At 40.8% G+C, this 288,358-nt stretch overlaps 9 protein-coding genes and 1 long non-coding RNA gene across 11 annotated transcripts; 7 read left to right on the top strand and 3 right to left on the bottom strand.

Moving 5' to 3' along the window:
• The first annotated feature begins 10,797 nt into the window (after positions 1-10,797).
• LOC137282132 (ankyrin repeat domain-containing protein 29-like) lies at positions 10,798-21,746 on the top strand. Its single transcript, XM_067813858.1, has 4 exons — positions 10,798-10,828; positions 11,618-11,673; positions 12,049-12,157; positions 21,331-21,746. Exons 1-4 carry the CDS (start codon positions 10,798-10,800, stop codon positions 21,744-21,746), a joined length of 612 nt encoding a protein of 203 aa, XP_067669959.1.
• A 39,032-nt stretch (positions 21,747-60,778) lies between these two features.
• On the top strand, positions 60,779-96,106 carry LOC137282131 (fibronectin type 3 and ankyrin repeat domains protein 1-like). Its single transcript, XM_067813857.1, has 6 exons — positions 60,779-61,052; positions 68,820-68,885; positions 69,186-69,233; positions 70,021-70,076; positions 70,476-70,584; positions 95,436-96,106. The coding sequence occupies exons 1-6, from the start codon at positions 60,779-60,781 to the stop codon at positions 96,050-96,052; spliced, it is 1,170 nt and encodes a 389-aa protein (XP_067669958.1). The 3' UTR covers positions 96,053-96,106.
• Positions 96,107-106,117: 10,011 nt separating this feature from the next.
• On the top strand, positions 106,118-153,129 carry LOC137282130 (putative ankyrin repeat protein RF_0381). Its single transcript, XM_067813856.1, has 12 exons — positions 106,118-106,130; positions 106,503-106,535; positions 106,896-106,952; positions 118,414-118,467; positions 118,745-119,100; positions 131,252-131,355; positions 148,959-149,050; positions 149,371-149,415; positions 149,826-149,961; positions 150,234-150,247; positions 150,431-150,469; positions 151,802-153,129. The coding sequence occupies exons 1-12, from the start codon at positions 106,118-106,120 to the stop codon at positions 153,127-153,129; spliced, it is 2,271 nt and encodes a 756-aa protein (XP_067669957.1).
• Positions 153,130-155,623: 2,494 nt separating this feature from the next.
• LOC137280700 (uncharacterized) lies at positions 155,624-191,358 on the top strand. 2 transcript variants are annotated; one of them, XM_067811916.1, is made up of 14 exons: positions 155,624-155,682; positions 160,671-160,740; positions 162,202-162,591; positions 163,796-164,140; positions 165,033-165,088; positions 165,383-165,470; positions 165,586-165,651; positions 165,987-166,043; positions 166,404-166,459; positions 166,752-166,860; positions 189,857-189,889; positions 190,133-190,182; positions 190,463-190,511; positions 190,765-191,358. In XM_067811916.1, exons 2-14 carry the CDS (start codon positions 160,677-160,679, stop codon positions 191,202-191,204), a joined length of 1,803 nt encoding a protein of 600 aa, XP_067668017.1. In that variant the 5' UTR covers positions 155,624-155,682; positions 160,671-160,676; the 3' UTR covers positions 191,205-191,358. The 2 variants fall into 2 exon arrangements, with proteins under 2 accessions (XP_067668017.1, XP_067668018.1); XM_067811917.1 differs by having other exon boundaries at positions 155,649-155,730.
• A 46,700-nt stretch (positions 191,359-238,058) lies between these two features.
• On the top strand, positions 238,059-246,868 carry LOC137280711 (uncharacterized). Its single transcript, XR_010956709.1, has 3 exons — positions 238,059-238,087; positions 244,774-245,118; positions 246,843-246,868. It is a non-coding gene; the product is annotated as an uncharacterized lncRNA (long non-coding RNA).
• Positions 246,869-248,612: 1,744 nt separating this feature from the next.
• LOC137282129 (26S proteasome non-ATPase regulatory subunit 10-like) lies at positions 248,613-271,815 on the top strand. Its single transcript, XM_067813855.1, has 9 exons — positions 248,613-248,715; positions 249,091-249,156; positions 249,450-249,506; positions 249,902-249,957; positions 250,237-250,345; positions 270,398-270,430; positions 270,674-270,723; positions 270,997-271,045; positions 271,323-271,815. The coding sequence occupies exons 1-9, from the start codon at positions 248,613-248,615 to the stop codon at positions 271,736-271,738; spliced, it is 939 nt and encodes a 312-aa protein (XP_067669956.1). The 3' UTR covers positions 271,739-271,815.
• A 394-nt stretch (positions 271,816-272,209) lies between these two features.
• On the top strand, positions 272,210-274,784 carry LOC137282128 (putative nuclease HARBI1). The gene is made up of 4 exons (XM_067813854.1): positions 272,210-272,940; positions 273,697-273,897; positions 274,130-274,264; positions 274,556-274,784. Exons 1-4 carry the CDS (start codon positions 272,381-272,383, stop codon positions 274,782-274,784), a joined length of 1,125 nt encoding a protein of 374 aa, XP_067669955.1. The 5' UTR covers positions 272,210-272,380.
• Positions 274,785-275,856: 1,072 nt separating this feature from the next.
• Positions 275,857-278,451, bottom strand: LOC137280709 (myb/SANT-like DNA-binding domain-containing protein 4). Its single transcript, XM_067811933.1, has 7 exons — positions 278,134-278,451; positions 277,663-277,728; positions 277,094-277,190; positions 276,813-276,885; positions 276,529-276,633; positions 276,275-276,364; positions 275,857-276,140 (listed from the first exon to the last, which is right to left on the bottom strand). The coding sequence occupies exons 1-7, from the start codon at positions 278,301-278,303 to the stop codon at positions 275,941-275,943; spliced, it is 801 nt and encodes a 266-aa protein (XP_067668034.1). The 5' UTR covers positions 278,304-278,451; the 3' UTR covers positions 275,857-275,940.
• Positions 278,452-285,799: 7,348 nt separating this feature from the next.
• Positions 285,800-286,564, bottom strand: LOC137282127 (type VI secretion system spike protein VgrG1b-like). Its single transcript, XM_067813853.1, has one exon. The coding sequence runs from the start codon at positions 286,562-286,564 to the stop codon at positions 285,800-285,802; it is 765 nt and encodes a 254-aa protein (XP_067669954.1).
• A 147-nt stretch (positions 286,565-286,711) lies between these two features.
• On the bottom strand, positions 286,712-288,073 carry LOC137282126 (ice nucleation protein-like). The gene has a single exon (XM_067813851.1). It carries the CDS (start codon positions 288,071-288,073, stop codon positions 286,712-286,714), a length of 1,362 nt encoding a protein of 453 aa, XP_067669952.1.
• Between the last annotated feature and the right edge of the window lie 285 nt (positions 288,074-288,358).

Below are 288,358 nucleotides of genomic sequence, written 5' to 3'. Positions count from 1 at the left end.
TGGGTATCAACCCCGATATTAACACCCCACATATCCCACGCACCCAACCACGTGAAAAGGGTATAGTGGCGCCACCTCCGGAGCCTAAAGTTCAACCAACACCACAGGAGGTGGCCCCTCATATGCAGGTCTCCTATCAGCAGCATATTGATAATAAAACAGCCTTAGTGGTTGGTGGGGTAACTTTGGGACTTATTTGGTTAAAGATTTCTTAGCCGCTACGTATACCAGACCCGCCACGGCGACGATGGCTGCCCACAGGTTTTGACTGAGCCACATGGCAGTTTTAGACAGAGCGCTCAACAACCACGAGACGATGCTACCCAGGATGCCGGGAAGGGCTTCGGCGGCTTTACCAGCTAGTTTAGCTAGACCTTCCCCGAGTTTTTTAATCCAGTCTTTAACACCACCACCGCCACTTGGAGTTCCGCCACCTCCTGTAGACCCAACAGGGGCACCCCCCACCAGTGACACCACCAGGGTTGATATGATGAAACCCAATGCAGTCAGAATGCTGGCGATGGTGATCCCTTGCTCCCGGAACAATATCCGAATCCTGTTGGCTAAAGTTGTATCTTCGTTCAGTATTCTATCGATTGTTTCCCGAATACGACTGATCTGGGATCGAAGATGTTCACGATTCGAGGAAGCGGCTTCCAATCGTGTACGTCTCTCGTCTTCTAAATCACGTATTCGTTCATTGATACGATTCTTCATATCATCGTCGTCAGTTTCGGTGAGTTTGGTTTTTTCCCTAGCGATGTGCTCGTCGATTTCGTTCAGTTTCCCCATGTTGTTCACGAGTTCTCCACGCACGCGTTTCACGGCTTCGTCTAAGCCGTACAGTTCCCTTACCGGAAAGTCAAACCCCGGTAACGGTTTGTCCCAGTAGGTGCTCAACAGTTTTTCTATGCTGTCCGAGGCTTCTGTAGCACGCTCTGGCGTCATTTCATCTATAGTGGTGAGGTGGGATCTGGTAGCTTGAAGATCTTCTTTAACGGTCTTAGGTATTGCACCACCGTAATCAGGCATGTTTAGATGTTTAATGATAAATTCGCCACCACCATTGCGGCTGGCTAGAGTTGACAAGGCCAGTGGTTTTTTATTGATCTTGTTAAAGAGGTTGACCTCTGGGGCAGACTTAAGACGTAGAACACCCTTTGTATCAACAAAAAAATTCTTATGGTATATACCCTGGGGTTCAACATAGTTTTTATCGCTTTTTAAACTTTTGTAATAATCATTTACCGTTGTTTCCAAGAGTTCTTGGCTCAATGGTGAACTAGTAAATGAGGTCTCCTGCTCATCAGATGCCTGGGCACTAGCGCCCCGCATATCATCCATAGGTATGTCTTCATCCATTAGTATTTAAATATATTTTATTTATATATAACAATGTACGGTAGAAAATTAGATCCTTTCAGAAGATTGAGAGAGCCATTAGGTGCCAGAGCCGTGCGACAGTCGGTGACCATCACCAACAATCCCAGCAAGATAGACCAGAACCAAACTCTGCTGGTTAGATTTCCAAACCTTGGTGAGAATGACCTCATTGTACCAGGCACTGTTCGACTGGCGTTTAATATCACGTTGACCTCCGACAACGACAAACGCGAGCTAGTGCGGAACGTGGGTCGAGCTATCATCAAGAAAACGACCGTCAAGATAAGCGGTAACGAGGTACTGAGCATCGACGACAGCGACGTGTTTCACTGCTACAAGGATCTCTGGAAAAGCGAGAGAGAACGAGTCAATGATGTGTACCAGGGTATCAGCAAATCAACCCGGGCGCGCATAGGGTACGTCTTCACGACAGACCAGCAAGACAAGCTATCGGACGGTGAAAAGGCCATCGCTCTAGCATACGGGAATCGATTCTGCGTGCCGCTCGACTTCGAGTTGCTCACGGGACACGCGCCGTTTTACCAGGCCGTGCTGGGTGATAGGCTCGAATACGAGCTCACGTTTAACGACTATAGCAAAGTAGTGCGTACGCCGAACGGTGATGAGGCCAGTTATGCCATAGACAACATCTCTCTTGAGTTCGACATGGTCACTAGCCTGGAGCTGGCCAGGCAGGTTCGAAGCCAGTACTCTGGGAAGATGGCTATCCTGTACGATCGTGTACTGAGGCATAGATCAGTCGTGCGAGATAAGAGCGACACTGTGTGGAATATCAACCTGAACGTGCCGGCGCGATCGATGAAAGGTATCCTGGTCGTCCCCGTGGAGGATTACGATCCATTCCGGAGGGACAGCGAGAAGTTTTTCAACCCCGAGATTGAAAAGGTGGAAGTTACCATCGAGGGTGTGCCCAACCAGCTGTTCAGTCATGGTATGAGGCCACACCAGCAGTGGGATGAGATAAAAAAGCTACCAGTGGGGGATTACATAACAAAAGACCTGGACCTCGGCTCCGTGCAGATCGGTGAATACCTGACCACCAAGTACGCCCTATGGTTGGACATGCGATCCACGGATGATGATAAACTGCACGGTAGCGGGCGTCGTATAGATAACGGCAGCGAAGGGATAACCATCCAGATTAATAAGAAGGCTCAAACCGCTGGTAAGTTGAAATTATATCTGTACGTTATTATGGACGCGCAACTTAATATAGACAATGGGAGATTCGTGCAAGCCATCTACTAGTGGGGGGTATCCCCCCAATAAACTACCAACCTCTGGGGGGTGTGGGGGTCTCCCCCTCCCCACTGACCCACACTGCGCTATCATATGCGGGCAGACTGGCTGTGGGAAGACCGTTTTCGTGTTGGATATGTTGGAGGGTTACTACAAGTATGTGTTCGATAACATCGTTATCATATGCCCTACTCTGAGCATGAATAAAACGTACGCGCGACCTTGGGTAATGACGGACCCGGACGTACACAAAATCGACCCTGGAACACGCCTGCAGGACTGGTTGAAAGCTCTTCACGAGAAATTTAAAGGGGAACCGACGCTGTTTATACTGGACGACTGCAGCGCTAATCGCGAGATAACAAAAAAGAGAGACATGCTATCGTACCTGGCCTTCTCCGGCCGGCATGCAAATCACAGCGTCTGGGTGCTAACACAGAAGTTCAACTCGGTGTTGAAAGACCTCAGGGAGCAGACGCGATGGGTGGCCTTATTTCACTGCAAGGACAGGGATTCGTTTGAGGAGTGTTTGAGAGAGAACGATGTGATGAGTAAATTAGAACGGGAACGGGTAAAGAAACAGCTCGCTGAAACTAAACACGCTAAGCTCGTACTAAAGACCGACCAACCAGTAGCATATATAGTTTGCTAAGCAAAGCTAAGCTAAAGCTAAGCAAAGCTAAGCAAATGCTAAGCATAGCTATGATATTTGAAGTATTTGTCGTGTGCAACTTAACCTTCATTTCTCTGTGTTTTGTCTGTATCGGGTATTATATAGTTAAAACTAAATCTTACTTGTTATATTATAAGATGGAGTGTGAGGAATTGCTCGAACAATTGTCTGTGGAGGGTTCCCCAACTGGGGATTCCCCCAAGCGAGAGAAACTGGTGGCGTTGGCTGTTGGTGGCAAAGCCAAACATTACTTTGGAGACTACACCCCGGATAAAATTCACAAAATGTCAGCCGAAGAAATCGATAAGCTGTACGCTAGATACGAGGCCCGGCTCGGAGCAGAAATGACAAAGACAATAGGATCGGCTATGACCCAGATATACACCGGTATTGTATCACAATTCCTTCCCATTCCACCAGAGCGCCGACTTTACCTGTGGGAGGACCTCGAGAAAGACCCTTTTATCGAACACGCCGTGAGCTCTATCAGCTGCGGGCTGTACCACAAATATGGTATGTTGTTGGCTCCAGTGACGGCGGCGATTATCACGGCAAAACATTGCCAATTTGAGAGAAAGAATAATAATAATAGTATAGATGGATGCTGCACAGGAAACCCCAGTGGAGGTACCCCCAACAGTGATGGAGGAGACCCCACCCCCAACAGTGACCCCTTCAGTGGAGGTACCTCCAACAGTAACCAGACAGAAGAATCCTAAGAGAGTAGCTGCCGGTAAAAAACGGTGGTGTAACCAACATAAAGTGACCAACCCAACCCGACTGTTGTTGGCTGTAGGCGTAACTGCTGCCGTGGTTATAACATGGTTATACACCTCCCACAGTGAGCCACAACCCAACAGTGAGGTAACCCCCAACAGTGGGGGTATGGGGGTATCCCCCATGGTAGACCCGCATATCATGTTATAATTTTAATATTTTATATCATATACATAATGTCTGAGGGGAAAACGTTCGTCAACGACGCATACCACGCCACAGTGGTAGCCAGTTTAGCAGTAGGGTACGCTCGGTTGACTAAAATGGTGCTTAAACAACCAACTATCAAGCTAGATTTCAACCTGCAGGATATGGGTATGCTCATAATGAACCTTGGTATGGCGATGGCCACAAAAGACATCCTAGTAAAACAAGGAATAATACCTGATAATATAATGAAATAAATATAGGGATGGCCACGATAGCTATGATGGTTGGTGGGGCGTTAGTGAATGCCCTGGCATTTTCCGGGAGTAATTACCTCTTCTCGAAACTACGAGATGATCACGCGGCTGAAATACAGGAAGAAAGGAAGCGGCACGATCTCGCTACTGAGAAATTACAAAGAGCACAGGCTGAGTACGCTAAAAAACGCCTCCAGAGGATCGATTTTATTAACGAACAACTCACGCGTGAAAACCATGCCGTTCAAACATTCAACGATGTTGATGAAGCAATGAAAGAATACTATCTACTAACTGGTAAACGATTGGAACCGCTCAATAAACCCACACTCGCTCAGTACTACACACCATCCAAGGGACAAATGAATCGTGAACTGGGCTTCATAGTGTTGGGTATAGCAGCTACTGCGTTGGTTGCTAAGCAATTAAACTAAAATACCTATATAAGTAAACATGAGACCCGCTCCATACCGATGCGAATACATACTTATGGGGAAGACCGAGGCCTGTGGTAGGAAATGCAGGAATCAGGGGTTCTGTTGTTTCCATATGGGAAGTCCTAACTACACGTGTTCTGTGTGTGGTATCGGGGTTAAAGGGCACTACTGTTTATGTAAAGCTCACGGAGCGAACGTAGTCAGACATCAACTCATCTACGAGAATAAAAAAGGCTACATAAAAGAACGTAGGCGACTGCTCAAGATAGCCACTTAAGAGTTACTGTGAACCAATTAGAGATTATACACACCTATGTATAGCTATGTCTGTGGAAAACATATTCAAATATGAACTGGCTTTATGGGGCAGCTTCAGATTTAAGATAATAGTGGACGTGGTATGGATTAAAGAGGGTGTTAAGTATACTCACCCCTTCGAATGGGAGCGGGATATCGCGTCTCAATACCATATAGAACGTTTTTCGAGTATAAGTGAATACAAGGAATACTATACCCAAGGCGAGTACTGGATTGAAACAGCCACACTATATATTTTACCAGGTACGTGGGACGATTTGACAGAATGTCTAGAATTGTACCCGGCCACCAGAAAATATTTTTTAAGAGTTACTGCCGACCAATTAGACATTGATTCTCTTAGGTGTAAACACTATGGCTACTGTGCGCGAGCTCAAGCGGGCCGCAAAGCAGAGAGGTGTTATCGGGTATTCTAGAATGCGGAAGCCAGCATTGTTGAGATTACTAGGTTTAGAAGTCCCTCCTACAGTAAAACAGTTAAAAGCTCAAGCGAAACAGCTTGGATACACGGGTTATTCAAAACTGGGGAAAGCCGGGTTAACCACATTGTTATCACATACCCCAGTAGCACGTCCAACTGTAAAACAACTGAAAGCCGAGGCACACGATTTGGGTTTAGGCGGGTATTCTCGTATGAGAAAACCACAGCTTTTAGAATTATTACGACAGAATAGAGCTATTGACCTACAGTTCGTGCGCACTGAGCACGCCGTAGGCAATTATTTGAGAGGTTGGCGCATGCGTGTTGATAGAAACATAGACATTACAGATATCAAGCCTCTGATAGCTGATAAGGTCAACCAGGAACTAAATAATCTAGGAAGTATCAAGTTTCAGATCACAGTGAAAATGTCGCTCGATAAGCAGGTTGGGAGTACCACTGAGTATGTTCAGCCTTACTTCCGAGGTAAACAAGAGGTCGTCACACATGCAGAGACTATTGACGCATCAATCGATACAAGTTTTCAGCAGATACGAGAATACCTAGAACGCTACACACACTTAGGGTCCGGGTGGGCTGTAGATAAAATCGATAATGTCTATCTAGATATAGCTAAATACGTGCCGTTCAGAGGTGGGTCATACCTAGCCTTGCCTCCCTACTATAAGAACAAACAAGCCATAGTAAACGTTAAGAATAGAGGAAACGATTGCCTGAGGTTATCTATCAGGTCAGCCTTATTTCCAGCTGCCACTAATCCGAACAGGCCTTCTAATTATCCACAGGACGATGGACTCAACTGGGATGGTATAGATGAACCCACCCCAATATCCCAGATCACTAAAGTAGAAAAACAGAATAATCTGGCTATAAATGTCTTTGGGCACGAAGGTAACACAACAATAGTACACAGGGTCAGCCCGGTGAAGGATTGTCAAGTTATTAATTTATTCATGATTCAAAAAGGTGAAAAGTATCACTACACGTGGATAAAACATCTCAGCCGGTTGTTGCATGACCAGTCGAAACACGTTGGGGAAAAACACTTTTGTGTACGATGCCTACACTGTTTCAGTCGGGCTGATTTATTAGAATCCCACCTGGAGGATTGCCAAGGTGTTGGGCAGACGGCCATACGAGTCGACATGCCTAAGGAAGGTGAAAATATCCTAAAATTCGACAATCACAAGAACCAAATGTCTGTGCCTTATATAATATACGCCGACTTCGAAGCCTTAGTGGTTGGGGAATCATCCACTAGTGGGAGTTTCACACACAAAACACAAGAGCATAAAGCCTGTTCGTTTGGATACATTGTCGTCCGTTGTGACGGGGAAACGAAAGCTCCGGTAGTGTATAGGGGTCCTGACGCGGCTGAAAGGTTTCTAAAGTGCTTGCAGGAGGAAGAAAAAATTATTAGGAATGCATTGTATAAAATCGCTCCAATGCGTATGACCAGAGCCGACAAGCTAGCTCACGCCAGTAGCACTAACTGTCACGTGTGCGACTCGCCACTTAACGGTGATTCGGTGAGAGATCACTGCCACATAACTGGTAAGTATAGAGGCGCCGCTCACAACGCGTGCAACCTCAAGCTTAAAATCAATCCTAAGACAATAAACATCCCCGTTGTCTTTCACAACTTGAGAGGATACGACTCTCACTTGATCATGCAGCCATCGCGAAAATCGATGGTAATATATCGTGCATCCCAAACAACATGGAGAGATACATCTCCTTCAGCTTAAACGGACTTAGGTTCATTGACTCGTTTCAATTCCTCCTGTCGTCACTCGACAGTCTGGTCAAGGCCAACAATACCTTCCCTATCACAGATCGATACACAGACGCCGAGACTAGACACCTGCTCATGAGGAAGGGTGTATACCCATATGAGTACATGGATAGTTGGGCTAAATTCACCGAGACCAGACTACCTCCTATCGACTGCTTTTATAGCAAGCTGAATGAGGTGTCCGTCTCACGAGACGATTACTCACACGCGATTAACGTATGGAATAAACTGGGTTGTAAGAACCTTGGCGATTATCACGACCTGTACTTGAGGACAGATGTACTGCTGTTAGCCGACGTGTTTGAAACGTTCAGGCGGACCTGTTTAAAGCAGTATAAACTCGACCCCGCATGGTATTACACCAGCCCAGGTCTGTCGTGGGACGCCTTGCTTAGAAAGACCGGAGTTAATTTGGAATTGCTCACAGATTACGACATGCACCTATTCATTGAGAAAGGCTTGCGAGGTGGGATTTCCATGGCATCCAAACGATACGCTAAAGCAAATAATCAATACGTGAAAGGTTACGATCCTAACAAACCAACCAATCACATTCTATACCTCGACGCAAACAACCTGTACGGCTGGGCCATGAGCCAGTATCTACCTACAGGGGGATTCGAATGGGTACCAAACGTTGATGTTATGAGCATTGCACCAGATTCGAACAAAGGGTATATCCTCGAAGTTGACTTAGAGTATCCCAAGGCATTACACGCATCGCACAACAGCTATCCCCTTGCACCCGAACGTATGAAGGTTAACACAGACTGGATGTCTGAGTACCAACATAACTTGTCAGGTGGTCGTGTGGCGGACGTTGAGAAACTCGTGCCTAACTTAATGAATAAGACCAAGTACATAGTTCACTATCGCAACCTACAGCTGTACCTGTCATTGGGTATGAGGCTGACCAAAATACACAGGGTGCTCATGTTCGACCAGAGCCCATGGATGGAGCCCTACATCAGAATGAACACAGACCTACGAAAAAAAGCCACCAGTGATTTTGAGAAAAATCTCTACAAGCTCATGAACAACTCGGTGTTTGGTAAGACTATGGAAAACCTGAGGAAACGCGTAACCGTGAAACTGGTTAGATCTAGTGAGGAAGACAAGCTCAGGAAATTGATAGCCAGTCCGGCATTCAACCGTAATAAAATATTCACAGACGACCTAGTTGCCATACACATGAAGAAAAGCCACATAAAATTCAACCGACCTGTTTACGTTGGGATGAGTATCCTCGATTTATCCAAACACCTGATGTACGACTTTTACTACAACAAGCTCAAGAAACAGTACGGCGACAGGTGCGAAGTGCTGTACACTGACACGGATTCCCTGCTGATGGAGATTCGAACCGAGGACGTGTACGAGGACATGAAAAAACACATCGATTTATACGACACCAGCGACTATCCTAAGACCCATACTATACACAGCACGGTAAATAAAAAGGTCCTAGGTAAGATGAAGGACGAGTGTGCTGGCACGCCAATAGCTGAGTACATAGGTTTGAGGCCTAAGATGTACTCCATATTGAAAGCCGACAATAGTGAGATCCGAAAAGCTAAAGGGGTTAAGAAGTATGTGGTGAAACAACACATCAAACACGCCAGATTCAAGGAGGCCCTGTTCAAGACCCGTACCTTTAGGCATAAGATGAACACGCTTAGAAGTGATGGACATAAGATATACGGACTGACTATAAACAAGACGTCCCTATCGCCTATGGACACGAAACGTTGGATAGCTATTGATGGTATAAACACATACGCGTATGGACATGAAAAAATTTGAGGCTATTTATTACAGCCCGCGTGGATATTGGAAAGGAGCTAGCGCAGTAGATAAGCTATCTAAAATGGCACGAGTATCACCAGAGAAAGCCAAAGCGTGGCTTGAAAAACAAGCCCTGTGGCAGATCTATTTGCCGGCGCCACGCTACGTACCTAGAAGGAGTTTCGGAATTAACATACCTAATAGCATTCACCAGGCAGACCTACTGTTCCTACCTCATGATAAGAGGTACAAGTATGCCTTAACCGTAGTGGACGTAGCCAGTCGTTACAAGGAAGCCGAACCCTTGACCACGAAAGATTCGGCCAAAGTAGCCAAAGGATTAGAACGCATATACAAACGCAGCCCGCTGACTTGGCCAACAGAGCTGCAAGTTGATCCCGGACGGGAGTTCATGGGTGCCGTTTCACAACTGCTAGCCAAACACGATACAAAGGTCAGACGTGGCACGGCCGGAGCCCATCGCAGTCAAGCTATAGTTGAGAGATTTAATAGGACTTTGGCTGAGCGCTTGTTCGGCCATCAGTATGCTAGGGAGATGGCCACCCCTGGAAAACGATCGACCGAATGGGTCACGAGGTTACCCGAGGTGGTGTCGGCAATCAACCATGAAGTCACCCGTCTCACCGGTAAGAAACCGGCAGACGCTATCAAACTAAAATCAGTGTTAGCAGAGTCGTCTGCTCCATTGCGTGGAAAGGAGAAACAGATACCAGATAGGGCCTTAGTTAGGTATCTATACCAGCCGGGGGAACACGAGGGCGATAGCCGTAAGCGAGCCACCGATCCTATATGGTCAGTCAAAACTTACAACATAGATAAAGTGGATATGAAAGCCGACGAACCTAACTTATACTACTTGAGGGATGGGCCGGGTAGGGGTTTTGTAAGAGAAGAATTATTGATCGTACCGTACGGCACAGTATTACCGCCTGCCAAGTCACGGTAAACGTGATGGAGTAGCTTTGTAGTAGGGGCAATAGTAGCAAGAGCTAAGGGTCCCACCAAAGCCTCATTTAGTAAATGAGGCTTTTTAGAGGGGTTTTTGAAAAGTGTTTTCGGACTATCATTCCCTATACTACTTACATACATACATACATACATACATACACACACACACACATATATATAGATAGATAGATAGATAGACAGATAGATAGATGATAGCTAGATAGATAGATAGATAGATAGATAGATAGATAGATAGATAGATAGATAGATAGATAGATAGATAGATAGATCCTGCTGTTCCAGGCGTTCTATTTACTGTGGAAATGTAAGGGATACATGAGATGTCAAAGACACTTCAATTTGTTCATCTCATCAAATACATTCACAAAAAATAGGTCTTGAACAGTTGGCATACTTTAGCCATTTTTCACTTCAGTCTATAAATCATCAGAATTTGTGTCTAGTTAATATTATGATCTTATTTAAATGTCACTTGTAAAACTGGAAATCCTATAGCTGCAGACGTTATTGTTTCAGTTTCAGCAACAGATACAATGACAGAAGCTGGTGATGAGGATGACACAGGTGAGCTGGAACAGGATCGGTATTTGTCTCCAATTCCATCTTGCAGAAGATGATAACACCGTTAACAAACAAGGGATACATAATATGGACAAGGAGAAAATACACATGTATGCTATTTGAATGTTTACAATTACTGAGGTTGAAGTACATTACGCCACTAGTAGTTACTGTGATAGTACATGTTATGAAGCCAGGTGGACAAATGGTAGGAGCTGTGAAGTCTTGACTTGCCTTGATCTGATAAAGGTCCGCATGTAGGGAGCTAGAGTTGTACTAACGTTGATCTCTGTAGAAATTAACTTCTGAACCATAATCTCCACAGTCCTTTACGTATAATGCTACTACGTAATTTGTTCAATACGTTATTCTTTAGTTATGTTGGTCATTAGTAAGGTTTAGTCATAATATAACTGAATCCAATGTTTGCTGATATCACGTTCTACTTTTGCGGAATAGCAGTTGCTTCATACCATCTCCGGTTATGTCGGGTGCTGGCACTGTCATGGAACAATATTAATCCTGCACAAACCACATGTCGAGCAGTCAGTCTTGTTAACTCCTGTTCTCTCCATCAAAACACAGTTTGATTATTTGAACAGGATGCTGCATAATGATATTTAATAATAAACGTAACCTGGCCACACTTAATCTGATCACGTTTAATCTCCTATTTACAGTGTGGAAGCGTTAGCATGTGATAATGTAGTGTGTTCCTGTCTTTTCATAATGACAAAACGATGCTGGTTCTTTTGAGAACGTGACTTGTAAATATATTTCTTACAAATACAGATCTTTCAGAACCTGAAGGTGTCCACAGACAAACAGGAGACGCCAGTAAACCAAAGGTATTGTCAATTTGATACGTTTGAAAATCATTACAGTCAGACTGTCTTGTTGCCGATGTTCAAAATCTCCAAATGACACCATGCACAAATCCAACCTGGTGTTGATAGAGTTGGAAATGTATACATGGAAAACAGGCAGGCCCTTGACAATACGAGATCTTGACCTGACAATGTGGCTGACATATATACCTCTCAAATACACATAGACTTTAAATCAACAGACAATGTCAGAAAATATTAGTTGCTGCTGGATGCAATAAGAAGTTGTTAAATTAATTGATGCTATTCATTTACCGTCATCGCGAACAAATACAAGGCTGTTACTACTGATTAAGCATTCTTACCCATTCATTCACATCTAACCATGTCTTGCAGCACACGTCTGGAACGGTCACTGATCTGAGAAGACCACTCGCTGACATGAGGCAGGAATTAAAGGCCACCACAAAGAGGATGCACAGACTTGAGATCTCACACCAGAAAGGTAACCCTTGACGACAGTTACTACAACAGTCGCCTATGACATCATAATACAACATTTGAAAACGCTGCAATAGATTGTACTAATTTTGTATTCAAAATCAGTGCCATGAATATTAGTTTCCTAATCAGAAATGTAGAACAGATGGGAGTCACTTCCCCTGAACCTAAGTACACCGGCCAGGTGACCCTCGAAAATAAGTGACAACTTGAACAGGTGTTTATCATGAACAGATAGCAGCACATTCAGTCTCTGATACATCACTACCACTGGCACCGCTCCGAACAAACAGCTGAGAGAGTCACTGTCACTGTGAAGGTATGTCTGACTCTCGCCACCATGTGTCTGTTTGCCACAATCCAACAAACATACACAGCAGCATCACACAGGACCGACAGCATTCCCTAGCATTGCTATCTACAATGAAATAAGCAAGTCAACAACCCTATCATCAGCATGTGTATTGCATCTGCAGCTAGAACACGAAATGACCTCTTCCTTTTGTGACCGACTCGTGTTATTTCAGGACCAGCACCAAACCGAACTTCAGACGTACTTCAAACAAGAACGACATCTTTATTTGTGATTAAGTCTGTGAGCATGAAGCATTAGTCAAACTCGGCTTTTAAATGTTTCACCGGTTTCAAGCAACAATTTTCATGATGACTTGTTAACGGTGATGATCATGACGTACCAACAGTTCCACTTGTATTTCCAGATGTATATTCCTGTATAACCTGCAAGGATCGCAAAACAGATTATTTTCACGAATGGGAATTTAAAATTATGCTTCATTTCCGCTATAAGAAGGCTTAAAATAGAGAAATTCAGAGACGATTTCTTGGAGAGTGTTATCATGATAATATGCATTCAATGTCAACTATTTGTCTGAACTTACATGTAACCTTGCTGCCATACCCTGGTGGCACTTAACATCTGCTCATAAAAACCCCGGTGGCACATAACATCTGCTCATATATACCCTGGTGGCACTTAACATCTGCTCATATATACCCTGGTGGCACTTAACATCTGCTCATATATACCCTGGTGGCACTTAACATCTGCTCATATAGACCCTTGTGGCACTTAACATCCGATCATATATACCCTGGTGGCACTTAACATCTACTCATAAAAACCCTGCTGGAACTTAACATCTGCTCATATATACCATGGTGGCACTTAACATCTGATCATATATACCCTGGTGGCACTTAACATCTGATCATATATGCTCTGGTGGCACTTAACATCTGCTCATATAGACCCTTGTGGCACTTAACATCCGATCATATATACCCTGGTGGCACTTAACATCTGCTCATATATACCCTGGTGGCACTTAACATCTGCTCATATATACCATGGTGGCACTTAACATCTGATCATATATAGCCTGGTGGCACTTAACATCTGATCATATATGCTCTGGTGGCACTTAACATCTGCTCATATAGACCCTGGTGGCACTTAACATCTGATCATATATACCCTGGTGGCACTTAACATCTGCTCATATAGACACTGGTGGCACTTAACATCTGATCATATATACCCTGGTGGCACTTAACATCTGATCATATATACCCTGGTGGCAATTAACATCTGATCATATATACCATGGTGGCACTTAACATCTGCTCATATAGACCCTGGTGGCACTTAACATCTGCTCTGAAACAAAATGAATTGCCCCCAAACCGTCAGACTACGTTAAGTCAAATATTTATGATTACATATGTTTCTAGTGATACCCTACTCACAATGAGAACTACAACAAGTTACTAAGTATGCAGTGCTGGTGCAATTGTTAGTCAGGATGTGCAAACGTAATCTTTGCCACCGCTGCCGAAAAAAAATGCGCGGGAAAAGAAGAAGAAAAGGATAGATATCGACAATGAGTAACCAGGAGTAAAGGTCTGAAGAGATAACACAGACTATATGACCAGCCACGAGTAACAACCAAAAACACCTTACCTAGTTATCAATTGAATCTAATCTAGTTTAGGTATTTTATTGTGGAACTACATTATACTTGATGGTTTATTCAAGGTATTTGAGTGACAAGTAGGTGCTAATCAGGCATACATATTTCACACAAAAAGCACAATTATAATGTATTCGGACACACAGATGTCGAACATCAAGTAATATTCAGTAATAATAGAGGACTTACAACGTCACAACTAAATCACATCAAACTAGCTAATTAACACATTGATGTAAGCAGTAACGACCGACTCCAGGAACAGTCGAGCCGGGTTTACTGTCATTGTGAACAATGTTTCAGTTACATCACATTAACTTGGTGTGTAAGAAAAACCCTAAGTAATGCAGGTCTCAGACGTTTAGCACTCAGTGAGAAGGAAGAGATTGCTTGGTTTTTACCGGCCGGTGTGATCAAAACTGTAAACAAAGTGTACTAGACAGAAAGCAAATGCATGGCAGGCAAGGCTAGATTATTACGTACAAGAAAGTAATCCAAGACAAATTTAGGCTAGCTTGCTCACAGCAAAGGTATTTTCATCTCTTCGTATAGATCGCTGACAAAATGCACATTGTAATACAGAATGTGACAAGCGTTTCGTACAGGTTCAGTATCACTTGCACAATACAAGTGTCTCAACTATAGTAATGTAGTCTTAAATGTGTAGTAAGCTCAAGGCCGAAACTTGTGTGTAACAAAAATGTCTGGTGTGGTTACACTTGATTAGTATGGTTCAACGATGCCCAGACCTTTGTCCGTTCCATCTATGAAGAGTTATTGTCCATCCTTGTCCCTTGTCACTGCGTGCACCACTGTCACTCCTGAACAGCTACAATCGGGCCGACGACGCCAGTGCAACCGGAATGGTTTTGTATATACCTCAAAGGCAAACAGATCACAGTAGACGTCAGTTTTATTGGCAAACTCATGGAAGAAGGCCCTGTGGAAATAAAGACATTGTCTTAAAATATGCAACAGTACGTCAGGGACCGATACAGATGAGACTTAGCAATAAATGCTACTATCCACTTCATATAATCAATACAATAATTATTGATTACCCAGGTCAAAGAGAATATATCAGTTTGGATATATGCTTATAATGTTTATATTCAAGATGACCGTAAAGCATCATATATACAAGCGTGGAACACAGTTATTTACAATGCAGAGTGAAAGAACCCTCACCGAGTGTATGGCACTTTGTCCCAGACTGACGTCACAGAGGTCAGGAAATACGTTTGCCACACCTTAACATAAACATATACGAAATGAATACTATTTAACATTCTACATCTGTGCCACTCTACGGTACGTGCAATATGAATTCTAGCAATTCATCTCATCATACAATCATACCTTCATATGTAGCTTAGGTGCATTAGTTTATAGAAGTATACTAGTATATCTAAAGTATGTACACATTATGTTTACCTACACAATAATATTAATATCTGACATCGATTATATATTTTAAATAATTTTATATGAATATCTTTAGAGTTTGATATACTGTCATCACAACTGTTTTAATCAAATATGAATGGATTATATTATCTAAAACTGTGATAGTAAAACTGTATAAACAATTTATCTAAAATCTAAAATGGTAGTGACTCATAAAAAAGTTTTCGACAAACGCGCACAAACAATTTGAATGAACAAGACACCGACCTTCACCTCAAAGAAATTGCCTAGTTTGTACTACAATGTTGACATCACTACCAATGACCGATTTCTTACAAAATGGCGGCTTAGCTAGCAAGAGTAAACAGGATTTTGCGAGCCCTTTTCCTTTGATACAACGATCGTTTGTGGATAACAATGAGATGTAAGCAATCAGAATGATCCTGATATCTGTGTATTGTTAAACAGATCTTCCGTTATCATTGTGTGTGGTTTTGCGTCTGTCATGACGTCACGCTGCTCGGGAACTTTGACATTTTAGTTGAATTATCAAATCAGTGAGTTATATCTACATTTAATCTCCTATATCTTGCTACGATACTCTTCCCATGCATATACCAAAGGTACTGAGCTATTCAAAGCAATGAATAGACGGCAGGATGTCGGAAACATTCAGAAAATGTTAAAATGTAAAATCACATTTTTTTTTGTTTACATTTGAAACAAGGGCAGCCTTTCGTTTTCACACCCAATGTATTTCGTTTCGTTTTATCTTGACGGTTGGTATTGGTGACAGAGACCAGTTGTAATTTCATTCTAAAATTTATGGGGAATTGAATGATGCATTTGTCGCAGCTGAATATGAAATATACATGATGAAATAGGCGTCTCAAGACCGTCCTTCGCGAAAAGTATTTTTGTAAACCCTTTCTAACATGGCGGAAAGCGCTCTTCGGCGTTCCTGTACGTGTATTTTCGAAACATCCCAAGCGATTGTAGATTTATCGGCGACGTTTCAGAAATATTATTTGTTTCTATTATGTACAACCAATATGAGATCACCCACTACAGAACAGCTTTATAACCACATGACACTGTGTACCTTACCCCACCACCAATACAGAACAGCTTTGTAGCCTCATGATACTGAGTCCCTCACCCCACCCTCAACGCAGAACAGCTTTATAGCCTTATGATACTGAACACCTCACCAGACCCCCAATGCAGAACAGCTTTATAGCCACACATAATTCACGGAATGACGTGTCTTTAAATTGATAATATTGTAGTCAATATCTATGTTTGTGTACTCTGTTGATGTATTAATATCCTGAGGACTTGTTTAAAAATAGTTTTATGGTTACCATTAGGAATGTATAAGTACATTCTGAAAGAAAAACTGGAGAACTACTTATGATGCAACACAGTTTTTTCTCGGGCTAGTAAAGAATGATCTTATGGTATGTTATATCATCTTGCAAATTCAATGTGGTCTGTCACGAGTTACCTCCCCTTCTCAGGAAAAGGTTGTGATAACCGCAACACCATAAACACGCATTTTTCCTGAATGTGTGTTTACACAAGCCACGCATATAGTTTGTGTATACATGTAACTGCTGCACGCTGGTCAAACTATTGCACTAATCTCGTGGTTAAGAAAACGTTAATGTAGGTAATCTGAGAAGGTGTTATCCCTCTCACTGTTAACGTCCAGAGGCATATGCATACAAGAAAACACTTAAAATAAAAAATATTTTGTAATGCGCGTTTGAGTTCTGATTGCAGCCAATACAGTTTCAGAATATTATCTGTCAACCAAATTACTGGAAACAGTGCTAGTACACAATGCTAGAGTTGGGGTTCAGTTAGGTATAGTCTCAATGACGTAGCAATGACTTGGTATTGGCTGTTGCTTAACGCCGCACTGAGCAATATTCCAGCTATGTGGCTTCGACGTGAAAATAGTGGAGTCTGGACCAAACAATCCAGTGACCAAACGCATGAGCTTCGATCTCCGGAAATAGGTTAATGATGATATGTGTTAGCCGGCCTGACAACCCGATTTGACCTGACGACAAACATGGGTTACTGAAGATCATTTCTAGTCCGGATCTTCATTGATAACGCTTTTGAATGCGTAAATAGTGGTGCCTAGATCAGACAATCATGTGATTAATGTCAGGAGCACTGTCGAGAGCATCAAACACATATATGCTGTTCCATTGATTGTTACTATTTTTGCTGTAATTGTTTGGTGTGTGCACCACGCGTCAGGGTTTGTTGAATGTAACAGAACGTACGTCACAAAACGTGACGTCAGTTACACCTGGTGATAAATCATTACGACATTTGATGTTTTTTTTATACTGTTGCATTTGCATTTCCCTTACACTAGGCATATTGTACAGACAACGGTCAGTTTTACCCTGTGTTACACTGGGCATATTGTACAGACAACGATCAGTCTTACCCCGTGTTACACTGTGCATATTGTACAGACAACGGTCAGTTTTACCCTGTGTTACACTAGGCATATTGTACAGACAACGGTCAGTCTTACCCCGTGTTACAGTAGACATATTGCACAGACAACGGTCAGTCTTACCCCGTGTTACAGTAGACATATTGCACAGACAACGGTCAGTCTTACCCTGTGTTACACTAGGCATATTGTACAGACAACGGTCAGTCTTACCCTGTGTTACACTAGGCATATTGTACGGACAACGGTCAGTTTTACCCTGTGTTACACTAGGCATATTGTACAGACAACGGTCAGTTTTACCCTGTGCTACACTAGGCATATTGTACAGACAACGGTCAGTCTTACCCCGTGTTACAGTAGACATATTGCACAGACAACGGTCAGTCTTACCCTGTGTTACACTAGGCATATTGTACAGACAACGGTCAGTCTTACCCTGTGTTACACTAGGCATATTGTACAGACAACGGTCAGTTTTACCCTGTGTTACACTAGGCATATTGTACAGACAACGGTCAGTCTTACCCCGTGTTACAGTAGACATATTGCACAGACAACGGTCAGTCTTACCCTGTGTTACAGTAGACATATTGTACAGACAACTTATTATCAATGTCACCAACATCTGCAATACATGATGAAGCAGCATATTACATGTTGACTGCGGTAAATCGGGCAGATTTTATTCCAGGCGTGGCGGTTTGGGGAAGGGAGTGGGGATGGTCATTCATTAGCGTGGGGGGTTGCAACAGAGCGCCAAACTCGGTGCAGCTCCTCACACGACACGTCACAATGACGTCAGAACTCGCACCTTGGCGCGACCATTGTCGCTGGTCTGGGCATTTCCAGGCTGACAGTGAGATGTGTCTGTTGTGTGAGGACGGTAGCGGGCTAAGTTTGTTATCACTGTAGTTCCAACCATTAGTTAAACAGGTGCAGCTATGAACAGAGCTGAGTGGACAATACTCCTGTAGGATACAGGCAGCAGGTACTTGCATGTTAAAATGTGGCTGGATACCATATTAGAATCTACTGCATGAACGTATGACACGTATGAAATTATAAGTGTTTGGGACTGGCTGCAGGGGAGGAAGGTGGATAGTTTTACACTTGAATATATTGTCAGAAGAAAATCTGTACTTATCAGGGAAAGGTCAGGGCAAGGTCAGAGAATTTCGGTCTGCCATGCCTGTTGGAACCCTGGATTGAGAGCTCGTGTGCATGGTAGCTTCGTGAGTAGAAAATCCTGTGAAACTTGTGGGGTCGTGGAGAAACTCCTGACACCAGTAAACAGCCGCCACCATTACCTTTCTCCAGTTTGCTCTGTTCATAAACATTTGAAAAAACTAATAAATCTAACATGATAGGCTGTTGATAGACTTTAGAAATAAAACGTGCTCTCAAGGCTGCATTTACATTGACTATTCTACGTGTCCATGTTTTACATTGAACGGCATCTGAAGTGTGGTTACTTTAAAAAACATAGCAATATTCTGATTTACAAACACGGTACATATCAAAGTAGAGTGTGTTTGACATTCGTCGCTCTTTTTTGTATATCACTGTTCCTAATAAACAATAAATGAACGTCCTGAGTCTGAATATTTCATGTGAACTATGTTCATTTAGCTTCTGTATGTAAAACACTACGACAATATTCTGACAAGGACATAATCACTAAACCTCCGAGTTGACGGACCCCATTCCAGTCATCCCTAGATCAGTAGTGTCAGTAGATATGAGATACGTTGCCAGGGGAGACTGCCGTGCGGGTGACTGGATCTCATACATATAAACATATAATAATTGCAGTTGATTGGAAGTTTGTTTTGTCATTTACAGGTCCAGTCACAGAGAAGAAGGCAGAGAGCCAAGGTAGCGTACATATATAAGTTGATATATATGATGTCAGTTCAGGTGAATGTATTAGAATTAATAACACAACAATACCACCATACATAATAATATCACCATACATAATAATACATAATAATACCACTGCAAGTCAACATATGTTTATGCTTCTACACTGTTGCAGTGAGTTGTTTCCTGGGCAATATATGAGTCCTGTGTTGAAGTCTATAACATGACATATTCTGTGTTGTGTGTTCTACATGATATATTTTGTGTTGAAGTGTGTTCTACATTATATATTCTGTGTTGAAGTGTGTTCTACATTATATATTCTGTGTTGAAGTGTGTTCTACATGACATATTTTGTGTTGAAGTGTGTTCTACATGGCATATTCTGTGTTACAGCCTGGAGCGAGACGGAAGCACTAAGATCTGGACCAACATTGAAGTCTGATGTACCTGGTAGGTGGGAGGGTATTGCGAAGCAGATATGGTAGTCGCTAGTCGGACTGTGTATTCATAGTGTCAGGTTGTCAGATCTGTCTGAAACCTTTGTCCTTTCTAAACACAACACCGGTGTCATCTACTGGAAAACTGCATGGCTTTTAAAGTTACCCCTGTATAGAAATTAATTTTATGCTTTCTTCTCATTGACATATATGTTATATATTTGTAATTTAACATCATCGATGATAAATGTAATTAAACAACAATATAATGTAATATAATTTATTGTAATGAATCTGGTGTTGCTTGTAACCCTCCTTTTTGTCTCCGCAGCCACGAGTAGGGACACACGGAAGTCTGGGACCCCCTCAAGACCTGATACACGAGGTGGGTGGAGACAATGTCACATGTGTTGCAGAGTTCACGAAGGTGTTTCAAAGTAACAGGACATTGGGTCCTGTAAGTTTCAGATTTCTGTCTGACCCACTGAAAATTAACAGGACCCACAGAATAAAGTTAAACAAACATTTCAGATTTAACATTTCTTATATTTGGCATTGAAATTATTAACATTATATGATAACAAACATAAAATGTATAAACAGCAAACAAGTATCACATGCCGCAAGGAAGAACTTCACACAAAGACATTGTGAAATATTCAGTCGGACACTGGGGCTGGCGGGTTAATTAATCTACCAGATTTGTCAGAGGGTCAGACACTATTCGTGAACACGTGTGTTGTAGTAGGGAGGAAACTGTGCACATACTCACAAAACTGTGTTAGAACTGTCAGTTTACATTCTAATGATGTAAGTATCTAACGTGTTAAAGTATGAACTAGTTCTTGTCATTCCCTGACAGTTTGTTGTCAGCCATGACACATGTATACATTTTGTATCGAGAGTTTTGTATCATCAGTGTAAGATGTGAACAATGTAGCTGTAAGGTAAAGATGTCCGACCTGTGTACAGAGTTTACTTTGTGTTACAGTAATAACGACTCCCGCACGTAGAGACGCCCGGGCAGACGACGACCTCCGTGACGCCTGCAGGGCGGGGAACCTGGTGGAGGTGAAGCAGATCCTGGACACAGGTCGGGCTGACGTCAACAGCAGAGATGTAGTCGGGAGGACGCCGGTGATGGAGGCAGCAGTGCGGGGACACAGAGATATGGTGAAGCTGCTTGTGGGTCGAGGCGCTGATGTGTCACTGGTGACTGATGGCGGTAACAACATCCTTCACTACGCCTGTATGACAGGAGACAGGGAGACGGTGGAGTTTGTCCTGTCTCTGGACGCGGTGGACGTCAACGCCAGGAACAACTTCGGGGAGACAGCCGCCGACTTGGCGAGACTCTGGGGACATCGTCAACTGTCGGATCTCCTGGTGTCACGTGGTGCACAGTGAAGTGACGGTAGTGTTGATGTAGACAATGATGGAGGACATGTCGCTGCTGACGCTGTCGTGGTCTGTGCCGTTCACGTCGTCGCGTTGTTTATAATTTTGTTATGAAGGTGAGGATACTTGCTGAAATAAAACTTGTTGAGAACATTTTCAGACATTTTGTTGTTTATGGAACTTGACAGAATCAGGTAAGGATATTGTTAACTGTAAGTATTGATGATATGTCGTTGGTATGTGATCCCTGCATCTCGTGATGTAGTTCTGTTTTAATTATGTGAACTAACTTCCTCATTAATCGTGAAACTGACAACAACAAAATGTTTGTTTCCATCTCACTGTCTGGACCAGACAATCTAGTTGCTGACATGACGAAGATCGCCCTATGTAGTTGGGATATGATGACGTGTCAACAAAGTCAGCGAACCTCACCACCCGCCCATATTAATTGGTCGCCTCTTATGACATGCAGAGCTTACGGAAGCCCAAATCTAATCCGGATCTTCTGGGGTAATCTTGGAATGAAGGGATCAAACGTGGGCATAGAGAAGAGCAGTAAATGTGACTGTACAGACAATATGATATACTGCTGAAGAACATGTTGTTTTGCCTCTGTCATGTTTTTGCAATCTTTCATGAAACTGGAACAATGGGCAGTGTCAAATCCATAGATGTTGACATCAATTTTCCTTTCCGATGACGTCAATTCAAACTCGCATACTTATGCGGCTTTAAATTGTCAAATGTTGTCCGCAGTTATGTAATGGGGATAAAAAGTCGATTTTTTTCTGCTCCGTTTGTACTGCGCAGTAACTCATACTTGCCGTAAGATGGGACTGAAGGGATCCTCTGATCCGGCAAGCACGTGCCATGGTGTCCCAGTTGCGTCGATTGATGTTCATGTTGTTGATAACTGCGTTACGAGAAAGTTCTTTTGTAGACCCTATCAAGAAGCAATTGGTGTTTTTTCTTACCCTGCTGACTGCTTTTACTGTGGTTTACCGTGGTTTTGTGTTCAACGTGAAATGGTGTCCACCGCGAGTGGAGGTGTGTGTTACCACCTAAGGGAATTTTTTGTTGAAGGATGATTCACCGATTTGAATTTGTCTGAAAAAAAACCCATTATGGGTTTCATGGGAGAATAAAAAGCGACAATATTATGTGGACGATGGTAGACTCAATGACAGACGTAGACGAGGCCTGGAAGTCGGCCACCATCATAAACTGAATTATAGATTCAAATCGCTGTTATTGGTCTGTGTTACAGGGGGGTAAGCGCAGTAGCTGGAACAGTAAAACAAATACACGCACGGTACGAGATGAGCGTTTGGACCAAACTGACATGTTCTAGCTCGGTGTTTCATTTATGTGCATACCACCTGTAATACAAACCAATAATAGCGAGCTGATTCTATGATCTTTTGTTAAACAATTTTTATCCTAAGCTAAATACAATTCTGCGATTTTTCTTTATAGATCAACCGTTACAAAAGGGGTCATTTTACTTAGAACATAAAGATACTCTGTTTTCTATTTTGTGGCCCTTAATCATTGTTTTAGGACTGATAAATGTTATTTAAAAATAACAATTAGGTAATAACACATTAGGTAATCTCTTGTCCAGTGCATAGAGTGTTTCAACCTAGTCATTATAAAACAGGAATATTATGACAGATTATGCCTTTTCATCATTGTCTTTGATGTCATCAATGGAAAAGCGATGCCGTCTTTGACGCAGTTGCTGGACATCATTTTCAAGGGAAACAAACTCTTGTTTAAGCTTTGTAATCTCAGCGTTTAGAAGAGTGTTAAGCTTGATGCAGGCAGGTGTGAATGTTATGGCGTAACCATGCTAGTTTGCAACCTGTGATTAAACGGATTTTGAACTTTCTAGTTCCAACAGAAATAAATTTATGTGTTTTAATGGCTTAATTATGGCTACTACCCGTGAAGGTCCCGGGATAGAATAGGCCTTCAGCAAACCATGCTTGCCATAAAAGGCTACTATGCTTGTCGTAAGAGGCTTCTAACGGGATCGGGAGGTCAGGCTTGCTGACTTGGTTGACACGTCATCGGTTCCCATTTGCGCAGATCGATGCTCATGTTGTTGATCACTGGATTGTTTGGTCCAGATTAGATTATTTTCCAGACCGCCGCCATATTGCGGAGTACAGAGTACAGGGTAAAACTAAACTCACTCACTAATTATGGCTACAGTTATTATGGTAAAATTGTCGTTATTATATATTTGCAGTTAACATTAAGTACGTCTCAGACTGACAAGACTGTATTAGGTGAATTAATGATCAATTTGTGATACCATGTCATTTTGCAGACTTCAGTTTACGAATACAAGTGCAAATATTAGTTACTTAAATATTTGGCATTTGGAATATTATTATGTACACCTCATGAATTATGAACATTACACTGATGTTATGTAAGACGTTGGACTCTTTTGGAAAATAAACAAATTATGAAGCTTGGTATGTTTCATGCTGCAGAAATGTAATGTGTATTTCTTTTTTTACACAGAGTCTACAATATCAGTTACCAATTGTTGATATAACTTAGTCACCATGATATGCATGAGAATGATAAAACGTTGATACGTGTTTGAAGTAAATAATATTTGGAAAGGCAGCAAGTGAGCAAACTGTACTAAACGCAACTGAAGAAAAGGAACTCTTTTGTTTTGTTTCTACAGGAAGCACATGACAGATGCTAAAAACATTTTGGGTGTAAGGTCCTCATACTGGAAAAGCTTGCCCTCAATGTGAGGAAAGAGGGGAGGGTTGTTACTTTTATCCCCATTCTGAAAATGACAGGAGCAAATTCTGTCATTTTCTGATCTGTCTAGTCGCCTGAAACATTAAATGGATTTCCTGTAAAGCAACAATACTTATATGCAATAGACACTACATACAGACCCAAGACCTGAGCCTTTATTGCTAGTGTTGAATTTTACTTATAAACACCAATGAATGGTGAATGATGTCATTTCATTCCACACACACACACACACGCCGCGTATTTAAGCAGATCGTAGTCAAGTACATTTTACTATACGATGTGGTGTTTGGAATTACTAACACATAGGTATTTACTCCTGGGCCAAACGTAGAGACAACATCAGAATCAGGCGTACCTGATACACCCAGCCTAATCTCCCATACTGTATATCTGGTGCTTGTCAGCGTCCATGTGGTTAGTACTCATACAGTGGGCCTATGTACATGTGGACACTGTTTCAACAGTGGGGTAAACCTTGTTTGTTTTTAGTAGCTTGATGCATTCTGTGGCTAGTTCCGTACCATCAAACATTATTGCAGGGTGTCACACTAATAACTGGATAACACTTTTACTCCTCCTGAGAGTTCCTAAAAGATAGGGACTTCAATAGTATTTGGCTTAGCTATATTGTCAGAGTAAGAGTTTAATTTATACACTAAAAACAAGGACCAGATAGTGGTGGACATATTTTGAACACATATCGATACACGCTACGTACGGTACCCATGTTACTTTATTTTGAATGGTCTTAGTTAAATTACTTCGATAAACATCCCCATAAACTTCTCTTTTCCTCCGGAAATCTGAAAAACAACTGAACGTGTCGCGACCACCGAGGTGGTTGCAGCCGAAACCAAAACATATTACCATGTTTGCCAAAGGTAAAGGGCTGTCACATCGAGAGAAGTCGTCTATAGTATTTTATGAGTCGCATAGCTAACTGCGCATTGATGTACTGGAGCAGTATTAAGCCTGTCACCGGAAGCTCGTAACCGGAAGTACAGCAGAACGAGACTCACGGGCCCTTTTATCCACAGTGTACAAAAATCACTCTATCCGTGGCACTGGGGTCACGATATTGACGAGATGTCATCGGTGCAGCTCAAATTATGGCTGTCATTGACCACAAGAGTGTATACATATTGTCTCTCTGTTTTTAACAGCAAGTTGGCGACTTTGAGAAAAAACGTATGTGACAAGCCATCCAGAATAAACGAGCACAAATTCACTTTATTTTCTCCCATCCTCTACAAGTCCTGTCTTGATGCTAGCGACCCAAAACGACTTGCTTTCTCGCTCGGTCCCCGAGTCCGCCGCGACACTTCCAAGCGGCGATCATGATCGATGCGTTACCTTCCACCGGACAAGCGGCCAGCGATAGAAATGCTACAACACCCAGGCCACAAATACCACAAATATAACATTTTACCAAAGTCAACCTCACATTCACCACAGCTGTGTCCATGTGTTTACCTGTTGTAGAACATCGACACATCGACAGTAACCTCTCGCTTCGTCTAATGCGAGTGTCATCATTGAAGTTTGTGCATTCAAATACAGGTCATGCTGACCAACCTCGAGTGACCAAAAGTTGATGAAAGTTTGATGATAACATATTAACCGTTGCTTGTGTTGTTATGTGTTATTTCAGAGTTCCATACTATACAAAGATTAGTCAATGAATGGCAGTGTGGGTTTCTCACGTTTGATTACACCCTTTCTACGGTGGAATGTTTGCGACATGACCGTTCGAACGCATATAGCAAATCGCCGTTTCAGCTAGCGATGTGCATAATTTGTATATAATGTTATGTTTCAGTTTGGTACCGTTGCATGCTACTAGACCAAACTTTTTGTGTCGAATGCAGTGGAATGAACCGACACATTGTGTGTTCACAAATAAGAAAAAGGTACACAGATACAGGCACAGGCAGATACAAGCGGCCGCCATTTTCATTGTCTCATTCGTTCAATCCAGACTTAAAGAATTTAATGAGGGTGCTCGTCGAGATAAATTCGTTACCATGTGTCCGCGAGTTTGATATATAACTAGGACACATGATAAATCTCCGTATCAAACTCATGAACACATGGTAACTTATGATAAATACAACAATGTTGACGTATGATATCACAACAGTTTACCGATTCTTTACAAAATGACTTGACTCTTCCCTTGATTCAGTGATAGGTTGTATGTAAATAGGAATATTAGGTGTAAGTCATCAGAATGATTCTGGCTGTCTGTGTTTTGTTATACGAGTTTCATCGTTTTAACTGTAAGTAAAAAGAGACCATAAGAGCCGATAATTACGGTTGTCGTGCATGGTTTTGCGTCAGTCGTGGCGTCACGCTGCAGTGAAACTTTGACAATTTCTTATGAATTATCAACTCACTGCGTTGTATCTATTTTTAATTTCCTACATCTTGCTATGCACATGTCTCCCCATGCACATGTACTGAGCTATAGACCATTCTTAAAGAGGTCTCACGAATATTCACATCTGTACCAAAACGAGGCTAAATGAGGCAAGGACACATTCACATAATGGCAACAAATCTCAATCTGTACTTCCTGGTTTCAAATTTCCCTGGACCTGTACATTACGAAACTGCCCAGTAGACTACGAAATCGCGGGGAAATGGGAAAGGACTACAAATACTTAAGGTTTTCTGAAACAAATCCACAGATTGAAGGTCGAGTAAGTACTGTTCTTCATGACACATCACATCATGTCAGTCGACCCAACTTTGACGATGTTGCGCTGTAGTTATGAAGGGAAGGTACTCTGAAGTCACGATAATGGAAACATTATCCTGGAAAATCATTATCGGTTACTTTATCGACATATGTGGAATGCGAAATATTCAACGTAATTCGTGACCTGGGTTAAAATAATCCACTTCCACTTGGAAGTAGAGTTGTTATTTCTTGAGCTGAATAATCGGGATTAATTATTATTAATATAGATTAAGATGGATCTGGCTCATACAAAACATGCAATAAGTTATTGGTGTGTGTATGTTTCTGGTATTTATTTTCAGTAGATCCACCCACAGGTGATAGTGATGTACACATACCTGCATGTTACAGTCGCAGAGGAAAAACGAATCACCACACGATTATATAATATATATATTAAATCGGGGAGTGTGTGTGTGTGTGTGTGTGTGTGTGTGTGTGTAACAGGGATGAATTCTGACGACATTTTATATTGTGGACATAAATTTATATCTAATCTATTTAATTGCATTTCAGGGTTTCGTAGTCCGACAGACGACCTCTTTGTACATTATATTCATTAAAATTAGCTGTCAGTTCATCTTTATCATGTTGTGGTCTTATCTGTTCAGTTCTGTGTCACAGGGCTGGATCATTGTGTTTTCCAGGCTTTATGGATCAGTCTACTTTTATGTCATTGTCTTTGGTTGTTTCAACAGTAGTCCAAGCTCAGCTTCTCATCTGATTGGTTTAATTCAAATATACTTCTCAACGCCATGTTCCTACTAACCAGTTGCACTCCACTGTTATGCACATGAGGACTGTCTTATAAATAGAAGGATTTAGCTAAAGGTTAGTAATTACACATTTGTAATTGTTATGCACATGGCAAAGTAAACTGTAATATAAATAATTGAATAATATAGGCATAAATATGTTCAAGACAAAAATTCAAATGTAAATACTTACGCAATGTGCTGTTTCACCTGTATGAATGAATGTATGGTTGGTTTTCCTGCATGTTTTCTCAATTTACTGGCTTATGGTTCTTGATTGTAAATGCTTTGTATGGTGTAAGATTGATAAATTTCATCATTTCTATAACTTGTTTGTAACCTCTTAATGGTGGTTTCAAGCATGTATAGATATGTTGGCATAATGATGTTATAATTTATACATTGTCTCATGGACATTTCATCTGATCGGCATGTCCTATTTTGTGTAGGGTCTTGCACATGTTGGCTAGCTGTTCGACTGCTGGGTGGGTTAACACGCTTCTGTGTCACCCACAGGGTTGGTTTCTTGATCTATAGTCTGTTTCACGATATGTCGCATGAAATGTCACTTGTGGTAGTAATGATTGTAAATAGGTCATTTTGTTGCGTGGGATTATACATTGTATTCACAGTGTACATTATTTACTTCAGTTTTTATAACGTCATCTGCTATTTAGATATGACTATGCCTATACCAGATCAGATGCTTATAGCTGTAGGTATGAGGTCACGTGTTTTAATATATATATAATATATTTGTGTAGGTTTTCTAAACCAACCCAACAAATTCTAGGTTCATGGCAACCTGTCAGAACTACAGAACTATCATTAGTGATCTGATGAAGAACAGATAATCATGCAGTGATCACTGATATGCTATTTTCTAAATTCAGTACTCTCAGCAATTATCTGATTTCCACGTTTCAAGACATGCATCAAATAACGCTGTAAATCGTCATTTCGTATTTTGTCAAAAAATGACGACATTTAAGATGAAGCATTGTTTAAAGGTTATTTTAAGCACTTAAGTTTTGACTTAGATTAAAGTGGGTGGTATCAAGGCACGGGGAATTTCCTATAGAATTCAAAACCGTGAAGGATATTTGTGTGCGTGATATGTTTAGAAATCTATTGAACTTTAAAGTGAGGGCTGAACAGGCAGAACACACACACACACATACAATGGTAAGTGGCACTCTGTTGTGTTTCACGGTATGTCAGTGTAACTCGGGTCCACGAAAATTGCAGCGGAAACAGACACTGAGACTTCTTGATGTTCAGTTGACGGTACACCAAACTTTTAAATAGCTAAAGGGGTGGTCATATTTGTTAGTTTAACTATTTCTAGCATATCCTTACTCGCTTTATTGTGTAGATGTATTTTAACTTATGATGCATCATTATTAACAGAGTACAAGCATTATCGTCAACTGTAATGTTATTACTGACTCCTCTTTAGTTGACATCAACGCTGAAGAAAGAATCTGGTTTATAGAATAAGAGCTAATGAATGTCGGGGGATGACAGATTACCTTTCCCAAGGTATACTAATTACGTAACTCTTTCGCAACGGGAAATGACAGATTACCTTTCCCAAGGTATACTAATTACGTAATTCTTTCGCAACGGGAAATGACAGATTACCTTTCCCAAGGTATACTAATTACGTAATTCTTTCGCAACGGGAAATGACAGATTACCTTTCCCAAGGTATATTAATTACGTAATTCTTTCGCAACGGGAAATGACAGATTATCGCCAAGGTTCTAGATTTACGTTGTCAGTATAACTTGGGTAAAAAGATCTGTCATGTTTGGTCATGAGATGGTTATTGTTTTCACTACCCATATCAGTGTACAATCTAGAAAGAACACAAAATGAAAACAGAAGTTTCTCTCTAAGGAAACACCCGACACCCACATATGCTGACGACGCATGTGATGCGACTCTTTCAGAGTCACAGCTTTGGTCTTTTTATCAGAGAAAAATCTGGAAACTACTGACGACCTCTTCTGGTATGTGAGTATGTAAAGCAAATATGGAACAAAGTAACAAAATGTTCAACTATCAGTAATAGTGATGGTCATATAAACGTAATTAACCCTCCAAATCAAACAAAATATAATCAAATGTGCTACTGGAAACTATATCGGCATTTACCAAATGATACTGAACAATGCTGAATACTCGGAATGCAGACTGATCCGTCTTTGACACCAACTCGAGGAAAGTCGAGAGAGTGTCACGTGAAGACGAGTGGTGGTCAATACCTAGTGTGACCACCGTGGGCAGCCAGAACTGCACGGCATCGCCTTGGTGAATCTCGTGTAGCCCAATCGCAGCCCACTCTGCTTGTAGTGTCTGCGCGACTTTCTGAGAGTTATGACATCCCAGAGATGGTCGATCGGGTTTAAGTCTGGTGATCTTGAAGGCCAGGGGAGCACTTTATTGCTGTGGTTCTGGATGAATTCTCAGAGTCAGTCTGTGTGGGTCCTGGCATTGCCCTGTTGAAACAGCTCCCTCTGGCGATCAGTGTTCGGAAGGGCGTGCGGGCTTAGGATTTCGCTATAGTACCGTTGAACTGTCAGGTTACCCTGGATTATCACCAGATCAGTTCTCCTACGGCAGGTGATCTCTTCCCACACCATAACACTGTCGCGGACGTATCTATCCAACTGGGGAATGCAAGCGTCGAGGAAACGCTCACGTCGACATATGTACAACCGCATTCTTCCATCGCGTGGTTCCAGTAGATTCTTGATTCATCAGTGAACGAAACATTACGCTAATTCTGTAGGTTCCAGACCTAAACGATGGTGCACAACTGAACTGGGTGTCGACTATGTTGTTGGGGAAGCACAGGGCCAACATATGGTCTTCTGGCACGTAAGCAAAAGCCTCCTCAAACCGGGTATTTGTCGAGCGGTACTAATCGCCGTATCTTTTCGATGACTCTGGTGATGTACGCGGATGTAGGTATCCTGCGCTGCAGTAGTCGCTCGAGGTCGCCCACTACGAGGGCATCTGCCACCGACTTCTGTCGGGGATATATCTCCCAGAGCGGTGAACTGGTGCTCTTGTGAACAGTCAAGCGTGGGGAAACTTCTCGTTGAAACTTGCATTTTGCTTTGGTCAGCAATATTCCAAATACAGTGAATAATCGACACATAGCGATCAGTTTTCTATACCTATCATGTACAAGGTTCTCATTGAGCATCGAGAAACACACTAGGTAGTGTCCACGTTGCACAAACCAATTACCGAAAGGAAGGCAGCTTATGACACTTGGTGATGGTTGACTGGGATAACATACCTAGTGCTACATACAGTGACCGTAACATTGTTCTGCTGTGTTTTTAAACGCTACTCTAAGCAACCTCCCACCTACATACTGTTGAATACGGAAATGCCAACAATGTGTATGACATGCATAATGAGTGTTGATCATGAACTGATGGTGGAAGGTAATATTGATTATTTCCCTCAATGCTGGACGTCAACAGCAGATGATTAGAGAGCAGGACACCAGTGATGGAGGTAGATGGGCGGGGGCACAGAGATCTGGTTGAACTCCTTGTGAGTCAAAGTGCTGATGTGTCACTTGTGGATGATGACGGTAACAACATCCTTCACTACGCCTGCGTGGGAGGAGACAGGAAAACAGTGGAGTTTGTCCTGTCTCTTGGCGTGCTGAACACCAACAGTACAGGATGGGAGAACAGGACACCGGTGATGGAGGTAGCATGGCGGGGACAAAGAAATGTGGTTGAGCTGCTTGTGAAGCAAGGAGCTGATGTGTCACTGGTGACTGATGGCGACTGATGGTGACTGATGGTGGTGGCGTCAGCCGTCACTTAGCTTTGTGCGCGAGGAGAAAAGAAGACAGTGGAGTTTGTATTGGTAAATTTGCATCAATGTTCCGGCAAAACATCAGACTTGCCACTTGAATGCTACTGTTAACAGAATGATAACGTCAAATATTATTGATATACAAGAAGTCCTATCACACATTTACAGTGTCGTGTCAGATGTAACATGTCACTCTTGGTCCTCCCGTGGCCATTACATGGCGGTGGGATGGCACTTGCTGGTACTTGCTGATAGAACAGCTAGGTAATCAGCAAAGGTGTGCATTGAAATTTCAATTTCACACGTACAGTTCGCATGCCAGGTTGTTCTACCAGCTAGTGGTCGCCCTTCCCCCCAAGGCACACACACCAGGCACACACAACCACACACACGCACGATCACACAGACGCACGATCACACACACACACACACACACACACACACACACACACACACACACACTCCACGATTTATCGCAAGTTTGCAAAAGTGTTTTTCTAGTGACCATCTTCCGTCCTAATGGATTGCCACAACACTGGAACTATTAAGCAGGGTTATGTTTATGAAATCAGAAGCTCGGTAATAACCTGCGGTAATTAGTGTACAAGAGAATACAGTTCATGTCGAAATCATATTCCACCTTCAACCGCGAGAACCAGACACCATTCATTTCTGAATAGTTAATTTTAGTGATAGCAACTGTCAACGTAGGTCTGTTAAATGTACAGAATTAGTCATGTGTATTAATATTGAATTATTTTCTTCATAAACTTTCATGTGCACACATAACCTTACCGAATTATTTGAACACAAGTGTTTGTTACAGTGTTTTGCCAGTGTATTGTCAACTTACATACTACACGTATTTATGACAGAAAGTAAACGACGCATTGAATAATGTATCTGCACGGGAGTTCTTTCAGTATACTGCACCACCGTGGTGAATCAAAGTTACACAGTCGTCTGTATCTGTGTAGAAGCCAGTTCAATACAGAGGACAAGACAAGTATGAACGTTCTCGAAGACTAGTATTTCAATACTCACCCGTCATCAACATTGAAAGACTCTGGTGACAGATATTGTCACAACGGTTGGAATCACCAAACGACATGCTGGTTCGAAAACGATTAATAAATCATCATTCAAGTCCTGTCGACAATAGCATGCAAGCAGATTTCCCGGAGAGAGCAGTTTGTATTAGTCATGTCTGTCGTGGTTGGGTTTGGGTAGCTACATTACATGCACAGTGCAGTATAGTAGGCCTTGTTACCAAGGACAATGGAACCTGACGAGTGACACTGCATTTTGTTATAGGCTTTAAAATGTCAGACACATCACTGCATGGTATTTGTCCACATCACACAATGACTGATAAATCAAATAGTTGAGTACAAAGATTCTACCGTGTCATCAGTAGGGTCAAAATTCACAAACATAGTTCAAGACATTTACAGAACACACAAGTGCCTGCCGTGACATTTACCCTGGAACCTGTTTCAGATGATTCAAAGGAAATTGAATGCAACTTATAGCCTGTGAAACTGCATTGCTATTTTACAATCAAATGTAATCTGTTCCTGGATGTTAAACCTCAGTGGCTATTTCATTAAAATGAAAATGAACCCGAGATGTTCTGTAATTGAATACAGTTTAGGGTTGGTCTGTTTCTCTCAGTAATATTAAAGTGATATGTCTTCAGTCTGAAGATATTCAAGCCTAGACCTGACAATCCGCTGATTAACAGCTTGAACATATACACAACCAATACAATTGTGACTACATCGTGAGTATGTGTTTGTTTTTCTTAGTTTCCTGGGTAATACGTTCGTATATTCTGTGTGGGGATGTCACTGGTAGGTCACACAGTAAAGCGTGTATAAGTGAAGGAACACCGATACACTCCTCACCATATGCTTCCCACGCCCTCACAGTGTCAGATATATCGCCTTCAGTTTGACGAGCACTTGCATGTGCGGCATAGATGAAAACAGTCCACACATGTGGGATATTAGGCTCATACTATCACTGCCAATTCAATGGTGACAAAAAACCTCTGCCTTGAACATTCCGGAATAAAAAGCACAAAAGTCAATTGAATTGTTACCAATAGTCAAAACAATTTCAAAAGGGAGAATGTGTTACAGTTGAAATAGATCAGGACACAGACATGGCAACGGCTACCATAATACCTTGAGTGACGTCAGTTTTCTTTTCTGCAAGCAATAAACTATCATTAAATTCATATCACCGGTGGCGGGAATTGTCACTGCAGCGAAGCATGTATGCAGGTAGCATTTGTGATAGCCATGTACGTCCTAGTGTGTGAACCTTTTCCATGTGTGCAGTTAAACTGATATCAACCGACGACGTGGGTTGACAACTGCGCATTGCTTTGTAAAAGTATGTTGATCACAGTTGCTTCAAATGTTACTAAAGTACCTAGGGCGTATACACTATTCTTCAAATGAACGGCAGTAAACATTACGTCACTGTCCTGAATTTTTATTTGCCCCGACGAAGATTAATTAATGGAGACTATTAAGAAGTTACTTGACGTTTGGTCCAGATATAGAAGCTTCACTTTTTAAACAACTGTAAATGTACTTTCAGAAGTCGAAATGACACCATTGATTCGTGGAAATGAAAATAAATTCGCAATCATCAATTCACGTTGAAAAGTTCATGAAAAGTGTTTAGTGCCGCATGAACTGATGTCTGGCCAGTTTGAGATGATTGAATTTTGTCTTTACAAACAGTATAATAATCGTGTAGTATTACAAAATAGGCAAATGTTTTATGTAAATGTTGTTAGTTCTTCGAAAATCTTTATTTGGGTTCCAATGAATCATTCTCTGTGTATTTTTTTTTTATTTTGTTCAGCAGTCACTGATGCCGAATGCGACATTCGTTCATTTGGAGAAGGCACCCGTGAAAGGCCACCTCCTCGCGGTGGGTGCTGGGTCACGCCAAGAGCCGTTCAAAGACCCGTGTGGACCCGGGTCAACTAGGTCCATAGCACCCCATTGCTGGTTGCAAGGAGCAACCAAATTGGGCAACCTGTTTGCCGTGGGTTGCGTCCCTGTGTCGGTGGAGGACGGTAGTCTGGTGGTGAGGGCAGCAAGAGCCTGAACCGTGTTCCTGTTGCTCAACACACCACTTCGGCCCTTTCTTCACCTAGACGGGTGGTAGAATCGGCCCGATTCTATCAATCGGCTGGTCACGCCAAGCCCTGTGTGTATGGACTATATGTATTTGTCACTACACAAATTGGATTTGTTAATGTTAACCTTTGCTCTTGGTGAAATTGTTCATAAAAGATGTTTATAATTTTGAACAATGATGTTTTGCACTTTGCCTAGAGTCCTATGCCAGAAGGCGGTGGCTCATGGGCCAATCTGGTGGATTTGTTATTTGTAACTCTTCTGCTGGAGTATATCATCCGAGTATCCTTGGTGCTGTAAGCTGGAGACCCGCTTGCTCTAGCATTGTCCCTGTGATACTCCATGGTGGGTGGGGAGCTCGGATGATGAAATGAAAAAAACAATAACCATGGCCTATGAAACAAAAAAAAAACAACGTCTGCTTGAAGAAGATCATACTGATACTGACCTTAGACTGTCCACTCCTACTGAATACTGGCCACGTTTTCTAGTTGATGAGACTGAAGATAGAACACCTTTGAAATTGAAATTAAACCCTTTTGCTGTGTCGAAGGGTATCCAAGGCATTGCTGGGGACGTAAAAATATCCATCCTAGTCAAACAGAACAGTATCTATAGCCCTGTTTCACTTACTACTGATCTTCAGGCCGTTGCAGTGCGACATATTTTGCATGTTGCGTTTACACTATGCTAGCTCTCTCTATATTTCACCGTCATCAACGTTTCACAAAACCGATCTTCAAGAGCTGTATGATCAACTCCTGAAGCCCTGTATTATAATGGGAGGTCTGAATGACCACAACCCACTCTGGGGAAGTGTAACTACAAACGCTAAAGGTAAATTACTAGAAGTGTTGTGTTCTGATAACGATTTATGTATTTATAATGATGGTTCCAACACATATTTACACCCTCCTACAGGGACTTATTCTTCTCTCGACCTGTCACTCACAAATTCAGAATTACTAAATCAATTCAAATGGTCAGTCCACGATGACCTCTGTGGAAGTGACCATTTTCCTACTATTCTAAAGTCTGTAACTTTATCTGATGTACCTCCATCATCAAGGCGGAATTTTAGAAAGGCTAACTGGGCTTTGTTTGCAACACTGTGTGCTGAAAAACTTAAACCCGAACGTTTTATGGACACTCCCGATGCTATTAAATGTTTTTCGGATGAACTAAATTCCATAGCTGATGAGTGTATACCAAATTCCTCTGCAGTTCCACACATTCGAAAACCATGGTTCAACGATGACTGCAAACAAGCTAGGAAGGCAAGGAAAAAAGCAGAACATTATTTCCGTCGCCATCCTATGGTGCATAATTTAAATAAATTTAAAATTTTAAATGCTAAAACACGGTGTACTTTTAAGCAGAACAAACGCCAATCTTGGCAAAATCATGTATCCAAAATAAATTCTCGGACACCCATGTCCAAGGTATGGAACATGGTCCAGAAAATTAAAGGTAAAGGTACTAAATCTACTGTCCATCATCTTAAACATGGAGATCAATTACTTACGGATAAATCAGGTATTGTAAATAAACTTGGTGAAACCCTCGCTAAACACTCTTCCTCTTCTAATTATGTACCTAAATTCCAGCAATATCAAAAAGAACAAGAAAAGAAAACTATTAATTTCAATTCTTTAAATGGGGAAGATTATAATGAAACTTTTTCTATTCATAAACTCCATGCTGCTCTTGATCAAGCTCATGACACTGCTACAGGAGCTGATAACATACATTATCAACTTCTCAAGCACCTACCAGAATCCTGTTTCGAGACGCTCTTATATATTTTTGATGATATTTGGACTTCCGGTAAATTTCCTTCATCATGGCGTGACGCCATAGTAGTACCAATACCTAAACCTGGACGTGATCATACGGATCCATCCAATTATCGTCCGATTTCATTAACTAGCTGTGTTTGCAAGACCATGGAACGCATGATAAATAATTGACTTGTTTGGTACTTGGAAACAAAAAACCTCATAACAGATATACAATGTGGTTTCCGTAAAAACAGAAATATTGTCGATCACCTAGTGTGTTTAGAATCTTTTGTGAAAAACTCGCTGATTAATAAACAACATGCTGTGTCTATCTTTTTTGATCTGGAGAAGGCATATGACACAACCTGGAAATATGGCAATTTGAGAGATTTACATGATTTCGGTTTGCGAGGTCGTTTGCCTGAATTCATAGGCACATTTTTAAATAACAGACAGTTTCAAGTCCGAGTGGGTTCTACCCTGTCTGATCATTACAGACAGGGTCAGGGTGTTCCACAAGGCAGTATTTTGTCAGTCACACTTTTTAGTATAAAGATAAATAGTTTATCCAAAGTTTTAAACGATTCAATTGATGGATCGTTATTTGTGGATGATTTTAATATTTCTTGTCGTGGGAAAAATATGCATACTATTGAACGGCAACTGCAGCTGTGTTTGAACAAAATAGATAAATGATGTCTTGAAAACGGCTTTAAATTTTCTACATCGAAAACTAATTGCGTACATTTTTGTCGCAAATACAAACCACATAAAGACCCTGAACTATCTCTAGATGGCACTCCCATGAAAGTTGTCAAGGAGGCCATGTTCTTGGGATTAATATTTGACTCACACCTAACGTTTCTGCCCCATATTAAATCTCTGAAAACTCAATGCCTGAAAGCACTTGATTTGTTGAAAGTGATATCAAATTCTAAATAGGGAGGTTATCAAGTTACCCTCCTCCACCTATATCGATCACTTGTTCGTTCTAAACTTGATTATGGCTCTATCGTATATGGTGGAGCCTGCAACAGAAAGTTAAATTATTAGATTCTGTTCACCATCAAGGTCTAAGACTTTGTCGTGGGTTCTTTAGAACTTCTCCTATCGACAGTCTATACGAGGGGTGGCTGAAATGTTCTAAGCCTCACTGTGAAAAAAAGTTACAAAGTCCACGTTTGTAACTTATTTTTCTACATAGTCCCTTTCCAAGTTCAAACACTTTTGCCAGCGATGCTGCAAGGCCCGAATCCCGGTCAGGAAGAAGTCTTCTTCAGCTACCCTAAAAAATCAGTCACAGCGGAAATGACGTCATAATTACTTGCAAAATGGCGACCGGCGAGTTCCTTTTTCATTTTAGGGAACAGGTGGAAGTCAGAAGGAGCCAAATCAGGTGAATAAGGAGGATGGTCAATGAGTTCAAAGCCACAATCGCGGATTGTTGACATGGCCACCACCGATTTGTGAACAGGCGCATTGTCTTGGTGGAAGAGGACACCTTTAGCGATCACCCCTCGTCGTTTGGCTTGGATTGCTTCTCGCAACTGGTTCAGTAGATCAGCATAGTATCTGCCGTTAATAGTTTGACCTTTTTCAAGATAATCTATGAGCAGAATACCCCTGAAATCCCAAAAGACTGATGTCATCACCTTTCCAGCTGAAGGAACAGGTTTGGCTTTCTTCGGAGCTGGTGAATCAGGATGCTTCCACTGTTTTGACTGTAGTTTTGTTTCTGGTTGAAAGTGATGTATCCAGGTCTCATCCATGGTTACAAATCGTGCCACAAAATCATCGGGATCTGCTTCAAAACGACGCAAATTGTCAAGGGACGTCTGGAACCTGACACGTTTCTGTTCTGCTGTCAAGAGCTTTGGCACCCATCTTGCAGAAACTTCAGTCATTCCTAATTCGTTGGTGATAATATGCTCAACCCTCTCATGAGAGATGCCCACTACACTAGCAATATGTCGAGTAGTCAATCGTCGATCATCCATCAACATATCGAGCACTCGCGTGATGTTTTCTGGAGTGGTTGCTGGAGTGGAAGGCCTTCCTGAGCGTGGGTCATCATCAAGGCTTTGTCTGTCACGCTTAAATTCTGCAGCCCACTTCTTTACCGTGGAAGATGAAGGAGCATCATCCCCTAGAGTGGAGACCATGTCAGCATGTATCTGTGTTGGGGACATCCCTTTCTTTAGCAAGTACTTGATGACTGCCCTGTATTCAGTTTTGTCCATTTCTGATGATTTCAGGGGGTAGGTTTACCAAAAGAGCTGTAGTTGAGATAAAACTATTAGTACGTTTGTAGTTCTTAAGTCTATGATTCACTAAATGATTGTCCTCATTGGTGGCAAACACCTGTCTCTACCTGGTGGGGAAAAACCACTCAGGCTAAGAACTTTTCAGGATTTGTAATTGTTATATTTGTTTTTTAATCGATGATATTCTTGTTTATATTCTAAGTCATTAGTTTCTGATGTTTTAAGTGTAGTTAACGTTAAGTCAACTTGTGGTCTAAACAACTGCCAAGGAGGAGAAGAAAGAAGACGGGAAGGAGCTATATTATCTAGCTCAATGCCGGCAGCAGTAATGAAAGGCTTAATTCTCAGCCCAAGAGGTGGAACAAGAAATGATTTCTAGTCATATAAATCATCATAAGGGGAATTAAAGACACAGTGAAATGCAGGATTAGACTCATTAGAATATAACTTTGTAATATATTGTAAGGATAATTTTATACGGCGTTGGGTAAGAAATGGTTCGTCTGCTTCAACGTAGAGACTGTCGATAGGTGAAGTTCTGAAGGACCCAAGACAAAGTCTTAGACCTTGGTGATGGACAGAATCTAATAGTTTCAGGCTGCTTTTGCAGGCTCCACCATACACGATGGAACCATAGTCAAGTTTTGAGCGGACAAGTGATCGATATAAGTGGAGGAGGGTAGCTTGATCACCTCCCCACTTTGAATTGGAAACGACTTTTAATAAGTCCAGCGCCTTCAGGCATTAATTTTTTTAAAGATTTGATATGGGGGAAAAACGTTAAATGTGAGTCGAAAATCAGACCCAAGAACTTTGCCTCCTTAACGACTTTGATGGGAGTGTTATTTAAAAACAATTCTGGATCTTTATGCGGTTTGTATTTTCTACAGAAATGTATACAATTGGTGTTCGATTTAGAAAATTTTAAGCCGTTTTCAAGACATCATTTGTTAATTTTGTTTAAACGCAACTGCAGTATGCATATTTTTTTCACGACAAGAAAATCATCCACAAAAAGTGATCCATCAATTGAATCATTTAAAACCTCGGATGAACTGTTGATCTTGATACTAAAGAGTGTTACAGACAAAATACTGCCTTGTGGAACACCCTGATCCTGATTATAGTGGTCAGACAGGGATGATCCCACTCGGACTTGAAACTGCCTGTCTTTTAAAAATTGTGAGATAAAATGAGTCAAACGACTTCTCAAACCGAAATCATATAAATCCTTTAAAATGCCATACTTCCAAGTGGTATCATATGCTTTCTCCAGATCGAAGAAAATTTGATACAGCGTGTTGTTTATTTACAATAGCATTCTTAACATAGGATTCTAATCGTACTAAATGATCAATAGTACTTCGGTTTTTTCCGAAAACCACATTGAATATCTGTGATAAGATTACGCGTTTCCAAATACCAGACTAATCTATTGTTTACCATTCGTTCCATGGTTTTACAAACGCAACTGGTTAACGATATAGGACGGTAATTTGAGAGATCTGTATGATCCCGGCCAGGCTTTAGTATGGTGATTACAATGGCATTGCGCCACGACGGAGGAAAATTTCCTGAAATCCAAATATGGTCAAATATTTCCAAAAGTGTCAAAAGACATGTCTCAGGTAAATGTTTCAGTAACTGGTTATGAATGTTGTCATCACCAGCTGCAGTATCATGAGCTTGCTCGAGAGCAGTATGTAGCTCATGTAATGAAAATACTTCATTATAATCTTCACCGTTATTAGAGTCAAAGTTAATTCTTTGGGGTTTTTTATATTTCTGAAATTCATATATATACTTTGATGATGATGAACTTCTAGAAAGAGTTTCACCGATTTTATTGGCAATATCACCCTTACCAGTTATCAATTTATCACCTTCTTTGAGATGTTTAACAGGGGATTTGGAACCTTTGCCTTTTATTCTTTGGACCATATTCCACACCTTAGACATGGGTGTGCGCGAATTAATGTTGGAAACATATTTCCTACAAGACTGGCGCTTGTTTTGTTTATAAGTTCGTCGTGCTTTGGCACTCGTTATTTTAACAGTATTTAAGTTGTGAAAGGTAGGATGTCTGCGAAAGAATGTTTCTCCTTTCTTCCTACACTTTCTTGCTTGTTTACATTCATTGTTGAACCGTGGTTTACGAAAGTGTGGAATTGCAGAGGACTTAGGAATTGATTGGTCAGCGATTTCATTTAACTCAGCTGAAAACAACTCTATCTGATCTGATACATTCATAAAGTCTTCCGGTATTAATTTTTCCATACACAGCATTTCATATAAAGGCCAATTGGCTTTATTAAAATTCCACCGTGATAAAGGGGAATCATCATCGGGTTTGATAGCTTTTAGGACAGTTGGGAAGTGGTCACTTCCGCAAAGGTCATCATGAACAGACCAGTCAAATTCGTTGTAAACATTCGAATCAACGAGAGACAGATCAAGTGCAGATAGGTTCCTGTTCCAGGATGTAAATAGGTGTTTGATTCGTCATTAAAAACACACAAGCTATTATCAAATATAAAATCCTCAATAATCTGACCATTATGGTTTGTGCCTGTACAGTTCAAATCGCCCATGATGATACAGGGCTTTGGTAATTGATCATAGAGACGTCGGAGAACAGATGAAGGTGGAATGTACAAAGAGCACAGAGTAAACGCAATGTGCAGGCTGAGGCGATTAGCTACGGCTTGGAGATTGGTATTCAAATTAACATCGCTGTGAATGATGTTACGTCTAACTAATATCGTTGAACCTCAAGTCGCTTTATCCCCTGGAGGAGAAAAAGAGTGATAACAAGTGTACTGCCTTAAATCAAATGTATAAGTATGTTTGAGATACGACTCTTGGAGACATAGTGCTGACGGTTTAAGGTCTTGCACTAACAACTGTACTTCATGAAAGTTATGTTTAAGTCCTCTGCAATTCTATTGTACTGGATTAACTGAATGGCTCATGGAAGGATAAGTATCTAAGAAGCAGTAACAGGAGATACTGCTCTACCTTTCTTTTTGGGTGAGTGACCATTTGAATGGCCACCAGCGCTCACACGGGTGGATACTTCAGTATCCATATCTTCGAGCAATCCATATTTATTATGAAATTGCACTGTATCTTTTAGTGCTTTTGGCAATCTGTCAGACTGAATATGTGTTTTCTTTGTATCCTCTTTGGTAGATTTGGACGATTTGATTTGATTTGAGTCTGTCTGTGTAGAAGATGTTCCTTTCTGTTTTGGTGATGGATCTGTGACTGGTTTTGAAGTTACAGTATTTTGTAATTGATCTGAAAGGGATTTGGGATGGTCGGAATGTACCCAGGAAAGATCTGTCTGACAGGGTATAAAAACCGTGACCTTGTTAGCTACTGAAGCATATGATGGACTTTCTGAAACAGGTGCAAGAAGTCTGACTTGTGTTCTGGCATCAGAGTAACTCAGTCATTTTTCACTTTTTAATGTCTGCACAATGGCCTCATATTTCCAAAGAGGACAGTCTTTAGAAGATGCTATATGGTCTCCTTTGCAATTTAAACACTTGATGGTGTTGGTACATGTTTTCCCATCATGGTCAGGTTCTCCGCATCTAAAGCGAGCTAGCTTATTCCTACAAGAATTTTGCCCATGGCCGAACTTCTGACAGTTAAAACAACGAGTAGGGCGTGGGATAAAGAGATCTATAGTCATGGAGAAACATCCAGCCTTGATAGAAGGAGGCAGAATTGGGGTGTCAAAAGTCAAAAGATATATATTGGACGGGAATACACGGTCATCTTTACGGTGTGTGAATCTTTTTGCCTCAATGACACCTTGACTTCTGAGTTGAGAGACAATGTCTTCAACAGAAACAAATGTCAGCGAGACTTCGGTCTCTGTCACGGATTAGTCCTTTGGAAAAGTTAAGTGTCTTGTGTGCTGAACATGTAACTGGAATGTCAGCTAGTTTGGTTGACATCATGAGATTAATGGCCTGTGACTTCCTGACACATTCAACCTGAAGACCCCCAGACCGTAATTTGCAAACATTCTTCAACTCACCAGCTTTACCTTGTAGGCCCTTTTGTAACAGAAATGGGGAATAGGAAGCAAGGGTTCGTTCACCCTTTGCTTCCAAAACAAGAAAGCGTGGCCAAGTATCCCTCTCAGAATATAACAATTTCGTCACAACGTCATCTTCATCAGAGTCAAGCTCAGAATCAGATTTTGAAAGTTACCGTTTTGTTTTTTTATTTTATTTTGTTTACTCATAATGAATAGTAGAATGGTTCATCAAATCTGTTCCCTGCCCACCATGGAGGATCAACCAGATTGACCCATGAGTCACCGCCTTCTGGGAATAAGCTCTAGTCAAGAACATAAAACAAATTCATGAACGTTCTGAGTATTCAGAATGAAGGTACCGAGTCAAGATATAACAAAATTACATACCACAGGGCTCGGCGTGACCAGCCGATTGATAGAATCGGGCCCATTCTACCACCCGTCTAGGTGAAGTTGGGGCCAAAGTGGCGTGTTGGGCACAGTAACGCTATTCATTGCTCCCATGCCCTCAGCCACCAGGATCCCCTCCTCCACCGACACAGGGGCGCAACCCACGGCAAACAGGTTGCCCAATTTAGTCGCCTCTTACGACCAGCAATGGGGTGCTGTGGACACATTCTGCCCAGGGTCCACACGGGAGAAGAGCACTTAGCGTTACCCAGCACCCACCACGAGGAGGTGTCTCTTCACGGTGCCGTTTCATTAGTGAAGTGTGTCCAAATGAAGTTCTGTGTTTACTTCTTGAAAAACAGCCAGACCAGTGTTCACTTTCATCCTTCTTCTGGCTTCAGTTCTCGACACAACAGCTTCATAGCTGTCATAGCTTCATCATTAAATAAATAAAGCTTTTTGTGTTGTTATTAGTTGTCATGATGAGTGACAGGATCTTCTTTCTTATTAGTTTCAAGGTGAATGATATGACGTTATTGTTGGTGTCATAACGAATCACAGTATGTTCGTGTTAGTGTCAAGATACATCACAGCATGTTCTTATTGGTGTCATTAGAAATCATAGTATGGTCCGACTGGTATCTTCAGTGAGTGAGTGAGTGAGTGAGTGAGTTAGAATTTAACGGCACATCGGCAATATTGCAGGCATATAGTGACTCTTCAGACATCACAGTGTGTTCTTGTTGGTGTTACGACATATCACAGGAGGTTTTTATTGGTGTCATGATATTTCACAGGAGGTTTTTATTGGTGTCATGATATTTCACAGGAGGTTTTTATTGGTGTCATGACATATCACAGTATGTTTTTATTGAATGACAATACTTTGTATTCACAGTAGGTACGTACAGCGATAAGCGGACGAAGACTACCACCACAGAACCTCTATCAAATAAATCAGTCCTTGCTATTTTCTTGGCAATAGCGATCACAGTGGATCTCGTCATATTGTGATTGCAGTAATTGTCTGCCTAAGGTAAGTAAGAAATGAGAGCTTTTCTCTTTAACTGCCTCCATGTTTGTTTTTAGACATACAAAGAAGGGTGAGTGAGTGTATATCTTGTAACCTTATAATAACAGCCTCAACGTGACTCATATCATTGTGTTTTACTTTTTGTTTACTCTGTCATTAAGGCTATACGTATTTCCCGAACAGAATTTCCCTAACTGATTAAATATCAATGTGGCATCAGAAGGCTGCATTCATCAGATCTTTCATTGCACATGTACTTTGATATATTCAGCATTATAATAGAATATCTAGTCATAGAACAGGGGTATATGCATGGACGTTGTAGAACTGCAGCATATAAACATATAACACTTATTTCATGTTATTATAATTGTTGTTTCCAGGTCACCCTGACTGTGAGGTTGGCCGGAGACTACTTCCAGGTATCAAGTTTAAATCAAGTTTATTCCGTATTTTAGGACATAGTACAATTGTATTGTAAAGGTGATGATGATGATGATGGTGGTGGTGCGCCTAGAGGCAACACGAATTGTATACTCCTCAGGGATTTGAGACTAATAATGTGAAGGGTCATTGATACTTTACATCCAATGGTCTAGGGAAATATATTTCAACGCCTTGAGCAAGCACTAGAAGCCTGGATACAAGGGTTACATAAATATCCTAGAATGGCGATTGAAAATACACATCAGACATCTTCTGTATCTAGATATAAAGATGGTGCAAAACCAAACCCATGTGAATCAGTGCATCGATAATCCCATTTGTAAGTATCGTAAGAAAACAAGTTAATTTTACAATGTTCAACATGTAATTTACGCAATTCGTAACAGTATAACGGATGGCGTGAAATATACATTCTAAGTAACTAATTCCAGTACTTTATAACTTTTATCTTTGATTTATGAATGAACAACATCGTCCAGTTTCTCCAAGAAAGTTTTATTTCGAGTACATTCCCCACTCTCAAGATGACACATCACGTGTGGAATATTTAGCGCCATTTGCAAAAAAATCGCCATTGTCTTCAGTGTTTTATGTTTGTGTCGGTACCACAGTGATATATTCTTCAATGACTGCAGCTGACAGCACTGTCGTAGTCTCGACAATATGAAGCTGAACCAACAGGATAGTGTCAGAGTGAAACAATTATTTCTCTCTAACTCAAAGAGGTCTTATTATAGCTGAGATTGCATAATTTCTGTGTAGTTTCAGCCGCAAAATCTGGATGGCACTCGTGGAGAGGACACCATGCTGCATAATGCCTGTAGAAGAGGGACTGATTTTATCTCACAAAATGGTGGACATAAACAACAGTGGAAAGTGTGGCTGGACACCAGTCACGATAGCAGCAGAGCGTGGACGCCGAGAACTAGTTGACCTCCTTGTGAGTCAACGGTGTGACCTGTCACTGAAAGACGATGACAGTAACACTGTCCTTCGCGTTGCTTTTGTTAAAGGATATTTGAAGATAGTGAGATATCTTCTGTCGAAGGAAACATTTGATGTCAACAATCCAAAACCAAATGACATATGTAATGTTTGCAGCAAAGAATGGACAAAAAGATACATTTGATGTACTTGTGACTAACAAATGTGACATGAAAACAGTAGACAAAGACGGAAACACTGTACTTCACATGGCCTGTATCGAGGAAAACAAAGGCATTGTTGAAGATGTTTTGTCAAAGGAACGTGTTGATATCAATAGTAGAGGACAGTCACAGAGGACACCAGTGATGAGGGCAGCCACATGTGGACACCAGGAAGTATTTGACCTACCCATAACAGAGGAGCAGACCTGACACCGGTTGACCGTGATGGTTTTGGTGTCTGTCATCTGGCCAGACGGACGTACACCAGCCAATGGTGGAACATATTCGGAACATTATTGGTGTTCGTGACAGTGATGTACTTTAATACAGATGCACGAACAGACAGAACATGTTACATGCTTCCTACCAATGATCTTATGACGTGTTCAAACTACGATATGTGCGATACATTCCCGTTAGTTGTGTAGTCAATTTGATTTCACTATATGGTGTCAGAAGTGTGCAGATTTACTTTAGAAATATAACACATGTAGATGATCCAAGTTATTGCCTCACAGTACGCCAAAGAAGGAACATGTTCTCTGTATACAACTTGCAGAAAACGTCAATCCATCAATTTGCACATATATGTTTACTTTAGAGTGACTGCTTAAGCGCTGTTCTCTCTCGATGTTGTTTGAGATACTAATTTCTCACATTTCCATAATATGCATAGTCCAGTTGGTAGAAAAATGTATGAAACTTTCATGATTTGAAAATTCTACCCCGGAAAAGAACACTACCAACAAGTTGAATTGAGGTCTTGTTGCTATGGAGACGCCAAACATATTTACTTCAGAATTCCAAAACTACGGAGAGGCACCTGTACATCACCGTACCTAAACATCTGCTGTGTTTGGGGAAGAAAAACAGAACAGTTTTAAAGTTCCGGAAAAGAACACAACCACCAGTTGGAGTCGAAGTCAAACTTTATGCCATGGAAACGCCATTTTTTAGGGAAATTCAAAACTATCACATGCCACTAATACTCCATCAGATCTATATCTGTGCCAAGGTTGGTGAAGACATGTTGCTTCTACCTCCTGGGTTATGCATATTATGAAACAAAATCAGTAATGGGAACGAGGAAAGTGTCCCTTGATCGCTTGTATTTGTAAAGAACGAATTGGCATCTGTTTACTGAACTTCTAACAAAGATATAACAAATCCAACATGCGGGTTCATTTAAGCCTTGGTAACATCAGCTACAACTGTTATTTGACTGGCCACTTCCAGTTCAGGATAACTAATGTTCTACACAAATTACCTAAACGATCGTTGAACGAACTAGTATGCATGTTCGTACTTAAGTTCTCATCAGATTACGCTGATGACTCGGTGTCTATATCAGAATATAAAATCGTTTGTGGGTTCTGAAATTTGAAACGTTTTGGGATATACTGACTGAATGTTATAGATTTATGGCATCTATTCACATTTCAAGATCAAATACAATCAGTGTTAATAGCCTTAATTGAAATCGATAAACGCAAATCAGTTTCCTTCTTGATAATAAGATGTACAAACACATTGATTAATTTATCAATAAGTGGGGGGACACTAGGGTACTATCTACCAACAACAACAACTGGCGCCAAAGGAAACTACAAGAGGCCATCGAGATCCGGAGACAGAAACCAGCAATCAACCGTGACCAAGGAGTGTACCTACCAAGTGCCTGGGACTTATTGATAAGTCTGTGTACATTCTATCTATGTAATTCATTAGTGCTTACACTACACTACACTACACTGTGCCAATGCATAGCCAATCTACCCGTGTATATCCTTATCAACTTGTGTTTGTACATCATCAATCCTCATGTGATCATGTGCATCAGCCCTCATGTACATCATCCTTAATCATGTGTTATGTAAACATCATCCAATCATGCGTTATGTATCACCATTGGCTTCCATCCTTATCCCCAATCATTTACATCGTCCTTATCCCCTATCTGTGTTATGTAAACATATCCTATCATCTGTAAAGTATTAACATTGGCTTCCATCATTGTTATCAAAACTGTCGGCTTCCTATCAGAGCTTGTTTATACTGGCTTCCAGCTTTCGTTAATTCATTCCACTTGTTACTTTGTTATTGTGTTACCTGTACATATAAATATAGCTCTGTACCCCATTCTCATTCACTTGATGCAGGAGCAAGCATTAACTCCGAAACGTCGTGTTCTCATAATATAGAAGTTGATGTCCATAAAAATCTTCATTCTTAAGCGTTCACAACACTCTTACTAACAATGTTTCCTGCAAGACGAAACAGTCCCAGCTAAATATCCAATATGTTTATGGGAGACGTATACAAAACATTTCCAAACACAACAATCAGTGACATAAATGATGAATTAGTGTCCAGTGCAGTATGAAGTCTTTCTGGACGTAGTCGAGTTTGGACCAGACATTCGCGTTACACATCTGGAATACTATGTCATGCGTCAGGCAAGTCAGCGAACCTGACCACTGAATGCCGTTGGTCAACTCTTCACACAAATATGAATTGATCTATTATGACTTGGATCTTGACGGATTGGCATTTCTGACATTCCATATACTGTTGTCCAACAATCACCACACGAAAATCAGAAGTCATTCCATCAAAATGAGGCACCCGTGGCGAGCCACCTCCTCGTGGTGGTTGCTGGCCATGGGTAACGCTAAGAGCTCGCCGACACTCCCGTAGTGGACCCGGGGGGATATTTGGTCCACCAACCCGTTTGCCGTGGGTTGCGGCCCTGTGTCGGCGGAGGAGGGGATCCTGGTGGTTGAGGGCAATAGGGAGCTGTAACCGTGTTCCTGTTGCTCAGTACACCACTTTGGCCCTGACTTCGCCTAGACGGGTGGTCGAATGGGCCCGGTTCGACCAATCGGCTGGTCATGCCAAGCTCTGTGCGTGGATTATTTATGTAATTGCACAGATTTGATTTTGTACTGTTTCAAATTAAGCCTTGGCTTTTTCATTCATATAAAACTTTTAGATTTGAAAACTATGAAGTTATGAACTTTGCCTAGAGTCTTATTCCCAGAAGCCGGTGGCTCATGGGCCAATGTGGTGGATCGATTAATTTTGAATTAGTCTTCTGCTGGAGTATAACCATTCCAGCATCCTTGGTGCTGCCAGTCGGAGAGCCACTGGTATATGGCATTGTCCATGTGATACTCGGTGGAGGGTGGGGAGCTGGGATGGTGAACTTTCTATTATTAACCATGGCTCAACCCAAAAAACATAAACGAGCACTAGATGAGTGTTTGTCCTCGGACGAGGACAGTGCTACAAACAGATTACCGGATACATGGAGTAGATTTTTGGTTGTATCTTCTACTGACGGTGAACCTCTAAAACTCAATCCATTTGCCACATCAAAAGCAATTTATGGACTTGTTGGGGATGTCCAAGCTGTTACAAAAATTAGATCTGGGTTTCTCCTCATAGAGTGTAAAACAACGAAACAATCAGATACCCTCATAGGTACAAAACAGCTTGCAAATACTGCAGTATCTGTTTCTCCCCATAAGTCTTTGAACAGCACCAAAGGCATCTTGAGAGACAGAGACCGGTGGCTTGCCCGCATGAGTGAAACAGAAATCGCCACTGAACTACAAAATCAAGGAGTCACTCATGTCAAACGATTCACTTTTAAGAAAAATGGAGAAACTTTCAATACAAATACTTATTTCATTTCTTTTTCACAACCGAAACATCCAAAGTATATCAAAGCTGGATATTGTAATATCGAAGTGGAGCAATATATTCCAAATCCACTTCGTTGTTACAAGTGTCAAAAGTTTGGTCACGGTGCCCGATCTTGCAGGAATCGTGCAACATGCTACAGATGTGGTGAAGAAGATCATGAAGGTTCTGACTGTTTGTCTTCTCCAAAATGTGTTAATTGTCTGGGAGACCATATGTCTTCATCAAAGTCATGTGAAATCTGGAAACGTGAATATGAAATTATCAAAATCAAAACTCAAAAGAATGTCACCTATCATGAGGCAAAACGTTTAGTAAATGCAGCCTCGCCTCAGTCATCAAATATAACATACTCTGCTGTCGTTGCTCGCCCTCATGCTAAATCTGTGCAGTCTGTTTCATGTCAGACAGATATCACCTGGGTTAAAGCTGACAAACAAACTTTAAGTACATCAGATTCTGCTGGCGATAAGAATCATGCCACATCAGCTTGCCAGACTGAATCACAAACAATATCTCCTGCAGTGAAAAATCCTTGTCATAAAGTAGATTATAGACAAAAATCTGATCGAGTACAAAAGGGATCACGTGAACCTGTACAAGTCTATAACAAGTTTCAACTTTTAGAAGACATGGACGTCTCTCCTCATCCCCGTGCGCGACATGGAAGCAGTTCGCCTCGGAAGGGAAAAAGTCGGTCCCCAGTACTACCACCTGCTATTAAATGAACAATAATTCCTTAATTCAATGGAATTGCAGAGGACTTACGACCAATTTTAAAGAAGTACAATTACTAGCACAGGATTATAAACCATCAGCATTTAGTTTTCAAGAAACGTACTTGAAACATACTGATAAGTTCGAATTGCGTAAATACCATTCTTATCATTCTTTTTCACCCCTGGTGACAAAGCCACTGGTGGATCTTCCATATTGGTGAGACATGGTATAATTCATAGCCCTGTTCCTCTTAAAACCAATCTTCAGACTGTTGCTGTTCGTCTTACTTTACATATAACCCTTACTCTTTGCTCCTTGTATATCTCCCCTTCTTCCATTCTCCATCAGAATGATCTTCAAGATTTGTATGACCAATTACCAAAACCCTCTATCGTAATGGGTGATCTCAATGGACATAACCCATTATGGGGAAGTCCTGATACCAACAGTAAAGGGAAAGTTCTTGACGAGTTTATATCTGAAAATAATGTATGTATACTCAATGATGGCTCTGACACGTATTTGCATCCTGCAACGGGAACATGTTCGTCTTTAGACCTGTCACTCACTGATTCAAACGTTTATAATGAGTTTGAATGGTCAGTCCATAATGATGTTTGTGGTAGTGACCATTTTCCTACAGTACTTACAGCAATTAACCAATGAAACTATTCCTAAGTCCTCTGTAAATCCGCACATCCGTAAACCATGGTTTAATGATGAATGCAAACAGGCTAGGAAAAAGAGGAAGAAAGCAGAGAAATATTTTCGTCTTCATCCCACTGTTCATAATTTAAATAATATAAAAATCAGTTACGCTAAAGATCGACGAACGTTTAAACACATTAAACGTCATACTTGGAAAAATTACGTTTCCAAAATAAATTCCCGTACTCCTATGTCAAGGGTATGGAATATGATCCAACAAATTAAGGCAAGGGTTCCAAATCCAGTAGTATTCAGCATCTCAAAAATGATAATAACATACTAACTGAAACATCTGATATTGCAAACAAGTTGGGTGAAACTTTGGCTAAACATTCGTCCTCCTCAAATTATCATCCAAAATTCCAGACTTATCAAACACACCAAGAGAAGAAACCAGCAAATATTAAATCTGATAATGGTGAAGATTATAATGAGGTATTTTCATTACATGAACTTCATACTGCGCTATCACAGGCTCACGATACTGCAACAGGACCTGATGATATCCATTACCAACTCTTAAAACACTTGCCTGAATCATGTCTCGAAACGTTACTTGGCATTTTTTACCATATTTGGATAACACAACATTTCCCCCCTTCATGGCGAAAAGCCATAGTTGTTCCTATTTCAAAGCCTGGGAGGGATCATACAGATACATCAAATTACCGACCTATTTCCTTAAAGGTCACATGCAACCAAAAAATCAAACATAATTAAAACACATTTATCACTTGTTCATGGCATATAATATACATTGCTGCTTTTAAAAAAACAAATAAACAAAATTATAAGCGTACAATCGCGATTCAAAAGTGCAATATTTTGTACTTGGGCTTACTTCCCCCGAAACGAGCGCATCAGGAGACCGAACCCAGTCTTAGCACCTGGATGTGCACTCAAGTTTAACGACGGCTTCTGATTGGCTATTTCATTTGCTGATCTGCTGAGGGTTCATTGTGTGTAAAGACAGATGATCTGTTTGATGGGCATTTTAGAAGTATAGCGAGTCACAAGAAAGTAAGATTCTGTATGGATAACAACTTCTTTTTGTGTACTTGATGCGTCGTTTCAGTATGGATTCATATACTGTTGTCAAACACAATCATACACACTAAAACAAGTCGTTATCCATGAAGAATGTATATAGAGATGTTGGGTTTTGAAAATAAATGTTCTCTGAATTTGCGCTCGATCCAATCAAAAATCATGTCAGTAGAGATGGTAAACTACTGCGTGGCAGGACTTGAAACTGACAAGAGTTTGCACCAGTTTCCGTCAGATCCAGTCATTCGAAAAAAGTGAATGTAGTTTGTTTGCAATCCACAGACATAAAAGCATGTCATGTGTATCACACGTGCCTAATTACACAATGTGGCAGAGACGGGACTCGGGTGCACGAGTCATAAATCAACTTATTTTCTTTGTGTCGTATACTCTGATATGTGTTAAGTTCAAATTGCATGTTGACAATGATTGAAGCTGTGTATTGCATATTGTCTTTAGCAGACAGGCAGGCAGACATATAGGTGTGAATAAACCAGACACTGAGCTTTCTCTGTGACAGAGACTGCTTACCACAATCCACAAGTTTTTTTTTAAGTAACGAGTAGATTATTTACTTGTTTGTGTACACAACCAAGATTAGACTACTGCTCACGACCTCAGACGCTGGGCATGCATACTGTTTCAAGCTCCGCGAACCTATTCACTGCGCATGCGTTATGGACGCAGCGCAGCACAGCTGTTGAAACCAGTTTTTCCCCCAGCGCTGGGGGGGAATTTAGTGAAACGTTTGAACTCCGATTTCGCGGGCTTTTTTTTCATCGCGTTTTTTTCAACTTTATAGGTTGAATTGGCATTTTTTATGATTTGTTTCGGTAAGTGCATACCGAAAGGTATCAGAATCTGCAAGGTTGTGTTTTACGTTGCATGTGACCTTTAACTAGCTGTGTTTACAATACCATGGAGCGAATGGTAAATAATCGCTTAGTTTGGTTTTTGGAAACCAACAATCTGATTACTGATATACAATGTGGTTTTCGTAAAAACCGAAGCACAACTGACCACTTGGCTCGGTTGGAATCATTTGTAAAAAATTCTTTCATTCAAAAACAACATGCAGTATCAATCTTTTTTGATCTCGAAAAAGCATATGATACTACTTGGAAGCATGGTATTTTGAAAGATTTATATTCTTTTGGGTTGAGAGGTCGCTTGCCTCAGTTTATAGCTAATTTTTTTAATGACAGACAGTTTCAAGTACGTGTGGGATCAACCCTCTCAGACTATTTTCCTCAAGATCAGAGTGTTCCACACGGCAGTATTTTGTCTGTGACTTTATTTAGTATTCAAAGCAATAGTCTTTCTAAGGTTTTAAGTGATTCAGTAGATGGATCACTATTTGTGGATGATTTTAATGTTTCTTGTAGAGGTAGAAATATGCATACAATAGAGAGGCAATTACAAATTTGTCTCAATAAAATTGAAAAATGGTCACTTAAAAACGGATTTAAATTTTCTATAACAAAAACAAATTGTTTGCATTTCTGCAGAAAGTATAAACCGCATAAAGATCCAGAACTAGTTTTAAATGGCACCCCCATCAAAGTAGTAAAGGAGGCCAAGTTATTGGGTCTTAGTTTCGACTCACATCTAACTTTTCTACCCCACATTAAATCCCTTACAACTAAATGCCTGAAGGCACTTGATCTGTTAAAAGTTGTTTCCAATTCAAAGTGGGGAGGAGACCAAACTACCCTACTCCACTTATACAGATCTCTCATCCGTTCGAAACTTGATTACGGCTCCATCGTTTATGGTGGAGCCTGTAAAAGCAGCCTCAAACTACTTGATTCTATCCACCATCAAGGTCTAAGACTATGTCTTGGGTCATTTAGAACTTCTCCTATTGACAGTCTTTACGTCGAGGCCGATGAGCCATCTCTTTCTCAACGACGTATAAAACTCTCCTTACAGTATATAACAAAACTGTATTCTAATGAGGCCAAACAAGCATTTAACTGTGTTTTTAATCCTCTTTATGTGGATTTCTACAACAAAAAGACTTCTCTTGTTCCGTTTCTTGGACTTAGAGTGAAACCTTTCTTGTCTGCTTGCGGCATTGAGCTAGACAATATATCTCCTTCCCGTCTACTTTCGTCTCCACCTTGGCAGTTAGTTAGACCCGAAGTTGACCTAACACTGACGAGGTTTAAAAGATCAGAAACAAATGAATTACAATATAAACAAGAATATAATCAATTAAAAAGTAACTATAATGCATACAAATCTTTATTTACAGATGGGTCCAAGGATGGTGGCGCAGTGGCTTGTGCCACTGTCATTGGATCCAGAACAATATCTTTCAGATTACCAGATAATAGTTCTATTTTCACAGCAGAAGCAAACGCTATATTAACTGCTCTTAAATATGTTGAAAGACATCCCAGACATAAACAGTATATTATCTATTCTGATTCTCTTTCTTGCCTCCAGGCAATTAAAAACATGTCATGTAAACATCCACTTTTAATAGAAATAATTGAATTGTATAATAATCTTGCTACTGGCCATTACGACATCGTCTTTTGTTGGCTACCCAGCTATGTAGGCATTTCTGGCAACACAATGGCCGATCTTGCTGCCAAGGCAGCACTAAACAAATCCGTGACTCCATTTCTTGTCCCATACTCTGATTATAAAGCTACAATTAGATCGTATATCCGAGATCTGATGCAAAAGAGGTGGGACACCCAAGTGGGTGTAAATAAATTACATGCAATAGAACCTTATATTGGTTATACCCACTTGGGTTGTCAATCCAGATTTCAGGAGGTCATTATGCGGCGATGTCGTATTGACCATACGAGGTATACTCACGATTATCTTTTGAAAGGTGAGGATCCTCCGTTCTGCATCCCTTGTGATGAAAGAATCACAGTCAAGCATGTCTTGCTTGACTGTGTTGAGTATTCTATCACAAGGGATCAGTATTTTAATTCACAAACTATGAAGGATCTTTTTAGCAACGTTAGCCCTCGTTTAATTATTGCATTTTTAAAGGAATTAGATTTATTAACTGAACTGTAAATAGATAAATATCTTATAATTGGAAGATTAAATTAGTTACTCAAACCGTTAGTTGCTGTACCCTTGAAGGGGGTTGAAGTACCGTAAAATAATTGTCCTCCTGAGAGGGTACATAAGTCCAAAAACATTTGAAGTAAATTTAAGTTTTCCAGCTTTTTAATCGTAGAATAAGTGTGTTTTTAGTTTATGGCTAGATTTGTCTAAATTGCTAACAGCTGAAGGGATGATGTAAATCCAGCTAGGGTCCATGCAGGAAGCAAATGTACTGTAAGTCCCCATGGTCCTTAGTATGGTGATCTACCTTCAGTTGTTGGCAACCTATAGCTCATTTTTATATTGTACTGTCCCGTATAGATACATTGTTTTAGGTCTATTCACTAGTTTTACATTCTGCTCTGTGATATCCTAGTTAGTTTTACTGTCCTTTGTCGACGGGGTTTTACAATTAATTCATTTGTATTTTCATAATTACTCGTTCTCGTCACGATATGGCTGCACTATTGCCGATGTAACTCACTCACTCACTCAATCAATCAAAATGAAATTTGTACCTGCATACGCATAATAATATTTTACTCATTAGACCCCGATACCTTCAGTACTATATGATGATGTTGGCCTACTTTATACGTGTTACTTGTTTTGTCATGTTTGTTAAACGGTACATACTGGTTAGGTTAGAAAAAGTTGTGAGGTTTTACACGTGCAGTCACATAATAACAGTGGAACCCTTAATAAATAGTGCGCACCTGTCCCTCGATTATTGTAATGTGAGTCATGCAACTTGCATTGACAAAAAGATATCCATTTCCGGTGACACGCATGCAACCCTCTTTGTTATTTACACTCGCGCCAAGACCCGGATGAAGGCGTTCCCCGACACCCAGTGTACATACTACTACCGTTAATGTGAAGCCGGGCTGGAGGGTGGTAGCAGCATTGCTTGTGTCGCAAAGGTAAACCGGTCATATTTCTTCAGATTTAACATTGCATGTACAACCAATGTAAATTGTTCTGATGTCTGTTTTGTCAAATAGCCGGGTCTGAGACAGGAGTGTCGAACGCTCACTTCAATAAGTCTACAGAAACTTAGTGTAAATATGAGCAGAGGAGCATCGTTAGGCATTTCCTCTATATACAGAGGTAACAGTGTACTTCACCTTTGCCATTGCGTTAGAAGTGTACATTGATACGTCTCGTATATCTAGACACGCACACATCAACATGCCAGATATATACATATGCAGCTTGTATTGACAGGCGGCCATTAGTCTGAATACTGAGCTCATGTATTCTGAACAAAATACTTACCTGTGTTTAGTCAGGTTAGTAAGGTTTCTATCACACACGACCAAGAAAGGCAAAGTTTAGTCCCGACTTGTGAAGCATAATTTCTAAGCCTAAGAAAGGTATTGATAGGAAATGATAAACAACATATAACTTGCTCTATTTGCTTAATAATACAATATTTGTTTTAGACTTGTTTTGATCTGTTTTGCTGGTTCACAGGGGATTTTCTTACACCTTTTTTCACGGCAGATTCTTAACTGTAACACTTTACAAAGCCTGGTCCTGAAAGTGTTGATTTTACGAAACTTCCTTTTAAGGATATTTGTCTAGTACGTAACTCGGGCAAATAGGCTGTTATGACTACAGACACTATCAGACGTTCACATGAGAATAAGAACATACAAATGTCAACAATAAATGACTTTATTTAGCGAACCAAGGACGACGGTGCACATGGCAATCTGACTAATAAACGGATATCTCTTTTGCAATATGAGAAAGAGGACATTTGGGGGTGTTTACCTTTTGTCTGTGCCAGTATCATTACCAACACTATGTGCATCTGGAATAACTTCTGGCTTCTATTTCGCCATTAGCAATCAGCGCCCATTATCCATAAACTACCATTGTTAAGTGTCCAAGAGTTAGTGTTTTCTCTGTCGTTGTCGCACGAGCACAGCTATTTGTTTCCTAATTGTAGACGTTGACTTCCCAAGCCCCACCTTGTGTACCTGAATCTCTGCCCAGTTTGTATTCCATCACTGTGTTAACACGTAGTGCTAGCATTGGCGCTTGTCTTCGATTTTTACCAGTTTTTTTTTTAAAACATACTGCTTTTGTCCACGTTCCACGAAACGTTCCCAGATTCTACTCAATAGGAATCAATATGAACTTACTGTTTCTGTTTCAACTCTTTAAACTTGAACCGATTGGTTCATCATATTTTTCAATATTTCAGATAACGTGACGGTGTGCCCATTCAAAATGAGTCTACTGTTATGTGCATTTCTAACATATAATTTCTGTTATGAAGGATGGCAAGCAGGAAGGAAACGCAACGATCTGAATCATCTACCAACATAAAACCTAACGGTAAATTTTAATGTTCTCTCTGATATGAGCAAAGTAGAAGATATTTTCCCTGTCATTAAAGAGCACACATGGCTAAATGATTGAAAGCTGTCTGTGTAATATACATGTATATGTATGAGCCGGGTACATTTGAATTACCACTGGAACATTATCTTCTCTATAGTATGCATTGCAGTGCCTTCTACCGTTGTGAAATGACTTTTAATTTTACCATAATCCTCAACCAACCAAAATGCTTGGACAATAGGCACACATTTATTGATGGTTTCATTGTGGGAAATATGGAATGGATACCCTGTGATGTGAACTGACAGAATCAATTTGTCATATACCAGTGTAAAGATTAGAAATACAGAGATACAGATGGTGTGTTCAACTTCACTTTTGCACCCCTGCCAGTTCGACTTTCGCAGAGTTCGACTCGGATGTATAAGACGAATAGTTTGTTTTTTTCTTTCAGACAAGGTTGTATGTATGAAAATGATAATGAATTTCATAAGAATGGTGTGACTATTTTGCGTAAGGTAAGTTGTGGGATTTGATCGATGACGTTATGCGGAGGAGTGTATTATCCAGGTCAGTTGCGCTATTCGTACATGCGCGGAGTGATACTTAATGTCAAACTAAGATGAATGTGGTAGTGTCGAGAGGAGTGAAAATATGTATCACTACGCTATGAAAAGAAAGATGGTATATAATAAACATAAAACGTTTACTGGAACTCTAAGATGTCATGGGAGCAGAGAAACAATTCATTCTTCTCATGCAATACAAAACATCAATGCACCAGCATGACGTTCTGTATATGTACGGGATAATAAAAGGCCAACATATCACCAGTTCGTTGGTTATGAAATATGGACCAAATAGTCTTCCTTTTGGAAGTAAACAATAGCGAAACATAGCCTCCCAGGTATTAATGTTTAGAGCGACTGGTTAAACATCAGAGTGTTGATTGAAATCTTGTAGTAACAACAGAGATATAAAAGCAAGTTGATGCCAGTACAACGGGTATGTGAATTTGTTGAAATCAGATTTCAGCAGCACTATGACAGCCGTGAATGGAGCAAACTGCAGCTTCAAGGACACATTCCTACGGCGTGGCAATACGATTTACTGCAGTACAATTTACCATTATCAAAGCTTAACCGAGAAGACCATTGCAACCACCAGTTACTGGTCATCGCCGCTGATAAATGCTACTGTTTCAGGCTGGTTTTGAACCTTTGTCACTGCAGATGAAACTACAATGTATAAGACCGTTTAACCCCACAACTACCATTACTACCAACTTTCATGCATATTGATTTCTCATAGTAAGTAAGATCGTGTGGAACGTTAAACACCTGACTCATTAAATTAAAAGGTTTAACGTGACAAACTCAAGAGAGGACACTTTCTTGGCATTATCAATGCACTAACTTTGATTTTCCTACAATTGTATTAATGTCTTTTGTATGTCTTAATTTCAGTGTTTGTTGATGACGATGGAGTCTTCACTGTTGATTTCTCTGGCAAGGAAGAATGCTCCTGGATACATTTTACAGAATGGACATGTATGCTACCATCAAGGGACTATGAAATCACATTCACACGAAGAATTAACGAACACTTATGTAACATGATGTGTCACTTTGACAGACCTCCTGGTGTGAAGCTGGTGAGGTTACGGAATCCTGAACAAAAGGTCATACTTGTCTTCGGACATGACACAGAGGCTAACGCTTTCAACATGTTTAACAAATTCACTGATGTGAGAAACACTGTCTTATCATTTCTGCATGAAGTAAAAATACACGTTGAAGATATGAAAGTGAGAGTACGACTCACAGGAACGAGTCCTTCAACAAGGCAGCAAGACCAAGGTAAAACAACATCTTTATTTTGAACGTGTCTCTACTGGCTTCTACTAAATTACACATTCTTTCCACTGCAGTATCATCTGTGCCAAATGCGACAACTGTCTTTGATTGGAACTGTCTAAGTAATGTCCACCAAAACATTCTACCATATGTGAAGCATGAAGCAGATCCCTTTGTCAATCTAAAGAAAAAAGTCGCGACATCTGCACTCGATTTTGTTGCACGATTGAGTTTTCGATGAAGCAGTTTAGTTAAATGAGTGTTGGAAAATACATTGGAGGTCATGAAGAGCAATGGCGTACATATCTATTCCGGAATACAGCACAGATATCAAATGTCGTTATTTGCACCAACTGTCGGTCTGTCGGTCGGCTACAGCAGTGGCACGTATTTATTCCTGAACAACTCGCCATGAGATCACAACACATTTCACTAAAACTTCTAACTTTTGCACGTTCATGATTTTCCAGACTGTACGTTTGCCTGTTTGTTCGGGGCATGATCTAATACACGCGATTTGATTTGAATTTCACAAAAGGCTTGTTTATGGATGAAGTACGCAAGAGTATTTTATATCAAGGCTACCAAAAGACATTGTTGATGCATTTCTACCACCCTTCTTCACGTTGTGTTGTCGCGTAGTCTCGTGTCAGTGGGTGTGGCAGTACATGAGCTAAAATGAAGACAGGAAATGACTGCTTAGTATTTTCCATTAGTTTGGCAAACTACTTTAACATTGTGTACAGTAGTTCATTCATTGTTGCGTTACATGAAGCAAGAACATAAACAGCGATGTGTAGAATTTATAAATCAAGGAATTGTACATGATACACTCAAAAACAATTACTGCTATACTGAAAGCTATTTTCACACTTATTGTACCATTTACCCCAAACGAAATACATGTCTCGGGATAAAATAGGTATTTTTGCAATGATGTATGAGGCCTGCTACTAGGAAATATAATATATTTTTCAGGACAATATTTAAAATTCTAAATTCATCTAATAAACACACTTCACAGGTGTTCGCACTTATTGTGCGGTGGGAATACTCTACACACGTTTCCTTTTGTTACAGAGTACAGGTGTTTATTTGATCCGAAACCAGATTATCCTGAAGGAGAAAAGTCAGAAACAACGTGGTTCTGCATGCCTAACACCCCCAACCTCGTGGTCGACAATGAAACTAGCAACAGTCGGTTTTCTCGACTTAAAAAAGATATGAGACGTTTTGCTGGGGCTTGTTTGAGTAGAGTTTCAACTGGTTCTGTCATATTTACCTTTTATCATGGAAGCACAGAAGACGCTCTGGAGATGATCAGTAGACATGAAGAAGTGAGAGCAATGATCCTGGAATGTCTCCGGGAGATAGATTCTACAGTGAAGGACATCCAGATGGAGGTCCAGCTGCAGGACTTCATAGGTAAGGGACACATTAACGTGGGTGACACGGAACAGGATCTATCTGGTTTTGTTTTATCTTTAACCAGTTTGATGAACCTGTAAATGGGAAATAGCTTCACAAACCAAGTGAAAGTCGATTTCAGTAAACTATGCTCGCTACTTTTGTGTAATGAGTCTTTTAGTGACGCTTTTCATTTACGTTTGTGTCGTTTAACATATTAAAACTATCAATGGTAGGTACAGTTAAATGTTTCCAATATTAGCAAATGGAGAGATTAGAGATCTATTTCAGTACAAATACTAGGAGAGAAATTATATCTATAAGTGTATTCAAAGCTGCGTACTAGGCATTAATCAAACATGCTTGTTATTCTATTATCGTGTCTTAATGTAGACTTATGCAGTTAGCAATGATGTGATCTGAGAGATGCTTCTATACAGTTTTACATAGTGTCAAGGTCACGTCCTATTTTATGGTTCTAGAGCACAAGCACTTGCTGTTCATTCGTATATTGTAGCAAAACACTATTTAGTAATGCTTAGACTGTTGTTTTCCAAAGTCGAAGCGCTCTTGCTTGATTCTGAGAATGTCTGGTCCAGAATCGATTTGTTTGTTTACACCTTCGTGCATCTATAATGCAGCTGAGATAAATACATACTGGTGAAAGCCTGTTTCTTCCGGTCACGCATCAGAACTACTTCTTGATAAGCATGAGATGAGCAATTGCAGTAAACGTGTTTGTGACAAGCAGGCGGTAATCTTGAAGAATAGACGTGGTTGCTACAGGTAGATTGATCATTTAGTACGTGCAATACGTGCTGTGGCGTGAAATCAATACCGTTTAACAAAAGTCTAACAAAGCGCCATCACGACACGAGTCATTTATTTAATGTTTGAACATTTCAGCTAGATTAACATGTCCAAGTTAGGAAAACATGGGCAAATGGTTCATTCTCAGGCAAGGGAGTTAGCTTACAACTTTATTATTTATATGGAAAAGACATATACAACCAAAACAGACGCTATTACCGGTCTTTCCAACCCATCTTTGAAGTGCATTAATGTGGAATGTGATAGGGATACGAGTCCTACCAAATTGCGCAAACCCAAACTTGATGATTTTGAGTGATGTGCAATCCGTCAATTTGTACAAAGTTTACATGGAGTACAATAGGAATTGCCTTCTCTATATATGATATGGCAAGATGCCAATTGCACAACCAGGGTTCAAGGGAAAGTTTTGGAAAAAAATCTGAAACACGCAGTCAAATAGTAAGGTCTTAATGGAACGAAAAGACACCGTTGCAATGTGTTTGCAACACATGACACTTGCGCAGAATAAAGAAATACCGAAATGAAAATAGTACTATCGTCGATGAAACATGGTTGCATGTACACCGCATAGTCCCAAAATGTTGGAAACTTGATGGTGAGGTTGTAATAAATGAGGTTCAGCCTCCGTCCGGCACCGGACCTCGGCTTATTGTGGTTCATGCATAATGATAATGGCTTTGTACCAAATACTTTACATGTATTTGAATCAAAGGTCAAATCATCATATTATCATGACAAGATGAATGTTGACATGGCTCCAGGAAAAACAGATTCCAAACATTCCACCATACTCCGTCATTGTTATGGATAATGCGCCATATCACAGCAAGCAAGCGGACAATGCCCAACAACGGCTAACAGAAACGATGATACAAAAGCTTGGTTACAAAGCCACAATACTGCATTTGATGATAGAATGCTAAAATCCGAACTGTTGTTTCTGGCACAATCCAACAAAAAGGCTCCCTCTGTAGAGTAGACATTATGTTGAAGCAACATGGCCATGACGTACTGCGTCTTCCACAGCACCACGCAGAACTGAACCCAATTCAGTTGATTTGGGCCGATGTTAAAACTCATTTCACTACACAAAACTTGCAGCTCAAAAGAACTCCGTTAAAAGGTTGTCATAAATGAAACGATGTCTGCAATCGGTGCTAAGGAATGGTCCGAATGTTGTAAACACGTCAAAACTATTGAAGATGACTGCTGGCAACGGGGATTTGCAGTAGAAAAGGAAATTGACAGAATCGCGATCAATTTAGGACTGACGGGTAATTCAGACACGGAGACCGATTCAGACAGTGACGACTAAGGCCCGAACTCAGCCTGTCTAACTCAGTAAACTCTATAATGGATCTGATCAGTATTTCACCCCTGTGTGGAGAGGATGCACCAGACTACCTGTCGGTTATATATCCGTTTTGTAAACTTAACAATTTTATTTTTGTTTCTAGCACTTCTGTCAGGTGTTTTGTATATAAAGTTATGCATGTCTTGGTTCAGTTTCTTAAGATCGTAGCTCTTACATACTAACCAGTCAATCGCACTAAGAGACAAGGGATAAACTGTATTAATTTAACGCCACGGTCAGGATGTATTGCTTAATCTCCAATCTACCTGTAGCAACCTAGTGTATTCGTCCAGGGCCTGATTCCTCTAAGCGATTTTAGCGCTATGATGATCGTAACTCCGATACTTTAACATAGACTTGATCGTAACTCTGATACTTTAACATAGACTTGATCGTAACTCTGATACTTTAACATAGACTTGATCGTAACTCTGATACTTTAACATAGACTTACGATAGTCGTAGTGCAACGATGAAAGTAACTCCGATACTTTTACACAGACTTACGACAGTCGTAGTACTACGATGATCGTAACTCCGATACTTTTACATAGATTTACAACAGTCGTAGCGCTATGGTGAACGTAACTCCGATACTTTTACATAGACTTACGACAGTCGTAGTGCTACGATGAACGTAACTCCGATACTTTTACACAGACTTACGGCAGTCGTAGCGCTATGATGAACGTAACTCCGATACTTTTACATAGACTTACGGCAGTCGTAGTGCTATGATGAACGTAACTCCGATACTTTTACACAGACTTACGACAGTCGTATTGCTATGATGAACGTAACTCCGATACTTTTACACAGACTTACGACAGTCGTAGCGCTATGATGAACGTAACTCCGATACTTTTACATAGACTTACGACAGTCGAGCGCTATGATGAACGTAACTCCGATACTTTTACACAGACTTACGGCAGTCGTATTGCTATGATGAACGTAACTCCGATACTTTTACATAGATTTACGACAGTCGTATTGCTACAATGAACGTAACTCCGATACTTTTACATAGATTTACGGCAGTCGTAGTGCTACAATGAACGTAACTCCGATACTTTTACATAGATTTACGACAGTCGTAGCGCTACGATGAACGTAACTCTGATACTTTTACATAGATTTACGACAGTCGTAGCGCTACGATGAACGTAACTCCGATACTTTTACATAGATTTACGACAGTCGTATTGCTACAATGAACGTAACTCCGATACTTTTACATAGACTGACGACAGTCGTAGTGCTACGATGAACGTAACTCCGATACTTTTACATAGATTTACGACAGTCGTAGTGCTACGATGAACGTAACTCCGATACTTTTACACAGACTTACGACAGTCGTAGTGCTACGATGAACGTAACTCCGATACTTTTACACAGACTTACGGCAGTCGTAGTGCTATGATGAACGTAACTCCGATACTTTTACATAGATTTACGACAGTCGTAGTGCTATGATGAACGTAACTCCGATACTTTTACATAGACTTACGACAGTCGTAGTGCTATGATGAACGTAACTCCGATACTTTTACACAGACTTACGGCAGTCGTAGCGCTACGATGAACGTAACTCCGATACTTTTACATAGACTGACGACAGTCGTAGCGCTATGATGAACGTAACTCCGATACTTTTACATAGACTTACGACAGTCGTAGTGCTACGATGAACGTAACTCCGATACTTTTACACAGACTTACGACAGTCGTAGTGCTACGATGAACGTAACTCCGATACTTTTACACAGACTTACGGCAGTCGTAGTGCTATGATGAACGTAACTCCGATACTTTTACATAGATTTACGACAGTCGTAGTGCTATGATGAACGTAACTCCGATACTTTTACATAGACTTACGACAGTCGTAGTGCTATGATGAACGTAACTCCGATACTTTTACACAGACTTACGGCAGTCGTAGCGCTACGATGAACGTAACTCCGATACTTTTACATAGACTGACGACAGTCGTAGCGCTATGATGAACGTAACTCCGATACTTTTACATAGACTTACGACAGTCGTAGTGCTACGATGAACGTAACTCCGATACTTTTACACAGACTTACGGCAGTCGTAGCGCTATGATGAACGTAACTCCGATACTTTTACATAGACTTACGACAGTCGTATTGCTATGATGAACGTAACTCCGATACTTTTACATAGACTTACGACAGTCGTAGCGCTACGATGAACGTAACTCCGATACTTTTACATAGACTGACGACAGTCGTAGCGCTATGATGAACGTAACTCCGATACTTTTACATAGACTTACGGCAGTCGTAGCGCTATGATGAACGTAACTCCGATATTTTTACATAGATTTACGACAGTCGTAGTGCTACGATGAACGTAACTCCGATACTTTTACACAGACTTACGACAGTCGTAGTGCTACGATGAACGTAACTCCGATACTTTTACACAGACTTACGGCAGTCGTAGTGCTATGATGAACGTAACTCCGATACTTTTACATAGATTTACGACAGTTGAGCGCTATGATGAACGTAACTCCGATACTTTTACATAGACTTACGACAGTCGTAGTGCTATGATGAACGTAACTCCGATACTTTTACACAGACTTACGGCAGTCGTAGCGCTACGATGAACGTAACTCCGATACTTTTACATAGACTGACGACAGTCGTAGTGCTACGATGAACGTAACTCGGATACTCTTACATAGATTTACAACAGTCGTAGCGCTGCGATCTCTTTGATGAACAGGACGTGCCTGCTTGTCATAAACGCTTTCACTGCGCCGGTTCATCTGATACTTCTCAAGCAGTAGTATAATAACATAATTCGATTCGCACGTGAAAATTGTACTTTTCTATATTTAGACGACAACTTGTTTCCCTCTTGTTTCAAATGGAATGTTCTGGAGTGCATTCCCATAAATACAAATTAGGACCATTTGTTAGGTCGTGGCTCCTCTAATACTTGTCAAGCAGTACATTTGGACTGGTAGCTGCTTGACACAGGAGAAACTAGATCGGGTGCTGGTAGACTTGACACATGCAAGACGTAGACAAGATGGGGAGATCGATACCCATGTCATTTCATTTTCCAGTCCAAGGTCAATTATATCTCGCGTTTCGTCTATAACAGTAGTAATAATTCAGTGTGATTTACCAAATAGTGTTAATACTGCCATAGTCATAACTACAGACTATAAACAACATAAAGGCATGTCTCGTTTTAATTGATCAACGCTATGACCCTGGCAGTCCTGGAAATACAGGATTCTCCATATCTTCCAAGAAGATTGTAAGGTTTTACGATGCACATTCCATTTTCACTCCCTATTAATGCTTTTGTTAAAAAATTTTTAGCTTTTGAAAACAGTGTACCTGCCTCTCTGAGTGTTTGCAAGACTATTGTGTGATCTGTGTAGGTGATGTTACAAACGGACCCAAGTTACGGTTCAGTGTAATATTAACAAAGTGTTATACAAATTACTAAAATGTCCAAAACAAACTGCTGACGCAGAACTCTATTTCAGATTCACGTCCACTGCCTGGACATGGTGACCTAGACAAAAGATATGTGGACAAACAGGTATCTGTAATCAACACACCTGTCACTCATCTAGTTTATGGCATCATGCCAGCAAAGTAATAGATATCCGCGAACCTTTCTAATGCAAACACCGCACGTAACGGACTGGTCCGTCTTTCACGCGTGTAAACGATTGAAGTATTCTATGCTTATTTTGGTGTTGCATTGATAGTGAGATTCAACCACAGAGTCGTAAGACTAACATCAGTAAGTACTTAATTATTTTTAGAGGCCTGCATTTGTACTAATATATATTAATTATATATTGCGTTAACAAATACGAAACATTTCTCCCAAAAAGGAAACGCATATATAGGAATTTCAACTGTATTTTTATGTTTATTTTAAAACATCTTGTAGGCGTTAAAAGTCAATGAAATATAGCGGAATTGCACACTGGAAATGCAAGCCTATCGGTCTTAGGTACCAACTCGAGGAAAGTCAGTTTGAGTGGCACATGGATACGTGTGGTGGCGCTGAAATCAATATCTAGTGCGACCACCGTGGACATCCAGAACTGCACGGCATCGTCTCGGCATCGAACGAATAAGCCTCAAAATCTTGTGTTGCCCAATCGCAGCTCACTCCTCATGTAATGCCTGTGCGAGGTGCTGAAGTGTCTGAGACTGAGGGTTATTGTCTCGCACTCGCCTGTCCAGGGTATCCCACAGATGTTCGATCGGGTATAAGCCCTGTCAGCTTCACGATCAGGATAGCACAATAATGTTGTGTTTCTGGAAGAAGTCTCTAGTGTGACGTGTTGTGTGGGGCCTGGCATTGTCCTGTTGAATAAACTCAATCAGGTGATCAATGATCAAAGAAGGTGTGGTCGTAGGTTTTCGTCGCAGTACCGTTGAGCTGTCAGTTTGCCCTGGATCATCAACAAATCACTTCTCCTACAGCAGGTGATCCTCCCACCACATCATACCGTCGAACGTTGGTGCACCATTAAACTCGTAGTCGACGATGTTGTTGTCTCAGCACAGGGCCGTAGTAAGGTCTTGTGGCACGTAAACCAGCCTCTTTCAACCTGGTCCTGACGGTCTGTGCAGAAAGCCTCCTCAGGCCGGGTATTTGTCGAGCGGTACAGGTCGCCGTAGCTGTTCAATGACGCAGGTGATGTACCTCGATGTAGCGATCCTGCGCCGCAGTGGTCGTGCAAGGTCGCTCCCTAAGGGTGACATCTGCTATTCTATTCTGCCGGCGATACCTCTCCCAGAGCCCTGAAATGGTGATTTAGTGAACATTCATGCGTCGGGAAACTGCAGGTTCAGACTGGCTAACTTCAAGAAGACCAATGGCGATATGACGGTTCTCTTCACTTAGACGTATCATTTTGCATTAGTCAACCGTATTCCGTATTATTACAGTGAATAGTCGACAGACAGCGGCCAACCTTTCATACCCATCAATGAAACTATCTGAAATCCAACTTTCACATGCATTACATGAGAATTGTGTATTCTATGACACTGACACGCCGAAACTAAAAATCATTCTGTTAAATAGGGGTACTTTACGGACGATGCGTTTTGCTATGACCAAGAAATAAACACGATGGGACTCCTAAACAGAGCAAATCTGTTTTGTAAAATGAATCACCTTTTAATTCATTGCTGTGTGAAACTGCAATTTCTATGATGCGTTTCATTTTGGGAGACTAGAGTATATCTATTTAATATAGGAACACGACAAAGCGATACAGGAACTCTCACGACAAGTGGCAACTTTGACGCAGCAATTACAGGAGATGAAGGAGAAGGAACAAACACAACTGAGAGGTACATGTTGTACACTTTATATTTGCATGAGTATACAACCACCTGTAAATGTTCAAATTGGTCAAAGTGATTACATCCGTGTAATGACGTGTTCTGAACTTAAAGGTTGTCCAGATATATGTATGCTATGAAATACAGTAAAGTTAAAGAGGTGAACACATACATTCTGTTGGAGTGTTATATTTTGATTCTCACGTGGTATTCGGATTGCCTCAGGCATACGGATGTCAATGTGGGAGAAGAGGCCAGGTTCTCCACAGCCCTCAGAAAGCAGTGGAATCTGTGAGTACAAACTGACCACAAACAATTATTTAAAAAAAAAACAAATCTGCAGTAACTGAAACACATTACAAGACAAGTTCCGTCTTGTAGCTGAGTCCTGCTGTCCCAGACGTTCTATTTATTGTGGAGGTATAAGGGGTACATGAGATGACAAAGACACTCCAATTATACATTCACAAAAAAAAAATAGATCTTGAACAATTGGAACACGTTAGCTACGCTTCACTTAAATCATCAGGATTTGTGTCTTGTTAATGTTATCATCTTACTTAAATGTTACTTGTAAAACTGTTGTTTCAGTTTTAGCAACGGATACAATGACAGACGTTGGTGATGAGGATGACACAGGTGAGCTGGAACAGGAACAGGATCGGTATTTGTCTCCAGTCCTGTCGTGCAATAGATGCTAACATCGTTAACAAGCAAGTGATACGTAACAAGGACAAGGGGAATATACACACGAATGCTATTTGAATGTTTACAATTAACCAATTAATGACATAACTAATTATAGTTATTGTGATAACAGATACTATAAAGCTAGATGAACAAAGGGTAGGAGCCGTTAAATCTTGACTTGCCTTGATCTGTTAAAGGTACGGATGTAGGGAGCTACAGTTGTACTAACGTTGATCTCTGTAGAAAATAACTTCTGAACCGTAATCGCCACAGGCTTATAGTGCCACTGAGTGATATGTTCAATAAGTTTTTCTTCAGGTATTTAGTCATTAGTCAGGCTTATTTATAAATTAGCTGAATCCAAAGCTTGCCGAAATGACGTTATACTCTTTGTAGGATGGCAGTAGCTTCATAACAACTCCGATTAGTTCGGGTACTAGCACTGTCATGAAACGATATTAATCCTGCACAAACCACATGTCGAGCAGTCAGTCTTGTTAACTTCTGTTCCTTACATCAAAACTCAGTTTGGTTATTTGAACAGGGTGCTACTATTGATGTTTGATAATAAACTTAATCTGGCCACACTTAATCTGATCACATTTAATCTCCTAGTTCCTGTGTGAAAGCGTTAGCGTATAATAATGCAGTGTGTTCATGTATTTTCACAAAGACAAAACAATGCTGGTTTCTGTGAGAACGTGAGTTGTTCTAAATATATTTCTTAAAATTACAGAGCTATCAGAACCTGGAGGCGGCCACAAACAAACAGGAGACGCCAGTAAACAACAGGTATTGTCAGTTTGGTGTGTTTGAAAATCTTTACAGTCAGACTCCCATGTTGCCGATGTTCAAGATCTGCAAGTGGCACCACCCACAAATAAAATCTGGTGTTGATAGAGTTCATCGTTCTTACTGAGAGGTATTGGAAATGTATACGTGGAAAACAGGCGGGCCCTTGACAATACGAGATCTTGACCTGACAATGTGGCTGACATATATGCCTCTCAAATGCACATAAGCTTTAAATCAACAGACGATGTCAGAAGATATTAGTTGCAGCTGGATCCAATAAGCAGTTGGTAAATTAATTAATGCTACTCATTTACCCATCATCGCGAACAAATACAAGGCAGTTACTGCTGATTAAGCATTCTTACTCATTCATTCACATCTAACCATGTCTTGCAGCACACGTCTGGAACCGTCACTGATCTCGAAAGACAATTTGCTGACATGAGGCAGGAATTAAAGGCCACCACAGAGAGGATGCACAGACTTGAGATCCCACACCAGAAAGGTAACCCTTGTATTCAAAATCAGTACCATAAATATTAGTTTCCTAATCAGAAATGTAGAACAGATGGGAGTCAATTCCCCTGTACCTAAGAACAGCGGCCAGGAGACCCTCGAAAATAAGTGCCAACTTTAACAGAAATTTAACATGAACAGAAAGCAGCACATTCCTTCTCTGTTGCATCACTACCACTGGCACCGCTCCGAACAAACAGCTGAGAGAGTCACTCTCACTGTGAAGGTATGTCTGACTCACAATCCACAACCATACACAGCAGCATCACACAGGACCGAGAGCATTCCCTAGCATTGATACCTACAATGGAAGATGCAAGTCAACCCTATCATGAACATATGTACTGCATCTGCAGCTAGAATACGAAAGGACCTCTACCTTTTGTGACCAACTCGTGTTATTCCAGGACCAGCACCACACCGAACTTCAGAAGTTCTTCAAAAACGAACGACATCTTTATTTGTGATTAAGTTATGAGCATTAAGCATTAGTCAAACTCGGCTTTTAAATGTTTGACCTGTTTCAAACAAAGATTTTCATGATGACTTGTTGATGATCATGACATGGTTGTCACCAGCAGTTCCACTTATATTTACAGATGTACATTCCTGTATAACCTGTACGGAGCGCAAAAGAGATTATTTCCGCGAATAGACATTTGAAATTTTGCTTCATGTCCGCTAAAAGAAGTCTGAAAATAGAGAAATCAAAAGACGATTTCTTGGAGAGTTCTGCCATGATAATATATGTATTCAATGTCAAATATTTGTCTGAACTTACATGTAACCTTGATGTCATATATACTCTGGTGGCGCTTAACATCTACTCTGAAACAAAATGAATTGTCCCCAAACCGTCAGAAGACGTTAAGTCAAATGTGTATGAATAAAATTGATTAGGTTTGTAGAAATAAACAGTTTAACAACTTGCAGCAATGCATACACTAAAAACAAAAAGAAATTATGGAAACACCCTAAACATTGATAGCCATATCCAAAGTTATACGTTGTGGGGTCATTTATATTAAATGGACACTTTGAACGACTTGTTGGAGTATGCATTGAAGCTTAGTCTGTATTTGCTGAGTTTGAGTGAAATGAAACATTGCCAGAAACAGTTAAAGTCACGGGTGCTGAAACACATCAGCACCATTTCTTGGGAAGCAGTATTGAGTTTTACTTTAAGCTGCTTGAATGTTGCAACAAGGTGAGCAACTTCTTCTTCCGACATGCCTGTTAGTTTGACAAACAGTGACAGAAATGTTGGGGAGAGGTAAACACTGACTGTGAAGTAGTTAGTGTCGACATCTGTCTAATGACCGGCGGGTGTGATCAACATTGTAAACAAACTGTACTAGACAGAAAGCAAATGCATGGCAGGCAAGGTTAGATTATTACGTGCAAGAAAGTAACCCAAGACACATTTGGGTTAGCTTGCTCACAGCACAGTTATTTTCATCTCTTCGTATTTATCACTGACAAAACGCACATTGTAATACAGAATGTGACAAGCATTTCATTCGGATTCAGTCAGGTTCAGTATCACTTGCACAATACAAGTGTCTCAAATATAGTGATATAGTCTTACATGTGTAGTAAACTCAAGGCCGAAACTTGTGTGTAACAAAAATGTCTGGCATGGTTACACTTGATTAGTATGGTTCAACGATGCCCAGACCTTTGTCCGTTCCATCTATGAAGAGTTATTGTCCATCCTTGTCCCTTGTCACTGCGTGCACCACTGTCACTCCTGAACATCTACAATCGGACCGACGACGCCAGTGTTAATGGGGCACTGATGCGGAGCAGTTTCCTTCGACTGGTTGTTTCTTGTGTTATTGTTTTTCTGCCAAAAGTACCCGGATGATATCCCAGAGTTCATGACTGGTTCGCGATCACTACAGCGCCACTCATATGCGCAATTGATAGTTTAGGTATAGATTGATCAACAAACATGAAGTCGTTATTATGATAACAAAGGAAACACTTTGAAGTTTTATCATCTGCCAGTGATAAGAAAATAAACACCCAAAAAATGTTAGGCTTGAAAAATATAGAAGTCAGTGCATGTATTTATGTTTGTCTTTTAACCCTATAACAACTTTACACATTTGTATGTATATAGAAATTTGTATGTATATACACACACTCTGTTCGCAACCTAGTGCATTTTTCCTGTAATACAGATTCTGCTGAATGCTACAACAAATAAATAAAAACGAAATGCAAATATTCAATTTAAAACAGACTAAAGTTATTGCACCGATGTCAGGGTGTTACCTCTTTCAGGTATGTATCCATCAACATCCACATAAAAGAACGATATTCCATTCATCCGCAACTGGTAAATAATCATGTTGTATGTCTTGTGACTTTCAACAGTCTAATATGCGAAAAAGTGCACATCATTTCGGAATGTTTCAAACTATAGCCTCATCCTATGAATTGTATGATGTCGGCCATTATAGCCAATAATGAGGAATCACTCAGTCAAGGTAGTGGTTGTTCATTCTTTGAAGGAAGGATGTTGTTTTTACACTCGCACTTTACGACAGGGTGTAGTCAGTATAGATTAGTAAATCCACTCAAGTAAAACACTGCCTTTTGACAAATCCGCTATGGAAGTAATTAACCAACCACTGTGTTATCGGTTAGTCCTTTGATCGATGTTTTCGTAACTCAGTTGATAAACCCTCTTGCGTCACTTACGCACATGTGACATAACATACAATACATTTGCCTCATCAGACCTCATTTCATAATGTTGCGTATTTACTCCGGACTGGAAGAATGCCAAATGGGAACCTTTGTCCTGTAATCTTAGTGGTGTTACCACTAATCATGCCAGTTATAAATTCATTAACTCACCATCAAGTGAATGATGACAAATAACAACTGTAGGTTTATACCATCAAACGCGGCTTACAGTAAGGAATATGTAAGACCTGTGTCGCATGCAGTCTGAAAACTCTTTTGAGGCGAAACTGTTTTGAGGATACCCACAGAACTTCGTTGTTACATAAGAAATACATATAGGCATTTGCTGTGTACTTGAGTAAATAGGTGTAATCAGTCTTTTTTTAAAAATAAAAATCAATTGTGGGTTTTTATTATCATAGGGGCGTAGCTACCAAAATTTACATATGATTTTTGCTATGACAACCGGGCCAACCTTCAAAACTATCTATATAAAAAGCATTGCGGTCTATCGGACGTACATGAAGCAAATGGCATGCTAGATAAGTGTCTGTAGACATGTTTTTACATGACATGACATGATTAAATTACGAGGTAAAAAACACAAAAGCAGGATCAAATTGGATCAGTCACTATGTCATCCAGGATCAGAGAAAACCTACACTGCTTGGATGTTTTATTACGAACAGACAAGTAATAACAAGATATTTTTAAATAATGGCATATGATGGTCATCCTCACAGTTTTGGGTGAAGAAATTCTGCTAATGTGGACAGAAGCCCATGCAGTCCCCGTGTTCGTCACGGTCGAAGGAGCAGGTGCTGACAATTTGCAGCTTGGTTTCGTAATTAGACCGTTGGAGAGAAACATTATCCCTTCCACCGAGTCGTTGAGTGTTCGTTGTACTCAGGATTGTTCTCATAAAGTATATCAATCCGAATGCTCATTCCTCCTGATTTGCCCTATTTTGGCATATCATTATTACAGAGCGTGGGGCAAATCTTTGTGGATACAAAAGGGGCGAGGTCGGACCAATAAAACGGTTTAGGTTACCCTTTTTAGAGGTAAACTGGCGGAGGTTCGTGGGTAATCCCAACTTGTTTTGGTTTGGCGGTAGAGTACCCTTCCAAGAGTTACTTCCCTTGAGCCGTGCAGATTACAATGCTTCCCCCACAACTCGCGTAGCCGTGTATACAAAGACTTTATATAAATGATTGAGAGGACCTCTCAATCCCAGGAATATTTGACTCCTCACACGAGTGACGATGTGAGTGGACACGTATGACTACTGCTTTAACACCGACTCAAGTCAGGGCTAGAGTTATCAGCTACCATGTATCTGCGTTTCACGTCACAGAATGATAATATGAACACACAGAACAGCCTTACAGACACAGCATACTGTGTACCTTACCTCCTCACCCCACACCCCCAACATACCAGCTGAACAAGTACAAGATACTGTGTACCTTATTTCCTCACCCCACACCCCCAACAGACCAGCTGAACAAATACAAGATACTGTGTACCTTATCTCCTCACCCCACACCCCCAACAGACCAGCTGAACAAGTACAAGATACTGTGTACCTCACCCTTCTCACCCTATCCCCACACAGAACAGCTTTCTGAGTACATGATGCTGTGTACCTGGCCCTTCCCACCCCACCTCTCCCCACAGAACAGCTTCATAACTACATGATACTGTGTACATCACCCCTCCCCACCCAAATCCCCACGGAGAACAGCTTTACAGGGTCGTAAATACTGTGTAACTCAACCTTCTCTCCCACTTGGAACAGCTTTGGTACATAATACTGCGTATCTCACCCCTCCTCTCCCCATCCACCACACAGTAAAGATTCTGCGTACCTTACCCCTCATCACCCACCCGTTACACAGTCCAGCTTTATAGGTACATGATGCTGTGTACCTCTCCCCTCCTCACCCATCCGCACACAGAACAGGTTTTTAAGTACATGATACTGTGCAAGGGAGTGGTAAGCTATATAACAAGACTCTCAGCGAGTTACACAATAAACATACTCCTCTCATTTCCAAGACAGTGAGCAAGAGACCCCTCACTGACTGGTATGACCAGCGCATACACATAGCCAAGCGAAAAAGCAGATCAGCTGAACGTCAAGACTCGTCTCGAGGCGCACAGAATTATTTACCGCGCAGTTTGACATGAACTTCACAAGGTACTACGCCTTGTAAATCCAAGATAGATGACATGTCTCAGAACCCAAGAAAATTCCACAGCTTTATGAGGACACTTCTTGGCAAGCAGAACCACTGTCAAAACATGACAATACGAAGACCCTAGCTGATTCATTTTCTTCTTACGTCATCAACAAAACTGAGGCAATAGTTGACAACCTCCCCACAGTCCATGGCCCTCTTTCGTGCTGGTGTCATTCACCTCCAGTAGTATAGGGAATGACAGTTCTGGACCACTTTCAAGAAATGTCTCTACAAAGCCTTTTTTACTAAATAAGGCTTTGGTTGGGACCTTAGATCTTGCTACTATTACCCCTACTACAAAAAGGTTGGGTGTCTATGAAACAGTTTACCGTGTATTGGTTGGAGGTAACACTGTGCCGTACGGTACGATCAATAATTCTTCTCTTACAAACCCCTACCCGGCCCATCCCTCAAGTAGTACAAGTTAGGTTCGTCGGCTTTTATATCCACTTTATCTATGTTGTAAGTTTTGACTGACCATATAGGATCGGTGGCCCGCTTACGGCTATCACCCTCGTGTTCCCCCGGCTGGTATAGATACCTCACTAGGACCCTATCTGGTATCTGTTTCTCCTTCCCACGCAATGGAGCGGCCGACTCTGCAACTATTGATTTTAGTTTGATAGCGTCTGCCGGTTTCTTACCGGTGAGACGGGTGACTTCATGGTTGATTGCCGACACCACCTTGGGTAACCTCGTGACCCATTCAGTCGATCGTTTTCCAGGGGTGACCATCTCCCTAGCATACTGATGGTCGAACAAGCGCTCAGCCAAAGTCCTATTAAATCTCTCAACTATGGCTTGGCTGCGATGGGCTCCGGCCGTGCCACGCCTGACCTTTGTATCGTGTTTGGCTAGCAGTTGTGACACGGCACCCATGAACTCCCGTCCGGGGTCAACTTGCAGCTCTGTTGGCCACGTCAGCGGACTGCGTTTGTATATGCGTTCGAATCCTCTGGCTACCTGAGCCGAATCTTTAGTGGTCAAGGGTTCGGCTTCCTTATAACGACTGGCTACGTCCACTACGGTTAAGGCATACTTGTACCTCTTGTCGTGGGGTAGGAACAGTAGGTCTGCCTGGTGAACGCTATTAGGTATGTTAATACCGAACCTCCTTCTAGGCACGTAGCGTGGTGCCGGCAAATAGATCTGCCACAGGGCTTGTTTTTCAAGCCACGCTTTGGCTTCCTCCGGGGGTACTCGCGCTATTTTAGCTAGTTTATCTACTGCGCTAGCTCCTTTCCAGTACCCACGCGGGCTGTAGTAAATAGCCTCAAATTTTTTCATGTCCATACGCGTATGTGTTTATCCCATCAATAGCTATCCAACGTTTCGTGTCCATAGGCGACAGGGACGTCTTGTTTATAGTCAGTCCGTATATCTTATGTCCATCACTTCTAAGTGTGTTCATTTTATGTCTAAAGGTACGGGTCTTGAACAGGGCTTCCTTGAATCTGGCGTGTTTGATGTGTTGTTTCACCACATACTTCTTAACCCCCTTAGCCTTCCGGATCTCACTATTGTCGGCTTTCAGTATGGAGTACATCTTAGGTCTCAAACCTATGTACTCGGCTATGGGCGTGCCAGCACACTCGTCCTTCATCTTACCTAGGACCTTTTTATTTACCGTACTGTGTATGGCATGGGTCTTAGGGTAGTCGCTGGTGTCGTATAAATCGAGGTGTTTTTTCATGTCCTCGTACACGTCCTCGGTTCGAATCTCCATCAGCAGGGAATCCGTGTCAGTGTACAGCACTTCACACCTGTCACCGTACTGTTTCTTGAGCTCGTTGTAGTAAAAGTCGTACATCAGGTGTTTGGATAAATCGAGGATGCTCATCCCCACGTAAACAGGCCGGTTGAATTTTATGTGGCTTTTCTTCATGTGTAGGGCAACCAGGTTGTCTGTGAATATCTTACTACGGTTGAATGCCGGACTGGCTATCAATCTCCTGAGCTTGTCTTCCTCACTCGACCGAACCAGCTTCACTGTCACGCGTTTCCTCAGGTTCTCCATAGTCTTACCAAACACCGAGTTGTTCATGAGCTTGTAGAGATTTTTCTCAAAATCACTGGTTGCTTTTTTTCGTAGGTCTGTGTTCATTCTGATGTAGGGCTCCATCCATGGACTCTGGTCGAACATGAGCACCCTGTGTATTTTGGTCAGCCTCATACCCAACGACAGGTACAGCTGTAGGTTGCGATAGTGAACGATGTACTTGGTCTTATTCATCAAGTTAGGCACGAGTTTTTCAACGTCTGTCACACGCCCACCTGACAAGTTATGTTGGTACTCAGACATCCAGTCTGGGTTAACCCTCATAAGTTCGGGGGCCAGGGGGTAGCTGTTGTGTGATGTGTGTAATTCCTTGGGATACTCTAAGTCAACCTCGAGGATATAACCTTTGTTCGAATCTGGTGCAACCCCCATAACATCAACGTGGGGTACCCATTCGAATCCCCCTGTAGGTAGATACTGACTCATGGCCCAGCCGTACAGGTTGTTTGCGTCGAGGTAGAGAATGTGATTGGTTGGTTTGTTAGGATCGTAACCTTTCACGTATTGATTATTTGCTTTCGCGTATCGTTTGGATGCCATGGAAATCCCACCTCGCAAACCTTTCTCAATGAATAGGTGCATGTCGTAATCTGTGAGCAATTCCAAATTAACTCCGGTCTTTTTAAGCAAGGCGTCCCACGACAGACCTGGGCTGGTGTAATACCATGCGGGGTCGAGTTTATACTGCTTGAAACATGTCCGCCTAAACGTCTCAAACACGTCGGCTAACAGCAGTACATCTGTCCTCAAGTACAGGTCGTGATAATCACCCAGGTTCTTACAACCCAGTTTATTCCATACGTTAGTCGCGTGCGAGTAATCATCTCGTGAGACGGACGCCTCATTCAGCTTGCTATAAAAGCAGTCAATAGGGGGTAGTCTGGTCTCGGTGAACTTGGCCCAACTATCCATGTACTCATAGGGGTACACACCCTTCCTCATAAGCAGGGGTCTAGTCTCGGCGTCTGTGTATCGATCGGTGATAGGGAAGGTATTGTTGGCCTTGACCAGACTGTCGAGTGACGACAGGAGGAACTGAAACGAGTCAATGAACCTAAGTCCGTTTAAGCTGAAGGAGATGTATCTCTCCATGTTGTTGGGGATGCACGTTATATTACCATCGATTTTCGCGATGGCCTGCATGATCAAGTGTGAGTCGTACCCTCTCAAGTTGTGAAAGACAACGGGGATGTTTATTGTCTTAGGGTTGATTTTAAGCTTGAGGTTGCACGCGCTGTGAGCGGCGCCTCTATACTTACCAGTTATGTGGCAGTGATCTCTCACCGAATCACCGTTAAGTGGTGAGTCACACACGTGACAGTTAGTGCTACTAGCGTGAGCTAGCCTGTCGACTCGGGTCATACGCATGGGAGCGATTTTATACAATGCATTCCTAATAATTTTTTCTTCCTCCTGCAAACACTTTAGAAACCTTTCAGCCGCGTCAGGGCCCCTATATACTACCGGAGCTTTCGTTTCCCCGTCACAACGGACGACAATGTATCCAAACGAACAGGCTTTATGCTCTTGTGTTTTGTGGGTGAAGGGAGCCTCGCCGGCGGCACCACTGGGGGTATCCCCCACAACTAAGGCTTCGAAGTCGGCGTATATAATATAAGGCACAGACATTTGATTCTTGTGGTTACTGAATTTTAGGATATTGTCACCTTCCTTAGGCATGTCGACTCGTATGGCCGTCTGCCCCACACCTTGACAATCATCCCGGTGGGATTCTAATAAATCAGCTCGGGTGAAGCCATGTAGGCATCGTACACAAAAGTGTTTTTCCCCATCGTGTTTCGACTGGTCGTGCAACAACCGGCTGAGATGTTTTATCCACGTGTAGTGATACTTGTCACCTCGTTGGATCATGAATATATTGATAACTTGGCGATCCTTCACCGGGCTGACTCTGTGTACTATTGTTTTGTTACCTTCGTGCCCAAAGACATTTATAGCCATATTATTCTGTTTTTCTACTTTAGTGATCTGGGATATGGGGGTGGGTTCATCTATACCATCCCAGTTGAGCCCATCGTCTTGGGGATAGCTAGAAAGCCTATCTGAATGAGTGCCAGCTGGAAATAAGGCTGACCTGATAGCTAACCTCAGGCAATCGTTTCCTCTATTCTTAACGTTTACTATGGCATGTTTGTTCCTATAGTAGGGAGGCAAGGCTAGGTATGACCCGCCTCTGAACGGCACGTAGTTAGCTATGTCTAGATAGACATTATCGATTTTATCTACAGCCCACCCGGACCCCAAGTGTGTGTAGCGTTCTAGGTATTCTCGTATCTGCTGAAAACTGGTATCGATTGATGTGTCAATGGTCTCTGTATGTGTGGCGACCTCTTGTTGGCCTCGGAAGTAAGGCTGAACATACTCAGTGGTACACCCAACCTGCTTATCGAGCGACATTTTCACTGTGATCTGAAACTTGATACTTCCTAGATTATTTAGTTCCTGGTTGACCTTATCAGCTATCAGAGGCTTGATATCTGTAATGTCTATGTTTCTATCAACGTGCATGCGCCAACCTCTCAAATAGTTGCCTACAGCGCGCTCAGTGCGCACGAACTGTAGGTCAATAGCTCTATTCTGTCGTAATAATTCTACAAGCTGTGGTTTTCTCATACGGGAATACCCGCCTAAACCCAAATCCTGTGCCTCGGCTTTCAGTTGTTTTACAGTGGGAGGTTTTGCTACGGGCGCATGTGATAAAAATGCGGTTAACCCGGCTCTCCCCAGGTTTGAACAACCCGTGTATCCAAGCTGTTTTGCTTGAGCTTTTAATTGTTTTACTGAAGGAGGGGCTTCTAAACCTAGTAATCCCAACAATGCTGACTTCCGCATTCGAGAATACCCGATCACACCTCTCTGTTTTGCGACCCGCTTGAGCTCGCGTACAGTAGACATTGTGTTTACACCTAAGAGAACCAATGTCTAATTGCTTCACAGTAAAGGGAGGTAACCCTTAAGTGGCTATCTTGAGCAGTCGCCTACGTTCTTTTATGTAGCCTTTTTTATTCTCGTAGATGAGTTGATGTCTGACTAAGTTCGCTCCGTGAGCTTTACATAGACAGTAGTGTCCTTTAACCCCGATACCACACACAGAACACGTGTAGTTAGGACTTCCCATATGGAAACAACAGAACCCCTGATTCCTGCATTTCCTACCACAGGCCTCGGTCTTCCCCATAAGTATGTATTCGCATCGGTATGGAGCGGGTCTCATGTTTACTTATATAGGTATTTTAATTTAATTGCTTCGCAACCAACGCAGTAGCTGCTATATCCAACACTATGAAGCCCAGTTCACGATTCATTTGTCCCTTGGATGGTGTGTAGTACTGAGCGAGTGTGGGTTTATTGAGAGGTTCCAATTGTTTACCAGTTAGTAGGTAGTATTCTTTCATTGCTTCATCGACATCGTTGAATGTTTGAACGGCATGGTTTTCACGCTGGAGTTGTTCATTAATAAAATCGATCCTCTGGAGGCGTTTTTTTAGCGTACTCAGCCTGTGCCCTTTGTAATTTCTCAGTAGCGAGATCGTGCCGCTTCCTTTCTTCCTGTATTTCAGCCGCGTGATCATCTCGTAGTTTCGAGAAGAGGAAATTACTCCCGGAAAATGCCAGGGCATTCACTAACGCCCCACCGACCATCATAGCTATCGTGGCCATCCCTATATTTATTTCATTATATTTTCAGGTATGACCCATTGTTTTACTAGGATGTCTTTTGTGGCCATCGCCATACCAAGGTTCATTATGAGCATACCCATATCCTGCAGGTTGAAATCTAGCTTGATAGTTGGTTGTTTAAGCACCATTTTAGTCAACCGAGCGTACCCTACTGCTAGACTGGCTACCACTGTGGCGTGGTATGCGTCGTTGACGAACGTTTTCCCCTCAGACATTATGTATATGATATAAAATATTAAAATTATAACATGATATGCGGGTCAATAGTGGGGGATACCCCCACACCCCCAACAGTGGGGGTTACCACCTCAGGTACCACCTCACGTCCCTCACGTGTATATAACCACGAGATAGCCAAGGCAGCAGTTACGCCTACAGCCAACAACAGTCGGGGTGGGTTGGCCACTTTATGTTGGTTACACCACCGTTTTTTACCGGCAGCTACTCTCTTAGGATTCTTCTGTCTGGTTACTGTTTGTGAAGGGGCCACTTCCCCCACTGGTTCCTGTGAAGGAGTCACTTCCATCACTGTTGGGGGTACCTCCACTGGGGTTTCCTGTGCAGCATCCATCTATACTATTATTATTATTCTTTCTCTCAAATTGACAATGTTTTGCCGTGATAATCGCCGCCGTCACTGGAGCCAACAACATACCATATTTGTGGTACAGCCCGCAGCTGATAGAGCTCACGGCGTGTTCGATAAAAGGGTCTTTCTCGAGGTCTTCCCACAGGTAAAGTCGGCGCTCTGGTGGAATGGGAAAGAAGTATGATACAATACCGGTGTATATCTGGGTCATAGCCGATCCTATTGTCTTTGTCATTTCTGCTCCGAGCCGGTACTCGTATCTAGCGTACAGCTTATCGATTTCTTCGGCTGGCATTTTGTTAATTTTATCCGGAGTGTAGTCTCCAAAGTAATGTTTGGATTTGCCGCCAACAGCCAACGCCACCAGTTTCTCTCGCTTGGGGGAATCCCCCACACCCCCAGTGGGGGTACCCCCCAACTGTTCGAGCAATTCCTCACACTCCATCTTATAATATAACAAGTAAGATTTAGTTTTAACTATATAATACCCGATGCAGGCAAAACACAGAGAAATGAAGGTTAAGTTGCACACGATAAATACTTCAAATATCATAGCTATATACTTAGCTTTGCTTAGCTTTGCTTAGCTTTGCTTAGCTTTAGCTTAGCATACTATATATGCTACTGGTTGGTCGGTTTTTAGAACGAGCTTAGCGTGTTTAGTTTCAGCGAGCTGTTTCTTCACCCGTTCCCGTTCTAATTTACTCATCACATCGTTCTCTCTCAAACACTCCTCGAACGAATCCCTGTCCTTGCAGTGAAATAAGGCCACCCATCGCGTCTGCTCCCTGAGGTCTTTCAACACCGAGTTGAACTTCTGCGTTAGCACCCAGACGCTGTGATTTGCATGCCGGCCGGAGAAGGCCAGGTACGATAGCATGTCTCTCTTTTTTGTTATCTCGCGATTAGCACTGCAGTCGTCTAGTATAAACAGCGTCGGTTCCCCTTTAAATTTCTCGTGAAGAGCTTTCAACCAGTCCTGCAGGCGTGTTCCAGGGTCGATTTTGTGTACATCCGGGTCCGTCATCACCCAAGGTCGCGCGTACGTTTTATTCATGCTCAGAGTAGGGCACATGATAACGATGTTATCGAACACATCCTTGTAGTAACCCTCCAACATATCCAACACGAAAACGGTCTTCCCACAGCCAGTCTGCCCGCACACTATAGCGCAGTGTGGGTCAGTGGGTAGTTGTGGGTACCCCTGGGGGGTGTGGGGTGTGGGGGGGTACCCCCCATCAGTAGATGGCTTGCACGAATCTCCCATTGTCTATATTAAGTTGCGCGTCCATAATAACGTACAGATATAATTTCAACTTACCAGCGGTTTGAGCCTTCTTAGTAATCTGGATGGTTATCCCTTCGCTGCCGTTATCTATACGGCGCCCGCTACCGTGCAGTTTATCATCATCCGTGGATCGCATGTCCAACCATAGGGCGTACTTGGTGGTCAGGTATTCACCAATCTGCACGGAGCCGAGGTCCAGGTCCTTTGTTATATAATGTGGGGTCCCCACTGGTAGCTTTTTTATCTCATCCCACTGCTGGTGTGGTCTCATACCATGACTGAACAGCTGGTTGGGCACGCCCTCGATGGTCACTTCCACCTTTTCAATCTCGGGGTTGAAAAACTTCTCGCTGTCCCTCCAGAATGGCTCGTAATCCTCCACGGGGACGACCAGGATACCTTTCATCGATCGCGCCGGCACGTTCAGGTTGATATTCCACACAGTGTCGCTCTTATCTCGCACGACTGATCTATGCCTCAGTATGCGATCGTACAGGATAGCCATCTTCCCAGAGTACTGGCTTCGAACCTGCCTGGCCAGCTCCGGGCTAGTGACCATGTCGAACTCCAGAGAGATGTTGTCTATGGCATAACTGGCCTCATCACCGTTCGGCGTACGCACTACTTTGCTATAGTCGTTAAACGTGAGCTCGTATTCGAGCCTATCACCCAGCGCGGTAAACGGCGCGTGTCCCGTGAGCAACTCGAAGTCGAGCGGCACGCAGAATCGATTCCCGTATGCTCGAGCGATGGCCTTTTCACCGTCCGATAGCTTGTCTTGCTGGTCTGGCTTGAAGGCATACCCTATGCGCGACCGGGTTGATTTGCTGATACCCTGGTACACATCATTGACTCGTTCTCCCTCGCTTTTCCAGAGATCCTTGTAGCAGTGAAACACGTCGCTGTCGTCGATACTCAGCACCTCGTTACCGCTGATCTTGACGGTCGTTTTCTTGATGATAGCTCGACCCACGTTCCGCACTAGCTCGCGTTTGTCGTTGTCGGAGGTCAACGTGATATTGAACGCCAGTCGAACAGTGCCTGGTACAATGAGGTCATTCTCACCAAGGTTTGGAAATCTAACCAGCAGAGTTTGATTCTGGTCTATCTTGCTGGGATTGTTGGTGATGGTCACCGACTGTCGCACGGCTCTGGCCCCTAATGGCTCTCTCAATCTTCTGAAAGGATCTAATTTTCTACCGTACATTGTTATATAAATGAAATATATTTTTAATACTAATGGATGAAGACATACCTATGGATGATATGTGGGACGATAGTGCTCAGGCATTCAATGATGACCAGGAGACCTCATTCTCGCAAAGTGATGAGCTCCTTAAAGGCGCCGTAGACGATTATTACAACGCAGTTGAAAATAAATCCAAACTCAAGCCGTTGGGAAGGAACTATTCTGATTTTACCCTCAGCAATGGCACGCTGCGTTTGAAGTCTCGCCCGGAGATCGATCTCATGAATAAACGCACTAGAGAACCGCTTGCTTTATCAACATTGGCCGGTAAACATGGGAATGACTTTATCCGCGATGAACTAGGCTTCACAGATTACGGTGGCGCGCGACCTAAGCAGTATCCTCCGAAGTTAGTTCAAGGTCTGGAAGGCATCAGGGACGCCACATCAGATCAAAACATGACTTATGATATTAAAAAGGTGTTGGCCGACTACGAGAACGAGCCCTTCCCGGGGCTCGAATTTACCGTTCGGGAACTTAGGGGGTTGGACCTGTTGATGCAAACCATTCGTGGTCAGCTCTGGAAAAGCACGGCTAAAATGAGTGAGATAGACGACCACATCGCCTATGAAAAGAAAAAACTCGGTGAAACTGAGGACGAGTCTATGAAAGCCATCATCGAGGAACGAATACGTAATTTGGAAGATGAAAGGCAGACATGGTTGGAGACAGCGTCCGGCTACAAAGAAAAGCTTAGATCCCAGGTCAGCCGTGTGCGGGAAACCATCAATCAAGTCCTCCACCGAGACACCACGTTAGCAGACAGGATTCGGATATTGTTCCGGGAGCAAGGGATCACCATCGCCAGTATTCTGACTGCATTGGGTTTCATCATATCAACCCTGGTGGTGTCACTGGTGGGAGGAACCCCTGTGGGGCCTGCCAGTGGGGGAGTTCCCCCCACACACCCCGGCGGTGGGGGTGTTAAAGACTGGATAAAAAAACTCGGGGAAGGCCTAGCTAAACTGGCTGGTAAAGCCGCCGAAGCCCTTCCCGGCATCCTGGGTAGCATCGTCTCGTGGTTGTTGAGCGCTCTGTCTAAAACTGCCATGTGGCTCAGTCAAAACCTGTGGGCAGCCATCGTCGCCGTGGCGGGTCTGGTGTACGTAGCGGCTAAGAAATCTTTAACCAAATAAGTCCCAAAGTTACCCCACCAACCACTAGGGCTGTTTTATTATCAATATGCTGCTGATAGGGGGGTACCCCCACATGTATATGGGGGTGTGTGGGGGGTACATGAACTTTAGACTCCGGGGGTGGCGCCACTATACCCTTTTCACGTGGTGGGATGTGTGGGATATAGGGGGTGTTAATATCGGGGTTGATACCCAACTTTTGGTCCGCCGTGGCTATGACTATTTTGTTGTTATAACCCACCACTTTTTTTATTCTCAGTTGCATATCACTCGGAGCCATGTACAACCCCACGCCGAACACGTAATTGACTTTCGATCTGGCGTATTCTAACACGTTTTGGTAACGGTCGATGGCCCTCGGGAGATCAACTGGAGAATTGATAGCAACCTCAATGTTGGAAACGAATTGTGTCTGAGCGTCGTAAGCAGTTCCCTTACCGAGGATGTTGGAACGCGTCATCGACTGCGCACCCAACAGCGCCCACACGTACGTTCGAATCGAGTCGTTCAAGCGTATTGTACCAGCACGAGTGAATCCTTTCGATGTTTTTGAGATCATTTTAGTCCAGGCTGTGGCTGCATCAGGATTGGTTTGCTTTATACAGCTGACATGGATCTTTTCATTCGTTGTGGGGCCTGTAAATGTATGACGGTTTGGGTTGTATGAACCATCTTTAGAACCGGCATAATATGTTCCGGACCTGTAGAAGTACACGAGAACTATACCGAGACCATGGTTCACACCAGGAAGGCGAAAGTCTTTATTCGTTGGAATCTCAAACTCCCCACAAATACGTTCATAAGCGCGTCTATCATAGCCGTTATTCGTCATACTCCACCCTATATCTTGGGGAAGAGGAGCCTTTATTTCCTTTAATATTCATCTCGTTTGATAATAAATATGAAACAAAATAACCGCCTTACTCAGTTCGTCTATACCGTAGTCTGGTGTCACACCCGACCCTGTCGTCGCACACCACACAGCAAAGTTGAGTTGGTTCTGCCAAAACTGCATTGGGTTTTGATTCCAGTTTACCACCGCCTGCGCGTTATTAACGGACACGACATATTTTTCAAAGATATTAATAAAGGTTGTTTTAAACCCCGTACCATCTGCATTCACCACGATTTTCAAGTGTGCTAAATCCATATTATAATATATAATTCATATATTATAATATGTACATAACACTTCCAGGAATAACGAGCGGTGAGGCCGTTCAGCTGACGCACGCGATCGATAACACGTCAGGCCAACTCGAAGTCGCACTCTGCGATATCACCTACCTACCGCAATGGACTAACATCAATATCAGCAACAATAAGCTGTTCGTTAGTGGAACTCGCAGCCAGATAACTGACGGCTACTACAGCGTGTGCTCTCTAAACGACGAGGTCTTCAAACCCCTGGGAGCCGAACTCAAGATGAACGACTCAAACGGTACAGTGGTGTTAATCAACAACGGAAGAAACCCCTTGAGGCTCGGCCGACCATTAGCGAGGATACTCGGTATGTCTCCTGACGAGATAAAACCAACAACAACCGTCACAGGCACGAAGTTACCCGACCTAGTACCGTACCGAGAGCTGTACATTCATCTCGGTCAGGTGAGCACAACGTACAACATTCAAGGAGGTCACCCTTCCACTATACTGAGAGCAGTGCCGGTGAAAACTGAGAAATACAACGACGGTAGAACCGAGTCGTTTTCACCACGACAGTATAAGAGATTAACCCAGGGAAACATACCTGAGCTGACAATATCGGTGTTAGATATAAATCATAATCCTGTAAATATAGGATACCTCAGCTTAACGCTTCATGTAAAATGACCAGCGCACAAGGACCCGGAGTGAAAAAATGCGTCAATATCGGGATCTCCGACCTCGGAGACACGCGCGGTTTCGACGCTCCCGGAGTAGATGGTAAATCGTATGCCTTGCAACTGAAAAACAACATTTACAAACGCGTTGAAATCCCCTCCGGTGGAACCCTAAGTGATATGATAGATACCACAAGAGCAACAGTCCACACTAAGTACGCCCTTGTCAACACCGGTGATAATAATTGGATAATATACCCATCGTTCGGTGGTAAACTGTTCGACTTAGACGATGTTGAGAGCACTACCGTCGTCCAAAACAAACCATATATGCTCGTCTTCACCGAAGATAACAAGTGGGTGTTGTTACCCGATAACGACGACTGGTTTCTCAATATTAGACTCGTCTCCCCTTACGTGTTTACGGATAACAAAGACAACCACCTAAACAAAGTCTTGAACAATGGAACCCTGCTCGTGGCTTATGTCCCAACTCAGAGACGTAGCGTAGTCGTCAGCCCAGTCAACACTATGGCAGCCCACATGCTATCGAGTAAACCGGCCTTACAAAACGTGACATTGCAGTTGGTGTCTGAATTCGAAGGCGTGGTCAAGATACTAGAGAGTCTACCGGCAAACTCAACACTGATCATCAAAGTCTACCTAGGGGAACCATCGGTGAATGAGGTCGAGATCGTGAAGGGGATCAAACTCGGGTGGGTGAAACGACACCAGTATCAAGTTTGCAACGTTTACGTGCGGGTGAATGTCGGCTCCAACACCAGTCTGCAGGGGGTCAACGTGATCGTGGAAAACAAGATATCACTAACCAAGATCTTCCTGCCTGACAACATACACTTCATGGGTATGAAGTTCACCCCTGAATTATTATCAGAAAACCAGTTGGAAATTATATCGTAATAGTATAATAATGACCAGTCATCATCCCAACACTACGCTTAACGACCTAGGAGATACGGAGGGATTCGATCAGCCTGGTGAGGAAGATGAATTATACATCCTGCAATTCAAAGACAACGTGTACAGACGGATGTCGTTATCAGATTTTAAAGAGCCCAAATGGTTGATCAACTTAACACTCACCTCACCTTATATCACATTAACTGAATTGGGGCGTATCTCTAAGATTAGGAATAACGGTATCTGGCCTGGGGATTTCATTCCGGAGAGGGGATTAATATCCATAAGAACTAACGGAAAAAATAGGTTAAGGTCTGTATTAAAACATAAATTAACATTTAGTAATCCTGAAACAATATTCCCCCCTTTCACACTCATCATAGAAGTCTTCTTTGAGTATTCAGACAAGGGAGACCCTACAATAGTACACCAAATTTTACCTGGGGTGTATATACACTGGTTTAGCAGACTCAAAAGCGAATATTGTCGTATTGTTATACAACAGGATACCACGGGTCCTATAAACCACTTAATAAGCCTCCTTGGGGTTTCTATTACAACAGGAAATTCTATTAGCCTCTCACCTATTACCCTGACTAATAGTCTAGAACTTGTAGACTTCAAATACATTGATAGAGTATTAACTGAAACCCAATTAAAATATCTTTCAAAATATACATTATAGGATGGGTCTGTACCCAGTCGTAGAGGAAGTAGCGAAGACGTTGGAAACCGTAGATGGGTTCCGCTTGAGGCAGTTATGTGATGTGAAACGTCAACTAGAACAAGACCGTGACACGCGGAAAGCACTATGTAAAAAGTACAATAGAGCTTTCAATATCGTGGACGGGGCTGACACTACCCTTATGGCAACCAGCATGGGACTAGGGGCGGCAGGTGTTGGGTTGTTAGCTACCATCGTGGCTGCACCTATAGTGCTAGGTATTGAAATAACAGCTGGGGTGGCAGGGTTGGCAGGATTGGCGCTTAAATTAGTATCACGCAGACTTAATCGTAAGGCATTGAAACACGACGAGATCAGGGTTCTGGCCGAAGCAAAGCTGAACACAGTGAGTGAGCGTATTTCCACGGCACTCTTTGATAGTAAGATCTCAGAAGAGGAGTTTCGTTCAATCCTCTCTGAACTCAAAAAATATAACGGAATGAAACAAGATATTCGATCCAAGTCTCGTAAGTCTGCTATCAGCGAGGACGAGAAAAAAAAGTACATAGAACAGGGGATACAAAAAGCCCAGCAAGCCTTTATTATGAACACCAAAGAGATCGTAGGCGGTTCACGTTAAACTGTTTCATCGATATAAACGTGACATAGGCCCCAACTTTTTATAGTGTGAGGTATCTATACCAGCCGGGGGAACACGAGGGCGATAGCCGTAAGCGAGCCACCGATCCTATATGGTTGGTCAAAACTTACAACATAGATAAAGTGGATATGAAAGCCGACGAACCTAACTTGTACTACTTGAGGGATGGGCCGGGTAGGGGGTTTGTAAGAGAAGAATTATTGATCGTACCGTACGGCACAGTGTTACCTCCAACCAATACACGGTAAACTGTTTCATAGACACCCAACCTTTTTGTAGTAGGGGTAATAGTAGCAAGATCTAAGGTCCCAACCAAAGCCTTATTTAGTAAATAAGGCTTTGTAGAGACATTTCTTGAAAGTGGTCCAGAACTGTCATTCCCTATACTACTCCTCCAGACTGTCATCCACTAACCTTACTTGTACCCTCCAGTGTCAGTGAAAATGAGGAAGTTATACAATCACCCAAAAGAGCCACATGCTCTGAGGATCCGTTTTGAACAGTTTTTTTCAGTCGTATCTCAATGGAAGGGAAACATATTGTCACAATCGAGGGAGAGCAATCCGTTCCGTTGGTATAAATGTTTGCGGAACTACCTCAGCAGGTTCAGAAATAGACTCTGTAAAAGGTTCATCAAGATTTTGTTACGCGCCAAAAATAAAAGTCAATTTCTCCACTTTTCACCATGCCCCGATAAAAGTATTCTGCTACAATTTTTTTTCTTATTTTGGCTTCTTGCGGAAAGTATTAGCAAATAAAATACAGCCTGATGCACGAACAACAAAAGTGTATTTAAAATGGATTCATGAGCAAATGCATAGCGTAATACGCTCAACATTAAAATGACCCGCCATAAATGTTTAAGGTGGATTTTATTCTATGACGTCAAACGTCAACAGAGAGGTTATGCACGTACAGAGATATTAGGTGGCATACCTCCGCTGTGCTTAACACTAGGTCAGTCCTGTATGTTTTGTTCCCGGTGAACGAAACTATTCCAATACAAAGTTCCCCAATATCACCTGATACGTCATGGAAGTTTAGTTACTGAAAATAATGCAACATCTTAGATGACGTCATGACTTGTTTGCATTTTGCCACGTCGGAAAAAGACGACAAGGGGTTTGCTGATAAATATAAATCGCACTTAATTTCGATTACTTGCATAAAGATCTCGGATTCTATGTCAGAACTCCTTTGAGAAATATAAGAAATAAGCGATTTTTACCATTTAAACAAAATCCTTAATATGTCAACCATTAGATGGCATCGTGCAATGAGCAACACGTGCACCTGGCATCAACTGTACGTAAATGTAAAATAGTATTTCACAACACCCGACTATTCTTTGTTTATGATTATGTAGCTATTTCTGTTCATAACTGACCATTGAAAGGTGCAGAAAATAATAGCTTTTTGTATGGAACTATTAGAATATGGATGTAAATGATTTGTCCAAAATAATATCGGACATCGATTATGTATTTTTAAAAAAGTATGAATATCTTTAGAGTTTGATATACTATCATCACAATTGTTTTAATCGAATGTGAATGGATTTTATTATGTAACACCGTGATAGTGAATCATCAAAAAACGTTTCTGACAAACGCGCACAAACAATTTCAATGAACAAGACAATTCCTCTAAATATGTGCATAGATACACTTCATAAAACTGTATAAACAATTTCTATTAACATTATCACTTTTACTTATAAGGTCGAACTAAATGGCTGTACATTATATAAAAATGAACATTAGTTTCGATGTATTATTGAATATTGTACATGATAAGAACTAAAGTACACGTTGCAGTCATGGCTACGTATGATTTTGTAACACTTGCGTAAAAGGTCGAAATACGGTTTACGTCTCTAAACTTGTGAATTTCCTATATAAATATTATTCAAACAATCCAAAACGTTCAAATTATAACAACGTATGTAATACATATATATCCAGCTATGCAATGATACTGAACAAGGGTAAATGTAGATACTGAAAGTAGTTTCATGAAAACAATACTTGAATGGTACGCAAAAATATATTGTATAGATCATGATTCCACCGACCTTCACCTCAAAGAAATTGCCCAGTATGTACAGCAATGTTGACATCACGACCGCTGACCGATTTCTTACAAAATGGCGGCTTTGCTAGCAAGGGTAAACAGGATTTCGCGAGCACTTTTCCTTTGAGATGACGATCGTTTGTAGATAACTATGAGATGTAAGTAATCAGAATGATTCTGACTATCTGTGTATTATTAAATAGATCTGCGTTATCATTCTGTGTGGTTTTGCGTCTGTCATGACGTCACGCTGCTCGGGAACTTTGACAATTTAGTTGAATTATCAAATCAGTGAGTTATATCTACATTTAATCTCCTATATCTTGCTACGATACTCTTCCCATGCATATACCAAAGATACTGAGCTATTCGAAGCAATGAATAGACGGCTGGATGTCAGAAAAATTCTGAAAATGTTAAAGTGTAAAATCGGATTTTTTTATTTACAATTGAAACAAGGGCAGCAGTTTCGTTTTCACACCCAGTGTATATCGTTACGTTTTATCTTGATAGTTGGTTTTGGTGACAAATACCAGTTGTAACTGTTATTCTAATATGTATTGGGAATTGAATGATGCATTTGTTGCAGCTGAATATGTAATATACGTGATGAAATAGGCGTCTCAATACCGTCCTTCGCGAAAAGTAATTTTGTAAACACTTTCTAACATGGCGGAAAGCGCTCTTCAGCGTATTTTCGAAAGCATCCCAAATGATTCTAGGTAACGTTTCACAAATATTATTAGTGGTATTATGTACAACGATATTAGAGATCATTAATATGCTATATATTTACTGCTGACTCAGTAATTATCAGATATTCAGAAAATGTAATTTTAAGCACTTTAGCTTTGTCTGAGATATTAGTAGATGACATCAAGAAACAAGGAATTTTCCGCAAAATTCAAAAGTGTGAGATGTGTTTGTATCTGTGGTAGATTTAGAATTATATTGGACTTGAAAGTGAGGGTTGCAGAGGAAGGACAAACATATCCCTGTGGCATCCAGGGGTTAAACCTGGGGTACTCGTATATGATACTGTGTACCTCACCCCCTCCTCAACCCAACCCCCACAAAGAACAGCTTTATAGGTATATAGATGATAGTTGTCTACCTCAACCCTCCTCAAAACACACCCGCCACAGAGAACAGCTTATAGGTACATGATACTGTGTACCTCACCCCTCCTCAACCCAACCCCCATACTGTACATACCTCACACCAAGCCCCACATAGACCTGCACATAGACCTGGAATAATGAAGAATGGTCTCATGGTATGTTATCTTATGTTATAAATTCATTTAGGTCTGTTACTAAGCCTTCTTGGGAAAAAGGTTGTGATCACCGTAACACCATATACACGCATTTTTCCTGAATGTGTGTTTACACAAGGTACACATATAGTTTGTGTATACATGTAACTGCCGGGCACTGGTCAAACTATTGCACTAGTCTGGTGGTTAAGAAAACGTTAATGTAGGTAATCTGAGAAGGTGTTTTCTCTCTCACTGTTAACGCCTAGAGAAATACACCTTCAAGTAAACAATTAAAAGGAAAACGTTGTGGAATGCGCGTTTGAGTTTTGATTGCAGCCAATACAGTTTCAGAATATTTTCTGTCAACCAAATTACTGGAAACAAAAATGGTAGTACACGAGTAGGTGTTGCGGTTCAGTTGAGTAGAGCTTCAATGACGTATCAGTGACTTGGTTACGCTTGCTGTTTAATGCCGTACAGAGCAATATTTTTCAGACTTCGACCTGAAAATAGTGGAGTCTGGACCAAACAATCCAGTGATCAAAAGCATAAGCTTTGATCTCCGCAAATAGGTTAATGGTGATGTGTGTCAACTAAGTCAGCCGGCCTGACAACCAGATCACGTCAGTTGCCTCCAACGACTAACATGGGTTACTGAAGATCATTTCTAATCCAGATCTTCATTCATAACGCTTTTGGTGGTGTCGTAAGTAATGGTGCCTTGATCAGACAAGCCTGTGATTGATGTCAATGCAACATAACATTTGTTTGCGCCATGTGATTCGGGGGAAAATGTCCATAGTATTTTAAAGGCATATTTATTTACTGCGGCGTTTGCACTAAAAATTCCTTAAACTCGTATTACGGAAGGATACACGGTTCTGACATCAAAGTTATATGGCATGCTGTCTTAAAATTGCGGTACTAATGAGTGTAGGTGTTGGTAATACATGTAATTACTATAGAGATATTTGAGCGCATATCTCGGGTAACACGTAGACTTCAGCAGACAAATCCATACTACTTTCGTTATTCAGTCCATTGGTGTGTGCACCTGTCTAGTGACTGTAAAACGTAAAGTCAACGGTGCCTTAGATCTCCCAACTTATCATCAATGTCACCAACATCTGCAATACATGCTAAAGCAGCACAGTAAATGTTGACTGTGGTAAATCAGCAGATTTCATTCCAGACGTGGCGATTTGGGGAAGGGGGCGGGTATGGCCGTTCATTAGCGCGGCGGGTTGCAATAGAGCGCCAAACTCGATGCTGCTCCTCACATGACACGTCAAAATGACGTCATAACTCGCACCTCAGCGCCAGTGTCGCTGGTCTGCACATTTCCAGGCTGACAGTGAGATATGTCTGTTGTGTGAGGACGGTAGCGGGGTAAGTTTGTTATCACTGTATTTCCAACCATTAGTTAAACAGACACGGTTATAAACAGAGCTGAGTGGACAATACTACTGTAGGATACAGGCAACAGGTACTTGCATGTTAAAATGTGGCTGGATACCATGGTTAATGTAATAAATTAACAAAACAAGTACAATCTACTGCATGAACTTATAACACGTATGACGGGATAAGTGTTTGGGACTGGCTGTAGGGGACGAAGGAGGATAGTTTTTGACACTTGCATATATTGTCAGAAGAAAATCTGTAGTTATCAGGAAAAGATCGGGCAACTGTAGCATCGCTAATTTGTAAGGTACCAATATCTGATTTACAAACAGACTAGTGAGCTTGTCTTGTGAGCTCGTTCAGGTTTTCGAGAAAGTTAACTGTGTTGACTTCCACTTTAACTCGCTACCAACAAAAACGTTCATGGTGTCAGGCTGTCAGATCTGCCAGAAACCTTTGTCTTTTCTAAACACAGTACCCGTGTCATCTACTGGAGAACTGCATTGATTTTAAAGTTACCCATTTATTGAAATTAATTTAAAAATATAAATTAATTGTATGCATTCTTCTGCATGACTAAACAATGCCAAAAACTAGTGAATTTAATGAATTATATATATATGTTATATACTTGTAATATAACATCATCTTTGATAAATGCAATTAAGAAACAACGCAGTCAATGTAATGTAAAATAATATAATGAATATGGTGTTTATTCTAACCCTCACGTTTGTCTCCACAGCCACGAACAGGGACACACGGAAATCGAGGACCCCCTCCAGACCTGACACACCAGGTGGGTGGAGACAATATCACGTGTGTTGTAGTGGGGAGAAAACTTTCCACGTACTCACACGACTGTGTTAGAACTGTCAGTTGACATTGTAATGATATAAGTATCTAACGTGTTAAAGTATGAAGTAGTTCTTGTCATTCTCTGACAGTTTGTTGTCAGCCATGCTACAAGTATAGATTATGTATCAAGAGTTTTGTATCATCAGTGTAAGATGTGAACAACGTAGCTGTAAGATAAAGATGTCCGACCTGTGTTTACTTTGTGTTACAAGCGACACCGCCTTCTACACGAAGAGACGCCCGGGCAGACGCCGACCTCCATTACGTCTGCAGGGAGGGGAACCTGGGGGAGGTGAAGCGGATCCTGGACACAGGTCGGGCTGACGTCAACAGTGGAGGTGGAGGCGGGAGGACACCGGTGATGGCGGCAGCATGGTGGGGACACAGAGATGTGGTGAAGCTGCTTGTGAGTGAAGGTGGTGATGTGTCACTTCTGGACGATGACGGTCACAACATCCTTCACTGGGCCTGTATGGGAGGAGACAGGAAGACGGTGGAGTTTGTCCTGTCTCTGGACGGGGTGGACGTCAACAGTAGAGATGTAGTCGGTTGGACACCGGTGATGTCGGCAGCAGGTGGGGGACACAGAGATGTGGTGGAGCTGCTTGTGAGTCGAGGTGCTGATGTATCACTGGTGGACGGTGGCGGTAACAACATCCTTCACTACGCCTGTGGGAGAGGAGACCGGAAGACAGTGAAGTTTGTCCTGTCTCTAGACGGGGTGGACGTCAACGCCAGGAACAACGACGGGCAGACAGCCGCCGACGTGGCGAGAGGCAGGGAACATCGTCAACTGTCGGATCTCCTGGTGTCACGTGGTGCACAGTGAAGTGACGGTAGTGTTGATGCAGACAATGATGGAGGACATGTCGTTACTGACACTGTCGTGATTTGTGCCGTTCACGTTGTCGCGTTTATAATTCATTATCAAGGTGAGAATATTTGTTGTGTTTGAGGAGAAACAAAATTTGTTGACATTGATGTCCGATATCACACGACTTGTTGGACCAGTTATGTTTTCCATGTCCTACGCCAGGAAACCAGCAAGGATAGCAAGCAAAGGGAGCACCCAGTTCAAGCTGCATGTACAACTGGATTGATTGATTTGATGGACCTGCAAACAGCGAACAAGGCTTTCTAATCAATAGAGGAAATTGAGAAGATATATATCTCTATGCTTGAAGGGGTTGAAATGCTGGACAAGCATGTGCCTACCTACACAAGGCAGTGGCTGAGGAAAAGATTCTTTCCGAGCTTCCCGGTGTAAAATCTGTCCTTCAACAAGAAAGACGGAAACCTGCTGTGCTGTATTCCCCAGACGCTGGTGAGGAATAAATGATCCATAATGCTACTGAGAGAGACCACGGCATGGAAAATATGAAACACACATACCAATTTGCCAAGCTGGTACGCAATAGCATAGATGAGACCTGGCAAAAGTTGTATGAAGAATATATCGCAGAAAGAATAAATGGAACAGTCAGTCTATGGACTCCAGTGAAGAAGGAAAACAACAATATTTACATGTCTGACAGCAAGAAGCAAACAGTGAAACTTCTAGACAGGGTCGTGGACCTGAAAGAAACAAAGGACTTGTATGGACGACTTTTAGCAAGATCAAGTCGCGATATTGACCTGAAAACATGCTATAGGAAGCTACGAATTCACGCTGACACCAAGAGCATTCTTTTCTCCGAATGACATGGTGTTGCAATGTACAGACAAGTCAAAACTCATCAGTTGCCTTGAGGAAATGGGAAAACGCCGTATGATCAGTGATCCAGAAATAGTCCCTCAACTTAACCAAAATTGACTCTACAGTGCTTAAGATTGCTGTAGTTGATGGTATGGTTCTACTTCAGAAGATGGCACTGTTACCTTCTGCAGTGGAGACAGTAAGGGATTTAAGTCTGTGTTTCAATAACAAACTGGTGAGCCTGACAAGAAAATTTGATGAAGTTATTCTTGTGTGTGATACCTATAGACCTGATTCACGTGAATGGGCAAAAAGAGAAAAACGACGTCATGGCAAGTGTCCAGTCCTGTACCAAATAACTGATGAAACAAGAATCAAGCACATCAAGCAATTCTTATCTCATGACCAAACTAAGGATGATCTTGCAGAGTACCTTGCAACAGAGACCATTGAGTACAACAAGGTTTCAAAGGTCTTCATCACTGCAGCATCGGGTGACACAAGAAGTAACAACAGCATCAACTTTGAGTCAAACAGCCATGAAGAGGCTGACACACTCGTGATCTATCAAGCCATCTGTACATCTCAGCGAAACCCTTGTGACACTGAACTTGTTTTCTTCTCTCCCGATACTGACGTCCTCGTGCTAATCATAGCAAATTATGATCACCTGCCAGTAGAAACATCTGTCTGCATGGCATCAGGTGAAGTACAAATAGAGCCTATATGGAAATCACGTGGGGCTGAAAAAGCCAAGGCTCTACCAGCCTTCCATGCTTTTTCTGGATCTCATGATGTAACACGATTACACAAAGACGGATGTAAAGTTTCTTTATACTGTTCTTTAATCACGACGTATATATATAACTCAAACAGTCAACAGTAACAACAGAGTGTGGTGGAGACTATGAGAGAGGCTAGGCACTTCTCAGGCGCTGACCAAGTCTAACCAAGGTTGATTCTTCGGACTTCGAAGCTCAGCTGGTCTGCTAGCCTGGTCTGGTGTTGTTGTTGTTGTCCGTTGGTCGGTATTGAACGCCCTTTTGTGCCTCCAGTTGGCTCTCTGTCGACTTCAGTGACGGTGCTCCTTTTATGGGGACTGCTCCCCAGGAACACGTCAGCAATACGTGGCGACCAGTCAGCATCTCTCTATACAGCTTGCTGACGTGGCGACCAGTCAGCATTTTTTTTGTGGACAATTGGCCCAAAATATCACGACTCAGTTAAATCTTTATCTATTCGACTGGCGAGTCATTAGTGGTGGCCAGTACAGTCATAGTTTCATCTGGTCAGTTTGCCCTTATCATCACAAGCTCTTCTCCAGCACTGACCAATTCTTGTCTCCCATGGAAAACAAGCCTGTCCGTCTACACAGCCTCCAACAATAGTGTTACAATGATACAGGTAGATTTCCTCGCTTTGGGCGGACAACTTGGTTCAGGACATTTGTAACAGCCAACAGAGACATCGTTGAAGCTTTACAGCAGCTCTCTTGTAGTGAAGATCTTGCTGAAGAAACATTTTCAACATTAGCTAGATTTGTATGTGCTCTGTATTGTCAAAACGCAAACACCTGAATGAAATTCCTGAACTCAGGTGGTATCTCTTTAGCAAGCACATGACTGAAAGTGAAAGGCTCCCTCCAACAACTGGTACCTTGAGACAGCACATTCTCAGAGTTCAGATGCAGGCATTGGTATGGGTTCAAGCTCATGCTGCCAAACAAGTCTTCTTGGACCCAGTGAGATACGGGTATTATAGGAATGCTCAGCGTAGACCAGTCACCAGAGATGTTCTTCCAGCTCACAAGACTATTCTAGAGATGGTTTGGTGTCAGTGCATAACAGACTGTTCAAGTCATCGGTGTACATGCAAATCAAAGGACTTACCATGTACTGAGCTGTGTCAATGCAGTAATGTGAAAATGACGAGTCTCAAGTTGAGGAAACAATTCCTGATGATAACTTTGATGAACTGCTGTAAATAGGTATTACGATGACTGTTTCTGAATGATGTCTCATTTAGGGACATTGTGGATACATAATTTCAAAATTAGTGACAACTTTGCGATTGAAGATATGATGACATGTCTGAAATGGAAATCAGGATGATATTGATGACTTGCTGTATTATTATGTGTATTATGTTTCTAAACATTGCAACATCTGAGGATAGACATTAACCTATAAATACTGACACTGTGGACATTCATGTTCTGATCTTCAACCTGTTGCACTACTGATCAACAAGTTAGTAATTTAACTGGTTATCTTAGTATTCATAATATTCTTGTTTAATACAGAGATAAATAAGCCTTACAATATACAAGTATATTTGTGTTCAGTGTATGGATATAATACAATGGACTATCATCCCAATCTTTACGTAGAACAGCTTTATATATCCTGTGTACCCGGGCACATCACAGCACGGTGTCATGAATGAGCTGCGGTCTTAAGTAGACAGAAGATACATGTGTCTACTTTGATTCCTCCTGACCTGTCGGCGGCTTTTGATACTGTTAATCAAATGCAGCTAGTGAACACCCTTGCAGTTGATATGAAGATGGATGGGACTGCTCTTCAGTTCTTTCAGTCGTACGTCAATGGAAGGCAACAGGTTGTCAATATCGAGGGAGAGCAATCCGTTCCGTTGGTATAAATATTAGTGCGACTACCTCAGCAGGTTGAGAAATGTTAAAAGCTTATCAAGATTTTGTTACAGAAAACAGTCAATTTCTCCACTTTTCACCATGCACCGATAAAAGTGCTACGATTTCTTTAAAATTTGCCTTCTTACGGAAAGAGTGAACGAATAACATACAGACTAATGTCCTAACAACAAAATGTATTTAAATTTGATTCATATGCAAATGCATAGCTTAATACGCTCAACATTAAAATGACCCGCAATAAATGTCAAAAGTTGATTTTCTTCTATGACGTCAAACGTCAACAGAGTGATCATGCACGTACAAAGATAAGGGGGCATAACTCCGCTGTGCTTAATGCTAGGTCAATGTAACCCGGATCGCTTGGAGAGGAGGATTTGTTGTGGATGCGGACCCTATGTGTTTCTTATGTTTTGTTCCCGGTGAACGAAACTATTCCAATTCAAAGTTCCCTAGTATGAGCGGATACGTTATGGAAGTTTCACAGTTTGTAAGAAAAGATGACACTGTACTACGTACATGAGAAGGCACGTAATAGCGATTTGGATGGTCCTATCCAATATATGATTTGTTTATTAGCTTCCCAAATTCTCCTGTTAGATAGTTTATATATCATTATTAACAGAATACTAGCTACATCTTCACATGTAATTAAATTACTGAAAATAATGCAACATCTTAGATGACGTCATGGCTTGTTTGATGTATTTTGCGAGGTCGGAAAAAGCCGACATGGTTTGCTGATAAATATAAAGCGCACATTTCGATTACTTGCATGAAAGATCTCGGATTCTATGTCAGAATTTAACGCTTTTTGAGATAAAAAAAAATAATAATAAACAGTTTTTACCATTTAAACAAATTCCTTAACATGTCAACGATTACATGGTGTCGTGCAATGAGCAACACGCGCACCTGTTTAGCGTCAACTTTACCTAAATGTAACATAGTATTTCACAACACCCGACTATTCTTATATGATATCTATGATTATGATAGTCTATATGATTATGTAGCTATATCTGTTCATAACTAACCATTGAAAGATGCAAAAAATAATAGGTTTTTGTATGGAACTCTTAGAATATGGATGTGTGATTTGTCCAAATTAACATCGGACATCGATTATATATTTTATATATTATATATTTGAAGTAAATTTGTATATGAATATCCTTAGAGTTTGATATACTGTCATCACAATTGTTTTAATCGAATATGAATGGATTATATTATGTAAAACCGTGATAGTGAATCATCAAAAAAAGTTTCTGACAAACGCGCATAAACAATTTCAATGAACAAGACAATTCCTCTAAATATGTGCATAGATACACTTCATAAAACTGTATAAACAATTTCTATTAATGTTATCACTTTTACTTATAAGGTCGAACTAAATGGCTGTACATTATATAAAAATGAACATTAGTTTCGATGTATTATTGAATATTGTACATGATAAGAACTAAAGTACACGTTGCAGTCATGGCTTCCTATGATCTTCTAACACTTGTGTAAAAGGTCTAAATATGGTGTACTTCTCCAAATGTGTACATGTGAATTTCCTATATAAATATTATTCAAACAATCCAAAACGTTCAAATAATAACAACGTATGTAATGCATATATATCCAGCTATGCAATGATGCTGAACAAGGGTAAATGTAGATACTGAAATTAGTTTCATGAAAACAATACTTGAATGATACGCAAATATATATATATACATTATATAAATCATGGTTCCACCGACCTTCACCTCAAAATAATTGCCTAGTATGTGCTACAATGTTGACATCACTACCACTGACCGATTTCTTACAAAATGGCGGCTGTGTTAGGAAGGGTAAACAGCATTTTGCGAGCACTTTTCCTTTGATACGACGATCGTTTGCAGATAACTATGAGATGTAAGCAATCTGAATGATTCTGACTATTTGTGTATTGTTATATAAATCTGCCGTTCTCATTCCGCGTGGTTTTGCGTCTACCATGACGTCACGCTGCTCGGAAACTTTGACATTTTTTTTGAATTTCAAATCAGTGAATTGTATCTACTTTTAATCTCCTATATCTTCCTACGATACGCTCCCCATGCATATACCAAACGAATATATCGAAGCAACGAATAGACGGCTGGATATCAGAAACATTCAGAAAATGTTAAAGCGTAAAATAAACTGACGGGCAAAAGTTAGTATAACGTTTTTAAATCGATTTGTAGAAATTAGGCGTGTCTAAATTCTACTGAAATATCAAAAGCAACAATTGTCCGAAATCTGGGAATATTGCAGAATGCACGTGATTTCAGTAGATGTAACCACGTGATCCCTAGCACGAGGAAAAGGTAAAACATGTAATCGTTGAAAATGTCTAGCATGCACGTGCAATAGTCGGGTATAAATGGGGTCGATACACGCTGGCATATCACAGCTACTGCAAGCACATTCGAAAATGCCGAAGCTAACACAAGATCAGTGAGAGCGAGCCATTGGAATGCGAGATATGGGAGCTTCCCAAACTCACATTGCCAGAACCTTCAACTGTACCCCAGCAACAATCTCTAGGCTGTTCACACGTTACAGAAATACGGGTAGCACTCAAGACAGGCCAAGAAGCGGACGGCCACGGGTCACTACACCCCTGGAAGACCGCTACATCCGGACTATCCACCTCAGGAACAGGTTCGTCACAGCGACATGATACCGTGTACCTTAAAACCTCCTCACCCCACTCCTCACACAGAACAGCTTTATAACCACATCAAAGGTGTGCCTCATCCCACCCTCAATACAAAACAGCTTTATAACCACATGATGCTGTGTACCTTACCCCACCCACAATACAGAACAGCTTTATAGCCACATGATGCTGTGTACCTCACCCCACCCCCCAATACAGAACAGCTTTATAGCCACATGATACTGTGTACCTCACCCAACATTCAATACAGAACATATTTATAGCCACATGATACTTTGTACCTCACTCCTCCTCACCCCACCCCTCACACAGGACAGCTTTATAGGTACACGATACTCTGTACGTCACCCCACCGTCAATACAGAACAGCTTTATAACCACATGATACTGTGTACCTCACACAGGACAGATTTATTGGTATATGATACTGTGTACCTCAAAATCTCCTCACCCCACTCCTCACACAGAACAGCTTTATAACCACATGATAGGAGTACCTCATCCCACCCTCAATACAAAACAGCTTTATAACCACATGATACTGTGCACCCAACCCCACCCTCAATACAGAACAGCTTTATAGCCTCATGATACTGTGTACCTCAACCCATCCCAATACAGAACAGCTACATAACCACATGATACTGTGTACCTCACGACACCCCCAGTACAGAACAGCTTTATAGCCACATGATACTTTGTAAGTCACACTTCCTCACTCCACCCCTCATACAGAACAGCTTCATACCCACATCATATGTGTACCTAACCCCCATCCTCAATGCAGAACAGCTACATAACCACATGATACTGTGTACCACACCCCACCCTCAATACAGAACACCTTTATAACCACATGATACTATGTGCCTCACCAAACACTCAATACAGAACAGCTTTATAACCACATGATACTGTGTACCTCACCCCACCTTCAATGCAGAACACCTCTACAACCACATGATACTATGTGCCTCACCAAACACTCAATACAGAACAGCTTTCTAACCGTATGATTTTGTGTGTCTCGCCCCACCCCAATACAGAACAACTATATAGCCCCATGATATTTTGTACCTTACCCCACCCCCAATACAGAACACTTTTATAGCCACACATAATTCAAGGAATGACACGTCTTCAAATTGTAGTCAATATGTTTGTGTACTCTATTGATGTATTAATATCCTGAAGATTGTAAAACAATAGTTTTATGATTACCATTAGCAATGTGTGAGTACTTTGTGAAACTTGTGAACTGCTGATGATGCAAAACAGTTTTTTCTCTGGATAGTAAAGAATGATCTGTGGTATGTTTTCTCATCTTGTAAATTCAGTGAGGTCTGTCACTAGTTACCTGCCCTTCTCTCGAAAAGATTGTGAACACCATAAACACGTATTGTCCTGAATGTGTGTTTACACAAGGCACACATATAGTTTGTGTATACATGTAACTGCCGGGCGCTGGTCAAACTATTGCACTAGTCTGGTGGTTAAGAAAACGTTAAGGTGGGCAGGGAAGGTGTTATCTCTCTCACTGTTAACGCCCAGAGATATACGCATACAAGGAAACAATTAAAAGAAAAACGTTTTGAAATGCTCGTTTGAGTTTTGATTACAGCCAATATAGTTTCAGAATATTATCTGTCAACCAAATTACTGGAGACAGTGCTAGTACACGATGCTGGTGTTGCGGTTCAGTTAGGTATAGCCTCAATGACGTATCAATGACTTGGTATTGGCTGTTGCTTAACACCTCCAGGCTTCGACCTGAAAATAGTGGAGTCTGGACCAAACAATCCAGTGATCAAAAGCATGAGCTTCGATCTCCGCAAATAGGTTAATGATGATATGTGTCAACTAAGTCAGCGGGCCTCACATTCCAATCACGTCAGTTGCCCCGAACGATATAGATGGGTTACTGAATATCATTTCTAACCCGGATCTTCATTCCTAACGCTTTTGTCGTAAGTAATGGTGCCTTGATCAGACAATCCTGTGATTGATATCAGGGGCGCTGTCGAGGGCATCACATACATATATGCTGTTGCATAATGATTGTTACTATTTTTCTTGTCATTGTGTGGTGTGTGCACCACGCATCAGGGTGTCATGGAATGTAAGAAAACGTACGTCACAACACGTGACGTCAGTTACACCTGGTGATAAATCATTGCGACATTTGATGTTTTTTTTCTACTTTTGTATCTGTATTTCCCTTACACTGGGCATATTGTACAGACACCGATCAGTTTTACCCCATATGGAATCTATACAACCAGATAACTAAGACACAGAACGCAACATAACCTTTCTTTGCCCCATGTGATTCGGGGAAAAATGCCCACATTATTTCGAAGGCATAGCTAATATTTTGTTTACTGAGGAGTTTGTACTAGAAATTCCCTAGACTCGTATTACGCAAAGATACACGGTTCTGACATCAAAGTTACATGTCTTAAAACTGCAGCAGTAATGAGTGTAGGTGTTGGTAAACATTGCTACAGAGATATATCTGAGCGAATATCTCAAGTAACACTTAGACTTCAGCAGACAAATCCACACTACTTTCGTTATTCCGTCCACTGGTGTTTGCACCTGTCTAGCAAATGTAACACACGGAGTCAGCTATGCCTTAGATCTCGCAGCTTATTGTCAATGTCACCAACATCTGCAATACATGACTAAGCAGCACAGTACATGTTGACTGTTGTAAATCAGGCAGATTACATTCCAGGCTTGGCGGTTTGGGGGAAGGGGGCGGGTATGGCCGATCATTAGCGTGGCGGGTTGCAATAGAGCGCCAAACTCGGTGCTGCTCCTCACATGACACGTCACAATGACGTCATAACTCGCACCTTAGTGCGACCAGTGTCGCTGGTCTGGGCATTTCCAGGCTGGCAGTGAGCTGTGTCTGTTGTGTGAGGACGGTAGCGGGGTAAGTTTGTTATCACTGTATTTTCAACCATTAGTTAAACAGATGCAGCTATGAACAGAGCTGAGTGGACAATACTACTGTAGGATACAGGCAGCAGGTACCTGCATGTTAAAATGTGGCTGGATACCATGGTTAATGTAATAAATTAACAAAACAAGTAGAATCTACTGCATGAACGTATGACACGTATGAAGGGATAAGTGTTTGGGACTGGCTGTAGGGGACGAAGGAGGATAGTTTTTGACCCTTGAATATATTGTCAAGGGAAAATCTGTACTTCTCAGGCAAAAGCCAGGGCTAAGTCAGAGAATGTCGGTCTGCCATGTCTGTTGGAACCCTGGATTGTGTGTTCGTGTGCATGGTAGTTTCCTGAGTAGAAAATGCTTTGAAACTTGTGGGGTCGTGGGGACATCGTTTGACACCAATAAACATCTGCCACCGTTAAATTTCTCCAGTTTGCTGTATTCATAAACATTTAAAAAATAATAAATCTAACTTGATAGACTGTTGATAGACTTTAGAAATAAAATATGCTCACAAGGCTACATTTACATTGACTAAACAAGACAAAAAATAATTTCCGTGTACATGTTTTACATTGGACGGCATCAGATTTACAAACACGACAGTGAGCTTGTAGTGTTAACTCGTCGGGTTTTCGAGAAAGTTATTTTTTTCAGTCGTAACACCTTCAGTCTGGAGATGTCGAAGTCCACACAGTGCAATGTAGAAAACTCCTGTTGTCTGTAATCCTGTAATAATTACGAAATCAGGGACTCGTAAAGAGCAGGAGTCCCCAGCTGTGTTGAATTCCACTTTCGCCTGCTACCAACAAACGTTCAAAGGTTACAAAGGAACCCCCTGTTTTAGTTATTTCCCGATATGGATGTCCTGGGTATGTTGTGTGTATCAATATTTGCTTTGATATCTAGGGGCAAGATATTAAACGGTATATACCATAGTAGAGTCAGTTTGACCTCCGTCGCTCTGTTTTCTCTGTCACTGTTCGTAGTAAACAATAAAAAAAACGTCCTGGCAAAAGCATGTGAACTATGTGAACCTGTTGTATGTAAAACAATACGCCAGTATTCTGACAAGTGCATAATCACTAAGCCTCCGAGTTGACGGATCCCATTCTAGTCAGCCCTAGATCAGTAGTGTCAGTAGATATAAGATTCGTTGCCAGGGGAGACTGCCGTACGGGAGACTGGATCTCATACATATAAACATATTACAGTTGATTGGAAGTTTGTTTTGTTATTTACAGGTCCAGTCACAGAGAAGAGGGCAGACAGCCAAGGTAGCGTACAGCATCGTATATAAGTTATGATGTCAGTTCAGGTGAATTTGTTAGAATAAATAACACAACAATACCACCATACATAATAATACCACTGCAAGTCAACATATGTTTATGCTTCCACGTTGTTGTATTAAGTTGTTTCCTGGGCAATATACAATTCCTGTGTTGAAGTCGATATAACTTGATATATTCTGTGTTGAAGTGTGTTCTAAATGACATATTCTGCGTTGAAGTGTGTTCTACATGACATATTCTGTGTTGAAGTGTGTTCTAGATGATATATTCCGTGATGAAGATGGTTCTTCATGACATATTCTGTGTTGAAGTGTGTTCTACATGACATTTTCTGTGTTACAGCCTGGAGGAAGGCAGAGGCAGTGAGACCTGGACCAACATTGAAGTCTGATGTACCTGGTAGGTGGGAGGGTATTGTGAAGCAGATATAAGCACGTCGATAGTCTGACTGTGTATGGCCCTGACTTCGCGTAGACGGGAGGTCGAATGGGCCCGGTTCGACCAGTTGGCTGGTCATGCCAAGCCCTGTGCATGGAGAATATATATCATTGCACAAATTTTATTTGGATTTTTACTTTCGGTCTTGGCCTATTTGTTCATTGAGCTTTTCTGATTTTAAAATGCATTTTTGAACTTTTGAACTTTTGCCTAGAAGATTGTGACAGTGATTATAAAATATGCACCAATTGCTCAGGCGACCATTCGTCCTTTTCTAAACAGTGTCCTATTCGGAAGGAAGAAATGGAGATCAATAAAATAAAATTCACTCAAAATATCTCTTTTTCTGAGGCCAAAAAACTGGTAAAGAGATCTGATCTTCCAGATAGTTATGCTACAGTAGCAAAAACATCATCGGGTTCAAGCTCTAAGACAACATCAACCACAGGCTGCCAAACTATCTTGACGTGGGTAAATTGCGATTCTCCACAGCTTTTATACCCTGCTATATCATCACAGACTGAGGAATCACTTCCTAGTATTTCAAGGTCTTCTGATCACAAATCATCATCTCAGTCACACTCAAAGTCTCAATCGACAGCTGACAGTCAACAAACGGTGAAAAGTAAACCGAAACCAAAGTGGCAGAGCTCCTAAAGGGTCACAGAACAAAATTCAGTTGTTTAATAAATACGGGTCTCTTGAAGACATGGACGTTTCTGAAAACGTTCATTCCAGGGCACATAGCTTGTCGCCCTCCAAAAGAGTTCGGGGTAGATCCCCAATAAATCCCCCCAAAAGATAGTTTATTCCAATAATATTGTACAGTGGACTAATTTACATGAATTACAGCTATTAGTCGAAGATTTTACACCTTCAGCGATATGTCTCCAAGAGACATTTAAAACAAACAGATACATTTGATCTTCGTCATTTTAATGCATATCATTGTTTTTCACCTGTGGGTGATAAAGCCATTGGCGGGTCATCCGTTCTAGTCAGACAAAACGTTATTCAAAGCCCTGTTTCACTTAATACTAATATGCAGGCTGTTGCAGTGAGAATTACTTGACATGTAGCGTTTACGCTATGCTCACTCTATATTTCACGTTCGTATATCTTCGACGTTTGCGAAAACTGATCTTCAAGCTCTATATGACCAACTCTCGAAGCCCTGTATTATAATGGGAGATTTACATGGACACAACCCACTCTGGGGTAGTGTAACTACAAACACGAAAGGCAAATTGTTTGAGGACTTTTGTTCTGACAATGATTTATGTATTCATAATGATGGTTCCAACACATATTTACACCCTGGTACAGGGACCTATTCTGCTCTTGACTTGACATTGACAAATTCAGAACTACTAAATGAATTCGCATGGTCAGTCCACGATGACCTCTGTGGAAGTGACCATTTTCCTACTGTATTAAAAGCTCTAACACCATCTGATGTTCCTCCATCATCACGACGAAATTTTAAAAGGCTAACTGGGCTTTATATGAAACACAGTGTGCTGAATAACTTAAACCTGAACGTTTTCTTGACGTTCCATTCAATGCTTTTCTGATGAACTGAATTCCATAGCTGATGAGTGTATACCAAAGTCCTCTGCAGTTCCACACATAAGAAAACCATGGTTCAACAATGAGTGCAAACAAGCTAGGAGGGCAAGGAAAAAAGCATAACATTATTTCCGTCGCCATCCTATGGTGCATAATTTAAATAAATTTAAAATTTTCAATGCTAAAGCACGGCGTACTTTTAAACAGAACAAATGCCAAACTTGGCAAAATTATGTATCCAAAATAAATTCTCCTACACCCATGTCCAAGGTATGGAACTTGGTCCAGAAAATTAAAGGTAAAGGTACTAAATCTAGTGTCCATCATCTTAAACATGGAGATCAATTACTTACTGATAAATCAGATATTGCGAATAAACTGGGCGAAACTCTTGCTAAACATTCTTCCTCTTCTAATTATGTACCTAAATTTCAGCAATATCAAAAACAACAAGAAAAGAAAACTTTTAATTTCAATTGTGATAATGGGGAAGATTATAATGAAACGTTTTCTATTCATGAACTCCACACTGCTCTTGATCAAGCTCATGACACTGCTACTGGAGCTGATAACATACTTTATCAACTACTGAAACACTTACCAGAATCCTGTTTAGAGACGCTCTTATCAATTTTTGATGACATTTGGACTTCCGGGAAATTTCCTTCTTCATGGCTGGATGCTATAGTAGTACCAATACCTAAACCTGGACGTGATCATACGGATCCGTCCAAATATCGTCCGATTTCATTAACTAGCTGTGTTTGCAAAACCATGGAACGCATGACAAATAATCGACTTGTTTGGTACTTGGAAACACATAACCTTATCACACATATACAATGTGGTTTCCGGAAAAACAGAAGTACTGTCGACCACTTAGTGCGTTTAGAATCATTTGTGAAAAACGCGCTGATTAATAAACAACATGCTGTGTCTATCTTTTTTGGATCTTGAGAAGGCATATGACACAACCTGGAAGTATGGCATTCTGGGAGATATACATTATTTCGGTTTGCAAGGTCGTTTGCCTGAATTCATAGGCAAATTTTTAAATAACAGACAATTTCAAGTCCGGGTGGGTTCTACCCTGTCTGATCATTACAATCAGGATCAGAGTGTTCCACAAGGCAGTATTTTGTCAGTCACACTTTTTAGTATTAAGATAAACAGTCTATCAAAAGTTCTAAATGATTCAATTGATGGATCGTTATTTGTGGATGATTTTAATATTTCTTGTCGTGGTAAAAATATGCATACTATTGAACGGTAACTACAGTTGTGTTTAAACAAGATTAATAAATGGTGTCTTGAAAACGGCTTTAAATTTTCTAAATAAAAAACTAACTGTATACATTTTTGTCGTAAATATAAACCACATAAAGACCCTGAACTATCTCTAGATGGCACACCAATTAATGAGTGAGTGAGTGAGTTAATATTTAACGTCACATCGGCAATATCTCAGCCATATCGTGACGAGAACGTTTAATACTGAAGTGAAATATATGGATACTATAAAAACCTGTCAACGAGGGACAGTAAAACAACTAGAATATCACAAATATGATTAAAACTAGTGTGGAAAGTTAAAACTTATATCACTATTCGGACAATACAATATAAAATCAGGCTATAGATTGCCAACAACTGAAGGTAGATCACCATACTAGGGACCATGGGGACTTACAGTACCTTTGCTACCTGCATGGACCCTAGTTGGATTTACATCATCCCCCCAGCTGTTAGCAATTTAGTCATATCTAGCCACAAATTAAAAATACACATATACTACGACTAAAAACAGTGGAAGTCTAAACGTACAGGAAATGTTTTGGGACTTACGTACCCTCTCAGGAGGACAATAATTTTACGGTACTTCAACCCCCTTTGAGGGTACAGCCACTAACAATTCTAGTTACCAATCTAAACTACCATGAATTAAAATACAGCTATCTACAGAACATAATAATCAAAATTCAAAGATGAAATCAATTTCTTTTAAAAATCCAAGAATTAAATGAGAACTTACGGTGTTAAAAAGATCCTTAATTGTTTTTACATTGAAATATTTATCCCTTATGATGGAGAATTCAACACAGTCAAGCAAGATATGCTTGACCGTGGTTCCCTCATCACAAGGGATGCAAAACGGAGGATCCTCACCTTTCAATAGGTATGAATGAGTATATCTAGTATGGCCAATACGACATCGACGCATGATTACCTCTTCAAATCTGGACTGACAACCCAAGTAGGAATAACCAATATACGGCTTTATTTCATGTAATGTATTTATACCTACTTGGGTGTCCCAATTCTTCTGCATTAGATCACGGATGTAAGTTCTAATGCTAGATTTATAATCGCTGTATGGAATAAGAAGTGGTGTCACAGATTTGTTGAGTGCTGCCTTGGTAGCAAGATCGGCCATTGCGTTACCGGAAATGCCTACATGGCTGGGTAACCAACAGAAGACGATGTCGTATTGTCCAGTGGCAAGAGCATTATACAATTCAATAATTTCTATTAAAAGTGGATGTTTGCAAGAAATATTTTTAATAGCCTGAAGGCAAGAAAGAGAATCGGAATAGACTATATATCGTTTACGTTTCGGGTGTCTTTGAATATATTTGAGAGCTGTTAATATGGCGTTTGCTTCTGCTGTAAAAATAGAACTATTATCTGGTAATCTAGAAGACATTGTTCTGGATCCAATGACAGTGGCACAAGCCACTGCGCCACCGTCCTTGGAACCATCTGTAAATAAGGGTTTGTAATTGCTATATTTAGTTTTTAATTGATGATATTCTTGTTTATATTGTAAGTCGTTTGTTTCTGATTTTTTAAATGATGTCAATGTTAGGTCAACTTCTGGCCTAACCAACTGCCAAGGAGGAGAAGAAAGAAGACGGGAAGGCGATATACTTTCCAGCTCAATACCGGCAGAAGAAATAAATGGTTTAATTCTGTGCCCAAGAGGTGGAACAAGAGAAGATTTCTTGTTGTATAAATCCTCATGAAGGGGATTGAACACACAGTTATAGGCAGGGTTAGATTTATTAGAATATAATTTAGTAATGTATTGTAAAGACAATTTTATACGACGTTGAGTAAGAGATGGTTCATCGGCCTCAACGTAGAGAGTATCAATAGGTGAAGTTCTGAAAGACCCCAGACAAAGTCTTAAGCCTTGATGGTGGACAGAATCAAGAAGTTTAAGGTTGCTGTTGCAGGCTCCACCATATACGATGGAGCCATAATCGAGTTTCGAACGTACGAGTGATCGATACAGGTTTAAGAGGGTTGCTTGATCCCCTCCCCACTTTGAGTTGGAAACAACTTTCAACAAGTCAAGAGCCTTCAGGCATTTAGTTTTAAGGGACTTGATATGAGGCAGAAATGTTAAATGGGAGTCAAAGATTAAGCCCAAGAACTTGGCCTCCTTTACAACTTTGATGGGAGTGCCATCTAGAGATAGTTCAGGGTCCTTATGTGGTTTATATTTTCTACAAAAATGTATACAGTTAGTTTTCGATTTAGAAAATTTAAAGCCGTTTTCAAGACACCATTTATTTATTTTGTTTAAGCACAACTGCAGTTGCCGTTCAATAGTATGCATATTTTTACCACGACAAGAAATATTAAAATCATCCACAAAAAGTGATCCATCAATTGAATCGTTTAAAACCTTGGATAAACTGTTGATCTTAATACTAAATAATGTGACAGACAAAATGCTGCCTTGTGGAACGCCCTGATCCTGATTATAATTATCAGACAGGGTTGAACCTACTCGGACTTGAAATTGCCTGTCTTTTAAAAACTCTGATATAAAAAGAGGCAGACGGCCTCTCAACCCAAAGTCATGTAAATCCTTCAAAATACCATGCTTCCAAGTCGTATCATAAGCTTTTTCGAGATCAAAGAAAATCGATACTGCATGTTGTTTATTGACCATAGCATTTTTCACGAAGGATTCTAAACGTACCAAATGATCAATGGTACTTCGATTTTTTCTGAAGCCACATTGAATATTTGTGATCAGGTTATTGGTTTCAAGATACCAAGTTAGTCTATTATTCACCATACGTTCCATGGTTTTACAGACACAGCTAGTTAGAGATATCGGTCTATAATTCGATGGATCTGTATGATCCCTGCCAGGTTTTGGGATTGGGACTACAATGGCATTACGCCAAGAAGGAGGAAATTCCCCCGACGTCCATATTTGATCAAATATATCTAAAAGAGTCATCAAGCATGGTTCAGGTAAGTGTTTCAGAAGCTGGTAATGGATATTATCATCACCAGTTGCAGTGTCATGAGCTTGCTCAAGAGCAGTATGTAGCTCATGTAATGAAAACACTTCATTGTAGTCTTCACCGTTATTTGATTCGAAATTAAGTTTTGTCTTTTCCTGTTGTTTCTGATATCTCTGAAACTGAGGAACATGATTTGTCGATGATGAATTCTTGGCAAGCGTTTCGCCGATTTTATTTGCAATGTTAGACGTATCAGTAATTAAATTATCACCATCTTTGAGATGGTGCACGGCAGATTTGGAACCTTTGCCTTTAATTCTTTGAACCATATTCCATACCTTGGATATTGGTGTGCGTGAAGTAAGTTTGGAGACATAATTTCTCCAAGATTGTCGTTTGGTTTGCTTGAAGGTACGACGCGTCTTCGCATTAAGTATCTTAAATTTATTTAAATTGTGGACAGTTGGATGACGGCGAAAATAATGTTCTGCCTTTTTCCTCGCTTTTCTGGCCTGTCTACAGTCTGCATTGAACCATGGCTTTCGTACATGTGGAGTCGTAGAGGACTTTGGCATACACTCATCAGCTATTCTATTTAAAATGTCAGCAAAAGTCTGAATGGGATCAGTTATATCAGTGAAATATTCAGGTCGCAGTTTTGATTCACACACAGTTTGATATAAAGACCAGTTAGCCTTCGAAAAGTTCCATCTTGTAAACGATGGAGAATCAGATGGAGTAATTTCTGAGAGGATAGTTGGGAAGTGGTCACTTCCACAAAGGTCATTATGAACAGTCCAATCAAATACATTGAGGAGGTTAGAATCTGCAAGAGACAGATCTAGAGAGGAATAAGTGCCAGTTGCAGGATGCAGATATGTGTTTGAATCATCATTAAATATACACAGATCATTATTTGAAATGAAATCTTCCAGTATTTTGCCTTTAGTATTAGTGTTAGTACTGCCCCAGAGTGGGTTGTGACCGTTTAGGTCACCCATAATAACACATGGCTTCGGGAGTTGGTCATAGAGTGATTGGAGATCAGTCTGCTGAAGTGTTAAAGAAGGTGGAATATACAGAGAGCATAATGTAAATGCTACTCCCAGAGTCAGTCGCACTGCAACAGCTTGGAGATTAGTTTTAAGTGTAATAGGGCTGTGAATAACATCCCGTCGTATAAGGATAGTAGAACCTCCAGTAGCCCTATCACCTGGAGGGGCAAAATAGTGATACGCTTCAAACTGACGTAAATTGAAATTATCTGTCTGTTTAAGATATGTTTCTTGCAGACAGAATGCCGATGGTGTTAAATCCTGGACCAATAGCTGTAATTCATTATAATTGGTTCTGAGACCTCTACAATTCCACTGCACGATATTACTAAAATGACCTATCTTTTAGGTGGTTTAATAGGGGATCTGCCCCTCACTTTCTTCGAGGGCGACAAGCTATGTGCCCTGAGATTGATGTTTTCAGACACATCCATATCCTCCAGTGAACCATATTTATTAAATATCTGTATTTGATTTTCTGAACCCTTAGAGGTTCTGCCACCTTTTTTCACGTTCTCCGTCCTTGGTTTGGCTGTATTTTTTGCTACTGACTTTGAAACTGTTCCTGAACGAGTCTTCTGAGTGGACTGTGACACCAATTGCACTTCATCCTGAACTTTAGCTAACATCTGACTGTTTACACATGCCTCTGAAGTCTGAGTAGACTGTTCTGGTATAAGAAGTTGAGGGGTATCGTTTGTAACCCATGTCAAATCTGTTTGACATTCAGTGGAACAACGGGATACTGGTAAATTTACTTTTGGCAAGCTTTCAGAGGGTGTCCTGACGACTGATGCATAGGAATCATTTCGAACTGTAGATTCAACAAGTTTTTTAGCATCAGCGAAGCTAATGTTTTGAGTAATTTTGATTTTGTTTATTTCCATTTTTTTTTCCAAATTGTACAGTCTTTAGAAAAGGATGAGTGATTACCTGAACAGTTTGTACATTTTTAACGGTACTTTCACAATCCTCAGTTACGTGTGAAGTCTCGCTACAGTGAGCACACGTTATTGGCTGTGTGCATGTGTTGACACGGTGACCATATTTTTGGCATCTGAAACACCGCAAGGGATTTGGGATGTCAACATTGACTGAAATATTACAATAACCAACCTTGAGAGATTTAGGAAGAACTGGCGAAGAGAATGAAAAGAGGTAAGTGTTTGTTGGAATGATGTCCTTATTTCTGCGGGTGGTAAATCTCTTTACATATGTGACACCCTGATCTTTCATTTCGGAAGCGATGTCCAGTTCTGACATTTCCGCCAACAAACGATCTCTATCCCTTATAATACCTTTGCTGGTGTTCAGTGTTCTGTGCGCCTTAACTGAAACGTTGATACCAGCTAAACTTTCGGTATTCAACAGGTTGGTGACTTGTTGCTTCCTACTGCATTCGATCAACAAAGATCCTGAACGCAAGCGTTTTATGTTCTTCACTTCACCTGCGATGCCATATATACCCTTCGATATTACAAAAGGGTTGAGCTTCAGTGGTGTCTCATCTACGGTGTCGAGAACTAGGAAACGTGGCCAGTTGTCTGTTACTTTGGACGGTGTTTGTTCATTATCGTTGTCGAGCTGACGTTTGGTTTTTTTGGTGGGAGTTTGGTAGTCCATATTGAGTTTGTTTTGATTCATCATCCAGGCTCCCCACCCACCACGGAGTATCACAAGGACAATGCTAATTGCAAGTGGGTTTCCAACTTGCAGCACCAAGGATACCTGAATGATATACTCAAGCAGAATAATCGAAAAGTAATTATTCCACAAGATTGGCCCATGAGCCACCGCCTTCTGGGCATACAACTCTAGGCAAATTATGAAAGTTTATCCGTTCATTCAAAATTCAAAGGTAACATTTAACCAAGACTTTTGACATTTTTTTTTTTTTTTTTTTTTTTTTTACCTGTCATCAAATATGTGCAAAACAATGTATACACACAGGGCTTGGCATGACCAGCCGATTGGTCGAACCGGGCCCATTCGACCACCCGTCTAGGTGAAGTCAGGGCCAAAGTGGTGTGTTAGGCAATAGGAACACGGTTCCAGGCCCCTATTGCCCTCAACCACCAGGATCCCTTCCTCCACCGACACAGGGCCGCAACCCACGGCAAACGGGTTGGTGGACCAAATATACCCCTGGGTCCACAACGGGGATGTTGGCGAGCTCTTGGCGTTACCCAGCACCCACCACGAGGAGGTGGCTCGCCACGGGTGCCACACACCAATTAAAGTTGTGAAGGGAGCTAAGTTCTTGGATCTCATTTTTAACTCACACGTAACGTTTTTACCACATATTAAGTCGCTTAAAACTAAATGCCTGAAAGCACTTGACTTGTTGAAAGTGGTTTGAAATTCTAAATGGGGAGGCGATTAAGGTACCCTTCTCCGTCTATATCGATCTCTCGTACGTTCTAAACTTAATTATGGCTCCATCGTCTATGGTGGAGCCTGCAAAAGCAACTTGAGGCTATTGGATTCAGTCCATCATCAGGGTCTAAGACTTTGTCTTGGCTCCTTCAGAAATTCACCTGTTGACAGCCTGTATGTCGAGGCTGATGAACCGTCTATTGAGCAGCGACGTATAAAATTAGTTTTACAGTATGTAACAAAACTATGTTCAAATGAGTCAAACCCTGCATATAACTGTGTTTTCAATCCTCTGTATGAGGATTTATACAATAAGAAATCTTCTCTTGTTCCGCCTCTTGGTTAAGAATAAAACCACTTATTTCTGCTGCCAGCATTGAGCTGGAAAAAATAGCTCCTTCCCGTCTTCTTTCTTCTCCTCCTTGGCAGTTAGTTAGGCCACAAGTTGACCATTAGGCCACAAGTTGACCATTAGGCCACAAGTTGACATTAACGACATTAAAAAAGAAAACAGAAACGAATGAATTAGAGTATAAACAAGAATATAATCAATTGAAACATAAATATAGCAATTATGAATCCTTATTTACAGATGGGTCCAAGGACGGTGGTGCTGTAGATTACCAGATAACAGTTCTATTTTTACAGCAGAAGCTAATGCCATATTAACAGCTCTTAAATATATTCAAAGACACCCGAAACGTACACAATATGCAATTTATTCCGACTTTCTTACCTTCAGGCTATTAAAAATATTTCTTGTAAACATCCACTTTTAATTGAAATTATTGAACTGTGTAGTAATCTTGCCACTGGCCAATACGACATCGTCTTTTGTTGGTTTCCCAGCCACGTAGGCATTTCCGGTAACGCAATGGCCGATCTTGCTGCCAAGGCAGCACTCAACAAATCTGTGACACCACTTCTTATTCCATACTCTGATTATAAAGCTAGCATTACAACTTACATCCGTGATCTGATGCAGAAGAAGTGGGACACCCAAGTAAGTATAAATAAATTACATGAAATAAAACCGTATATTGGTTACACCTACTTGGGTTGTCAGTCCAGATCTGAAGAGGTTATACTACGACGATGTCGTATTGGCCATACTAGATATACTCATGCGCACCTTTCCAAAGGTGAGGATCCTCCGTTTTGTATCCCTTGTGTTGAGAGAGTCACGGTCAAGCATATCCTGCTTGACTGTGTTGAATTCTCCATCACAAGGGATACATTTTTCACTGTCAAAAGTATCAAGGACCTTTTTACTACTGTTAGTTGTCATTTAATCATTGTTTTTTTAAAAAAAATTGATTTTCTGGTGGAATTGGAATATTATGTTGTGTAAATAGATGTATTTTAATGATTGGTAGTTTGAATTGTTGGTGGCTGTACCCTCAAAGGGGGTTGAAGTATTGTAAAATTATTGTCCTCCTGAGTGTGTACGTAAGTCCCACAAACATTCACAGTAAATTTAAGTCTACCAGGATTTTAATCGTAGTATTCATGTGATTTTAATTTCGGCTAACTTTTCGTACAATCGTCAGCAGCTGAAGGGATGGTGTAAATCCAACTAGGGTCCGTGTAGGTAGCAAAGGTACTGTAAGTCCCCATGGTTCCTAGTGTGGTGATCTACCTTATGTTGTTGTCGATCTATAGTCTGTTTTTATATTGTATTGTCTAAAGAGTGATATTAGTTTTAACTTTCCATGCTAGTTTTAATTGAAATTGTGATATTCTAGTTGTATTACTGTCCTTCGTTTACGGGTTTTTATAATGTATATCTGTCCTTTTTCATTGTTGAATGTTCTCGTCACGATATTGCTGAGATATTGCCGATGTGACGTTAAATATTAACTCACTCACTGGGACTGTGTATTCATGGTGTCAGGTTGTCAGATCTGTCAGAAACCTTTGTCCTTCCTAAACACAACACCCGTGTCATCTACTGGAGAACTGCAGGGATTTTAAAGTTACCCCTTTATAGAAATTGATTTTATGCATTCTCCTCATTGATATATATATATATATGTTATATATTTGTAATCTAACATCATCGATGATAAATGCAATTAAGAAACAACGCAATCAATGTAATGTAATATAATGTAATGAATCTGGTGTTTATTCTAACCCTCATGTTTGCCTCCACAGCCACGAGCAAGGACACACGGAAGTCACTGACTCCCTCAAGACCTGATACACGAGGTGGGTGGAGACAATGTCACGTGTGTTGTAGTGGGGAGACAACTCTCCACATACTCACACGACTGTGATAGAACTGCCAGTTAACATTGTAGTGATGTAAGTATCTAACGTGTTAAAGTATGAACTAGTTCTTGTCAATCCCTGACAGTATGTCGTCAGCCATGCTACATGTATGGATTATGTATCAAGAGCTTTGTATCATCAGTGTAAGATGTGAGCAATGTAGCTGTAAGATAAAGATGTCCTACCTGTATGCAGAGTTTACTTTGTGTTACAGCAACACCGACTCCCGCAAGTAGAGACGCCCGGGCTGTCACCGACCTCCGTGATGCCTGCTTCGAGGGGAAACTGGTAGAGGTGAAGGGGATCCTGGACACAGGTCGTACTGACGTCAACAGTAGAGTTGGAGGCAGGATGACGCCGGTGATGTGGGCAGCACGTGGGGGACACAGAGATGTGGTGGAGCTGCTTGTGAGTCGAGGTGCTGATGTGTCACTGGTGGACGTGTACAGTAACAACATCCTTCACGTGGCCTGTGTGGGAGGAGACAGGGAGACGGTGGAGTTTGTCCTGCCTCTGGACGGGGTGGACGTCAACGCCAGGAATAGCGACGGGCAGACAGCCACCGACGTGGCAAGAGACTGGGGACATCGTCAACTGTCCGATCTCCTAGTGTCACGTGGTATACAGTGTTGTGTTATGTAGTGTTGATGTAGACAATGATGGGGGCCATGTCGCTACTGACGCTGACGTGGTGTATGCCGTTCACGTCGTCGCGTTGTTTATAGTTCAGTATTTCGGTGAGAATATTTGTTGTGTTTGAGGAGAAATAAAACGTTTTGAGAACATTTTCAGACATTTTGTTGTTTATGGAACTTTACAGAATCAGGTAAGGATATTGTTGACTGTGAATATTGATGATATGTCGTTGGTATATGAACCCTGCATCTCCTAAAGTAGTTCTGTTTTAATAATGTGTCATAATTTCCTCATTAATCGTGAAACAGAAAAAAACTAAATGTTTGTTTACATCTCGCTGCACTCTGTGACCTCAGACAGAGCCGAAGTTCGCAAGCTGGCTCGACACCAAATGTACACGAAAACGTCACACTGCTGATGACGTCACGGTATTGTGGTCAAAGCACCCAGCTGCTGTCTGTGCCTAGTGTTACATTGCTGCACACTGCTGGCTTAGTGCCAGGTTACTGTAGCACCTGTACAGAGCAACACAGTCACCCGCAGTTCCTTGTTGTATGGTCAAGGGGGGCGGTAGGGTATCCTAGTGGTTACATCACGCTGAAGGCCTGGGTTCGATTCCCATGGATACGATGTGTGATGCCTATCAACGATGTTGAAGGCCGTGGTACTGTTGGGATATCAATAAGGCCCGTGCAAAACTAAACTCACTTTGCGTTTCCTAAAGTCTGAAAACAACATGACATCAAAGGTCTGAAGGAATGAGTCTCACATGCAAAACGTGAACCTAAATACTGAAATAACTGATAAGGCAGCATTTATCCAACAACTTAAATCCGTTAAAAACAATATTTTCGGGTTTGTTTTCGGTAAAACTTATATTTTTAAATAAACTCTTTCTGGAATTTTCTCTGATGCACATTCTTTTAAGGTCTGAAACGTTGTGTGAGAATTGTATGTGCGTGGTGCTGGCTTGCTTGTTTGTTCTTTAACATCGCACACAGCAATATTTCAGCTATACGTTGGTGGAATGTAAATAATTGTGTCTGGACCAGGCAATGTAGTGACTGACATCATCAACATCGTTTTGTGCAATTGATACCCGTGAAGGTCCGGGGTAGAATTGGTCTTCAGCAACCCATGCTTGCCATAAAAGACGACTGCTTGTCGTAAGAGGCGACTAACGGGATCGGGAGGTCAGGCTCGCTGACTTGGTTGACACATGTCATCGGTTCCCAATTGCAACATTGTATTCTTTGTGTTTTCTACAAGTGTTATTTCCAAATGTTTACATGGACTAAAGATGCATTGAAAGTCTACTTCGTCTCTGACGTCATTAGTATTTACGTGAGATAAGCGCATGTGTGTTGTCTTTCTGCATTCTGGCTGCATGTCTGAGAGCGTCTGACCGTTGTTTTTTTGTTTTTGTTTTTTTTTTTCTTTTTCTTTTTTTTTTACTTTTGTTTTTTACGTTGTTAGCCTGGACAGTTGAGAGTAGACCAGGCGCATAGGAAGCCAATTTGACTCTTGTAAGCTCGCTAGGTTGCAAAGCTTTATATTTAGATAGTATTATGACCTTACCCAACGTTTTTTAGCAGCAACCGGGCCCAGGTTTTTCTTTTTGTAATGGTAGCTGTTCCCCTGTAGACACTTATTTACGAGAAACGTTTTTTTTAGACCCTGTAGATCCGCAATCTTAATTGCACTTTTTTCGACTGACATTTTGGTGTAAAGTGAAATTCATGGGTACGGTTGTACTGCCAACAGAGCATACTTGAAGGTAAAGGACTTCCAAAGCTTTATGCACAATGAATGACAGTACAGATTCCTAATACAACACAACTGGAATACAAATCTAACATACTGGGTCACACATCTAAAATGTAAACTCACTAAAGTCTTGGCATTCGTGGACTTCACCTGTAGACGCATGAGCGTAAATCCAACGTAGCAGTCCCCCGTACACCACACCATCCATCGCTTATATACCTATCACACAGTTCCACACACACTAAGATCATTTATATCACACTGCGACCTTTCAGAAAACTGTGGAATAAATCCCATAGTCTTACCACGGAACCTAGCATCAAGAAAGGGCAGGTAACTCTAATCATATTTCCTCAACTTACTCTTAACAGGTGTAATTCCGTAGCCTAAGTTCCAGATGAGAGTTCCTATCCACATTAATACCAACGGTACATCGAGCTTGCGACCTCACTGCGACAGGTGTATGGCTCTTGGTCGCATTCACTCAAACACACTCGCACTGATATCGTCGTTTGATCTTGTGAAGCTCAGCATACTCGCCGACACGATCTCCCTCACTAGCACTCGCTCGATCTCAGTCGCAGGGGGTTTTGCGAGTGTATGAAACGGTTCCATACACTCACACAGCTTTTGCGACCGTTGCATAAGACATTGTCGTTCCACTGGATTGCACTTACAATAAGACGCGTCCATGGTCTTCAGGGGCCCGTTTCACAAAGCCCTCTTACCGGTCCGACCTGTTAAAGCAGGTCGTAGACCACCTCTTACTTTTTCACCCCGTTTCACAAAGACCTCATAAATTTACACATTGTCGTAAATAGCCCAAATTTTAGGACCCCGATTGACCTGTCGTAAATACTTTAGGAGGTCGTAAACACTATTAGTACAAAGATGGCGTCAGCGATTATGGCTAATGATTAAAACACGCTAACTAATAAGGCCTGAAAAAATTTTAGACAGGTCGAACGTGCTCGACACTCTGGATGATTTGGGTGATGTCGAGATATAGATTTCCCAGGCATGTTGTTTTCTAACAGTGCAGAAGGTTAAAGACCACCTACACTGTATCACCTATTTCAGCACGGCTCCCTTGGGAGCTGCATTCGCCGCCTTACATGCCAATGCTGCATGTCCTTGGATAGCGGGACCCTGGCGCATCACGGAGAATTTTTCCGTTTGTTTTCCTCCACCCAGCCTCCGGCGGAAGTCACTCTCGCCATTGTATTTTGCAAGCCTTTTACTTTGTCATATCTATGCATGTTATACATCGTTGGAAACCGGTGAAACGCTCTTTCCAAACATGCAAACGTGAATCGAATGGTAACCAGTCCAGATTGAATCTCCGACATGATGGTTTGTGTAATTTTATTGAACTTCAATTCTTCTATATCACAGTAGTCATCATGCCACCATAGTCCGGTCATGATGTAATGGCAACCACTCTTACAAGTCACCTCAGAAAATGCATATCTATACTGCGTTTGAAAGCCATTTAAAGCGTGTGTCAGACAGTGTAAAACGCACATGTTGCGCATTTAGTGGTGGAGCTATATAGGTATTAATGAGCGAAGTGCAACAAATACCGGAGGTGATATAGATTGGCGGAATTTAGATGAATCTGTACACCGGCTATACCGGCGTCGTTAATATTTACAACTATAAAGCATTTGCAAGGTGATTCATGTGGGATTCTGGAAATATGTAACATTCTGGTGTGCAACATTAGATAGTCGAGTTACAAACGGAATCAATATATTTGACACAGCTAAAGTTGCAATAGATTGGAATAAAGCCATTAAAGCAATACCTGTAGTCTTAATATATAAACTTTTACCGTGGTGGAAAGCAGTTGAAAGTGCGGTTCTGCCAAGGTGTAATGTGCATTCGTGTCGCGTCTGAGAGTCAAGCAATGCGCGTCATTATGTAACTGCACTTGCGCTCATGGCGGGTAAAGTAGTCAAGGATCTTGCGCGCGTCTCCCGTCAGTTTCACGACAGCTATAATTTCACGATCCATTATCCAAAATTCAATGTTTAAAATGCATCGAAAAGCCCTTGAAAGTGCAATTCTGCTAAGTTATAATGGTCATTCGAGGCACGTCAAGTAATCAGGCAAAGCGCGTCATTATGTAACTATACTTGTGTGTCTCGTAGGTAAAAATGGGGATCTGGCGCGCATCTTCCGTCAGCTAGTATTTCAATATCCTTTATCCAAAATGAAAGATTTACAATGCATCGAAAAACCCTTTACAATGTTGTTCTCACAAGGTATAGAGTGCATTCGTGTCACCTCAGACAGTCAGGCAATGCGCGCCATTATGCAACTGCACATGCGCTCATGGCGGGTAAAGTCGGGGATCTGGTGCGCGTTACCCGTCAGTGTTAAGGCAACGATAATTTCACGATCCATCACCCAAAAGTTTAATGTTTAAAATGCATCGAAAAGTGCGGCTCTGCCAAGTTATATGGTGGACATTCGATGCACGTCTGATAATCAGGCAATGCGCGTCATTATGTAACTGTACTTGTGCGTGTGTTTGGTAGAAACGGGGATCGGGCCCGTATCTTTCGTCAGCTGTTACTTCAATATCCGCCATCAGAAATCAAAGGTGTAAAATGCGTCGTTAATACCTTGAAAGTGTGGATCTACCAAGGTTTAATGTGCATTCGAATATACGTTCCATTATATAACGACGCGCATCAAATAGACAAGATGGCGCCATGCTCTGACAACTGTAACTTATCACAAAGGCCGCCTCTGTCTGGCCACTTCATTACTGATCATTATTTTCATAACTTCTTTCAGATCTGTCCGCATGGACTGATTGCATATACATGTACTTCTCTAGCTTCCTGTAAACTTAATTATTACTTGATTAGTTGTATATACCTCGTCTGTGTTCACATCTCCGTACCCTGGACATACGACTTATAAGCAACTGTAATTTCTTCACCTGTCTTGCCCTCTTACGGTTATAATCACTTAGCTTGGGTCACCTCCTTTTGACATGCCGCTACTTTGTGATTTTAAACCTCGTCGCCTCACTGCCTTCAACTTTGTGCATAAAATGCTTGAATTTCTTTGACATGGGCAATTCACACCTTTTGGCATGCTCATGCCCCTCCAAATGGACATCACGCATGGAATGGAGATGGGCAATTTCCAGTTTCCTCTTCCCCCTTAGAAACATCCGGCTTGGCCACGTGAACTTCATCTAAACCATCCATTGGTTATCGGACCGCGACGTGGTAATATATGGGAATGCATTTCACTGTAATATCACAGACCAAGTACCTCAGTGGATGACTACCAGTTAGCGTTGGCAATCACCAATGGCAAGTGAACTTTACCTTCATTTCTTCTCGGTTGTTTTTAATTTCTGTAATTTTCAGTCATTTACGTTGCTCACTTTATCAAACTGATACATACTATAAATAGGTTCATTCCCTAAATATCAAGTAAACGTACATCCAGAAATATTGTATAAGCGGCCTAGTTTATTTCTTAATTTATCCAAGATTGTGACATCCAGACCCTCTTCCGTTACTCCCAGAAAGTAAGTGTCCCAGCAACATAGTAAGTTTGCCTTCCAAAGAGGTATCGGTCGTTTGTCAAAAGTGTAAAAGATATTACAAAGGCATCGCGCATTTAAAACATTGTTATCCTGGTAGTTCTATTCCTGCTCTACACGCCATACACGCCCAAATCGCCGCCGTAGCGAGTCCTATACTGTTACACAGCTTGTGTCAATGTCGGCTCTATTGGCATTTCGTTGCACATACAGTGTAAACAAAAATCAAATCCCTGATTACATCAGGGTTCTTAAACACTTTGGGCACACACTTCAAGGAGAGGATGCACCTGCAGCTTCTCCTTCAACTAATAATCCAGTGCCCAGTACCAGTGCTGGTTTTAACTGGGTCTACCAGAGTGAGTGAGTGAGTTAACATTTAACGTCACATCGGCAGTATTGCAGCCATATCGTGACGAGAGCATTCTTAAAAAGGGAATCTATGTACATGATAAAAACATGATACTTACAGTACTTCTGCTACCTGCATGGTCCCTAGCTGGATTTACATCATCCTCTCAGCTGCTGGTGATTGTAAGCAAGTTTAGCCACAAATTAAAATCACACATATTCCACGACTAAGACAAAATGGAAGATCAAATCTGACTTCAACTGTTTTGGGACTTACGTACCATCTCAGGAGGACAATAATTTTACAGTACTTTAACCCCCCTCGAGGATTCAGCCACTAACACTCTAAGTTACTAATTCAAACTTCCAAGCATAAAATATTTATCTATTTACAATTCATTTAGCAAATCTAATTCTTTTCAAAATGCAATAATTAAATGAGAGCTAACAGAATGAAAAAGATCCTTCAAAGTTCGTGAATTAAAATATTTATCCCTTGTGATTGAATATTCAACACAGTCAAGCAGGACATGCTTGACTGTGATTCTTTCATCACAAGGGATACAAAACGGAGGATCTTCACCTTTTAATAGATACTCGTGAGTATACCTCGTATGGCCAATGCGAGATCGTCGCATAATGACCTCCTCAAATCTGGACTCACAAGCCAAGTAAGTATAACCGATATAAGGTTTTATTTCATGTAATTTATTTATACCCACTTGGGTGTCCCACTTCTTCTGCATCAGATCACGGATATAAGATCTTATTGCAGCTTTATAATCAGAGTATGCAATAAGAAGTGGTGTCACAGATTTGTTGAGTGCTGCTTTAGCAGCAAGATCGGCCATTGTGTTACCAGAAATGCCTACGTGACTAGGTAACCAACAAAGAACAATGTCGCACTGGCCAGTAGGAAGATTATTGTACAATTCAATAATTTCTATTAAAAGTGGATGTTTACAAGAAATATTTTTAATAGCCTGAAGGCACGAAAGAGAGTCTGAATAGATTATATATTGTTTATGTTTCGGGTGTCTTTGAATATATTTAAGAGCAGTTAATATGGCGTTTGCTTCTGCAGTAGAAATAGAGCTGTTATCTGGAAGCCTAGAAGATATTGTTCTCGATCCAATGACAGTGGCACAAGCTACTGCACCACCGTCCTTGGACCCATCTGTAAATGAGGATTTATAATTGCTATATTTAGTTTTTAATTGATAATATTCTTGTTTATATTGTAATTCATTCGTTTCTGATTTTTTAAAACTTGGCAGTGTTAGGTCAACTTCGGGTCTAACTAACTGCCTAGGTGGGGACGAAAGTAGACGGGAAGGAGATTGGCTAGCTCAATGCCGCAAGCAGACAGAAAAGGTTTCACTCTAAGTCCCAGAGGCGGAACAAGTGAAGACTTTTTATTGTATATATCCTCATAAAGAGGATTAAAAACACAGTTAAATGCAGGATTGGCCTCATTAGAATACAGTTTTATTACATACTCTAGGGGGGGTTTATACGTCGTTGAGTAAGAGATGGCTCATCGGCCTCGACGTAAAGACTGTCAATAGGAGAAGTTCTAAATGACCCAAGACATAGTCTTAGACCTTGATGGTGGATAAAATCAACTGGTTTGAGGCTGCTTTTACAGGCTTCACCATAAACGATGGAGCTGTAATCAAGTTTCGAACGGACGAGAGATCTGTATAAATGGAGTAGGGTAGCTTGGTCTCCTCCCCACTTTGAGTTGGAAACAACTTTTAACAGATCAAGTGCCTTCAGGCATTTAGTTTTAAGGGATTTAATGTGGGGTAGAAAAGTTAGATGTGAGTCGAAAATAAGACCCAAGAACTTGGCCTCCTTTACTACTTTGATGGGGGTGCCATTTAAAAATAGTTCTGGATCTTTGTGCGGTTTATACTTTCTGCAGAAATGCAAACAATTTGTTTTTGTTATAGAAAATTTAAACCCATTTTCAAGTGACCATTTTTCAATTTTATTGAGACAAATTTGTACTTGCCTCTCTATTGTATGCATATTCCTACCTCTACAAGAAACATTAAAATCATCCACAAATAGTGATCCATCTACTGATTCACTTAAAACCTTAGAAAGACTATTGATTTTAATACTAAATAAAGTCACAGACAAAATACTGCCTTGTGGAACACCCTGATCTTGATGAAAATAGTCTGAGAGGGTTGATCCCACACGTACTTGAAAGTGTCTGTCATTTAAAAAAAATAGATATAAACTGAGGCAAGCGACCTCTCAACCCAAAAGAATGTAAATCTTTCAAAATACCATGCTTCCAAGTAGTATCATATGCTTTTTCGAGATCAAAAGAGATTAATACTGCATGTTGTTTTTTAATGAAAGAATTTTTCACAAATGATTCCAAACGAACCAAGTGGTCAATTGTGCTTCGGTTTTTACGAAAACCACACTGTTTATCAGTAATCAGATTGTTGGTTTCCAAAAACCAAACTAAGCGATTATTTACCATTCGCTCCATGGTTTTGCAAACACAGCTAGTTAAGGAAATAGGTCGGTAATTTAATGGATCTGTATGATCCCTCCCAGGCTTTGGAATCGGAACAACTATGGCTTTTCGCCATGAAGGGGGAAAATGTTGTCAAATAATATGGTCAAATATGCCAAGTAACGTTTCGAGACATGATTCAGGCAAGTGTTTTAAGAGTTGGTAATCATCAGGTCCTGTTGCAGTATCGTGAGCCTGTGATAACGCAGTATGAAGTTCATGTAATGAAAATACCTCATTATAATCTTCACCATTATCAGATTTAAAATTTACTGGTTTCTTCTCTTGGTGTCTTTGATAAGTCTGGAATTTTGGATGATAATTTGAGGAGGACGAATGTTTAGCCAAAGTTTCACCCAGCTTGTTTGCAATATCAGATTTTTCAGTTAGTATGTTATTATCATTTTTGAGATGCTGAATACTCCTGGATTTGGAACCCTTGCCTTTAATTTTTTGGATCACATTCCATACCCTTGACATAGGAGTATGGGAATTTATTTTGGAAACATATTTTTTCCAAGTATGACGTTTAATGTGTTTAAACGTTCGTCGAGCTTTAGCGTAACTGATTTTTACATTATTTAAGTTATGAACAGTGGGATGAAGACGAAAATATTTCTCTGCTTTCTTCCTCTTTTTCCTAGCCTGTTTGCATTCATCATTAAACCATGGTTTACGGATGTGCGGATTTACAGAGGACTTAGGAATAGTTTCATCAGCTATATGTTTCAGTTTGTCCGAGAACATTTTAATTGGATCAGGTACATTCATGAAAAGGTCTGGTTTAAGTTCCATAAGGCAGGTGGCCTGAAATAATGGCCAATTTGCCTTTGAAAAATTCCATCTTGTTACAGGTGGATCATCGGAAGGGTTAATTGCTGTAAGTACTGTTGGAAAATGGTCACTACCACAAACATCATTATGGACTGACCATTCAAACTCATTATAAACGTTTGAATCAGTGAGTGACAGGTCTAAGGAAGAATATGTTCCCGTTGCAGGATGTAAATATGTGTCAGAGCCATCATTGAATATACATAAATTATTATCAGATATAAACTCTTCAAGAACTTTCCCTTTACTCTTGGTATCAGGACTTCCCCATAATGGGTTATGTCCATTGAGATCACCCATTATGATACAGGGTTTGGTAACTGGTCATACAAATCTTGAAGATCATTCTGATGGAGAGTGGAAGAAGGAGAGATATACAAGGAACAAAGAGTAAGGGTTGTATGTAAAGTAAGACGAACAGCAACAGCCTGAAGATTGGTTTTAAGAGGAACAGGGCTATGAATTATACCATGTCTCACCAATATGGAAGATCCACCAGTGGCTTTGTCACCAGGGGGTGAAAATGAATGATAAGAATGGTATTTACGCAATTCGAACTTATCAGTATGTTTCAAGTACGTTTCTTGAAAACTAAATGCTGATGGTTTCAAATCATGTGCTAGTAATTGTACTTCATTGAAATTGGTCCTAAGTCCTCTGCATTTCCATTGGATCAAGGAGTTATTGATCATTTTATAGCAGGTGGTAGTACTGCTGACCGGCTTTTCCCCTTCCGAGGCGAACTGCTTCTATTTCGCGCACGGGGATGAGGAGAGACGTCCATGTATTCTAAAAGTTGAAACTTGTTATAGATTTGTACAGGATCACGTGATCCCTTTTGTACTCGATCAGGTTTTTGTCTGTAATCTACCTTTTGACAAGGATTTTTCACAACAGGAGATATTGTTTATGATTCAGTCTGGCAAGCTGATGTTGCATGGTGTTTATCAACAGTAGGATCTGATGCAATTAAAGTGTGTTTGTCAGCTTTAAGCCAGGTGATATTTGTCTGACATGCAACTGACAGAACAGACTTAGTATTTGGGCGATCAACAACAGCAGAATATGGTACACCTGATGACTGAGGGGAGGCTACATTAACTAAACGTTTTGCTTCATGATATGTGACATTCTTTTGGATTTTGATTTTGACAATTTCATATTCACGTTTCCAGACATGGCATGACTTTGACGAAGACATATGATCTCCAAGACAATTGACACATTTTGGAGAAGACAAACAGTCAGAACCTTCATGATCATCTTTACCACATCTATAGCATGTTGCACGATTTCTGCAGATTTGGGCACCGTGTCCAAACTTTTGACACTTGTAACAACGGAGTGGGTTTGGAATATACTGTTCCACTTCGATGTTACAATATCCAGCCTTTATGTACTTTGGGTGTTGGGGTTGAGAAAAAGAAATTAAGTATGTGTTGGTATTCAAAGTTTCTCTATTTTTCTTAAACGTGAATCTTTTAACATGAGTGACTCCTTGGTTTTGCAGTTCAGTAACAATTTCCTTTTCACTCATGTGGGCAAGCCAGCGGTCTCTGTCCCTCAAGATGCCTTTCCTACTGTTCAAAGACTTGTGAGGAGAAACTGAAACTTCAGTATTTGCACGCTGTTTTGTGGCTATGAGGGTAGCTGATTGTTTTGCTGTTTTACACTCTATGAGGAGAAACCCTGATCTAATTTTTCTAACAGCTTGGACATCACCAACAAGTCCATAAATTGCTTTTGATGTGGCAAACGGATTTAGCTTGAGTGGTTCACCATCAGTCGAAGATACAACCAAAAATCTACTCCATGTATCTGGATACCTGTTTGTGATATTTTCCTCATCAGAGGACAAACACTCATCTAGTGCTCGTTTATGTTTTTTGGGTTGAGCCATGGTTAATAATAGACCATCCCAGCTCCCCACCCTTCACCGAGGATCACATGGACAATGCTATACACCAGTAGGTCTCCGACTGGCAGCACCAAGGATACTGAAATGGTATACTCCAGCAGAAGATTAATAGAAAATTAATCGATCTACCAGATTGGCCCATGAGCCACCGCCTTCTGGGCATAAGACTCTAGGCAAAGTTAATAACATCACTTTTCAAATTTACAAGTGTTATATGAGTGAAAAGCCAAGACCAAAACTGAAACAATATAAAATCAAATTTGTGCAATTAATAATCCACGCACAGAGCTTGGCATGACCAGCCGATTGGTCGAACCGGGCCCATTCGACCACCTGTCTAGGCGAAGTCAGGGCCAAAGTTGTGTATTGAGCAACAGGACCACGATTGCAGGTCCCTATTGCCCTCAACCACCAGGATCCCCTCTTCCGCCGACACAGGGCCGGAACCCACGGCAAACGGGTTGGTGGACCAAATATTCCCCCGGGTCCACTACGGAGGTGTCGGCGAGCTCTTGGCGTTACCCAGCACCCATCACGAGGAGGTGGCTCGCCACGGGTGCCAGGGTCTACCAGAACTGGTACTCGGTATAATTACAAACCCAAGTCAGTCAGGGCTAATCTAGCTAACACTGGCTTATACGATAGGTTCCCTGAAAGTGAGCCAACACTTTCAGGGTTTTATCACTATTTAACCAATATTCTTAAAAAGCAGGGCGTAATGCTGGAGACACATGTTGCCACGTTTCTAAGTTTTTCTATCATATGCAAAAACATGTTTTCCCAAATATTAATATGGCTTGTATCAACTTTGATATATTTGAACACGTAGATGAAATCCATTATTTTAACACGGTCCTTTCACAAAATGGGGTTTCTGCAGGTGGGATTAAAAATTGCATGTTAGCTGTCAAATCCTTTCTCAGTTCCTGTCAAACATATGTTAACATGTCACCAAGCGTTTTCGATAATTTGCGTAGGTTTACAAGTGCTACACATTGTTCATAATCAGGTGTCAGTAGTCAGTATAAACGCGAAGAGGTCCGTAAATCTATTTACAGAATTCAGAGATGAAACCAGACAACCGCTGCCCATTTCCGTTGTTCAGAAGGAATACACTGATCCTGAAACCAGACAGGAGGTGAGAGACATCCTGGACCAGTCCAAGGCACATCAGCTTCCGCCTCATGACGATCAGCGCCTGGTGATGTGGTACTTGTCTTGCGGAATAATTCAACTTGGACATGGCCAAAGACCTTCAGTGGCGTCGTGTCTGAAGTTGGCTAATGTCAATAAGGCACGGTGTGTTGCCGGGAGGTATCACATTTCTTTCATGGACCACAAGACGTCCATGAGCTTCCTGGTCACCTCAAGCTTGTGCAAAGAGGATTACGACATGTTCAGGGATTACCGCCAATATGTACTGAATGACATGCCTGAAGACCGGAAATATCGCCTTTCTTCAGGAAAGTTGACGGCAATAAAGTGGGAAACACGTGCCTCGAGTTGGCCCGCTATCAGAGGACAAGAGGTTTCCTTAAAACTAACCTGGAAAACGAACGTAGGACATTTACGGCCACGGATGTTCGGAAAGCTTTGGAGACTGAAGTGACAAGGCAGCATGACAATGATGCTGCAAAACGTAAGATGGCCAGTGACTGTCTTGCACATGGCCAAAAGACATAAAATAAGTACTTACTATATAGCTAAAATAACACCCTTACGTGCTGCTAGTGAGTGTGCTTTCGTACAAGGTGATATAAACCTCAGGTATCTACTTCTGCTTCACTCCTCGCGCTAGACCCAAGGATGGAAGTTGGTTTCTGAAAACCCCGGTTGGCCACAATGCCCTCCAATCTACAGTCAAACGGCTTTGTCAAGAAGTTGGTATACAGGGTAACAAAACAAATCATTCATTGAGAGCTTCAGCTGCCACAAGGCTTTATCAGGTCAACGTCGTCGAGCAAATGATTTGTGAAATGACCGGTAAGAATGCATTCGACGTTGCTAGACAATATTTTAATGTTTACATTGTAACTATTATCTCCATTCACGTAAACACACATTGTAGCCAATGTAAATAGCACTCAAGATTAATTACGTTTGAAATAATCTAATTTCTAAGATCAGTCGCCATTATTTCACAACCTTTTATTAAGACAAAGCTACTTCATGTGCTTTGAGACATGTGATCTTAAGAACACTTTATTTACGCTTTTGTCTCTGTCTTTCTAGGTCACAAGAGTGAAGCTGTTCGTTCATACAAACGGACCTCTGATGATCAAAAATCTACCTTGTCCGACATCCTTACGTCAGCGCCAAAACGCCAGAAGGGTATCAAAGCTACATGTACGGTATCTCCAGACAAAGAGCTGAATGTCAATGCCGGAAGTGACATTGTTTGCAGGGAATCTAAACCGACAGTCGAGTTCAATTTCAACATCTTGAAATGTAGTTTCAAGAAATAAAATCACTCTCTCTGCTTGACTTTTTTCTTTAAGAATCTGAACGAAAATATTGTCTCGTGAACATCTTTCAGGGCCAAATAGTATTCTAAACATCCTAGGGATATTCTATAGAATGTCCCAGGGATATTCTGTAGAATGTCCCTGGGATATTGTAAATGGCCCTGAAAGGAGGTTTACCCTACAAAAGAATAATCTGTGAAACGACACTAATAAGGTACCTGAGGTTTATATACATGCTTATGGCACGTTCCCGTTCAGGGGTTGTAAGTCGCGACATGGTGTCGGCGTTTCACAAGTGTCAGTGAAGAAGTGAATTTTTATTGGGATTCACATGCTTTTAAAGGCAATGTGTGAACAAATTCATGGTGAAATTAATTTTTCCAGTAGTGTGTGTTAGCAAAATGTTGCATTTTTGCGAAAAATTGCCTAGCTTTACAGTTAACATGAAATTCTCGCATTTCTTGCACCTGGCATGTCGGGTGACGTCACTGCAGTGTTGTTGTTGTATACAAATTATATTGAAGTTCATTTGAACTTAAATATTAACTTTTTTTCAAGTGGTGCGTTTTCATGTGTACTCAATGTACTGATTTAGAAGTCCAGTAATGGTGGCCAGAACAACTGACAAGTGCTTGTGGTGGAGGAAACATTTATGACTTCGGTTTTTGTGGGTTGTAAAAGAACAAAAGCCGTCGAATAAACCCAACAAGTAACACCTGTTTACCATGGATTTGGAATGTAAACAATGCCACTAAGTGATAGTGTCAATGTGTAATTATGATACAATTTATTGTAGTTCTAAATATAAAGGCCGCTGGTACAGTCGGTGAAAGGTTTCAACTAAATTCAAGCAATTTGGTCTTTAGCACGTTAATATCTATATAGCTTCACCACTAAATGTGCATCACGTGGGTTTTATACATTGTTAAATCACGCTTTAAATGGGCTTCAAACGCACTATAGAAATGGGTGGGTAAGTTAATATTTAACGTCACATCGGCAATATGTCAGCCATATCGTGACGAGAACATTCAACAATGAAAAAGAGCATATATACATCATAAAAACCCGTCAACGAAGGACAGTAAAATAACTAGAATATCACAATTTCAATTAAAACTAGCATGGAAAGTTAAAACTAATAGCACTATTTAGACAATACAATATAAAAACAGACTATAGATCGCCAACAACAGAAGGTAGATCACCATACTAGGTACCATGGGGACTTACAGTACCTTTGCTACCTACATGGTCCCTAGTTGGATTTACACCATCCCTTCAGCTGCTGACGATTGTACGAAAAGTTAGCCGAAATTAAAATCACATGAATACTACGATTAAAATCCAGGTAGACTTAAATTTACTGTGAATGTTTGTGGACTTACGTACCCTCTCAGGAGGACAATAATTTTACAATACTTCAACCCCCTTTGAGGGTACAGCCACCAACAATTCAAGTTACTAATCCAAACTACCGATCATTAAAATACATCTATTTACACATCATAACATTCAAAATTCAACCAAAAAATCAATCTCTTTTAAAAAACCAACAATTAAATATGAATTAAAGCTAGTAAAAAGATCCTTCATTGTTTTAACTGTAAAATACTTATCCCTTGTGATGGAGAATTCAACACAGTCAAGCAGAATATGCCAAGTAGTTTTTTCATGTAATTTATTTATACCTACTTGGGTGTCCCACTTCTTCTGCATCAGATCACGGATGTAAGTTGTAATGCTAGCTTTATAATCAGAGTATGGAATAAGAAGTGGTGTCACAGATTTGTTGAGTGCTGCCTTGGCAGCAAGATCGGCCATTGTGTTATATATATTTGTGTTGCTAATATTTGTGTAACCGACAGACATCGATCAGCCTTTCACACCCATCAATGAAACTATCTGATCCTCAACTGTAACATGCATTACACGTGAATTGTGTATTCTGTGACACTACACGCCGAAACTGAAAATCATGCTGATAAATAAGGGTATTTTACGGATGGTGCCTTTTGTTGTGATGTTTCAAGACATAAACACCATAGGACTGATAAACAGAGCAAAACCTCATGTAAACTGAATCACGTTTTAAGTCATTTCTCCATGAAATTGCAATCGTCATTAGGCGTTTCTTTTTGGGAGAGTATATTTTCCACTTACATGTATCTTGTATACGTCCATGTGAAAAGCTCTACACCTATACTACAGTATGAAGGCGGAACGAGCAGTTCAGTTGTACCTTAGTCAGGTCGACAGATTCAAAGCATGAATCCTAGCCAAAAGATCGAGTATCCATGCAACAACGAAACATAGGGTCCACCTGTGTATGGATACACAACCACATTCCCGTGACTACCAGTAATACCCGTGTTCGTCCACCTGGACAAGACGCGTCGGAAAACAGAGGTAAATTGTCTCCTGACACATTTTTATCTGGTCTGACTACAAGGCACAAAATTACACGTGAATTTGTGTAGAGGATTCAGAACTTTGATGCTCATTAAGTCCACACATACATTGTAAAATCCTGTCAACAAGAATCCAGTAAAACTAACTAAAATATCACAGACAAGAATGTAAAAGTAGTGATTGGATCTACAACAATTTATTTATGGAGGACAGTACAATATAAAAATGGGCTATAGGTTGCCAACAGCGGAAAGGTAGATCACAATACTAAGGACCAGGGGGATTTATTTGGCAGGCTATGTAACATCAAATACTAGAGAGATAGACAATCAATATTCATGCACACAATCTCAATTTTGCCTTCATACACTTTCGTTTATATTTGTTTTCAGTATTGAAGTGAAGAGGTGTACCAAACTGCTGTTTGATTTTTTCCTATCATGGAAGGAACTGTGCCTGAGGCCCCACAACTGATCTTAAGTGCAAGGGACTACACTTAAACGTCCACCAGTAAGTCGTGCAGCGGCACCGGTCAGATCGGCAAATCCATCTTATTACCTTTTCCGACTAGCACAAGTTGAACAGAATGTCTCTATGAGTGATATCTCAGACCCCTAATTGATGTCTGCTAAATGTGTACTGAGTCAAAAAAGAAATTTCACATTCTTTCTCCAAGGAACTATAAAAGAACAAGAGATGGTAAGATGGTTAAATTTGTATTATTTCATTGCTGAAATCGGTGTGATATACTCGATACACTAACAGTGCCACAAGCATAAAAATTCGATATTTCTGATTTCAAAATTGTGCAAGACCGTCCCGCGCATTCAACATTGTCAAACACCGTCTCCTCATCAAATTCCTGATACTTGTGAACACGTGCTTGGGGATTCTGTGCCATTGCTCTTGCAAGACAACGCCAAGTTCCTACAAATTCTGAGGTTGTCTCCTAAGAATACGAAGCCTTCTCCCAAGTACATCCCGAACGTGCTCATCGATTAAGGTCAAGGGAACTCGATAGTCTGTCCATGACGTTGATTCCAGCGTTTTGAAGGAAATTTCATGTCAACATCGCGATATGTGACCGAGCATTATCAGGCTGGAACTGTAAACCTGAGCCATGAGCCGCCATGAAAGGAGGTGAGCACATGGTTGCAGTAAGCAGCAGTTGTGAGGTTTCCACCGATGACCTGAAGTCGGGAACGGCTGTTCCCACAGAAAACACCCCAAACCTCGCAACTTCCGTCCCCAAATCTGTCGAATTCCTGTACACAACATTGGGCATACCGTTCACGACTTCGTCTGCAGACTATGTGCTTGCCGTCGGCGAATCTGAGGGAAAACCTGGATTCATCGCTAAAGACGACTCGATTCCAGTCTCTTTGTGTCCATAGGAGGTCACGTTGGGCCCACAGCAGACGTTGACATTGATGAAACGGGGTAAATATTGGCCCAGGATATGGACGTCGAGAATGGAGATTGGCAGCCCGCAACCGATTTCGAATTTCGATCTCTATACATCTCAGCTCTGGTTCGTGTAGTCGCTAGAAATCTGTCATCTTGGGGATTTGACGGTTTTCTGCTCGTGACGTCAGACGAGGACGACTCGACCTTAGGCAATCAGACCTGGTGCCAGTCTGTTGTAGACGACCTCGCAATTGTCGTAACTGGGATTTGGGTGTTAGTAAACCCTCTTACCAGTTACCTGTTACGATGACCGTTCTACCTTATTGGGGGTGCTGCCAGCTCTGGTGGCATACTCGCTTGGTCTGTCCGGGGGGCTACATCTAGGAATAAGTGTTCTGACGACCGGGATTCCTAACTAACACAAATCATTCATGTACTGGCACTGTGGTATACAATGAATAACTCAACACAAGTTTCTATACTCACATTGGTTTACTCGATCCCTCTCTTCATAACAATTGGTCTTGGCCTGGACAGGGTAGGGCAAGCTCTCGGGATGTGAACGTTCTGCTGTCTCTTCAACCCGCACCGCACCTTGCACCTTTATGGTGCTGCGGTATCTTTTTAAGGTGTTCGAGCCTGCTCCACCCTTATCACATGACCCTCTACAATCTCTCTGATTCGTTAGAAGTTACATCATTCCCTGGCCTCATGTCGTACCTCGTGATTGGAAATCTCCCTTAATTCTAATCAGTGACTCAGCTTTAATTGCTACTTGACGAATCTATTCTGTTCTGTTGTTTGACATTTATTCCCTTTTTCCATCCCTTAATATATTACCCAATAGTGCTATGCCGAACTAACCGCAAATCTCAATGATAGATGTATAAATCGTTTCTTGTATATGAATGCAATTTTCACCTTATAACACAATCTTCGAGCTTGCAACATGCCCACGGCACGTTCACTTTGCACATTTGACAATCGTGGCATTTAAAGTACCGTTAGAACTGTGGTTTAAAGGTATTTTCGAATTCTTGAGGCCAATGGAAACATGTGTAAATGAAAAAAAAACTTCCATGCGAAGATCAGGTGATCGAATGCGCGTGCAAAACCTGATATGGCACTAGCGTTATTTGCAGGACGAATGGATAGGTTTGAGTGGGTTTTGCTAACGTTTTTCTAGATACGAAAGATGTGGATCCCATTTCGGATACATGGATGAATCATGAGAGAAAAATTATTAATTATTTTTAAAAATACATTTAGTGAAGTTTTTTTTCGGAGTCAATATAGTTGCTTGTTCACAGCAGTTCTGGGACATGGAAAGCTTAGATTACCAATTTGTCACTGAATATATTTTACACACACGAAAAAAACAATAGTAATAACATATGATGAAAATGAGCCTAGAGATGTTCTTCATTTTCAGAAGCCGTGGAAATCTAGACTTGCTACATTCTATAGACGTGCATGGGTTTTCTTTTGTATAGTAGCTTCAAGGTCTGTATGACAGACTATGGGAAAGCTGCGGAACAATATTTTCATGGCCTTAAACAAGTCACAAAATTCTGTTTAAAAAAACACTTTCCCACATCCAGCTCATTTCTCATAAATGTCTTCAATTGCAAGTCTCCCTACTCCCTGCATTGAACATGTGCGTGAATGGTAATGAACAGGCTCATGGCAAACAAGCCATACTGAAGCGGTATATGCAAGTAAGGAATCAAGCTGCCAGAAACCTTTGCTATTGCACTATAGAAAGGTTTGTTTTTCTTTACCACTTCCCAATACCCTATAGTACGCTGCAAGACAAATAGTGTTCTTATCTTTTGAAGATCACTGTGTTCCTTGCCCCCATACTATCCTGTGAGTAGCTGTGCAATCACCTTGACAGTAGCTCTATACTTGCATGAATCCAGTCATCCGAGTTCTTCCCTTTGAACACACGGTCCCGTATCTGTTTTTTATGACAATATATAATTGTCATTAACCTTGTGATTCCAGCGATGTTTTTTATTTTCAGTTTTAACGTTAACAGATGTCTTTGAGTGCACTCGAGACGTAGCAATCTGAAATCAAATCCTGGTAACTATGATGTGAACTGATGTCTCGAAAATGATTGAGATGATATAGGTTAAAGGTTTCCAGAACGGGTCTGTACAAGCAAGAGCATGTTATTGAACTGTTTCTCTAATAATACCGTGATGGAACAGGCTTTTAACATGACACTGTTGTGTTATACATCTGATGACTTTGAGATGATTGAATTTTGTTTTCTTTCCATGCAATATAATTATCGTGTAGTGTCAGAAAATAACCAAATGCACAGATTGAAATTAAAACATAATGTGTAGCAACCAATTTAAACAATTTAATACTTCATGTAAATGGGGCTATCTGTACAAAAACCTTATTTTTGTTTCGGTGTAATCATTCTCTGTGTCCAACTAGGCCTTTCTGTGACACTGGTAAGCACCACACACTTTGAGTGAGGTCATAGCTTCTGTTGTTGATTAAAGGTGCGAGCAAAGGTGTATGTGTTGACTGTACTGTACTGTACATCTGAAATGTTTTTGACGTGTGCTGGTAGTAGCATATCATTATATCAGCAAGACATTTTATTGTCCTAGCTGTCAATCCTGGAACGTTTTCGCACTGTTTCCAGCAAAGGTGACTTGGAGGGTATGCGACTAGTTGAAAATGAAAAGGTGACCAAAGCTTGGAACACAGCACTGCGGCTGCATCATTCAGCGTCCACTGACCCTCAGCTGCAGATAACCCAGGAGCGAAAAAGGGGAGCATGCTGTAAACTAGCACTAAAATGTGTGATGTGTGAATTTGTCGCACCTGAAATAAAGTTGTACAAAGAAATTGAGACTAGTAAACCCGGGCCAAACCCAGCAGCACCTAATGTTGGACTTCCTTTAGGTCTACAGGACACACCTATAGGAAATACAAGGGCAAGGTTACTCATGGCCAACATGGACAGTCCACCCCTATGTAAGAGCATTATACAGCTGACCGCCAACAAGGTAGTTAAGGCTGTAACCTAGCACTAAGGATATGGCAGAAAAGGTGGAATAAGTGAAGGACGTTAATCGAAAGAGATGTACTGAGCCATACGAGATGAATATTGCTATGGACGGCCAATACAACTCGAAGACACTGGCAAGCAGGAAGAGGCCAAAGCAGAATACATCGGCATCGCCTGCGAAATTGTTACTGAAGAAGGTCTTCATTACTGTATCATTTCAGAATTAGCTCTGCTCGACTGGTTCCTGGCTGAGAGGAATAGGCGTAGATGTGAAATATCCTGGGCGACACCCAGACTATACTGCGAACATGTAAGTCTTCACTCCATTCTCCGAGTTCAATATGGGAGAGGACATTGGAAATCAGTTAGCACTACACGGTGTGCTGATACAGTATGCCACGACTGATGGAGATTCGTAGAGTCGAGAGTCTGTTTATGGTATAGACCAAGCTCTGAAAGTGTTGGATCCGATGTGGAAGATGCAATGGCTAGATGACCCCACCCATTTGGCTCAAGGACAGTTCCGACAATGTTAGAGAGCACATTTCAATCCGGATATGTTGCCTGGGTCTACTAGTACACGTAAAATGGAAGCAACGAGGGCACAGAGTCAGGATGTCAAAGCGCGGTGCAGTCTGATATTTGAAGAACTGATGCCTGATTACACAGGTGACATGAAAACACTTCGTTGTATTTCACTCAGAGTCCGCAAAGCCACGTTCGTGTTCCAAGTGTGCCCGGTACTCAGTTGCTTGTGGCGGTGGTGTTACCATCAGCTGAAGGTGACGGTCCATGTTCCTCGGCTGCAACAGTATCACATTCAACATGGATGACAATGATAAACACTTAATTAAATTCTCAAACTCAAGCTAAGTGTGGAAGTTGTGGAACAAATGAAACTGTATACAGACACACAGAAATGTGAAGTTGCCAATCGGTCATCAAGTGTTTCTGTGCCAAGGAACGTAAACGTTTTAAGGGACATGATTGGGAAAGCTTTCTCGACATTTCACAGTCTCAAACAATAGCCCAGGGACATCAACAGTCGACAAGTGCGACCAGTCCGGCTGGAATCAAACTTTCAAGTCGGGCTGTGCAGTCACTTGAACAAATGACCAAGGAAGCTGCCTATCAAAATGACTATATAAAAGCCCCGGTATTGTCAAGAGAAAACTTATTCAGCATGGGAGCAAAATCTGTGAACATTTGAAGTCTAAACTGACTGACAAACAGAGTGGGGACTACAGAAAGGATCAGTTAGACCCCGAGTCATGTTTTAGCAAAAACATGAGCATTCCTATTCAAAATATTGAAATTGTGCACTGATACTGGAGAATTATACGTGGATTGCTTGCTAATGACTCACACTGGGTAACGTTATGTTAAAATGAAATCATTATTGCTGTACACTATGTCCTGTGAATACCCACTAAGTAACAACCAATTGTCACTGTCTTATATAGCATCTTTCACGTATCCTGCGTTTATTCTTTTGTTTTTGGTTGATTCATCTACAACTTCAATACCAAAAGTCAGTCTGGAGAAAATGCATGGCCTCTATACATAGCTCTGTTTAAACAGGTCAATGCACTTTATTTTTTCTGGTTCAGCAGATTGGCCCTCAACATAAGTGCATTTACGGTTTTGACACAAATGGCTGATGTCGTAATGGCTTATGTCGAAGTGTTCCCCGTGGACTATGAAGCTAAGCCAGTGGGCATGTGTAGTGCACCACTGGTGGCCTATAAGGCAAACATACGTCACAACTCCGCACTCACTGGGCCAGTAGCTCCAGTTCTGATATGACGTACCCCATTGTGCACACCGAGGACCGAACCCTTCACAAACGTAGTCCCGTACCTTTCTAAAAAGGCTTCAGTATTAGCCATCTTAGGTAATACACACATGAACAAGTCACTTGCGGTGTAGTGATACATACATTCACCACAATACAAACAATATGACTAAATATCATGCTTCCATTCACTCACACACAAAAAAAACAATATGCAATTAGAAAATTAAACTAGATTCATGAAAAAATGAAAAACAGAGTTATGTTAAAAGTTCAAGCAACGTTGTAAAATTACTCACATATCCGGACATCCGCTTTCCGTAACGTGTCATTCTCACAGACAAAACATTAAATTATGTGCATTTTTGTCTCGTATATCCGGATGGCTGAGCACATTGACATTGAGTTAATTTTGAGGCGTGTCAATTTTGTTGTCACTATAACTAATTAATCTGGATGATCAAGCATGCCTGGACAGCTGTAAGCGAAAAGACAATTGCTAACCGCTTTCGTCATGTGGATATTATCCAATCAAACGAGGACCCACAAGTAGACATGGCCTTGTCGGAACTTCGCGATTTACTACGATCCTGTGTACAAGTTGCAAACTGTGAATGTCGACAACGACGAACTGACCGACGAAAGTCCTGTCGCTTTTCTATACAGCCAATGCAAAAGGCTATGACTGATTTCTTCAAGCGAGCATAACTGTATGAACAGGTATGATACATTATATGCACTGATATTTGTTTATATGTACCGTAATCAATAAAGATTGTGTCTGATGCCTACTGTGTTCATTTCTTTGTACGTTTCTTATACATATGGCCCGTGATTCAGATGTCCGAAAATTCGCTTATCCACACAATTTCAATAAAAACACAAGTGTTCGGATAAACGGGGCACGACTGTAAACATATTTCAAATGTTCCTGTCAATTAATATGCAAAGTCTTCCATTGTCGCCATCCCATCAGGCCTCAGACCACAAATATTTTCCTTCTTTGCTATCTACAGAAATAATGGAAGGTGTTTCAAAATCGTTTAACAAAAGTCACATAGTTTGTTCTATAGACAGATATCAGGTTCGTGATGATATCGATCAGTATAGATATCTGACAGCTGTATTAGCGCTCCCTTTACAAAACATTTACAATTTCTGGGGAATGTGGTGGGACTTGGAAATCGTCATCACAATGCATGACCATTGTCACTCAAGTGCTTGGTGACCATTTAGAAGTTGGAACGTAACGTGACAAGATATGGTATGGATTTATAACTTCTCTATTGTTGACAACACGACGTTTCAAGAGGTAGGCCAGAGATGTAAAGCCATACCATATGGTGTTAAGTCACATGTTTATTGTCACTCAGTTCAAATCATAAACACTAGAAAAGGACGTATACAAGCGTGCAGGAAATGTTGAACGATAATGTAAAGTTTGCTGCATGTAACGTATTTGTAAAAAAAAATGATATAAGACTGACATGAAAGGCACAGAAACGTCGTCTTCACTCATCTGAAACCTGGTTCTGACCAGAACATATTCACGACGAACATGGCTCATACACATAGTAGCTCTAACCATGAGAAAGGTATGGTCTCATAATTGTTATTCTCCAATTCGTGGGGCAGGTAATGGTTAAAACATGTTTCACTACAACACAAGTCCCTGTGAAAACAACAAATAACAAATAAACGTTACTGCAAGTTACAGTTCCCTTTAACTATTCACATCAGTGTGAATGTTTATCACTAGAAGGTCAATACAAAACAGAGTGGTGTGCAGATATCAGTGACAGCACACGTCACTAGAGATTTATCAGCAAAGGACAAAGATCACCAGATATAAAAGAATGTATGCAGGGACGGGTCGTATTTCGCATGCCTCGACGCTGCGTGACAACGATGTCAGCGTTACCCGGAACAGGTCGCGATGTACTACAGTTAGATTACAAGGAAAGAAAGCTTGTGTGATTGATCACAGGCTGTGTGGCTCCACAGCCACTCATAGTATCTCAACGTGAAACTTCACTGCACAATCCAGGACATTCTGCTGATAACAATGACGTGACACGACACATTTGCAGTTAGTATTAGTATAGTCTTTAACATGTGTTTGCATCAAGTATTTAATGATGAAATGACTACAGCTAAACTGACTACCTCTGACCTAAATGAAAAACATTATTCATGCAATCAACTGTTCTAAGCTCAAATGCGTATGGTTATTTCGGGACAGGGCCGTAGTTCAGAGAATCTCTTTCAGTCAAGATGACACTGAATCATCAATATCTGCAGTTGCAAGTTAGGAGCGGCACCCGCCTCTTACGACAAGCATTGTCGCCTTTTATGTCAAGCGTGGGTTGCTGAAGGCCTATTCTACCCCGGGACCTTCACGGGTCTTGAAGTGATAAGAGTACAAAGTACAAAGTGTTTCATCCTTTGGGCTGCAAAGCCAAAGGTAAGCTACAAGCCCCATATCAATGTTCATGGGCATCCGAGAAGACCCAATGTAATTCATATTGTGTTAAATATCCCACATCTGTTGGCTTGTAACTTCTGGCAACTGACATATATACTACCCGTGAAAAGTTTAGCCTCACTTAAAACACTCACTATATGCGATGTGTATATATGGTTAAATAGAAAATACATTTCTCCACTGGCTTTGGGAAACCAACTGCAAACCTCAGGCAGATGAATTGCACGAGGATCATGCATCAGATTGGTAAAAAGCATGTGCAGATATCATGTACGTGAACAGCTGTGTTTTGAAGTAAATTTTTGCTAAGAATTGGCAGATTTTCGCTGAATTTTATCATTTAATGAACACATTACAATAATCTTTTCAACGTTATGATTTTTTAATTAAAATTCGTCAGTTCACGTGTAAAGAGCACCTTTAAACAGAATGGAATATGTTGCAAAATCTGGCCTAGAGCTATTGACTGAAATAAGTGGCTACATGTACACTAGTGAGTCTAAACTCTGACCAATGACTGACCAATGCACCCGCAATGTACACTCAGAAGGCAGATCTTCACACGACAGTTTTAAGTTTCTGACATCCTTGGCTCGTTCGTCAGCGGGTACAGATTCTAATACACTGTGATGGTTTCTATCCCATTTTTTGTCAGTCTGAATCCTTTAGGCTGATACAAATGTGTGCATCATGGATGAGCGTGATGGGATGCTGCAAATGTCACACGTCTAATGTACTACAGATTGTAAACAGGCCAAAGTGTGGTAGACTGAAGGTCAGTACTCAAAAAGAGGACCGGTATTTGCAGGTGTTTCACTTAGGGAACTGATACGTCACGGTGACGTCATCCAGTCAGCAGACTGTGACCAGACGACTCCGTGTTCATGGTCTTTGTGCCGATCGAGCTAGAAGATCTGGTACAGATGGAGAAAGCAACCAAGCGTTTACGTGAACCAATTACCAATTACAGATTTCTACTTTCAAGATATCCCGTTCTGAAACACAACAAATGGGCAGTAAATGCATTTTACTGTTATTTTTAATGCATGCGCAATAACACGTCACAGCCAATACACTACGGCAAACAAGGAAGTGATTCCAGCTCTGGAGACATCCCTATTAAAACTATGTATGGTGATATAAGGATACCTACGAGTAAACACAAAGGTCATTCTCAATATTCTACGAAGCCCCGGTTTCAAAGATATTCGGGAAGTACTCGATGGCAGACTCGTGAGGGTGTTGATTGAACAGCACACGCCAAGCTCAACCATTTATTCCGGAAGAAGAAAATATGTTCTGGAAGAAGAGGATTTGGGGGACCACGACGCTGGTACCTTGCTGAGAACTATTATTTACCTAAACGGGAAACATTTTGCACTGAGAAGCGGCGACGAGCACTGTGGCCAGTGATACATTAACAATCAGTCACACTTCAAGAGAAGGACGGAGAGGAGAATGTGTAATATATGGAAGTCATGTCTAGGACTAACCAGGGTGGGTTGAAACATCTCACAGTGAAGCCCAAATGTCTGAGGATCTACCCAAGTGAAGACCGAGATCGATGTCACATTCACCTCTGCAAGCTGTAGATGAAGAGGAGCCCGAAAGTGGTAAGTTTTCAAGTATTTTTTTTTCAATTGGAAACTCATGATGGAACTATTTTCGCAATTATTAAGAGAAAAGATTTTTTGGACATATGCAAGACAGAAACGTTTGGTTCAAGCGAAACTGTTAACCTCGGACCAGTTACATTACATTTATACCATGATTTCAAAATTGCAAGGACAAAAACACATCACACGTTTATGCCGACCTGATAATTTCTGGATTGAAATGCTTCTTAAAATATGTTAACGAAGAAACTGATAATGGATGTACTGAAATTTCATTAAAATTTGCTTTCATTTATCATTTAAGGGAGGGACGACACTTTCTACATGACTTTCCTTTAGAAACCCCTGCAACAAGTTTGGTACATCCCTCAAGCCGTGGGAGGCCGCTTGTCTGCAGGGACATGACACCTACCACTCGCTGTGCTCTACAGCTGCTATAGATATACAGCTGATTAGAAAGGAAAGTGGTCGTCACTGAGTATCTGGTAAGTGGCATGCCTGATGTAGCATTTGTCGTATCTGTATTCCTACTCGGGGCTGTGAGGTGGCTTCGTGGTTCGTGTTCGATTGCCCACATGGGTACAACGTGTGAGGCCCATTTCTGGTGTCTTGCTCAGTTGTGGCTGTCAGAATACGATACCTATTACCACATCTTCACGGTTCCTTCCAAGATATTATGATATGGGTATTCACGTTGAGCCATTTGTTGCTAACTGTCATTTGCTCGTGAAAAGAATTTATGATTCATAAAATTAGCTGTTTTCTTAAATAACATTCATTACAAGAATACCTATAAGCAATCATGTCAAACTAGCTATTTCATGTTTCAGATGATTCCAGTGACCGTGAGACGAACGGAAGGGGAAGGTCCCGCCGGGTCAAATTAATCAACTGCAATGTGCGGATATTGTAGACAATAAACTTGTTTGAATAATTCTGTATTTTTTATGTACTTGTTTATGATGTTTTCAACAAAAACATTGAGGCAGAGGAATAGGATTTTCAAACCCGGTCTAAAAAGACAAAAGTCCTTCTCGAGGTGCGATACTGGGAATAAGGTGAGGCGAAGTTGAGTCCCATTTCCAGTATCGCACCGAGAGTTATGTAGATAACCGCCCTTGGTTGTTATCTGATAACCAGCCTCTATGGAAGATTGATCAACCCTAGATATTGACCCCATAGTCAACCCACATGGTGTATGCACATATATTATCTAGCTGTTTGTATCTTGTACACGTCTATGTGAATAGCTCTATACACATGCTATAGTATGAGGAAGGTGTGTGCAGTTCAGCTGTACCTTAGTCAGGTCAAGATATTCAAAGCATGAATCGTAGATAAAAATAGTTGCAATGCAACAACAAAATCCAGGGTGCACAGTTGTATGGATACCAGACGCTTTCTTCCTTGACTGTCAACAATACCCGTCCTTGCCCACCTGGGAAGCCGCGCAGTAAAACAGAGATGGCATGTATCCTGATACATATTCATCTAGTCTGACTGTCACACCATGGAGTACAAACTGGAACGTGTGTAATTTGTGCAGTACTCTAGTCCTCGGTAAGTCCACATACTGTCACTGAGTGGCGTATTGTTCATATTACACGTCTACGTTTCCCACCTGACGAGGAAGTATCAGGGCAGCCCCTGTGCATGTGTTCCTGTTTGAGAGAATCTATAGCTACTACTAAGATGACGAACATATGCTGTCATGTGTCTTTTGAAAAATGTCTGTACTGCCTATGTCCTCTTTCAAAACAGGTTCTAGACAATGAGTCTTTCGAGCTCAGAATTATTTATGCTTGTACTTGTAAGTAGTGATTTGGGGTATCTATGTAACTGCCCATATATTTCCTGCCAAGCCTTGAGCCGTTTCATTTTTAGTGTATTAAGTCAAGTAGTTGGTGTTCAACTTATGACGTCATATGACTTCCTTATTTCCATCTTATGCTTGGTTTGTGAGGCATTTTACAAATAAAGTCCTAGTCTTAGTGTACAATCAGTATTAATTATCCGTCATCTTCCAGAACAGTCTTTGGTTACAGCCTAATAAGATCACATGTCCTGACTTCCTCTCGTGTTTTCAAATCCACAGTCGCCACATCACTCTCCTGAATTACAAATTCCGTACTTTGTGATCGTACTTTTTCTGTTACAAGGGCTTTTCATATACACTTATCAGCGATGAAGACCTTCACACCAGTGTATACTGATGCACCAGGCAAATATATCAAGACCCTTGCTACAACTAATAACACTTTAATACACGCCAAGCTGGACTCTATACATCACTGAGTGCCTGTTCGACACCTGGGATCAGAGCCGGTATTGCATTATCAACCGCAAAAATGTCATGTTTTGTCGTAGGATACCTAACATCAACATTAGAGAGACAGTTCATGCAAACAGTCTCAACTTACACGTTCCTTCATTCGCCGGGTGGAATGAAGAGTTGCTTTTTGACTGCTTCCTCTGATTCAAGGAATTCTGACAGGAGCTCCATAATTGATCTTGATTGGTCCACACTTAAACGTCCACCAGTAAGTCGTGCAGCGGGATCAGTCAGATCGGCAAATCCACCTTATTACCTGTTACGACTAGCACAGGATATCACGGCTATGTTTCTTCAAGCTTAGGCAACTCTCGTGGCGAGTAGGAGGGTGTCTATGGTTAAACTGCAAGCCTCCTCAATCCCTGAATTGAACATATACTTGCATGGTAATGAACATGCTCATAGAAGACAAATGACTCTGAAGAGATAACTTCAAGTAAGGAAAACATCTGCTAACAAACTTTGCCATTGCACTGCAGATAAGTTAGCTTCCTCGTTACCACTTTCCAATGTCCTACAGTACTCAGCAGGACACGTATATTCTTACCAGATTATCGTTTCCTCTGTTACAGTGTAGAAGGTCACCATGTTCCTTACCATCATTGTCATCATATTATCCTGTGAGTAACTATGTCATCACATGACAGTAGCTCTCCAATGACTCTCCATTTACTGGAATCCAGTCCTACACGTTCTTCTGTTGTATTTGTTCTCCTCTCGCTTTGTAATCACTTTCTAAACGATTGTGACACACCGACATGTGTAAACATGGACACGTACCCGTTTCTTGACACAATATGTCATCACAGTCATTAACTGGTGATAGCTGTTTCTCTAATAATAACATATGTGTTAGAGTACACTCGAGGCGTTGCAATATGTAGGCTAATCCTTATATCTATTCTGTGATCTGATGTCCGGCGAGTTTGAGATGTTTGAAGTTTCTCTTTCCAAACAATATTATTATCGTGTAGCGTTACAAAATAGGCAAATGTTTCATGTAAATGTTCTTATTTGTACGAAAACCTTCGTTTGGTTTCGGTGTGATCATTTTCTGTGTGTTTTTATTTGCTTAGCAGTTAGGGCGTTCACCGTTGCCGAATGCGACATTCGTTCATTTGGAGAACTGTGTGACAAGTCCTGTCCTTCACAATGTGCTGTTCCACGGAATACATTTGACAGATTCTGTGACTTAAACACCGGAACGTGTCCTGAGGGATGTAGCAGAGGCTGGCACGGCATATATTGCAATTACACTTGCAGCACTAGCTGCTCGAAAAATGTCTGTAATCAGCAAAATGGGCACTGCACCCTCGGCTGTATTGACAACTTTGTTGGCCCTTTCTGTGACACTGGTGAGCATAACACATTTGGAATGTGGTCATAGTTTCTCTTCTTGTTTATAGGTTCTAGCCAAAGCGTATGTGTTAGCAGTTGATACATCTGAGATATATTCGACCTGACTGATATATATAAGAACATATCATTGTGTCAACAAGTCATATGTTATTGTCCTAGCTGTCACACTTGGGACGTTTTTTGCAATATTGGAAAAGTATTTCTTGACTGGTTCTGTTTGCAAAGTGTGTCCAAATGAGGTGCTCACTTCTTGACAAACACTCAGACCATTGTTCACTTTGTCTCATGTTAATTTTCATTCTTTTCTTGGCCTCAGTTCCCGACATAACAACTGTGACTCCCGAAGAAGACACAACGTCAGGTAGAGGATATGTCATAGGTTCAACATTCGCAATGTTGTCATAAAATGAAGATTTTGTTGCAGTGTTGTTTTTAGTTGTCATGCTGAATGGCATAATGTCCTTACTAGTTTTTAAGATATTAGCAGGAAGCTATTATTGGTGTCATAACGAATCAAGGTATGTCACATCATGATAGTGGATGTGTAATAGCTTCAACATTTGCACTGTTGATATAGAATGAAGATGTTGTTGCAGTGTATTCTTATTAGTGCCATGACAGATCACAGTGTGTTGTTATTGATATCATCAAAAATCACAGCCTGTCCATATAGTGTCATGGTACATCACAGTGTGTTCGTATTAGTGTAATGATAGACCACAGTATGTCCCTTTTGGTGTCATGATAAATCACGCTACTTTGTATCCACAGCAGGTACTCCCAGCACCCAGCGAAGGAAGACTCCCACCACACAACCTCCATCAGATAAATCAGTGCTAGCTATGTCCTTGTCAATAGCTGTCACAGCAAGTGTCGTCATTGTGATTGCAGTAAGTGTCTACCTGAGGTAAGTAAGATATAGCACTTGACAAAGGTGAAATATTTCATGAAAACAAAATCATTCCGAAAACGTTGTTTCACTAAGAAAAACTCAATATAAAATCAAGGTAGCGATACGTTTTACGTTTTCATGAAGTAAAGATCATCAATTGGTGCATTAATTCAGCATTGTAGTAAGAACATTAATTACATTTCAGATCTATGCTTCACTTTACATAAATAATATATTCATTTTATGAGAGAAGGTTTGTTATAAACTGCCTCCAAATTTGTTTTCAGGCATAAAAAGAGGGGTGAGTAAATACAGCTTGCAATCATATATTAACAGCAGTAGTGTCATCTTTCATCATACATGAGCTTGGATATGTTCAGTATTATACTAATGGAATATTTGAACATAGAATATGTGTGTCTGCATGGACGGTGTAGAACTGCAGCATATAATATATTTTCCTTGTTATTATTGATGTTTTCAGGTCAGCCTGACCCTGAGGTTGGCCAGACACTACTTCCAGGTACGATCAGTAAGGTTTCTTCCATATTTCAGGCTATATGGCCCATAGCGCAATAGTATTGTAAGGTAAACAATCCTTGTCACATGACCAAAAGTATAATACGAAGGTCTGAAAGGCGACCAAAGGCGCCGACAATACTTTATCAGAAGATAATGTGCTCTTTTTGCATTACGTCACAATGTGTTGACGTCACTGCGCCATCCAGTCTGCCCCCTCGTAATCGAACTTTTTTTGCATTACGTCACACGTCACGATAGATGCCAGTTCTTGCTTTGCAGTTGCATCACACAGCTAACATCACTGGTGGAAACATTACGTTTATGTTTTCCGAAGGATAAAATTTCTTATAGTTCGACTCAAAATTGTACAAAGACACGGTAATGTTTTCAGTGTTTACATTCCCACAATGCAGTCGAGGAATGTCGCATGACTAGTCACCTTCGGCTAATTGTACTGATCTAAACTTTCGTTGTTAGTAGAAATGAGACGGTCATATTGCCTTGTATGGTTTAAGAGACTCACATATGTAATTAAAATGATCTAGATGAGATATTTAACTCGAACATAAACCGTCACCAAACTGTTCATCATTTGTTTCACGCCAAGAGAACAGCGCGTCAGTTAGCCCTGTGCGAGGATTCTTAATTTAGGTCACAGACACCGTCGTTTGTTTTATGTCATACAGTAATCGAAATTAGGCTAAGACATTATTAAATAGGGCATCTTAGAAAGAAACTTTATGCTTTAACTATAATAGTTTAGGGCGAAAGTGTGCTTTATTACACTATACATGGTGGTAGAACGAACTGTATTTCTTAAACAGCAGTAACTTAAATTTCATGCTTGTGTAGAATAATCCTAACATGTTTTATACTGATTGTTCTAGTGGACAGGAAACTTTTCTCATAAACGGACAAAAACACATGTAATGAGGCCAACATTCAAGACATGTTACTGGCACTAAGTAATCCTGATGACAAAAGCATAGCGGGCTTGTTCAATTAGTATCTTGTAAACGTGCACAATTAATACGTTCATGCAAGATGTGCTATCACTTCACTGAAACCAATTCCAACAAAATCATATACCCTCAGGATATAACCTTGGATGGTGAAAAAGAACAGAAAAGATGTTCATGCTTTTCGTATTTCTGTTTGTGTCAGTAGAGTTTGGATATATTCTTCTATGGCTGCAGCTGTCCACTCTCTCTTAGTCTGTGCGTTGTGATGCTGAAATGAAACGTTAGTAGACGTAGTGTCAGTTACAATGAACGAAGCAATTGCTTCTCTATGACTATAAGGTTACAGGTAAGGTTCTTTAATTTCTGTGTAGTTTCAGCCGCAAATCTAGATGATAGCCGCCGAGAGGACACAATGTTGCATAATGCCTGCAGAAGGGGGACCCTTGCTCAAATTTTATCTCACGAACTGGTGGACATAAACAGCAGAGGAAAGTGTGGCTGGACACCAGTCATGATAGCTGCTGAGTGTGGACGCCGAAAACTAGTTGACCTCCTTGTGAAACGAGGTGGTGACCTGTCACTGACAGATGATGACGGTAACACTGTCCTTCACGTGGCTTCTGTCAAAGGACATTTCAAGATAGTGAGATATATTCTGTCTAGGGAAACAGTTGATGTCAACATAGCAGGTCAATGTAACAGGACAGCAGTGATGGCGGCAGCAAGGTTTGGGCATCGGAAAGTGTTTGACTTACTTGTGAAGAACGGAAGTGATCTTACAACTGTTGATTCAGATGGAAACAACATCCTTCACATCGCCTGTATCGGAGGAAATGTGGAGATTGTGAAGCATATCCTCTCCAAAGTCAATGTTGATATTAACAGCAGGGGACTTAACGGAAAGACTCCACTGATGTTTGCAATCAACTTTGGTCATGTAAAAGTCTTTGAACTGCTTGTAAGTAAGGACTGCATCTTGCCAATAGTGCAGGAGAACGGGAAAAATATCCTGCACATGGCATGTGTTAAAGGAAATGTTGACATGGTGCAACACATCCTCAAGAAAAACATTGTTTCTGTGGATGGAGAGGACAGTATGGGGAAGACTCCAGTGATGCTAGCTGCTGAGTCTGGCCATACAGACGTATTTCAGCTGCTAGTGAGTAAACAGTGTGACATACACAAGACCTGTCGCGATGGAAACAATATCCTTCATACAAGCTGTTCTCGGGGTCACATTGACATAGTAAAGTGCATTGTGACAGAGGGTCTCATTAATATAGACAGTCCTGGACAAAACCAGATGACACCTGTAATGTTTGCAGCAAAGAATGGACAAAGAGATATATTTGATAGATTTACGAATAACAAATGTGACATGAAAAAACAGGACAAAGACGGAAACAGCGTACTTCACATGGCCTGTATCGGAGGAAACAAAGACATTGTTGAAGAAATTCTGTCAAAGGAACATATTGACATCAATAGTAGAGGACAGTCTCACAGGACACCGGCAATGATGGCAGCAGTATGTGGACGCCAGGAAGTGTTTGACCTACTCGTAAACAGAGGGGCGGACCTGACACTAGCTGACCGTGATGGTTTTAGTGTATATCATCTTGCTTGTATGGGCGGACACGTGTCAATGGTAGAACATATTCAGAACATTATTGGTGTTCGTGACAGTGATGTACTTTGATACGATGCACGAACAGACAGAACAAGTCACACGCTACCTACCAATGATTTTATAATGTATTTAATCTACAGTATGTGTGATGCATTCTCGTTAGTTGTATGGGAAATATTATTTAATTATATCGTGTCAGCAATCTGTAGATGTTACTATACTTTGGACACATGTAGATACTCGAAGTTGTCAGTTTACAATATGAAAGTGTTCGATATATTCATATAAAGGCCGAGTGGGACTACTTAGGAATGGCCAGCCAGTGCTAACTTGACACACAGAAAGGAGCAAGCTACAAAGACCATATTTTATATCACTGGGAAGATCTCGAGGAGATGAACACAAACAGTTCATTTGTCAGTGTGTTCACGTGTTAATAAGCTCACAAATTGGCTCTGAAAATGCATTTCTGCAGAAATTTCTGGCAGAAATAGTTTTTCCTGCAGACATTTCTGGCAGAAATTGTTTACTTCACTACCAGAATTATCTTAATTTAACAAAATTAGAGAGTATAAGTAATGATACTGCTGCATGAGTGGTAGTTTCATGTTTATTCCAAGTAATAAGCACTTAGCATGATCAACGGATCTGATATTTTTTGTTTCGCGACAAGAATTATCTTAGTTGAATAAGATTAAACACAATCGTTAAATAATTTAATATAGACTTTCGTTAAATGATGTCGTTTTCCCTTTTTAAAGCCTATTAGTGCCAGACAACCAAGTATTTTACAGTGTGAATTTAACCGTATTTCATTATAGCTTTTACAATTTATAAGGCTTATGCATTATTCCCATCCGTTTCATTATAACACAGTTGTAACGTTTTAGTGGATTCACGTCGTGCAAGATTAATTTAACAGTACCGGGGTGCATTTTCCAATCCCAATAAGCCTACATTACTTTTGTATGCGACATGGGTTGAAGGTGAAAAGGAGACGAAACCGGACATATACTACATACATACAATAATAACAATGTAAGACGTGTGAGCCATAATTTGAATTCATCAACAGAAATGTCTGCAGGAAAAATATTTCTGCCAGAAATTTGTGCAGGAAAAGATATTTCTGCCGGAAATTTCTGCAGAAAAAAAAGTCTGCCAGAAATTTCTGCAGAAATGCATTTTGAGAGCCAGTTTGTGAGCTTATTAAAACGTGAACACACTGGCAAATGAACTTTTCGTGTTCATCTCCTCGAAATCTTTCCAATGATACGAAATATGTCTTTGTAGCTTGCTTCCTTCTGTGTGTCAAGTTAGGACTCGGTGGCCATTCCTAAGTTGTCCCGCCCAGCCTTTATATCTAACACAACTTACCAAAAGCATCAATCCATCAGTCGAGTATATATGAGTACTTGAGAATGACTATGTAAGCAATGTGTTATTGACGTGTTCTAGAATATTAGCAAGACAAGAATTTATCACAATACATGAGTTTAAGATGCAAACTGATATGCGTGTATCTATTTCAATAAAGGCTATTAAAAGCTGTATACATTTGATTTGGAGATGTGAATTCAGTCACTGTGTCCCAGGTAGTTTCGAAATTCAGGAGACACCAGATCATCCAAGTACATCAATCATGTTGCAGTAAGTGAAAAATGTAATTACTCTCTTAGTACATATTCCAAGACTTGTATATTGTCAAACACTTATGAATTGTTTTCGACTGACGTTTTACAGCATTTTAACACTCAGAAAAAAGGAGGTTTAATCCCATTTCTCAGCTTTTGGCACCATAATTCCACATGACAAACTCCAGGAAAAATTTCACTTTGAATGTCACAGACAGTTGTAGACAGAATATAAAAGTCAGAATTATATACTCAGTGTGCACACATACCCTTACAATTAACGGAACTCTTACAAATTATTTAGGGGTCTCAGTTTGGCGACAACAACATCTGCCTTGTTGAACCTCGCCTTTGGTAACGTCTGTGAGGCATACATCTCATAACACAGACGTCTCTGCGGATCCTTTTTGATGATTGTTTTAACCCAAGTGCAGGATCTACAGCTAATAATGACACGTAAAACAAGATATCATTAGCATAAATGGCAGCTATATTGGTGATCAGATGTAGATCGAGAACGGTCAAATAGCCGGAACCTATCCAACATTTTGCTTTCAGCACTGAACACAAGCGTAACACGCAGTCTGTATTATGTTTGTAGGAATCCACAATAAATACATGACAAGAGATGTGGTATCAGCTTTCCACCGGTCGTCTTTCCCTTTGTTTGCAGAAACATTCCTGCACTTCCAGCCGTTGGTATTTCAGGCAGGTTGAGGTGCAGTCGACCATTCTCTCCCCACCGTGACAACAAACGGTCACAGCACTCATGCTCAAAATGTTTGATACAAGATGAAAGAATGTGGGATGTGTTTTATGGTAGACATGTGAAAGCTTTTCCATAAATGACAGTCAATGATATAAATGATATAAGCCTTGTTTGTTGATTACACTCGCACCATGACACAGGTTGGACCGGTGTACCTTGTACTTCAGATAGTGAGCAGGCAGACTGGGGGGTGTTAGCAGCGCTGCATGTGTAGCAAAGGTACGCTGTTCATATGTCTTCCGATTTCACATTACATGTACAACAAAGGTAAGCTGTTCACATGTCTTTAGATTTTCAATTGCATGTACACCAAAGGTAAGATATTCATGTCTGATTTCTGATTTTAAACAGCAGGGACTGTAAACGTTCACTCCAGTACATTTGCACGAATTTGGTGTAAAATTGGTACAGGAGGGAGATTCCTGTGAAGTTTTATCAGTGTACCTGTCCTTTACATTTACACGTATATACTAGTATATATATTTGTTGCTCGTATATCTAGACGTGCATACATCACTATATATATATATATATATATATATATATATATATATATATATATATATATATATATATATATATATATATATATATATATATATATATATATATATATATATATATATATATATATATATATATGTGTGTATATATATATATATATATATATATATATATATATATGTATGTATGTATGTATATATATATATATATATATATATATATATATATATATATATATATATATATATATATATATATATATATATATATATATATATATATATATATATATTGCACACTATATTGTCAGATATCCATTCGTCGGAATACCTAACTCTTGTATTCTTCTCAATGTATACTAACTTGTGTTTAGTCAGTTGAGTAAGATTAATAACAAACACGATCATGAAAGACAAAGATTAGTCCCGAAACATAATTTCTAAGCCCTAGAAAGCCATAAATAGGGAATGATGAACAACTTTGTTTTTCAAAACCATGTTCCGGAAAATGAATCTAGACAACAACCAGTTTGCTTTTTCTGTTCTTTAAACTGAAGATTTTTATGGGACTTCTTTTTAAGAAGATTTGTCTGGTAAGGTTTATGTATAGGTTACATCACGGGAGCCTGGTGAGTGAGTGAGTTTAGTTTTACGCCGCACTCAGCAATATTCCAGCCATATCCCATTAGTCGCCTACGATAAGCATAGTCGCCTTTCATGGCAAGCATAGGTTGCTGAAGGCCTATTCTACCCCGGGATCGTCACGTCTCCACGGGGGCCTTCTGATCGAAGTGGTTAGAACCTCATGATCCAACTAACCACTTCAACGATTAGACGCTAAGGTCCGCGTGGCCCACCCGAATGAAATCGTGACATATATTTAATGTGCAGCACAGTGGTGTACTGATTAGCATGCTGGCCTCTCACGCCAAAGGCGCGAGTTCGAAAGCTGCTGGTGACGCCAACATTGGTGACGTGGATCTCATATTGTACTGTGACTCTGGGCAGGGCATTCCGTCCACATTGCACTCAGTCCACCCAGCTGTTTAAAATGGATACCTGAAAAGCGGTCGCGTGTAGCACTTAGTGGCATCCTTGAAAGTACAATTCCGTTAAGGTAATCATGTGATGCCTTATAGCAACATCGAGGTGGATTCTAGTCGCAAAAAAATTCATTATAATTAGCATTACATGATTAAATGGCTGCATGTACACGAAACGTTATCATAATAATGATAAACTATGCATTGCGCCATGTCGTTGCGCTCTGACGTAGTAAAGTTTTATTTTGACACTTAAGGTCGTTGAAAGTTTCGTATTGTTTCTATGTCACTTAAGGCACGTGTCATCTGATACATCTGACCACGATAAGGGCTGCGTGATAATATAATGTGGCCCTGAATGAGCAGAGTACTTGTATTAAGTGATAACTATGTTATTCTCGGTTTGAATTTGAGTTTGCCCTGTACGAGATAATGAGTTATTAATGAATGATTTTCCTACATGCGCAAACGTTCATTAAGAAACATGATTTCACATTCACCCCCATTGCTGGTGTCAGCAACAAAATGGTGCAGAATGTCTGAAGAAGATTTTATTCCGTGCTCACAAGTGTATTTGTTCATAGTAATGCAGTTTCTCCGACAAATGATCCTACATTGATATCAGTGACAAAAAAAAGACATAAAAGTGATTTTTTGGCTTTCTTTCCGCGTGATAATGACATGATATGTGCAGTTTCACAAGGAATAGAAATGCAATGTGCAAGGAAATCAACTACTACACCCTTCAGTGAACCCTTATCTCATCGGCAAGTTACGAAAATGAGCAAGAAGATAGTGTCACAGAAAACACAGACGTGTACAGAATGGGCATGTTGTCTGTTTTATATCTGGGCGAACTTCGAGTAATGGAAGGATACTTAATCGCGATACATCCGGCCATCGAGTTAGTATGATTCCTCTTGATCTAGATGAACTCAATGATGACAAGCTTCATTATTGTCTGAGTGGATTCATTATAGAAGTGAGAAAGGAAAACAAACTATGTTCCAAAAGGTTTAAGACACTTGGTTTAGCTTATCCAAATGAAACTGGTGAATTTGGACAGAAATGTGTAGTTCGTTTCTGACCCGGTATACATAGAACGGAAAATCACACTGGACAATGTGATGGAAGTGAGAGCAAGGCCTTAGAATGCATCCAACACATGCAGGCAGATATCGATGTCATTACTGATTACTGTAAATCAGGAGCAAGTCCTGTGGGATAAAGTTATTCTTGGCGATTCATCTCCCCGACCTTGATACCATGCTATACTCAACTGGCCTCAACATATGGCCTTACACAGTGGCGTTGATCACAATCCAACGTGAATTTTGGCCTCAATTTCAGAGACCTGAATTTGCTGATTGGTTGATATTTGATGAAAAGCTATAATTCTTCCTGAAGTGAATAAATCTAATCTAACAGTCCAATCAGTGATGGTATTCTCACTCATCCAAGCACAAATCATGTCCTTGATATCAGAATTCACTCGCTCAACCTTGACTCTGAGGGTGTCTTGGTTTACCGTGCACAATGATCAGATCTATCTAAGTTCTATTAGTTCAGTGACTACTTGAATTCAAACTTTGCAGTATCTGTGGGGCGCCAAACAACATGAATATGTCCATAAGCAATTTCAGCGGTTCTCTTTGATATTAACGGCCGTAGCACACAAAACCTGGTCAAATGGCACTGGTACACTAGAATCCACGTGAAGAAACCTTAGGGTAGGGACTGCATGTCGACTAAGCGGAACTGGCCACGGGTTGTGAATTCCTCTGACATACTAGGGTAGGGATTGCATGTCGACTAAGCTGAAATTGCCACGAGCTGTGAATTTCTCTGACAGACTAGGTCTGATTACGACTCTTCTTGCAGTGACGGATACTTCACATAAATCGCCTGTGTTGACGTCTCAGCAATTGAGAAATAGTGTGTAAAATGAAACTAGTAAATCTCAACATAAAAAAAAAAAATCAATTCTGATGAAGCCTTTGAGTCAGTATGTGATAATTACCCCTAATGCTACTTTCTGGTTACTAAAATTGTACTCTGATTACTACAGAATGTTTGTTTAATAGAAAACATGTGCACCATGTGTTTTCTTTAAAACGACATTTTTGTGACAATATATACTAGCCACATAAAGAAACTGTGCATTGTCAAATTATTATCCCAGTTGATAAGAACGATAGGAATGTCAGAGGTACATATAAACTTTAGTGAAAGTGATCATGAGACCATTACAAGTCGGGAACATTTCATCTCGAACGTCATGACGTCACGAGTTCACAAGCAGGACAGGGGTCAAACGACCATGTCACAAGCTCAATAACGGATAGGTCCACCATTGTCATTGAGAAGAGAAGTGCATCGACGACGCATGGGGCCTATCAAACATGCAAGGAAAGCTTGTAACATGTCACGACAGATTCTCTCGAGTTCTGTTGCAAGGTCAAGGACGTTATCTGGAGGATGAGGAAGACAGTGTAGTCGTCGATGTATCTCGTCTCAAACAAGCTCTATCGGGGAGAGATCCGTTGAATGTGCAGGCCATGGGAGTAAGTCAACGTTGTGGTGTTGTAGGAAATCCATAGGAACCCTTGTCGTGTAGGAGTCTTAACACTTAGCCCTGACATTGCAGAAATTACCACAGGTCGAAGAATCTGATCCCTGTAGCACACAACTGTCAAGTTGGCACGATCAATCACCAAACGCGTTCTGTGGCGTGCTATTTTTTCCACCCCAAATCATCACGGACCCACCACCCAAGCGATTCCTGTCCAAGACACAGGCCTGTGCATAACTGTCTCCCACTCACCTATAGGTACGTTGACGTGTGAAATGTTAAACTTTGACTCATCTGTAAAAACAACATTTCTCCACCAACACAAGGGTCTGAGGACATGATTTCGGCACGACATTCAGTTGTCGATGACGTTGTGTCAGGATAGGTCGTATGGCAGGACGTCGTGATATATATAAGAGAGGGAGAGGTGGTTGCATAAGAGACGATTTTATTCACTAACTTGGATGGACATTGTACGGGAATCATGCATCTATTTTTTGTTAATCATGTTCAAATGTCGTTCACGTGAATGCGTTTTGGTGTAATGTTGAGACTTCGCCAGTGATCATTGATTTTCATTATTAACTGAACTCATGGCAATGATCTTTTCAACGCTACACATTTGGTTTACAATGCATCATTTCCTTTGTAAACAATACCTTCAATCAGCATGGAATATTTTGCTAAATCTTGTTTAGAACAGTTTAACCTGAAGTAAGTAGCTACATTTACACTAGTGAATCTTAACCTTTGATGTGTGGTATATGTAATTATGAATATGATGTTTACTATGTAAGACTCTTTCGCGTGGCGACGGTTAGTCACATGACGGCAAAAGGAAGTTGATGAATCTGTTTTTAAGTTCAGGGATTTCTCGAGAACATATTCTTAAAATGAGATTAACCCTGACGGACCATGTCCACATTCCGGAAGCACACCTGAGCACTCCCCAGTAGGACTCATTATACATACATTGCTTCTGAATGTTAAAACCCTGTAAAGTTCATCTTAATCTTTCAGCATGTGATTGAATAAACCAGACCAGGTATTTGCATTGCTCACATAATTTCTTACTGCCTTCTTTTTCAGTTATAAATGATGGCAAGCAGGAAGGAAAATACACCAACACCTGATTCATCTAACGCCGTAAAACCTAAAGGTAGACGTTAACTGTATCTATTGAAACACTGCTTAGGTTAACCACACTCTGGAAATCATAATGAACATATTGAGTCTGGAGTGTGGGACATTGTCTTTTTGTACAAATAAAGAGTGTTTATTGCGCAAACTTGTCATTTTTCTAGAATGTTATCAGTGTAGAACGTTTTCTCTTTGTTCGTCCTACTCATGGCAGATTCTTTCGGCATTTGGAAACATAAATTTGCTCAAAATTATCAATAGAAAATCGAAGCAACCAACATAAAATATTTGTGGACACTTAGTTATGATTTCAGTGTGAAAATACTGGATTAAATACACTGTCATGTGAACTGATAATTAATGTGTTGAAAAAACAAAAGAGTACTTTCATCAATACGTTGGTGGTGAATTATGAGCTGGATGGCTTACATTGTGGAACCTAACTCACAACAAATAGGTAGAACAAATAGGTTAGAACACCCAGTAACAAATTAAAACATCGGAGTGTCGCTTGAAACAATGGGTCATTTGAGAGGCATTTGTTGAAGTTGCATAGGTGAAGAAAAACCAAGTAGCATGGATAGTCAATTTCTTTATTGCAATGAAAGCGATGTCTCGGTGCAGGTAGTGTTGATCCCGTGACCTTAGCATTATTATCCCGCCTTCTGATGGTCCCGGGAACCCTTAGATTTCTTTGGTTGATATCTTGTATGATTCTTCCAGTTTAATTCATACTGGCCAGTGTCACATTGCTGAATTAATGTTCTGATGAGTGAGTGACGTCAGTTTAGCTTTACGCCGCACTCAGCAATATTCCATCTATATGGCGGCGGTCTGTAAATAATCAAGTCTGGACCAGACAAACCAGTGATCAACAACATGAACATTGATCTGCGCAGTTGGGAACCAATGACACCGGTCAACCAAGTCAGCGAGCCTGACCACACGATCCCGTTAGTCGCCTCGTACGACAAGTATAGTCGCCTTTTATGGCAAGCGTGGGTTGCTGAAGGCCTATTCTACCCCGGGACCTTCACGGGTCATCTTCTGGTGATTCCAAGGACTTGGATGTGCGAACCTGCTGCCAGTGTTGACCAGTAGGATTATACTGACGGAATAACACTACCATGCAGCTGAAAGTACACAGTTCCATCACTCGGCAAAACACGGGAATATTTCTTTGCATTACATTGATGAAAGTTGATTTCCTTAGGGTACGCAGTATAATTGGTTTTTTTAAATTTTTATCTATTGTATTTCTTAATCCCAGGCAATAATGATGACGGGGAAGTCTTTACAGTTGATTTCACAGACAACGAGGACAGGTTCTGGATATGTTTTACAGAATGGACATCCATTCCGAAATCTGGTGAATGTCAGATCATACTTACACGAAGAGTTAATTAACATTCGTGTAACATGAAATACACTATGTTTTCGAACAGTAAGATTAATGTCCTATTGTATTTCCTAATTCCAGTGTTTGTTGATGACGATGACGTCTTCACTGTTGATTTCACTGGCAAGGAAGAATGCTCCTGGATACATTTAACAGAATGGACATGTATGCTACCATCAAAGGACTATGAAATCACATTCACACGAGGAATTAATAAGCACTTGTCCAACATGATGCGTCACTTTGACAGACCTCCTGGTGTGAAGCTGGCGAGTTTACGGATTCCTGAAGAAAAAGTCTTACTTGTCTTCGGACATGACACAAAGGCTAACGCTTTCAACATGTTTAATATGTACACTGATGTGAGAAAATCTGTCTTAACATTTCTGCAGAAAGTAAAAGTACACACTGAAGATATCAAAGTGATAGTACGATTCACAGGAACGAGTCATTCAAGGCAGCAAGACCAAGGTAAAACAACAGCTTTATTTTGACCGTATCTGTACTGACTTCTACTAAACCACATATTTGTTCCAATTAATGGCCACTGCTTGCTAATAAATGTCCACTAATGCATACTTCCATATATAAAACATGAACCGGACTCATTAATTTGTAGCCTTAAGCAAACAGTAGCGACCTGTATCCTCGATTTGGTGGACGTTTTGTTTTGATGAAGTAGTATATTTAAACGAGTATTGGGGAAAAAGCACGAGCACAGTTGGAAAAACTAACCCAATACAGCAGATACCTAAACCGGTATCACACGGTACCAGTGTAATATATACACCTACACTTCATAAATGTTCAAAACTACAAAAGTAACGAATACTTTAACTTCTCAAATATACACAAGGTACTTCTTTTACAATTGCAGCATTCACAAACATTACTAACAAATCACTGTATCAGCCTCGGTTAGTCAACAACGATCAGTGAAAACATAATACACCTGTCGTGTCATCACAGCACATTCACGAAAACATCTCCTGATTCATATGATGAAGAAGTGAGAACATACTTTGAAACGTCGTGACACTTCACAATAAAGAAGTTGTATTCCATAAAACTCTTGTCGTCTTTGCAAACATTGTGAAAGTCTTAAGATCTTGTTGTATCAATAAGACATGTGTTACTGACTAAAGAACCGTCAAATGTATAGTTTGTGTGATCTTTCCAAAGGGAAATCATACATACACACGTGTGACTACACATGAGATAAGAACAACAGGATTGCAAGAAATGTTTGGTTATTATGTTCAGTAAGCTTACTGATAATTTGGCATCTCCTGGTACTGTGTTTTACTTATTGATTGATTGAGTGAGATATTTGTACTCTAAGTTGTACTCTAAACCGTGATACGTGAACTATTGAATTCTCAAAAGGCATTCTTAAATCCAAAAGCATCGTTTCTTTTCGTATGATTATGAGAGTAATTTTGCGGTGTATCTTCGAAAGGTGAGTGTTCAAGGAAGTGAATTAACGTGCAAATTACAGAATAAACTCTTCGACCGATGGTGATTTTTACATCAGATGTAATAACCCAAAGAAGGTAAAGTGTTACACTGCCGCATCTGCTGTTGTGAAAAATGGCATACATTTCAAGCCAATGTGTCAATTTATATCTTTCATATTGAACGGTGGTATTCTGTCGAACATTCTCTTTCATTTCAGGATACAGATGTGTGTTTGATTCGACGGCAGATTATTCTGAAAAGGATAAATCAGAAACAAAGTGGTTCTGCATACCTGACACCCTCGGCCTTGAGGTCGACAACGAGACCAGCAACAGTCATTTTACACGACTTAAAGCAAATATGACACGTTCTTTTGAGGCTTGTCTAGGGAGAGTTACAACTGGTTCTGTGATATTTACTTTTCACCACAGAAGCACAGAAGACGCCCTGGAGATGATCAGTAAACATGAAGAAGTGAGAGCAATGATCCTGGAGTGCCTCCGGGAGATAGATTCTACAGTGAAGGACATCCAGATGGAGGTCCAGCTGCAGGACTTCATAGGTAAGAGATACATTTAGGTGCTTGACACGGAACAAGAAACACTTATCTTCAGGAAAATATACTTGCTACTTTTGTGTAATGAGCCCCTATTTAGAAATTATTAGATTCGTGTTTGACATCTTTGCTTCGAAGCGCCTTTGTTCTACTTCCTGGGATGTATGATCCAGACTCGATTTGTTTAGAAATATCATACAGCTGTAACTCTGCTGAAGGAAATCTCAGGATCTCAGGTGGAAGTCTAGTACAAGCAGCAGCACGTGTGATATATAGTGATATCTCCTATGAAATATCATACAGCTGTAACTCTGCTGAGAGAAATCTCAGGATCTCAGGTGGTAGGGCTAGTACAAGCAGCAGCACGTGTGATATATAGTGATATCTCCTATGAAGATCAGTTATTGCCCTTCACTATCACATGCTTGACACGAGAACTGGATCGGATGCTCGTAATCTCCATACATGTCATTTTCTCGTCCACAGTCGATTATACAACAGCTGTAACAAAGCTGAGTGATTCACCAATAAGATTGATAAGTATATAGTATTCAAATCAACATACTGGCATGCCGCATTTCTATTGGCTACAGTCATGTCCTATGAGTCCTGGAAAATGCAGGATTCTCCATATCCTCAAGGAGGCAAGCAGGGTTGTACGAAGCATTTTCACTCCTTACTAATGCATTTGTTAAAAAGTTTAGCTTGTGGAAACTGTGTACCTGCCTTTCTGATTTTGCAAGTCGGTTTCATCATCTGTATAGGTGATGTTGCAAACAGAATCGACCCAAGTTTAGGATCACTGTAATATTCATTGCATGTGCTTTTCAAAATTGTTATACACGAACAAATCGCTAAAAAAGTCAAAACAAACTGCTGACTCGGAACTCTGCTTCAGATCCACGTTCACTGCCTGTACATGGCGACCTAGATAAAAGATACGTGGACAAGCAGGTATCTGTAATCATCTCGCCTGTCACTCATCTAGTTTATGGCATCTTGCCAACAAGCAATAGATTTATGAATAGTTTTGACCCTAACACCCCCTGGTCACCCTAATCGATTGGACCGAGTTTTACACGTGTTAACGATTGAAGTATTCTAAGTTTAATGTTGCAATGTGTGTGATATTTTAACCCCATTTGTTTGGAGTTGAAAGACTACCCGCAGTAATGCCCTAATGTATGTTAACTAAATACTTAAACAGTCTACGTATGTCCTGATAACACAGATATCTAATCAATGTAGGAACACGAAAAAGTGGTACAAGAACTGTCAGAACGAGTGGCAACATTGCAGCAGCAATTACACGAGAAGGAACGAGCACAACTGGCAGGTACGTGTTGCAGATATGTGTATGTTATGATATACAGTGAAGTTAAATAGGTTCCCAGATAAATTCTGTTGGAGTATTATATATTGATCATCACGTGCTATTCGGTTTGCATCAGGCATACGACTGTCAATGTGGGAGACGAGGCCAGGTTCTCCTCAGCCCTCAGAAAGCAGCGGTTTCTGTGAGTACAAACTGTGACCAGTAAAAATTATTCAAAACAATCCGTACTTAACTGCCCCACATCGTAAGACAAGTCCTGTCCTTAGATGGGTCGTGCTGTCCATGGACGCTCTAGTTATGGACGTGTTAGGGGTACATCAGATGGCAAAGACATTCCAGTGTGTTTATCTCATCAAATACATGCACAAAAATAAATCTTGAACAGTTGGAAGGCAGTTTCCATTCTTCACTTCAGTCCATAAAACATCAGAATTTGTGTCTATGTAATGTGAACTTCTTACTCAAACGATAACAGTAAAATTGTAATTCCTACAGCTGCAGACTTTACTGTTTCAGTTACGGCAACAGATACAATGACAGAAGTTGGTGACGAGGAGATTCAAGATATCACATGTAAGCTGAAACAAGATTGGTGTTTGTTTTATGTATGGACAACTTATGTGTTGCAACAGATGCTAACACTGTCAACAAGCGAGGGATACATAACGACACAGACAAGGATAATATATACATGGATGCCCTCTGAATGATGTATCCTCACTTTGAGGAGAAGCCTATGACAGATAGTGGTTATGTAGTCAGATGAACACGATGCTAAAGTTGATGTCTGATAATAAACTTAATCCAATCACTGTTAATCCCCACGTTCCTTTGGAATAACATAAACCAATTTAATGTCGTCCTGTGTTGTCACTCAGTTATTTGTTTCTGTAAGTAGGTGAGTTGTTATAAATATATATCTTTAAATTACAGATCTACCAGAACCTGGAGGCGGCCACAGACAAACAGGAGGCGCCAGTAAACAACAGGTATTGTCTATTTGACACGTTTGACAACCATTACAGTTACTCCGACACTCTCTTGTGACATTCTTATTGAGGGTTGTTGGAAATGTGACATTACGAGATCAGGATCTGACATATATCTCTCAAATACACGTAAACTGTAAATCAGCTGAAACAAATAAGCACCTGTATTTCGTACGTCTGATCAGTGCTACTCGTTCAGCCATCATTGTTAGAAAGTATAAGTACATGCACAAGGCTGTTAATGTTTGTCTTTCACATTCAGTTACCAATGTTTATAACCCATGTCTTGCAGCACGTGTATAGAGTCGTCACTGATCTGAGAAAACAACTTGCAGACACGACACAGGAGTTGAAAGCCACCAAAGAGAGGATGCACAGACTTGAGATCACACACAAGAAAGGTAACCCTGGACGACAATCACTACATAACCCGCTACTGACAGTCATTATGCAACGACAAATTGAAACCACTGCAAAAGAGCGCACTACATTTTTATTAAACATCAATGCCATAATATTTAGTTTCCTGTTCGGAAATGTAGAACAGATTAGAGTTACTTCCCCTGAATCCAAGTGCTGCGGCCAAGTGTCTGTATCGTCATCATCTAAGAAATATACACAGCAACATCTGAAACAAGACCTACAACTTAGCCTTTCCTAGGGTGTGTATGTGCAATAAACGATACAAGGAAATCCTACCGTGACCGTATGTCACAGGAAGAATGGGAAAGGACCACTTCCATTCGTGACAACTTGTGTCATTCCGGGACAAGTCCACTACCCCACATCAGAACTAAAGTACTGTCGGAGATAGGAAACCTAAAAAGTGTTCTTGGTCTGTTACTATGTATTCCTAAATATTCGCACAACTGCACAACAGGACACGTAACCGCCACGCCACCTATGTCGGCATATCCACGCAAGCAGGCTTAGAGGGCTGTCACTGTAAGAAGTTGTAGAGATGTAAAGAAAAAAAAAAATTTTCCCTATTCCCGACAGTGCTTTAACTGAAACAATACAACTCTATTTCTGTTCAAATTCATCAGTATTAAGCATCGGTCTTCCTTTTAAAGTATTGACCTGCTTTTAAACAATAATTTTTATTATGATGGTGATGATCATTTGTTGAGGGTCCTAACGTAATTGTTCCCAGCAGTTCTACATATATTTCCTGGGTTAGGATGCCTCAAAATAATAACAGAGAGGATCGTCTTATCACAATTAGACATACAGTTCACTTAGACAAAAAGAAGTAAGAAGTAGAAAACAGTGAAGAGTTCGTGGAGAGTCCTGTCATGTCATGATTATATGTACATACTGTGTACCTCACACCACCCCACACACAGAACACCTTGATAGGTACATACTGTGTATCTCACCCTACCCCACACACACAACACCTTGACAGGTACATACTGTGTACCTCACCCCACCCCACACACAGAACACCTTGATAGGTACATACTGTGTACCTCACCCCACCCCACACACTGAACACCTTGATAGGAACATACTGTGTACCTCAAACCACCCCACACACAGAACACCTTGATAGGTACATACTGTGTACCTCACCCCACCCCACACACAGAACACCTTGATAGGTACATACTGTGTATCTCACCCCACCCCACACACTGAACACCTTGATAGGTACATACTGTGTACCTCACCCCACCCCACACACTGAACACCTTGATATGTACATCCTGTGTATCTCACCCCACCCCACACACAGAACACCTTGATAGGTACATACTGTGTACCTCACCCCACCCCACACACTGAACACCTTGATATGTACATCCTGTGTATCTCACCCCACCCCACACACAGAACACCTTGATAGGTACATACTGTGTACCTCACCCCACCCCACACACTGAACACCTTGATATGTACATCCTGTGTATCGCACCCCACCCCACACACAGAACACCTTGATATGTACATACTGTGTATCTCACCCCACCCCACACAGAGAACACCTTGATAGGTACATACTGTGTACCTCACCCCACCCCACACACTGAACACCTTGATATGTACATCCTGTGTATCTCACCCCACCCCACACACAGAACACCTTGATATGTACATACTGTGTATCTCACCCCACCCCACACAGAGAACACCTTGATAGGTACATACTGTGTATCTCACCCTACCCCACACAGACAACACCTTGATAGGTACATACTGTGTATCTCACCCCACCCCATACACAGAACACCTTGATATGTACATACTGTGTATCTCACCCCACCCCACACAGAGAACACCTTGATAGGTACATACTGTGTATCTCACCCTACACCACACAGACAACACCTTGATATGTACATACTGTGTATCTCACCCCACCCCACACAGAGAACACCTTGATAGGTACATACTGTGTATCTCACCCTACACCACACAGACAACACCTTGATATGTACATACTGTGTATCTCCCCCCACCCCACACACAGAACACCTAGATATGTACATACTGTGTATCTCCCCCCACCTCACACACAGAACACCTTGATAGGTACAAACTGTGTATCTCCCCCCACCCCACACACAGAACACCTTGATATGTACATACTGTGTATCTCTCCCCACCTCACACACAGAACACCTTGATAGGTACATACTGTGTATCTCACCCCACCCCACACACAGAACACTTAGATATGTACATACTGTGTATCTCCCCCCACCTCACACACAGAACACCTTGATAGGTACATACTGTGTATCTCCCCCCGCCCAACACACAGAACACCTTGATATGTCCATACTGTGTATCCCCCCCCACCCCACACACAGAACACCTAGATATGTACATACTGTGTATCTCCCCCCACCGAACACAGAGAACACCTTGATAGGTACATACTGTGTATCTGCCCCCACCCCACACACAGAACACCTTGATATGTACATACTGTGTATCTCACCCTACCCCACACAGACAACACCTTGATAGGTACATACTGTGTATCTCACCCCACCCCACACACAGAACACCTTTATATGTACATACTGTGTACATCACACCACCCCACGTACAGAACACCTTGATATGTACATACTGTGTACCTCACACCACCCCACGTACAGAACACCTTGATATGTACATACTGTGTACCTCACCCCACCCCACACACAGAACACCTTGATAGGTACAAACTGTGTACCTCACACCACCCTACACACAGAACACCTTGATAGGTACATACTCTGTACCTTTCCCCACCCCACACACTGAACACCTTGATAGGTACATACTGTGTATCTCACCCCACCCAACACACTGAACACCTTTATATGTACATACTGTTTATCTCACCCCACACAACACAGAGAACATCTTGATATGTACATACTGTGTATATCACTCTACCCCACACAGAGAACACCTTGATAGGTACATACTGTGTATCTCACCCCACCCCACACACAGAACACCTTGATATGTACATACTGTGTATCTCCCCCCACCCCAAACACAGAACATCTGGATGTGTACATACTGTGTACCTCACCCCATTCCACACAGAGAACACCTTGATAGGTACATACTGTGTATCTCACCCCACCCCACACACTGAACACCTTGATAGGTACATACTGTGTATTTCACCCCACCCAACACACTGAACACCTTGATAGGTACATACTGTGTATCTCCCCCCACCCAACACACAGAACACCTTGATAGGTACATACTGTGTACCTCACCACACCCCACACAGAGAACAATATGATAGGTACATACTGTGTACCTCACACCACACACAGAACAGCTGGATATGTACATACTGTGTATCTCCCACACCCAACACACAGAACACCTTGATAGGTACATACTGTGTATCTCAAACCACCCCAAACACTGAACACCTTCATAGGTACATACAGTCTATCTCAGCCCACACCCCTCACAGAGAACACCTTGATAGGTACATACTGTGTATCTCACCCCACCTCACACACAGAACACCTTGATAGGTATATACTCTGTACCTCACCCCACCCCACACACAGAACACCTTGATAAGTATATACTGTGTATCTCACACCACCCAACACACTGAACACCTTTATATGTACATACTGTGTACCTCACCCCACCCCACACACAGAACACCTTGATAGGTACATACTGTGTACCTTACCCCACCCCACACACAGAACACCTTGATAGGTACATACTGTGTATCTCACACCACCCAACACACTGAACACATTTATATGTACATACTGTGTACCTCACACAACCCAACACACTGAACACCTTGATATGTACATACTGTGTATCTCACCCCACCCCACACAGAGAACACCTTGATAGGTATATACTGTGTACCTCACCGCACCCAACACACAGAACACCTTGATAAGTATATACTTTGTATCTCACCCCACCCAACACACTGAACACGTTTATATGTACATACTGTGACCTCACACCACCCCACGTACAGAACACCTTGATCTGTGCATACTGTGTACCTCACACCACCCTACACACAGAACACCTTGATAGGTACATACTGTGTACCTCACCCCACCCCACACACAAAACACCTTGATATGTACATACTGTGTACCTCACACCACCCTACACACAGAACACCTTGATAGGTACATACTGTGTACCTTTCCCCACCCCACACACTGAACACCTAGATATGTACATACTGTGTATCTCACCCCACCCCACACACTGAACACCTTGATAGGTACATACTGTGTATCTCACCCCACCCCACACACAGAAGACCTTGATATGTACATACTGTGTATCTCACCCCACCCCACACACAGAAGACCTTGATATGTACATACTGTGTATCTCCCCCACCCAACACACAGAACACCTTGATAGGTACATACTGTGTATCTCAAACCACCCCAAACACTGAACACCTTCATAGGTACATACAGTCTATCTCAGCCCACACCCCTCACAGAGAACACCTTGATAGGTACATACTGTGTATCTCACCCCACCTCACACACAGAACACCTTGATAGGTATATACTCTGTACCTCACCCCACCCCACACACAGAACACCTTGATAAGTATATACTGTGTACCTCACCCCACCCCACACACAGAACACCTTGATAGGTACATACTGTGTACCTTACCCCACCCCACACACAGAACACCTTGATAGGTACATACTGTGTATCTCACACCACCCAACACACTGAACACCTTTATATGTACATACTGTGTACCTCACACAACCCAACACACTGAACACCTTGATATGTACATACTGTGTATCTCACCCCACCCCACACAGAGAACACCTTGATAGGTATATACTGTGTACCTCACCCCACCCAACACACAGAACACCTTGATAAGTATATACTTTGTATCTCACCCCACCTAACACACTGAACACGTTTATATGTACATACTGTGACCTCACACCACCCCACGTACAGAACACCTTCATCTGTACATACTGTGTACCTCACACCACCCTACACACAGAACACCTTGATAGGTACATACTGTGTACCTTACCCCACCCCACACACAAAACACCTTGATATGTACATACTGTGTACCTCACACCACCCTACACACAGAACACCTTGATAGGTACATACTGTGTACCTCACACCACCCTACACACAGAACACCTTGATAGGTACATACTGTGTACCTTTCCCCACCCCACACACTGAACACCTTGATAGGTAACATACTGTGTATCTCACCCCACCCCACACACAGAAGACCTTGATATGTACATACTGTGTATCTCCCCCCACCCAACACACAGAACACCTTGATAGGTACATACTGTGTATCTCCCCCCACCTCACACACAGAATACCTTGATAGGTACATACTGTGTCCCTCTCACCAACCCACACACAGAACACCTTGATAGGTACATACTGTCTACCTTTCCCCACCCCACACACTGAACACCTTGATAGGTACATACTGTGTATCTCACCCCACCCAACACACTGAACACCTTTATATGTACATACTGTGTATCTCACCCCACACAACACAGAGAACACCTTGATAGGTACATACTGTGTATACAACTCTACCCCACACAGAGAACACCTTGATAGGTACATACTGTGTATCTCACCCCACCCCACACACAGAACATCTTGATATGTACATACTGTGTATCTCCCCCCACCCGACACACAGAACACCTTGATAGGTACATACTGTGTATCTCACCCCACTCCAAACACAGAACATCTTGATGAGTACATACTGTGTACCTCACCCCATCCCACACACAGAACACCTTGATAGGTACATACTGTGTATCTCACCCCACCCCACACACTGAACACCTTGATAGGTACATACTGTGTATCTCACCCCACCCCACACACAGAACACCTTGATAGGTACATACTGTGTATCTCCCCCACCCAACACACAGAACACCTTGATAGGTACATACTGTGTATCTCAAACCACCCCAAATACTGAACACCTTCATAGGTACATACAGTCTATCTCAGCCCACACCCCTCACAGAGAACACCTTGATAGGTACATACTGTGTATCTCACCCCACCTCACACACAGAACACCTTGATAGGTACATACTGTGTACCTCACCCCACCCCACACACAGAACACCTTGATAAGTACATACTGTGTATCTCACCACACCCAACACACTGAACACCTTGATGTGTACATACTGTGTATCTCACCCCACCCCACACAGAGAACACCTTGATATGTACATACTGTGTATCTCCCCCCACCAAACACACTGAACACCTTTATATGTACATACTGTGTACCTCACACCACCCCACGTACAGAAAACCTTGATATGTACATGCTGTGTACCTCACACCACCCTACACACAGAACACCTTGATAGGTACATACTGTGTACCTTACCCCACCCCACACACAAAACACCTTGATATGTACATACTGTGTACCTCACACCACCCTACACACAGAACACCTTGATAGGTACATACTGTGTACCTTTCCCCACCCCACACACTGAACACCTTGATAGGTACATACTGTGTATCTCACCCCACCCAACACACTGAACACCTTTATGTGTACATACTGTGTATCTCACCCTACACAACACAGAGAACACCTTGATAGGTACATACTGTGTATATCACTCTACCCCACACAGAGAACACCTTGATAGGTACATACTGTGTATCTCACCCCACCCCACACACTGAACACCTTCATATGTACATACTGTGTACCTCACACCACACACAGAACAGCTGGATATGTACATACTGTGTATCTCCCCCACCCAACACACAGAACACCTTGATAGGTACATACTGTGTATCTCAAACCACCCCAAACACTAAACACCTTCATAGGTACATACAGTCTATCTCAGCCCACACCCCTCACAGAGACCACCTTGATAGGTACATACTGTGTATCTCACCCCACCTCACACACAGAACACCTTGATAGGTATATACTCTGTACCTCACCCCACCCCACACACAGAACACCTTGATAAGTATATACTGTGTACCTCACCCCACCCAACACACTGAACACCTTTATATGTACATACTGTGTACCTCACACAACCCAACACACTGAACACCTTGATATGTACATACTGTGTATCTCACCCCACCCCACACAGAGAACACCTTGATAGGTATATACTGTGTACCTCACCCCACCCAACACACAGAACACCTTTATAAGTATATACTTTGTATCTCACTCCACCCAACACACTGAACACGTTTATATGTACATACTGTGACCTCACACCACCCCACGTACAGAACACCTTGATCTGTACATACTGTGTACCTCACACCACCCTACACACAGAACACCTTGATAGGTACATACTGTGTACCTTACCCCACCCCACACACAAAACACCTTGATATGTACATACTGTGTACCTCACACCACCCTACACACAGAACACCTTGATAGGTACATACTGTGTACCTTTCCCCACCCCACACACTGAACACCTTGATAGGTACATACTGTGTATCTCACCCCACCCCACACACAGAACACCTTGATATGTACATACTGTGTATCTCCCCCCACCCAACACACAGAACACCTTGATAGGTACATATTGTGTATCTCCCCCCACCTCACACACAGAATACCTTGATAGGTACATACTGTGTCCCTCTCACCAACCCACACACAGAACACCTTGATAGGTACATACTGTGTACCTTTCCCCACCCCACACACTGAACACCTTGATAGGTACATACTGTGTATCTCACCCCACCCCACACACTGAACACCTTTATATGTACATACTGTGTATCTCACCCCACACAACACAGAGAACACCTTGATAGGTACATACTGTGTATACAACTCTACCCCACACAGAGAACACCTTGATAGGTACATACTGTGTATCTCACCCCACCCCACACACAGAACATCTTGATGTGTACATACTGTGTATCTCCCCCCACCCAACACACAGAACACCTTGATAGGTACATTCTGTGTATCTCACCCCACTCCAAACACAGAACATCTTGGTGTGTACATACTGTGTACCTCACCCCATCCCACACACAGAACACCTTGATAGGTACATACTGTGTATCTCACCCCACCCCACACACTGAACACCTTGATAGGTACATACTGTGTATCTCACCCCACCTCACACACAGAACACCTTGATAGGTACATACTGTGTACCTCACCCCACCCCACACACAGAACACCTTGATAAGTACATACTGTGTATCTCACCACACCCAACACACTGAACACCTTGATATGTACATACTGTGTATCTCACCCCACCCCACACAGAGAACACCTTGATATGTACATACTGTGTATCTCCCCCCACCAAACACACTGAACACCTTTATATGTACATACTGTGTACCTCACACCACCCCACGTACAGAACACCTTGATATGTACATACTGTGTACCTCACACCACCCTACACACAGAACACCTTGATAGGTACATACTGTGTACCTTACCCCACCCCACACACAAAACACCTTGATATGTACATACTGTGTACCTCACACCACCCTACACACAGAACACCTTGATAGGTACATACTGTGTACCTTTCCCCACCCCACACACTGAACCTCTTGATAGGTACATACTGTGTATCTCCCCCCACCTCACACACAGAATACCTTGATAGGTACATACTGTGTCCCTCTCACCAACCCACACACAGAACACCTTGATAGGTACATACTGTCTACCTTTCCCCACCCCACACACTGAACACCTTGATAGGTACATACTGTGTATCTCACCCCACCCAACACACTGAACACCTTTATATGTACATACTGTGTATCTCACCCCACACAACACAGAGAACACCTTGATAGGTACATACTGTGTATACAACTCTACCCCACACAGAGAACACCTTGATAGGTACATACTGTGTATCTCACCCCACCCCACACACAGAACATCTTGATATGTACATACTGTGTATCTCCCCCCACCCGACACACAGAACACCTTGATAGGTACATACTGTGTATCTCACCCCACTCCAAACACAGAACATCTTGATGAGTACATACTGTGTACCTCACCCCATCCCACACACAGAACACCTTGATAGGTACATACTGTGTATCTCACCCCACCCCACACACTGAACACCTTGATAGGTACATACTGTGTATCTCACCCCACCCCACACACAGAACACCTTGATAGGTACATACTGTGTATCTCCCCCACCCAACACACAGAACACCTTGATAGGTACATACTGTGTATCTCAAACCACCCCAAATACTGAACACCTTCATAGGTACATACAGTCTATCTCAGCCCACACCCCTCACAGAGAACACCTTGATAGGTACATACTGTGTATCTCACCCCACCTCACACACAGAACACCTTGATAGGTACATACTGTGTACCTCACCCCACCCCACACACAGAACACCTTGATAAGTACATACTGTGTATCTCACCACACCCAACACACTGAACACCTTGATGTGTACATACTGTGTATCTCACCCCACCCCACACAGAGAACACCTTGATATGTACATACTGTGTATCTCCCCCCACCAAACACACTGAACACCTTTATATGTACATACTGTGTACCTCACACCACCCCACGTACAGAAAACCTTGATATGTACATGCTGTGTACCTCACACCACCCTACACACAGAACACCTTGATAGGTACATACTGTGTACCTTACCCCACCCCACACACAAAACACCTTGATATGTACATACTGTGTACCTCACACCACCCTACACACAGAACACCTTGATAGGTACATACTGTGTACCTTTCCCCACCCCACACACTGAACACCTTGATAGGTACATACTGTGTATCTCACCCCACCCAACACACTGAACACCTTTATGTGTACATACTGTGTATCTCACCCTACACAACACAGAGAACACCTTGATAGGTACATACTGTGTATATCACTCTACCCCACACAGAGAACACCTTGACAGGTACATACTGTGTACCTCCCCCCCACCCCACACACAGAACACCTTGATATGTGCATACTGTGTATCTCCCCCCACCCAACACACAAAACACCTTGATAGGTACATACTGTGTATCTCACCCCACCCCACACACTGAACACCTTCATATGTACATACTGTGTACCTCACACCACACACAGAACAGCTGGATATGTACATACTGTGTATCTCCCCCACCCAACACACAGAACACCTTGATAGGTACATACTGTGTATCTCAAACCACCCCAAACACTAAACACCTTCATAGGTACATACAGTCTATCTCAGCCCACACCCCTCACAGAGACCACCTTGATAGGTACATACTGTGTATCTCACCCCACCTCACACACAGAACACCTTGATAGGTATATACTCTGTACCTCACCCCACCCCACACACAGAACACCTTGATAAGTATATACTGTGTACCTCACCCCACCCAACACACTGAACACCTTTATATGTACATACTGTGTACCTCACACAACCCAACACACTGAACACCTTGATATGTACATACTGTGTATCTCACCCCACCCCACACAGAGAACACCTTGATAGGTATATACTGTGTACCTCACCCCACCCAACACACAGAACACCTTGATAAGTATATACTTTGTATCTCACTCCACCCAACACACTGAACACGTTTATATGTACATACTGTGACCTCACACCACCCCACGTACAGAACACCTTGATCTGTACATACTGTGTACCTCACACCACCCTACACACAGAACACCTTGATAGGTACATACTGTGTACCTTACCCCACCCCACACACAAAACACCTTGATATGTACATACTGTGTACCTCACACCACCCTACACACAGAACACCTTGATAGGTACATACTGTGTACCTTTCCCCACCCCACACACTGAACACCTTGATAGGTACATACTGTGTATCTCACCCCACCCCACACACAGAACACCTTGATATGTACATACTGTGTATCTCCCCCCACCCAACACACAGAACACCTTGATAGGTACATATTGTGTATCTCCCCCCACCTCACACACAGAATACCTTGATAGGTACATACTGTGTCCCTCTCACCAACCCACACACAGAACACCTTGATAGGTACATACTGTGTACCTTTCCCCACCCCACACACTGAACACCTTGATAGGTACATACTGTGTATCTCACCCCACCCCACACACTGAACACCTTTATATGTACATACTGTGTATCTCACCCCACACAACACAGAGAACACCTTGATAGGTACATACTGTGTATACAACTCTACCCCACACAGAGAACACCTTGATAGGTACATACTGTGTATCTCACCCCACCCCACACACAGAACATCTTGATGTGTACATACTGTGTATCTCCCCCCACCCAACACACAGAACACCTTGATAGGTACATTCTGTGTATCTCACCCCACTCCAAACACAGAACATCTTGGTGTGTACATACTGTGTACCTCACCCCATCCCACACACAGAACACCTTGATAGGTACATACTGTGTATCTCACCCCACCCCACACACTGAACACCTTGATAGGTACATACTGTGTATCTCACCCCACCTCACACACAGAACACCTTGATAGGTACATACTGTGTACCTCACCCCACCCCACACACAGAACACCTTGATAAGTACATACTGTGTATCTCACCACACCCAACACACTGAACACCTTGATATGTACATACTGTGTATCTCACCCCACCCCACACAGAGAACACCTTGATATGTACATACTGTGTATCTCCCCCCACCAAACACACTGAACACCTTTATATGTACATACTGTGTACCTCACACCACCCCACGTACAGAACACCTTGATATGTACATACTGTGTACCTCACACCACCCTACACACAGAACACCTTGATAGGTACATACTGTGTACCTTACCCCAACCCACACACAAAACACCTTGATATGTACATACTGTGTACCTCACACCACCCTACACACAGAACACCTTGATAGGTACATACTGTGTACCTTTCCCCACCCCACACACTGAACACCTTGATAGGTACATACTGTGTATCTCACCCCACCCAACACACTGAACACCTTTATATGTACATATTGTGTATCTCACCCTACACAACACAGAGAACACCTTGATAGGTACATACTCTGTATATCACTCTACCCCACACAGAGAACACCTTGATAGGTACATACTGTGTATCTCACCCCACCCCACACACAGAACACCTTGATGTGTACATACTGTGTATCTCCCCCCACCCAACACACAGAAAACCTTGATAGGTACATACTGTGTATCTCACCCCACCCCACACACAGAACACCTTGATGTGTACAGACTGTGTACCTCACCCCATCCCACACAGAGAATACCTTGATAGGTACATACTGTGTATCTAACCCCACCCCACACACTGTACACCTTGATATGTTCATACTGTGTACCTCACCCCACACACAGAACACCTAGATATGTACATACTGTGTATCTCCCCCACCCAACACACAGAACACCTTGATAGGTACATACTGTGTATCTCAAACCACCCCAAACACTGAACAACTTGAAAAGTACATACTGTGTATCTCACTCCACCCCACACACTAAAAACCTTGATATATACATTCAGTGTACCTCATCCCACCCCACACCCGGAACATCTTGATGGGTACATACTGCGTATCTCACCCCACCCCACACACTGAACACCTTGATAGGTACATCCAGTCTATCTCAGCCCACACCACACACAGAACACCTTGATAGGTACATACTGTGTATCTCACCCCACCTCACACACAGAACACCTTGATAGGTACATACTGTGTATCTCACCCCACCCAACACACAGAAGACCTTGAAAGGTACATACTGTGTATCTCACCCCACCCAACACACAGAACACCTTGATATGTACATACTGTGTATCTCACCCCACCCCACACACTGAACACCTTGATATGTACATACTGTGTACCTCACACCACCCCACACACAGAACACCTTGATAGGTACATACTGTGTACCTTACCCCACCCCACACACTGAACACCTTGATAGGTACATACTGTGTATTTCACCCCACCCAACACACTGAACACCTTTATATGTACATACTGTGTATCTCACCCCACACCACACAGAGAACACCTTTATATGTTCATACTGTGTACCTCACCCCACACACAGAACACCTAGATATGTACATACTGTGTATCTCCCCCACCCAACACACAGAACACCTTGATAGGTACATACTGTGTATCTCAAACCACCCCAAACACTGAACAACTTGAAAAGTACATACTGTGTATCTCACTCCACCCCACACACTAAAAACCTTGATATATACATTCAGTGTACCTCATCCCACCCCACACCCGGAACATCTTGATGGGTACATACTGCGTATCTCACCCCACCCCACACACTGAACACCTTGATAGGTACATCCAGTCTATCTCAGCCCACACCACACACAAAACACCTTGATAGGTATATACTGTGTATCTCACCCCACCTCACACACAGAACACCTTGATAGGTACATACTGTGTATCTCACCCCACCCCCCACACAGAAGACCTTGAAAGGTACATACTGTGTATCTCACCCCACCCAACACACAGAACACCTTGATATGTACATACTGTGTATCTCACCCCACCCCACACACTGAACACCTTGATATGTACATACTGTGTACCTCACACCACCCCACACACTGAACACCTTGATAGGTACATACTGTGTATTTCACCCCACCCAACACACTGAACACCTTTATATGTACATACTGTGCATCTCACCCCACACCACACAGAGAACACCTTGATATGTACATACAGTCTATCTCACTCTACCCCACACAGAGAACACCTTGACAGGTACATACTGTGTACCTCCCCCCCACCCCACACACAGAACACCTTGATATGTGCATACTGTGTATCTCCCCCCACCCAACACACAAAACACCTTGATAGGTACATACTGTGTATCTACCCCCACCCCAAACACTGAACACCTTCATAGGTACATACAGTCTATCTCAGCCCACACCACACACAGAACACCTTGATAGGTACATACTGTGTACCTCACCCCACCCCACACAGAGAACACCTTGATAGGTACATACTGTGTACCTTACCCCACCCAACACACTGAACACCTTTATATGTACATACTGTGTATCTCACCCCACCCCACACAGAGAACACCATGATATGTACATACTGTGTATCTCCCCCCACCCAACACACTGAACACCTTTATATGTACATACTGTGTACCTCACACCACCCCACGTACAGAACACCTTGATATGTACATACTGTGTACCTCACACCACCCTACACACAGAACGCCTTGATAGGTACATACTGTGTACCTTACCCCACCCCACACACAAAACACCTTGATGTGTACATACTGTGTACCTCACACCACCCTACACAGAGAACACCTTGATAGGTACATACTGTGTACCTTTTCCCCACCCCACACACTGAACACCTTGATAGGTACATACTGTGTATCTCACCCCACCCAACACACTGAACACCTTTATATGTACATACTGTGTATCTCACCCCACACAACACAGAGAACACCTTGATAGGTACATACTGTGTATATCACTCTACCCCACACAGAGAACACCTTGATAGGTACATACTGTGTATCTCAACCCACCCCACACACAGACCACCTTGATATGTACATACTGTGTATCTCCCCCCACCCAACACACAGAACACCTTGATAGGTACATACTGTGTATCTCACCCCACCCAACACACAGAACACCTTGATATGTACATACTGTGTATCTCCCCCCACCCAACACACTGAACACCTTGATAAGTGCATACTGTGTATCTCACCCCACACACACACAGAACACCTTGATGTGTACATACTGTGTACCTCACCCCATCCCACACAGAGAACACCTTGATATGTGCACACCGTGTATGTCACCCTACCCCACACAGAGAACACCTTGATAGGTACATACTGTTTATCACACCCCACCCCACACACTGAACACCTTGATTTATACATACTGTGTACCTCACCCCACACAGAGAACACCTTGACAGGTACATACTGTGAATCTCACCCCACCCCACACACTGAACACCTTGATATGTACATACTGTGTACCTCACCCCACACACAGAACACCTAGATATGTACATACTGTGTATCTCCCAAACCCAACACACAGAACACCTTGATAGGTACATACTGTGTATCTCAAACCACCCCAAACACAGAACACCTTGAAAGGTACATACTGTGTATCTCACTCCACCCCACACACTAAAAACCTTGATATATACATACAGTGTACCTCATCCCACCCAACACACGGAACATCTTGATAGGTACATACTGTCTATCTCACCCCACCCCACACACTGAACACCTTGATAGGTACATACAGTCTATCTCAGCCCACACCACACACAGAACACCTTGATAGGTACAGACTGTGTATCTCACACCACCTCACACACAGAACACCTTGATAGGTACATACTGTGTACCTTACCCCATCCCACACACTGAACATCTTGAAAGGTACATACTGTGTATCTCACCCCACCCCACACACTAAACACCTTGATAGGTACATACAGTCTATCTCAGCCCACACCACACACAGAACACCTTGATAGGTACATACTGTGTACCTCACCCCACCCCACACAGAGAACACCTTGATAGGTACATACTGTGTACCTTACCCCACCCAACACACTGAACACCTTTATATGTACATACTGTGTATCTCACCCCACACCACACAGAGAACACCTTCATATGTATATACAGTCCATCTCACTCTACCCCACACAGAGAACACCTTGATAGGTACATACTGTGTATCTCACCCCCACCCCACACACAGAACACCTTGATATGTACATACTGTGTATCTTCCCCCACCCAATACACAGAACACCTTGATAGGTACATACTGTGTATCTCACCCCACCCAACACACAGAACACCTTGATAGGTACATACTGTGTATCTCACCCCACACAGAGAACACCTAAATATGTGCACACCGTGTATCTCACCCCATCCCACACAGAGAACACCTTGATAGGTACATACTGTGTATCTCACCCCACCGCAGACACTGAACACCTTGATTTGTACATACTGTGTACCTCAACCCACACACAGAACACCTAGATATGTACATACCGTGTATCTCCCCCACCCAACACACAGAACACCTTGATAGGTACATACTGTCTATCTCAAACCACCCCAAACACAGAACACCTTGATAGGTACATACTGTGTATCTCACTCCACCCCACACACTGAACACCTTGATATGTACATACTGTGTACCTCATCCCACCCAACACACAGAACACCTTGATGGGTACATACTGTGTACCTCACCCCACCGCACACACTGAACACCTTGATAGGTACATACAGTCTATCTCACCCCACACCACACACAGAACACCTTGATAAGTACATACTGTGCATCTCACTCCACCCAACACACAGAACACCTTGATAGGTACATACTGTGTACCTCACCCCACCCAACACACAGAACACCTTGATAGGTACATACTGTGTACCTCACCACACCCCACACACAGAACACCTTGATAGGTACATACTGTGTACCTCACCCCACCCCACACACAGAACACATTGATAGGTACATACTGTGTACCTCACCCCATCCCACACACAGAACACCTTGATATGTACATACTGTGTATCTCACTCCACCCCACACACAGAACACCTTGATAGGTACATACTGTGTTTCTCACCCCACCCCACACACAGAACACCTTGAAAGGTACATACTGTGTACCTCACCCCACCTCACACACAGAAGACCTTGATAGGTACATACTGTGTATCTCACCCCACACCACACACTGAACACCTTGATGTGTACATACTGTGTACCTCACTCCACCCCACACACAGAACACCTTGATAGGTACATACTGTGTACCTCACCCCACCCCACACAGAGAACACCTTGATATGTACATACTGTATACCTCACCCCACCCCACACAGAGAACACCTTGAAAGGTACATACTGTGTACCTCCCCTACCCCATAAGACCTTGAGAGGTACATACTGTGTACCTCCCCACCCTCCACTCCCCACAGCACACACACACACACACACACACACACACACACACACACACACACACACACACACACACACACACACACATACACACACACACACGCACACACAGAGCAGCTTGATACGCACATACTGTGTACCTCACCCCACATCACACACACACCTTCATAGGTACATGCTGTGTACCTCCCCCCTACTCTACACACATAACACCTTGATATGTACAAACTGTGTACCTCACACCACCCCACGTACAGAACACCTTGATATATGAATATATATGAATACCTGTTTATATGAATATCTTTAGAGTTTGATATACTGTCATCACAATTGTTTTAATCGAATATGAATGGGATTATATTATCTAAAACCGTGATAGTAAAACTGTATAAACAATTTCTATTAATATTATCACTTTTACTTATAAGGTTGAACTAAATCGTTGTTCATTATCCTGTGCGTATGAAACTGAACATTAGTTTCAATGTATTATTGAATATTGTACATGATAAGAACTAAAGTACAAGTTGCAGTCATGGCTGCCTATAACACTTGTGTAAAAAGTCTAAATGTGGTGTACTTCTCCAACTGTGTGAATTTCCTATATAAATATTATTCAAACAATCCAAAACGTTCAAATAATAACAACGTATGCAATACATATATCCAGGTATGCGATGATACTGAACAAGGGTAAATGTAGATACTGAAGGTAGTTTGCAACATATGTCATGTTTGGAATTTCACTTTCTTAGTAAAGTACGAATTCTAGTACTTTTTTTCGGTTGAGTCCCATCCGGGATTCGAACCCGCACCCTCAGAGTCAGGCACCTAATCGCCAGCACACAAAGTCAGCCGCCTAGCCCGCTCAGCCACCGCGACTTCCACAAAACTGAAAGTCGGACAACTGGTAGTCTAGACTGCGTACTTTGTGTACCCCTCTGATGAGTGTAAATTGGCACGGCTCCCACGGCCGTAGTTTCATGAAAACAATGCTTGAATGATGGTTCCACCGACCTTCACCTCAAAGAAATTGCCTAGCATGTACAACAATGTTGACATCACTACCGCTGACCGATTTCTTACAAAATGGCGGCTTTGCTAGCAAGGGTAAACAGGATTTTGCGAGCCCTTTTCCTTTGATTCAACGATCGTTTGTGGATAACTATGAGATGTAAGTAATATAAATGATTTTGACTATTTTTGCATTGTTATATAGATCTGCCATTATCATTCTGCGTGGCTTTGCATCTCCCATGACATCACGCTGCTCGGAAACTTTCACAATTTAGTTGAATTATCAAATCAGTGAGTTATATCTACATTTAATCTACTATAGCTTGCTACGATACTCTTCCCATGGACATTCCAAAGATACTGAGCTATTCAAAGCAATGAATACACGGCTGGATGTCAGAAACATTCTGAAAATGTTCAAGTCTAAAATCGGATGTTTTTGTTTACATTTGAAACAAGGGCAGCCTTTCGCTTTCACACCCAGTGGATATCGTTTCGTTTTATCTTGACAGTTGGTTTTGGTGACAGAGACCAGTTGTAATTTGATTCTAAAATTTATGGGGAATTGAATGATGCATTTGTTGCAGCTGAATATGAAATATACATGATGAAATAGGCGTCGCAATACCGTCCTTCGCGAAAAGTAATTTTGTAAACACTTTCTAACATGGCGGAAAGCGCTCGATCTTCGGCGTTCCTGTACGTGTATTTTTGTATCATCCCAGACGATTCTAGAGTTATCGGCGACGTTTCAGATTTATTATTTGTGGGATTATGTCCAACCGATATCAGATATCACTAATATGCCATATTTGAAGTTCAACTGACCCAGTAATTGAACTGACCCGCGATTTCGTGTTGTGTAAAACTTGACGACATTTACGATGAGGCCTATTTGGAAATGTAATTTTAAGCACATTAGCTTTGTCTGAGATATTAGTGGATGGTGTCAAGAAACAGGGAATTTCCCCCAAAATTCAAAAGTGTGAGGTGTATTTGTATCCGAGGTATATTTAGAATTTTCCTGGACTTGAAAGTGAGGGTTGCAGAGGAAGGACATATATGCCCTGTGACATCCTGGGGGTTAAACACCTAGGATACTCGTATATGATGCTGTGTACCTCACCCCTCCTAACCCACTCTCCCCCACCACCACCACCACGCAAAGAACAGTTTTATAGGCGGATGGTAGTTGCCTACCTCCACCCACCCCAAAACACATACGCCACAGAGAATAACTCTATAGGTACATGATACTGTGTAGCTCACACCCCCTCACCCAACCCCTCACACAGAACAGCTGCATAGCCACATGATACTGTATACCTCACCTCACCCCACCCCCAAAACAGAACAGCTTTAAGGCCTCATGATACTGTGTACCTCACCAGACCCCCAAAACAGAAGAGCTTTAAAGCCTCATGATACTGTGTACCTCACCCCACCCCCAATACAGAACAGCTTTAAAGCCTCATGATACTGTGTACCTCACCAGACCCCCAATACAGAACAGCTTTATAGCCACACACAATTCACGGAATGACTTGTCTTTAAATTGACAGTATTGTAGTCAATATCTATGTTTGTGTACTCTATTGATGTATGAATATCCTGAAGATTGTAAAACAATAGTTTTATGATTACCATTAGCAATGTGTGAGTACTTTGTGAAAGAAAAACTGGAGAACTGCTGATGATGCAAAACATTTTTTCTCGGGATAGTAAAGAATGATCTGACGGCACATTATCTGATCTTGTAAATTCAATGTGGTCTGTCACGAGTTAACTCCCCTTCTCGGGAAAAGGTTGTGATAGCCGCAACACCATAACACGTATTTTTCCTGAATGTGTGTTTACACAAGGCGTAGTTTGTGCATATATGTAACTGCCGGGCGCTGGTCAAACTATTGCACTCGTCTGGTGGTTAAGAAAACGTTAAGGTGGGAAGGGAAGGTATCTCTCTCACTGTTAACACCCAGAGAAATACGCGTACAAGGAAACAATTAAAAGAAAAACGTTTTGATATGCTCGTTTGAGTTTTGATTACAGCCAAAACAGTTTCAGAATATTATCTGTCAACCAAATTACTGGAGACAGTGCTAGTACACGATGCTGGTGTTGCGGTTCAGTTAGGTATAGCCTCAATGAGGTATCCATCACTTGGTATTGGCTGTTGCTTAACGCCGCACTGATCAATATTTTCCAGGCTTCGACCTAAAAATAGTGGAGTCGGGACCAAACAATCCAGTGAACAAAAGCATGAGCTTCGTTCGCCGCAAATAGTTTAATAATGATATGTGTCAACTAAGTCAGCCGGCCTGACAACTCGATCAGGTTAGTTGCCCCTAACCACAAACATGGGTTACTGAAGATCATTTCTAATCTGGATCTTCATTGATAACGCTTTTGAATGCGTAAATAATGGTGACTTGATCAGACAATCCTGTGATTGATGTCAGGAACACCGTCGAGAGCACCAAATACATATATGTTGTTGTATTGTTGTTACTATGTTTTCTGTAATTGTTTGGTGTGTGCACCTCGCGTCAGCACGTGTTGAATGTAAGAGAATGTACGTCACAAAACGTGAAGTCAGTTACACCTGGTGATAAATATTTACGACATTTGATGTGTTTTATACCTTTGCATCTGTGTTTCCGTTACACTGGGCATGTTGTAGAGACAATGATCAGTTTTACCCCATATGGAATCTGTACAACCAGATAACTAAGACATAGAACGCAACATAACCTTTGTTTGCCCCATGCGATTCGGGTGAAAATGTCCATAGTATTTTGAAGGCAGAGCTATCATTTTTTTTCGCGGAGGCGTTTGTACTAAAAATTCCTTAAACTCGTATTACACAAGGATAAGCGGTTCTGACATCAAAGTTACATTACCTGCTGTCTTAAAATTGCGGTAGTAATTACTGAGTGTAGGTGTTGGTAATAATTGCTACAGAGATACATATAAGCACATATCTCGGGTAACACGTAGACTTCAGCAGACAAATCCACGCTACTTTCGTTATTCAGTCCATTGATGTGTGCACCTGTCTAGTGAATGTAAAACATAAATTTAAGTCAGCCGTGCCTTAGATCTCGCAACTTATCATCAATGTCACCAACATCTGCAATACATGCTGAAGCAGCACAGTAAATGTTGACTGTTGTATATCGGGCAGATTCAGGTGTGGCGGTGTGGGGAAGGGGGCGGGGGTTGTCGTTCATTAGCGTGGCGTGCTGCAAGGATTACCGGGCACCACATGCAATCGAGCGCCAAACTCGGTGCTGCTCCTCACATGAAACGTCACAATGACGTCATAACTCGCACCTTAGCGCGACCAGTGTCGCTGGTCTGGGCATTTCCAGGCTGACAATGAGAGGTGTCTGTTGTGTGAGGACGGAAGCGGGGTAAGTTTGTTATCACTGTATTTTCAACCATTAGTTAAACAGGTGCAGCCATGAACAGAGCTGAGTGGACAATACTACTGTGGGATATAGGCAACAGGTACTTGCATGTTAAAATGTGACTGGATACCATGGTTAATGTAATAAATTAACAAAACAAGTACAATCTACTGCGTGAACTTATAACACGCATGACGGGATAAGTGTTTGGGACTTGCTGTAAGGGCCGAAGGAGGATAGTTTTTGACACTTGCATATATTGTCAGAAGAAAATCTGTAGTTATCAGGAAAAGGTCAGGGCAAAGTCAGATAATTTTGGTCTGCCCTGACCGTGGGAACCCTGGATTGAGTGTTCGTGTGCACGGTAGCTTCATGAGTAGAAAATGCTGTGAAACTTATGGGGTCGTGGAGAAACTCCTAACACCAATAAACAGCCGCCACCATTACCTTTCTCCAGTTTGCTCTGTTCATAAGCATTTACAAAATAATAAATGTAACTTGATAGACTGTTGATAGACTTTAGAAATAAAATATGTTTAGAAGGCTACATTTACATTGACTAAACAAGACAAAAATAATTTGCGTGTCCATGTTTTACATTGGACGGCGACTGTAGCGTCGCTATTTTGTAAAGCGTAGCAATATCTGATTTACAAACACGGCGGTGAATTTGTAGTGTTAGCTAGTCGGGTTTTCAAGAAGGTGATGTTTTCAGTCTTAACACCTTCAGTGTGGAGCTGTCAAAGTCTACACAGCTCACTGTAGAATACACCTGTTGTCTGTAATCCTGTAATAATTACGAAGACAGGGACCCGTTAAGTGAAGATGTCGCCAAGTGTGTTGAATTCCACTTTAACCTGCCACCAACAAACGTTCCCAGGCTACAAAGGAACCCCATGTTTTAGTTATTTTCCGATGTGGATGCCCTGTTATGGTGGGTATGACAATTTTGCTTTTATATCCAGGGGCAAGATATTAAACGGTATATACCACAGTAGAGTCAGTTTGACCTCCGTCGCTCTGTTTTCTATATCACTGTTTGTAATGAACAATAACTGAACGTCCTGGCAAATGCATGTGAACTATGTGAACCTGTTGTATGTAAAACAATACGCCAATATTCTGACAAGCACACAAGCACTAGGGTTGACGGACCCCATTCTACCAGAATAGAACCTACTCAACCCTAGATGTATGTTGTCAGGGGAGACTGGGTGTCATACATATAAACATATAACAGTTGATTGGATGTTTGTTTTGTTATTTACAGGTCCAGTCACAGGGAAGAAGGCAGACAGCCAAGGTAGCGTACAGCATTATATATAAGTTGATGTATGATGTCAATTCAGGTGAAACCACCATAAATAATAATACCACTGCAAGTCAACATATGTTAATGCTTCCACATTGTTGTGTAAGTTGTTTCCTGGGCAATATATGATTCCTGTGTTGAAATCTAGTACAGGACATATAGTCTGTGTTGAAGTGTGTTCTGCATGACATATTCTGTGTTGAAGTCTACTACATGACATATTGTGTGTTACAGCCTGGAGCGAGATGGAAGCACTGAAACCTGGACGAACACCGAAGTACCTGGTAGGTGGGAGGGTATGGTGAAGCAGATATTCTAGTCACTAGTATACCATGGTGTCAGGCTCTCAGATCTGTCAGAAACCTTTGTCCTTTCTAAACACAATCCCGGTGTCATCTCTCCTCGAAAACTGTACCATACATTCTGCTCATTGATATACATGTTATATATTTGTAATATAACACCATCGATGATACATGTAATAAAGAAACAACGCAATCAATGTAATGTAATATAATGTAATGAATCTGGTGTTTGTTCTAACCCTCATGTTTGTCTCCACAGCCACGAGCAGGGACACACGGAAGTCTGGGACTCCATCAAGACACACGAGGTGGGTGGAGACAATGTCACGTGTGTTGTAGTGGGGAGAACTATCAGTTTACATTCTCACGATGTTAACATTCTAATGATCTAACGTGTAAAAGTATGAACTAGTTCTTGTCATTCCCTGACAGTTTGTTGTCAGCCATGATACATGTATAGATTATGTATCAAGAGTTTTGTATCATCAGTGTAAGATGTGAACAACGCAGCTGTAAGATAAAGATGTCCGACCTGTGTACAGAGTTTACTCTGTGTTACAGCGACACCGACTCCCTCACGTAGAGACGCCCGGGCAGACGCCGACCTCCATGTCGCCTGCTTGTGGGGGAAACTGGTGGAGGTGAAGCGGATCCTGGACACAGGTCGGGCTGACGTCAACAGTGGAGATGAAGGCGGGATGACGCCGGTGATGAGGGCAGCATTTGGGAGACACAGAGATGTGGTGGAGCTGCTTGTGAGTCGAGGTGCTGATGTGTCACTGGTGGACGATGTCGGTGACAACATCCTTCACTGGGCCTGTCGGGGAGGAGACAGGAAGACGGTGGAGTTTGTGCTGTCTCTGGACGGGGTGGACGTCAACAGTAGAGATGGAGGCGGGATGAACGCCAGGAACAACGACGGGCACACCGCCGCCGACGTGGCGAGAGACTGGGGACATCGTCAACTGTCGGATTTCCTGGTGTCACGTGGTACACAGTGAAGTGACGGTAGTGTTGATGTAGACACTGATGGAGGACATGTCGTTACTGACGCTGTCGTGGTTTGTGCCGTTCACGTCGTCGCGTTGTCTATAATTCAGTATCAAGGTGAGAATATTTGTTGTGTTTGAGGAGAAATAAACTTTGTTGAGAATATTTTCAGACATTTTGTTGTTTATGGAACTTTACAGAATCAGGTAAGGACATTGTTGACTGTAAATATTGATGATATGTCGTCGGTATATGAACCCTGCATCTCGTGATGTAGTTCTGTTTTAATTATGTGTCATAATTTCCTCATTAATCGTGAAACACACAACAACAAAATGTTTGTTTACATCTCGCTGCACTCTGTGACCTCAGACTGAGCCGAGGTTCAGCCAGCTGGCGCGGCGCCAAATGCAGTGACGTCACACTACTGATGACGTCACGGTGTTGTGATCAAGGCACCGAAGTGGCCAGGTGTTGTCTGTGCCTTGTGTTTCAGTGCTGCTTAGTGTCACGGTTACGGTAGCACCTGTGTAGAGCAGCACTGGGCGGATCAGGGTATCCTTGTTGTTACAGCACGCCGAGTACCTGGTTTGGATTCCCATGGATACGATGTGTGATGGCTATTACCGATGTTGAAGGCCGTAATACTGTTGGGATATTAATAAGGCCGGCGTAAAACTATACTCATAAAGCGTTTCCTAAAGTCTGCGTGAAACTGCGTCAGTCATGGCGTCACGCTGCACTAAAAGTTTGACAGTTTCTTACGAATTACCAAATTATTTCATTGTATCTATTTTTAATTTGCTATTTTTTGCTACGATACTCTTCCCCTGAATATACCAAGCGTATTGAGCCATTGTAAGCAATGATTAGACGGCTGGATGTTGGAATATTACCGAAAATGCTACGCAGTGTAAAATTGGATTTTTTCTTTGTTTACATTAATTTTCAAACAAGCGCTGTCTTTCGAGCACAGCGTTCGTTTTCATACCAATTATCTTTCGTTTCGTTTTATCTAGACAGTTGGTATTGGTGACAAAGACCATTTGTGATTTGATTCTAAGATGTGTGGGGAATTCAATGATGCATTTGTTGCAGCTGACTATGAAATATACGTGATGCAATAGGCGTCTCAATACCGGCCTTCTCGAAACGTGATTTTGTAAACACTAACCAATATGGTGGAAAGCGCACTTCGGCGTTCGTGTAAGTGTATTTTCGAAAACATCCCAACCGATTCTGGGTTCATCGGCGACGTTTCAGAATTATCATTACTGGTTACATGAAAACTTGATATCAGTGACCATTAATATGTTATTTTTGAAAATCATTACTCCCGGTAATTATCCGATTTTCACATTTCAAAACATATAGTACTGCAAATAACGCTGTGAATCTCAATTTTGTGCAGTTTGAAAAGTGACGACATTTACGCTGAAGCTTATTTTGAAAGGCAATTTTAAGCATTTTTGCTTGGTCTGAGATAATAGTGGATAGCATCAAGAAACAGGGATTTTTTTCGCAGAATTTAAAACTGTGAAGTGTTTATATATGAGTGGTATATATGTACAAGGAAGGAAGGACATATATGCCCCGATTTTCCTCTCCGACGTCAAACGTCCACAAAGACCACACTCACGCACGCACGCACGCACACTTAATTTTCGCAATGTGTTGTTCACAGTAACCAATACAAAAATCCATATTGTAACCGAATACGAAGTGTCACAAATTATAAGCAATTATAGAAAGCACGAGAAGGGTGTGGCGAGTTAAATGGATGGTTCTATTCACCATGTAAACTATTTCTTATGCTTCCATACTCTCTTGACTGTGAAGATGTATTTTGACCAATGTTGCACCATTATCAACAGAGTACCAGCATCACCATCACGTGTACTGCTGCTACTGAGACACCACGTTAGTTGGCGTCATGGCTTGTTTTGTGTATAAGTAACGTCGGAGAAAGACGACATTGGTGTGTGGATTTGGACAAAAGCGAAAGACGGGGAATGACAGATTATCCTTCCAGATTATCTTATATCAATTAGGTAATTCTCTCGCAGCGGGTTATCGCCAAGGCTCGGAAATCACGAAATTAATATAATATGGGAGAGATGGTGTTGGCTGTTATTTTTATTAAAGATGACAAGAATTTTTATGGATGATCAACTTCTTTATTGCAGGGTAGCGTGAAAACGGTATAAGAATCTATACCACGCTTGAAAACGTTATAAGAATCTATACCGAAACGTCGCTACCCTGCAATAAAGAAGTTGATCATCCATAAAAATTCTTGTCATCTTTATCTCAGCAACTTCTAGAATGCCTCTCAAACAGTTTGCTATTTTTATTGTACATCTAAACACGCTAAAATGAAAACAGCAGCTTCTCTGTGAGAAAATCTGTGACGTGGGGAATCCCCATATACCAACGCGTGTGATGTGGCTTCATTTCCAGAATTTCATTGCTTTACCGCTATCTTAAACAGGCATTATATTACGCGAGACTAAATAGTTCCATAGAAAACAATGGAATTTTCTCAATAGGTTTCACTGTTCGTTCAATTGTAGTACATATATATTTAGTATAATTTAGTAATTGAAGTTTGCATTAATTGCGCAGATCGATGCTCATGTTGTTGATCACTGAATTGTCTGGTCCAGACTGGATTATTTACAGACGGCCGCCATACAGCTGGAATATTGCTGAGTGCGGCGTAAAACTCATCTCACTCACTCTCTGAAGTAACACTACAAACAATTACAACATTGTATCTTTTTAGTGTTATTTCCAAATGTTCACATAGAAACATGATGCATTGTAAGTCTGCTTCGTCTCTGACGTCATTAGTATCCACGTGAGATACGCGCATGCGTGTTGTCTCCATTCTGGCTGCATGTCTGAGAGCGTCTGGACGTCGGTCAATCTGACCGTTATTTTCTACGTTATTAGCCTGAACAGTTGAGAGTAGACCAGGCGCACAGCAAGCCAATTTGATTCGTGGAAACTCTTTAGATTGCAAAGCTTTATATTTAGACAGTATTGTGAGGGTTTTAGCAGCAATCAGCCCAGGTATTGTTTGTAATGGCAGCTACTCCCCTGTAGACACTACGTTACGAGAAAGTTCTTTTGTAGACCCTACCAAGAAGCAACTGGTATTTTTTCTTACCCTGCTGACTGCTTTTACTGTGGTTTACCGTGGTTTTGTGTGTGTTCAACGTGAAATGGTGTCCACCGCGAGTGGGTGTGTGTGTTACCACCTAAGGGAATGTTTTGTTGAAGGATGATTCACCGATCTGAATTTGTCTGAAAAAAAAAAAATTAAGGGTTTAATGGGAGAATAAGTGACAATATTATGTGGACGATGGTAGACTCAATGACAGACGTAGACGAGGTCTGGAAGTCGGCCACCATCATAGACAGAATCATAGATTGAAATATCTGTTATTGGTTTGTATTACAAGGGAGTAAGCGCAGTAGTTGGAATAGTAACATAAATACACGCGCGGTACGTGATGAGTGTTTGGATCAAACTGACCTCTTCTAGCTCGGTGTTTCATTTAATGTGCATATCCCTTGTAATACACGCCAATAATAGCGAGCTGATTCTATGATCTTCTTGTCTGATATTCTTGTCTGTAGTGAAGATCAGAATGTCGGCGTTGACACGATGAAGGAACTGATCGCCCCCTTCCGTCTTTGGGTACTTGTCTTCAAGGTTGATTTCGGGTCGAATCTCAGGAAGGCGGGGCAAGGTCTTGTGTCTCTGACGATACAGAATGGTGTTCAGTGACTTGAATGATGGGATCTGCTTCAGCATGTCGTCTGAGATGATGTCGTGGTTCTGACGCAGTCTTGAGATCTCCTCGCCGTAAATAGTAGGTATGGGAGTCTTCTCTGTCCTTGCTCTCTCCATCAGTCATGCTTTGAAGGCGTCGACTTGAAACTCGAAGGGAAGTGGGTCGTGGGAGTGTCCAAAAATCTCTATGGCATAGAGTATCTCGCCCTCAGTTGTGAGCCTGGCAGTACATTCCCTCACAACGCAAGACCAGTACCTTTTCCCCTGGCGACTACTTCTGCACCGAAACTTGAAGCCGTCATAGTGCAAATGTACACCACCTCTAACACTCTCGATGAATTTGATCTCAACTTGTGCATTTCCCATGATTGTGACACTTAGTGAGCGCAATGTCACTTATATATCTTATTTCTAACAGCATATTCTCACTGTCAATTAAGAACACGTTTGATCTCTAACTCGTTACTTACTTTCAGTAGGATGTTTTGAAATCACCCATGACTCAATGTCAATTAAGAAAATGTTTGATCTCTAACTCATTACTTACTCCCAACAGGATATTTTCATTTGAAATCACCCACACCGAGACGCTCTAAAAACAAAAAAAGACGGGACGCTCTTTTACAGGTAACGGTAATCGGATTAGGTAATTAAGGTCCAGAGTAGGTGAAATGCAATCAACCGTAAATGTGGCTCTCGCGGTATATGTCATTTTTAAAATGTGGCTTTCCCGGGGTGACACCCCAACAGACAATACCTGAAGGTAAAGGACTTCCAAAGCGTTATACACAATGAATGGATTAAAACTGGAATACAAATCTAAAATACTGGGTCACACATCTAAAATATAAACTCAATAAAGTCTTGGTATTCCGATAAACAAAACCATGCATTGACTGACGATTGTTGACAGCGGCTGAAAGTTGAATGTAGACGAGGTCTTGAGATGTCGATGTCAGTAGACAGACGAGTGTAAATCCAATGTAGCAGTCCCCCGTACACCACACCATCCACCGCTTATATACCTAGCACACAGTTCCACACCATCCACCGCTTATATACCTAGCACACAGTTCCAGACACAATAAGACCATTATATCACCCTGCGACCACACTGCGACCTTATAGAAAACTCTGGAATAAATCCCATAGTCTTACAATGGAACATAACATCAAGAAAGGGCAGGTAACTTAAGCATAGTTCCTCAACTTAATCGTAACTGGTGAAATTCCGTAGCCTAAGTTCCAGATGCGAGTTCCTATCCACACTAATACTACCGTTACATCGAGCGAGCTTGCGACCCCACTGCGACAGGTTTATGGCTCTCGGTCGCATTCACTTACGCACACTCGCACTGAGATCGTCGTTTCCGAGGAAGCTCAGCATACTCGCCGACACGATCTCCCTCACCAGCACTCGCTCGCCCTCTGTCGCAGGGGGTACTGCGAGTGTATTTAATGATTCCAGACACTCACACACACGACCATTGCGTAAGAGATTGTTGTCCCAATGGACTGCACTTACAATAAGACGTGTCAATAGTCTTCTGGTCGCAAGTCAGTCGAAGAAACTGTCGCGTTGGTCTCAACTCAGTCGTGGCTGCTCGCATGGAAAATCGCCAATACTGTCGTACCATAGTATGACCATATTGACGTACCACAGTATGACCATATTGCGACGACTAGACGACCTATCGCATCCCTCTCAACTCGGTCTCAACTCGCTCGTCCAAGAAATGACCCGTGAACACTTTTTGGTCGTAGTGGGATCGCACAGCTGGCCTGGTGTAATCGAAAGTCAAAACATGTCACAATCGGTCGTAAAAACTCCGGCTCAGATCGAACTGGTCGCAGTGATCGCGTTGAGCCATATACCGATAACAACTTGGTGGAACGGGCCCTCACACAGTGTCACGCAATGTCAGCTGAGAATGACACACAATGTCAGGCCACAGTTATACCCAATATATGTTGAGAGTAACATGAAAAGTTAGTGTAGAGTGATACGTAATGTCAGGACACGTGACAATAGGACACAGTGACAAGCAATGTCAAGGCACAGTGACACGTATTGTCAGTGTAAAATGACACGGAATACCAGAGCACGGTGACACGTGAAGTCAGGACAAAGTTACTTGTACTATCACTCACCAAGCCAAACCACGTAAATACACGGTGTCGATGCCGTTGACCAGTAATATTCGGTATAGATCCTGGGGCGGCACAAAATACACATAATGGAGTAAAACTTGTGTGTTGTGGAATGAGCTCCTGTGTTATTTTCTACACATCCATGACTTGACAACAGGAGTAAAGGGATACCAGGGTACCAGTTTGACAGGATACCGGGATACCAAGACACCAGGGTACGAGGATAACAGTTTATCAGGGAATCCAGATACCAAGGTACCAGGATACCAGGATACCAAGGTGCCAGTGTATCGGGATGGAGGATACCAAAATACCATGATACCAGGTTATAGCGATACCAGGACACCAGCACACAATGGTACCAGGATATAGGTTACAACGATGCCATGATGCAAGGAATTATCATGGAAACAGATGTGAAACCGATAGGATTCACCTGTGAATAGATTGGCTCCGGTATTTACACATGCAGGAGAAGGTATCTGACATTTTCTTGCAGTGCAGTTTGTCAATATAGTACCGACTAGCACTTGCCTTATTCCATTGATACTCCGTGGGTAAACAAAACGTAGAAATCATGTGGTTCTGATATCGCGTGGTCCAGCCAAGAGCAGTACTGGTGTTGGTAGGTGGATATGGGAGCTCAGTTGCATTGCATTGCATTTAATCTCTCATTTGTAATTGGCATGGCCGGTCTCTAGCGATACGTTGAATGTTTTAATCTGCTGTGTGGCTAAAGTGGTATATTACTGACGGTGTAAAACAGGAACACTGTCTGAAATAAGATACACATTAAACTTTATTCTTCCTGTGTTTCTGTTTAGGATAGTTTTAACTTGAGTGCACTTCCGTTGCAAGACGTGTCACTATCCCTGCACATCCCACTTATACACACTCACCTGCTGTTAATTAACTTCATGATTTCACTGGTGTCCTATACCTGTGTTATACAGCAAAGCCGTGTACCTTTATCGGCTTCAAGACATACAAATCTCGGCCATGGCATTGTCAATCATGTTTTGGGTGAACTGCACTCGCTGTAAACTTAAACAAATGAGAAAGTCGGAAACTGCTGTAAATAGCGACCATGCCTTAAAGTTTCTCTACGATAGAGAATGTTTGCACGTAAATGCAGTCGTTCAGGCGTCTGTGCGTGGCAGATCCTACAATGTGGAGATGGGTATATGGCGGCTGTAAAGTTCACGTCCTTGTAGATGTAATTACGATCGCGAATAGTATTTTATAATGGTAATGATTACCCATGGGTTCGTCAAAGAAATTGTGAATACTGCATGATCTTTCTTTTTCTGGTGATACAACATGTCATGTTCGCGGACGTTTATTCTAATTGGAAATGTGTGACAGATGAGATCCCTATCTTGCTAATACTGATCATGATGACAGGTGTCAATAAAGCATTTGAAGAATGGGGGCTCAGTGGGCTGCACTTTAAACAAAACGTTGAGAAACTGCAAAGTACGCCCTTCAATAAATATCCAAGGTAACATGTCACATTTACCAAAAACGCCACATGTAATAGAAAAGTAAGGTGAGTGATTACCTGAATCCTGATGAACTACCGCACACTTGTGTTTGTGATTCATTTGTGATCAAGAATTGTAACGAAGGTTGATACTCATAAATATTTCTACAATGCTTAAACCTACAATCAAAAAGGTTACTATACATAGTGTATACATTCCATATATCTTTCAAAGTTTCACTTGACCACATCTTTCATGGTCCTAAAAGTACTGTTTGTGTGATGTTTAAGATTAAAATGTATGAAAATGTTAAACACAAAGTAGATGCAGATTCAACGCTGATTCCCTGACATTGATTTGACATATTATGGCAGACAGTGGGTTGATATGCGGCTGACAGTGGGCAAGTGGAGTACTGATGAAGTATGCCACTGTTTGGCACCTGTTTGAAGTTTGAGATGATGAATGCATTGATAACAACAGACGTCAGATGCTGAAAAAGACATTAATTTCTATGTAACTGTTAAAAGGTCACCTGAATGATACCTTTGGTGTGACACACTCATCATGTGAATGTCCTTTGGGTCAGTTCTCCTGTCACCATGTAGCTGCTGCACTTCTCTTTGGGTCAGTTCTCCTGTCACCATGTAGCTGCTGCACTTCTCTTTGGGTCAGTTCTCCTGTCACCATGTAGCTGCTGCACTTCTCTTTGAGACTGCCACCATGGAGGAACTAGTCCCCCCTCGGAAGCCTAATTACAAGTGAGTAAATTGAAAAAGTGCATACATGCATGCCTTTTCTTAATTCCAGTGATCAGTTTATCCGTATGGTCAAATCTTCACCATTTAGTCATGCTTGCTGCTTTGTTACAACATTTTTGCCTTTCACAAACCAGAGCTCTGACCAGAGAGGTCACAGATGACGACCGAAAATTCATACATGATGAGATGCAGAAGCGTGGACGGTTCAATGGTGCCTGATTATTTTAAGATAAATGATTGTGTGTTCAACTTGATGTTTTGCTGTTCATGACTACTTTTATTGAGTGTGAAGTTATTTCATTATTATTAAGAGATTGATGTTGTGAAAACAGCTTAGTATGCAATACTGAAGTCTGTACCACATACATATATGTTCTTTGTCAGTTATCATAAACTCATCACTTATGATAAATACAACAATGTTGACGTGTGATATCACAACAGTTTACCGATTCTTTACAAAATGGCTTGACTCTTCCCTTGATTCAGTGATAGTTTGTATGTAATTAGGAATATTAGGTGTAAGTCATTAGAACGATTCTGACTGTCTGTGTTTTGTTATACGAGTTTCATCGTTTTAACTGTAAGTAAAAAGAGACCATAAGAGCCGATAATTACGGTTGTCGTGCATGGTTTTGCGTCAGTCGTGGCGTCACGCTGCAGTGAAACTTTGACAATTTCTTATGAATTATCAACTCACTGCGTTGAATCTATTTTTAATTTCCTACTTCTTGCTACGACAGTCTCCCCATACACATGTACTGAGCTATAGACCATTCTTAAAGAGGTCTCATGAATATTCACATCTGTACCAAAATGAGGCAAGGACACATTCTCATAATGGCGACAATCTCAATCTGTACTTCCTGGTTTCAAATTTCCCTGGAACGGTACACTGCGAAACTGCCCAGTAGTCTAGGAAATCGCGGGGAAATGGGAAAGGACTACAAATACTTAAGCTTTTCTGAAACAAATCCACAGATTGAGGGGCGAGTAATTACTATTCTTCATGACTCATCACATCATGTCAGTCGACTCAACTTTGACGATGTTGCGCAGTAGTTATGAAGGGAAGGTACTCTGAAGTCACGATAATGGAAACATTATCCTGGAAAATCATTCTCTGTTACTTTATCGACATATGTGGAATGCGAAAGATTCAACGTAATTCGTGACCTGGGTTACAATAATCCACTTCCACTTGGAAGTTGAGTTGTTATTTCTTGAGCTGGATAATCGAGATTATTTATTATTAAGATAGACGTAGATCAAGATGGATCTGGCTCACACGAAACATGCAATAAATTATTGGTGTGTGTATGTTTCTGTTTAAAACCAGCATTAGGGAGACCGAAGTCCGGTCTCCCTAATTTTCAGGCAACGGGTTATTGCATAAAACAGCACCACTTCCATAACTTTGGGGGGTTTACAGTTCATGTTGACATTGTCTTTAACATCATCAAACGAAAGTAATTTTTGGGTGTCTTTAAAATGCTACATTTAGATCAGAAGCGACAGTCGCATATATATACAAGTATTTAAAAATACGCCTTAGGGAGACCAACCCAAAAAGGCAAATAAGTGCATTATTTGGGTATATATCTTTAATTCCGACCCAGTGAATTATTACAAGTGTTCTGATTTCTAATTTTTGTCAGGAAAACAAAACTGTAAGTTACTATTAAATGAAAACGAAAAATTCGGACCTTGAAACGGCGGTCGTGTTGCCTCGAATCGAGACCTACCTACAGGCGCCTCACTTGCTTTTCTGTGAATGTTTCAGTGAAAAAAATAAACCCGGTACACATCGTTGTCGTCATTTGCAAAGTAAGACACAATTACACAACAATGTACAGTTTGGTGTTTTTTTCTTGATACTTTAAATACCGTTTGTGCGGTGCTTCAATCGTTTCGGACTTTTGACGATGGCGGCCATTTAGCTGCCGCTGCTGTTTTCGAGGGAATCTTTGGTTGCTTGTGCTGTGTCGACCTTACCGAAGATTTTTCCAAGGTATGTGTTATCTGGTTGTTGTTGTCATTCAATTACTTATTGTGAGGGTTAGTGTATTGTGACAACTGAAAGATGATACGCGTGTCATTAACACCCGGACATTCCTGCAGTTGACACGGGAGCTCGGTTTCAGTTTTCGTTCACTGACATTTGAGGTTGTCATGTTTTCGGACACTGACAGATTACAAAGAAACGATAAAACAAATTGTATGCATATAGTAGTTAGTGCGGTTTTAATACCCACATGTAGAGCTACCTCTGTCACAATTTGAAAATCAATATGATTTTCGATGTATTGAACATTGACGATTGAGGTCATCAGCAATCAGGTTGGGGAAACGTCTCTGCCTATATAATGTTGGCACAGCGGGATATTATGGGCCGTCCTGCCCATTTTGCTATAGGCCAATCGGATTATAGTTGGACTTATGTCTAATAATTTCACGAACTATCAATTTCCGCCCAAACAATCACAGAGATGAAAAGTTAATGGGCCTCCTCAGTGTAAACAAACCCAAAATTGAAATTGATATAATGGATGTTTCATTAGGAACACAATTTTTCAAAGATTTTCCTCCTGCCAACTAAGACTGACTCTATATGTCATTGATTTTCAGTGAAAATTGTCAGAAATGTTATAGACTTATATTTAATTAGAAATTTTCAAACTCCATGTGATGAAAATTGTCAAAAAGGGTTTGAATGAAAACCCTAGGGCATCAAAACTTGAATCATATCAATATCCTCATATGGAAATGCATATCCTCATACGGAAATGTTTCCCAACCTGATCTTGTGGCATATGTCAAGTTTATGCTGTTACACTTCTCCATTCACTTAAAATTATGCATAACCTTGTTATTTTATATTTTATTTTTTATATACTACTTTTCAATAAGGTTGGTTTTAAGTTTTGTAGTTTTGGAGATACTGGTGACATTTTTTTCAAAATATCAATCTTTACTTTTTTAAAAAAAAATTCCAACAATTAACATCATTATCGATTCATTACAACTTTTCCAGTTGTCAAACTAAGCACAATTCTTCTGTGAAATAGACCTATGAAGGTCTTGGGGTAGAATAGGCCTTCAGCGACCCATGCTTGCCATAAAAGGCAACTAACAGGATCGGGTGGTCAGACTCGCTGACTTGGTTGACACATGTCATCGGTTCCCAATTGCACAGATCGATGCTCATGTTGTTGATCACTGGATTGTCGATTATTTACAGACCACCGCCATATAGCAGGAATATTGCTGAGTGTGGCGTAAAACTAAACTCATTCACTCACTCACTCAGAGAAATATGTGACAAAGAGTAGCAATATTTATCACAAATATATATTGGTCTCATAGAGTACACACTTCACTAAGGTTGCACAGTGTTCGCGAATAGGGTCTGACCCTCTGACAAATCTGGCATATTCCCCAGTGGTCAGGTAGAAATCACCAACCCGTAAGCCCCAGTGTCTGACTCAATATTTCACAATGTCTTTGTGTCAAGTTGTTATTTCTGGCATGTGACACTTGTTTGCTATTTATTTATCTTATGTTTGTTATCATATAATGTTAGAAATTTCAATGTCAGTTATAAGAAATGTTAAATATATAATGTTTGTTGAACTTAATTCTGTGGGTCCTGTGAATTTTCAGTGGGTCAGACAGACATCTGAAACTTACAGGACCCAATGTCATGTTACTTTGATGTACACCATCGTGAACACTGGTTGCATGGATTGATAGAAGCATCTAACTCATTTACATAATCACCTTATGCATACCATACATTACATCTCTATCAGAAATATTTGCAGAAAAATAAATACTGAAATGAGCAAAAGTAGCAAAAACCTTCTTTAAATAACTTTTCCTTCAGCAAAAAAATGGGGCGATGGGGTAGCCTATTGGTTAAAGTGTTTACTCACGGTGGAGACCCGGGTTTGATTCCCCACATGGGTACAATGTGATATTGCTGGAATATATATTGCTAAAAGTGGCTTAAAACTAAACTCAGTCAATCAATTCAGCAAAAACCTTATCCAGTTTTGTAGTTGTTATTACTAAGACTTAAAGGGGCACTGATGCGGAGCGAATAATGCTTCTCGCCAACGGTCTAATATCGAAAGCAGACCGCAAGTTGGTCAGCGCCCACTCCTTCGACCGTGACGGACAAAGGAACTGGGCTCCTGTCCATAGTAGCAAAATTTCTTCACTTAAACAGTCAGGAGGCCGGATGCCCATCACATGCCATTTGTATAAATATATCCATGGTATTCCTTGTCCGATCGTAACCATATATCCCAGCAGTGTAGTTCTTTTCGGATGCTTGGATGGTATACTTACTGATCCAATTTCATCCTATTTCTGTGTTTTTAACCTCGATATTTAATCATGTTACATGAAAATATGATGTCTACAGGCACGTAGCAAGCCATTTGTTTCAGTACGGAAGATTGCAAAGCTTTATATTTAGGTAGTTTTGAGTGTTGGTTGAGCTGTGATAGCAAATAGCATACGTAAATTTTGGTAGCTATGGTAGCTACAATGGTTTATTATTTATGATAATAAAACACTCAGTTGATTTATTTGAATTCGTAAACAAAAAAACGATGATCTTGGCTTTGGTAGAGAAATCTGAAAATTGTCTTACGTCAAAAAAACTTATTTCACTTATTTACCAAAGTACACAGCAAATGCCTGTGTGTATTCCTTATGTAACGAAATTCCGTTGGTATCCTCAAAACAGTTTCGGCCCATAAGTGTGTTCAGGCTGCATGCGACGCAAAGATTACATCTTCCTTGCTGTAACTCGCGTTTGATGGTGTAAACCTACACGTGTTATTTGTCATCATTCTCTTGATGGTCAATTCATGAATTTATAACAGGTATAATTAGTAGCAACACCACTTCGGTTACTCAACAAAGGTTCCCATTTGGCATTTCTCCTGTCTGGAGTAAATACTCAACATTATAAATTAAGGTCTGTAATGGCAAATGTATTGTATGTTATGTAATATGTGCATGTAAGTGATGCAAGAGGGTTTATCAGCTGAGTTACAAAAACAAACATCGATCAAAGGATTAACCGATAACACACTGATTGATTAATTACTTTTGTTCTTCTAGCGGATTTGTCAAAAGGCAGTGTGTGTAGAAGACAACACCCTGTCGTAAAGTGTGAGTGCAAAAACAACATCCTCCCTTCAAAGAATTAACCACCCTTGCGTTGATTGATTGCTCAATATTGGTCAACTAAATTACTTAGAATAGTGGACATCATACAATTAGTTGCCAGGTGTGCTATCTTGGGAGACCAATGAGAGGTTTATCTAGTTTTCACCAACGAAAGACGTGAAACGATGTGCTTCTTTTTCGCAAATGAGACAGTTGTAAGACACTCGACACAGAGCAGGATTATTTACCAGCTGCAGATGAATGGAATACGATTTCTTTTACGTGGATATTGATGGATACATTCCTGAACAAGGTAGTAGCCTGACACTGTTGCTATAAAATTAGTCTGTTTTACGTTCATTATTTGCATTTTGTTTTAATTTATTTGTTGTAGCATTCAGCAGAATCTGTATGACAGAAAACACACACTAGATCGCGTATGTGTGTGAAATAGGATCCACATTGGCAATCTATACAATGTATAAATGTTGCTGTTAAGTTAGAAATTTACTATGAGTATAAGCAAATCGTGTGTTCTTTTATTAATTTTCAGAATCATACAAATATGACAATAAACTAATTAGGGTTATGAGACAAAATATAGAGACGTACATTGGCTTCGTTATTTTTCCGTCCTAATAATTTTTTACCATTTCTACCACTGGCAGATGATTAACCTTCAAAGTGTTTCATTTGTTTTCATAATACATTTGGAATGAAGTACAACTGACTTCACCTCAGTTGATCTGTCTATAATTAAACTATCAATTGCGCTTACGGACTGCGCAGCAGAGGTCACGAACCAGTCACGAATTCTGGGATATCATCCGGGTACTCACGGGAGAAAAACAATAACAAAAGTTTACACCAGTCCACGGAAAATGCTCCGCATCAGTGCCCCTTTAAGTACCTATCTCTTCTACAGATTAGCTGTTGTAATCAACATTTGCCTAGTTCATTAAATGAAAATGCATGCAAACTTGCGATTTATGACAAACATTATACTGACAAATATTAAACAGTAACTAATTTCATAGTTGGTATTTTATGATTGTTTTTCAGCTACTAAAATATTAATGTGAACAACTTTTAGCTGTAATTCAGACAAAATAAGCTTAAACTAAGCTTATTTATATTGTTGCACTTGCCATGTTGACAGGGTTGAGAACAGTGTTTGCCCATGACATGAAAATCTAGGAGTTGGCTTTCTAATATGAGAGGGAGTCATGGATATGTTTTGTGGCGTCAACTTCAGTATGGAACTTTCATCAAGACATCAATTGTGATTGATTAAATACAATAAATAAACAAAGCAAAGCAGGTCAAATAAACAAAGTAATTTTAAACAAAGGCAAATTACAAGCTTAGATTGTCTGAACTTATGGTCCAGTAGCATTGCATCAACAGTGATGCAAGCTTTTAAATTCACTGCATATATATATATGACATAGTTTGTGCATCAAATATGCATGTTTTCTGTGTAAGGTCAAACACTGGCTGAGACTGGAGTTGTAAAGTGATGTGTGATTGAATGGGTTAAACACCTGGAGCTCTAATCACATTATACAACACATTAAGCAACACAGAGGCCAGCCTGAACCTTAGGGATGTAAATATTCCCAAAAGGGAAACAATTTGCATGTACTTTTATCAAGTAAAATTTCTCCACCAAATTCATTTTGAAACCTATTATCAGCTTATTAAACTGTTGACAGATATCCACAATGTTTAAACAAGGACCCTTTAAAAGAACATCAACCATATTTTGGATATTGGCAGAATCTGATGATAATTTGATAACAGTAAAACCCAAAGTGTCTCTGCATTGATACTAAATATCCTGCCACATGATTATGTGTAAAAGTACACTACATCTGCAGAAAGAAAAGAACATAAATTGGTTTTTATTTCCATCTTTGAGCAGTGCACGCTTAAAGGAATCATAAGTGTGGAAAATTATTTCATCCTAAAAGGCTGTAGGGTAGCCTAGTGGGTAAAGTTTCATCACTTGTCACAACAAAGACTCTGGTTTGATGTACCAAATGGGCACAATGTGTGAAGTCTGTGTCTGGTGTCCATGCCATGATAATGCTGGAATTTTGTTTTAAGCATCGTAAAACTAAACCCACTCTCTCATCACAATACTTCATGGTTTACAACTTTTATTGATGAGAAATAATGTTACAGCATTTTTGGTATGAATACACAATGCTAAATAGAAAGTGGTCAAATGTATCCTGTTATATTTGTAGTTACACTTTTTCTGTGAAGCACCTATGTAAGTACTTTTGTTAATAGACAGTCACATGATGTTTAGCTGCCGTAGAAATTGGCAGCTTATTTGAGCTTATATGATTGTATGACCAACACCCATGGAACTGAAGGGCAGTTAGGAGGATTAGATGGTCAGAATTGCAAGTTGATGCATATCCCAGTTGTGTAGATTAATACACATGAAATCATTCCTTCATTATTTATGCACCATTGCCACATAGTTTGAATATTAATGAGTGTATTGTTAAACAACAAACAACATGTGACTGACACTTATTTTTCTGCTTACAACAATCTATCTCTATTATCGACAGTGCGTGATTATTGGACCAAGTCATGTCTATGTAGAATTTAAATTAAAACATTAGCAGAATTGTATGATTTCTTTTGGAAATATTTTACGAATCTATTTACTTAAGCAAAGTCACTGGCTCTGTTGTTCTGTTTGTGATGCCAAGTCATTTCTTTTTTTGTAGAATCAAGTCCATCAAGAACCCACACAATCCTGCACAGGTTGAAAGCCACAGTTAATATATGCTCTGCATGTGCAGTGTGTCAACCCCTGAAGAGTTTCTGTTCTTCAGTGCTTTTTGAACTCTGATCAAAAGAAATGGACCAACAAAGATCTGGATGTCAACCGATGGCTAAATCATCCCTGTGGTGGACCTTCCTCACAGAGCTGTTCAAGTTGTCCAGACCTGAGAGGGTAGCAGGGGTGTGTTCGGATGAGCTGTTCAGATAGGCCAAAAACTTTGTTACTCTTCATTTCTACTCAGGTGGCAGACATAAGAGAGAGTACAATATGAACAATGGGATAAGCAAGATAAAGGTACAATTTATCTTTAAGATTTAAAGGCCAATAATGTAAAGATCCGACTGCATATGTATGTATATATATATATATATGTGTATGGTTGTGAACCAGGATTAGAGAGAGATGTTTTTGTACCAAACAAGACAGTGCATGTAGTTAGGGAGACCTCACATTATACATCACTGTATTCCAGCATAAGGGCAGCCGGACTTTATATACAGTTGTAAGCCAACATTATAGAAACTAGAGAGCATATATTGTTGTAGACCAGCATCACAAAGACCAGACATTATCTATTCTTGAAAACCAGCATTTGGAAGACCAAACAGTATATGTAGTTGTATACTAGCATTTGGGAATCCAGGATTAAGGAGTCCAGACAGAAAATATGGTTGAACATTGGCAATATGAAGACCAGACTGAATACACAGTTATATATCAGGGATGTTGAAACCAGGCAGTGTGTATAGTTGTATGCCAGCATTAGAGAGACCAGACTGCATACATAGCTGTATACAATAATTATCGAGACCACGCTATATATACAGTAGTATAGAAGCTGTAGAAAGACCAAACACTATATACACTTGTATACGAGCATTACTGAGTATAGACTGAATGTATAGTTGAATACAGGCAATATGGGAATCAGGTAGTCTGTATAGTTGTATACCAGCATTAGACAGACTAGGCTATATATGCAGTTGTGTACCAGCATTAGGGAGACCAGACAGTGTATATAGTTCTATACCAGTATATATAGTTGTATACCAGCATTAGACAGACTAGGCTATATATGCAGTTGTGTACCAGCATTAGGGAGACCAGACAGTGTATATAGTTCTATACCAGTATATATAGTTGTATACCAGCATTAGACAGACTAGGCTATATATGCAGTTGTGTACCAGCATTAGGGAGACCAGACAGTGTATATAGTTCTATACCAGTATATATAGTTGTATACCAGCATTAGACAGACTAGGCTATATATGCAGTTGTGTACCAGCATTAGGGAGACCAGACAGTGTATATAGTTCTATACCAGTATATATAGTTGTATACCAGCATTAGACAGACTAGGCTATATATGCAGTTGTGTACCAGCATTAGGGAGACCAGACAGTGTATATAGTTCTATACCAGTATATATAGTTGTATACCAGCATTAGACAGACTAGGCTATATATGCAGTTGTGTACCAGCATTAGGGAGACCAGACAGTGTATATAGTTCTATACCAGTATATATAGTTGTATACCAGCATTAGACAGACTAGGCTATATATTTGCAGTTGTGTACCAGCATTAGGGAGACCAGACAGTGTATATAGTTCTATACCAGTATATATAGTTGTATACCAGCATTAGACAGACTAGACTGTATATGCTGTTGTATTACAGCAATAGAGACACCTGACAGTATGCACAGTTGTATGCCAGCTTTAGGCAGATCAGACAGTATGTACAGTTGCATACGACTATTTTAGGGACCAGAAAGTATGTACCATTGTATACCAGCGTAAGAGAGACCAAACTGTATAGTTGTGTACCACAATTAGGGAGACCAAACTGTATATACAGTTGCATGCCAGCTTTAGGGAGACCAGAAAGTATGTATTGTTGTGTGCTAGCATTAGGGAGTTCTGACAGAATAAGTTGTTCAATACCAGCAATATGAATCTGTGTTTAGTTGTATATCAGCAATATGGAGACAAGGCAGTATACTAGTATCTGGTTGTATACCAGCTTTAGGGAGTCAAGACAGTATGTACAGTTGTATGCCAGCATTAGGAAGTCCAGACAGAATATATTGTTGTATTCCAGCTTTAGAGAGACTAGACAGAATATATACTTGTATACCAGCATTAGGAAGTCCTGTTTGAATATATGTTTGTATACCAGCTTTACGGAAACCAGACAGAATATCTAATGGTATACTATCTTTAGGGACACCAGGCTGAATATATAGTTGTATGCCAGCATTAGGAAGTCCAGACAGAATATATGTTTGTATACCAGCTTTGGGGAGTCCAGACATACTGTATAGTTGTACACCAGCTTTAGGGAGACCAGACAGAACATATGGTTGTATACCAACTTTATGGAGTCCAGACATAATATATAGTTATATACCAGCATTAGGAAGTCCTGACAGAATATATGGTTGTATACCAGCTTTAGGGAGACCAAACAGAATATATATATGTATACCAGCTTTAGGGAGACCAGACAGACTATGTGGTTGTTAAAAAGCTTTAGGGAGTCCAGACAGAATATATGGTTGTATACTGACATCAGGAAGTCCAGAGAGAATATATACTTGTATACCAGCTGTGGGAAGTCCTGACAAAATATATGTTTATATACCAGCTTCAGGGAGTCCAGAGTACTGTCCTCTATAGATACATTGGTCTAATCACTAGTTTTACATTCTACTCTGTGATATCCTAGTTAGTTTTACTGTCCTTTGTTGACGGGTTGTCACAATGTATGTACTAATAATTCAGTAGTATTTATATAGTTAATCATTCTCGTCACGATATGACTTCAATATTGCCGATGTGACGTTAAATATTATCGCACTCACTCACTCATTTAGGGAATCCAGACAGAATATATAGTTGTATACCAGCTTTTGGGAGACCAGACAGAAAATATAGTTGTATAGCAGCTTTAGGGAGTCCATACATAATGTATAGTTGTATACAAGCTTTAGGGAGTCAAGACAGTGTATATAGTTGTATACCAGCATTAGGGAGTCCTGACAAAATATATGTTTGTATACCAGCATTAGGGAGTCCAGACAGAATATGTGGTTGTATACCGACATTAGGAAGTCCAGACAGTGTATATAGTTCTATACCAGTATATATACTTGCATACCAGCATTAGAAGGACTAGACTATATGTATGTAGTTTTATACCAGCATTATGGAGATCAAACAGTGCACAGTCATTCTTAGCCTTGGATGACCCCTCACGTTCTTAGACATACATTTTAATGTGCTAGACAGTTTGATAAGTCACTGCTGACTGGTATAAGAGAGACCAGACTCAATATATGCATGTCTACATATTATGTCTACATGCAGCTGTATGGCAACATGAGAGAGACCAGACAGTATGTGTAGTTGTAGACCAGATTGCAAGAGAACAGACTCTATATATAGGTGTATACCACCATTATAAGAAAGACCAGACAGTATGTGTAGTTGTAGACTAGCTTGCGAGAGACCAGACTGTATATATAGGTGTATACCACCATTATAAGAAAGACCAGACTGCATGTATAGTTGTATACCAGCATAAGACTGTATACATGTATTTAGTTGTATGCCAGCACAGGACTCGATTTAGTGCTTTGTTACTTGCACTGGTGCAACCCAGTATTACAAGTTGCACCTCATTGTTAGTCTACCTTCCACCAGGGGCAAGTCCATTTTTGAGTAGGTAAACTTCTGAGCAAAACATCTAAATAATTCAAAAGCATATTTCTTTCATTGCACATTGCAATGGAAGCAGTGCATGTGGAATTTGTCTGGTGCCACTAGGTTTTTATCATAGGTTGAAACTGGTGCTGGAAGGATAACACATCTAACAGCTAACCTGCAGCATGAGAGAGATTAGACAGTATATGTAGTGTACATTTGCTGTAGAAATAAATGTTCAGTCTATTAAAATAATATGCATGTTCTTTTGTATATCCTTTTGTTTTCTTTTCGAGTTGGGTAAATACTTTCTTTTGAGCACTAGTTTAGTAAGACAGCAATGAGCAATCAACATATTGTCAGCTAATTCCATGAAGGAAGGATGTTGTGTTTATGACACACTCCGGCGCAGCGATGACTTACCCTAACATCACTGCCACAGGCTAATTTACATATCACGTGACCAGACTTTCTCTTGTTTGTAAACAAATGCACATATTCGTAAATAAGCTGAGACTGGCATAACGCCAGCATTTGGAGAGGTTTTCATATTATTTTACACTGCCAAGTAAACATTCTTCTACAACTCTGCCAATAATGTTTATAACAACACATATTTATATTTCAAACCGGCTGCATCATTTTTTCTCCATAAGGCTTCCATGACAGCATGTGGAGCCAATCCATGTAACCCATGTAAACAAAGGACGCTGCGCAAATCGAAATAGTGTTACAGGCTTTAGGATATTTTCTCAGTGAAACTGAACCATTTTAACAACGATATTATAATTAGATGTGTAGACTCATAAAAAATAAAACAGTTATGAAATGTGCACATTATATTGAATAACCTGTGTAAGATGTGAGGAATCGTCACATCTCTCTGGCCTGTGGCTGAGATACTATGCTGGCTCGCCGCATGGAACTCTGGGTGGGAGAGTGACTTTATGACAGAATATAGATGTATTCAGTAATTATTAGTCAATCCTGAAACATAAACATCATGTTTTGACACATCAACTGTGCAAGAGAAAAGTAATTAATTATTCAACATGTTATCTTTTTTAACTTCTGCTGATTATTTCTCTTGCTATACTTACATGTCTGTATTACATGTAATACATTTGCCACGTACCTTAATTCATAATGTTCAGTGTTTACTGAAAATCTATACATGAGAACCCTTGTCGGGTAATCTGAGTGGTGTCACCACTAATTATGCCTTTTATTACTGATCAAAGTAAATGATGACAAAAAAAACAGGTGTAGGTTTTTATCACCAAACAATTGTAGGATTGTAGGACAAAAATCCTTTAGGACAAAAACCCATGAGGACAAACCCCCAAAATGAAGGCTGGTGGACAACACCCACTAACCCCAACATGTTTGAACTACTGAGTGATTGGCTCAGGTGTTTTTACTGAATCACTAAACCATAGAGATTTACAGGCTTCAGTAGTTAACTTAGTATTTAGTATGTGAAACCTATTTGGGATGAAGCTGCATTATTGATTATAATTAACTTAGTCATTTCTGTGGCATATTGGATGCTCTTGCCTTTCTCCCAGTGATTGAAATAATTTTTCAACTCAACCTGACAGCCAGGCTGGTGGCCCATATATGTTGCCTGCCCATCTTGAAAGTTGCCTGCCCACCTTTTTAACTTACTTTTTTGCAATAACTTACAAAAAAGGCACCATTTTGTAACAAGTACAAACGAGTAAGTAACCCTCTCTTAGCTTACTAAGCCAACCAGTTTTAGTGTCCTGTTGCTATCATCACTGGCTGAAGAGTTGTCCATGTATAATTATGGAATATACTGGTAGCTTTCATTGATCTTTCTTAAATCAAAATATAACATGACAATTAAAATGGAATGATCGGGAACTGAAAGTAGGTCAACCTTAAAAATTTCAGGGAGACAATCGGGCTGGTGGAGAGAATTTCCAGGCAGCCCCACTCAAAATTTACCGGCCACAGGCAGTCTGGCAGGCCGTTATTTCGATCACTGCTTTCTTCCCATGGAAGATATCATTGGCCATGACAGTGCTTCAGTGTGGCCTGTTGTCCGGCCTAGGGGTCCTAGAGAGACAGGTGCTTGTTGTCAGCTCTCCTCCACCAGTATGCCCAAGAAGCATGTCCAGCCAAGCGAACCATAAACCACAGGACTTCAAGGTTGTTGAGTCTATGTTCTGTTCGAAAAGATGCTAAGATCTCCATTGAAGTCTTTAATCTTCACTATTCATTTGGACCTTTAGTTTTAGAGGGTTTTGTGCCCCTTAGTTGGGGCTCTTGTCTTTGGGTACTCATCACAGGGATTTTTTGTCCACAGGGATTTTGTCTGCACACCCACCAAACACGGGCTACAACAAGGGAGTGGAAATAGTGATATCATGAGAAACTTAGGGTCCACACGGTTTCGAGAAAATCAACAAAACTTCATTGGTGCATACTGTTACATAATGATATTTTGTTACCCACATGGCATGAATTGATAAGTTTGTAAGGTAAATCCACCAGTAGAGACTAGGTTGCAGTGATCTTAACTGGGACAAATTTCATAGATAAATATCACAAAACACGGTCTGATCTTGTGGGCACTAAATTTAGATTCATATAATTATTTCTATACTTGTACCACATATAGTGAATTTAGAAATAAGTGTCTTTCACATCCACAGATATGGTCTAGAAACTATATCCTCTTTAGTAACATATTTAAAGTAATATAGCGCAAAGGATCTGTTAAAACTGTTCATCAGTTCATTACAAAAAAACAACCGATATACTTTAGCTGGTTTAATGACATTATGACTTCAAAATTTAGAATGTAAGAACTCTGTATGTTTACATATTCATTTGATTTTCATTGCAGCACTTATTATCATATTGTTAATTGCATCTTTGCTTTATTTCCTCACTTGCTCACTCACTCAATCATTCACATGTTAAGAAAACTGCTGAACTGGCAAACATGTGTAAGTTGAGCACCGACCTGATGATTGACTCCTATACTCATTGTGAGCAAAGGGGACAAAGTGTAGCAGGATGAGAGTGTTATAAATAAGTAAGGTGTGTGCAACTATGCGCAGAATCAATTTCATTCATCTGCTGTGCCAGATGAGTATGCCATGCACCCCGCGCTTCTCATAAAACATGCTCTGTGCAGGTCCAACTTATCCTTGTTTGCCAGTAATTTAGTATATTTCAACTTCTGTTAACCTCTTTGTGATCATGTTCCAAGACCTCATCTTGATTGAGTATATATCACATTATCAACTCCATCTTATAATAATAGTCTGCTTATATGGTGCTCCAGGCACATTAGCTGCTCACTGGGCTATGTATATTACTATTCCCGGTCATTGGACTCATGGTACAATCCGATACTTTTTAAACTCTGTGGGGATCATACAGCCATGCTGCCTGTCCAGCGCAATGAACTAATCACTCATATTGCCAGCACATCTTCAAAGGTAGAAATTTTGCAGTTGGGTGAATTGGGACATTGTGGGTTGTATTACCTTGTCCAAGGATACTACACAAATTTGCCCACTTTGGCACCTGAACCTTGGTGCCTCCACTGTGGATCAAACCCAGGCTTTCGGGGTGATAGGCAGCCACCTTACCACTGCACTATTGTGCTCCATCGATGGCAGCCCAGAATCTGAGCACTTACTTGAAACATCAGAAGGTTGTTTGCCAAATTGCCCAAATGAACACATAACTGACCTTGTATCCACCAACCTTGTATCCAGCAATATGTCTTCAGCAACTAATTTTGGCCAGTTAGGTGACTTGGTGTATGCATATCATTGTATCCTATTTATGTACATAAATGAACATGGTATCATTCACTGGATTCTCTGGTCCAGACTCAACTATTTTAACAGACTGCGATATGTCCAGCCACTGTTACACAGCCACATTAAATTGATTTTTAAACATATCTGGGTATTAATAAAGTTAATAAAGTTTTAAAGAGGAAAGTCAATTTCTGATACTAATAACAGAGTTACTGTTATCATAAAATATTACTGAGATATCGAGAAAGCATTTTGTTAAATCTCTAAATGTGTATGATATATGAAAATAAATTATCACTCAGTCATATCAAAACTAAGTTCAAGATATGATGAAAAGATTCATACCTATCCAAAAACACATGCCAGACGTTGACATTCAGGTAGAGATGTATTTGAATGAATTTTTAAAAATCTTCAAGTCTGACCATTTCTGAGATCTAATATCAAGATATCCTATGTGCATTCTTAAAATACTTTCTGTAAAATTACTAAAAATATATGTAAATCCTTCTGAACTGCGAATGGGAGAATTATGCCTGTAGTGGCCGTTCCTACAGTGGCCTCCGAGTTTACACGCCTTGTTTGTTATTTTGTCTCTCTTCACGTTGACAGTGAGCGTCAGGAGTATCATGAGTGTTGCGAGAGACAAACCAAGACTCGCACCGGTGCTAATCCGAACGACACAAGTCATTGTTACAACTGATAAGTGAAAATTTGGTAAGCAAAAATACCAGAGAGGTCATGTTGCCTGCGGCAAGTGTGTGTTCGGTGATGTTGAGAGAGAAGCCTGACAGTAGACACCAGTAGCCAGTAGAGATACTCAAACTTTGAACCCATCAATGAAACAGTGGACCAGGTTCAGTCATCCTTTTCCTGTTGCCTACAACCATTTGGACAACGATCCGTAATTATACACACCTCACTGACAATCACACAGAACACTTAATAGAGCCGATCACAGGTGCGCACCTAAATGCTATTGAAGTGGGTTTTTTTAAATAATAATAATTAAAAATAATTAAAGCCACAGTATTCCTCAAAATTAAAGCTGAAAGCATAAAAATGACCGGTACATGTATTTCCGTAATGTTGTGCACAACACTGCACACAGGCCTCACAAAACCATAACAATATTAGGCAAGCGCGACCTCTGTAATGCAGTTGGGCAACAGTATTGCAACGCCACAGTTAAGCATATGGAGAGGTCGTGATTGCAACAATATTTTGAAACAGAAAGTTACAAAATATGTCTGAAAACTCCCTGTGACGTCACCGTGGCTGGGCGTGCTTTCCTCCAGTCCGGCCAGTATCCATGGGCAAACAGGGCAGTAGTGTTGCATCTAAAGGCTGCTTACAGCATACATGAAACATATGGAAAACGATTCATAGTTGTGACAATATTCTATTTTTGTTTCTTTTTAAATACGTAAAATTGTTCATAAATAATTACTGACACATTTGAACATATTTTAATTCTAGGGAAAGAAAACTGATTGGCAAACAATGTCAGTGGACTTAGAAATTAGGGAGTAACATTTACCTGACTCCGTTTTTTATATAACGTACGCAAAATGCAGTAGGAAACGGTAATATTTCATTATACAGCTTGTGTTAGTTATCTGAAACGCACCTTCATGTAAAGCATTTATAATTAGCGATTTCATAAGGTAGGCGGTCGCGTGACCTCATACTGCCGTCGCTACATCAACACAGAAATACAAGTTTAGCAAATAAACCAATTCACGAAGTCAAACCTGGATTTGGATGGCAAACTTGACGCAGATAATATCACGTACATACATACAACCTTTTCAATCGGAAAGTATTTGTAGCTGCGAAGTCGACAGGAATACTGGCAACGATTCCGGTCGAATCCCTTTTCGCCTGTAGATATCATGTAGGTAAATCTAGGGAGTGGAAAATGCACTCCTACTGAGAGAATGTAGCAGTAAGGCCTGTTTCACAATGTGCGAGATTCATCTCTTACATACTGTGACCTTTAATGAAATAGGAATGGCCCATAAAACAAAGAACAGAACAGCAGAGTAAATTACACTAAAATGGCAAACTATTGATTATATTATGGCGGAAAATAGTAGGCCGAATGAGTTTAATATTTGTATGATTTGTTTTCGAAATACGCGAAGATTTTTCATATCTTTCTACCTGTGAAGGCTAAAGAGTGATTAAAAGTGTGAAGAAAAATCCAAATATCAAAGTCAAAGAACGAATATTTTTTTCCTTTTTTGTTTTTACCATTACGTATCAAAGACTTGTGGTGAGTCTTACGCGGAACACCAAATTCATTCTTAAAAAGTTGCCCCAAAATCGTCTGCTTCTCTCTCGCACGCCAACGAAACCACACTAAGATTACGTAATTCTGTTGCCAGAGCACTGGCAGCGAGCCGCGGTGACGTCATGTTAGGTAAGATGTTGCACATATATAAAATGTGTAACAAGGTCGTCAGTTTGCTGATTTCTCGACATGCCGGTGCGTTACTGTCAATGTGCTCCCAGGCGACCCCTCAGTTCTTGCTAAATTTATATTGTTTGTGAGTCTACGAAGCGAGCGTTGTGGAAGCCTTGCAGGATTTAATCGGGTGGTTCGACACCTACCTCGCTTCCAAGATGGAGGATGATATTTGCATTTGTTTTCATAGAGTTCAAAACCCCAAAACGTATGACTAGTTGTAGTAAATGACTGATAACCAAAAGAATTTAGCCTGTCACAACTTGTGACATAACGACTTCTTTGTCGGAAGCGAGATTGTGATCGAAGTGACCAAAATATTTAAGTGCAGTTTTATATTGACACCCACATCGCTTCCAAGGGTGAAATTGTTATGTTAGAAGCAATGTGATGCAAACCCTATTGTTCACCAACAAATACATATTTTACTACCAGTAGAAAGTAGTTTCGATTTTGTAACTCGGTGTAAACAATCCTCAACAGCAATTTGATTATGGTTTGATTTCTTCAGGTTTGCAGATCAAAACTACTTAGTCAGTTTTAAATATATTTTTTAATCATGACCAAAAGGACTTTGCAAAACGATATATAACCATTGTGACAGCAAGTGATTTTAGACGGAATCGTCTATGAAAGCAAGTTATATATCGGAAAATAAGCAACGTAGGTATAAGATTAAATGGCAGTAGGTTGTGAAAAATGAAGCTCTCATATTTCAAAACAACTGTCACGACTGCAGATTTAGACAAACATACAAACTTATAAACAGGATCATCTATCCCCGGAAATGTAAATGAATACTACAACAACCCACAAAGGTATATATACCTCACATTACGTCACGGATGCGCGTCCCTCAGATGAAAAATTCGTTCGCGGGAGAAAATTGAGCACTGTTGTCAAAAAGGTCGATTGAAGGTAACTACATGTCGAGATGAGTAGCTTTACTGACCGGGTTTCATTTATAATGATGTCAAGAAATTATTTATGTGTTTATAAATAGAATATGTTTGAGTAGCATTTATAATGAAATGAGCAGGAAAATGCAATGGGAAACTGTAAAGTCATACATAACGTAAACCAATATTGTCAAAAGTTTCAACTTCAGCTGCGAAAACATTCATAATGGATAATATATACAATAGAACAGATTAACGATATCTGAAATGAATTGTTTGTAAATGGTTTAGGCAAAACGTTTAACATCACTAGACTTTTAACATCACCAGAAAGTTGACACAAGTTATTCACCAAAAGACATATACAATGGGGTACCTTTATTTACAGATAGTAATTTTCTCATAAAGAATGTTTGTACATTTTTAATTTCCCCCAAATGCCCAATTCATATCCCCAAATTTCACAACCGTACAACCAGATTGGTTTCACCATTGAATCAAAGATATTTAGTTCACATTGTATTGAGAAATCTAAAATTCGTCTTCTGCATAATACAAAATACATGGATTTAGTAGCTTTTTGACAGACGTTTGATTTGGGATCTCTTATTTATAAATGAGATGTCAAACTAATGGTAGTAAACCCCCGAGAGTAAAGAGTACACGTACGTGCAGTCTGCTTATGTTACATATAGTCGTGCCTTTCAATTTACACAGCGCGTGATCCCAACAAACATGGTCTGAACTTTGCTACATGTATTTATGAGTTATTATAAATTGAATTTGACGCTTATGGTGAAATTTGAAACAGACGTAAAACAGTATTTGTGCACTGACCGCAATTCATTAATGCATCATGTTAAAATACCACAGGCTTAGGTGAAGTAAGTTGATGAGTGAGTGAGTGAGTGATTTCATAATTTTTCTGTTTTCCTACCCCTCTTGTGTGGAGATATTTATCCTTATCCTGGACCTAAATATCATTAAGGCTTGAACATCACAAATTCAATGGTTCGTCGTGTTATGGACAAATTCGGCATTGTAAGTGCAGAAATTACAACATGTGATGTATTCTGTTTGACTGAAACGTGGCTATGAGAAGACATTCGAAGTGAGAAAATTCAGATCCCTGGTTTCCAGTTATCGTTTCGAAAAGACAGAAGACCACGTGCTGGAGGCGTTGCGGTTCATGTTAAAAACACAGTTGTGCGCTAAAGTGATAAAGCATTTCCAACTTGCCGATTTGGGAGACATGGATGCCCACTGAACCTGCAAAAATTTAATTGGTAATTTTTTGTTGTCATGACAAACGTGTCTACTATTGGAACTTAATTGATGAGTAATAGGTAGTGCAGTTGCCCTTGACATGTTTACAGTAGTTAATGTCGATTTCGCTCCAGATGTTCTATGTAAAACCAGTCAAAAGATCGAACATGGACAAATTATGTACGGCTTGAACTAACTTACAGAGCCCACAAGAACTACCTCCTGTTCTGTACCTTTGCTCGATCTGGTGTTCATATTGCATGCAGACAACGGAAGACTTTCAGGTGTACGTTCTATAGAACCATAGTGTAGATCATTACACAATATTTGTTAATACCATTGAAATGGGTCCCTAAAACCACACCTTTAAGGTGCCAATACAACATTACTCTCTGACGAATGTAAATGGCATAAATCACGACATTAATGGCATAGACTCTGACAATGTGTTTTCATCTGAAGATATTAGTACACTCACTGAAGATTTTACTAGTAAAATTAAAGATATTCTCCATAATAATATACAGAATGGGACTGTCACCCTCACGAAAAAATATTCGCTGTGGTTAAATAATGTTATTTGTTCTGTTGTTGAAAAAAAGTCGAAATATCATTCCTTAATTTATTAAAAAATCGAAATAGACTTGCAAACTGGGACAAATTTAAAATATGCAGGAACAAAGTAATATCATCAGTCAGAAAAGTCAGAAGACATTGTGGATTGAAAATAATTAAAATAATAAATATTCCAAACGGTACTACAATGTGGTGGCGTCTAGTCAAGACGCGCGCAGTGGGCGAACTGGGGGCGCATTGGGCGAGCTGGCTAAAGCGCTAGGCTAGTGATCCAGCGAGGTTGAGTTGTCAGGATTGAGCCCACATGTGACCGGCTGTAAAAGCCTTGGAGTCAACATTGTGTGCAGACTCTTTCAGTGTTGTCACAACCCCTAGTGTACAGTACATAACACTGTGCACGTGAAAGAACCCACGAATTCATTTGTATATGATCAGATTGTGGCCACAAAAATACGCGCAAACACCTAGTTGCAGGTACAGCAAGGTGCAGTGAACTTGGGCAAAGTACTGTGACTATGTGCCCCAGTCCACCCAGCTGTGAATGGGTACCTCGTTAGGATGAGAGAGCCTCAATAAGCACGGTGCGCCAAGTGTCAGCAAGAGTTATATACTCCCCAGGGAGTTGAGACTGAAATACGATGTGCTGTTGGGATTGACATCCAGTGATCGAGGGAATAATACCAGCGCCTTGAGCATGCACTGGTGCGTGGATATGTGCGTTATATAAATATCCTATATCATAGATCATATCACTATCAAATATATGAAAAAGCAAACCGAAAATGTGTTGTTTCTGCTAATTGTATCAAATAACATTTTCTATGATGACGTTAAAGATATTACCAATGCCCTGAATGGAATTATCGTTGATGAGACGAAGGTGAAAATCCCGATGCTGAACTACAACTAATGCTACAGGACAAGGTCGTATAGGAAGCGAACTACTAAAATTAACAGCGACTACCCTAGTTCATATTCTTAACAAGTTCTTCAAACTTATCTCTCCTAAATTTATGTTTCCCGACATTCTGGAAACAAACATCAGTGCGCCAATTCATAAAAAGGTAATGCACATGGATGCTGAAACTACAGATCTGTAACACTTACAAGTTGAGCAGCCAATTTTTCTTAAAAGAGTAGTTGATATTTTAACCTCAGGTGTGAGTTTTGGTAACTTTCGGGTTTCAGAATTTGAATTGAATCGATTTTGATTCGAATCCCGATCTTTATTTCTTTTTTCAAATTCGTGATTTTTCTTTTACAAAGGAGAATTGCGTTAAAGACACCGCCTATGTGACACCAAGAGGCGAGTATTGATTCCCTAAAACATAAATATCAAAAGGCCATAGATGAATTACTGGAATCTGAATCATAAACAAAGAAGTCCTACCATGGGTGTTATCTGCTCAAGAAGTATGCAGTTTCAATGCGGTGGTGTGAAGAAGTTGCTTGGGAAGAAAGAAGATCTGTGTATTTCGTCTCCATTGAAGACGCCTTTCGCATCATCCAGAGGGACTGTATTGCAACAGGACAGAGTGATAGAGACAATATGATAAAAGAAGGTACCAAGAAGTATGCCAACATCACTCCTGAATCCCGTAGGTTATTCAACTCTCCCTGCATCCAATGCCAGCAGAAAACGAAAAAGGGCAACTACGCGGGAGTTGTTATTCTCCCCATCATCTCTAAGGACTTTGGTTCACATGCTCAAGTCAATTTTGATTGGCATGCAATCCATGTGTGAAGGGAAATTCAAATGGATTATGCATTGTCAAGATCATCTCAAGTTCTGTGTGCTGAGACCGTTGACCACCACGAAGTAGTGTGTGAGTTTGTCCACATCTTCTTGTTCATTGGTGCACCACCTATCTTGCAGAGTGACAGTAGTTCATAGTTTAGTTTACTGCTGTTGTCACTGAGGAGGTGTCACTGATGTGGTCTTGGACCATGATCACGGTAACCCCAATCCCAAGGTTCCATCTGGCAACAATACCAATGATTGGACCATGGGACTCAAGGTTGAAGATATGTCTACTGAATAAAACCCAAAAAAACAAACCTTACCTCCTTACTCTCAGCACTTCAGTTTGGGTGGACGCGGCGTTGTTGAGTTCAGATTGAGCTGGATTCAAGAGGTGCCAGATAAGCAGATGCAAGTGCTACATGGCTGGTAAAAATGTAACTCAAGGTGTCATTTTCTTGTCATAAAGAAAACTGAAATGATCTCCAAACATGTCCATGATTCTTTTCCTTGTGTACATCAAACATGTATTGTGTTGAATGCAGATATCACTGTAGCAAAACGTCACCATCCTGGTAAATACAAAACTCCTTTTTTTCACATCTTCTTGGAAGATCGAAAAAATAGAAACTCCATTGATCATTTAGTTCAACTAGAATCATTCGTTAAAAATTCCATTGTAAATAACCACCATGCTGTATCAATATTTTTAGACCTTGAAAAAGCTTACGATACAACATGGAAATATGGTATCTTAAAGGTCACATGCAACGTAAAACACAAGTTTGCAAATTCTAATACCTTTCAGTATGCACTTACGGACACAAATCATCAAAAATGCCAATTCAACCTATAAAGTTGAAAAAAAACGCGATGGAGTTCAAACGATTCACTAAATTTCCTCCAGCGCTTTTTCTTCTCCTCCTTGGCAATTGGTTAGGCCACAAGTTGACCTAACACTGACAAAGTTTAAAAAATCATATACTAATGAATTACAATATAAACAAGAATTTGTTCAATTAAGACATAAATATAATACATACATACATATTTACACATGGGTCCAAGGGTCATTGGATCCAGAACAGTATCTTCTAGAATACCTGAAAACATATACGACAAAACGTTATGGATGTTAACTTCTTTATTGTTTGATGAGGTTCTTGAGAGGCATTTAGAAGTCGGTATTCTAATATACGACAAAACGTTATGGATGTCAACTTCTACCTGATAACAGCAGAAACAAACGCAATACTAACGGCTCTTAAATATATTCAAAGGCATCCTAAATATAAGCAACATATAATCTTTTCTGACTCTCTTTCTTGCGTCCAGGCAATTAAAAACTTATCTTGTAAACGTCCACTTTTAATAGAAATTATGGAGTTATATACTCAGTCCATATGAAAACGCACCACTCACGAAATCTGGAATAGCTCCACGGATTGATATGTGAAGTATATACTTAGGATGCATTTGAGATAATGAATGATTTAAGAAGACATGTGAACATCATTCAATTTCATTCACGATAATGTTAATGCGCGAGAGAGGCTTAACTGGTGTAGGGGTCAAACAGGAAAGTCAATAATGGGTGTGGCCGCCATTTGCATTGACACATGCGGTGCATCGTCGTCGCATGGAGTTGATCAGTCACTGGATAGTGTTCTGAAGGATAGCACTCCACTCCTGAACAAGGGCCACCTCAAGTTCTCGGATGTTGTCCATCTGGCGTCGAAGTGAAAGACGTCGTCCAATTTCATCCCATAAGTGCTCGATAGGGGCGAGGTCGGGTGCCAGAGCGGGATGTTCTGCTGTGCAAGGTACTGCATGGGCACCCTTGCAGTGTGTCCCCTATCGTTGTCCTGTTGGAACGTGTGGACATCGTGGTGTTGGTTGAAGAACGGCACGACATGGTTCACCCTTCCTCTGCAGATATGGAGATGGGTTCTGTGACGGTAGCATATTTCACCCCACACCATAACGCTGCCACGACCACAACGGTCCGACCGTCTGAACGACTCTATCGGCGTTATACGTTCACCACGTCTCCGCCAAACATGTATACGGCCATCTGCGTTCCTTAAGCGAAGTCGTGACTCATCAGAAAAGATGACACTGTGCCATTGTCGTAGTCGCCAATTCTGGTGGCTGTTTGTCCACTGTAGACGCTGGTTTCGGTGACGATCCGTCAATATGGAGCCGAAATAAGAACTTCGTGCACGCAGGCCTACAGCTCGCAGACAGTTCCGTACGGTGTTTGGGTGAATGAATCCACGTTGGCCTTGGACTTGAGCAGTCGGTCTTGTCGCTGGAAGTGTTCAGTCTCGGACATGATCCCGTACTATCTGACGGTCCTGACGTGCCGTTGTCACACGTTGTTGACCCGCTCGAGGACGGTCACGAGTGCTCCCCGTTTGCAGAAACCTTTGATGGAGTTTTGCGATCGTTGTGTGAGCGCAGTGTTGTCGTCAGGCAATGTCCCTGGTGCTGGCGCTATTTTGAAGCATGACTATGGCACGTCCCCGTTCAGGGGCTGGAAGTCGCGGCATCGTGTCGGCGTTTCACAAGTGTCAGTGAAGAAGTGAAATTCTATTCAGATTCACATGCTTTTAAAGACAATATGTGCACAAATTCAGAGTGAAATTCATTTTTCCCATGGTGTGCGTGCAAAATGTTGCGTTTTTGCGAAATATTGCCTAGCGTTACAGTTAACATGCAATTCTCGCATTTCATGCACCTGGCATGTCGGGTGACGTCACTGTAGTGTTGTTGTTGTATAAAAATTATATTGAAGTTCATTTGAACTTAAGTATTGACCTTTTTTTCAAGTGGTGCGTTTTCATGTGTACTCAGTGTATAATGAAGTTGCACTAACCTCATTGTGCGTCACAGAACTACAGGTGGCGCAGTGGCTTGTGCTACTGACATTGGATCCAGAACAATATCTTCTAGATTACCAGACAACAGTTCTATTTTTACAGCAGAAGCTAATGCCATACTAACAGCTCTCAAATATATTCAAAGACACCGTAAACGTAAACAATGTGTAATACATTCCGACTCTCTTTCTTGCCTTCAGGCTATCAAAAATATTTCTTGTAAACATCCACTTTTAATTGAAATTATTGAACTGTATAATACTCTTGTTACTGGCCAATACGACATCGTCGGTTGGTTACCCAGTCACGTAGGTATTTCTGGGAATGTGATGGCTGATCTTGCTGCAAAAGCAGCACTCAACAAATCTGTGACACCACTTCTTCTTCCATACTCTGATTACAAAGCAAGCATTAGAACCTACATCTGTGACCTGATGCAGAAGACGTGGGACACCCAAGTAGGTATAAATAAATTGCATGAAGTAAAACCGTATATTGGTTATACCCACTTGGGTTGTCAGTCCAGATTTGAAGAGGTTATGTTAAGACGATGTCGTATTGGTCATACTAGATATACTCTTTCATACCTATTGAAAGGTGAGGATCTTCCGTTTTGCATCCCTTGTGATGAGAGAACCACGGTCAAGCATATCCTGCTTGACTGTGTTGAATTCTCCATCACAAGGGACAAATATTTCAATGTAAAAACAATTAAGGACCTTTTTAACACCGTAAGTTCTCATTTAATTCTTGGCTTTTTAAAAGAAATTGATTTCATTACTCAATTTTGATTATTATGTTCTGTAGATAGCTGCATTTTAATTCATGGTAGTTTAGATTAGTAACTTGAATTGTTGGTGGCTGTACCCTCAAAGGGGGTTGAAGTACCGTAAAATTATTGTCCTCCCGAGAGGGTACGTAAGTCCCTACACATTTCCTGTTCGTTTAAACTTCAACTGTTTTTAATCGTAGTATATGTGTATTTTTAATATTTGGCTAGATGGGACTAAATTGCTAACAGCTGAGGGGATGATGTAAATCCAACTAGGGTCCATGCAGGTAACAAACGTACTGTAAGTCCCCATTGTCCCTAGTATGGTGATCTACCTTTAGTTGTTGGCAATCTATAGCCGGATTTTATGTTGTATTGTCCGAATAGTGATATTAGTTTTATCTTTCCACGCTAGTTTTAATCATACTTGTGATATTCTAGTTGTTTTACTGTCCTTCGCCGACAGATTTTATAATATACATATAATCCTTTTCTTTGTTAAATGCTCTCGTCACAATATGGCTGAGATATTGCCGATGTGACGTTAAATATTAACTCACTCACTCACTCACAGAACTACACTACATAAGCATAAAGAACACATAACAGTTTTAACCAGTGAGCCAGGTGCATTGTGAATCATTTTACGATCTTATCAAACAGGGGCAGTTTGTGATTCCATAGTTATGGTATGCTGCCAACACCTCGACATAAGGTATAGAAAGACGGTATTATTGAAGTTTAAAATTAAATCTCTCTTGTAAATACCATTTCCTTATGAAACAAGGAATTGGAATTCGGTTTAACCAGAGCTGTTTGTGGTGTCAATTTTCATTTTCACACGAGACAATTCGGATCGGCTGAAAAGTAGGCCAATGTCTGAATAGGTTAATGAGACTTATGTTTCGGTATGAAGCCACGTGGACATTTCTGGGAACACAATGGCCGATCTTGCTGCCAAGGTAGCACTCGACGAATCTGTGACACCACTTCTGATTCCATACCCAGACTATAAAGCTACATTTAAGAAGAAGAACCCCCAATGCCCAGCCCGAATCCGATTCAAATTCAGGACTCGAATCCGGAATGTGAACAAATAATCCAGATTCGGAACTTGAATCCCCATTCTGAATCCGTTTCAAAACACACGCACAAAAAATCAGATTGGGGATTCGAATCCCAAATGTTAACCCCAAAAAATCAAATTTGGGATTGGAACCTCGAGTCCGTTTTCAACTTCATGTTGCCAACATTCTTGTGGGTCTTCTTCCGAACAATCGCTCTGTTGGCCGCTTCTATATTTCTATATACATCAGTTCACCTCATGAAGGGGTCTGAAATAACCCCAAACCGTTGTGTGTCAAAAATTATTAAAGAAGATTTATCCACAAAAGATCTTGGTCATATATAACAACTTCTGGCACCCGTGGCGAGCCACCTCCTCGTGGTGGGTGCTGGGTAACGCCAAGAGCTCGCCAACACCCCCGTAGTGGACCCGGGGGGATATTTGGTCCACCAACCCGTTTACCGTTGGTTGCGGCCATGTGTCGGTGGAGGAGGGGATCCTGGTGGTTGAGGGCATGGGAGCAGGACCAGTGTTCCTAATGCCCAATACACCACTTTGGCCCTGACTTCACCTAGACGGGTGGTTGAATGGGCCCGGTTCAACCAATCGGCTGGTCATGCCAAGCCCTGTGCATAGATAATATGTAATTGCACAAAATTTTATTTGGAATTGTTTAAACTTTAGTCTTGGCACCCTTTGTTCAGAAGATTATTTGACTTGAATTTTGTTTACATGAGTCTTATGCCCAGAAAGCGGTGGCTCATGGGCCAATCTGGTGGAAGAATAAATCTTTTGGTTTTTCTTCTGGAGTATATCATCTGATTATCCTTGGTGCTGCAAGTTGGAGACCCGCTTGTGTTCAGCATTGTTCTTTGTGATACTCCGTGGTGGGTGGGGAGCTCGGATGATGAAACATATATACTACCTATGGAATACCAAACCCCCCAAAACGAAATAAACGTCAACTTGACAACGATGATGACGACCAACGACCTTCCAACTCAATCGACTATTGGCCACGATTTTTAGTTTTAGAAACTGTAGACAAGACGCCACTGAAACTTAACCCTTTTGCCATTTCCAAGGGTATACATGGCATTGCAGGTGAGGTTAAAAACGTTAGACGCTTGCGTTCAGGCTCTCTGTTGGTTGAATGCAGCAGAAAACAGCAAGCAAAGAACCTCATGTCAGCAGAAGTATTTGTTGGAATTCCCGTCTCTATCACTGCCCACAGGACTCTGAATACCAGTAAAGGCATAATCAGAGACAGAGATGGATTGTTTTCTGATATGTCAGAGTTGGATATTGCTTCTGAGATGAAAGATCAGAGAGTGATTTGTGTTAAAAGATTCACGATCCGTAGAAACAATGAAACGGTCCAAACAAATACTTATCTGTTCTCCTTCTCATCGCCAAATCCTCCAAAGTCCGTTAAAGCAGGTTACTGTAGTATTTCAGTTGACGTATACATCGCAAATCCTTTGAGATGTTTTAGATGTCAAAGGTATGGGCACGGTGTTAACACTTGTACCAAGCCCATAACATGCGCCCACTGTAGTGAGAATACTCATGTCACAGAAGACTGTAACAGTGACCATAAAAAGTGTACAAATTGTTCGGGAAATCATTCGTCTTTCGCCAAAGAGTGTCCAGTCTGGAAAAAACAAATGGAAATCAATAAAATTAAATTCACCCAGAACGTCAGCTTTTCTGACGCCAAAAAACTTGTGGAATCTGCAGCACATACTGAATCATTTGCATCCGTTGTCAGAACTCCTGAATATACCTCAAAAGTAACAACCTCGTCGACACATTGCCAGACAGATTTGACGTCGGTTTAAACAAACAATGCTCAGTTTGTTGCACCCGAACAGTCTACGCAAACCTTGACATCTTCCGTCAACACTCAGGTGGTATTTAAAGCCGGGTCACAGTCCTGTAGTCAGACTTCATCTGTATCTGGAGAACAATCTTTGTCTCAAGAAACTCACAAATCACGATCAAAAACAAGCTCGAAGAATATTGTTCAAAGTAAAACTGACTCAAGAACAGAATCTTCAAAAAAGAGTGGCAGACCTCAGAAGGGTTCAGAAAATCCTGTAAAATTATTCAATAAATACGGATCGCTTGAGGCCATGGAAGTGTCAGAAAACTTCCATCCCAGGGCACATAGTTTGTCGCCCTCGAAAAAGGTAAGGGGTAGATCCCCTATTAACCCACCAAAAAGATAGTTTATTCCAATAATATTCTACAGAGGAACTGCAGAGGATTGAGGACTAATTTACATGAATTACAGCTATTAGTCCAAGATTTTACACCTTCAGCGTTATGTAATATGTTCAGACATATTTAAAACAAGCAGATACATTTGACCTTCGTCATTTTAATTCATATCGTTGTTTTTCACCTGCGGGTAATAGGGCCACTGGCGGATCATCCATTCTTGTCAGACAAAACGTTATTCCAAGCCCTGTTCCACTTATTACTAATTTGCAGGCTGTTGCAGTGAGAATTACTTTACATGTAGCGTTTACATTGTGTTCTCTTTATATTTCACCGTCTCTGGCGTTTGCCAAAACCGATCTTCAAGCTCTATATGATCAGCTCCCGAAGCCCTGTATTATAATGGGAGATTTAAATGGGCACAACCCACTCTGGGGTAGTGTAACTACAAACACTAAAGGTAAATTGTTGGAGGACTTTTGTTCTGATAATGATTTATGTATTTATAATGATGGTTCCAACACATATTTACACCCTGGTACGGGGACCTATTCTGCTCGTGACTTGTCATTGACAAATTCAGAACTACTAAATGAATTTGAATGGTCAGTCCACGATGACCTGTGTGGAAGTGACCATTTTCCTACTGTATTAAAAGCTGTAACTCCATCCGATGTTCCTCCATCTTCAAGACGAAATTTTAAAAAGGCTAACTGGGCTTTATATGAAACACTGTGTGCTGAAAAACTTAAATCTGAACGTTTTATTGACGTTCCAGATGCTATTAAATCCTTTGCTGATCAACTGAACTCCATAGCTGATGAGTGTATACCAAATTCCTCTGCAGTTCCACACATAAGAAAACCATGGTTCAACGATGAGTGCAAACAAGCTAGGAAGGCAAGGAAGAAAGCAGAACATTATTTCCGTCGCCATCCCATGGGGTATAATTTAAATAAATTCAAAATTTTAAATGCTAAAGCACGGCGTACTTTTAAACACAACAAACGCGAATCTTGGCAAAATTATGTATCTAAAATAAATTCATACCGATCCATCCAATTATCGGCCGATTTCGTTAACTAGCTGTGTTTGCAAGACCATGGAACGCATGATAAATAATCGACTTGTTTGGTACTTGGAAACAAATAACCTTATAACTGATATACAGTATGGTTTCCGTAAAAACAGAAGCACTGTCGATCACTTCGTGCGTTTAGAATCATTTGTTAAAAATGCACTAATTAATAAACAACATGCTGTCTCTATCTTTTTTTTATCTAGAAAAAGCATATGACACAACCTGGAAATATGGTATTTTAAAAGACTTATATGACTTCGGCTTGCGAGGTCGTTTGCCTCAATTTATTGCCAACTTTTTAAATAAGAGACAGTTTCAAGTTCGAGTGGGTTCTACCCTGTCTGATCATTACAATCAGGATCAGGATGTTCCACAAGGCAGTATTCTGTCTGTCACTCTTTTTAGCATCAAGATAGATAGTTTATCAAAAGTTTTAAACGATTCAATTGATGGATCGTTATTTGTGGACGATTTAAATATTTCTTGTCGTGGGAAAAACATGCATACTATTGAACGGCAACTGCAGCTTTGTTTAAACAAAATAAATAAATGGTGTCTTGAAAACGGCTTTAAATTTTCTAAATCCAAAACTAATTGTATACATTTCTGCAGAAAATATAAACCACATAAGGACCCTGAACTATCTCTAGATGGCACTCCCATCAAAGTTGTAAAGGAGGCCAAGTTCTTGGGCCTAATCTTTGACTCCCATTTAACATTTCTGCCTCATATTAAGTCCCTTAAAACTAAATGCCTGAAGGCTCTTGACTTGTTGAAAGTTGTTTCCAACTCAAGTGGGGAGGGGATCAAGCATCCCTCTTACACCTATATCGATCACGCGTACGTTCGAAACTCGATTATGGCTCCATCGTATATGGTGGAGCCTGCAAAAGCAACCTTAAACTTCTTGATTCTGTACACCATCAAGGCTTACGACTTTGTTTTGGGTCTTTCAGAACTTCACCTATTGATAGTCTCTACGTTGAGGCCGATGAACCATCTCTTATTCAACGTCGTATAAAATTGTCTTTACTATACATTACTAAATTATATTCTAATGAATCTAACCCTGCCTATAACTGTGTGTTCAATCCCCTTTATGAGGATTTGTATAACAAAAAGTCTTCTCTTGTTCCACCTCTTGGGCACAGAATTAAACCCTTTCTTTCTTCTGCCGGTATTGAGCTGGAAAGTATATCGCCTTCCCGTCTTCTTTCTTCTCCTCCTTGGCAATTGGTTAGGCCACAAGTTGACCTAACATTAACATCATTTAAAAAATCAGAAACAAATGACTTACAATATAAACAAGAATATCATCAATTAAAACATAAATATAGCAATTACAAACCCTTATTTACAGATGGGTCCAAGGACGGTGGCACAGTGGCTTGTGCCACTGTCATTGGATCCAGAACAATATCTTCTAGATTACCAGATAATAGTTCTATTTTTACAGCAGAAGCTAATGCCATATTAACAGCTCTCAAATATATTCAAAGACACCCTAAACGTAAACAATATATAATGTATTCCGATTCTCTTTCTTCCCTTCAGGCTATTACAAATATTTCTTGCAAACATCCACTTTTAAAAGAAATTATTGAATTGTATAATGATCTTGCTACTGGCCAATACGACATCGTCTTCTGTTGGTTACCCAGCCATGTAGGCATTTCTGGTAACACATTGGCTGACCTTGCTGCTAAAGTAGCACTCAACAAATCAGTGACACCACTTCTTGTTCCTTATAGTGATTACAAAGCCACCATTAGATCTTATATCCGTGATCTGATGCAAAAGACGTGGGACACCCAAGTGGGTATCAACAAATTACATGAGATAAAACCTTACATTGGTTATACCCACTTGGGTTGTCAGTCCAGATTTGAAGAGGCTGTTTTACGACGATGTCGTATTGGTCACACTAGATATACTCATGTGTACCTTTTGAAAGGTGAGGATCCTCCGTTTTGTATCCCTTGTGATGACAGAGTCACGGTCAAGCATATTCTGCTTGACTGTGTTGAATTTTCCATCACAAGGGATAAATTTTTCAATGTCAAAACTATCAAGGACCTTTTTAACACTGTTAGTTGTCATTTAATCATTGGTTTTTTAAACGAAATTGATTTTTGGTGGAATTTTGAATGTTATGTTGTGTAAATAGATGTATTTCAATGATTGGTAGTTTGAATTAGTAACTTGAATTGTTGGTGGCTGTGCCCTCAAAGGGGGTTGAAGTATTGTAAAATTATTGTCCTCCTGAGAGGGTACGTAAGTCCACAAACATTCACAGTGAATTTAAGTCTACCAGGATTTTAATCGTAGTATTCATGTGATTTTAATTTCGGCTAACTCTTCGTACAATCTCCAGCAGCTGAAGGGATGGTGTAAATCCAACTAGGGTCCATGTAGGTAGCAAAGGTACTGTAAGTCCCCATGGTTCCTAGAGTGGTGATCTACCTTCTGTTGTTGGCGATCTATAGTCTGTTTTTATATTGTATTGTCTAAATAGTGCTATTAGTTTTAACTTTCCATGCTAGTTTTAATTGAATTGTGATATTCTAGTTGTTTTACTGTCCTTCGTTGACGGGTTTTTACAATGTTTATATGCTCTTTTTCATTGTTGAATGTTGTCATCACGATATGGCTGAGATATTGCCGATGTGACGTTAAATATTAACTCACTCACTATAACAACTTCTAAATGCCGCTAAAAGACATTGTTTCTCTATTTGCTCCCAAAAATATCATGAGACTCTATTATCGCGGTAGTTGATGTCGCCATCGAGAAGGACTACTGACATTTGACATTTTATACATATTTTCAATTGACGGATGTTTAATCTTCATTTCTGTCAAACAATGTTCCACATAATCACAAATCATTCAACATGACTACGGCAATACCGATTAAAGAAGCTGAAGCAACTCTCTACTATCGCGGTATTGCTATTTTCTTTTCTGTAGCACACAGTACAAGCAGATGACACTGTTAAACGTTTACTAAGACAAGTAAAGAATCGAAATAGTTTCTTTACCAAAAATTATCAAGAAATTTCAGTCACATTAGTAACACTATTAACATGTTTTTTAACCAAAGAATCTGAAACGTCTATTCATTTGGATAAAGGGTAACAATAACGTAACAAAATATTAAAAATATTATTTTACAGCCTTGAAACAAACTTTGCAATTTGCTGCCCTGTGCGTCACTTCCTGTTATATATGCTGTAAATATGCGAATGATCTTCAAGCTGTCGCACCATTACTCTTGACGAAGTAAGTTTTGACAGAAGGGAAAAAAACGCCTAGGAACATTCATAAAATACTTGAATGAGTCACTCTCAAGTTTCAAATTCACTGCCGAATACTAGAGAAACGGAGCCTGTCTAGACAAATGGGTAATGTGTAACTGTGCTCTCACAAACTGGAGCTGAAGATATTCGTGCTCTGAATAAGAACACTCACGTTCCCACCGCAAGGTATTAGTGACAAATGTTTTAGCTGATGTATGCAGTTTTGGTCCAGTTATCTCTTTTGATACGTTAAGCTACATTTTAGTCGACCGTCGGGGTACCCCCGTACTCATTTATTACCATGTCATAACACTATGACGTCATCAACCTATGTCGCATCAGAAAGCCACCGGCATGTCTGGACATGGCATATTGTACTACAAGTGTTTCACACTTTACAACGACACCTTGATTTGATACACAACATCAGGCACGTTTGTGTGTGTCTACGGATATTTTAGAAAGGATGACTGCCTACGTCACATCCGGAAATCACGTGCTTGTCACATCAACACGCTGCTGGATATGTATTTGGACATCAAACACCCAGAGCTTCCAACCCCCACAAAGAAAAAACGCTTGAGAAGCCGGGGTCCAGGGGCTGCAGGCCGCGGCCGGGTCCAGGGCGGAGACCTGGTCGGGGGTCAGGGAGGCGAAGCCCCCCTGAAGCTGAAGAAAGTAGTGTTTTTAACACCCTAGAAGTGATTTAAAATGAGTGAAAAAGTGGCTTTGATTAATTTACGTTATATTTTTTTTTTAAAAAGCGTGAGATTATCAATGTCTGCCGTGAGAGCGTGACAAATGCTTAAAAAACGTGAGTCTCAAGCCAAAGGCGTGAGAGTTGGTAGGTCTGAAAACCTAGCTACAACCACTAACCGGCCGAACAAAGCCTTCGTCTCTACGACCGGAACAGGTCTGAAGTGAGCTCAGACAGTGCCACAATTTCCAGGGAACCAGTCGATATATGGACCCATGCAGTTAACAGATAAGGTTGGAATACTTGGTATGTACCAAACTGGTACACGTACCAAAGGAATGGAGGACACGTACTCATAGAACCATGCCCGATACACGGACTCCATCATACCTGGGGTTTTACAGGATGATTGAAGAGTACTTCGTATCAGTAGCCAACTACACGGACATGGCTTACACTTCGATGTTTGCAGTTCACAAACAACGCAAACTCAGGGCAGTAAAACGGACTTATCCAAACCTCGTATTAATATACTGTCACATATAGTGGTATATGGTTCTCATATCAGGCAATGGTGTTCTGACGCTGGGACCGCTGAATACTTGTTGTAACAAACACAAACAATGTTGAACCAATAAGACAAGCACTTTATTCTCATAGTGAACGAACAATGTACAAAATTGTTACACATGTTGTATACAACTGAGCCAATACAGCTCATTATTAAATCATCAATACTCAGTATATCTTATATAGCTAAGCGTTGACAGATGCAGGTGATGGTTTTCTGATTCGTCGATCTAGATAGTCCCATTAGTATTCTGTCGGATTCACGTCGGGAGAACATGCTGGCCACGGCAACATAACAATAGCCTTATGCTGAAAGTCGTCGGTTAGCCTTGCTGTATCATGTTGGTAGACAATGCTACATGAGTGTTGCTGGATAAACTTAATGGCAACACAGCTCGGCAGTAAACTTTATACATATATCTTCGAGCATTCAATCTTGTTTTAGATCGCGCAGAGCTCACTCCACACCATTGTGTAATAGGCTCCAAATGGTCAGGCTTGATGAACGCAGTCAGGCACCAAGCGTTTACCTACTCGTCTGCGAGCACCAATCCGGCTGTCATTACCGTGAAATTAAAACCTGCTCTTGTGGGTGAATTTCACAAGTCGCCAATCACGCATCTGCCGCTTGTCTGGCTCTTGTCAAATGACAACTTCGGTTATGTCAATTTAAGCGTTGTCCATGTACCTTCACTAACTTTAAGGTCGCCGTTAAAAACGCTATCTCGGTTGAATTGTCCGGCCGTGGTAATCAGTTCGTAATTGTATCATCTGGTTCCCCCAATGCTGGTCTTTAAACATACATACCATCTGGTCTCCCTAATGCAGGTTTTTAAATATATCTACCATCTGCACTCCCTTATATATTTTTTTAAAATATATATACCATGTGGTCATCCTAATACTGGGTTTTAAAAGGGTATCTACCCTCTGTCCCCCAAATGCTGGTTTTGAATAAAATTTACTCTCTGGTGCCCCTAGCGCTGGGTATTACAAAAATATCTACCATCTGGTACCCCAAGTGCTGTTTTTTAAATATGTTTACTGTTTGGACCCCCAAATGTTGGTTTTTAAATATATATATACCATCTGTTGTTTTATTTAATTATTAATATACCGTCTGGTCCCAACAGACCTTTTTTTTAAAAAATGTGTGTATATATATACTATTTGGTCACCCTGATACTTGTTTTTACATACGGTCTCTCTAATGCTGGTTCCAGATATATATTCCGGTCTCCCTAATGCTGGTTCTGTATATATGAGAATTAAGGAGACCGAAAAACACGTATATGTCACTTAAGTCAGTAAAAGTCGTTTTATAACAGAATATACAAGTGGCCTCCCTAATGCTATTTTTAGATATACTACTATATATCATCTCGTCCGACTAATGCATGTTTTTAAATGTGTGTATATATACCATTTGGTGCCCTAACGCTTGTTTTTAAACATATATAAAATCTGGTCTCCCTAATGCTGGTTTTTACATACGGTCTCCCTAATGCTGGTTCTGTATATATGAGAATTAAGGAGACCGCAAAACACGTATATGCTTTATTTTATGATTTTTTTTCGCATCATCGTTATTCTTGAGATGGTTTAGAGTTACAATAAATCATTAAAGTCAGTAAAAGTTGATTTATAACAGAATATACACGTGGTCTCCCTAATGCTATTTTTAGATATACTACTATATATCATCTCGTCCGACTAATGCATGTTTTTAAATGTGTGTATATATACCATTTGGTGCCCCTAACGCTTTTTTTAAACATATATAAAATCTGGTCTCCCTAATGCTGGTTTTTACATATGGTCTCCCTAATGCTGGTTCCAGATATATATTCCGGTCTCCCTAATGCTGGTTCTGTATATATGAGAATTAAGGAGACCGAAAAACACGTATATGCTTTATTTTATGATTTTTTTTCGCATCATCGTTTTTGTTGAGATGATTTAGAGTTACAATAAATCATTAAAATCAGTAAAAATTGTTTTATAACAGAATATACATGTGGTCTCCCTAATGCTATTTTTAGATATACTACTATATATCATCTCGTCCCCGCAATGCTTGCTTTTAAATGTGTGTATATATACCATTTGGTCCCCCTAATGCTTGTTTTTAAACATATATAAAATCTTGTCTCCCTAATGCTGGTTTTTACATACGGTCTCCCTAATGCTGGTTCCAGATATATATTCCGGTCTCCCTAATGCTGGTTCTGTATGTATGAAAATTAAGTGACCGAAAAACATGTATATTTTTTATGTTATGTGTTTTTTGCATCATCTTTTCCTTAAAGTTTATTAAGATGATTTCGGGTAAAAATACACCATTAAAGTCAATAAAAGTTATTTTATAACAGAATATACACATGGTCCCCCTAATGCTGGTTTTTACATACGGTCCCCCTAATGCTAGTTTCAGATGTATATATATATATATATATATTCCTTGATTCATCTCTCTGTATCCCTTGCTTGGTATTGGTGCTGCCTTCACCGAAACGTCGCACCCATTGCAATAAAGAGAGATCTTTACTATCCACAGACCTTAATCTGTTTCCTCCTTCTTAAAGACAATAGACCCTCAAAATTAAAAAATACAACCACCCCCTCCACACATACGCGCACGCACGCACGCACGCACGCACGCACGCACACACACACGCCCTATTCTATGCACAACAGCAATGTTTTCGTAAGCAATTGGCCAATTTGTCTGCACGCTCTTTGCTTGGTTGTTGATGTCTAAACTGAGCATGAACACAGTTTTTAGAGGTTTTTTTAGGAAGTTAGTATTCCAAATGCCGGCTTTGTGTATTGTCTTCACATCGTTTGGTACACGATGAAATGCTTGCGCACGTAATAAATTTGGACTTTGTTCAGCTGAAATCTTCGTTGAACTTCACAATAAGTGTCACATTGGCGACGAAATCTTCGGATGATGCCAAGAACAAGGATGTGCGACATTGTTGACATTGTTTGACAGTAGGAGTATTTATAGTGACATAATAACACACATTGTTTGACAGTAGGAGTATTTATAGTGACATAATAACACACATTGTTTGACAGTAGGAGTATTTATAGTGACATAATAACACACGAGACTGGAGCACAATTCACCTGAAAGGGCATAGTTCCATCAACTGACATAAACTTGGCCATTTCTTTGCACTGCAAAGATGAAAACTGATTTTCGTACCGTTACCAGATTAATATCTGTTGTGTGTCTTAATCTCAGGTTATTATGATAAAGAAGACGTCTTTACGGTGGATTTCACGAACAACGAGGACAGGTCTTGGACATATTTTACAGAATGGACATGCATTCCCAAATCCGGGCAGTGTGAGATCACACTTACACGAAGAATCAATGAACATTTGTGTAACATGATGCGTCACTTTGACACGCCTCCTAGTATGAAGCTGGCGAGTTTACGGAATCCCGACCAAAAGGTCACACTTGTCTTCGGACATGACACGGAGGCTGACGCTTTCAACATGTTTAACAAATTCACTGATCTGAGAAACACTGTCTTATCATTTCTGAAGAAAGTTACAACAAACGTGGAGGATATCACAGTGAGAGTACGGCTTACAGGAAGGATTCAGTCAGCAAGGCAGCAAGACCAAGGTAAGACAACTGCATTTTGAACGTGTCTTTGCAGCTTTCGTTCAAATTAATGACCACTATTTTCTAATTTTGTCCATCAATGTATACTTTCATATGTGAAACATGAAGCAGACTTATTGATTGGCATCCTTAAAAGGTCACATGCAACTTTAAACACAACTTTGCAGATTCTGGTAACTTTCGGTATGCCCTTACCGAAATGAATCATCAAAAATGCAAATTCAACAAATTCAACCTATAAAGTTGAAAAAACGAAATGAAAAAAACACCCGCAAAATCGGATTTCAAACTGTTCACTAGTTTGCGCCTTTGGGAAAAAAGTGGCTACAACAGCTGTGCTGCGCTGCGACAAAAAAAATATGCTAAGTGAATAGGTCTGCGGAGCTTGAAACTGTATGCCTGCACGGAGTATGAGGTCGTGAGCAGTAGTCTAATCTATGTTGTGACACAAACAAGTAAATAGTCTACTCGTTACATAAACAAGAATATGCTAATTGTGATAAGCAGACTCCGTCACAGAGAAAACTCAATGACACATATACATCTGCCCACTTGTCTGCTAATGACAATATGCAATGCACAACGTCAATCACTGACCACAGGCAACTTGAACTTAACACCTTTTGGGCTTATAAGCCATAAACAAAGAGCCCCAGCTAACCAGCGCCAATGAGAAGGCTTCGCTACACTTGACTGGGTTCGGTATCGCGGTCGAGGGAGATAAACCCAAGTACAAAATATTGCACTTTTGATTTCCGATTATAGTCTTGTTTCTTTGGGGTTTTTTCTCAATCATCAATAGATTTTATGTATCATGAACAAGTGATAACTGTGTCTTTATTATGTTTTATTTGTTGGTTGCGTGTGACCTGTAAGACAGAAATTGCGAAATCTGAATTTGATGGACTATTTGAGTTTGGGGATGACGCAGTAAGTGTTGGAAAAAACACAAGCACATTTCATGCACATTTCAATGCTTATTTAATACAGAACAAATGTCAAAATACCATTATTTGCGTGACATATCGCTGTAAATACAGCCATGACAACTACATCCATGAACTACTGAACGAACACTTGCCATTCAGACAGGACATGACAAGCGACATATAGCAGATCACTAGACCAAGCTACATGTCACACCGCACGTCGTTACATGTAAACTCTGCACACTGTATACACTTTCACTTCGTAGTCTGCAATAATGCATTAACCTACAAGTTTACATTTACTTCTTCGAAAAACATAAGATGTTTCATTTACAAATTGTAACATACACAAACAAACATTACACTGAATCAAAGCATTCAAGGAAAATGCAATACACCCTGCACAAAAGTATAGTCACGAAAACTTCGACTCGACCATGCAGTTTGGATATTCTTGTTTGCGCATCACTTTTTGTTGTTCTTTCTTTGTTGGCGGAGGCGGAATGTCACACGATGCCTGTTTAGCCATCAAAACACATCTGGAAACAATAGATCCCATACTCACAAACGCGATTGTCCCTAAAAGGCATTTCCAAATACTTTCAATTTCATCAATAATACATTACTTTATTGTCGTTTTTGGAGAGATCATCAACCCTAGCATGATACAGACTGTCCGCCCTCTGATCACGTCAGGCAAACGGACATATTTTGTTTATTGCTCTAAAAGACTCAACAAGAAACTTCCACACCAACTACTCTGCCATATCCTGCTTGGCACCAACACTCTTTGATAGTGCAGCCACTAACCATTTCAGTTATTCATCTAATCTACCAATGATATTTTTTTTTCAAACCATTTAATAAAATTATCTAGCACTCCTATATCTTTCAAAGGTCACGTGCAACCACAAACTCAAAACATAACTGAAACACAATTATCACTTGGTCATGACATATAGTATACATTGCTGATTGTCACCAAAAAAATAATAACAAAATCATAAGCGTACAATAGCGAATCAAGCGTGCAATATGTTGTAATTGGCTTTTCTTCACTCGAAACGAAAGATCGGTGAGACCGAACCCAGTCAGAGTGGGTGGGTGTGTACTAGTGTATGGGAGACTTTCCATTGCCTGGTTCATTTGTCGATACACTGACTTTTTTATTGTGGGTGCATATGGAGACACTTGGCATTTTAGAAGTATGGTGAGCCATAACATAGTATGACTCTTTATGGATAACACATTCTTTTATTGTATACGATGCGACGTTTCGGTGTGGATTCTTATACCGTTGACAAGCAAGAGTTATGTTAGGGTTTGTAAATAAATGTTCTCTTCATTTCCGTTCAAACCAGTTAAGAAATCCCGACGCGGTGAACTACTGCGTTAGTCCCGGTAAAAAGCAGGACTTGAAATGGACAATCTGAGTTTGCACCATTGTCCGCTTGATCCAGTCATCCGAGAGAAATGGATGCAGTTCGTTTGCAAACAACCAACATAATAATATATCATGTGCCTGTCTGTGTAATTGCATAATGTGACAGAGACAGAAAGCAGTGTATTTTGTGTATGGTTTTATATCCTGATAGGTGTTTAGTTCAAATTGCATTGGGTCAGTGAGTGACGTTCTGCACTGCATATTGTCATTAGTAGACAGGCATGCAAACGCATATGCTTCAATAAAACAGGCTTCATATCACTATTGCCTGTGCGAGTTGCTGAAGTGTCTGAGGCTGAGGGTTACGGCGTCGCACCCGTCTGTCCAGGGCATCCCACAGAGGTTCGATTAAGTCCGGTGATCTCGATGGTCAGGGTAGCACATTGATATTGTGGTTCTGGAGGAAGTCTCTAGTGTGACGTGCTGTAGGGGACCGGGCATTGCCCTGTTAAAAAAACTCCCTCTGGAGATCAATGCTTAGAAGGAGGTGTTGGCGTAGGATTTCGTCACACTACCTTTGAGCTGGAGGGTTGCCCTGCATCATCACAAAATCACTTCTCCACCCCACCACCGAGGTCGCCCAATACGAGGGACATCTGCTACCGAATTTTGTCTTCGATATCTTTCCCAGAGTTGTGAAACGGTGCTTTGGTAAACATTCATGCGTCGGGGAACTGCACGTATAGACTAGCCAGCTTCGAGGAGACCAACGGCGATGTGACGGTTGGCTTCAGTTAGAAGTGGCATGTTGCGTTCGTTAACAATATTCAAAAATACAGTCACTGTGAATAATCGACAGACTGCTATCAACCTTTTATACCTATCATTGAGACTATTTGATCCCCAAAGTTCACGTGCATTGCATGTGAGTTGTGTATTCTGTGACACTACACGCCGGTATTGAAAATTTTACCGTTAAATACGCTGTCGGGTATTTTACGGATGGTGCGTGTTGTTGTGATGTTTCAAGACATACACACCATAGGACCAACAAAGACAACAAACTCTTTTGTAAAATTAATCACGCTTACTTCATTGCTGCCTGAAATTGCAATTTTTATTATGCGGTTCTTTTTGGGAGAGTATATATGCCATTACATGCACAGGCTGTAATGAACAGTATATTGCTCAATAAAGTGCTTAAAATTTCAAAATTTCAAAAGCCTTTCAAAATAGTCTTCATCGTAAATGTCGTCATTTTTCACACTACCCAAAATTGCGATTCAGAACTATCTGCTGTATGTTTTGAAATGTGAAATTCGGATAATTACTGGAGTATTGAATTTCAAAAATAGCATATTAATGATCACTGATATCAAGTTTTCATGTAACCAGTAATGATAATTCTGAAACGTCGCCGATGAACCCAGAATCGATTGGGATGTTTTCGAAAATACACTACACGAATGACGAAGTGCGCTTTCCGCCATATTGGATAGTGTTTACAAAATCACGTTTCGAGAAGGCCGGCATTGAGACGCCTATTACATCACGTATATTTCACAGTCAGCTGCGACAGATGCATCATTGAATTCCCCTCACATCTTAGAATCAAATTACAAATGGTCTTTGTCACCAATACGAACTGTCTAGATAAAACGAAACGAAAGATAATTGGTACGAAAACTAATGCTGTGCTCGAAAGACTGCGCTTGTTTGAAATGTAAACAAAGAAAAAATCCAATTTTACACTGCGTAGCATTTTCGGTAATATTCCAACATCCAGCCGTCTAATCATTGCTTACAATGGTTCAATACGCTTAGCATATTCAAGGGAAGAGAATCGTAGCAAAAAATAGCAAATTAAAAATAGATACAATGAAATAATTTGGTAATTCATAAGAATCTGTCACACTTTTAGTGCAGCATGACGCCATGACTGACGCAAAATCACGCACAACGACAACGGTACTTATCGGCATTTCTGGCTTCTTCCGTCATTTACAATGTAAACCATAAAAACATATAACAACAATACACAGATAGTCAGAATAATTCTGATTACTTACATCTCACATTTATGTACAAAAGATCCCTGAATCAAGGAAAACGTCCTCGCAAAATCCCGTGTACCCTTGTCAGCGAAGCCGCCATTTTGAAAGAAATCGGTCATCGGTAGTGATGTCACACGTCAACATTGTTGCACATATTAGGCAATTTCTTGGAGGTGAACGTCGGTTGAACAAGAGTAAACACAATGCCCATACCATTCCGATTGCACATTTAGTATTGTGATGTATATGTTGCGTATCGTTCAGATATTTTTTTCATTAAACTGATTTCAGTATCTACATATATCCATGTTCAACACCGTATCACATAAGGATATAAGGTATGCGTTTTTATTCTTTGAAAGGTTTTGGTTGTTTGAATAATATTTATTTGGGAACTTGACTCAGTACGTGTACTATACCACATTTTAAGCCTGTACACAAGTGTTAGAAGATCACACGTAGCCATTACTGCAACATGTGCTATTGTTAACTGTGATGTACAATATTCAATACGTTGACATAAATATTGCAGTTTCTTGTGAACAGGTTAATAAACAGCTATTTAATTCCAACTTATAACTAAAACTGATAATATTAACGAAGATTAGTTGTACATTTTATGAAATTAGATGAACACATATTTAGAGGAATTGTCTTGTTCATTGCATTGGTTTGTGTTCTTTTTATAGACAAAACAATTATGAATATTGATTGACCAGGTGCGAGTTTGTCAAAAACGTTTAATGATACATTATCGTTGTTTCAGATAATAAAGTCAATTCAAATTTGATTAAAGCATATCTGATGGCAGAATACCTAACTCAAACAATATTTCATATAGATCAAGGGCATGTCTTAATTTGGACAAACCTTACGTCCATATTCTAATTTTTCCATACTAAAAAAACCCATCTTTTTGTTCCTTTCATTGCACACATATGAAGTGAAATAATTACATAATCATAAGAAGAAAAGTTCATATCCTCAATGAATATTCAATGAATATTCAGGTATTGTGAATGTTTCATTTACGCTAGATTGATGCCAGACAAGTGCACGTGTTGCTCACAATAAGATACGTAACCGCGTAATCGTTGATATATTCAGGACACTATTTCAGTGGTGAAACCATCCATTTTAGGTTTTGTCTAAAAAGTGTTGAACTATGACATAGAAGCCGACACCTTTTACACATTGAGTGGAAATTAGGTGAGATATATACTAATCAGCAAACCAGTGTCGTCTTTTTCCGACGTCACAAAATGCACGGAGCATTCCATAACGTCAACTAAATGTCGCATTATTTTCAGTTACTTCATTACATTTGAAAATGTGGCTGTTACTCCGTTAATAATTATGTAAAATCAATCAAAATACATCTACAAGAACAGAAGAATATGGGAATCTAAGAACTGAGTTATGTATCGGATAGGGACATCCAAATCGCTATTACCAGCTTTCTGATGTAGCACACTGGCATCTTTTCTTACAAATTGTGAAACTACCAAAAGGTATCCTCTCACACTGGGGAATTTTGTATTGGAATAGTTTGGTTCACCGTGAACAAAACATAAGGAAAATATACTGTCCGTATCCACAGCAAATTGTCTCCATGTGATCTGAGTTACATTGACCTAATGTAAAGTATGGCGGAGTTATGCCCCTTTATCTTTATACGTGCATGACCTCTCTGTCGACGTTTGACGTCATAGAAAAAAAAATATTTTGACATTTACCGTGGGTCATTTTTTTATTTTTATGACGTTATGCATTAGCACATAAATTCATTTCATACACATTTATGTCGTTCAGATTTCAAAGCTGTATTTTGTTCACTCACACTTTTCGTAAAGATGACAAATTAAAAACATCGTAGCAGAGTGCTTTTATTGGTGCACGATAATTTACTATTTTGGACAACACTGAGCAGTGTCTATTTCTCAAACCCCTGGGGTAGTCGCAGTTATATTTATACCAACGGATAGCAAATGGCATATTCTATATTTCTGTGTAATTTTATAGCCGTACGCACATCCAGGACCACGCGAGTGCATTCTCGCACAACGTTCACTTTTCAAACCTTACGAAAATGTGCGACTGAAAAACACTTGGCATCCAGGGGGTTAAACCATTGTAAACCATTGTGATTTTTTCGGCTGTTTTGCCCTTTACACCGGATGAAATAGCCACAGCAAGGTAATTTGTTGTACTGGGATTTCTTCTACCAGGACACACGGCACACATTTCAAGCAAAAGTCTCAAATTATCTCTGTGATATTGATGGGTTGCATACTCTCAGAACACTTTCTTTCATTGCAGAATACAGATGTATATTTGATTCGACGGCAGATTATTCTGAGGGCGATAAATCAGAAACAACGTGGTTTTGCAAACCAGACACCCTCAACCTTCAGGTCGACAACGAGACCAGAAACAGTCATTTTACTCGATTTAAAGAAAATATCACACGTTCTTTTGAGGCTTGTCTAGGGAGAGTTACAACTGGTTCTGTGATATTTACCTTTCATCATAGAAGCACAGAAGACGCCCTGGGGATGATCAGTAAACATGAAGATGTGAGAGCAATGATCCTGGAATGCCTCCAAGGGTTAGATTCTACAGTGAAAGACATCCAGATTGAAGTCCAACTGCAGGACTTCGTAGGTAAGGGACGAGTTTACGTGCTGGACACGGAGCAGACTCTGTCTTGTTTTTTCCTGTCTTTAAACACGTGTATGTCAGGTGAGCTGGTAAATACATAAGTGTTTTGGATCAAATGAAAGTCAATATCGGGAAACTTGCTTGCTACTTTTGTGTAATGAGGCTGACAATGACGCTTGTCATTTACTATTGTGTCGTCCTATCGGGAATCGTTCAGTATATTTAAAATATCACCAATAGCACGTACAATTAAATGCTTGTAATATGTTTGGATATGTTATATGACATTAATCTTAGGGGTTTAATGAGAACAAATGTTTGGAAAGAAATTATGAGTCTTAAAGTGTATTAAATCTGCTTGTAATTCTATTATTATGTTTTCATAAAGAATTATGCATACGTTTAATCTAGAGCATAAGCATATGCTGTGCATTCGTACATTTTTACGAAAGGCCTGTTCAGAAACGATTAGATTCTTACTTGGCATCTTTGCTTCGAATCGCTTTTGTTTTGATTTTTGGAATGCCTGGTCCAGGCTCGACTTGTTTTACACACAACATCATACAGCTGTAACTCTGCCGAAACAAATACATACTCATGAAATAGCCACAGTTGTACACTCGAATGTGGTGATGGATGTGGAAAGGGTTTAGTCTCTTCTATTTGAAATATTGTTCATTTGGGTAATGTCATCATTTCTGCATTAGTACTCTAAACCAGGATCTTTGTTCAAATAATATAATTAAAAGTAAATATTCTAGTATGCATTTCGTCACTTCCGGTCATAGGCTATAGCTAAAGGCCATGGTTGTAGCATCTTTCATAAGTAAGTTATCTGTACTTTCAGTTTGGACTCCCAGCACATCATTTGTATATTAATACCATCAACTATATCGTGCCCATATTCCAACTCGGTGTGATGCAAGCCAGTTCGGCCTTTCCGTGGGTAACATGTCAGAGCAGTCATCCTAATGTTTCTCTTATACGTTGCTAACAACGCCGTAGCCTGGATGACGCTCTGCAGTAGTGGACTGGTCAGTGTGTGACTGGTCAGTGTGTGACTGTGTCCATGGCTATCTGTGACATGGTATCTCAACTGGCAGGGCCAGTACAATCAGGAACACGTGTGACATATAGTGATATATCCTGTGAAGATCACAGTTAAAATTGTCCTTCAGCATTACAGGCTTAACACGGGAAGCGAGAAACTGGATCGGGTGCCCATAGACTTGATACATGCATGCTGTATCCAGGATAGGGAGATCAATACCTGAGTCATTTCATTTTCTAGGCCAAGGTCGATTAGTTGTCGCCCCTCGTCTATAACAGCCATAATAATTCTGAGTGATTCACCAAGTAATGTTGATATTGATTTAATCATAACTATAGCATACAAAGCAACATAAAGGCATGCTTCATTTTTATTGGCCATAGCTATGGCGCTATGCTCCGTGATCCCTGGAAATAAAGAATTCTCCATATCCTCCAGGAATCTAGTAGAATTCTACGAGGTACATTCTATTTTCACTCTTTATTAATGCTTTCGTTAAGAATGGTTAACTTGTGAAAACAGTGTACCTGCCTTTCTGATTATTTGCATGCCACTTTTGACGTCTTTACAGATGATGTTACAAACGGAATCAATCCAACTTTAGGTCTACTGTAATGTCCATTGTATGTTACAAATTGCTAAACGAACAAACTGCTGACTCAGAACTCTATTTCAGATCCACATTCATTGCCTGCACATGGTTTCCAAGATAGAAGACAAAGACAAAGACAAAATATCTAATACATGCAGGAACACGACAAAGTGGTACAAGACCTGTATATATATATATACATATATATATACACCTGGAAATTAATCAAGCAACACCCCAATTTTTTCTATTGGAGCAACTTTGAAGTGTTCTGACAATCAAAATATGCCGGGTTGATATAGTTTGACACTTTTTTATTCAACAGACGATCTCTGACAAACAACTTAAAGGGAAAAAGTATCAAGACTTTGCTTTATTGCAACGAAATCCAAATTCTTAAAACTGTCTTAAATTCATGAAAAAATGGACACAATTTACTATTCATCCACAGACGTTGTTGTCAGGTGTATTAACACAAATGTCACATGGAAAGAAAGAACAGTCATCTGAGAGTCTGCACACCGACTTTCATCAATATCTAGTGTGTCCTCCCTGCGCACGCACCACCGATTCCAGACGCCTCCTCATTCCTTGGATGAGTCTCCGGATCTGATTCTGGGGGATCCTGTTCCACTCCTCATGCAGGGCAGCCGTCAATTCGTTGAGATTATGGACTGGTGGGTCTCTCTGCCTCACACGACGGCCAATAAAGTCCCACAAATGTTCAATGGGGTTGAGGTCAGGGCTCATGGCAGGCCATGGAATTCTGTCAATTGCATTTTGCCGCAAAAAATCATTTACAGCATGCGCCCTGTGAGGTCTAGCATTGTCGTCCATAAATATGGGTCTCGTTGCCAGAGGATGGTTCTCAAAATGAGGTACCACAGCCCTGTCAAGAACCTCCTGTTGGTAACGAACACCGTTAAGGTTGCCACGGATGGTAATGATATCCAACTTGCAGTTCATGGAAATGCACCCCCATACCATAACGGAACCTCCCCCAAAGGCCACAGTCTCCTGGATGTTCCGTGGAGCCATTGCTGTGTTCCTCTGCCTCCAGACCCGAGTACGACCGTCCACCATGTGCAGCAAGAACCGGCTCTCATCTGAGAAATGGACCTTCCTCCAAGAGGCAATGTTCCAGTGCAAACGGTCATTACACCAGGCCAGTCGGGCTGCCTTATGGGCTGGAGACAGTCTGGGTCGCTTGATTGGCCTCCTTGCCCGGTATCCTGCAGCTTTCAGACGATTCCGAACAGTCCTGTTCGAGATGGGTCTCCCTGGAAGCCACTCCTGTCTCAACCGAGAGCTCGAGTCGAAGGACCTGCGCCGTACAAGTCTCAGTAAAGCTCTGTCCTCCCGGACTGTGGTCTTCCTGGGTCTTCCTGGTCTAGGCAGGTCTTTAACTTCATTAGTGGCCCGGTATTTTTTCAAAAGTTTTGAAATTATGGAATGATGTCGTCCGATTTGAGTCCCGATTTGTCTTAGAGACATACCAGCATTCCTCATGCCGATTATTTGCCAACGAGTGGCCTCTGGTAATTTCCTACGTGCCATGACATTGAAATGAATGAAAAACCGAATGCAATCGACAACCTGCGCTTGTAAACACCCCAGGGAAAAAGTGCATTTTTCGAAAGTTGAGGTTAAAGCAATGCACGTGCGCTGTGCAAGCTTCACGCGCGTCATATCAACCCATGAAAAGCTCATGCTGTATGTCAATACATCAAAATTGAATAATCAATCATCAAAATTACTTCGTTATACTTTGTTAAGTTTTTATGTGTCTTTGAATTTGGTGTTGCTTAATTAATTTCCATATGTATATATTAACAAAGACAAAATATCTAATACATGCAGGAACACGACAAAGTGGTACAAGACCTGTCAGAAGAAGTGGCAAACTTGAAGCAACAATTACAGGACATGAAGGAGATGGAACGAGCACAGCTGGCAGGTACATGTTGTAGGTCGTATGTCTGAAAAGGTGAACTAGTTTGGAAGTCTAACTAATCGTTAAAAAAACAGTGGCTAAGTCCACGGCGTGACTTGTTCTGAACTTGGCTTTGGGGTCTGATCTATTGTTTTCAGCAGCTAGTATTTATTTTCAAGGTTTTGCTCGATTTTACGTGTAAACATGCTTTTCTGGACAACCTTTTACACATTCCACTGAATGCCCAGTTAGGCCAAAGTGAGTTATTTCGACATATCATATTTGTAGGTGTGTACATTTTAGGGATACAGAGTAACAGCATAAAGCAGGGTGTTTTTTCCTGATTTCTACAGTACTTTATTATGTATTGATTCTCCCATGTTACCCGGATTGCTTCAGACATTCGGCTCTCAATGTGGGAGACAAGACCAGGTTCTCCTCAGTCCTCAGAAACCAGTGGAATCTGTGAGTACAAACTGTGATCAGAAACACCATTACTCAAGAAGATCTGTACGTAACTACAGCTACAAGACAAGACCCACCTAGAAGCTGGGTTAGGGGTACATGAGATGACAAAGACATTCCAGTGTGTTCACCTCATTAATAACATGCACAAAAATACATTTTGAAGAGTTGGAACGCAGAAGACATTTTCCACTTCAATCAATAAAATATCAGAAATTTTGTTTTGTTATCGTCTTACTTATATTATTATAGTAAAACTGTAAATCCTATAGCTGCAGATCTTACTGTTTCAGTTACTGCAGCAGATACAATGACAGACGTTGGTGGTGAGGAGTTTCAGGATACCACAGGTAAGCTGGAAAAGGATCGGTATTTGTTTTATGTATGGATAACTTCAATGTTGCAGTAGATGCTAACACCGATAAGAAGCAAGTGATACATCACCCCATCGACAAGTAGAATATATAAATGGATGTCATCTGAATTGTTTATCCTCCCTTTGAGGACAAACCTGAATAACAGACAATGGTTGTGAAGTCAGATGAACTCGATTCTAAAGTTGATACATGTAACTTGTAATAAACTTAATCCGATCACGTATAATCCCGAGTTCCTTTCTGAAAGCGTTAGGGTAAAATGACTTAATGTCGTCCTGTGTTTTCATTATGATAAAACGATGCATAGTTACTGGTTTCTGTAAGTAAATGTGTTGTTATATAAAATAAAATTTGTCTGTAAATTACAGATTTATCGGAACCTGGAGGCAGCCACAGGAAACATGGGGACGCCAGTAAACCACAGGTATAGTCAATTTGATAAGTTTGAATCATTGCTGTTACTCCATCACTCCCATGTTAGTGATGTTCAAGACCATGGAGTTCACTATTCCTATTGAGAAGTGACATTGCAAGATCTTGATCTGACATGTATCTCTCAAATACACGTAAATCGATAGACAGTTCCAGGGGATATTAGTTGCAGCTGAACCAAATATTTCCTGTGTCTAAGATGTTAATGTTAAATAAGCGGTCCTTTCTCATTCAAGCTCATTTACCCATGTTCATAACCCATGTCTTGCAGCACATGTCTGAAACCGTCACTGATCTGAGAAGACAACTTGCAGAGACGAGGCAGGAACTGAAGGCCATCAAGGAGAGGATGCACAGACTTGAGATCACACACAAGAAAGGTAACCCTGGTCGACAATTACTACATAACCCGCTATTGACAATCATTATGCAACGACAAATATTCATTTGAGACCACTGCAAAAGCTCGCACTACCTTTTTATTAAACGTCAATGCCATAATCTTTAGTTTCCTGATCGGAAATGTAGAACATATATCCTTCTCATAATGTACCGGTAAGCACATCTTGTTCACAAGATAACAGGTCATCAAACGTCTAACTGCTTCTAGAGGAATGAAGAACAGTTACACTCAAAGCCAATATAATGACCTCAGGGTCACGTAAACTTCTACTGAGCTTGTCCACAAAGCAAGGTCAAGAGAATGTCACTGTTACACTCCAAGAGCAACGACTTCCTATTCACGCTGCTCCAGTAGAACCTCATTTAGTGATGGAACAGTCTATCTATACAGGTGATGGACTTGACGCTTGACAAGGTGACTGAGGACGGTGGTGTACTGAGACAAGTCAATACAAAGAGATTTGTCATGAGTGGGATCGCTGACACAGAGCAAACAGAGCGATTCTAGGAATATCTGTTGGATAGAGATGTTCCAGTATCAGTTATCAAACTGTTCTCCAGCAGGAGGAAAGGTACTATTTCAGTAGGTCTTAATGTATTCCTAGGTGATGTTAACACTTCTAGCCCCGTGGAGTGATGTGTCGACCGTGGCTCAGCAGGCATGTTTTCATGTCGTTGCACTCTAGGCCCTAACTACAAAAACCCAATGAACCGGACATCCTTAAATATAACGAACTGGAATGCAACAGGGATACTCCCAAGTATACCATATCTCAGAAAACTTTTGCATGGTAGAAATATTCACATATGGATTAAGTGAGCATTGGCTCTTTGAAAAGGACCTCAGGCTTCTAAATGAAATAAGTATTCAATACAAGTCTCATGGTGTCTGCGACAAAGATCTGAAACTACCATTGTACAGGAAGGTAGGTAGAGGTGGCCTGGCCCTTCTGTGGCTCAACGAATGTGTCAGTGTTATTGACGTCCAGGATGACCGGATCGTTGGTATAAAAATGTCTATGCAGAGAAGTGATATTTACATGTTTCAAGTATATCTACCTTGCAGAAACTTCAATGTGACAGTCTTCATTGAATAGATCAATAAGCTCTGGAATCTATTTCTTCAGTACAACGAACAAGGAAGTGTTATCTTCATGGGGGATTTTAATTGCCAGTTTGATATCCTCTCGTGGTGTAGCCATGAAACAGAAGCACTTGAACTTGCTCCCGTGTGGACCCGTGACAGAATATGTCCACAGCACCCCATTGCTGGTCGTAAGAGGCGACCAAATTGGGCAACCTGTTTGCTGTGGCTTGCGTCCCGTGTCGGTGGAGGACGGTAGTCTGGTGGTTGAGGGCACTGGGTGCCTGACTCGTGTTCCTTTTGCTCATCACACCACTTTGGCCCTTACTTCACCTAGACGGGTGGTAGAATCGGCCCGATTCTATCAATCGGCTGGTCACGCCAAGCCCTGTGCTACAACTCTGTAGTGTTGCACAGAAATTTGAGAATTGTATGTTTATATTTTGTAGCCTTGGCGAATTTTGAAACAGAATTTGAAAAAGCTACTGTTTATTAATGCCTAGAGTCGTATGGCAGAAGGCGGTGGCTCATGGACCAATCTGGTAGAATCATTAATCTTTAAAATTTTCTGTTGGAGTATATCATCCGAGTATCCTTGGTGCTGCAAGTTGGAGACCCGCTTGTTTTTAGCACTGTCCTTGTGATACTCCGTGGTAGGTGGGGGAGCTCGGATGATGAACTATTCAACGATAACCATGGCTTCTCAAATCCCCATTACAAAGAAAAAACGACCATTTGACAATGATCCAGATGATAACGACCAAGGACTGTCCACTTCTATTGATTACTGGCCACGTTTTGTCGTGATTGAGACTAAAGATAACAACAGACTTAAGTTGAACCCTTTTGCGATACAGAAAGGGATACAAGGAATTGCTGGTGACGTTAAAAATATTAGACGTTTGCGTTCAGGTGCATTGCTCGTTGAGTGCAACAGAAAACAACAGACAACTAACCTGATGTCTAACACCACATTCGTCGGCATTCCAGTATCGGTGTCTCCGCATAGGACACTTAACACAAGCAAAGGAATCATCAGGGATAGAGATGGATTATTCGCCGACATGTCTGAATTTGATATTGTTTCAGAAATGAAAGATCAAGGGGTGACATATGTTAAGCATTTTACAACACGTAAAAACCAGGAGACCATTCAGACTAATACGTACCTGTTTTCATTTTCCTCTTCAACAGCTCCCAGATCAGTAAAGGCAGGCTATTGTCACATCAATGTAAAGACCTATATACCCAATCCTTTAAGGTGTTTTAAATGCCAGAAGTTTGGTCATGGTGTTAGTACTTGCACATTGTCTGCTGTGTGTGCTCATTGTGGTGAGAAGACACACACAACAGAAGATTGTGACAGTGATTTTTAAAAATGCACCAACTGCTCAGGCAACCATTCTTCATTTTCTAAACAGTGTCCAATTTGGTAAGAACAAATGGAGGTAAACAAAATCAATTTTACTCAAAATATCTCTTTCTCTGAGCCAAAAAAAATGGTAAAGAGATCTGATCTTCCAGAAAGTTATGCTACAATAGCAAAAACATCATCGGGGTGTAGCTCTAAAACAACATCAACCACAGGGTCCCAAACTACCTTGCGATTCTCCACAGCTTTTGTACCCAGCTATATCATCACAGACTGAGGAATCTCTTCCTAGTGCATCAAAGTCTTCTTCTGATCACAAATCATCATCTCAGTCACACTCAAAGTCTCAATCGACATCTGATAGTCAACAAACGGTGAAAAGTAAACCGAAGCCAAAGCCTGATGCTTCAAAACAACGAAGTGGCAGAGCTCCTAAAGGATCACAGAACAAAATTCAAGTGTTCAATAAATACGGGTCTCTTGAAGACATGGATGTTTCTGAAAACGTCCATTCTAGGGCACATAGCTTGTCGCCCTCCAAAAGAGTGCCGGGTAGATCCCCATAAATGCCCCCAAAAGATAGTTTATTCCAATGATATTGTACAGTGGAACTGCAGAGGTTTGAGGACTAATTTACATGAATTGCAGCTATTAGTCCAAGATTTTACACCTTCAGTGTTATGTCTCCAAGAGACATATTTAAAACAAACAGATATATTTCACCTTCGTCATTTTAATGCATGTTATTGTTTTTCACCTCCGGGTGATAGAGCCACTGGCGGGTCATCCGTTCTAGTCAGACAAAACGTTATTCAAAGCCCTGTTTCACTTAATACTTATATGCAGGCTGTTGCAGTGAGAATTATTTTACATGTAGCGTTTCCGCTATGCTCTCTATACATTTTGCCATCTTCGACGTTTGCCAAAACTGATCTTCAAGCTCTCTATGACCAACTCCCGAAGCCCTGTATTATAATGGGAAATCTAAATGGGCACTACCCACTCTGGGGTAGTGTAAATACAAACACTAAAGGAATATTGTTGGAGGACTTTTGTTCTGACAATGATTTATGCATTTATAATGATGGTTCCAACACATATTTACACCCTGGTACAGGGGCCTATTCTGCTCTTGACTTGTCATTGACAAATTCAGAACTACTAAATGAATTTGGATGGTCAGTCCACGATGACCTCTGTGGAAGTGACCATTTTCCTACTGTATTAAAAGCTGATTTAACTCCATCCGATGTTCCTCCATCATCAAGACGAAATTTTAAAAAGGCTAACTGGGCTTTATATGAGACACCGTGTGCTGAAAAACTTACACCTGAACGTTTTATTGACGTTCCCGATACTATTAAATCCTTTTCTGATGAACTGAACTCCATAGCTGATGAATGTATACCGAATTCCTCTGTAGTTCCACACATAAGAAAACCATGGTTCAACGATGAGTGCAAACAAGCTAGGAAGGCAAGGAAAAATGCAGAACATTATTTCCGTCGCCATCCTATGGTGCATAATTTAAATAAAATTAAAATTTTAAATGCTAAAGCACGGCGTAGTTTTAAACAGAACAAACGCCAGTCTTGGCAAAATTATGTATCCAAAATAAATTCTCGGACACCTATGTCCAAGGTATGGAACATGGCCTAGAAAATTAAAGGTAAAGGTACTAAATCTACTATCCATCATCTTAAACATGGAGATCAATTGCTTACTGATAAATCAGATATTGCTAATAAACTAGGTAAAACTCTTGTTAAACACTCTTCCTCTTCTAATTATGTACCAAAATTAGATTATAATGAAACGTTTTCTATTCATGAGCTCCATACTGCTCTTGATCAAGTTCACGACACTGCTACAGGAGCTGATAACATACATTATCAACTCCTGAAGCACTTACCAGAGTCCTGTTTAGAGACGCTCTTATATATTTTTGATGATATTTGGACTTCAGGTAAATTTCCTTCTTCATGGCGTGACGCTATAGTAGTACCAATACCTAAACCTGGACGTGATCATACGGATCCATCCAATTGTCGTCCGATTTCATTAACTAGCTGTGTTTGTAAGACCATGAAACGCATGATAAATAGCCGACTAGTTTGGTACTTGGAAACAAATAACCTTATAACTGATATACAATGTGGTTTCCGCAAAAACAGAAGTACTGTCGATCACTTAGTGCGTTTAGAATCATTTGTGAAAAATGCACTAATTAATAAACAACATCCTGTGTCTATCTTTTTTGATCTTGAAAAAGCATATGACACAACCTGGAAATATGTCATTCTGAGAGATTTACATGACTTTGGGTTGCGAGGTCGTTTGCCTGAATTTATAGCCATCTTTTTAAATGACAGACAGTTCCAGGTCCGTGTGGGTTTAACCCTGTCTGATCATTACAATCAGGATCAGGGTGTTCCACAAGGCAGTATTTTATTTGTCTCTCTTTTCAGCATCAAGATCAACAGTTTATCAAAAGTTTTAAACGATTCAATTGATGGATCGTTATTTGTGGATGAGTTTAATATTTCTTGTCGTGGTAAAAATATGCATACCATTGAACGGCAATTACAGTTGTGTTTAAACAAGATTGATAAATGGTGTCTCGAAAATGGCTTTAAATTTTCCAAATCGAAAACTAACTGCATACATTTTTGTCGTAAATACAAACCACATGGAGACCCTGAACTGTCTCTAGATGGGACGCCCATTAAAGTTGTGAAGGAAGCCAAGTTCTTGGGTCTAATCTTTGATTCACATTTAACGTTTTTACCACATATTCAATCACTTAAAACTAAATGCCTGAAAGCACTTGACTTGTTGAAAGTTGTTTCAAATTCTAAATGGGGAGGGGGATCAAGCTACCCTTCTCGATCAATATCGATCACTCGTACGTTCTAAACTTGATTATGGCTCCATTGTCTATGGTGGAGCCTGCAAAAGTAATCTTAAACTTTTTAATTCTGTCAATCACCAAGGTATAAGACTTTGTCTTGGGTCGTTCAGTTATTTTATAGTAATTTGACGACGCGTTTTATAATATATACATATTCTTTATAATCATGTTTGTTCTCGTCACGATATGGATGAAATATTACCGATGTGACGTTAAATTACAACTCACTCACTCTTCTTGGAAGAAATGTACCTCAAACTATACATTAGTGATTTCAGAAAAAGGTCTAAAATGCTATTCTACTTTTGGAAAATTGTGTATAATCAATGAAAATTTCAGTGATTGTGTATAATCGGTGAATTAATCAGACATTATACATAATCACTGAAAATTCTACTTATTCACTTAAACATACATATGTTACAGGAACTATGCATAAACAGTTAAATATATATTATCACCGAAATAATGCTAACGGTTTCTTGGGAGTGATTTTCGTGTGGAAACCGGATATTTAATGCAAAATTGCTACCGTTAAGCAAGGTTTTTCAAAGCTACATCAATCTTTATTAACCCACAAACCCGTATTCAGAAATATTATGGTTAGTCGTAAAAATCTCAAAACTTGATTCCTCTGTTCATTCAATTATGCATTCATTCCTTGGTTCCTGTCACTGGTTCTATATAATATAGGGTGGGTGACTTAGTTGGACGTTTAGCTGAATGAAAACATCAAGTTTTTGAGGTTTTGTTTTGTTTATATTTGGAATTGCTCCGAACATAGACGTTATTTGAGGATATACAGTACATTCGAATTCCGAATTTTGACAAGTGAAGGGGCAAAGAGTACAGTTACAACGACGTTGAAGTTCGTAATTCAGATGTGTAAAGGAAATACATATGTAGACTTCAAATATCGAATACCGAAAGCCGAGTGCCGATTCTGCAAAAATACCGAATATGAAAAAATAATAATAATAACAATAGATTTTGAATTCGAATCCCAAAAAATCTGAATCGGGATTCGAATCCCGAATGTGGAAAAAAAACTATTCAGATTCGGGATTCAATCCCCAAGCCCGAATGTTAACAAAACTCAGAGTGAAGGTTATCAAAAACCTCAGTTTGTGAAAAAGATTTGACAATTCAGGTATACATATGAGGAGCACCAAGTACATTAGAAGGGGGATGGAATAATGCATACTGTCATTGTTCGTCTTTCTTCCATCGCCTGCAAGCTGGAAAGAGCTTCAGGACCGTTCACTATCTCCGAGGGTGCATTGTAACGTCGAGGATAGATACGTTTGACAGGTGAAGTGCAAAGAGCATAGCTACAAGGACTCAGAAGTTCCGAATTCCAGATGTGTAAAAGAAATGAATAGTAAGAGTTCAAATACGGATCAGTTCGTGATACGAACCCCCAATGCCCAGCCCGAATCCGATTCTAAATACAAAATTCAAATTCAGGACTCGAATCCGGAATGTGAACAAAAGATCCAGATTCGGAACTTGAATCCCCATTCTGAATCCGTTTCAAAACACACGCACAAAAAAAAAATCAAATTCGGGATTCGAATCCCAAATGTTAATAAAAACATCAAATTCGGGATTGGAACCTCGAATCCGTTTTTAATTTCATGTTGCCAACATTCCTGTAGGTCTTCTTCCGAACAATCGCTCTGTTGGCCGCTTCTATATTTCTGTATATATATGAGTTCACCCGATGAAGGGGTCTGAAATAGACCCAAACCGCTGTGTGTCAAAAATTATTAAAGAAGATTTATCCACAAAAGATCTTGGTCATATATAACAACTTCTAAATGCCGCTAAAAGACAATTTTTCTCTATTTGCTCCCAAAAATAACATGGGACTCTATTATCGCGGTAGTTAATGTCGCCATCGGGAAGGACTACTGACGTTTGACATTTTATATATATTTTCAATTGACTGATGTTTAATCTTCATTTCTGTCAAAAAAATGTGCCACATAATCACAATTCATTCAACATGACTGCCGCAATACCGACTGAAGCTGAAGTAACTCTCTGCTATCGCGGTATTGCCATTTTCTTTTCTGTAGCACACAGTACAAACAAATGACACTGTTAAACGTTTACTAAGACAAGTAAAGAATCGCGCGAAATAGTTTCTTTACCAAAAAATATCAAGAAATTTCATTCACATTAGTAACACTATTAACATGTTTTTAACCAAAGAATCTGAAACGTCTATTCATTTGGATAAAGGGTAACAATAATGTAACAAAATATTAAAAATATAATTTTGCAGCCTTAAAACATACTTTGCAATTTGCTGCCGTGTGCGTCACTTCCTGTTATATGTGTTATAAATGTGCGAATGATCTTCAAGCTGTCGCACAATTACTCTTGACGAAGTAAGTTTTGACAGTAGGGAAAAACGCCTAGGAACATTCATCAAATACTTGAATGAGTCACACTCAAGCTTCAAATCCACTGCCGAATACTAGAGAAACGTAGCCTGTCTAGACACATGGGTTATGTATAACAGTGCTCTCACAAACTGGAGCTGAAGATATTAAGACTACGTTTTCGTGTTCTGAATCAGATTCAGAACTCACGTTCCAACCGCAAGGTCCTACTGACAAATGCTTTAGCTGAAGTATGCAGTTTTGGTCCAGCTATCTCTTTTGATACGTTAAGCTACAGTTTAGTCGACGGTCGGGGTACCCCCGTACTCATTTATTACGTCATAACACTATGACGTCATCAACCTATGTCGCATCAGAAAGCCACCAGGATGTCTGGATATGGCATATTGTACTACAAGTGTTTCACACTTTACAACGACACCTTGATTTGATACACAACAACATCAGGCACGTTTGCGTGTGTCTACGGATATTTTAGAAAGGATGACTGCCTACGTTACATCCGAAAATCACGTGCTTGTCACATCAACACGCCGCTGGATAGATATTTGGACATCAAAGACCCAGAGCTTCAAACCCCCCGAAGCAAAAAAGCTTGAGAAGCCGGGGTCCAGGGGCTGCAGGCCCAGGCCGGGTCCAGGGCGGAGACCTGGTCGGGGGTCAGGGAGGCGAAGCCCCCCTGAAGCTGAAGAAAGGTAGTGTTTTAACACCATATAAGTGATTTAAAATGAGTGAAAAAGTGGCTTTGATTAATTTACGTTATTTTTTTTTAAAAAATGCGTGAGATTATCAATGTCTGCCGTGAGAGCGTGACAAATGCTTAAAAACCGTGAGTCTCAAGCCAAAGGCGTGAGAGTTGGTAGGTCTGAAGACCTAGCTACAACCACTAACCAGCCGAACAAAGCCGTCGTCTCTACGACCGGAACAGGTCTGAAGTGAGCTCAGACAGTGCCACAATATCCAGGGAACCGCTCGATATATGGACCCCCATCCAGTTAACAGATAAGGTTGGAATACTCGTTATGCCCCAGTTAGTACATAGAACGTACATGTAATCATAGAACCATGCCCGGTACACGGACTCCATCTTACATGGGGTTTTACAGGACTCTTGAGTACTTTGGATCAGGAGCCAACTACACGGACATGGCCTACACTTCGATGTTGGCAGTTCACAAACATCGCAAACTGACGGCAGTACAACGGACTTATCCAAACCTCGTATATGGCCCACTCAATCTATTGTACAAAGTAGTTTGTATTTTCTTATACTCTATAATTAATATACTGTCATATATAGTGGTACCTGATTCTTATATCATTTTTGCTCCCCTTACCAAAACAAGCAATGGTGTTCGGACGCTGGGATCGCTGAATACTTGTAACAAACACAAACAATGTTGAACCAATAAGACAAGCACTTTACTGTCATAGTGAACGAAAAAACAATGTACAAAATTGTTACACATGTCGTATACAACTGCGCCAATACAGCTCATTATTAAACGATCAGTACTCAGTATATCTTCACATCGGTAGGCATCTGTTCCTTGTAACAAATGTCATCGAATGTTGAATCAGTCGTGAGTGTCAGAGGCTTCAATACACCCCAAACCACGTCGACCCAATGATGACGCAACAGGACGCATGACGTTACACCTGGTCCGTTGCCATTCCTGAAGGGAACGTTGTTCCAGCTGCTAAGCGTTGACAGGTGCAAGTGCAGGTGATGGTTTCCTGATTTGTCGATCCATGTAGTCCCATTAGTATTCTATCGGATTCATGTCGGGAGAACATGCTGGCCACGGCAACATAGCAATAGCGTTATGCTGAAAGTCGTCTGTTAGCCTTGCTGTATGAGACTTTGCGGGATCATGTTGGTAGACAATGCTACATGATTGTTGCTGGATAAACTTAATGGCAACACAGCTCGGCACATAACTTTATACATATATCTTCGAGCATTCAATCTTGTTTTAGGTCGCGCAGAGCTCACTCGACACCATTGTGCTATAGGCTCCAAATGGTCAGGCTTTATAAACGCAGTCAGGCACCAAGCGTTTACCTACTCGTCTGCGAGCACAAATCCGGCTCTCATTACCGTGAAATTAAAACCTGCTTTTGTGGGTGAAATTCACATGTCGCCAATCACACATCTGCCGCTTGCCTGGCTCTTGTCAAATGACAACTTCAGTTTAGAAAAGTCACAATAAAAACTGACGAATTCCACAGTGGGAATGACGTGCTTGAATACATGTTCTCATAGTCGCCTGATCTCTGTATGCCAACTTATGCGGTGTCCATGTGCCTTCACTAACTGTAAGGTCGCCGTTACAAAACGCTATCTCGATTGAATTGTCCGGCCGTGGTAATCAATTCGTAATTGTATCATCTGGTTCCCCTAATGCTGGTCTTTAAACATACATACCATCTGGTCTCCCTAACGCAAGTTTTTAAATATATCTACCATCTGCACTCCCTTATACTTTTTTTTAAAAATATATATACCATGTGGTCATCCTAATACTGGGTTTTAAAAAAGCTATCTACCCTCTGTCCCCCAAATGCTGGTTTTAAATAAAATTTACTATCTGGTAACCTTAAGCCAGTCTTTAAATGTGTCTACCATCTGGTCTCTCCAATGCTGGGTATTACAAGAATATCTACCATCTGGTTCCGCAAGTGCTGGTTTTTAAAAATGTTTACTGTTTGGACCCCCTATTGCTTGTTTTTAAACATATGTACCATTTGGTCTCTCTCATGCGGGTTTTTACATACGGTCTCCCTAATGCTGGTTCCAGATATATATTCCGGTCTCCCTAATGCTGGCTCTGTATATATGAGAATTAAGGAGACCGAAAAACACGTATATGCTGTATTTTATGATTTTTCTTCGCATCATCTTTTTTGTTGAGATGATTTAGAGTTGCAATAAACCATTAACCCCCCGGATGCCACAGGGACATATATGTCCCTCCTCTTCACCTCTCACTTTGAAGTCCAATAAAATTCTAAATATACCACGCATATATAAACACTTCACAGTTTTGGATTCTGCGGAAAATTCCCTGTTTCTTGATACCATCCACTATTATCTCAGACCAAGCCAAAGTGCTTAAAATTGCCTTTCAAAAAAGACTTCATCGTAAATGTCGTCATTTTTCAAACTGTACAAAGTCGAGATTCACAGCGTTATTTGCAGTATATTTTGAAATGTGAAAATCGGATGATTACTGAGACTAATAAATTTCAAAAATATAATATTAATGATCATTGATATCAAATGTTCATGTAACCAGTAATGATAATTCTGAAACGTCACCGATGAACCCAGAATCGGTTGGGATGTTTTCGAAAATACACTTAGACGAACGCCGAAGTGTGCTTTCCGCCATTTTGCTTAGTGTTTACAAAATCACGTTTCGAGAAGGCCGGTATTGAGACGCCTACAACATCACGTACATTTCATAGTCAGCTGCGACAAATGCATCAATCAATTCCCCACACATCTTACAATCAAATTACAAATGGTCTTTGTCACCATTGCCAACTGTCTAGGTAAAACGAAACGAAAGATAATTGGTATGAAAACGAACGCTGTGCTCGAAAGACGGCGCTTGTTTAAAATGTAAACAAAGAAAAAAATCCAATTTTACACTGCGTAGCATTTTCGGTAATATTCCAACATCCAGCCGTCTAATCATTGCTTACAATGGTTCAATACGCTTAGCATATTCAAGGGAAGAGAGTCGTAGCAAAAAATAGCAAATTAAAAATAGATACAATGAAATAATTTGGTAATTCATAAGAAACTGTCACACTTTTAGTGCAGCATGACGCCATGACTGACGCAAAATCACGCACGACAACGGTACTTATCGGCATTTCTGGCTTCTTCCGTCATTTACAATGTAAACCATAAAAACATATAACAACAATACACAGATAGTCAGAATAATTCTGATTACTTACATCTCACATTTATGTACAAAAGATCCCTGAATCAAGGAAAACGTCCTCGCAAAATCCCGTGTACCCTTGTCAGCGAAGCCGCCATTTTGAAAGAAATCGGTCATCGGTAGTGATGTCACACGTCAACATTGTTGCACATATTAGGCAATTTCTTGGAGGTGAACGTCGGTTGAACAAGAGTAAACACAATGCACATACCATTCCGATTGCACTTTTAATACTGTGATGTCTATTTTGCGTATCGTTCCGATATTTTTTCATGAAACTGATTTCAGTATGTACATATATCCATGTTCAACACCGTATCACATAAGGATATAAGGTATGCGTTTTTATTCTTTGTAAGCTTTTAATTGTTTGAATAATATTTACATGGGAAATTGACTCGGTAAGTGTACTATACCACATTTTAAACCTCTACACAAGTGTTGGAAGATCACACGTAGCCATTACTGCAACATGTGCTTTAGTTCCCGTGGTGTACAATATTCAATACGTTGGGACAAATATTGCAGTTTCATATGAACAGGTTAATAAACATCGATTTAATTCCAACTTATAAGTAAAACTGATAACATTAATGAAAATGATTTGTACATTTTATGAAATGTAGGGGCACACATACTACTATTTAAAGGAATTGTCTTGTTCATTGTATTGGTTTGTGTCGTTTTTATAGACAAAACAATTATGAATATTGATTGACCAGGTTCGAGTTTGTCAAAAACGTTTCATGATTCATTATCATTTATTTTCGATAATAAAGTCAATTCAAATTATATCTGATGGCAGAATATCTAACTCAAACAATATTTATACGAAAATTGTTAAGAATATGTGAACCAGGTCATGCCTTAATTTGGACAAGCGTTACGTCCATATTCTATTACTACTGTACTGAAAAAGCGATCTCTTTGTACCTTTCATTGCATACTTATGAAGTGAAATGATTTCATAATCATAAGAAGAAAAGTCTGTTTCCTAAATGAATACTCAATGAATATTCAGGTGTCGTGAAAATGTGATTTACGCTAAACTGATTCTAGACAGTGCGCGTGTAGTAGTTATGTAGTAAAACCGTCTAATTGTTGATATATTCAGGACACTATTTCAGTGATAAAACCATTCATTGTATATTCTGGCTAAAAAGTGTTGAATTCTGACACAAAAGCCGAGGTCTTTTACACACTGAGTGCATATTAGGACGACACGAAATGCACAGAACATGCCCTAACGTCAACTAAAATGTCGCATTATTTTCAGTTATTTCATTACATTTGAAAATGTGGCTGTAACTCCGTTAATAATGATACAAAATTAATACAAATACAACTACACAAACAGGAGAATATGGGAATCTAAGAACTAAAATATGTATCGGATAGGGACATCCAAATCGCTATTACCTGCTTTTTCATGTAGTACACTGGCGTCTGTTCTTACAAATTGTGAAACTACCAAAACGTATCCTCTCACATAGGGGAACTTTGTATTGGAATAGTTTGGTTCACTGTCAACAAAACATAACGGAAATATACTGTCCGTATCCACAGCAAATTCTCTCCATGTGATCTGAGTTACATTGACCTAATGTAAAGCATAGCGGAGTTATGCGCCCTTTTCTTTATACGTGCATGACCTCTCTGTCGACTTTTGACGTCATAGAAGAAAATCGATTTTTGACATTTATTGCAGGTAATGTTTGATTCTGTGAGTATGACGTTATGCATTAGCACACACATCCATTTCATATACACCTATGTCGTTCAGATACCAAGCTGTATTTTCTTCGCTCACACTTTCCGTAAAGATGCCAAATTAAAAAAGTCGTAACAGAGTGCTTTTATTGGTGCACGATTAAAAACGGAGAAATTTACTGTTTTTCAACACACACAAATGTTTTGTACAACTTTTAGCAGAGTCTATTTCTCAAACCCCTGAGGTAGCCGCAGTTATATTTATACCAACGGTTAGGAAATTAAATATTCTACACTTCTGTGCAATTTTATAGCCGTACGTAGATCCAGGACCACGCGAGCGCAAATAACATATACCATCTGTATATCCGTGTATAACGCTATCTGCATGATACATACATCACGTACACAACTCTCTCACTAACAATTCTGGTTGTTTGTCAATAAAAGTTGTTTAACAACAGAATATACACGTGGTCCCCCTAAGGCTGTTTTTTACATACGTTCCCCCTAAGGCTGTTTTTTTACATACGTTCCCCCTAATGCTGGTTTTTACATACGTTCCCCCTAATGCTGGATTTTACATACGTTCCCCCTAATGCTGGTTTCAGATGTATAATTATGTAATAATGTCATGGTTCCACCGACCTTCACCTCAAAGAAATTGCCTAGTATGTACAACAATGTTGCCGTCACTACCGCTGACCGATTTCTTACAAAATGGCGGCTTTGCTAGCAAGGGTAAACAAGATTTTGCGAGCACTTTTCCTTTGATACGACGATCGTTTGTAGATAACTATGAGATGTAAGTAATCAGAATGATTCTGACTATCTGTGTATTGTTATATAGATCTGCCGTATTCATTCTGCGTGGTTTTGCATCTGTCATGACGTCACGCTGCTCGGAAACTTTGACATTTTTTTTTTAATTTCAAATCAGTGAGTTGTATCTACTTTTAATCTCCTATATCTTGCTACGATACTCTTCCCATGCATATACCAAAGGTACTGAGCTATTCAAAGCAATGAACAGACGGCGGGATGTCGGAAACATTCAGAAAATGTAAAATCGGATTATTTTTGTTTACATTTGAAACAAGGGCAGCCTTTCGTTTTCACGCCCAATGTATTTCGTTTCATTTTATCTTGACAGTTGGTATTGGTGACAAAGACCAGTTGTAATTTGATTCTAAAATTTATGGGGGATTGAATGATGCATTTGTCGCAGCTGAATATGAAATATACATGATGAAATAGGCGTCTCAATACCGTCTTTCGCGAAAAGTATTTTTGTAAACACTTTCTAACATGGCGGAAAGCGCTCTTCGTCGTTCCTGTACGTGTATTTTTGTATCATCCCAAACGATTCTAGAGTTATCGGCGACGCTTCAGATTTATTTTTTGTGGGATTATGTACAACCGATATCAGATATCACTAATATGCCATATTTGAAGTTACTGACCCAGTAATTGAACTGGCCCGTAATTTCATGTTGTGTAAAACTTGACGACATTTACGATGAGGCCTATTTGGAAATGTAATTTTAAGCACATTAGCTTTGTCTGAGATATTAGTGGATGGTGTCAAGAAACAGGGAATTTCCCCCAAAATTCAAAAGTATGAGGTGTGTTTGTATCCGTGGTATATTTAAAATTGTATTGGACTTGAAATTGAGGGTTGCAGAGGAAGGACGAACATATCCCTGTGGCATCTAGAGAGTTATACCTGGGATAGCTTTATAGGAACATGATGCTGTGTGCCTCACCGCTCCTCACCCCAGCACCACACAGAACAGGTTTAAAGGTACATGGTACTGTGTATCTCACCCCACCCACAATACAGAACAGCTGTATAGCCGCATAATAATGTGTATCTCACCCCACCCACAATACAGAACAGGTTTATAGCCACATGATACTGTGTACCTCACCCCACCCCCAATACAGAAGAGCTTTATAACCACATGATACTGTGTACCTTACCCCACCCACAAGACAGAACAGCTTTATAGCCACATGATACTGTGTACCTCAACCCACCCCCAATACAGAACAGCTGTATAGCCACATGATACTGTGTACCTCAACCCACCCCCAATACAGAACAGCTTTATAGCCACATGATACTGTGTACCTTACCCCACCCCCAATACAGAACATCTTTATAGCCACATGATGCTTTGTACCTCACCCCACACCCAATACAGAACAGCTTTGTAGCCACATGATACTGTGTACCTTACCCCACACCCAATACAGAACAGCTGTATAGCCACATGATAATGTGTACCTCAACCCACCCCAATACAGAACAGCTTTATAGCCACATGATACTGTGTACCTCAACCCACCCCCAATACAGAACAGCTTTATAGCTACATGATAATGTGTACCTTACCCCACCCTCAATACAGAACAGCTTTGTGGCCACATGATACTGAGTACCTTACCCCACCCCCAATACAGAACAGCTTTATAGCCACATGATAATGTGTCCCTTGCCCCACTCTCAATACAGAACAGCTGTATAGCCACATGATAATGTGTACCTTACCAGACCCCCAATACAGAACAGCTTTATAGCCACATGATACTGTGTACCTCAACCCACCCCCAATACAGAACAGGTTTATAGCCACATGATGCTGTGTACCTTCCCAGACCCCAATACAGAACAGCTGTATAGCCACATGATATGTGTACCTCACCAGACCCCCAATACAGAACAGCTTTATAACCACATGATATGTGTACCTTACGAGACCCCCAATACAGAGGAGCTTTATAACCACATGATATGTGTACCTTTCCAGACCCCCAATACAGAACAGCTTTATAACCACATGATATGTGCACCTTACCAGACACCCAATGCAGAAGAGCTTTATAACCACATCATATGTGTACCTTACCAGACCCCCAATACAGAACAGCTTTATAACCACATGATGCTGTGTACCTTACCAGACCCCCAATTTTAGAAGAGCTTTATAACCACATCATATGTGTACCTTACCAGACCCCCAATACAGAACAGCTTTATAGCCACATGATACTGTGTACCTTACCAGACCCCCAATACAGAACAGCTTTATAGCCACATGATACTGTGTACCCTACCAGACCCCCAATACAGAAGAGCTTTATAACCACATCATATGTGTACCTTACGAGACCCCCAATACAGAACAGCTTTATAGCCACATGATTCTGTGTACCTTACCAGACCCCCAATACAGAAGAGCTTTATAACCACATCATATGTGTACCTTACCAGACCCCCAATACAGAACAGCTTTATAACCACATGATACTGTGTACCTCACCAGACCCCCAATACAGAACAGTTGTATAACCACACATAATTCATGGAATGACTTGTCTTTAAATTGACAGTATTGTAGTCAATATCTATGTTTGTGTACTCTATTGATGTATTAATATCCGGAAGATTGTAAAACGATAGTTCTATGGTTACCATTAGCAATGTGTGAGTACTTTGTGAAAGAAAAACTGAAGAACTGCTTATGATGCAAAACATTTTTTTTCTCGGGATAGTAAGGAATGATCTGACGGTACGTTATCTGATCTTGTAAATTCAGTGTGGTCTGTCACGAGTTACCTCCCCTTCCCGGGAAAAGGTTTTGATCATCTTAACACCATAACACGTACTTTTCCTGAATCTGTGTTTACACAAGGCACAGATATAGTTTGTGTATACATGTAACTGCCGGGCGCTGGTCAAACTATTGCACTAATCTGGTGGTTAAGAAAACGTTAAGGTGGGGAGGGAAGGTGTTATCTCTCTCACCGTTAACGCCCAGAGAAATACGCATACAAGGAAAGAATTAAAAGAAAAACGTTTTGAAATGCGCGTTTGAGTTTTGATTACTTGAAATGCGCGTTTGAGTTTTGATTACAGCCAATACAGTTTCAGAATATTATCTGACAACACAAATTACTGGAGACAGTGCTAGTACACCATGCTGGTGTTGCGGTTCAGTTAGGTTTAGCCTCAATGACTTATCCATCACTTGGTATTGGCTGTTGCTTAACGCACTGGGGTACTTAAATGTACTGATCAATATTTTCCAGGCTTCGACCTGAAAATAGTGGAGTCTGGACCAAACAATCCAGTGAACAAAAGCATGAGCTTCGATCTCCGCAAATAGGTTAATGATGATATGTGTCAACTAAGTCAGCCGGCCTGACAACCCGATCAGGTTAGTTGCCCCTAACCACAAACATGGGTTACTGAAGATCATTTCTAACCCGGATCTTCATTCATAACGCCTTTGAATGCGTAAATAATGGTGACTTGATCAGACAATCCTGTGATTGATGTCAGGAACACCGTCGAGAGCACCAAATACATATATGTTGTTGTATTGATTGTTACTATGTTTTCTGTAATTGTGTGGTGTGTGCACCTCGCGTCAGCACGTGTCGAATGTAAGAGAACGTACGTCACAACCTTGAAGTCAGTTACACCTGGTGATAAATATTTACGACATTTGATGTGTTTTATACCTTTGTATCTGTGTTTCCGTTACACTGGGCATATTGTAGAGACAATGATCAGTTTTACCCCATATGGAATCTGTACAACCAGATAACTAAGACATAGAACGCAGCATAACCTTTGTTTGTCCCATGTGACTGGGGTGAAAATGTCCATAGTATTTTGAAGGCAGAGCTATCATTTTTTTCGCGGAGGTGTTTGTACTAAAAATTCCTTAAACTCGTATTACACAAGGATAGGCGGTTTTGACATCAAAGTTACATGACCTGCTGTCTTAAAATTGCGGTAGTAATTAATGAGTATAGGTGTTGACAATAACTGCTACAGAGATACATATAAGCGCATATCTCGGGTAACATGTAGACTTCAGCAGACAAATCCACGCTACTTTCGTTATTCAGTCCATTGGCGTGTGCACCTGTCTAGTGACTGTAAAACGTAAAGTCAGCCGTGCCTTAGATCTCTCAACTTATTATTATAAATGTCACCAACATCTGCAATACATGATGAAGCAGCACAGTAAATGTTGACTGTTGTATATCGGGCAGATTCAGGCGTGGCGGTGTGGGGAAGGGGGCGGGTATGGTCGTTCATTAGCGTGGCGGGCTGCGGGGATTACCGAGCACCACATGCAATCGAGCGCCAAAGTCGGTGTTTCTCCTCTCGTGACACGTCACAATGACGTCATAACTCGCACCTCAGCGCGACCAGTGTCGCTGGTCTGGGCATTTCCCGGCTGGCAGTGAGAGGTGTCTGTTGTGTGAGGACGGTAGCGGGGTAAGTTTGTTATCACTGTATTTCCAACCATTAGTTAAACAGATGCAGCTATGAACAGAGCTGAGTGGACAATACTACTGTAGGATACAGGCAACAGGTACTTGCATGTTAAAATGTGGCTGGATACCATGGTTAATGTAATAAATTAACAAAACTAGTAGAATCTACTGCATGAACTTATAACACGTATGAAGGGATAAGTGTTTGGGACTGGCTGCAGGGGAGGAAGGGGGATAGTGTTTGACACTTGCATATATTGTCAGAAGAAGATCTGTACTTATCAGGAAAAGGTCAGGGCAAAGTCAGATAATTTTGGTCTGCCCTGACTGGGAACCCTGGATTAGTGTTCGTGTGCATGGTAGCTTCATGAGTAGAAATTGCTGTGAAACTTGTGGGGTCGTGGAGAAACTCCTAACACCAATAAACAGCCGCCACCATTACCTTTCTCCAGTTTGCTCTGTTCATAAGCATTTACAAAATAATAAATGTAACTTGATAGACTAGTACTGTTGATAGACTTTAGAAATAAAATGTTTAGAAGGCTACATTTACATTGACTAAACAAGACAAAAATAATTTACGTGTGCATGTTTTACATTGGACGGCGATTGTAGCGTCGTTATTTTGTAAAGCGTAGCAATATCTGATTTACAAACACGGCGGTGAGTTTATAGTGTAAGCTAGTCGGGTTTTCAAGAAGGTGATGTTTTCAGTCTTAACACCTTCAGTATGGAACTGTGAAAGTCTACACAGCGCACTGTAGAATACACCTGTTGTCTGTAATCCTGTAATAATTACGAAAGCAGGGACCCGTAAAGTGCAGATGTCGCAGAGCGTGTTGAATTCCACTTTAACCTGCCACCAACAAACGTTCCCAGGCTACAAAGGAACCCCATGTTTTAGTTATTTTCCGATGTGGATGCCCTGGTTATGGTGGGTATGACAATTTTGCTTCTATATCCAGGGGCAAGATATTAAACGGTATATACCACAGTAGAGTCAGTTTGACCTCCGTCGCTCTGTTTTCTATATCGCTGTTCGTAATGAACAATAAATGAACGTCCTGGCAAATGCATGTGAACTATGTGAACCTGTTGTATGTAAAACAATACGCCAATATTCTGACAAGCACACAAGCACTAGGGTTGACGGAACCCATTCTACCAGAATAGAACCTACTCAACCCTAGATGTATGTTGTCAGGGGAGACTGCCGACCGGGAGACTGGGTGTCATACATATAAACATATAACAGTTGACTGGATGTTTGTTTTGTTATTTACAGGTCCAGTCACAGGGAAGAAGGCAGACAGCCAAGGTAGCGTGCAGCATTATATATAAGTTGATGTATGATGTCAATTCAGGTGAAACCACCATAAATAATAATACCACTGCAAGTCAACACATGTTTATGCTTCCACATTGTTGTGTAAGTTGTTTCCTGGGCAATATATGATTCCTGTGTTGAAATCTACTACAGGACATATAGTCTGTGTTGAAGTGTGTTCTGCATGACATATTCTGTGTTGAAGTCTACTACATGACATATTGTGTGTTACAGACTGGAGCGAGATGGAAGCACTGAAACCTGGACGAACACCGAAGTACCTGGTAGGTGGGAGGGTATGGTGAAGCAGATATTCTAGTCGCTAGTATACCATGGTGTCAGGCTCTCAGATCTGTCAGAAACCTTTGTCCTTTCTAAACACAATCCCGGTGTCATCTCTCCTCGAAAACTGCATTCTGCTCATTGATATATATGTTATATATTTGTAATATAACACCATCGATGATAAATGTAATAAAGAAACAACGCAATCAATGTAATGTAATATAATGTAATGAATCTGGTGTTTATTCTAACCCTCATGTTTATCTCCACAGCCACGAGCAGGGACACACGGAAGTCTGGGACCCCATCAAGACACACGAGGTGGGTGGAGACAATGTCACGTGTGTTGTAGTGGGCAGACAACTCTCCGTATACTCACAAAACTGTGTTAGAATTGTCAGTCAACATTCTAATGATGTAAGCATGTAACGTGTTAAAGTATGAAGTAGTTCTTGTCATTCCTTGACAGTTTGTCGTCAGCCATGATACATGTATAGATTATGTATCAAGAGTTTTGTATCATCAGTGTAAGATGTGAACAACGCAGCTGTAAGATAAAGATGTCCGACCTGAGTACAGAGTTTACTTTGTGTTACAGCGACACCGACTCCCTCACGTAGAGACGCCCGGGCAGACGCCGACCTCCATTACGCCTGCTGGAAGGGGAAACTGGAGGAGGTGAAGCGGATCCTGGACACAGGTCGGGCTGACGTCAACAGTAGAGATGACGTCGGGAGGACGCCGGTGATGGCGGCAGCAGTTGGGGGACACAGAGATGTGGTGGAGCTGCTTGTGAGTCGAGGCGCTGATGTGTCACTGGTGGACGATGAGGCTGACAACATCCTTCACTTCGCCTGTGGGGGAGGAGACAGGAAGACGGTGGAGTTTGTGCTGTCTCTGGAAGGGGTGGACGTCAACGCCAGGAACAACAAAGGGCAGACCGCCGCCGACGTGGCGAGACGCTGGGGACATCGTCAACTGTCGGATCTCCTGGTGTCACGTGGTACACAGTGAAGTGACGGTAGTGTTGATGTAGACAATGATGGAGGACATGTCGTTACTGACGCTGTCGTGGTCTGTGCCGTTCACGTCGTCGCGTTGTTTATAATTCTTTTTCAAGATGAGAATATTTGTTGTGTTTGAGGAGAAATAAACTTTGTTGAGAATATTTTCAGACATTTTGTTGTTTATGGAACTTTACAGAATCAGGTAAGGACATTGTTGACTGTAAATGTTGATGATATGTCGTTGGTATATGAACCCTGCATCTCGTGATGTAGTTCTGTTTTAATTATGTGTCATAATTTCCTCATTAATCGTGAAACAGACAACAACAAAATGTCTGTTTACATCTCGCTGCACTCTCTGACCTCAGCCTGAGCCGAGGTTCGCCAGCTGGCGCGGCGCCAAATGCAGTGACGTCACACTGCTGATGACGTCACGGTGTTGTGGTCAAGGTACCGAAGTGGCCAGGGGCCCGTTTCACAAACCTCTCGTAAGCCTAAGATCTCGTAACTTTTCTCGTAGCACGATCTTACGATTTTATGGGCGTTTCACAAAACTCTCGTAGGCTTACGATACCTTAAATTTACGAGAAAAAATAAGGTAGCTATTTGCTCTCGTAAGTGAGCATTATTCTCGTAACTCAAGAACAAAATGGCGACTTACCTATTGCTAAAAGAGAAACTCAGCAAGAGAAGTATTAAAAAACAGCGTGTTTTTCGGGATCGGACATGTCTGCTGGACATCGTAAGTGACGACGATCTGTATATGAACTACAGAATGGACAGGGAATCTTGTTTTGAGCTGATTAATCTCGCTCGTCCCTACCTTCAGAGAGACACTAAGCGTTCCGTGCCGATTTCACCAGAAACCCAAGTGCTCGCGACGCTGCGATTTTTTTCAAAAGGAGGTTTCTACTCCGAGATCGGCCAACTGCATGGCATCAGCACTCCGAGTGTTTCTCGTATCCTCCATGCTACGACAGAGGCAATTTGTAACTCGTTGGACAATATCCACTTTCCGCTCGCTGTGAGTGAGCAGCGTTTCGTGAAAGAAGGTCTCCATCAAGTGGCAGGTTTCCCCAGGGTTCTCGGATGTATTGACGGCACCCTCATCCCAATTCAGGCTCCGACTGGTGACGATGAACCCGCTTACGTATGCCGGAAAGGTTACCATGCCATAAATACACAGGCTGTGTGCGATGGCAAACTCAGGTAAACTTTGATATTTTCTTTATGTGTAACACATTTCTTTAACTCTTGCTTCGATAACTGTCATATCTATCTCAAAACAAATTGGAGTAATTTCCCTTAGTTTTGGTTCATTTAAAAAAATGGATTTCCTAAAATGAAAAAAGATGTGAAACAAAAACACCAGTACTGATCAATCAACGTGTTTATGTCATAGGTATATGTCACATGCCCATAATTACACTCAACAGACATAAAAAACAATTTCAGAATATTCTTGGACACTAGTGCATTACAATTTGATAGAGTGTTAAATGCAAAAATGTATGTACTATTAAATATTATGGACAAAAATTACTTGATGCCAAAAAAGTAATAGTTACCTTCAAAAATAAGTGGTAAGTATACAATGATTTACAGTTGATGATAACATAAATATTGTTTATTGTTGGTACATAACAATAGCGCATTTTAAATGTAATGTAGAGGACTTGTTTATTATATTCTTAAGGTTGAATTACTGTAAATCCTGGTGAAAATATAAATTGTATTTTCACTGAGTGGAGTAACATGTTATTTCAGTTAGTAGAATATCACTTTTGTTCGTGACTTAATTTCTGATGTCATTTATAAACAATGATAGAAATGTACAAAATGGAGCATTTAGTTACTGTTGTCAAATAACATGTAGATTTCATTTTGTGGTATAACAAAGCTGGGCCACTCATGATCATATCAATTTTTTCATACCACAAGATGAAATATACATATTATCTGACATCATACACAAATTATCCTCAGTCTGTTTATTTTTTTTATAATCAAACAAAGTAACACATATGAATGTTTCTTTTCTAGATTCCTTAATGTGGTGAGCAGATGGCCTGGGGCAACTCATGATGCGACGGTGCTGTCCAACTCTGCCCTTGGACAACACTTGGAGAATACACCCATAGATGGATGGCTACTTGGAGACTCAGGGTCAGTGTCAATACATTAATTCTTACCTGATTACCATATGCTTAACACTCTAGATAGTTAGCATTAGTTTTCTTAATTATTAAAATGTAATTCGTACCCAAGCAATTCCAAATTTGTGTAATTAACATCATATAGATTTAACATAACCCCATTTGATGTCAGTTTGATTTCATTTTGATTTGACCTAAATTAGAAATACTATGTTCATTTTTCCATGAATGTTTTTCATTAGATATCCAAGTCGTTCATGGCTATTGACACCAATCCTAGAGGCACAGACATACCCTGAAGAGAGATACAATAACTGTCACAGCAAAACCAGAAATGTGATAGAAAGGGCCTTTGGTGTCTTGAAATCAAGATTCAGGTATGATGGCAAACCCTGTATGTTTAAGAAATAAACAAAAAATAAGTTGTGTCAGTCATGAACATACCAGTTGTGTCGTACCAATCAAGTGAAAATTAGATGATATGTAACAACATTGAGGAAATATACTCAATGTACATAACATTTGAAAGTATTTTACTTAATGTCAATAACATGAAAACAAATATCTATTTATTAATTTAAATTGTAATTATAATATGATTATATGATGTGTGACATTTAATTACACACACAGACATATGTTTATATAATTGGATTTCCTGTTTTCAGATGCCTACATAAGTCAACTGGCTGCCTTCCCTTCTCACCTGCTAAAAGCTCTAGAATTATCATGGCTTGTTTCAAACTGCATAATTTTTGCATCAGTAGACATATGCCTTGTGTTCTAGACGATGACATTGATGGTGATGAAAATGATGATAATAATTTTCCTGTGACTGCACCACAAAATGATGGACAAAGTGTCCGCAGGAATTTAATTAAGGATAGGTTTGCTTAAAAAGGAAGAGGAACTTTCATGTACAGTAAATGAGTCATGAATTGAACATTACCAAAGTCAAAAGAAAAAGGAACGAACTTTGCACTTTTACAAATGTAAAAAAATGTCATATGTACAGTGTAAGTAGTCACAGGAAAACAACAATCTAAAGATATATTACATGATACATATCCATTATCTCAGACCAAAACTTAGTGGGATTGGTTTAAGAGTGACATGAGATTATTCATGGGTGATTAATTCAGTATTAACACTTTTAAAACACAAATATTGATGTACATTAAGTTTATGGCTAAATAATCTGAACTTCCATACAATAAGCAGTAGATATGTTCATGTAATGTAACATGTGCAGCTTGGGTTCACGAACAGTCTTGTAAGCACAAGAATTGTTTGGAAATGATGAGGTGATTATACTTTGATTTAATACCAAATATCTTTCCATCTCTGTTTCAAAGATTTCATCAAACATATTATATATCCACAATATTGGTAGTGCCATACATATGAAACAACAGTATATGTGCACAAGATTTGAACATGAGACACATACTCACATCTGCACGGTCATCATGTTGTATAGCATTACTCAAAATACAGTAGTATTGCAGTTAATGTTCATGTTTAATTGCATAGTGCAATATGTAATACACCTGGGAAATACTTCCAATATCACTTTGTATGATGGAACCATATACTATTTTACTGAAACCAGGACATTTCCTAGAGAACAAGCTGTGTACATTTTCTCTACAATCTCTTTCAGTTATAGCCCCAAATTTCAGAAGCATGGTAATCTATTGTTGTCAGATATTTAAAAAATCATACTGTCATTAAAGAGCATTTCTTAATAAGCAAACAGGAGAGCAGACTTTTTCAGCTTGAGGGTCTATTATGTCACATGACTTTGAGTACACAAATCTTGATGAAAAAATACCACCTTAATGGCAAACCTCTGTTAACATCAAACTGCTGCTGTTTTACTTGATAGGTATGAACACACCCATTCCAGTAATGGCAATGGTTACATATACTAGCAATACTTATTCACTATTTATCTTTTATCTATTCATTATTTATCTTTTACATATTAATTATTTATCTTTTAAAACTTCTTTTTAATGTTTTTCCACTTAGTGTTCAGGGTTCAATCAATTCAAAACTTTATTACTGGGTCAATGCTTATAACTGATTCAAAATCTATTCTCCTTTTCTTCAATTCTAATTTTTCTCTTTCAATGACATTTCGCTCCTCCATAGCACGAGCTATTCTCTTCAACACCTCTAACTTCTCGTTTTCAACTTTGATAATACTGTGAAAGTCGTCATCATCAGATGTCACAGTGTCAACAGCCACTGTAAATAAGAAATGCCTGACATTAGTTATCCACACCAAAATTTACAGTTGAAAATGAACTACATTCAAATATTCAGTAGAAAAAAAGAATCATTTACATTAAATTAATAGAAGATGTATTATAACGACTTGCCTGTATGAGTTTTTCTTTTGGTATGCTTCAGTGGTGGCTTCACTGCAGTGTTGGGAGTTGAAACCGCACTGTGCAATGATGCTATGAAATCTGTTAACAAAATATAATGGTGATGATAAAATGTTACTTTGAAAAATGAGAGAGAGAGAGAGAGAGAGAGAGAGAGAGAGACAGAGAGAGAGAGAGAGAGAGAGAGAGAGAGAGAGATCCAGTTTACTTTGATTTGTCTATGACATACATGTAATTGAACAAACCTTCAGATGAGGAGGTTTCCACTGGGATATCAGGGACACGCTTGTTGCCAGTGTCCACTGAGTCCTCTGGTGGGGACTGCATGGTAGTGCATGAGTCTGTTGGACCTATAATGACATGAATTACATATGATGAAATATTCTCAAATTGAAATAAAGACAATCTTTTTGAATTAATTTCTCTGACTTCATATGAAAATAACTCAAATGGTTTATTAAAAGAAAATAAATTAATGTTGTTTCATTTTACATGATATTTACTATGCTTATGTTTAGCTACTTCTTACTTGTTTGGAAGTATTCAGATTCCATCCCACCTTCAATCCCCTCCAGCTGACAAGTAGGTATGAGACTTGCTACCTATTAAGAAAATTGTCATGGTTGATACATTGTACTGACTAAAAAGTATTTTCAGTGATCAAACAATATATTCACTAATAATTACTTCACACCATTAGGGTTGAAATTTAAAAACTTGGTCATTGTGAATTTAAATTGTTGTCTATAAAGAGAAAGTCTACAACAATTTTCAGCAACATTTTTGCTATACACTGAATTCTTCTCATACCCTCTCTTCAACTTCTGACAACTGTTGGGGACAAGGACCGCCACCAGTTTTCTTCATCTCTCTCCTTCTGGTCATCTCTTTTTTCTTGACTGAAGACCTGGGAAAATTTAATCATGTGTACATGATCATGATATATCAAAAATTAATTGACATGATTTATCATGCAAATTTAAAATAATTTGATAGTACCAGTATCTTGGACTTGCTGTTAATACATGTATGTTAAGTACTTGTAGCTGTAATTAATTGCAATGTTTATTTCCAATTTGAAGACATATATACATTATAACATTTACGTCAGCGTATCAAGTGAAATAACTGGTGGCAGTGTTCTTGTACATTAAATACAAATTACTTATATTTATTTGTTACCTAAATATCTTATGTTACAAATTGTAATGGAAATAATTAAGGACAATTGTCCTCAAACCTGGATCAAAATGTTATTGATGTTTATTTTTTCACTATGGCTAAGCAAATTATGACATGGAAAGGATTTGAATGTCCATAGTAAAGTTACAAGACATGCAGCGGTTCAGTCTTGAAAAGATCAATGGTTCGATCCTCACCTGAAATCAGTCCATTTTTTTCGGACCTCATCCCCATCCCTCTTGGTGTTGGCATTTGCATTGATCCTGTAAGGGATACATGTTCATAATACAACGACAGATGATATCCACTTCATGATGATATCATAATTAGTCTGAAATAATTTTGGAAATGTGAACGTTTTACATATATCTACATACCAAAAATTAAACAAATAATTTTCCGGCAACATCGCCATTTTGTATCTAGGGACGCCGGAACCTGTCACGCCCACTAATTTCGCTGTACATCGAGGTAGTCATTACTTGTTATGATGTTATATCGGACTAAGTATTTAATAATATACACTGATGATACGTGTTACAAATAAAGATGAAGTGCTGTGTTTCTCTAGTCGTTGTGTTTCTGGAATTTCACTTTATTTAATTGAACTGAAATCAGAGTCGAATATTGGATGAAGTTCACGAGCGAAAGACTCGGTCATCACTTACTTTTCTGCGATCTCATTCCAGAGACGCTTCTTGCCTGCAGCTGTGACTGCAGCTGACAATTTCCCAAAAAGGTAGTTGCTGTTTTGGGCAACTTCAGCTGTCAAAATGTCCAGTTCGAAGGACGAGAAATTACTTTTTCTCGCCCTTGCCTTTGCCTTGACGTCCTCCATTATAAGGCGGATTGTTGTCGTCTGTTCGCACAAAGGGACGTAACTCGCATTCCATGTTCTTTTCAGGTCTTCTCAGCAAAAGAGTTCGCGTTACGAGAGTTACAAGTTACCTTAAGTTTTCTCGTAGCAACGAGAGTAGTAAGATAGTTTCGTGAAACGCCCTTAGCATAGTATCGTAAGATGTATCGTAGGAGTTACGAGACCTTATATTTACGAGAGTTTTGTGAAACGGGCCCCAGGTGTTGTCTGTGCCTAGTGTTTCAGTGCTGCTTAGTGCCAGGGTTACGGTAGCACCTGTAGCAGAGCAGCACAGGGCGGATCAGGGTATCCTTGTTGTTAAATCACGCCGAGTACCTGGTTTGGATTCCCATGGATACGATGTGTGATGCCTATTACCGATGTTGAAGGCCGTGATACTGTTGGGATATTAATAAGGCCCGCGTAAAACTAAACTCATTAAAGTTGGTGGATTGTAAATAACTGTGTCTGGACCAGACAATGTAGTGACTGACATCATCAACACCGTTCTCTACAGTTGATATCCGTGAAGGTAGAACCCATGCTTGCCATAAATGGCGACTGCTTGTCGTAACTAACGAGACCAGCTGGTCAGGCTAACTGACTTGCTTGACATACTTCATCGGTTCCCATTTGAGCAGATCAATGCTCGTGCTGTTGATCACTAGATTGTCTGGTCCAGACTCGCTTATTTACAGACCGCCTGTGTCACACTTTCTGATATATTTGATGAAATTGGAACTATGGGCAGTGTCAAATTCATAGATGTTGATATCAATGTTCCTATCGATGATGTAATTTCAAATACACATACTTAACCTGCTTGACAAGTAGACATTGTCAAATGACCGCTTTTTTCTCAGCTTTCATCGTAGAACTTGGTGCGAAGGGTTTTTTATTTGGCACCTATAGGGAAACGAGTGAAATACTGTCTGATGACTTTTTTTAAAAAACTGGATTGGTATATTTATGTATATCGTTATGCATTTACATGTATAAAATAGCTTGTCCAAAATGACGGAGTTTGATTTTCCTCTTGGACGTCAAACGTCGACATACTGGTATACACATTCACAGTTAAAGATTAGGAACATCACTCCGCCGTGTTTTAACGCTAGGTCATTGCAACCCATGTTTATTATATAAATAATTTCTAAAAATACTCACAGACGCCGCCATCTTGATGGAACATTAATTGTTTAGCAACAATTTTCCTCTTCGACGTCTAACGTCCACAAAGACCACAGTCACGCACGCACGCACGCACACACATACACACGCACGCACGCACGCACACACGCACGCACGCACGCACGCACACACACACACACACTTTATTTTCGTAATGTGTTGTTCACAGTAACCAATATAAAAATCCATATTGTAACCGAACACGAAGTGTCACAAATTGTGAGCAATTAAAGAAAGCACGAGAAGGGTGTTCTATCCACCATGTAAACTATTTCTTATGCTTCCATACTGTCTTGATTGTGAAGATGTATTTTGACCAATGTTGCACCATTATCAACAGAGTACCACCATCACCATCACGTGCACTGCAGATTATCTTATATTAATTAGGTCATTCTCTACCAGCGGGTTATCGCCAAGGCTCGGAAATCACATAATTAATATAATATGGGAGAGGTGGTGTTGGGTGTTGTTTTTATTGCACATCTAAAAAGGCTAAAATGAAAACAGCAGTTTATGTGTGTGAAAATCTGCGACGTGGAGAATCCACATATACCAACGCGTGTGATATAGCTTCATTTCCAAGAATTTCATTGCATTATATATATAATTACCGCTATCTTAAACAGGCATTATACTGCGCGAGACTAAATAGTTCCATAGACAACAATGGAATTTTCTCAATAGGCTTCACTCTTCGTTAAACGGTAGTCCATATGTATTTTCTGTAATTGAATTTTGCATTAATCGCGCAGATCGATGCTCATGTTGTTGATCACTGAACTGTCTGGTCCAGACTGGATTATATACAGACCGCCGCCATACAGCTGGAATATTGCTGAGTGCGGCGTAAAACTCATCTCACTCATTCATTGTAGTTAAGCATTACAAACAATTGCAACATTGTGTTCTTTGTGTTTTCTACAAGTGTTTTTTCCAGATGTTTACATGGAATAATGATGCATACTAACCCTACTTCGTCTCTCACGTCATTAGTATCTACGTGAGATAAGCGCATGAATCTCCGTTCTGGCTGCATGTCTGAGAGCGATTGGACGTCGGTCAACCTGACCGTTGTTTTCTACGTTATTAGCCTGAACTGTCGGGAGTAGACCAGGCGTGTAGCAAGCCAATTTGATTCGTGAAAACTCGTTAGGTTGCAAAGCTTTATATTTAGATAGTGAGCCTCCCAAGGTTTTCAGCAGTAATCAGCCCATGTATTTTTTGTAATGGCAGCTACTCCCATGGAGGCACTACTTTACGGGAAACTTCATTTGTAGACGCTACAGTCATACTTGGGACAAGTTGGTATTTTTCTTACCCTATTGACTGCTTTTGCCATGGCTTTGTGTTCAACGCGTTTGGAGGTGTGTGTTACCACCTATCTGGATTTATTGTTGAAAGATGATTCTTTGGTTTGAAAACTCTCTGAAAAAAACATTATGTGTTTCATGGAACAAATAAGCGACAATATTATGTGGACGATGGCCGGCTCAATGGCGGACGTAGACGAGGCCTGGAAGTCGTCCACCATCACAGATAGCATGATAGATTCAAGTCGCTGTTTTTGGTCTGTGTTACAGGGGGGTAAGCGCAGTAGCTGGAACAGTAAAATAAATACACGCATGGTACGTGATTAGTGTTTAGACCTAACCGTTCTAGCTCTGTGTTTCATTTATGTGCATACCCCTTGTAACACAAACCAATAATAGCGAGTTGATTCTATGATCTTTTCTTAGAGAATTTTTATCCTAAGCTAACTAAAATTCTGCGATTTAAATGTTCAGTTGGCAAGGTAAAATTATGAAGATTCGCAATCTTAATTTCACTTTTTTCGATTGACTTTTTGGTTTAGAGTGAAATTCATGGGTACGGCTCCACTGCCAACAGACCATATTTGAAGGACTTCCAAAGTGTTATGCACAATGAATGACAGTACAGATTCTTCATACGATACAACTGGAATACAAATCACACATCTAAAAAATAAACTCAATAAAGTGTTGGTATTCCGGTAAACAAAAACATTTATTGGCTGACGATTGTTGACAGCACAATACATACAATAAGACCATTTATATCACACTGTGACCACACTGCGACCTTATACCAAACTCTTACAACGGAACATATCATCAAGAACGGGCAGGCAACTCTAATCATAGTTCTTCAACTTAATCTTTGCAGGTAAAATACTGTAGCCTTATTTCAAGATGCGAGTTCATATCCACACTAACACCACCGTTACATCGAGTTTGCGACCTCACTGCGACAGGTTTCTGCCTCTCTGTTGCATTCGCTCGCACTGAGATCGTCGTATGATCTTGGGAAGCTCAGCAAACTCGCCGACACGATCTCCCTCACTAGCACTCGCTCGCCCTATGTCGCAGGGGAATCTGCGGGCGTATGAAACGGTTCCATACACTCACACAACTTCTGCGACAGTTACGGAAGACATTGTCGTCCCACTGGACTGCACTTATAATAATACATTTCCATAGTCCTCTAGTCGCAAGTCAGTCGCAGAAACTGTCGCTTTGGTCTCAACCCAGTATAGACCAAAGCTATCGTACCACAGTATGACAATACTGACGTACCACAGTATGACCATATTGTTGTACCACAGTATGACCATTTTGACGCACCACAGTATGACCATATTGACGTACCACAGTGTGACCATATTGACGTACCACAGTATGACCATACTGACGTACCACAGTATGACCATATTGTCGCACCGCAGTATGACCATATTGACGTACCGCAGTATGACCATACTGACGTACCACAGTATGACCATATTGTCGTACCACAGTATGACCATATTGACGTACCACAGTATGACCATATTGTCGTACCACAGTATGACCATTTTGACGCACCACAGTATGACCATACTGACGTACCACAGTGTGACCATATTGACGTACCACAGTATGACCATACTGACGTACCACAGTATGACCATATTGTCGTACCACAGTATGACCATATTGTCGTACCACAGTATGACCATATTGACGTACCACAGTATGACCATTTTGACGTACCACAGTATGACCATATTGTCGTACCACAGTATGACCATATTGCGACGACTAGACGACCGATCACATCCCCCTCAACTCGGTCTCAACTCGCTCGTCCAAGAAATGACCCGTGAACAATTTGTGGTCGAAGTGGGATCGCACAGCTGGCCTGGTGTAATCAGAAGTCAAAAAGTGTCACAATCGGTCGCAAAAACTCCAGCTGAGATCAAACTGGCCGCAGTGATCGCGTTGAGCCCTATACCGATCGCGACTTGGTGGAACGGGAACCTGAGCGCTTTAAATGTTTGTGACCCATATAAACTAAGCCATAATTGATAAACTGACCGCAGAAAAAACAACCAAACAAAAAGGAACAACAAACAATCCTCATTGAAAAGGAAGAATGTCTTAGAGATCCACAACAACGGAAGATGTGCCAGATCTACAACAATAAAGGATCTGACAGATCTACGACAATGCAGGATGTGATTGATCCACAGCAATGGATAATGCCACAGATCAATAACAATGGAGGATGTACCAGGTCCACAGCAAAGCAATATGTAACAGATGCATAACAATGGGGAATGTGACAGATTCACAAGAACTCAAGATGTGACAGATCCACAGCAAAGGAGGATGTGACAGATCTACAGTAATGTAAGATTTGACAGATTCACAACAATGGAGGATCTGACAGATTCACAACAATGGAGGATCTGACAGATTCACAACAATGGAGGATCTGACAGATTCACAACAATGGAGGATCTAACAGATTCACAACAACTGACGATATGACAGAGCAACTACAATGGAGGATGTAACAGTTTTACATCAATGCAGGATTTAACAGATCCATAATAATGGATGATGTGACAGGTCCACAACAACAGAGAATGTAACGGCGATTTCCTTACGTTTGATTTTCTAAGAGAACATGTCTGAATCTGTATTGTTCTTCTATCCCAGCCGTGCCACCTGTTCATGATCAATGTTCACGATGTCAACCACTTGGCTGCCCTTTACTGCACTGCATACAGGTGGAAGGTTGCTGAGAGCAGTGTTTGAAATACACACTGGAACAATGTTACGGTCACTGTATGTCCCAGTCAACCATCACCAAGGGTCATAAGCTGCCTTCCTTTCGGTATTTGATTTGTGTAACGTGAACACTACACAGTGCGTGTCTCGGAGCTCCATGAGAACCTTGCATATGACCATCACAAGACACGGGCCATTTCAGTTTCTGTACAACCTTCACGGATGTGGAGTGACTGATAAACCGGTATATTCGGAAGAATGAGTGAGTGAGGGAATGTCGTTTTACGCCGCCGCTGACCGTATTGCAGCTTGATCTGTCACAAGTGACCCGCACTAAACAAACCAGTGACTGATAGCTTGAACAAGGAACTTTTTACACAATGGCATGATGTAAACCTGGACACGTATTATCAGGGTATGTGACAGGGAATGTCAAGTCAAGGCATCAAAGTGTCAGGACAGCGACACATACTGTCAGTGCAAAATGACACGCAATGCCAGAGCACAGTGACACGTGAAGTAAGGACAAAGGGGCATGTACTGACACTCACTAAGCCAAGCCGCGTAAATACACGGTATCTATGTCGTTGACCAGTAATATACGGTACTGATTCCGGAACGGCACAAAATATACATAATGGAGTAAAACTTGTGTGTTGTGGAATGAGCTTTTGCAGGAGTAAATGGATACCAGGATACCAGGATACCAAGATGCCAGTGTAGCAGGATGTCAGATACCAAGATACCATGATACCAGGTTACCAGGATACCAGGGTACAAAGATAACATGATACCAGCATACAATGGTACCAGGATATCAGGATACCAGAATACCAGGGCCCTTATTCTTGAAACGTTCGTAGCCCTAAGAATTCTTAACTTCAATCGTAGCCAATGTGTTAAGAATGGGCTTAAGAATTTCGTAGGGCTACGAACGCTTCGAGAACAGCTAGTCAGGTTACAAGGATGCCATGATGCAAGGACTTATCATGGAAGCTGATGTGAAACCGATAGGATTCACCTGTGAATAGATTGACTCCGGTATTTACACATGCAGGAGGAGGTATCTCATATTTTGTTGCTTAACTTCGCTCTTTCCAATATTCCAGGTATATGGAGGTTTTCTGTAAGTAATTGAGTTCGGACCAGACAATCCAGTGATCAACCCATGAGCATTGACTACGTAAATGGGATACCATGACACGCGTCAGCCATTTCAGGAAGTCTGGCCTGACGATACCGTAAATCGCGGCTTATTACGACAAGCACTGATTTGCTGAAGAGCAGTTGTGACCCGCATCTTCAAGGCAAGGGAGGTATCTCAACAGAATGGCCATCAATTTGGGTCACTAAGCAGTACACATTATCAATATAGTACCGGCTAGCACTTGTCTTATTCCATTAGCACTCCGTGGGTAAACAAAACGTAGAAATCATGTGGGTCCTATATCGTGTGGTCCAGTCAAGAGCAGTACTGGTATTGGAAGGTGGATAGGGGGAACTCAGGTACATTGACTGTTTTAATCTCTCATTTGTAACTGACTTAATCTATGACGATACGTTAGCTGTTTTAATCTCTCAGTTGTAACTGACTTGATCTGTCTCTAACGATACGTTAGTTGTTGTAATCTCTCATTTGTAACTGACTTAATCTGTCTCTGACGATACATTGACTGTTTTAATCTGCTGTGTGGCTAACGTGGTATATTACTGACGGTGTGTTAACTTTTATTGACAACTGTTTGTTTTCTTCTGTATTGTGTGGGCAACTGGGGAAAACACAACTGCGTCTTTCGAAAGAATTCAAAAATAGGGAAACTGTCTGAAAAAATACTATTTTAAGATACACATTAAACTTTATTCTTCCTGTTTTTTTCTGTTTAGGATATTTTTAACTCGAGTGCACTTCCGTTGTAAGACGTGTCACTATCTCTGCACATCTCTCCCACTTATGCACATTCACCTGCTGTTAATTAACTTCATGATTTCACTGGTGTCCAAAACCTGTGTTATACAGCAAAGCCTTGTACCTTTATCAGCTTCAAGACGATTACATACTAATCTTGTCAACGCACGCAGAGTCACGTACGAAAATATTAGCGATTATGTGACAATACCTATATTCTACATCTCATGGCTATGAGCAGTGTGAGGACTGTTACGCCCTCACTCATGATTCATAAAGAGGTGGAGCTACATGAGGCTTTCCCCTCAAGAATGTGACCTCTGACATGTTGGTGACGATGCTAGCGGACACTTCCTTCGGTGGCACCCATCCCGGATGTTACCCAGGCTGAGAGTCATGATGTTACCCAGACTGAGCGTCATGATGCTACCCAGACTGAGTGTCATGATGTTATCCAGACTGAGTGCCATGATGTTACCCAGGCTGAGCGTCATGATGTTACCCAGACTGAGCGTCATGATGTTACCCAGGCTGAGTGGCATGATGTTACCCAGACTGAGTGCCATGATGTTACCCAGACTGAGTGCCATGATGTTACCCAGACTGAGCGTCATGATGTTACCCAGACTGAGCGTCATGATGTTACCCAGGCTGAGCGTCATGATGTTACCGAAACTGAGCGTCATGATGTTACCCAGACTGAGCGTCATGATGTTACCCAGACTGAGTGCCATGATGTTACCCAGACTGAGCATCATGATGTTACCCAGACTGAGTGTCATGATGTTACCCAGACTGAGTGCCATGATGTTACCCAGACTGAGTGCCATGATGTTACCCAGACTGAGTGCCATGATGTTACCCAGGCTGAGTGTCATGATGTTACCCAAACTGAGCGTCATGATGGTACCCAGACTGAGTGTCATGATGTTACCCAAACTGAGCGTCATGATGTTACCCAGACTGAGTGTCATGATGTTACCCAGGCTGAGTGTCATGATGTTACCCAGGCTGAGTGCCATGATGTTACCCAGACTGAGCGTCATGATGTTACCCAGACTGAGCGCCATGATGTTACCCAGACTGAGTGTCATGATGTTCCCAGACTGAGTGTCATGATGTTACCCAGGCTGAGTGCCATGATGTTGCCCAGACTGAGCGTCATGATGGTACCAACAGTGAGCGTCATGATGTTACCCAGACTGAGTGCCATGATGTTACCCAGGCTGTGTCATGATGTTACCCAGACTGAGCGTCATGATGTTACCCAAACTGAGCGTCACGATGTTACCCAGACTGAGTGTCATGATGTTACCCAGACTGAGCGTCATGATGTTACCCAGGCTGAGTGCCATGATGTTACCCAGACTGAGCGTCATGATGTTACCCAGACTGAGCGCCATGATGTTACCCAGACTGAGTGTCATGATGTTACCCAGACTGAGCGTCATGATGTTACCCAGACTGAGCGTCATGATGTTACCCAGACTGAGTGCCATGATGTTACCCAGGCTGAGTGTCATGATGTTACCCAGACTGAGCGCCATGATGTTACGCAGACTGAATGCCATGATGTTACCCAGGCTGAGTGTCATGATGTTACCCAGACTGAGTGCCATGATGTTACCCAGACTGTGTGTCATGATGTTACCCAGGCTGAGTATCATGATGTTACCCAGACTGAGTGCCATGATGTCACCCAGACTGAGTGTCATGATGTTACCCAGACTGAGCGCCATGATGTTACCCAGACTGAGTGCCATGATGTTACCCAGGCTGAGCGTCATGATGTTACCCATGCTGAGTGTCATGATGTTACCCAGGCTGAGAGTCATCATGCTACCCAGACTGAGCGTCATGATGTTACCCAGACTGAGCGCCATGATGTTACCCAGACTGAGTGTCATGATGTTACCCAGACTGAGCGTCATGATGTTACCCAGACTGAGCGTCATGATGTTACCCAGACTGAGTGCCATGATGTTACCCAGGCTGAGTGTCATGATGTTACTCAGACTGAGCGCCATGATGTTACGCAGACTGAATGCCATGATGTTACCCAGGCTGAGTGTCATGATGTTACCCAGACTGAGTGCCATGATGTTACCCAGACTTTGTGTCATGATGTTACCCAGGCTGAGTATCATGATGTTACCCAGACTGAGTGCCATGATGTCACCCAGACTGAGTGTCATGATGTTACCCAGACTGAGCGCCATGATGTTACCCAGACTGAGTGCCATGATGTTACCCAGGCTGAGTGTCATGATGTTACCCAGACTGAGTGCCATGATGTTACCCAGACTGTGTGTCATGATGTTACCCAGGCTGAGTATCATGATGTTACCCAGACTGAGTGCCATGATGTCACCCAGACTGAGTGTCATGATGTTACCCAGACTGAGCGCCATGATGTTACCCAGACTGAGTGCCATGATGTTACCCAGGCTGAGCGTCATGATGTTACCCATGCTGAGTGTCATGATGTTACCCAGGCTGAGAGTCATGATGTTACCCAGACTGAGCGTCATGATGTTGCCCAGACTGAGCGTCATGATGTTACCCAGACTGAGTGCCATGATGACAGTATGAGGTGTCAGGCCCAAAATACGGTATTCCAATTGATTGACAGTATCCACTGCATGCATTAGATTCAGTGTTAAAGTTCACGTTGTTGCACGACGTAGGTTGAACACTTTGTACAGGAACATAGCTGTAGCTGGGATTGTTTTCACATCACAAGATTGCATGGGTTGAGCCAATTTATGAAACATTGGACTCTTAAAGAAAAACTGGTTGGTGCATGTTTTCCGTAGATGATGTTACTTGAGACAACACAGGGTAACATGGTGTTCATCTTGGAT

Source organism: Haliotis asinina, chromosome 4 (assembly GCF_037392515.1).
Source record: "Haliotis asinina isolate JCU_RB_2024 chromosome 4, JCU_Hal_asi_v2, whole genome shotgun sequence".
In the NCBI taxonomy this organism is placed as follows: domain Eukaryota; kingdom Metazoa; phylum Mollusca; class Gastropoda; order Lepetellida; family Haliotidae; genus Haliotis; species Haliotis asinina.
The sequence above is the reverse complement of the archived record's forward strand: the minus strand, read 5'-3'. Positions and strand labels throughout refer to the sequence as shown.

What these genes read in the sequence shown, in the direction of transcription:
- LOC137282132 (XM_067813858.1), top strand. Translation starts at nt 10,798, where the DNA reads ATGACAGAAGCTGGTGATGAGGATGACACAG. An exon ending in TGGTGATGAGGATGACACAG is followed by an intron (nt 10,829 to 11,617) that starts GTGAGCTGGAAC and finishes TTACAAATACAG; the next exon opens with ATCTTTCAGAACCTGAAGGT. An exon ending in GAGACGCCAGTAAACCAAAG is followed by an intron (nt 11,674 to 12,048) that starts GTATTGTCAATT and finishes CATGTCTTGCAG; the next exon opens with CACACGTCTGGAACGGTCAC.
- LOC137282131 (XM_067813857.1), top strand. Translation starts at nt 60,779, where the DNA reads ATGCCTAACACCCCCAACCTCGTGGTCGACAATGAAACTAGCAACAGT. An exon ending in CCAGCTGCAGGACTTCATAG is followed by an intron (nt 61,053 to 68,819) that starts GTAAGGGACACA and finishes GGATTGCCTCAG; the next exon opens with GCATACGGATGTCAATGTGG. An exon ending in GAGACGCCAGTAAACAACAG is followed by an intron (nt 70,077 to 70,475) that starts GTATTGTCAGTT and finishes CATGTCTTGCAG; the next exon opens with CACACGTCTGGAACCGTCAC.
- LOC137282130 (XM_067813856.1), top strand. An exon ending in TGGCCCTTTCTGTGACACTG is followed by an intron (nt 149,051 to 149,370) that starts GTGAGCATAACA and finishes TCTTGGCCTCAG; the next exon opens with TTCCCGACATAACAACTGTG. An exon ending in CGAAGAAGACACAACGTCAG is followed by an intron (nt 149,416 to 149,825) that starts GTAGAGGATATG and finishes TTGTATCCACAG; the next exon opens with CAGGTACTCCCAGCACCCAG.
- LOC137280700 (XM_067811916.1), top strand. Translation starts at nt 160,677, where the DNA reads ATGATGGCAAGCAGGAAGGAAAATACACCAACACCTGATTCATCTAAC. An exon ending in GGAGATTCAAGATATCACAT is followed by an intron (nt 166,044 to 166,403) that starts GTAAGCTGAAAC and finishes TTTAAATTACAG; the next exon opens with ATCTACCAGAACCTGGAGGC. An exon ending in GACGAACACCGAAGTACCTG is followed by an intron (nt 190,183 to 190,462) that starts GTAGGTGGGAGG and finishes TTGTCTCCACAG; the next exon opens with CCACGAGCAGGGACACACGG.
- LOC137282129 (XM_067813855.1), top strand. Translation starts at nt 248,613, where the DNA reads ATGCAGGAACACGACAAAGTGGTACAAGACCTGTCAGAAGAAGTGGCA. An exon ending in GGGACGCCAGTAAACCACAG is followed by an intron (nt 249,958 to 250,236) that starts GTATAGTCAATT and finishes CATGTCTTGCAG; the next exon opens with CACATGTCTGAAACCGTCAC. An exon ending in GACGAACACCGAAGTACCTG is followed by an intron (nt 270,724 to 270,996) that starts GTAGGTGGGAGG and finishes TTATCTCCACAG; the next exon opens with CCACGAGCAGGGACACACGG.
- LOC137282128 (XM_067813854.1), top strand. Translation starts at nt 272,381, where the DNA reads ATGGCGACTTACCTATTGCTAAAAGAGAAACTCAGCAAGAGAAGTATT. An exon ending in GTGTGCGATGGCAAACTCAG is followed by an intron (nt 272,941 to 273,696) that starts GTAAACTTTGAT and finishes TATTATCTGACA; the next exon opens with TCATACACAAATTATCCTCA. An exon ending in GTCTTGAAATCAAGATTCAG is followed by an intron (nt 274,265 to 274,555) that starts GTATGATGGCAA and finishes TCCTGTTTTCAG; the next exon opens with ATGCCTACATAAGTCAACTG.
- LOC137280709 (XM_067811933.1), bottom strand. Translation starts at nt 278,303, where the DNA reads ATGGAGGACGTCAAGGCAAAGGCAAGGGCGAGAAAAAGTAATTTCTCG. An exon ending in TGGAATGAGATCGCAGAAAA is followed by an intron (nt 277,729 to 278,133) that starts GTAAGTGATGAC and finishes TATCCCTTACAG; the next exon opens with GATCAATGCAAATGCCAACA. An exon ending in CAAAAGAAAAACTCATACAG is followed by an intron (nt 276,141 to 276,274) that starts GCAAGTCGTTAT and finishes TCTTATTTACAG; the next exon opens with TGGCTGTTGACACTGTGACA.
- LOC137282127 (XM_067813853.1), bottom strand. Translation starts at nt 286,564, where the DNA reads ATGGCGCTCAGTCTGGGTAACATCATGACGCTCAGTCTGGGTAACATC.
- LOC137282126 (XM_067813851.1), bottom strand. Translation starts at nt 288,073, where the DNA reads ATGGCACTCAGTCTGGGTAACATCATGACGCTCAGTCTGGGCAACATC.